The 288,358-nt window shown below is 46.0% G+C and overlaps 1 protein-coding gene and 1 long non-coding RNA gene across 2 annotated transcripts; one reads left to right on the forward strand and one right to left on the reverse strand.

The window, feature by feature from the left end:
• Nucleotides 1-20,390: 20,390 nt before the first annotated feature.
• On the reverse strand, nt 20,391-231,234 carry ANOS1 (anosmin 1). Its single transcript, XM_005228535.3, has 14 exons — nt 230,904-231,234; nt 192,133-192,180; nt 109,958-110,020; nt 88,609-88,831; nt 75,626-75,810; nt 68,383-68,512; nt 59,142-59,347; nt 54,993-55,137; nt 45,600-45,746; nt 33,183-33,277; nt 31,364-31,538; nt 30,024-30,250; nt 28,651-28,777; nt 20,391-24,977 (listed from the first exon to the last, which is right to left on the reverse strand). The coding sequence occupies exons 1-14, from the start codon at nt 231,108-231,110 to the stop codon at nt 24,919-24,921; spliced, it is 2,037 nt and encodes a 678-aa protein (XP_005228592.2). The 5' UTR covers nt 231,111-231,234; the 3' UTR covers nt 20,391-24,918.
• Nucleotides 35,322-43,352, forward strand: LOC104970644 (uncharacterized). The gene is made up of 3 exons (XR_003033424.2): nt 35,322-35,691; nt 41,494-41,722; nt 42,380-43,352. It is a non-coding gene; the product is annotated as an uncharacterized lncRNA (long non-coding RNA).
• Nucleotides 231,235-288,358: the final 57,124 nt, after the last annotated feature.

Raw genomic sequence — 288,358 nt, forward strand, 5'->3', positions numbered from 1 at the left:
GAGTTCCATATGGCAAAGCCTGCCACAGACCTATTTATATCCACCTAAACTTTCCTTATTACCATGGAAAAGACTGAATATCAATGAGCTACATCTTCAGTGTAAGAAACTAGAAAACGTAATTGGAAAAGCAAAGGAAGACATCTGGTTTCTGGTTCCATAAAAATAGGAGAAAAATCAACAGCTGTTCTCAAATCCACAACAGAGAGGAAGACACGAGTGTCCCCAGCATTGATGAATTGCCGGAGGCTCACGTTCACAAGTCCAGGGGTGTGGGGGGTGGAAGGTGCAATTTTCCGGGCACTTACTGCCAGGAACTCGATTAGGTTTTTACAGTACATACTAGAGAAGGATGCCCTCGCGATTCCAGCAGGAGGAAGGGGAAATCAGATAGCAGCGATCAGTAGTGTGTAAGTCACATCTGTTGGCTGCTTCGTCCAGCAGCGGAGGACTCGTGCTTCTCGGATTCACATGCAATCACTCCCCAGGACAGACCCTGTTCTGAGCTATAAGCACAAACTTACAGGGATGGAAATCATACAGTATCTGCTCTCAGGACACAGCAGAATTAAACTAGACATCGGTAACAGAAAGATAGCTGGAAAACCCCAAATACCTGGAAATGAGCACACCTCTAAATCACACAGAGGTAAAAAGAAATCTCAAGAGAAAGTTTAAAGTATTTTGAACTAGCTGGAAATGAAAACACCCCTTATCAAAATTTGTCAGATGCGATGCAGGCAGTGCTTAAAGGAGAAATTCAGTTCAGTTCAGTCGCTCAGTCGTGTCCGACTCTTTGCGACCCCATGAATCGCAGCACGCCAGGCCTCCCTGTCCATCACCAACTCCCGGAGTTCACTCAGACTCACGTCCATCGAGTCAGTGATGCCAACCAGCCATCTCGTCCTCTGTCGTCCCCTTCTCTTCCTGCCCCCAAACCCTCCCAGCATCACAGTCTTTTCCAATGAGTCAACTCTTTGCATGAGGTGGCCAAAGTACTGCCGTTTCAGCTTTAGCATCATTCCTTCCCAGAAATTCCAGGGCTGATCTCCTTCAGAATGGACTGGTTGGATCTCCTTGCAGTCCAAGGGACTCTCAAGAGTCTTCTCCAAATTAGAGCACTGAATATATACATTAGGAAGGAGGAAAGACCTAAACTCAGTAACCCAAGTTTTTAGCTGAAGAAAAGAAATAGTAAGAATCAGCAGAAACCAATGAAAATAGGAAAACAATTATTAAAACTAAAAGGGTAATAAGGAAATTCTGTGAATGACTCTATGTCCACACGTTTGGTGACCTAGATGAAATGAACCAATGCCTCGAAAGATACAGTCTTTCCAAATTTACATAAGAAGAAAGAGATGGCGTGACTAGGCCTAGCTCTCCTAAATAAATTGAATCAATAATTAATAACAATAACCTTCCAGAGCAGAAAGCAGCAGGCGCAAGTGGGTTCCCTGGTGAACTTTACGAAACATGTAAGGAAGGAATTATACCAGTTCTCTTATAGTCTCTGTCAGAGGACAAAAGCAGAAGGAATACTTCCTCACTCATTCTGTGAGGACCAGAGACATGACAAGAAAATTAGAGATAAATCTCTCTCTCATGAACATAGACGCAAAATCGTTAGGACAATGTTAGTGATGCAAATATAAAAAAGTATAAGAAGAATTATACTCCATGAGCAGGTGGGAATTTTCCTGCAGTGAATCCAGTGTGGGTTCAGTATTCAAAAATTAATGTAGTTCATGACATTAACACTTTGGGGGAAAAAAAAACACGTGGTTCTATGAATCCTTGGATGCACAGACAACATTGAACAAAATCCAACACATATTCATGATAAAAGCTCTCAGTAAACTAGCAGTAGAGATGAACTTCAACTTGATAAAAAAAAGTATTCATAATAAAGCAGAATAAATGATTAAAGAAAAGACTGAAAATTGCTAAAATAGTGTAAATAATAGCAATAATTAATGTCATAAATATATCCAGATGCTATTCCATTGAAGTTAATTTTTTTTCAGAAAGTTAGATTAGAAAATTAGATGAAGCAAAAATGCATGAGGTTATGAATAAAAATAGCAATGTAATCATATATTAAAGAGATGGAAAGAATTATGAGAACATATTTTGTACACTGCTGTTGCAATCCACTTGAGAGTTCTAAGAGAATATCTGATTTCTTGAAAAAATATCCCAAAGAGGCAGAAAACTGAATCCACAGGTAATCAAGGAGGGTGTTGAAAAAGCAACTTAAAGAGACACAGGTTTTTAAAAAATAATACTCATCAGACCCAGATGGTATTACAGCCGGAGTCTATTTGAGCTTTAAGGTACAAGTCATTTCTATGTAATGAAAACTTTTCTAGGCTGTAGAAAAAAAACTGGGAAACAGTCCAGTTTCATGGTATGGGTGTAATTTTAATGCTGAAACTTGCTAAAGTACAAAATCATTGAACAAATTCTATAATATATATGATTATTGTGTATGATTTGATACAAAAACTTATGGATTATTAGTCAATAGAGCCTAAGATATTCAAGAAGATGCCTGACATTTTCAGTCCAGGATGCAAAGATGATTGAGGGTCTTCCTCTGTAACAAACTAAAGGATAAACCATGCGTTCATATCCGTGGTAGCTCATGACTCAAGGCCTGAGATATGTTCAGTAGCTGCTCCTGAGTAAAGTCTGAGATAGGACTAGAGGAAAACAGCCTAATCACGAAGAAGACTACCTACCACCACTTATTATCAGAAAGATGGAATAAACTAGTTCTATTAAAAATAGGAAAAACAAAAAAACCAGGGGTATGTGCTATCCAGGTATATATGATTAAAGGAAATCAGTCCTGAATATTCATTGGAAGGACTGATGGTGAAGCTGAAACTCCAATACTTTGGCCACCTGATGCAAAGAGCTGACCTATTGGGAAAGACCCTGATGCTAGGAAAGATTGAGGGCGAGAGGAGAAGGGGACGACAGAGGATGACATGGCTTGATGGCATCACTGACTTGACAGACATGAGTTTGAGTAAGCTCCGGGAGTTGGTGATGGACAGGGAAGCCTGGCATGCTGTGGTCCATGGGGTCGCAGAGTCGGACATGACTGAGCGACTGAACTGAACTGATGTGAAACCACCATTCTTAGCCATCATTGCTTTGAAGCATTAAATCACAAATGCCAGGAAAAAATCAATTATTTTACATATTTTAAGTTACAGAAAAGTTTAGTATACAGACACTGATACTGTATATCTAATTTTTCTAAATTAAAAGTATTTAGCAATTTGTAAGATAAGCTATTAGAATAAACGATGTAAGTCACATATAAAGCTTTCTCTCTATTCTAACCATATCCAAGAGGAAGTGAGGAAAACCTACACTGTATTCATAATAGCAGCCAAAATGACAGAAAGCCTAAGGAAAACATTATTATAATAAATTTATTGTATACAAGCATGGCTTTATTTTCTTAGTCATTCTCTCTCTACATATTGCATGCATATAATATACATCTTATATAAGGTATTTTTCTAATATATTTTTATGTAAGTACTTCAGTATATCATATACCATATATTTATGAACATATATGTACTGTGTATGCTTAGTCACTCAAGTCGTGACTTTTTTGTGACAGTCCATTGTGACCACCATGGACTATAGCCCACCAGGCTCCTCTGTCCATGGGATTCTCCTTGCAAAAATAGTGAAGTGGGTTGCCATCCCCTCCTCCAGGGGAATTTTCCTGAATCAGGGATCAACCCTCATCTCCTGCATTGCAGGCAGATTCTTTACTGTCTTAGCCACCAGGGAAGCCCACTCTTTGTAAGCCCTGCCTTATATATATTACCTGTATATAATAGATAAATTCAGGAGTTTTTTGGTGCATATTGAAGGAAAAAAATACTTTTGGTTGAGAGGATGAAAAAAACACACTGCTTCAAAATCAGTATATGGATTTGATACAGTTGCAAGCAGCATCATGTTGTGGGTTTTTTGTTTTTTGTTTTTTTTTTTTTGGTTTTTGAACCCAACAGGAAGGAAGACACTGAAGAGGTAGCGGACGGGTGTTCTCAGCTCTCGGGGCCATGCTGGAGTGGACAGCACTGTCAGATGCTGGCTCTCCTGCAGCTCAGCCCACTTACACGTTGAGTAAACGGATGCCCCCACGCAAGGAGGAGATGCTCCTGAGGACCTGTTTTGTCTGCTTGCCCTAAAATCAGTGCACCGGGACCCAAACAAACATCTGGATTCAACAGAGTTCCAGGAAAACAATGAATGAGCACGCAATGTCACGATAACCACAGCAGCTGATTGGCACAGCTCGGACTGGGAGACCCTGCAGACCGCTTGATGGCATGGAAGATGTTCCTTACTCTCTCTGCTGCTTTTATTCTTCACCATCTTGCAAAAGAATTGATGCTTTTGAACTGTGGTGTTGGAGGAGACTCTTGAGAGTCCCTTGGACTGCAAGGAGATCCAACCAGTCCATCCTAAAGGAAATCAGTCCCGAATATTCATTGGAAGGATTGATGCTGAAGCTGAAACTCCAATACCTTGGCCACCAGACGTGAAGAACTGACTCATTGGAAAAGACCCTGATACTGGGAAAGACTGAAGGCAGGAGGAGAAGGGAATGCCAGAGGATGAGATGGTTGGATGGCATCACCCATGCGATGGACATGAGTTTGAGCAAACTCCGGGATCTGATGATGGACAGGGAAGCCTTAATCAGGGAACTAAGGTCTCACATGCTTTGTGGCAAAAACGTGAAAAAACAGAAGCAATATTGTAACAGATTCAAATAAAGACTTTTAGAAAATGGTCCACATCAAAAAAAAATCTTAAAAAAAAATGAATATATGAACATTTGAAATTCTGATTGGGTATTTTAATAACTTTAGCTTGAACTAATATGAAAGGAATAGATTTAAAAGATGTTTTTAAACTGCTACGTTTATAAATAGCCAAACAGCCCTTCCTTCTGCCAGAGGTATCACCTAGATGTGGTATCACCCTGAGAAGTCCAGTTGGGTCCAGTGTCATTTCTGTGGCAGCAGAGAACATCCCAGGACTGTATGGTTTTACGTGAGGAAGACTAGTTTGGTAATGATGAAAACCATCATGTATGGATGTGAGAGTTGGACTGTGAAGAAGGCTGAGTGCAGAAGAATTGATGCTTTTGAACTGTGGTGTTGGAGAAGACTCTTGAGAGTCCCTTGGACTGCAAGGAGATCCAACCAGTCCATTCTAAAGGAGATCAGCCCTGGGATTTCTTTGGAGGGAATGATGCTAAAGCTGAAACTCCAGTACTTTGGCCACCTCATGCGAAGAGTTGACTCATTGGAAAAGACTCTGATGCTGGGAGGGATTGAGGGCAGGAGGAGAAGGGGACGACAGAGGATGAGATGGCTGGATGGCATCACTGACTCTATGGACATGAGTCTGAGTGAACTCCGGGAGTTGGTGATGGCCTGGCATGGTGCGATTCATGGGGTCGCAAAGAGTCGGACACGATCGAGCGACTGAACTGAACTGAACTGATCATGGTTCCATGGCAGACACTTAACTACCACATACAGCACTTGCTGTAAAGTGATTTTTTAATGCAGTGTTTTAAAGGTGCATCAGTGAAGCTCCAAAGACTACAGATATGACAGAAAGACTTGCAAGAAAATACCAGGTCTCTGATAGATTTCAAGTGACATCTGCTGAAATAGGAATCAAAGCTCTGTGAACATTCAGCTGTCTTAGCAACAGAGATCGTTGCTGAGTGAGAGAGCTGACCGATGCTACCTTCAGCCTTTCCATCACGGTTTCTCAAACAACTCAGTGAAATCTGGTAGAAATTTTATTTGGTAACTCGGTATATTTGTTTCCTCTGAAATTTACCTCAAAGATTCCAGAGGCATGTTATTTTTTTCATCATTATGCTTTAAAGGAAATAATTAGCTTAGCTTCAAAAGAAATGGAATACAAATGTAAATTGTGACTCCTCAGTAATGCACAATGTTAAAAGTGGCTTTGTTCTGTATGAAAACCAAGATGCACAAATGATTTATGATATCTGTATTTTTCCCACATAGAATGACATTTATAATTCTGTTTCTTAAAAAAAAAATGTTACAAATTGCAATATACAATTAAACTCAACACAGAAATGTAACAGATGTTCATTTGCTAGATGACGGTTCTGTGTTGATCTCCGGGATCAAAACCACACAATCTGTGTAACAGACATGTTCTTAGGGTCTTAAGAACACTGGGGGCATAGTGGATTGTTTTGGCTGACCTCTAGCATAGGTCCACGTCAACTCGATAAACAGCATCAGAACACTCTGTGAGGTTGTGTTGCATCAGAGCTCATGAGGACCGACTAGTCTTATGTTCTAAGTAGGAAAAAGAAATGTGTTCACGACCTAGCAGAGGGGACTGTTAAAACATCTGCCAAAATTAGGATGTGAAAGATCCCCCCGCCCCATCCCAGGAAGACATCTGACTCTGCCACGTGTAGCCAGAGTTTTCCTTTGATCATTAATTAATCTTTTTTTTTTTTTAATGGCTGCACTGGGTCTTTATTGCTGCCAGTGGGATTTCTCTAGTCGCCAAGACAGGGTGTTACTCTTCGTTGGGGTTGTGGGCTTCTCACTGCAGTGGCTTCTCTCGTGGTGGCGCATGGGCCCTAAGGCCGTGTGGGTTTCTTTCAGTCCTTTTGGCTCAGAAACGACTCAGAAACTCAGGCTCAGAAGTTGCGGCTCCGAGGCTCTAGATCACGACTTTGGTAGTTGGGGCAGGCAGGCTTAAGTTGCTCCAAGGCATATTGGAATCAAACCCATGCCCCTTGTGTTGCAAGGCAAGATTCTTAATCGCTGGACCACGAAGGAAGTCCTTCTGATTGTTCCCGTTGCGTTGACCTGATGCTTGTAAATTACTGGTTCCCCGAAAGATTTTGCAGTAAGATGAAAGGCAACATCCTCATCCTTGGGCTTCCGTCCACAGAGCACTGGGGTGGGCATCAGGACTTACGGTTACTGCTAGAAAGACTTCTAGTTACGGTTGAATCGAGGAGCATTGCTTAAAACGGAAAAACCGCTGCAACAACAGACTTCTTTCCAAGGCAAGGGTTTCCAGTGCACCTTGGACAGCAGCCTCTTGGGTACGCCTCCCAGCAGCCTGCGATGGTTCCATGCGCTGTCTCGACGGATGCCGCCAACTACCTGCAAAGTGCTGTAGATGTCCCTGTGCAGAAGTTAAGAGCTGAGAGGTGAGATGCATGTGGGTTGTGTCAGCTTGCGTTGGTAGGCGTGCTGCTGTGAGAAATTCAACTGAACTTTGCAGGAGCCTAGAGTAAGTAATCAGCATTCGACTTTCATAAAAGCTGGAGGAAGAGCGTTATTGTTTGGGAGGTTTGTTTCGGCTGTAAATTGACTTGGCTGGTAATTCCAAGCTTTGCGTTTTGTTGAATAGTTCGCAACCAGCTCTGTCGTTGCTTCAAAATTATCTATAGTTAAGCCCTAAAGCACTTTCAGGGGAAAAGTAACTAGAATTTATTCCTACTTAAGACAAGTAACAATCATGTCTAAAGACATTTCGAAACTGTCCTTGGGTTTCCAGTGTTAAATGGAAAACATGGAGTCCTTCATTCAAAACAGGTATCAACATTGCTTCTTTTTTTTTTTTACTCAACAGTAGATACAAAAACTTAACTGGGATAAACAGATACCACTTGAATAAACATGCCCCTGATGGAAAAGGGCACATTTTCCCCAAGAAGCAACATTTTCCCTCCCTCCGTTTTCATCTAGCATCGGTCAAAACCTTCCCCTGCCAAATGTAATTGTGGTTAAAAAAAAAGTGGTCTTTCTCTGCTCCTTTATGAATAACGGGGAAAAAGAAGTCAGCCTGTGTTGTTCAGAGTCAGCTCCCTTCAGTCTTCCCCGTAGTGTGTCTCTTGATCTTTGGCTGGACCTCGCAAACACGTTCTATACCCCTTCAAGGTAGCTTGACTTTTGTTCGTGGCTTCCTGTGGCATCCCTGGGTTCCGGTGAGAATTAGAGTTCTGCAGCTGTTGCTTAGTAGACTTAGTAGACTTGGTACCAGTTCCACACTGGCCAGGTCAGTGTTGGTTCCCATCTTTGATTCTTTTTTTTTTTTTCTTTATGCATTTTTTACATTTTGGCTGCACTCCATGGAATATGGGAGCGTAGTCCCCCAACCAGGGATCAAAGCCATGCCCCCTGCATTGGAAGGCAAAGTCTCAACCACTGGACTTCCAGGGAAGTCCCCCTCTCATCCTTAAGTCTCTGTTTGTTGTTCTTCAGTCACTCAATCCTGTCTCTTTGCGACCCCAGAGACTGCAGCATGCCAGGCCTCCCTGTCCATCACCGTCTCCCGGAGTTTGCTCAAACTCATATCCATCGAGTCAGTGATGCCATCCAACCATCTCATCCTCTGTCATCCCCTTCTCCTCCTGCCTTCAATCTTTCCCCACAGCAGGGTCTTTTCCAATGAGTCAGCTCTTTGCTTCAAGTGCCCAAAGTATTGGAGCTTTGGCTTCAGCATCAGTCCTTCCAGTGAATATTCGGGGTTGATTTCCTTTAGGATGGACTGGTTGGATCTCCTTGCAGTCCAAGGGACTCTCAAGAGTCTTGTCCAACACCACAGTTCAAAAGCATCCATTCTTCGGCGCTCAGCTTTCTTTATAGTCCAACTCTGACATCCATACATGACTACTGGAAAAACCATAGCTTTGACTAGACGGACCTTTGTGGACAAAGTAATGTCTCTGCTTTACAATATGCTGTCTAGGTTTGTCATAGCTTTTCTTCCAAGGAGCAAGTGTCTTTTAATTTCATGGCTGCAGTCACTGTCTGCAGTGATTTTGGAGCCCAAGAAAATAAGTTCTGTGACCGTTTCCATTTTTTCTCCATCTATTTGCCATGAAGTGATGGGACCAGATGCCATGATCTTAGTTCTTGGAAAGTTCAGTTTTAAGCCAGCTTTTAAGTCATTCTCTACTTGGTGTCCTTAAATTATTACAAAGATGTATTTATCTTTAACAAGGACTCCATAGTAGTTCAGTATATAGGTTTAAAAAAAGAAAGAGGTAAAGATGAAGGAGGAAACAAAACTTTCTGAATGTAACACTGCTTTTTGCTACCATCAGGTGTGTTTGACTGTCAGATTAGTTCAGTTCAGTTCAGTCGCTCAGTCGTGTCTGACTCTTTGCGACCGCATGAACTGCAGCACGCCAGGCCTCCCTGTCCATCACCAACTCCCGGAGTTCACTCAGACTCATGTCCATCAAGTCGGTGATGCCATCCAGCCATCTCATCCTCTGTCGTCCCCTTCTCCTCCTGCCCCCAATCCCTCCCAGCATCAGAGTCTTTTCCAATGAGTCAGCTCTTCGCATCAGGTGGCCAAAATATTGGAGTTTCGGCTTCAACATCAGTCCTTCCAATGAACACCCAGGACTGAGCTCCCTTAGGATGATCAAGGAGACACGTAAATTTGCCCATGATTACCAGACAAGGGCAAATGTGAGTGGCCACCATCTTGAAAGCTAGAGTGCCCCGTTCAGATTCTAGAAGAATTCAGGTGACACTTTTTATCTGTTCGGGAGTCATTGATTCATTCATTCATTCATTACGCAATTGTATCTTTCTTTTTAAATTGAGGCTGGGCTGCGTCTTTGGCGCTGTGTGTGGGCTTTCTCCAGTTGCAATGCAGGGGGGCCGCTCTCGTCTTGGTTGCAAGGCATGGACTTCTCATTGCGGTGGCCTCTCTTGTTGCAGGGCACAGGCCCTAGGTGCTTGCCCTTTAGGACTTGCGGCTCGTAGGCTCAGTAGTTGTGACATGCGGGCTTAGGTGCTCCACAGAATGTGGGATATTCTCGAACCATGGGTCAAATCCACGTCCCCTGCATTGGCAGGCAGATTCTTCACCACCGGAACACCAGGGAAGTCCCCACAAACGTTTCTTAAAATGCTAAGTTTCCTTAGAGAATGGGCTCGAGGATTGGGTAAGCAGAACGTGGGCAGCCCTGGACAGCGTTCGTGTCCCCACGCCAGAGTCGGTATAGTCTGTGGAAATGGTGATGTTACCCTCAGGCACTTCCTTTCTCTGTACCCCAAGAAGTGCCCTTCCCCCACTGCAGGCCAGAAATGATGTACAAAATGAACTGAAAAATGCCAGAGAGCTTTTATAAAAGCCCTCCCTGGCGTCATTCCACCAGCAGTCCCAGTTTGGCTGAACTCCAGTGGTGTTGTCTAACATAGGGCGAAGTTCATAAGATAATTGATTTGGGTGTAGAAAGTACTAGAACTTCCTTTTATTAATATTGTGTTTCTACCTAAAGAGTTAAGAGGGTGACTGCGTGCTGCGATTCATGGGGTCGCAAAGAGTCGGACACGACTGAGCGACTGAACTGAACTGAAGATGTATTGAGTGTTTTCTTTTTTAGATTCCACATGTAAGCACCATCATATGATATTTCTCTTTTGACTTACCTCACTTAGTATCATAATCTCTGAGTCCGTCCATGTTGTTGTGAATGGCATGATGTCATTCTTTTTTGTGGCTGAGCAGTATTCCACTGTGTGTGTGTGTGTGTGTTATCTTCTTTATCCATTCATCTCTCAACGGACAAAGTTTCCTCCCATGTCCTGACTATTATAAACACTGCTGCAGTGTACTGTGGGGTACATGTATCTTTTCAAGTTATGCTTTTCTCCAGACACAAGCCCCGGAGTGGGATTGCAGAATCAAGATGCAAAGGAGCTTATTTACAAAAGAGAGTGAGACTCACAGACTCTTAGAAAACAAACTTATGGTTACCAGAGGGGGAAGGTTGGGAGTGGGGAGAAAGATTAAAAAGGAGGTGGGGATTAACATATACACATTTCCCTGGTGGCTCAGACAGAACAGAATCTGCCTGCGATTGCAGGAGACCTGGGTTTGATCCCTGGGTCAGGAAGATCCTCTGGAGAAGGGACTGCCTGCTGACTCCAGTATTCTCACCTGGAGAATCCCATGGACAGAGGAGCCAGGTGGGCTACAGTCCATGGGGTTGCAGAGAGTCGGACAGGACTGAGCGGTCTGTAGCCCACCAGGCTCCTCTGTCCATGGATATTCTCCAGGCAAGAATACTGGAGTGGGTTGCCATTTATGTAAAAAAAACACCAAGAACCTACCACATAGCACATGCATCTATGCTCAGTAATTTTTAATAACCTGTAAGGGAAATTGATGCTTTTGAACTGTGGTGTTGGAGAAGACTCTTGAGTCCCTTGGACTGCAAGGAGATCCAACCAGTCCATTCTGAAAGAGATCAGCCCTGGGATTTCTTTGGAAGGAATGATGCTAAAGCTGAAAGTCCAGTACTTTGGCCACCTCATGCGAAGAGTTGACTCATTGGAAAAGACTCTGATGCTGGGAGGGATTGGGGGCAGGAGGAGAAGGGGACGACAGAGGATGAGATGGCTGGATGGCATCACTGACTCGATGGACGTGAGTCTGAGTGAACTCCGGGAGTTGGTGATGGACAGGGAGGCCTGGCGTGCTGCAATTCATGGGGTCGCAAAGAGTCGGACACGACTGAGCGACTGAACTGAACTGAAGGGAAAAGAATCTGAAAAAGAGCCTAAAGACAACTGAGTAACTCTACACCAGAAACTAACGCAGTATTGTACACACACACACACACACACACACACATAAAAGGTGTATTGATTCATAACATTCAGCCTTATATTGAGTCCTCACTGAGTGCCAAGAAGATGGGGTGTGCCCTGTCCCAGGTATGTGACATGTCCTGAGGGTTACATGGGATTTTGTGCCAGCTGCTGTGGAGTCTGTGCAGATTTCAGCTGACCTCATGTCAGAGGGGCTGCAGTTGCCCAGTTCACGGTGGCCAGTCCATGGGCAGAACAGAGACCCTGCACCCTGTGTGACTCTCGAACACCTTGTCTGCCCCCCAGCCTGCAGGGTTTGCTTTTGCTTTTTACAGGTGCTGGCTTGTCAGCAACTGGGTGAACAGCCATGTTTGGCTCCAGAGGACAGTCCAGCACCCGTGAACACAGGGGGACAAAGGTCCCTGGTGGCTCTGCGGGGGCCAAAATGGGCCTTTCCTGCCGTGGGAACAGAACCGGGCCAGGGCTTGGGTCTAGAACAGTTCCCGGGATCCCTGGGTGAGCCTGAGGCATAGGCTGATAGATGGGTCTGTGGCGGGGTTGGGGTGACAGGGTGTGATCACCTCCTGACACGCCAAGAACCAGAGTCACACTCTGACATTTAGGAGGGAGGCAGTGGAGGCGAATCTGACAATTAAGAGGGCACAGGTATGCTTCGTGTCACTGGTCAGTGGTTCCTGGGGTTTCTTGCAGCGGCTAACTCTGAGCATCTGTGCTTCCCGGAGAGGGGGCTGCCTTGATGCTGGAGGCGTGGCTTCATTTTCAGACTCCGGGATTCCCCCACTACCTGATCTGAGCCACTGACTTGGTTTCTCTCTTGTACTTCTGAGCTGTAAGATGCTCCCTGCTCCCCTTGCCCCCTCCCCCAAGGATGCTTCCGGAAATGAATGAGTTAATGCAAACAGCACCTTTAGCCAAACACAGTATCTTTGGTGCTGTCTTAGCTCTGGGGTTGATTCCAGGAGTTGTGTCTCTAAAATGCAAGGGCTTCCCAGGTGGCGCTAGTGGTCAAGAACCTGTATGCCAATGCAGGAGACTTAATGAGACACGGGTTTGATACCTAGGTCGGGACGATCTCCCCGTGGAGGGCTTGGAAACCCACTCCGGTATTCTTGCCTGGACAATCCCCACGGATAGAGGAGCCTGGTGAGCTGCAGTCCCTCAGGTCGCAAAAGAGTCAGACACGACTGAAGCGACTCAGCCCGCTCACGAAAATACAAAGCGGGGCGGGGGAGGGGGTGGTCTTCAGATCACGCAGGGGCAGTTCCAGGCGGGTTGAATCAACACAGGAATGAAGCATGGTTTCCATTATACATAATGAACCTAATTGCCTGTGATGGGATGTTGTTTGAGATGGGGAGGGCGATACCGGGGTTGAGAAGGTCAGTCAGCATCGAGTCAGGGTCACACACGAGCTGGTGCTGTAGGTAGGCCTCCCTGCTCCATCCTAATTGGCTCCTGAGATTGCATTTAAATCACTCCAAGCTGCCTGTCTGAAAGCTCTTTCACAGCAGCTAGGAAAAACAGGCAGTTTCTCCTAACTCACACCCCGTTGCTGTTTGTGTCGGACTCTTGCGACTCTGGGAGCTGTCTGTAGCCTGCCAGGCTCCGCTGTCCATGGGATTTCTCCAGGCCAGAATACTGGAGTGGGTTGCCATTTCCTCCTCCAGGGGAGCTTCCCGACCCAGGGATGGAACCCAGGTCTCCCGCATGGCAGGTGGGTTTTTTACCACTGAGCCTCTTGGGAAGCCCATACACCCTAGAATATCCCAAACTGTATCTGACTACCCTGTGTTTTATTAGTGTTTCCCACAGTAAATTTGCAATGATGCCCCAAACACAGAATGGGAGATGTCTGCATATAGCAATGCCCACATCCATCTACGCAGCTGTATAGGTGCACCCACGCTGAGGTGGGCGGCGGAGTCTTTGTGCATAATTTACTCTGGGGTAAAAGTGGGGCAAGAAAGCACCTCTGGTGCACTCCCAGTTTAGTGCCTTTTCCTGAGACTTTTAACTTCTTCAGCTCCACGACCAGGATGTTTGTAACAGGTAACAGGGTCTGCAGGACAGGTTCTCACCGTGGGTCCATCTTAGAATTATCCCAGGACCCTTAATTTACTTATTCATTTATTTACATTTGGCCTTGTTGTGTGGAAGGTGGGGATCTTAGTTCCCTGACCAGGGATCAAACCCATGTGCCCTGCAGTAAAAGCCTGGAGTCTTAACCACTGGACCCCCAGGCAAGACCCCCAGGGACCCTTGAACACAAATCTGATGTCCATTCTTTCACTCTAGACCTGAAGGTGCCAGAGGACTCTAGCGAGGTCTCCCCCAGGATCTAACCTGCAGTGAGTTTTGAAAGCATCTGGACTGAAGTGAGGTTGATATCAACTGGAGGCAGTTATTCAAAATTCATCTCTCAGCGTTATGTTAATCTGAAACAACAGAGTGTTTACTACTTTGGGCAAGGTCTGACTTTCTACACAGGAACAAATATCACTGTTTCCTTTTTCTTTTTTAACCCTCCCTAAAACCCACATCTCGACCATAAATATGCACATACATTCCTCTCAATCCGTGAAATGAGTTTTCAGATCTGTGGATTTTATTTACACATAGGTTTAGTTTCACTGGACAAGACAGAGCTTTATAGCCAGAACTGATGATAGGCATGCAGCTTTAGGAAAACAAGTCATAGCCTGAAATTCAAGATACTGTCAAATGCTTAATGAACTGATTGTTTCGATAGCGTTGAAGTTAACACCGTTATGCAACAAATGGCATCCAGCTTGAGGGAAATTGCAAAAATACACAATACTTCCTTAAAGTGAATTTAACTAATTGTGGTTTAGATGTTCTTTTGCTTAGAAAACAGTGCTGTTCAGTCGCTTAGTCGTGTCTAACTCTTTGCAACCCCATGGACTGCAGCACGCCAGGCTTCCCTGTCCATCACCATCTCCCAGAGCTTGCTTAAACTCATGTCCACTGAGTCGGTGATGCCATCCAACCATCTCATCCTCTGTCGTCCCCTTCTCCTCCTGCCTTCAATCTTTCCCAACATCGGGGTCTTTTCCAATGAGTTGGTTCTTTGCATCAGGTAGCCAAAGGATTGGAGTTTCAGCTTCCGCATCAGTCCTTCCAATGAATATTCAGGACTGATTTCCTTTAGGATGGACTGGTTGGATCTCCTTGCAGTCCAAGGGACTCTCAAGTCTTCTCCAGCACCACAGTTCGAAAACATCAGTTCTTCATCACTCAGCTTTCTTTATGGTCCAACTCTCACACCCATACCCAGCTACTGGAAAAAACCATGGTTTTGACTATATGGATATCATGTCAGCAAAGTGATATCTCTGCTTTTAATGGCACTGTCTAGGTTTGTCATAGTTTTTCTTCCAAGGAGCAACCCCATGCACAGTATGAAAAGACAAAAAAAAAACCAGTGGCATGTATATACACGTGGTAAAATCACGTAGAACTAAATAGAGACACACGCATGTGCATGTAAATCCAGGGACATGTGAATCATCTGACTAAGCTCTCTGGGTGGTGCTGATGGCAGGTTTCTGGTTATGACTCTGTCCTGTAATTTGTTTGAACAACATTACCGCTGGGGGGAAAACCCAGATGAGGTTCTCGGGCAGTGACCTGTCTTGACTATTTGTTCTTACGGTTGAACTGTAGTCGATTTGCAGTATTGTGTTAGTTTCAGGTGTACATCAAAGTAATTTCATGATCTATGTATATATATTGTTTCAGATTAATTAGCATTGCAGGTGATTCCAAGAAATTATCATTCCCTGTTGTTGTTGTTGGGTCAGTTGTGTCTGACTCTTTGCAACCTTGCAGATGGTAGCATGTCATGCCTTCCTGTCCTTCACTATCTCCTGGAGTTTGCCCAAGTGTGCTATACAGTAGCTCCTTGATGCTTGTCTATTTTATATACTGTACTTACCAAAGGGAAGAGTTATCTGTTAAAGCCACTGACTGTGTGGATCACAATAAACTGTGGAAAATTCGGAAAGAGATGGGAATACCAGACCACCTGACTTGCCTCCTGAGAAACCTGTATGCAGGTCAGGAAGCAATGGTTAGAACTGGACATGGAACAACAGACTGGTTTCAAATAGGAAAAGGAGTACATCAAAGCTATATAATGTCACCCTGCTTATTTAACTTGTATGCAGAGTACATCATGAGAAATGCTGGGCTGGAGGAAGCACAAGCTGGAATTAAGATTGCTGGGAGAGATATCAATAACTTCAGATTTGCAGATGACACCACCCTGATGGCAGAAAGTGAAGAGGAACTAAAAAGCCTCTTGATGAAAGTGAAAGTGAAGAGTGAAAAAGTTGGCTTAAAGCTCAACATTCAGAAAACGAAGATCATGGCATCTGGTCCCATGACTTCATGGGAAATAGATGGGGAAACAGTGGCTAACTTTATTTTTCTGGGCTCCAAAATCACTGCAGATGGTGACTGCAGCCATGAAATTAAAAGACCCTTACTCCTTGGAAGGAAACTTATGACCAACCTAGACAGCGTATTCAAAAGCAGAGACATTACTTTGCCAACAAAGGTCCGTCTAGTCAAGGCTATGGTTTTTCCAGTGGTCATGTATGGATGTGAGAGTTGGACTATAAAGAAAGCTGAGCACCAAAGAATTGATGCTTTTGAACTGTGGTGTTGGAGAAGACTCTTGAGAGTCCCTTGGACTGCAAGGAGATCCAAGCGATCCATCCTAAAGGAAATCAACTCTGAGTATTCATTGAAAGTACTGATGCTGATGCAGAGAGCTGATTCATTTGAAAAGACCCTGATGCTTGGAAAGATTGAGGGTGGGAGGAGAAGGGAACGACAGAAGATGAGATGGTTGGATGGCGTCATTGACTCGAGGGGCATGGGTTTGGGTGGACTCCGGGAGTTGGTGATGGACAGGGAGGCCTGGCATGCTGCAGTTCATGGGGTCTCAAAGAGTTGGACACGACTGAGCAACTGAACTGAACTGAACACACATATATTGACATGTATCACATCTTAAATCAGTTGTCTGCTGACGGGCACTTGGGTTGTTTCTGTGTCTTGACTGTTGTAAACAGTGCTGCCGTGAACATTGAGGTCCATGTATCTTTTTGAATTAGAGGTTTCATTTCTTTCCAGATACTTGCCGAGCAGTGCGATTGCTGGATTGTATGGTAGCTCTATTTTTAGTTTTTTAAGGAACTTCCATACTGTTCTCCGTAATGGCTACACCAACTTACATTCCCACCAACAGTGTAGGAGGGTTCCCTTTTGTCCACATCCTCTCCAGCATTTGTTATGTGTAGACTTTTTAATGCTGGCCATTCTGACCAGTGTGAGGTGGTACCTCACTGTAGGTTTTATTTGCAATTCTCTAATACATAGTGATGTTGAGCATCTTTTTACATGCCTATTGTATGGCCATCTGTATGGCCAACGGACATTTTTGAGAAACGTCTATGTAGGTGTTCTACCCATTTTTTTAATTGGGTATTTTTGTTTCTTGTTGAATCGTGAGCTGTTTGTGTATTTTGGAGATTAATCCCTTGTCATTCTCTTTGTTTACAAATATTCCCTCCTGTTGTGTAAGTTGTCTTTTCGTTTTGTTTGTGGTTTCCTTAGCTGTGCAAAATTTGGTTTGATTAGGTCCCATTTGTGTATTATTGCTTTTACTTCTTCTATCTTGGAAGACTGAGCTAAGAACATGCTGCTATGACTTATGTATGAGAATGTTTTGCCTATGGTCTTCTCTAGGAGTTGAAGGGTATCACGTCCTATATTTAGGTCTTTAAAACGTTTTGAGTTTATCTTTGAGTATGACGTGATGATGGCTCCCCAGGTGCTGCTAGCGGTAAAGAATCCACCTGCAATGCAGGAGCCTCAGGTTCGATCCCTAGGTTGGGAAGATCCCCCCGGAGGAGGAAATGGCAACCCACTCCAGTAATCTTGCCTGGAGAATCCCATGGACAGAGGAGCCTGGCGGGCTATAATCCACGGGGTCCCAAAGAGTCGAACACGACTGAAGCGACTGAGCACACAGCACATGGTGTGAGCAAGTGTTCTAACTTCTTTGATTTACATGCATCTGTCTGGCTTTCCCAGCACCACTGGCTAAAGAGACTGTCTTTCTTCCGTCGTGTACTCTATGCAGTGGCTTATTTAGGTGGCTGTCATGCCTTTCTCGTGTGTTTGCTTTCCCTACTGTTGATTTTTCTCTTCCCTATGGATTCTTGCTCCCTTTTTCTGTGTAGAGAAGAACTTTCTATTTGTTTTCCTTTTAAGATAGGTTGAGTATTGCTGTCTTCTTGGAGATTTTTTTTTTTTTTTTGCTCCACTGAGAAATTCTTTTCTCTCTCTTCCATTCTGAATGATCATCTTGCTGGGTAGACTATCTTAGATTGCAGACATTTTCCCTTTCTTAGGACTGTGAATAGATCTTGAACCCACCATTCCCCCGCCCCACCTTGTGGCCTGTGGGGTTTCTGAGAGACATCAGCTGAATGTCTTGGGCCTGAGCTCTGAGCCCACAGTCACCTCAGAGCTGAGTGCACAGTCCCTCTGATGTTGGTGGGAGTGGCTGGAAGCAGGGAAGCTGGAGCCCACATGGAGGAGCAATGCAGCTGCTGGCACGTGGAGCTCAGGGCCAGCATGGACAACGGGTCTGGGGAATGGTGTCATCATGGACTGGAGGACGTGATGGGGTTGAAATGGGGTTCCTCGGGGGTGAAGCCTCAATGTTGAGAGTGACTCAGGCAGCTGGTGTGGGGGCTCAGCAGCAGGGCCGCCATCAGGAGGGGCACTGCCCGGGCCTGGATTTGGGGTACCAGGAGTGGGACTGAGACCCAGCACACCCTCCTGGCCAGGGACATTATTTCCTCAGTGGGATTTCTGCTTGCTTTTCATTTGAAAGTCAGATGGATAATTCGTTCTGCAAATAAGTTGTATTTGTACTCACGCTGGGTTGTGATATTTAACCTCTGTTGTATTTGGAAATTACGTGGTGTTGCCTATATGTTTCTCCTAGTGAAGGCTTGCGTTGCATGAACTGGACCATTTTTAAAGAGTGTAATTCAGTGGCATTCAGTTCCTGTTCAAAACGCACAACCATCCCCTCTATAAAGTTGCAAAACCTTGTCATCGCCTCCAGACGTGAACGCTGTCCCCATGAAGCACTTCCCACCCGGTCCCCCCTCCAGTCCCCGGCAGCTAACCCAGGTGTTTTCTGCTTCCACGGACTTTGCTGTTCTAGAAAGTTCACAAAAACGTAGTCAGGCGACAGTGTACCTTGTGTGTCCAGATTCTTAGGTGTGGCTCATGTATTTTTTTAAAAAAAGAGTCCATCACCATTGTTTGAGAATTTACTGGGCCACTGACCAGCACGGTCTCTCTACATGCAGCCGCTTCTGATTATAAACACAACACAAATAAGTTTGATTTTTTTTGTCAGGAAAATCCCATCATTTTTTCAAGGAGAGATCAGAAAACAACAGGAGGAAAGATAGCTGGCTCTGGATGTCACTCAGGAAGCCCAGGCTCACACCTCAGAGGTCCCGTGTCTCCCTGTGGGCGCCCCACATCCATCCCTTGGGTAGCCACCAGCTTCTTCACCGTGGGGGTCTCAGCCCACAGTGATCCTGCCTAAGAACATGAAAGTCAGGACCCCACAGCCTCTCCCTCACCCAATGCTCTGCTTTCTTTTCCTCCTCAGGTTTCTCACCCTCTCCAGTTGTCTAGTCGCCTTCTCCTAGAAGAAGCAGCCCTTGAAGACCTGGGACTGCCCTCATAGCCAATATCTCACCCATATAGCAGGACCATGCAGCAGCAGAAACTTTAAGGACATTCCTGCCTGGTGAATGCGTAGAGAAATAAGGTGATTTGATGGAGACAGAACTCATCTCAGCTTTCAGATGGACCACCTTCTTCGGGTGGTTTATGGAGTAGTATCCTCCTAAGTCACAGGTGGAGATGCCCGTGGGCACAGCGCCCACCCGGTGTGAGGGTCTGCACAACCCTCTGCTGGGGAGGGGATTCCTCGCCCCCCGCCCCCCACCACCTGCAGTGACTGCTGTTGAGAACCAAGGGCTGTGGCTGAAAGCTTATGAGCACAACATGTATCTAGTAGCATTTTATGGACAGCTCCTGGGGTCGGGGGTGGTGGAGGGGGACAGTTGTTTAAGCCTGTGGACCAATGGATGGAAAATGCCACCAAAACCATTGAGAGTCATGCTTGTAAACAGAGTGAAAACCGTGATGCAGTGATCTCCGTCAATAGTCCAGAACATTCTGTGCAGGACGACGAGCTGCCTTGTTGCATTTCTGTTTGTTGTTGTTCAGTCCTTCAGTTGTGTCTGACTGTCTGTGACACCGTGGACGGCAGCATGCCAGGCCTCCCTGTCCATCACCATCTCCCGGGGTTTACTCCAACTCACGTCCAGTGAGTCGATGATGCCATCCACCCATCCCATCCTCTGTCGCCCCCTTCTCCTCCCGCCTTCGATCTTTGACCAGACTTTGAGTTCTAGTCATACTGACAGGAGAATGAAGCTTTTTCAGTCTCCCCAGCGTCATAGGAAACTGCTCATTTTTCTAAGTGAAAAGAAAATGTGTGTGTGTGTGTGTGTGTGTGTGTGTGTGTTTTCAGGGAAGTAACAAGTTTAGTCCACTGAGCAGGTTTAAAGGTCCTTTATTATGGAATCAGTCAGTATGTACAGACTCTAACATGAAAATAACGAGTGACAGAGATCAGACTATTTACAATGCTTTTGTGTTTTTTTTTACAACATCTGTTTACAAGATTATTTCTCTCTAAATAACATGACACACAAAATCATTTTTTATTACATACATAAATAAATATTGACTTTTAAATGATCTGTCTAAGGGACATGGTTTGGATGAGAGGGTAGCCATTCTGTTATCTGCGCACTACGGTTATGTCAAGGAAAAGTCCTAACAGCTCTGCAGAGACCTGTGTGAGTCACTCTGTGAGTGGTGTAACTTGCCAAGTGTCCAGGAGAGGTGAGAAGCTGAGTTTAGCCATGCGAAACCATAGACATGGGCCACCAGCTTTGCGCATTTTTATCTTAAATGAACGTACAACGCAACGGGTATTTAGCCTCTGTGTTCTGGTGACGATAAGCACATGTGCCTAAGTTTAGATTGAGATATTTGCACTCACAGGACTGAATCTGACGAACCCCACAACATATGGTGTAAGAAAGGGCGTTAAGTAAGACTCCCATCATTGTAAATGATGCTGCCTGGTCAGTAGGACAAAGTGAATCTTTGCACTCGCATGATACACAAACTCAGCCTTTTAATCAGGTTCTTCAGTGCAGATAAAAGATACCGCTAAGGGCTTTGAGGTCCAGTGTAAGCACTTCCCAGGTGTGCCTACTCCAGTTGACTCAGTTCCGCCTTGCAGAGGGCAGTTTTCCTCTATTCGGTGAACATTATTACGATGCGGTATTTGTCACCGGGGGCGACTCTGTACCCCAAGATGGTGTGGGCTGTGACAACAGAGCATGTGGTCATCATATCCGGGGTGGGGTGCTCCTCGCCTCTGGTGGGTGGAGACCAGGGGTGCCTCTCCACGCCCCACAGTGCCGAGGGCAGGTCCTGCCCACCAACAGAGAGCCGTGCAGCCCTAAGTCTCAGCAGTGCTGAGCTGGAGGATGGGTTCTGTTCTCTAGATGGGTTCTGGGTTCTTCCAGGTCTTTCTAGGACACAGATCTGTTTGTAAACTTTGGATTCTGGAAATTTTACCTGTCATAAACATTACTGTCTCTTGAAGAAAATTTTATTGGGAGTAACTGCTTTGTAATGTGTTAGTCTCTGCTCAGGTCTAAGTGTATGTTTATCCCCTTGTTTCTAGATTTCCTTCCCATTTTTATATTAAAATAACACTGGATGATGTGAAGGGCACACATTCGTTTATAAAGATTGCTCCCTGAGCCCACATACAACAAGAGGACAGCCCCGATAAATAAACCCATCACCGAGGAGTGAATATTCTCAGTAAAAAGATGCACACAGCCTCAATGTATATCACGTTACGCACTTGTATTTGATGACTTCATATGTTTGATGAGCTTGACTTTTTTAAAGAGTAAATACTGTCACTCAATATACTTTTTCTCATATCAGAGAAGTGCATCTAATTTCAATAAAACAGAGAATCAGCTATGAAATTGGTTTTAAAATTAAACAACATAAAATTTTAGACCTTTATTAGGGCAAATTTTAAAAAATTCAAAAAACTAATTATATTTTTGCTCATTTCAATATTATTGAAATTTATAAAGGAAACTCAGCTTTCTTTTACTGCCTAGTCTTCTCTTCCAATAATACTAATAAAATGTATCAAATATTATAGCAGAATGAAATGCTCATAAGACCTACTTCAGGTATTTCAAGGAAGACGGAAGCTTCAGAACCTTGATCCGAACTAAAAATGTATTTGCTCAACGTCTATGGCCCAGGCAAAACAAACGTCATTAAATTTTACAAAATTAAGTGTATTTAATAATTTAATAATATTTTGCATCTATGTATATACTCCCGCGTTTTAAACTGTACAACAGTACAAAGATGGGCTGGCACAAATACTTACGGATACATTTAGGACCAATGAAGACAGACGATAAACACACAGCCAATAATAATTTGAAGACTTCCCTTTTGAGATTCTGAGGGTTTGAAAATCCAGATGCTGGGAACAGTGTCTAGGGGAAACCCGTGGTTTCAGAGATGAGCTCTGCGTTTGCGCATGCGTCCTCCGTGAAGGCTCTCCCATCTCCGTGCAGAAGGGGAACGCGCTGACTCTGCAGGGATACTCTGTTGCAGAGTCCACCCCAGACCACGTAAGGAGCTGCAGAGAAACAGCCCGAAGCCCCATGCGCTGCCTGCACCCTTGAGATCCCCACGTAGCCCCTCCTGCCGGCTGCAAAGCACCGCCCGCCTGCTCAAGCTTCCAAGCTCGTCGACGACGCAGGAAGTAGTTTTTTTCCATCTGTTCCGTCAGAGATCCATGCCTACCGGCCCCGGGGTTCTCCGGGGAGACAGGCGTGCGTGTGATAACAGGGGTCGTCTCTCTGCCTAGTGTCCGCACTTAAGAGCCTGGGCCTCCGGGGAGGAGTCGAGACCCTCACGTTCTCGCCCCGCGGTGCTCATTCAACCCCTCGCTGCTCATTCAATCCCTGGCAACCAGGGCGCCCACCGCAGGCTTTCGGGAAGGAAGAAAAAGCGCAGGCTCCCAGGTACACAAGAGCTTTTCCTGTGTTCCTCGTGTAGATAATGAGATGAGGACGCCCTTCCGTGCAAATGTTTAATTTGGAGAAATCGCCGTTTTCTCATAGAATCGACACCGATGGGGAAAACAGATTACTTGAATGATCTTTAGAGTTGCATCCATCAAGGGTGAGTTGGGAAAACAATTTTTGCAGCGACTTATACTCAAGCTACCCACGTGTATATATGTCTGTCTGTGTGTGTGTATTTACATGTATGTATATATTGTATGCTGCTGCTGCCGCCAAGTCGCTTCAGTCGCGTCCGACTCTGTGCAACCGCATAGATGGCAGCCCACCAGGCTCCTCCGTCCCTGGGATTCTCCAGGCAAGAATACTGGAGTGGGTTGCCATTTCCTTCTCCATCTATATAGTATACCTACCCGGAAGTATACAGACACACATACATACATGTGTATACACATGGGTGTCCCTTCAAGCAAAAAATATATTAAAACATCTCTAGTTGAAGGGTGCCCCAACATTCCCCTCAACGCTATATACTAACACCGTGTCTTCAGTTGAGTTCATGCTATGAGGTGTTAGCATGGTGCCTCATAATTTTTCAATTAAATTTTTCATAAATTTTTCAAATAAGATGTAATAGATTTGAAGGAGTAGAGCAAGGTTTCCTGTTTAGTTGTTAAATTGTGTCTGACTCTTTGCAACCCCACGGACTGTAGCCCGCCAGGCTCCTCTGTCCATGGGATTTTCTCCAGGCAAGAATACTGGAGTGGGTTGCCATTTCCTCCTCCAGGGGATCTTTGCAACCCAGGGATCGAACCCGTAGCTGCATCTCCTGCATTAGCAGGCAGATTCTTTACCACTGAGCCACCTGGAAAGCAAAGGTAGGTTAGTCCAAGGCAAACAGCTGTCCTTCTCTACCTTCCAGAGTCCCCCTCTGCCTTTTCTACATTATGGAGAATATTCTACTAAAGAGCTTGCTTTAATTAAGAAAAGGGGAAAATCTCAGTAAAGATTTGAAAATATTCAAAAGTTGGGTTTCTTTCATTTCAAGCAAGAGGTTTTGTAGCGTGTTAAGATACAAGAAAGTGGCAAAACAAAGCAAATCAGCAGGTGTTTTCCCCATTAAGGAAAAAAGGAAAATATAAATATAGTATCAGGAAAACTTCTCGAAGGACGAAATATTAAAGCCCCAGAAAACAGTTTCAATTTCTCCAGGGCAGACTCTGGGTAGCATTGTTGACTCCTCCTGGCTGGGCATGTCTTAACAGAAACTGTCCTTTCGAGGTCAAACTTATCTATGTCTTTGTTTAAAATGAAGCTTGAGTGCTTGAAGCTGGAGCATTTTAAGTTCAAACTAATGGGCAATATTTTGGGTTTACAGATTTTTCAATTGAAAAAAAAAACCCACAGGTGATTTAAAAAAAAAAATTCATCTTCAAAAATCTCTGAATAAATATTAGGACGTAAAAATCTGGATACTCTTCCATTGATCTGGCAAATCCAATCAATAATGTAATCTCCAATGTTCAGTGAGTAACTGTATGCTTACGTAATAGGGCAGGTCTATTACGTGTGTAAATGGCTTCTTTGAGGAATTTGTTGGTGCAAATTCCGGGACATCTCAGACCTGCATTGGAGGAGCTTCACCACACAGGCAGGCAAGAATTAGAAGCGGAACAGGACTGGGCTACCTGTCGTCCATTGTCACGGGAACCTGTCCCCCCCACCCCACCCCCACCTTCGCAAGGCTCACTGCGGGTCCCTGGTTTTCGCGGTGCGTTTTCCAGGGTAGACGGAGCGTTGAGCGCCCTGCGGTTATTAGGCAGAGGCGGGCGGTCCTCCAGGAAGGGCCTGATGCCTCCCAGTGGGCACAGCCAGTCCTTGGGGGGTTGTGCCAGCTTCCACACTCACTCAGGGTTCAGACGGGCTCTCAGAGCAGCTCAGTATCTTTCTGCAGGAGGCTTGTAGTGGTGGGGATGGTGGTGTTTCAGATGGGGGCCTAGAGACAGAACGGACGTGTCAGTCTGGCCGCTGTCCCCGGCTGGACCGACTGGAGGAACAGGTGTGTGTCTGTGCCCTGCCCGCGGTCCTTGCCACCCAGGTCCTCCCAGCCCTGACTCTGAACTTGCAGATACACATCCACCCTGCCTCTCTTTTCTCTCTGCCTTCCCCGGCTCTCTGGTTGCCTCCGTAGAACTGTAAGATCTCAAGAGAAAGAAGACAAGCTCCTTTCTTTATAAGAATGTAAGCCGGCCAGAACCCTTTGTATTTCCTCGGAAAAGTTTAGAAATTACCACATCCTTTCACGACACACACACTTTCGGTGGAGGGACGTTGTAAGTGATGGGTGGATGTGGTCCCAAACAGGACAGGATGTCACACAGGGTGCTCCCAGTGGGGTGGCTTTTATTTGTGTTTAAACTCCTAAGTGCAAAAAGCTGCTGGGGCAAATCTGATCCATCATTTAAAAACTAAAATAAACCCAGGATCATTCATTCTTATCAACACATAAACCGTTGACGTGCCTTTTTGAAGTTTAAGCTGAGAAAGCAATGTACATAATCTGAAACCCAACAGGAGGCTCTCTTTGTTTCAAACACACAATTGTTACCATTTAGTTTTGCTAATAACTAATTTTTGTAAATACACAATTGTTGCCGTTTAGTTTTGCTAATAACTAATCTTTGTAAATACACAATTGTTGCCGTTTAGCTAATAACTACAATTGTTGCCATTTGCTAAGAACTAAAATTAGCTTCCGTGTGTTTTTCCTAATAGAGCAGAGGCTTAAGTGTGTAACAGTGGAGGGGGTGGATACCTACTATTTCTAGCACATCATCTACATGAAGAACTTAAAGTGACAGAAGAATTGAAGCAAAAAGTAGGAATCTGATATTTTAAATGATCTGTTTAAAAACAGGAATAGAAATGAAAGCATTGCTCCTAAGATATAGCTGTTGAAATGACTGTTAAAAAAAAATTGGTATTTAGCCACAAGAATTTGGGAAAACATAGACTATCCCCAATGTAGATTCTTCGCTTTGCCGACACCTTGAGCCGTGGTGTCCTGGTTTCCACACCACTTCCCTGGTCTTGTTCTCTCCTCACCTTCCTGACCTCCAGTACACACCCCCAGGTTCAATTACTACCCACGTGCCAATGACCTTCAAAGCTTTCAGCGCTGGACCCTGCAGTCTCGGAGGCCTTCAGGAAGTCTCCGTTTCACCATCCCACACGTGACTCAGAGGCAGTCGTCTCTACGTTAATCTCACCATCCTCCGTCTCACACCCTGACCTGGGCCTCAAGCACCTTGGACCATGTTCCAGTGAACCACACCCTCTTGCATTAAATGACTCTTGGCTTCCTCCTGCACTTATTCCACTGTGCATACTCTTTGCTCCCCAACACATACGTTTTAAAATTTTATTAGAGTATAGTTGATTTACAATGTTGCGTTTAATTTCTGCTGTAGACCAAAGTGATTCAATTTTATATATACAGTGTATATATATATATAGAGAGAGAGAGAGAGAGAGAGTGAGAGAGAGAGTACAGTTTTATATATACCGTTTTTATATGTATGTCCCTGCTGCTGCTGCTGCTGCTGTTAAGTCGCTTCAGTCGTGTCCGACTCTGTGCGACCCCATAGATGGCAGCCCACCAGGCTCCCCCATCCCTGGGATTCTCCAGGCAAGAACACTGGAGTGGGTTGCCATTTCCTTCTCCAATGCATGAAAGTGAAAAGTGAAAGTGAAGTCGCTCAGTCATGTCAGACCCTTAGCGACCCCATGGACTGCAGCCCACCAGGCTCCTGCGTCCATGTGAGTTTCCAGGCAAGAGTACTGGAGTGGGGTGCCATCGGCTTCTATATGTGTGCACACACTGTATATATTCTTTTCCATCATGGTTTCCTGGTGGCTCAGACAGTAAAGCCCGCAATGCGAGAGATCCTGGGTTGGGAAGATCCCCTGGAGAAGGAAATGGCAACCCTACTCCAGTACTCTTGCCTAGAAAATTCCATGGATGGAGGAGTCTGGTGGGCTATAGTCCATGGGGTTGCAAAGAGTTAGACATGACTGAGCAACTTCACTTTCTTTCTTTCTTATCACAGAATATGGGATGCAGTTCCCTTGCTCACACACTATGTATATTCTTTTCCATCGTGGTTTATCATAGAATATAGGATGCAGTCCGCTTGCTCCAATGTAGGACCCATTGTTTATCCATCCTATGGATACTGGTTTCTATCTGCTGATCCCAAACTCCCACAAGTCTGTTCTGTCTCTGAGTTCGTTTCTGTTTCCTAGTCAACTTCCTTTGTGCCATAATTTAGACTCCACGTGAGTGACATCTATGAAACAAGAACAGACTCACAGACATAGAGAACAGACTTGTGGATGTGGAGGGTGGAAGGGAGGGTGGGGTTGGGGGTGGACCAGGACTTCAGGCTTAGCAGACCCAGCACGTATTCAATCACTGCCAAAGCTAACAGTTGCGGCCTCTGAAGACATCACTAGATTTTCTTTCCCGTTTTTTCAATATCAGCAAACACAGTTGGATGAGAACTCCTTTATGGTAAATAACTGCAACCACTCCCCAGCGTATCTCCTTAGTGCTGCCCGGGAGGCTCTTTGTTTTGAAACAATAGGTGACAATTATTTTTAATCTACGTGATTTAGCAGGAAGTCAAGTAGACTGATTTGGATCATATCATGAAGAAAATTTATGTAATATAGATAGTGAAAATGAAAGTCGGCTCAGTGGTGTCCAACTCTTTGTGACCCCAAGGACTATACAGTCCATGGAATTCTCCAGGCTGGGATACTGGAGTGGGTAGCCTTTCCCTTCTTCAGGGGGAATCTTCCCAACCCAGGGATCAAACCCAGGTCTCCTGCATTGCAGGCGGATTCTTTACCAGATGAGCCACCAGGGAAGCCCGAGGATACTGGAGTGCGTAGGCTATCGCTTCTCCAGGGGTGTCTTCCTGACCCAGGAATCAAACCAGGGTCTCCTGCACTGCAGGTGGATTCTTTACCAGCTGAGCCACCGGGGAAGCCAATAGATATAGTAGAAATACCTGTAATAAGCTCCATACCAAAGTAGTATTTCCTATATAGTTATATTTGAACATCTTAATTTTTAAAAAAATTTCAGAATGATATGAGATGATGGATTTTTTCCCCCTTGTGTGGGTGCATGCTAAGTCACTTCAGTCGTGTCCAATTCTGTGCGACCCCATGGAATATAACGTGTCCAGGCTCCTCTGTCCGTGGGGACTCTCCAGGCAAGAAACCTGGAGTGGGTTGCCATGCCCTCCTCCAGGGGATCTTCCCGACTGATGGATCAAGCCTTATGTCTCTAACGTCTATCTGCATTGGAAGCCCTCCCTCTTGTGTATTTACGGTTAGAAGATAAGAAAAAAGCATGCCTTCCTTAGAGCAAAAAAGTAACAGAAGGGGAGGAGGAGGGTGCAGGGGAGGGAAAAAGGGAGCGGATCAGGTAGGCTGGGAGGAAGTACGCACAAAGCGCGGGGGGGGGGGGCTTCAGGTTCAGAGAACTCCCTGTGGGTAGGAGCCTGCAATGTTGGATCTATAGATTTTCGTTTTTTCACCAAGACTTTCTGTGTGTCTGCAAGCCAGGCGGGACCCCCACCCCCCCGGCCGGGACTCACCATGCACGTCGGGGGTCCGGAAGGTCCTGATGGTGGCGGGCCCCTCCCCACCCGCAGTCAGCACCTGCACCTCCAGGCGGTAGAGGGTGGCGGGCCGCAGACCCGGGACCGAGAGCTCGGGGTGATCCTGGGGAAGGGGAGGGAAGGCGTTGGGGGACACGGGGCTGTCAGGCGCTGCCTCTGACCACGACCCACGTCTGGACTCTCCTCCAGAGACCACATCCCCTCGCGACGTCACCGTGTTATGCGCAGGTGCGGTTCGCTTGCTTCCACTCCGCCATGGTCAGGGTACCGCGATCTGTCCACGTTCGCTGGAGACAGCCCCCCTCCCCGCCCCGTCCCCCGCCTCCGGTGGTCTGGGCAGCAAGGAGACCCCGGCTCTTGGCAGCCAAGAGCTCACATGAGTCAGGCCAGTTCTTGTGGCTCACCCCCACCCCCTCCCGGGGACTGCATTTTCCATTCCTGAACCTAAGACTTTCCCAGGCTTTAAAAGTTTTCATCTGCACATCTTGTGATGTGAATTCTTGATAATCCACGTCTCGGGGAAACGCGCCAACTTGCGCTCCTTAAAAGACAGTATCTGTCAGTGCCCGCAGCCAAAAAATGTTTCTTTTTATGCCAACGCTTTTTTTTTTTTTTTTTGGTCTTAGAACTCAATAGAACCTAATGCACATACACAGAATAATTACTGTCCAATTCCATGGAATTTTTTTTTCCTTCCGGGATTTAGGTGTTTTTGTTTTTTTCTTTTTCTCTTTTTGGAGCAAGAGTTGCATATTCTAAGGGCATTTTGAGAGTTGGTAAAAGCCCACACATGCTTTCCCCCCCACCCGCCAAGCCAAGGAATTAAGTTGGCCTGGAAGGCACTCCAGCTCATTATGTGCTCTGGCTAGATTTGAAGGGGAAAATGAAGAGAAAGAACAAGGTTCTTTTTAGCTCTTTTCCCCCCAAATTTAGCACTTCAAACGGGGCACGTCCACTTGGCCCAGAAGGACAGGGATTCAAAAGAACAGAATATGGTGAAACCTTTGTGTTCTGTGTGGACAGGAGAGGTCTCCTTAAGAGCTGGCCCTGGTCATCATGTTTAGCTAGATGATGGTTTCTCCTAAGTTTATGATGGTGATAGTTAATCTACAGGAACCCTGATGGTGTGCTCTGATTCTTACAAAAGAATTCACTGGGGGCCCACAGGAACCCTGGTGGTGTTCTGATTCTTGCAAAAGAATTCACACAGGAGAAGAAAGCCTACATGTGAGTCTCAACACGTTGCCCCTGCAGTGGGGGTTTGGAGTGCCCAACTGCCTCCCCCAGGGATGCTCCCTGTGGGTGGGGGGGAACCCACCCCGAGATGGGGCAGGTGGGCGGGCACTCACCGCGGGCAGAATCTGAGACTGAGAGATGATGCTGTTTGGGAGGCTGTTGGGCCGGCTCTCAGTGGTGACCTCGGCCCAGGTCACTTGGAAGCCGGTGGCCGGCCGCGGCAAGCCTGCCTGGTTCACCCTCCAGGAGAAGTGCCCCGTGATGTTGGCATCGTGTACCATGAAGGAGGCAGACAGGTTCTCAGGTTTGGCCTGCATTTTAGGGTGCACGGGACTGTGACCTGTGGGCGCAGGAAGGGGAACCATGAAGAGATTAGAGGGGTGGAGAGAGGGCAGCCCCAGAGTAGACGGTGTTCAGAGTGCCATTCTCTGGGGCCCGGGGTCAGTGACCCAACCTCCCTTGGGCGGGGGGAGGTCCCATGGCCGCCTGGGCAGATGACATCTGAGCTGGACCCTCATCTCTGCAGCTCTGTGCCTAGTGGCTGCTGATGGCTCAGGGTCATTTTCGAGTCCAGCTTGCAGATGGGAGTGGACGATGCAGAAAAGAGTGCTGTGATCTCAGAGGACCGGGCCACTGAGAGGGCAGGAGTGGGTGCTGGGGGATAGGGTGGGTGGGGAAGGCTGGGGTCGTGGTGAGAGCCGTCGGCAGTGACCAGAACCAGCTCCCAGGCGGGGCTTCTGAGGATAAGTGTCCCTCGATGTGGGCCAGGGCTGCAGAAGGTGGAGATGGGGGATGGAAAGGCTGTGAAGGGTAACGCCCCTGGGGCTGGGCTGAACACGAGTCAAGTGAGCTACACGAGGTGCACCCCAGAGCACCCGGGGAGAGATACCGGCCCCTCTTCTAAGGGCTTGGGCTTCCAAGGTTGGGCTTCCTTGGTGGCTCAGCTGGTAAAGAATCCACCTGTAATGCAGGAGACCCTGATTCCATTCCTGGGTTGGGAAGATCCCCTGGAGAAGGGATAGGCTACCCACTCTAGTATTCTTGGGCTTCCGTGGTAGCTTAGCTGGTAAACAATCTGTGTGTAAGGTGGGAGACCTGGGATCCATCCCTAGGTTGGAAAGATCCCCCTGGAGAAGGGAAAAGCTACCCACTCCAGTATTCCGGCCTGGAGAATTCTATGGACTGTACAGTCCATGGTCGCAAAGAGTCTGACACCACTGAGCGACTTTCTCTTTCACTTCTAAGGGCTGATCCTTCAGCAAAGCCTGGGTGGCTAAGTGCAGCTGGACTTCGGAGGCTATGCGAGTGTTCGTATATACATGTTCCCTTTAGACAGGGCTGTCCTAGGGCCGTCTAGAAAGGGGTGACCCTTGTGGGTTTCGGGGCCTCGTGAATCGTGCTTTGGAGCTGTGCCTAGCGCCGCGCCCCTCTGGGGATTCCAGGTGACACGTACTCTCCTCCGCGCCGGGGCAGCTGAAGTGCTTGTGGGCCTTGCCCTTGAGCGCGGAGCACGGTGGGGTCGTGAAGGACGCGCTCTCCGCCTTCCAGCGACCCTGGGGCCGCGCGGCTTGCACAATCACCTTGTATTTGCAGGAGAACGACAGGTCTAGAAGAATCATGTAGTTTTCCTAGAGCGAGACGGAGACAGAGAGAACATGTCAGCTGTAAAATTCTCACAAGGGAACAGACTTGGCAGGAGATGCGATGATGTCCCATGCGGTTGTCTTCTTGTATGTGGTGGGGGGTGTGTGTGTGTGTGCGTGTGTGCGATACAGCCTTTACAAAAACCACACAGGGTCCTCACCGAGATGATTTACACCATGACCCCCGCTCCTGGGGCAAGGGGGTGTCACCCAGGCTCTAGAACAACCAGGTGGAAGCATTCAGTCCACGGCAGCCCCTTTCTGACCGTCACGACCCACCATGGGGAGCTGGCTGGACAGGGAGGGTGAAAAGCTGTGAATATCAACCCGAATTGTTATTAAAAAAAAAAAAAGCTAACTCGGGCTTCCTCCCAGACACAGGCTCAGTTTAGACCTGAGTCTTTCCTGAAGGCAGAGAAGACATTCTGGAGCCGTGTCTCGTCTCCCCTCTCTGGAGGGCTCTCTCTGTTGCTTCCGGCTGGAGTGTGATGATTAAACAGAATGACGAGGCCAGACTCAACCGTGGAGGGCTGACGGGGCTGGGACTGTCGCCTTACAGGAAGAGGAAGCTGACGGTGATGGTTCTAACAAGCTACTGTGCTGTTTCTCTCTCTTCTTGAGCGTGTGCGTGTCCCCTGTAGGGTGGCGTTGTCGTGGCCTCCTGCACACATATATAACCTTACAGGAACAGGCAAGCTGACCGTGACATTTGTAACAAGCTCGTGCGATGTTTCTTACCCTTGGTATGTTAGGGTGTGTGTGTGTGTCCCTTCTAGGGTGTTGTTTTCAGGGCCTTGTATACATGTAGATAACCTGACACCAACAGGAAAGCTGAGAGTGATGGTTGGAACAAGCTCATGTGATGTCTCCTTCCCTTGGTGTGGCAGGGTGTGTGTGTCAATTCTGGGCCAGCAGTTGTATTAGGGTGTGTGTGTCAATTGCAGGCGAGCAGTTGTGTTATGGTGTGTGTGTCAATTCTAGACAAGCAGTTGTATTAGGGTGTGTGTGTCAACTGTAGGTAAGTTGTGTTAGGGAGTGTATGGGTCAATTCTAGGCATGCAGTTGTCACGGCCTCCTACCCTTATACAAGAGCTGCAGCTGGGAGCGTGTCCGGGACCCTTAACGTCAGAAGAGCACGTGCTGGGGCCCAGGACGGGCGGGTCTTCCACCCCCAGCACAAGCTGGCACAAGGTAGGGATGTAGCTGAAGGTGAGGCTGAGGGACAGGGCTGCAGAGAAACCCTGGGAAGTGTTCCCATTTGCCCTGGGAAAATGAGGCCTTCAGGTCACAGGGGGTTCCGACTCAGAATGGAGAAGAGAATTCCGAGCTTCTGTGTGATTAAGATAAAACACTCCCAGGCTGACGGCGTTTGCCCTGGGAGCTCCTTGTGAGCTGTGTCTGGAATCTCCGAGTCTCAGGGTCCCCCCACCATGCTGACAACATGCAGGGATGAGGGGTGAGTGAACACGTGATGGTGTGTCTCCTCCCCACCTGTCCGAAGGTAACGGGTCGGTGACCAAGTCACCCATGGCACGTTCAGCCTGCACCTCTTCCTGTCCAGCTGTGCCCGCAGGGCGGGTGCGTCTAAGAGCCCCCGAGCACCCCCACTTCAGGCCTCCTCCTCCTCACCTGGGTCACGGCTGAGGACGCCTCCAGCCTGGCAGATTCGTTGTGGGTGCAGACTTCCGGAAACCACTCCACATGATACTGTCCGATGCCGGGATCTGTAAGGTGAACACAGTTAAGCGAAAAAAAAAGAAAAAAAAAAAAACAAAAAAAAAACAGTCTGCAAGCAAGAGGGCTCACGGTCTGACATTCCTGAAGCTGGAGAGAACAGGAAGGGGACAGAGGACCCTGCAGGCAATGTAGACGGGCACCCTGCAGGCAATGCAGACGGGCACCCTCCAGGCTGAGGACGGAGGTCTCCCCAAATTCTGCCTGCTGTTTCCTCAATAGAAAATCAGCTCGGGACTTCCCTGATGGTCCAGTGGTTGGGACTCTACCTTCCAATGCAGGGAGTGTCGGTTCCATCCCTGTTTGGGGATGTAAGATCCCACACGCCTCATGGCGAAAGAACCAAAGTGTAAAACGGAAGCGATATCGCTTCACTCGTTCTGTGAAGACTTTAAAAACGGTCCGTATCAAAGAAATGTTCAAGAATGGAGTAGGGGAAAAGAATGAAGTCAGGGGAAACATAATAGAGCGTAAAAGGAAAAGTAAATTGAGATACGAGAACCAGATAGGAAAAAAAAAAATCACGAGAAAAGTGACAGTGTGATGCCTCCACAGAGGTCTTGAGCCTAATCCAGCCGTGGCACCCATGGTAACGAAACCCAAGGAGAATGGGGGATGCCCAGCGTCCGTCTTCTTGTTTCCTAGGTGATGAGAGAGATTCCGCAGGAGTCTCTCAATCCTGCATATTTCTGAGGAAGCTGGTGGAAGAAATCCTGAAGTCGGGCAGGAGTAAACGCCTGGCCCTTCCTCACCCTGAAGGCCTGGCCACCCCAGTGTGCTCCGTGTGGACCTGGTGTGGACTCCGAGTGTGCTCTGTGTGGACTCCATATGAGCACTGTGTGTGCTCAGTGTGTGCTCTATGTGTGGTCCGTGTGTGGTCCGTGTGTTCTGTGTGGATTCCATGTGTGCTCTGTGTGGACTCTGTGTGCTCCGTGTGTGCTCTGTGTGGACTCCGTGTGTGCTCCGTGTGTGCTGTGTGGATTCCATGTGTGCTCTGTGTGGACTCTGTGTGCTCCATGTGGGCTCCGTGTGTGCTCTGTGTGGACTCCATGTATGTTCAGCGTGTGCTCTGTGTGTGCTCTGTGTAGACTCCATGTCTGCTCCGTGTGTGCTCCATGTGGACTCTGCATGTGCTCTGTGTGGACTCCATGTGTGCTCTGTGTGTGTTCAGCATGTGCTCTGTGTGTGCTGTGTGGACTCCATGTGTGCTCTGTGGACTCCATGTGTGCTCTGTGTGGATTCTGTGTGGACTCCGTGTGCTCCGTGTGTGCTCTGTGTGGACTCCGTGTGTGCTCCGTGTGTGCTGTGTGGATTCCATGTGTGCTCGGTGTGGACTCTGCGTGTGCTCAGTGTGGACTCTGCGTGTGCCCGGTGTGTGCTGTGTGGACTCCGTGTGTGCTCCGTGTGTGCTGTGTGGATTCCATGTGTGCTCTGTGTGGACTCTGCATGTGCTCTGTGTGGACTCCATGTCTGCTCCATGTGTGCTCTGTGTGGACTCCATGTGTGCTCTGTGTGTGTTCAGCATGTGCTCTGTGTGTGCTGTGTGGACTCCGTGTGTGCTCCGTTTGCACTGTGTGTGTGCTCGGTGTGGACTCTGCGTGTGCTCGGTGTGTGCTCCATGTGTGCTTTGTGGACTCCGTGTGGACTCCATGTCTGCTCCGTGTGTGCTCCATGTGCACAGGGTCTCCTCCTCAGGAGACGAGGGTGAGAACAGTCTGCAGTGAGTGCGCCCCAGCCTCACCGCCTGTGTGACCCCTGCAGAATCAGACCTGCTCCCCCAGCACCCAGAGAACAGGGCCCCTTATGTAACGTCTCCACTTCCGCCCCAAGCAGCCCGTTTTCTGTCCGTGTCTTTTCTTTGGGCGATCGACCGAGTGGAAAAAAAACACAAAAGTGCTCCAGAGCCAGGCCTGAGTGTGGGAACAGAGGCTGGGCCGGGTTTATCAATCACCCAGTGAGTCCCCGGGCAGGCGTGAAAGGCATTGCCTCCTCCCGCCACCCCTGGGGGGATCAGCCTCGCATCCTGGCTGCACTCAAACCAAGCGTTTGATGGGAGGTTTTCAGAGCGCAGACCTCTTTGATGGAGTGCTGGGTCCGCTGGAAACTTGCTCTGGAGCACTTTGGGAAACGAGAAGAGGACTTTTCCACCAGAAAGCAAAGAGATACCAAGCAGGCATCAACGCTGTTTAGCTAAAAAGGGTTGAGGTTGTAACTCTTTACACGGCAGACGTCAAGAGCTATGGGTTGACTGGAGAAGAACTGTACATTATACGCAAAGTACGAAGTCAAGTGATGAGCGAATTCATACCCTTTCTTTCAACAGGTGCTGCTGCTCGATGCATCGTGCTCAAATGACCTCCCAGAGGCAGCTGGACTCGTGGACCCGAAATACGGAGGCGTCTGGGTAAGTAACAGCGTGCGTGGGTGACATCCACGTTAGGTTGGACGGAGGTGGGATACAGGTGAATACAGAACCATCACGACAGAAGCACAGTGTACTGACAAGACGGTTATGGCGATAACTACAGCGTGGGCACAGCTCACGGAAGGGGTGGGCAGAGCCCTGAGCGGGGCAGGTAGCGGTGGGCAGGGCGCCACCCGATGCCCCTGTGTGCCCCAAAGCAAACTCACTTCTGTACGTGGTGAACCCCTGCGTCCCTCAAGCCCACAAAGCAAATCAAAGCATTTGCTGCTGCCGCTGAAAGGATCAGACTTTTCATCTTAATGTAAAATCCCACTAGACAGGTGGGTGCCCCCCCGCCCCGTATTGGAGAGCGTGATTTGCACCACAGAGAATAGGCCAGTTCCTGCCAAGTCCGGAGCAGGGCACAGCAGAGTCCTCACAGTCTCCGGTGCGGAGCAGCCAAGTAGACCCCACTTCGCCGCACTACAGCTGTGCAATGTGCAATTGTTACCCACGGCTCCAGGTCCCCCAAGAACCCATGTGTTCCTATAGCACGGTTCACAGGAGCACGTACTGAGCCACACATCCGATGGCCCCTCCCACCCTTTAGCTCTGCAAGCTGCCGGCTCTGAGTGCACACCCTGGGTCTCTGGACACCGACCCCCACCTTGGTGAGGATCTCCGTGCAAACCCAAGGCTTTCCAGTCACTTCCCGTGGCTGGCTCAGCAGACTCCACACCCTAGATTCCTACCCCACTGCGTTCCCTCTGCCTTTATTTAACGATTCCTTTGGTTTCCTGTATCTGTGAGGCTCTGACCTCCTAGAGCCTGGTGGGACGGCCCTCCCCGGGATGGCCTTATGTCCAGAGAGCAGACAGCTCACCTGCAGGCATCCATGTTCTGTGCAGACCGGCCGACCCAGAGACTGCACCCCAGCATCCCCTCAGAGGGGGGACCCTCACCCTTGGGGTCACCAGGTCCACCCTCATCAGCCCTCCAGGGCCAGGGAACTGCGGCAGCCTGTGTCCAGAACCTGAGCTTCCCTGGTGGCTCAGTTGGTAAAGAATCTGCCTGCAATGCAGGAGACCCAGGTACCATCCCTGGGTCGGGAAGATCCCTGGAGGAGGGCATGGCAACCCACTCCAGTATTCTTGCCTGGAGAATCCACATGGCCAGAGGAGCCTACAGACTCGCAAAGAGTAGGACACGACCGAGCAACTAAATCACCACCACTTCCCAGAGCCCACTGTGATGATCCAGACCCGCCAACCCCCAGAATGACCAGTGTTTCCTGTCCCTCCCCGACCACAGAAAGCACGGTCAAGCCTCCTGAGCACTGTTTCTGCCTCCTGCCCGACCCTGGGGTCTCCCTGAGAGGCATGGAGGGCCCTCACTTTGGCCACCAAGAGTCACAAACCATCTTCTCAACGGCAGGTGTCTGTTGATCAGTTGCCTTCCACCAAACCCACACTGCAAAACACAGTTTACAGGAACTGCCTGTCTTTCCCGCAGGCCTTTATAGCATGTTTTCAGGCACAACTCGCAGTCCAGGCTTTTCCAAACAGCGGCCTGCATCTCACATAAAGTCTGCAGCTGTCTTGTAACTCGCACAAGTTAGGGTTTAGAAAGTCAACCATGAACACACTGTAGCAAATCCTGGGTGGCTGCTCCTTGGTGGAAATGCAGGGTTACTGGCTTCCTGCGGTGACAGGTATCATTGTCCGCCAATCAGGAAGTAAGCTGTTTTAATGTGTCTGTTTTTTAAAAAACTTATTACATCTCTCTTAAAAGCATTAGTCACCCCAGTCATGTCTGACTCTTTTGTGATCTCCATGGGCTCACTGTAGCGTGCCGGGTTTCTCTGTCTTATCTGAGCTTCTCCAGGCAAGAGCACTGGAGTGGGTGGCCATTTCCTTCTCCAGGGGAATCTTCTCCACTCCAAGACAGAACCCACGTCTCCTGCACTGCAGGGGGATTCTTTACCATTTGAGCCACTAGGGAAAACCCAAATCTAATCTAAGAGATATTACAATTATTTATGAACTGAAAGAACTCTAGGGAATGGCAATCCGCTCCACTGTTCTTGCCTGGAGAATTCCATGGACAGGGAAGCCTGGTGGGTTACAGTCCGTGGGGTTGCAAAGAGTCGCACGACTGAGCCACTAACACACACACACACACAAAGAACTCTAGTTGAAAGCATTTTCACAATCCCGGATAGAAGGACAGCAAGTGTCTTTTGCCTCCCGCGCCACTGTATTTTAATCCGTCATCATCTCAGAACCCACAAACTTAACCCCTTTTTTACCTTTTTTGGGGCTTCCCTGGTGGCTCAGCTGGTAAAGAATCCACCTGAAATGCAGGAGACCTGGATTTGATCCCTGGGTTGGGAAGATCCCCTGGAGAAGGGAAAGGCAACCCACTCCAGTATCCTGGCCTGGAGAATCCCATGGGCTGTATAGTCCATGGGGTCGCAGAGAGTTGGACACAACTGAGCGACTTGCACAGTTACTTTCTTCCCCTTTTTCAGAGCATCCTCACGGGCTCTTAGTGTGACCCCGGGCCCTGACACACAGCCTCAAGCCTGAATCGGGGGCTCTCCTCTCGCTGTTTCTGGAGGCGGCTCCACGTTACTACCTCCCTCACACTGAGCTCATGGTGCCACAGGCCACACCTGCAGGGGGATGGGCCCGCCGCCCACCTCCGCTGCCGGGTGGGGCGTCACCTTCCTCCTGGGGAGCCTTAGGGGGCAGCTATGCACTTTGGGCCACTTGTACACAGAACAGATCTCAATGAGACAGACACAGTGTCCACGGCGGGAAAGCAGACCATGCCGAGGGTGTGTTCCAGCTCGAGGGAGGAACTGAGAGGGCAGCGGCGGGTGGGAACGTGGACCCGGGGTCCCTTCCAGCCCAGCACCATGCCCTGCACGAGCATCTGCACTGAGAACCACAAGCATCCCGGGACTGGCGCATAAACCCCAGTGACGCCACGAATCTGCAAGGACACAGTCCCGTGGGCACGCACGATCCACAGCCTGTCTTTCCTTTTCAAATCAGTAGCGTAAGGTAGAGCTTTAAAGACACACAGCCCACAGCATGTTCACGGGTCACCTTCAAGCCATGCATGAGTGCTCAGTCACTTAGTCGTGTCCGACGCTTTGCCACCCCATGGACTGTAGCCTGTCAGGTTCCTCTGTCCAGGGGATTCTCCAGGCAAGAACAGTGGAGTGGGTTGCCATGCCCTCCTCCAGGGGATCTTCCCCACCCAGGGTTGGAATGCGCGTCTCTTACGAGTCCTGCATTAGCAGGCGGGTTCTTTACCACCAGCAGCATGGGAAGCCCTCCTTTGAACCAGTCCTCTCCTCTTGCTGCAAAGATACTGACGCGGCTGATTCCAGAGTCGTCACTCGGTGTGCGTAGTGACCACGTGCTGGACCACAACTCCAGCACCTCACACGCCGTCCAGGGGGTTCTGACCTCACTCACCCCTTCCCTCCTCTGGAAGCCACCCCGGCTCCTCTGGGCCTCTGCCTCGGCGCTCCCCAGGGTTCTCCAGTTCGTCTGGGCAGTCACTGTTGGGGTCCCTGGCCACCTCACCCCACTTTGGGCATGCCGTTGAGATGGGTCTTGATTCCGCTTCTCTCTAGAGCAGTGGTCCCCAACCTCCGTGGTCGTACCAGGGACCCGTTTCGTGGAAGATGACTTTTCCACGGATAGGGGGCTGGGGGTAGATGGGTTTTTGAGATGATTCAAGTGCGTTCCTGGAGAAGGCGATGGCATCCCACTCCAGTACTCTTGCCTGGAAAAATCCCATGGACAGAGGAGCCTGGTAGTCTGCAGTCCATGGGGTCACAAAGAGTCGGACCCGACTGAGCGACTTCACTTTCACGAGTGGCGTTCCATTTGCCGTGTGCTTTGTCTTATTGTTTATTCCGTCAGCTCCACCTCTGAGCACCAAGCATCAGATCCGAGGTTCAGGACCGCTGCTCTAGGCGATCTCTAGATCCCTAGTTCTTCCCTTACTTAAGAACGTATTCTTAAACTCCGACTTACTCTGGTCCGAGTACTACAAGTGAACTGTGTTTTATTTACACACAGTGGTTGCTTGGAGATGCTCAATTGCAGTGATTTCTCTTACTTATAAATAATACTACCACCTGTTTCCATATTCCTAGTCAAACAGTTAGACCTGTTTTCTAACGACTGGTAAACTGATCAAGTAACCCAGAAGAAAGCAAAGAAAAAAGTGCTCCTGACTGATCCTTATTTTGAATAAACAGAAATGAAAGAGGCAGAAAGGAATTTCAAGCAAACCTAATGTCCATAACCATCACTTTCATTCAACATTGTACTCAAAGTCTCAGCCAGCATGAAGACAGGGCAAAGAAGCAAAAATGTGCAAAGCCCGGAAAGGAAAATGCAACTTTCTTATGATTGACTGACAACATGATCATTTTCATAGAAAATGCTGGAAATCAACTATGCTTCAACTAAAAAATTTTTTTCTTTGGGGGGGAAAAAAAGAGGGAAAGAAAAATAAAGGAACACGGATGCCCTACGCTGGATCCTTACGACAGAAATGAAATCCGAACGAAAGCCAGCTGAGAGGCAAAGATGGAGCAACGGCATTCCTCGGACGTAAGGAGGGCACCTGAGTGACCCTGTGTGAGGAGAGTGCTCACATAGTACACGGAGCCCAGTGGACCTGAAGGAAGCAAGACGATGAACTGATCATCCCTTAAAGGAAGAGCTATTAAGAAACTGAAAAAAAAAAGTAGAGAAAGACTTAGATAAAACCAGGAATGACCTGGGTAAAACCAGCATAGCCATTTCCCTTCTCCAGGGGATCTTTCCAACCCAGGGATCGAACCCGGGTCTCCCGCGTTGCAGGCACGTTGTTTACCGTCTGAGCCAGTAGTGAAGCCCCAAATGAAAGTGCAAGTCGCTCAGTCGTGTCCGACTCTTTGTGACCCCATGGACTATATAGTCCATGGAATTCTCCAGGCCAGAGTACTGGAGTGGGCGGCCGTTCCCTTCTCCAGGGGATCTTCCCGACCCAGGGATCGAATCCACGTCTCCCGCATTGCAGGCGGATTCTTTACCAGCAGAGCCATCAGCAAAGCCCAGGAATACTGGAGTGGGCAGCCCTTCCCTTCTCTAGGGGATCTTCCCTACCCAGGAATTGAACCAGGGTCTCCTGCATTGCAGACGGATTCTTTACCAACTGAGCCACCAGGGAAGCCCAGTGAAGCCCCAAATTAAGAACTATCAGGAAATTGAAAGAAATAAAAGTAGAAAGAAACTGAGATGAAACCAGCACATGGCTCGAATACCCCATACATAAAGGACTCTTGCAGGACAGACTGGCTAAACCACCTAGAGAGTGCTTTGGAAAAGAGGAGCCCCATCGCCAATAAACTCACGACGAGGTGTTCAACCCCTGGACGCAAGAACAAAGAGCAGCGAGCCATCACGACACACATACCAGAAGGGCTGAGCCGAGGAAAAGATGGATTCTCCACTTGGGGAGACTGTGGGGAGAACATCTAAGCCTCTCTGTGGGCGGGTGCATGCTCTGTGCAAGACTCTTCTAGGGGTCTATGTCCTCTGACCTAAGAGTCTCACCTCTGGGTGGGGGGAATATGTATGCACATGTGTGACTCAGAAGGTGTGTTCACAGGATGTCCACAACGGTGCTGTTCTTTTCCATCTTTAAGATTCTTTGATGCAGATCCTTTGAAAAGTATTGAATTTGCTACATCACTTCTGTTTTATGTTTCGTTTCGCTTTGGGCCCCAAGGCATGTGTGATCCTAGCTTCCCGACCAGGGACGGAACCCGCGACCCCTGCTTTGGAAGGTGATGTCTTGACCACTGGACCACCAGGGAAGTCCTTCTTCCCAGCCCATCACTGGGGCCAACCAAATCTCCAGCCACTGTTGACAAGAAACGTCACAGCTGGAGGTGTCCCGGGCACAAAACGGTGCAGCAAGATGAGTGGATGAATCAGTGCTTCCTGCAGGAGACTGGGTGAGTGTCCCCCATGTACTGTTCACTGCGGGAAGCCAGGTACAGGTCGTTAAGATCCTATCTGGATAAACTCAAGTACAGGTACAACATGTGTGCACGTTCAGAAGTCAGGATGTTGGTGGTTTACTCCTCTGAGCCTGATATGCTTTCATCTCCCGTATGTTCAACTTTTCCTTAGATGAGATGCTTACACGTTCGATAATAAAACGTGTTATTTCATTGATACTAATGTCATATGGACGTACGATGCTAATTTTAAATTGGTAAGGACAGTCATCCTCCGATACCCACTGGAGGCTGGGGATTGGACCCCCCACCTTGAATACCAAATTCCAAGGATGGATGCTGGAGTCCCACAGTGAGCCCTTCATACCTGCGGGTTCTGCATCCTTGGGTTCAACCAGCTGCTGACTGTAGACAAGAGTACGGGACCCACAGACCAGTGAATCTGCAGATGCAGAACCCGCTGATGTGGAGAGCTGACTGTATAAGAGATTAAATAAATTCTATCATTTAATGTTAATATGAATATTAAAATTAATCAATTAATTTAAATGTTGCAATATGTATACATAATGTTACTTTAGTAATATTGAATAAATTTAAATTAACATGATAGTAATAAAATACTAAACCTTATTGGTAATGTTATTTTAGCTACAGAATGAATTTGAGCAGCTTGGAAGAAAATTCCAGAACAAGAGCTCCAGCATCCATATCCCGGCACATGAGCTGATAACACTGAGTAAAACGGTGCCTCAGAAAAGTAAGAATTTTGAAAACTAATTCATGAAACAATTTTGCCTAAAAGAGATTTTGAGTCTTAAAATGCATAGAAGTGATAATACGTATGTCAATTATCTCTAAAAGCAGTATTTCAGTAATGCAAAACAAATACTCTTAGGAAACAAAGGAATGAAAGGAATTTATCTCAAAGATAAAAAGAAAACAGAATCTATTCTAAGGATGAACATTCACTGCAGTATTAACGATAAAACAAATTCTGAAGGCAACTAAATGTTTGGCTACAGTGCAATTACGACAGCACACAATATCCATCAAAGTAACCATTTCAAAATGTTATTAAAAAGACTAACAGTATATAAAATGCAAATATATTATTTGAAAATGTGGTCATTTTACATATACACACACACACACACGCAAAAATGGCTTCCCTGGTGGCTCAGCCTGCAATCCAAGAGACTTGGGTTCGATCACTGGGTTGGGAAGATCCCCTGGAGAAGGGAATGGCAACCCACTCCAGCATTCTTGCCTGGAGAATCCCATGGACAGAGGAGCCTGGCTGGCTACAGTCCACAGGGTCCCAAAGAGTTGGACACGAATGAGAGACTACAGTTCAGTTCGGTTCAGTCACTCATTCGTGTCTGACTCTTTGTGACCCCATGAATCGCAGCATGCCAGGCCTCCCTGTCCATCACCAGCTTCCAGAGTTCACCCAAACTCAAGTGCATCAAGTCGGTGATGCCATCCAGCCATCTCATCCTCTGTCGTCCCCTTCTCCTCCTTCCCCCAATCCCTCCCAGCATCAAGGTCTTTTCCAATGTGTCAACTCTTCGCGTGAGGTGGCCAAAGTATTGGAGTTTAAGCCTCAGCATCAGTCCTTCCAATGAACACCCAGGACTGGTGTCCTTTAGGATGGACTGGTTGGATGTCCTTGCAGTCCAAGGGACTCGCAAAAGTCTTCTCCAGCACCACAATTCAAAAACACCAATTCTTCGGCATTCAGCTTTCTTCACAGTCCAACTCTCATATCCATACATGACCACTGGAAAAACCACAGGCTTGACTAGACTTGGCAAAGTAATATCTCTGCTTTTTAATATGCTATCTAGGTTGGTTATAACTATCTTTCCAAGAAGTAAGTGTCTTTTAATTTCCTGGCTGCAATCACCATCTGCAGTAATTTTGGAGCCCCCCAAAATAAAGTCTGATACTGTTTCCACTGTTTCTGAGAGACTATGCATACATATATAATAACTTGGTGAGACACGAGAGGTATAGGAAACTTAGCAAAGCAAACCTACTAAAATGCTACTTTTGTGAACTACTGGGAAGAGAATTGGCTTTTTTCCTGTCTCCCAAATTATCTGCATTATGCACCTTTGTAATAAATAATTACTTTAGAACAGAGCTTTAAAGTGCAAAATAACAACTGTTTTGAGTATTTGAACACAAGACTGGCTTTCTAGGAAAGAGGTGAAGACAGGTCCATATCCCTGAAAGGATGCAACGTCAGCAGCAGATTTCAGAACGTGGTAACACATTCCTGGGAACCAGGGGCAACCCATTCAAACGTCAGAGCAGGAAGGCATTCGATAAAAGAAGAAAGCGTGCATGCACTTTGTTCAGCCGTTTCCTTAATAGCAGTAGTGTGGCTTGATGGTGACATTTACACAAGCACCCTGACAGCTCAGAACTCTTAAACGCAAACAACAAACACAAAACTCTTAGACGAAAGCACAGGCAGAACACTCTCTGAAATAAATCACAGCAAGATCTTTTTGGCTTCACCTCTTAAGAGTAATGAAAATAAAATCAGAAAAGAAACAAACGGGACCTAATTAAAGTTGAGAGCTTCTGCACAGCAAAGGAAATAATAAAACAAAAAGACAACCCAGAAATGAGAGGAAATATTTGCATATGACTGATGAAGCCTTAATCTACAGCTCATACACCTCAATACCAACAAACCACCCAATCAAAAAACCAGAAGACCTAAAAAGACATTTCTCCAAAGACATGTAGGTGGCTAAGAGGAACATGAAAAGATGGTCAACGTTGGTAATTATTGCAGAAATACAAATCAAGACTGCAATGAGTTACCACCTCACACCAGTCAAAACGACTATCATCAAAGTCTACAAACAATAAATTCTGGAGAGAGTGTGGAGAAAAGGAAACTCGCTTGCACTGCTGGTGGGAATGCAAATTGGCGCAGCCACTTGAGAGAACAGTCTGGAAGTTCCTAAGAAAACTAAAAACAGAGCTACCATATGACCCAGCAAGCCCACTCCTGGACACATACCTGCACAAAACCGTCATTTGAAGACGTACATGCAGCCCGCTGCAGCACTGTTTACAATAGTCAAGACGCGGTGGCAGCCTAAATCTCCATCGACAGAGGAGTCCATGTGGTACACAGGCACACGGAATACTACTCAGCTTCATAAAGATTGAAATCAATGCCACGTGCAGTGACATGGGTAGGGAGGTAGACATGATCACAGGAAGGGAATCAGGGAGAGAAACAGGGTATCACTTCTCTGCGGAATCTAAAAACAATGATACCGACGAACTTATTTACAAAACACAAATAGATTTACAGACTTAGAAAGCAAATTGACAGTTACCAAAGGGGACTGGTGGGGTTGGGGAACACACTGGGAGTCTGGGATGGACAGGTACACGCTACTATATTTAAAATAATCAACAGGGACCTACTGTATACCACAGGGAGCTCTGCTCAATGTAATCACCTAAGGCTTTCCTCATAGCTCAGTCGGTAAAGAATCTGCCTGCAATGCAGGAGACCCGGGTTCGATTCCTGGGTTGGGAAGATCCCCTGGAGAAGGAAATGGCAACCCCCTCCAGTACTCTTGCCTGGAGAGTCCCATGGACAGAGGAGCCTGGCGGGCTACAGTCCATGGGGTCGCAAGGAGTCAGACACGACTTAGCGACTAAACCACCACCACCAACAACTGGAAAAAGAATCTGAAAAAGAATCAACCTGTGTATATGTACAACTGAATCCCTTTGGTGTACACCTGAAACTCACACAACACTGTCCATCAACTGTACTCCGATATTAGAATAAAACTCAAGGACAGCGATGACTAAGCAAGCATCTGCTCACCTTCGGTCTTCTTCCAGTAGACCTTGACCTGCAGCTGGTTGTCTTGGAAGAACGGAGCCCCGACTTCCAGGAGGCGAGCGGGCCGGCGTCTTTGAAGGGGAGGCTGCGTGTGCATCACACTCTTCCTACTTTTCCCGAGCTGTTCTTCTACAAGAGTGCACAACATTCTGATTTACTGGTTAGAAAGCAACATGGAACCTGATGGTAATCTCAGTGCATCTGATTTCCTTCTGTGATCCTTTCCTATTTAGTGCCTGTTTTTTAAAGGAAAACGTAATTCAGCCACAGATTCCTTCCTGCCCAGGTTGACCACACCTCCCCCTTCATCATAGGCTGTAATGCAGACCTAAAAGTATGCTGTGTAGATTACACTGAATCCGCAAATTTAACTTAGTAAGAACATACTTTCACCAACCTTGATAGATGCTCTGATTTCAGTAATTAGTGGAAATAGTATTTCTCACAATACATGAATTTTTTTTTGGCACTTGTGAAGGAAGTCAATGAAGTAATATTAAAATACCATTTCATGAAAACAATATACTCGGTGGGTTTTCGCTGAAGGACCAGCATGTTAGATTCCTCCATCTTGAGAGAGACAGAGGCGAGTTCACATGGCTTAGTAGGAAAGATACCCAAAACTCCTGGCCTCCGATCTCTCCTTTTGCAGCTCACTGACTTTTAGAAGTTGCACATGTAGAAATTATGTCCTTTTCTGCTTTCAGAATTCCAAGTACTCCTATGAGATATAATATCTCAACCTGTATTGATGATAAACCAGTAAGCAATGTGAAAAAGTTCACTTAAAACTCAGCATTTAGAAAACTAAGATCATGGCATCTGGTCTTATCACTTCATGGCAAATAGATGGGAAACAATAGAAACAGTGACAGACTTTATTTTTCTGGGCTCCGAAATCACTGCAGATGGTGACTGCAGCCATGAAATTAAAAGACACTTGCTCCTTAGAAGAAAAGCTACGACCAACCTAGACAGCATATTAAAAAGCAGACACGTTACTTTGCCAACAAAGGTCCATCTAGTCAAGGCTATGGTTTTTCCAGTAGTCATGTATGGATGTGAGAGTTGGACTATAAAGAAGGCTGAGCACCGAAGAACTGATGCTTTTGAACTGTGGTGCCAGAGGAGACGCTTGAGAGAAGACTCTGGAGAGTCCCTTGGACTGCAGGGAGATCCAACCAGTCCATTCTAAAGGAAATCAGTTTTGAATATTCATTGGAAGGACTGATGCTGAAGCTGAAACTCCAATCCTTTGGCCACCTGATGTGAAGAGCTGACTCATTGGAAAAGACTGTGATGCTGGGAAAGATGGAAGGCGGGAAGAGAAGGGGACGAGAGAGGATGAGATGGTTGGATGGCATCAGTGACTCGGTGGACTTGAGTTTGAGTAAACTCCGGGAGTTGGTGATGGGCAGGGAAGCCTGGTGTGCTGCAGTCCACTGGGTCACAAAGAGTCGGACATGACTGAGTGACTAAAGTGACTGATCTTCAAAGGTAGTAATGCCTAGGCGTGAAATAGGATTTAGATATATGAAAAAAGAGAAGAAAAAGGGATATAACTCAGGAACAGCCAGGTGGCAGAGCAGCATGGGATAGGGTGGGGAGAAGCGGGTGGGGCTTCCTGCTCCAAGGAGTCCCCCTCCCAGCACGCATTCACCAAGTCCAGAACCCTCTGAATCCTGGCATCTGGGGTTTACGGAGGCTTCATTACACAGACATGATTGATTAAATTATTAGCCACCGATGACTGAACTGCACCTCCAGCCACTCTCTCTTCCTCAGAGGTGGTGGTAGGAAGTGGAGACAGAAAGTTCGAAGCTTCCAGTCACTGGTACGTTCCTCTCATGGCCACCCTGTCCTTCGGTGCTGTCCAAAAAAATCACCTCATTCACATAAGAAAACACACCTTCATGGCTCTCGCTGCTTAGGGAATTCCAAGAGTTTCTGGAGCCGTGTGCCTGGAACAGGCCAACACCAATTTCATCTTTAAGTCACAACGTCACAGGCTGTGAGAAGCCTTACATCCCAGTCTGCAGACCCCAGCACAGCAAGCCTGGGGCCCAGAGTGGGGGCAGGGTCACAGGGAACCCACAAGACAGGCACCCAAACATGCCCCTTTCTGGATGCCACCGTGGGCTTACAGAATCCTGCTGCTTACACCTAAGGCATTTTTTAAAAAGAATTTAAGGTGTAATGGAATATTACTCAGCCATAAACAGGAATTAAACTCTGCCTTCTTCATAAACATGGAGGGACCTGGAGACTGCCGTAGTGTGAAGGAAGTCAGAAAGACAAATACATTAATGCATGTATGTAGAATATAGAAAAATAGTGTAGATGAGCTTATTTGCAAAGCAGAGATAGAGACACACACATAGAGAACACACCCAAGGATACCAAGGGGGTTAAGACTGGGGTGGGATGAACTGGGAGATAGCAATTTACACACATACACTAAACTAATGAGAACCTGACTCATTGGAAAAGACCCTGATGCTGGGAAGGATGGAAGGCAGGAGGAGAAGGGGACGGCAGAGGATGAGATACTTGGATGGCATCACCCACTTGATGGGCATGAGTTTGAGCAAGCTCTGGGAGTTCGTGATGGACAGGGAGGCCTGGCGTGCTGCAGTCCGTGGGGTCCCAAAGAATGGGACACGACTGAGTGACTGAACTGAAGGTGAATGAGAACCTACTGTATACCACAGAGAACTCTACTCAATGCTCTGTAGTGGTCTATATGAGAAGACATCTGAAAGAGAGGATACGTGTATACATATAACTGCCTGTGCTGTATAGCAGAAACTAATACCAACACTGTGAAATCAACTGTACTCCAATAAAAAGCTTTTTTTAGAAAGTTTAAGGCTTTTCACAAATCTTAAAGTTTTCACAAGCTCATTTATGCATCTAATTCCTTAAATAACCTGTCCTGTTAAGAATTCACTGGCAGATAACCAAGACAGTCTAGACGGTTGTTTAACCTCTCTGTGAATATTGTCGTCCTTCGGCCTGTTATATCCCATGGAAATGTTTAGTTTTCACTACCGACGTAAAAAAAGCGTATATATCTCAGGATTGAACGTCTGCTGCTTTACTGAATGATTTCAGGGTGAACACCCGTGGCCACGCCCCCACAAGAGGACACGCCCCCACACAGAGCACATGCCCCAGAGGACGCGCCCCCACACATAGAGGGCACACCCCCACACAGAGCACATGCCCCAGAGGACACGCACACAGAGGACACGCACACACAGAGGGGCATGCCCCCAGAGGACACGCCGACACATAGAGGACGCACAGTCCAACCTCAGCCCTGGGGGTCGTCCCTCCCTCTGAGCGTGTCCTCCACTTCCAGCAGGAAACAAAAATGGAATAAAAGCCATTTGTCCATATTCTGAAAATGTATGAGGTCTGGTTTATACTCTTTAATAGTCCTGAAAGTGAAACAGAACTGAGTGACTAGGCCGTTTCTCCAGATGTCAGATGAACTCTGTAATGTGAGTCCACTACATCAAGCATTTGGAAACTGTCACCCCCGGAAATGTTCCTCCTGCCTCCCAAGAGAGCAAGTTACGTTTCTATTAAAGACAGGATTATGTCTTTCTTTCCTTCAAGGGGCCCTTTTATAAAACTGTGTGAACACGCACCCTTTGCTTTCATAGAAACGTTTATCATGAAAACGCCTAGTAGCCTGCAGCCCTGGAAAAACAGCATTCAAAAAGTAATTTATATGCTGACATTTACAGCACTGCTTCCTATAAAATATAATTTCCTTTGCTTAAACTGGAAAGTTGTAATGATTCTTTACTTCTGGTTGGTTCATGATGAAAACTCATTGTGTTCCTGTCACAGGCACACATTACTGTTTATGGGATTATACATCAACGTTGGGTTACAAAGCGTGTCCTGACACACACTCAGCTGTGTCCTGCCTAATCCTGTGTTAAGACAGTCTCTGCTGGAGGCCACCTTGAAACCCAAGTAACATGTATTATGACTGGTACTTTGCAGTATCACTTATTTTTTTTAAATTGTTCTGATCCTTCTGACAGGAATCAGTTAATCCTAGAATAAAGTGGCCTTTGGTAGGTTAAATATCATTATCTCTTTCTTGGTTACGTAAAATGGTACATGAGTGCTCAGTCATGTCCAACTCTTTGAGACCTCATGGACTGTAGCCAAAACTACGACCAACCCTAGACAGCATATTAAAAAGCAGAGACATTACTTTGCCAACAAAAGTCCATCTGAGCAAAGCTGTGGTTTTTCCAGTAGTCATGTATGGATGTGAGAGTTGGACCATAAAGAAAGCTGAGAGCTGAAGAATTGATGCTTTTGAACTGTGATGTTGGAGGAGACTCTTGAGTGTCCTTTGGACTGCAAGGAGATACAACCAGTCCATCCTAAAGGAAATCAGTCCTGAGTGTTTATTGGAAGGACTGATGTTGAAGCTGAAACTTCAATACTTTGGCCACCTGATGCGAAGAGCTGACTCTTTTGAAAAGACCCTGATGCTGGGAAAGATTGAGGGTGGGAGGAGAAGGGGATGACAGAGGATGAAATGGTTGGATGGCATCACCAACTCAAGGGACATGAGTTTGGGTGGACTCCGGGAGTTAGTGATGGACAGGGAGGCCTGGCGTGCTGCGGTTCATGGGGTCACAAAGAGTCGGACATGACTGAGCTACTGAACTGAACTGAGCTGGACTGTAGCCCACCATGCTCCTCTGTTCATGGGATTCTCAGCTGTGGGCAGAAATGCATATTCAATTACAGGACTCATACGGCCCCTTCATGGATCGCAGCTATACCAGCCTCTAAGGGGGAAGGAACGCTGTTTATTGGGAAAACTGGAAAAACACCAAAAGGCCAACTTAACTTTGCACAAGACAGAAATCCCCACCACCAGTAGAAGAAAAACTACCATCTCAGGAGAATCAGATGTTTAAAGGATTTTGGTTTGAGGAGAAATCAGTGAGTAGTAAGTTGGGGAAACAGGAAAGCGTGAGATGTGGGCATAAGTGAAGAGACGGCAGGAATATGTGATGGTCTTGAGAGGGGGAGAAATCTGTGATACTGGTTAATGTTTTCTAGAGACTGTTCTGACAGTCATCTATAAGACAGATATTGAAGAAAGGCTGGAAACGAATAATAATTAGGAGATAAATTGTATCAGGAAGGTGGCAATGGCCTGGACAGTGGGCAAGACCTGGACAGGTCCCCACGTCGCAGGTGAGGTTAGAACACCAGAGGACTTTGATTCCTCATGAACTGGATTTCTGAGAGGTAAACCGAGGCATGAAAAACGACCTCTCCTGACCTCAGGCTCGAACAGAAGGGCTGAGGGACAGGTGCTCTGAGGGTAGGGCCGTGGAGAGAAACAGCAGTGAAAGGATGAGATGATCATGGTTTGGAGGATGGTCCATTTCACGAAGCTGTCAGCCATCCCAGTGGTGGTGCCGGGCAGGCAGCCAAACATACAGCTCTGGTTTCTGGGGGTGGGGGGGTGGGGGCATCAGGTTGTGGGGTACCCAGGGTGGCCTCGGCACACGGATGGCAGGACACCCATGGGACTGACTGCGATCTCCAAGGGGGGAAGCTCCTCCTGCTTCATTCCCCGCCCCCACCCTGTGCTGGTTCTCTGCACACACAGTGCTCTGTTCCAGTGCTGCACGTGTGCGGTGTGATGCCCGCTGCTCTGCAAGGCCCAAGAGAGGCCGGCAGGCTCAGTGCCTACTGCCGTGTCAGTCTGTCTGCCTCCACGACTCCCTGGCAGCTCTCTGCACCATGCATGGGCTAGTCTCTCTGTTATCCTGGCCACGTGTTTACAGACTCCACATTGGGCTCTCGGAAGGCTGACATCAGGTGTGTCTAATGCAGTAACGTGTGCGCGAGTTCATGTTAATACATGAAAACATTGTATTATATAGAATGCACAGAAATAGATACATAGAGACTGTATAATATACACATACAATAGTCTATATTGTATATATACTCACATATATATATATATTTTTTTTTCCTTTGTATATGACATATTTGTTTATACTCTAGTGAGGTCTATGATAGTATCATATAGTAACTGTTCCCATAGTTAGACACAGTTTGATGAATGAATTAAAGTGTGCAAGTCGCTCAGTCATGTCTGAGTGTTTGCCAACCCATGGGCTATAGAGTCCATGGAATTCTCCAGGCCAGAATACTGGAGTGGGTAGCCTTTCCCTTCTCCAGGGGGATCTTGCCAATCCAGGGATTGAACCCAGGTCTCCTGCATTGCAGGTGGATTCTTTCCCAGCTGAGCCACCAGGGAAGCCCAAGAATACTGGATGAATGGATGTAGGATTGCATTTAAAGAAATTAATGAATGGTGGGTGCAGCCACTATGGAAAACAATATGAAAGTTCCTAAGAAAACTAAAAATAGGACTATTGTATGACCCAGCTACCCCATTTCTGGGCACGTATCCAGACAAAATTATAATCCAAAAAGGTACACGCACCTCTATGTTCATTGCAGCCAACACATGTGAAACAACCCCAAGGCCCACCAAGAGAGGAAGGGATAAAGAAGGTGTGGTACATATAGACAATGGAATATTACTCAGCCACGAAAAAGAATGAGACGATGCCATCTGCAGTGACATGGATGGGCCTAGCGATGATCATACTAAGCGCATTAAGTCTGACAGAGAAAGACTAATACTGTATGGTCTCACCCGTGGGATCTAAAATGACGCCAATGAACTTACCTATGAAACAGAAACAGCCTCACAGACGTTGAGGTAATCACCACAGACTGGTGATTACCAAGGGGGCCAGCGTTGGGGAGGGATGGAGTGGGAAGTTGGGGTTAGCAGATGTGAGCTTTGATATAGAGAATGGATAAGCAACAAGGTCCTATTGTGTATCACAGGGAACTATATTTAACATCCTGTGATAAACCATCATGGAGAAGAATATACTTTTTAAAATGTACATATATATACATAACTGAAATTACTTTGCTGTACAACAGAAAATTGCCACAACGTGGTCCATCAACTGCACTTCAATAAAAACCTTCTTTCAAAAAAAATCAATGAAGTTATTACATGCTCAGAAATGTTTCCATGAGAATTTTTACATAAAAGTTGTAGTGTACCCAGACTGATACACAGAAATAGTGGACTTTTCAAATCCATCTAATCTCCCAAAGGACCCATTTCTGAAGTAGGGAGGAAGCTCTTGTTTCGAGAACTCTTTTGAAAAACACCATTTCAAGTGGACCTGCTCCTTTGGATCCCCATTATCTTCCAGGTGGTACAAGATAATTAGGGTTTCCTTCCCAAATGGCTCAGTCAGTGGGTAAAGCAGCCGCCTGCCAATGCAGGAGACACAGGTTCCATCCCTGGGTAGGGAAGATCCCCCAGAGAAGGAAATGGCAACCCGCTCCAATACTCTTGCCTGGAGAATCCCATGGACAGAGGAGTCCATGCGGGTTCGCAGAGTTGGACATGACTGAGCATGCACACAAGCTCAAGGAATATGGTTATGGACTATCCCTGCATCTAACTCAGAGGAGGCAGCCTCAGTTCAGTTCAGTTCAGTCGCTCAGTCGTGTCCAACTCTTTGCGACCCCATGAACTGCAGCACACCAGGCCTCCCTGTGCATCACCAACTCCCGGAGTCCACCCAAACCCATGTCCATTGAGTCGGTGATGCCATCCAATCATCTCATCCTCTGTCGTCCCCTTCTCCTCCTGTCCTCAATCTTTCCCAGCAACAGGGTCTTTTCAAATGAGTCAGCTCTTCGAATCAGGTGGCCAAAGTATTGGAGTTTCAGCTTCAACCTACTCTTTCCTAAATTCTAGACGCTTGTCACACCGTCCTGGTTGGACCCAGGCCTGGAGCCATGATGAAAGGCAGACCTCGTGAGCCCGGGGCAGCAACACTTGCAGAGATGCCTGTGGCCTCTCCCAGGCTGACCCTCCATCAGCCCGGCCCCAGGAGCCTCCCCACGGCCCTACCCGCCACTCCCCAGCTGTCGGCAAAAGCCAGAAACACCACAGCATCCAACATTTGGCTCAGAGACGAGGGTCTCATATGCCGTTCCTCTCACTGTGCTAAGTTCATGGTCACAGACGAGCTTGGTAACACTGGCGCCTAGGATGTGGGCGTGGGGTGACGTGGTCACTGCTGCCAGTGCGGTACTGGGTAGCCTTCTGCAGGAATTGTGACCACTGTGTGAAACCCACAAAGAAAGGGGTTGAAAGCCTCAAATGCATGTTGCATTTGAAGAGGGAATTAACAGTTTCTGAGAGTTTAGCTACAAGGATCCTTCTCGAAGACCCGTACGCGTGTGTGAGGACCTGATCGTGTGAACACAAGCATTTGCTGGAATGGGACACCTTCTTAAGTGTCCACTGTGACACCACAAGTATCTGTGAAACAGATAAAAGTCGTACAGAAAACTCCAAGGCAGGGCTTCCCTGGTGGCTCAGTGGTAAAGAATCCGCCTGCCAAAGCAGGAGACACGGGTTCGCTCCCCGGTCCAGGAAGATCCCACGCGTCATGGAGCAGCTAAGCCCGGGTACCACAGCTAGTGAGCCCGTGTGTCCTAGAACCCGTGGTCTGTAACGAGGAAGCAGCTCAGTGAGAAGCCTGGGCACCATAACTAGGCAACAGTTCCTGCTTGCCGCTGCTAGAGAAAAGCCCTCACACAGCTATGAAGACCCAGCACAGACACATTAAAAAAAAAAAAAAACTATAAAGACATATTTGCATAAGGATCCTGAATCGTGTCAATATTGGCATCTGCTGGGATGAGACACCTTTTCTTCTGAAGTTTCTATTAGAATAAGGACCCTGAATCATGTCAATATCAGCATCTGCTAGAATAGGACACCTTTTCTTCTGAAGTTTCTATTACAAGAAGGACCCCGAATCATGTCAATATCAGCATCTGCTAGAATGAGATACCTTTTCTGCTGAAGTTTCCATTAGAATAAGGACCCTGAATCATGTCAATATTAGCATCAGCTAGAATGAGACACCATTTCTTCTGAAGTTTCCACTAGAATAAGGACCCTGAATCATGTCAATATCAGCATCTGCTAGATGAGACACCTTTTCTTCCGAAGTTTCCATTAGAATAAGGACCCTGAATCATGTCAATATCGGCATCTGCTAGTATGGGACATCTTTTCCTCTGAAGTTTCCATTATGATGCCAAAACACTGCACGCAGAATAGATGAAGACCGTGAGGAAGACGCCAAGGTAACACTTGCACACGTGCTGGTTCACAGGACACAGTCACACGCACGCTGGTAGGAAGACCTGCCCGGTGAAGACGGGAAGTGAGGGAAAGGAGCCGTGCACACTCACTGTTGTGGGCGGCATGTGCAGACGTGAACTGCAGGGACACCTTGGCGCTCTTGAGGCGTGTCTGGCCCCAGTAGGTGATGGCTTGCAGCTCCACAGTGTAGTCGCAGCCCAGCTGCAGCGGCTCCAGGGTCACCGAGTTCTGGGACTGCAGGAGGAGGGGAGACGAGACTGCGTCAGAAGCCGCCCGGACCCTGAGCCTCCCGCCAGGGGTCCCCGGTCCTCAGGGAGCCCACCAGCTCCCACCTGACCTCCGCCAGGACTAAGATCACGGAACCTTCTACATCTTTAGCAAAGCCAGTTGTGCCGTGGATCCAAATAAATGTCACACAAAAGCATCTTTTTCTTTTTTTTGGAAACTGTGTCACTAATCCCATTATTGGATGCTCTGCAGTTATGTGATGATGAACAACTCACTCCTAGAACTCACAGTTCTAGGACTGTATGTGTGTTTGAATTCTGTGCTATTGGCAGGATGTGTGTGTGTGTGTGTGTGTGTGTGTGTATCCTGTGCCTTTTGTGGGATGTGTGTTTGTGTGCGTGTGAATCGTGTGCCGTTGGCAGGATATATGTGCGTCTCTGTGTGTGTGTCCCTCACTCCCTCCTGGACGGCAGCTCACAGAGACAATGAGCGCCCTTTATAACAGACTAGCAGAGAGTCACAGCAGCCCACACCTGGAGAGACCCAGCGAACGGACATTCACTGTATTTCCTCAGTGTGGATCCTCCGTCTTCTATGAGAAAACTTCCTGCAAAAGTTGTTAAGAATCGACTTGACAGAATGCTTTTAAAAGTATGTTTTTATGGCTTGCGGGTATGATAATAAGGTCCCTTACAAGAACTGGGAATTGAGAGAAATAAGCTTGTGGTCTTAGAATTCAAACATCTGTCAAAAGATAGTACATGGGCAGTTCCGCGGTAGTACACTGGCCAGGATTTGGTGCTTTCAGTGTTGGGGCCAGGGTTCAATTCCCTGTGGAGGAACACATACAGCAAATGGAACAGGACACACACACGCGCACACACACACACGCACACACACACATACACAATGGAACAGGATGCATACACACACCATGCACACACACACCCAGCAAATGGAACAGGATACACATGGCACAGGCTTCACACACACACACAATCCTAGAAGTGGAACAAAAAACACACACACATACACACACACACACACACAATGGAACAGGACACACACACCCCCCGTGCAAATGACACAGGGTACATATACACACACATCCTGCAAATAGCACAGGATACACATGGCACAGGCTTCACACACACACACAATCCTAGAACTGGAACAAAACACACACACACACACACACACACACACCCTGCAAATCACACAGGACACACACACAGACACACACAGACACACACACCCTTCAAATGGCACACGATTCAAACACACACAATCCTAGACCTGGCACAAAATACACATACACACACATTCCCTGCAAACTGCACAGGATACACACACAAACACACACGCCCATCCTGCAAAAGGCACAGGATACACACACACACACACACACACACACACACATGCTGCCAATGGCACACGATTCAAACACACACACGATCCTAGAACTGGCACAAAATACACACACACATACCCTGCAAACTGCACAGGATACACAGACAAGCACACACCCATTTTGCAAAGGGCACAGGATACACACACACAAACACATCCTGCCAGCAGCACATGATTCTAACACATACACAATCCTACAACTGGCATAAAACACACACACACACACATATATATCCTACAGATGGCACAGAATACACACACACATGCTGCAAATGGTTAAAGACACACACACAGACAGCAAATAGCACAAAATACACACAGACACACATCTTGCAAATGGCCCTAACACACACACACACTCATACACAAACATCCTGCAAAAGGCACAAGATTCACACACACAAATACACACATATCCTGCAAGTGATACAGGATACACACACACACACACACATCTTACAAATGGCACAGCACACACACACACACACACACACACCCTGCAAATGGTAGAGAATACACAGGCATACCCTGCAATGGTGAGGAAACACACACACTCTGCAAATGGTGCAGGATACACACACACACACACACACACACACACACACACACTGCAACTCACAGGACATACACACACAAACATCCTGCAAATGACACAGAACTCACACACACACACCCTGCAAATGGCATAGGATACACACACAGACATCCTGCAGATGCACAAAATACACACACACACACACACACACACACACACACACAATCTCCTTTTAGTCTGCTGCTGCTAAGTTGCTTCAGTTGTGTCCGACTCTGTGCGACCCTAGAGACGGCAGCCCGCCAGGCTCCTCCGTCCCTGGGATTCTCCAGGGAAGAACACTGGAGCAGGTTGCCATTTCCTTCTCCAATGCATGAAAGGGAAAAGTGAGAGTGAAGTCGCTTAGTCGTGTCCGACTCTTAGCGACCCCATGGACTGCAGCCTTCCAGGCTCCTCTATCCATGGGATTTTCCAGGCAAGAGTACTGGAGTGGGGTGCCACTGGGGCCACCTGATACCACATGTACTATATATACATTATACGTACACTATACATGTATATATTTCATCATGTCACATTCTGATTTCCATTTCTGTGATTTCCCACCTTTATCTCCTTCGGCACTTTCTATGAGATGAGCACACATCATCAATTATCACTTGTTGCAGAGCTGTACGAAATAAAACCTGCAACTGTCAGAAAGTTTCTTATAAATAAAACAGCATTGCAGCTGGATATCAGTGATATGTACTGGTAGAGACGTGTTTTACAATCCTCGATGGCACAAATACAGGAATGTTCATTTTAAAAAAATTGTTGCCGTCTTTTAAAAGCTCTTTTCAACATTAGTTTGTGCAATTCAATTGTATAAATTAGAGAGGAAGTTGTTCATTTATGTTTTATAACAACAAGATAAAAAAGTGTGTAATAAAAAGACATTTTTTTTATACATTAAGCATATGTCACACCAGGCAGAATGTTCAGTGTTATGGAGATCTCATTGCAAGAAATGTTTTGGTGAAGATTTTATTTCTTGGTATGTGGACAATAAGCCATCCCACATCCTTTTAATCCAAGAGAAACATATATCATCAAACATACATCTTGTAAACTGTGTGCAGTTCTAGCAATGACATTACAGATAGGAGCACCTTACAATACACAACAGAAAAAGTAAAAACTTTTAACTCCTCAATTCAGAAGGATCGCTTAAAAAAAAAAGCAAACCTTAATATCAAGGATATTTTGAATTGTACCATTTTCAGTGGCTAGACATAGCATATTAAAAAGCAGAGATATTACTTTGCCAGCAAAGGTCCGTCTAGTCAAGGCTATGGTTTTTCCAGTGGTCATGTATGGATGTGAGAGTTGGACTGTGAAGAAGGCTGAGCGCCAAAGAATTGATGCTTTTGAACTGTGGTGTTGGAGAAGACTCTAGCGAGTCTCTTGGACTGCAAGGAGATTCAACCAGTCCATCCTAAAGGAGACCAATCCTGGGTGTTCTTTGGAAGGACTGATGCTGAGGCTGAAACTCCAGTACTCTGGCCACCTGATGCAAAGAGTTGACTCACTGGAAAAGACCCCGATGCTGGGAGGGATTGGGGGCAGGAAGAGAAGGGGACGACAGAGGATGAGATGGCTGGATGGCATCACTGACTTGATGTCCATGAGTTTGGGTGAACCCCGGGAGTTGGTGATGGACAGGGAGGCCTGGCATGCTGCCTTTCATGGGGTCGCAAAGAGTCGGACATGACTGAGTGACTGAACTGAACTGAGGCAGGTAAGATGGACATCATTCCAGTCCCTTTGATTTCTAGAGTTTGTGCTGGCCCTTTGGATATGAGTAAGTCAACAGACGACATTCAAGTGTTCTCAGCCTGAAATGTCCGAGGCTGATTGGCTGGTGTGGTCCTCTGATCACAGACTCTCCTTGGCCAGAGGGAAGCGATGGGAATTCATTCCTCATCCACCCCTCTTCTGGGCTCATTGGAGGCTGCTCTTAAATGGGGCACCTTGAGTTCAACGCCCCCACGAGACACCAGGCCCCCTCCCCGGAATGGGCACTTACCCCATCCGTGGTCTTCCTCCTCTTCTTCTTGGTCGGCACAAGGGACTTGCCGTTGACTGTCCAGCTCCAGAAGACTTTGTAGTGGTGCACCGGGATGTCTGGTTCCTCGGGGACATCCCACGCGATGGTCACAGCCACACTTCCGTCACTGTGGACGGTGGAGTTCACCAGCCGGAGGTTGGCTGGGGCCGGGGGTGCAGATGGATCTGAAATCGCAGGAGACAGAGTTCAGTTTTGAGGATGACCACAAATGCACCATCGACTCCATGGATAGGAGTTTGAGCAAACTCTGGGAGACCATGAAGGACAGGGGAGCGTGGCATGCTGCCATCTGTGGGGTCGCAGAGAGTCAGACTCGACTGAGCGACTGAACAACAACCATGGAAGCGCCATTTCTGCTCATGTGATGACTACAGGGTCAATGCAGGAACACTGCCCTTTATATGTAGGATACTTGAAAACAAGCACTTCAGTTCAGTTGCTCAGTCATGTCCAACTCTTTGCGACGCCACGGACTGCAGCACGCCAGGCCTCCCCAAACTCATGTCCATCGAGTGGATGATGCCATCCAAGCATCTCATCCTCTTTCGTCCCCTTCTCCTCCTGCTTTCAATCTTTCCCAGCATTCAGAAACACTTTTTCAGCCTCAAATTGAAATACAGTCTACAGAAAAGTAGTCAAAGTGAAAATTGCTCAGTAGTGTCTGACTCTTTGCAACCCTATATTCTCCAGGCCAGAGTGGGTAGCCTTTCCCGTCTCCAGGGGATCTTCCAAACACAGGGACTGAACCGGGGTCTCCTGCATTGTAGGCAGATTCTTTACCAACGGAGCCACCAGGGAAGTCCACAGAATGGTAAGACACGTGCATTGGACCATGTTTGTAATCTAGACAGTTTCATACCACGGCAACCCTGCCCAATTTCCACAGTCCTGAAACTGACAAAATTCTGTAAAACACCGTCAAATTCCATTTAGGTTGGGTGACATTAAACACATCAGCAATGGTGAAACACCTGTGAAAATTCTGAAAAGAGAAAACAGAAATCCGGGGCCTGCTCATACAAATAAGTGTTCATCTGAGTGGACCTGGAGCTGAACATCCTTGAGTCCAAAGTTTAGAGCCACATGGAGACATCAGCAAAAACAAACCATTTTTTGTTTAATCCACATTACAAATGGGATGACAGATGGCTAATATGTTTGTCATTTCACCGTTTCTCGTCTGTTGCATAAACCGAGACCTTCTCAGCCGTTGAGAGAGACCAGGTCCTGGAACACCCCACCCGCCGGCCCCCGCCCCCGACAAATCTCCATTTGAGATATGTATACGAAAATGACTAAGCATGTGTGAACTTGGGGGTCTTTCCCTCATTTTTTGCCACGTGTGTATGTGCACACTCAGTCACTTCAGTCGTGTCTGACTCTTTGTCACCCTATAGACTGTAGCCCGCCAGGCTCCTCTGTCCATGGGATTCTCCAGGCAAGGATACTGGAGCGGGTAGCCTTTTCCTTCTCCAGGGGATCTTCCAGACCCAGGGATCAAACCCGAGTCGCTTATGTGCCTCCTGCATTTAGAGATGGGTTCTTTACCACTAGCGCCACCTGGGAAGCCCCAGAAATTGAGCAACTATAGATGCCGCTCACCACACAGGACTTACAGATGGTTTTGCATCAAGACGCCTGCCCAATAGTTCTAACACCATCTGCATCAGAGGAGCAAAGACGAAAACTCGATATACATGAGGAAGACTGGGCGAAAATACCCGTGTTTTTATTCTCAGGATGCTTTGCATTTTTGGAATGATGGAAACATGAATTATTGTTTTCTTAAATCTGTTGCTTTCCTGTACGATAGCTAAGTTCTGGAGGTTTGTGGGCTATTATTATTATTTTTTTAAGTTTTGTAATTGCGTTTCTAGGCTAATCACTAATCCAAAGCACATTATATGATTTTTTTTGTGACCAAGTGGTTTTCAAACAATCAACATTAGGAACCCTCCAGGAGCGCCCAAGACTTATGCTGAGATAATGCGCTTTCAGTGAGTCCTGGGAGGGCCCAGAAATATATTCATGTGAAATATGTTTTATATAAAATAACTGTTGTTGTTTAGTCGCTCAGCCATGTCTGACTCTCTGCAACCCCAAGGACTGTAGCCCGCCAGGCTCCTCTGTCCATGGGATTCTCCAGGCAAGAATACTGGAGTGGGTTGCCATTCCCTTCTCCAGGGGAATATTCCTGACCCAACCGAACCTGTGTCTCCTGCCTGGGCAGACAGATTCTTTACCACTGAGCCAGTTGGGACCTACTTTGCCAACACCAGAGTCTTGGCCCCTCCAGCACCTACTCCCCACCACAGACACCCCATCTCAGGAAATGCACAGTCCTCCTTCCCACGGCTCCTTCCCCAAACTTCGAGGCTGTATCCTTCCTGAGCTCTCACTGAACAGCTCCTGTGGGCATATCAATACTACAGAGTCTATCTGGAATCCCACTGTCTCTATCAGAATAACACCCTGGGCCCATTTCACCTTTCTCTCTCCCTGATTATTGAGAAGGCCTGTCTGAGTCTTCCTCAGTATGGCAGCTGGTGAATCGTTTTTTGTTTTTTTTTTTGGTTTCCCTGGTAGCTCAGCTGGTAAAGAATCCACCTGCAATGCAGGAGACCTCGGTTCAATTTCTGGGTTGGGAAGATCCGCTGGAGAAGGGATAGGCTTACCTACTCCAGTATTCTTGGGCTTCCCTGGTGACTCAGACACTAAGGAATCCACCTGCAATGCAGGAGACCTCAGTTCGATCCCCGGGTCAGGAAGATCCCCTGGAGAAGGGAATGGCTACCCACTCCAGTATGCTGTTATTTTTGTTTATGTTTCATTTTATTTTGCTTTTAAATTTATTAGTATTTCTTTGGCCATGCCGGGTCTTCATTCCAGCAGGTGGTATCTTTAGCTGGCACATGGGAACTCTTGGTTGTGGCAGGTGGTACCCAGTTCCCCAAGCGGGATTGAACCTGGGTCCCCTGTGTTGGGCACACAGAGTCCTAGCTACTGGACCACCAGGGAAGTCCCAGCTGGTGATTCTTCATGACACAAGTTCAGGAGCTCTCACTGCCCACCCCCCACCAAAAAAGAGCTGGCAGTCTCCCCAGAGCCCTGTGCCTTCCTTCCATGCATAACATCCTGAGTCTGCTCTCCTGTCCCTGCTCCTCCTGCTGTTCTGGCCACGCTGGTTCCCAGCTTACTTCTTGGAGATGAAACCAGGAGCTACCGAGGCTCTTCCAATGGTCGCTGAGCCTCAACACCTGCCCCCAGGGAGTCCTGACCTGACTGTTCACCTACTGCGGGTTGACCAGATGTCTCGCTATCCAAGTCCATTATATGTGTTCTCCTCCTCTCACTGGCAGAGTATTGTCACCATTTCCTCCTGCCTTCGTGTTCTCTGAGGCCCTTAGAACCAAATCTGTGGCGTGATTCACTCCTAAACCTACGGCAAGTCACTGCAGATCCTTCTCAGAGGAAGCTAGTCTTCAAGCTCATCACTGCTTTGAAGCAAAAGAAAAATTAAAACGTGTAAGGATAATCACAGGCATTCACATTTTCAATGATGCACCTGGATGTCCATGTGCTGAAAATACACGGTTATGCTTCCAGAAATCCGAAGTTCACAGGAAGAGAGCAAAATCATCTACATTTCTAAAGAAAATTCCCAGTTTAGGAAAGTCAACTGGTGGTGTTTCATCATTTCCTTAATCTACTTCATTCATTCTATCATTACTCACCGCCCTGGAAAAATATCTCATGCCTTACATGTGATTGCAATAGTCCAGGATAACATCACCTAGTTTGTGAAACAGGAGACAACCTAACTGATGAAACAGCACTAGGAAATAATGCCTTTAAATAAACTGATAGTATTTGGCTCAAATTTTCTTCCCTGGTGGCTCAAAGAGTAAAGAATCTGCCTGCAATGCGGGAGACCTGGGTCTGATCCCTGGGTAAGGAATATCCCCCTGGAGAAGGGAATTAACCCACTCCAGTATTCTTGCCTGGAGAATCCCATGGACAGAGGAGCCTGGTGGGCTACAGTCAATGGGGTCGCAAAGAGCTGGACACGACTGAGCGGCTAATTCTTTCACTTTCACATTTTCTTAAACATAAGGCCCATTTCAGTGTTCAGGATACCAAGATGGCATATTCCCATAACGAAGATAAGACACTCCAATCTCTTCCTTCCCCCCACCCCCAAATAATCACTTTAAAATTACAGAGCCAAGAGGGAATAGCAGAGACGATGTGTTTATCAGCCCCAATTAGTCTCTGTAAACCAGCTTTTTGTTTATCTGTTTAGTCACGGAAGACCTCAGATGAGTCTGTCCAACATGTCTAAGCTGAAGGATCTCAATCAGTCCCAACAAATCCCCACACTGCAGCCATCCATGGCCTTGTGAAGTGGTTCCCTACATTGTGAAATGAAGTATATTTACTTTGTTGAGAGGTACAAAATCTTTTCTTTCAATTTACATAATGTTTCGATTATATGAAAACTTTGAAATGCAGTTGGAAGTTTGTGGAAAACAATTATATGCATATAGCTGACACCACATTATGATAAAGCCTCAAAGGATTCTATAAGCTACTTGTTTGGTCTTTTTGTTTGTTTGTTTTCTAAACTGGTAAGGATCTTTCAATCTTTTAACCCATAGGGTTGAATAGGTGAAGTGGCCTGCCCGAGGTCATTCAGGTAACTGGTGGCAGTCAGAAGTGAGAAAGACAGGGAGGGGAGACAGAGGGGCTGAGATTCTCACACTTCTGCTCGTCTGCATTTATTACTCTGTAATAACGTTATGGTTCCCGGAGGAATGGTTGGGGAAGGGGTAGTTAGGGAGTTTGGGATGGACATGGACACACTGCTGTATTTAACATGGAGAACCAACAAGGACCTGCTGTCCAGCACACGGGACTCTGCTCAATACTCTGTAATAACCTCATGGTTACCAGGTGGAAGGTTGGGGGACGGGATAGTTATGGAGTTTGGGATGGACATGGACACACGGCTGTATTTAACATGGAGAACCAACAAGGACCTGCTGGACAGCACAGGGAACTCTGCTCAGTGTCATGTGGCAGCCTGGATGGGAGGGGAGTTCGCGGGAGAATGGATACATGTACATGTACGGCTGAGTCTCTTCACTATCTAGCTGAAACTATCACAATATTGTTAATAAGCTCTACCCCAATACAAAGTAAAAAGCACTTTTTTAAAAGAGCAGCCATAGACTCATTACAAAAGACCCCAATGCTGGGAAAGATTGAAGGCAGGAGGAGAAGGCAGTGACAGAGAATGAGATGGTTGGACGGCTTCATGACTCAACGGACGTGAGTTTGAGCAAAGTCCACGAAACAGTGCAGGAGAGGGAAGCCTGGCGCGCTGCAGCCCATGGGGTCGCAAACAGCTGGACACAACTGAATGACTGGACAAAAACAACAAAAAAAATTGACAACACGGCAACAAATGAGCGTGGCTCTGTGCTAATGAAACGCTATTTGCAGAAACAAGGAGCAGGCCAAACATGGCCCATGGGCCACAGAGTGCCAACCCCGAGTCAGTCTTTCTAAAGCCATGACACCATTTAGTCTCTGGAACTGGACATAAAAGTGTTAGTCGCTCAGTCATGTCCACTTCTTTGCAACCCCGTAGACTGTAGCCCCCCAGGCTCCTCTGTCCATGGGATTCTCCAGGCAAGAACACTGGAGTGGGCTGCCATTTCCTTCTCCAAGGGATCTTCCCAACCCAGGGATCAAACCCAGGGTCTCATAAGTGGTGCTTATTTCTAATGAGCTTATGGCTGTATTTTGTTTTTGAAATGTTGGCACCGTGTTCCCATTTTACAGATGAGGAAACTGAGGATCAGCGTTTCATTCACTAGTTGGGGAGTGTAGCATGAGAGGGCCAGAGTCACATCACAAGATGAGAGTTTTCTTGAGGCTTACATGAGAGCATTTCCCCCTATCCCACTTCTCTTTCTGCCTCACCCACTCCCTCTTTACAACCTTCCCAGTCGTCTACAGAAACCCATCTCACGGGGCAGGAAGCAAACACACCCTCAGAGATGAATGGAACAGGAAGGCCATGTTAGCTCCTTTTACAATCTGCGTGATTTCCAGGGCAAGATATATTCAGTATTTAGCAGGACTATCCAAATTCAGCCTTGAAAACAGTTCCTTTATTAACAACTCTATGTAGTGCTTTTGGAAAAGGAAGATGGAACACTTGGATTTCAGAAGAAAGATTTATGGTTTCCTCTCTGAACCTCATGATTAATTCCACGCGCAAAAAGTAACAGGCACAATGATGGAACAATCCAGCGCCTATGATGCAGAAAATGCCAAATGAAACCACTTGTCACCCCTGGAGAAATGCAGGTCTGTTATCGCACTGACATGAAACCCCATGAGAAAGGAGCCCTTGCTCTGTCCTGCCCGGGGAGAAAAGCCATCATCTGTGAGGCAGGCACCTCAAGGTGTCCCGACAATGCTAATGGTTACATACAGAAACCCACCTCCACATTTGCACAGAAAGCCAGCGTGCAAATTGCAACAAAGAGAGAGACCTTTAGATGGCCATACTGCAGAAGGCAAGCTTCATATAATATCACTTACATGTGGAACCTAAAGAATTGATGCTTTCAAATTGTGGTGCTAGAGAAGACTCTTGAGAGTCCCTTGGACAGCAAGGAGATCAAACCAGTCCATCCTAAAGGAAATCAACTCTGATTATTCATTGGAAGGACTGATGCTGAAGCGGAAGCTTCAATACTTTGGCCCCTTGATATGAGGAGCTGACTCATTAGAAAAGAGCCTGATGATGGGAAAGATCGAAGGCAGGAGGAGAAGGGGACAACAGAGGATGAGATGGTTGGATAGCATCACTGATGCAATGGACATGGGTTTAAGCAAACAGTAGGAGATGGTGATGGACAGGGAGGCCTAGCGTGGTGCAGTCCATGGAGTCACAAATAGATGGACACGACTTAGCGACTGAGCAATAACCACAACCCTTAGCTGCATCCTGCATGAATCAGCTTCAGCCGCTTAGCGGGCCTGTGTCTTCAGTGAAGACACTAGTACCTACCACGAATTCTAGGTGTGTGTTTTTTGCTTCAGGCGTGCACTCTGCAATGCTGAATGCTGGGCACATTTGTCAAACCAAGAAACAGAATGATTTAATGGTGAGTGTGGGGATTGCCCAAACGGTGCACCTTCATTCAACGAAAGACCATTTCAACTGACAGGCACAGGGCTAATCCAAGACCCGAGGGGTGTTCAGATATGCAGGAAGGGCTGGGGCGACATGGCCCTGCTATCTCCCCAGGATACATGCCTCTTTGGAGGTTGGCAGCCACGGTCACGGGACCTCTGCCCAGGTCCCACCCAGCTCCAAAGGGGATTTGTCCTGTGCAACGCAGAGGCTGGGCACTGCTGTGCCTCGTGTGTGCACAAGCCGTGTTGATCTGAGAGTGCCAGACCACAGGCAGGCAACGGGGCCAGTGGGAACACGGTGTGACCACACACACCTGGACCACATGTGAACTGGGAAAGTCAAGGCGGAGACTTCCCGAGCCCCGCTCGGATCCTCGCCTCTGAACCCGCCACTGACTATTTATTCACGTGGCCTCTCTAGATCATTGGACCACAGGGAGACAGGCCTCATTCGAGAAAGGTCTCATGTCTCTGTTTGCTATTTCTCTTTCCAGCTTGCTTAGTGTATTCACCTGGGAGCGGGGTGTGCGGGATATACCTTTCTTAAAAGGGCCTTTTAAAAGAAAGAGTTAAAAAAAAAAATAATCTACAACACAGGGGACTTCCCCAGTGATCCAGAGTCTAAGACTCCACACGCCTGGTGCAGGGGACCCGGCTTCAATCTCTGGTCAGGGAACTGGACCCCACAGGGTACAGTGAAGACTGAAGGGTCCGCCTGTCACAGCTAAGACCTAGTGCAGGCAATTAAAAAGAAAAAAAGTCTGCAATAAACACTGGAACGGCATCCAAATATTTAAATTTTTTTGGCTGCAAATTTTCCAGTGAGACCTGTGATTATCTCGGTAAAGGTGTGGCAATATCATTCTAGCAACATATAGACAGACTAGCTGACACTTATAAGAGTGTGTGTGGGCTCAGTCACGTCTGGCACTTTCGCGACCCCACGGACTGTAGCCCACCAGGCTCCTCTGTCCATGGGATTCTCCAGGCAAGAATACTGCGTTGGGTTGCCATTTCCTCCTCCAGGGCATCTTCCCATCCCAGGGATCAAACCTGCATCTTCTGCATTGGCTGGCGGGTCCTTTACCACTGAGCCACCTGGACATCCTAAATGGAAAGCAATTGCAATTTATAGCAGCCAGTGCAAACCTTCCCATCTTGAAAGACAGGATGGATGTTACACACCTCACATTATTCATTAACATCACAATGCCTGCCTAAACGGAGGTGGAGTGACCTCCTGTGGACGACGATACCTGCTGATTAGTCAGTGAGTAACCTCACTCATCTCCCATGAAAACGGAGCTTGCTGATTAGCCAGGCTGACATCTCATTAATTCAGAACGCGCAAGACAACTGGAGATGTAAACACAGAGCTATTCTCAATATCCGGCCCAATCATGCCCTTGCAGAATCACAGCCTAAACCAACCACAAGTGGAAAACTGAGTATCCATCACACCCACAGAGGTTTTAGAACAGCAGTGAAATGAGAAGGGAAGAAAGCGACAGCCACGACACAGTGACTCAGGACGGATTTAAACTCCGCCTGCTGTGAAACAGGAGGTGAATGACACGCATCAGAGCCACTCTTTTCAAGAAACCTGCATCATCTGATGTGGCAAACACGAAAGCCTTCTCTCCAAAAAAATTTAAAGTGAATGGTGCTTGATGCATAAGATGTGGAGAGACCCAGGCAGTGGAAGCTGATTCTAGACAACGGCCTGTTCCAAGCTGAGAAAACATCATCGTGATGACAGTTTCCGGAGCCTCGCAGAGGTCAAATCCCAGGGATCCTCCCAGCCGTGAATTCATGCAGCTCCTTCAGAGGCATCTGGTCCCATTCGCTCAGCACAGCAAAGCCACGTGCTGGCCAAACACACCCATACCAGCCTGGAGACACCACGGATGTGTCCCCCACCCCCCTGACCTTCCATCGCGAGGTGGGTGGGTCGGCGGGCGGGCGGGCGGCAAGCACCACTGACCTTTGGAGGAGCGGAAGTGCTTGCTGGGGGCGGTGAAGCCTCGGGTCCCGTGCACGTTCACGGCCGCCACCCGGAACTGGTACCACCTGCTGGGCCGGACGTCCGTCAGCTGCACCCGCTCGTCCGTGGTCTGAGGGGGAGAGGCACACAGAAGCCTGTTACCCTGATGTGCCCGCTGTGTATGCTTTGTAAACACACGCTTGACTCATCAGCGGACTTGACACAGTCCCGCCCTCCCCCTGCCCTCCTGGGTGAGGACGGGCAACCCTGCTGGGTTCCAGGGAGGGCTGTCAGGACCAGGGAATTCCCAGGGGAGGTTCCAGTGGCTCCATGCCACTCACGGGTATTTATTCCCAAAGACTCGGATGGCTCTGTGGAAGTCAAAATCTCATGATTGAATGCACAGGCTGGTTTTTACCTCTGATGACTACATACAGTTTTGGAGGGTTTTCATTAATGCAGTATACACAAGAACGAATAATGGGCTTCCCCTGTGGGTCAGATGGTCAAGAATCTGCAATGCGGGAGACCCAGGTTTGATCCCTGGGTCGGGAAGATCCCCTGGAGAAGGGAATGGCAACCCACTCCAGTATCCTTGCCTGGAAAATCCCAAGGACAGAGGAGCCTGATGGGCTACAGTCCGTGGGGTTGCAGAGAGTCGGACAGGACTGAGCAACTGTCACTTCACTTCATGAATGAATAAATATATGAAGCAATCATTACATTACAGAGAACATGAAATCATCTATAGATGACAGAAGGAAAATGCCTCCTACTTGGACACCAAATATAATTCTGGAAGTAGCTATGCGAACCCACACACTTAAATTCCCCAAGTATATTGCAACTCAAGGCTTTTTCTTTCTTTCTTTTTCAGTTTGAGTAAATCATGTAAGATGCGCACAGATTCATGTTCCTGAAGGCTGAGGTGTGTTACTATGTTCAGTTCAGTTCAGTCGCTCAGTCGTATCCGACTCTTTGTGACCCCGTGAATCACAGCACACCAGGCCTCCCTGTCTATCACCAACCCCTGGAGTTTAGTCAAACTCATGTCCATCAAGTCAGTGATGCCATCCAGCCATCTCATCCTCTGTCGTCCCCTTCTCCTCCTGCCCCCAATCCCTCCCAGCATCAGGGTCTTTTCCAACGAGTCAACTCTTTGCATGAGGTGGCCAAAGTACTGGAGTTTCAGCTTCAGCATCAGTCCTTCCAATGAACACCCAGGACTGATCTCCTTTAGAATGGACTGGTGGATCTCTATGTGGAGGTGGTTTAATCACTAAGTCATGTTTGACTCATGTCTGACCCCACAGACTCCAGGCTCCTCTGTCCATGGGATTCTCCAGGCAAGAACAGTGGAGTGGGTTGTCATGTCCTTCTCCAGGGGATCTTCCCAAACCAGGGATCAAACCTGGGTCTGCTCAATTGGCAGGCGGGTTCTTTACAGCTGAGCCATCAGGAGTGGCTGTATGAATATACCTTAGTCCAATAAAACATTGCAAAGAAGAAAACTGGACACAGGGACACATCAACAGGGCTTGCTGTCCCTCTGGTTATGTCCCAAGATCACAGGCAACCTGACCATATCGTCACTGCCCCGCTTGGTCAAGCTCAGGGCAATATGCCCACTTCCAACAGTGTCCTAGGGCACACCTGAGAACTTGGCCATGACTCTGAGAGAGTCGCTTTCTAGGCAGGTGGATAAGAAGTCCGGGGGTCCCTGAAGAGACAGGGATCTGGGGTTCTCGAGGAGGAGATAGGGATCTGGGATTCTCAAGGAGGAGGAAAGGGCAAACATCTTTTTTCTTTACATTCTTTAGTCTTAGTCACATAAAGGAGAAGGCAATGGCAACCCACTCCAGTACTCTTGCCTGGAAAATACCATGGACGAAGGAGCCTGGTAGGCTGTAGTCAATGGGGTCACGAAGAGTCGGACACTTATTGAGAGACTTCACTTTCACTTTTCACTTTCGTGCATTGCAGAAGGAAATGGCAATCCACTCCAGTGTTCTTGCCTGGAGAATCCCAGGGACGGTGGAGCCTGGTGGGCTGCCGTCTAAGGGGTCGCACAGAGTCGGACACGACTGAAGTGACTTAGCAGCAGTCACATAAAACATTTGTTGATTTTTTTTTCCTTTAAGCCTGGAACTGATGATTATACAACAAACAACTCAGTTTAAACTCTGTACTAAGGATTATATAACAACAATGTATCCTTCTTGAGGACAGTTTTTCCTTCCTGAAAACTTCTGACTAATCCTGATATCTTGGACCACATTTTGTCCAAATTCTGATATCTTAGAACGTATATTTTTTCCAGTAGTCATGTATGGATGTGAGAGTTGGACTACAAAGAAAGCTGAGCCAAAGAATTGATGCTTTTGAACTGTGGTGTTGGAGAAGACTCTTGAGAGTCCCTTGGACTGCAAGGAGATCCAACTAGTCCATTCTAAAGGAGATCAGTCCTGAATATTCATTGGAAGGACTGATGAGGAAGCTGAAACTCTAATAATTTGGCCACCTGATGCAAAGAACTGACTCCTTGGAAAAGACCCTGATGCTGGGAAAGATTGAAGGCAGAAGGAGAAGGGGATGACAGAGGATGAGATGGTTGGATGGCATCACCAACTTGATGGACATGAGTTTGAGTAAACTCCGGGAGTTGGAGATGGACAGGGAGGCCTGGCCTGCTACATACAGTCCATGGGGTGGCAAAGAGTTGGACACGACTGAGCGACTGAACTGAAGTGAACTGAAGGATTATATAACAATAATGTATCCTGCTTGAAGACAGTTTCTCCTTCCTGAAAACCTTCTGACTAATCCTGATATCTTAGAATGTATATTATGGGAGTTGGTGTGGTAGGATCTTTCTATTGTCAAGTTCTAAGGACCTCCCTACTGGCTCAGACAGTAAAGCGTCTGCCTACAATGTGGGAGACCTAGGTTCAATCCCTGGGTTGGAAAGATCCCCTGGAGAAGGAAATGGCAACCCATTCCAGTACTCTTGCCTGGAAAATCCCATGGAGAGTCCTGGTAGGCTACAGTCCATGGGGTTGCAAAGAGTCAGACACGACTGAGCGACTTCACTTCACTGAATCCTGTTATCCTAAAATGTAAATTGTGGGAGTGGGTCTGGTAAAATTTTTGCAACCCTGAGACGTTCTTTTGATTTATTGTAATAACTAAAAACTATACAGCTCCCTTGCTAACACTAGGGAGGGGGCACTCTCCATCCCCCTTCTGATGTCTGTGTCAGAAGCTTTCTCTGTCTCTTGTCTTACTTTAATAAAACTCCGCTACACAGAAGCTCTTGAGCAATGAAGCCTGGTCCCTGGTCCCAAAGCTAAATCTCCTTCTTCGGAGATCACGAATACAACATCATTCACCGTAAGCTATCAACTCCAGGGGATAAATGTCTGAGTTGTGTGTGTCATCTGGGCCTAGTGCCAGCTGAGCTCAACGAGACACTCAGTGCATGAAACTGGGCAACAGAACAGAAATGAAATCCTTCTAAGCCTCAGCTTGTGATAACTTACTGAAAGGACTGCCACGTGAGCTTCAAAAGAAGCTGAGCACTTCCATGATTAAAATAAATAAACAGGGTCGTCATTACTGTCTTTCTAAATTCCATATATATGCATTAATATACCATATTGTTGTTTCTCTTTCTCACTTACTTCACTCTGTATAATAGGCTCCAGTTTCATCCACCTTATTAGAACTGACTCAAATGTGTTCTTTTTTTTTTATCACTGAGTAATATTCCATTGTGTGTGTGTACCACAACTTCGTTGTCCATTCGTCTGTCGATGGACATCTGGGTTGCTTCCGTGTCCTAGCTATGCAAACAGTGCTGTGGTGAACACTGGGGTACACGTGTCTGTTTCCATTCTGGTTTCCTCAGTGTGTATGCCCAGGAGGCGAGGCTGGGATGATTTGAGAGAACAGCACTGAAACATGTATATTACCATATGTGAAACAGATGACCAGTGCAAGTTTGATGCATGAAGCAGGGCACTCAAAGCCGGTGCTCTGGGATGACCCAGAGGGATGGGGTGGGGAGGGGGTGGAAGGGGCATTCCGGACGGGGAACACGTGGACACTGGTTGGAACACATGTACACATGGCTGATTCATCTCAATGTCTGGCAAAAATCACAATACTGTAAAGTAATTAGCCTCTAATTAAATTTAAAAAATAAGTAATTTTTTTTTTTAAAGGAAGACGGTGACAAGCGTGGCTTTCTACCTTATCTGGCAGAATTTGAGACAACATTTCCATTGACTTCTTTGTCTAGTTTCAGCCTTCAGTTTAAGGAACTAAAGTCCTTAGTTTAAGGAACTAAAGCATTCTCAGCAGACACAGAAAGGAAGCATTTCGTGTGGAGTTAACCAGTGAAAACAGCAATAATAATAAATGACAGAGGTCTTTCCTCTCTCTAAGAAAGAGAATATGAGAGAGAAAGTCTTATCATCAGTTCCTTTCATAAATCTTCAAATTGGTAATTTGTAAATTCTACAAGTAATACCATAGCACTATTTAGGGGAGAATGCCATGTAAACCAAACATAATTTTAGGCTGTATTCTGAACATCTTCATGTTTTGTTAAAGCAAAAGGATTTAATAAGATAGATATGGAATAAAATTACTAAATATTTCTGACCAGTTCTTTTTTTTTTCTCTAATTGAAGATGTTTCTTTTAGATGTGGTACATATATGCAACGGAATATTACTCAGCCATAAAAAAGGAACGAATCTGAGTCAGTTGTAATGAGGCGGATACACGAAGAGCCTATTATACAGAGTCAAATAAGGCAGAGAGAGAAAAAAATAAATGTAGAATATTAGTGCATATATATGGAACCTCAAAAAAGGGTACTGACAAACCTATTTGCAGGGAAGAAAGACACAGAGACGTAGAGAATGGACATGTGGACACAGAAGGGGAAGGAGGGAGTGGGACAAATTCAGCAAGTAGCGATGATTATGCACACTAACAGCACCGACTGTATGCACTACTTTATGTGTGAGATAGAAAGCTAGCAAGAACCTGCCGTGTACCACAAGGAGCTTAGCCCACTTCTCTGTGATGACCTAGAGGGACAGAAGAGAGGGGTGGAAGGGTCAAGGTGGAAGGGATATTGTACACTTGTGATTGATTCACTTTGTCATACGGCAGAAACTAACACAACGTTGCATGTTATCCTCCAATTTTTTAAAAAAAAATCATTTTAACATCACATTTCTCATTGCTTTTGAGGTCTTTAAATTACTCTCATGTTTATCCTCTCTGAGACACTCCTGATGAGAAAGGGATGACATTTTTCTTTCAAACACCTGAGTGTTGCACTGTAGTTTACATGTACTGAAAAAGAAAAAAAAAAAAAAAAATCAAGGGAATCTCGTCTTTGGAGAAACACGGTCTTACACACATCAGCAGAGATTTCCTTATAGACCGACATGTGGGGAAGGCATGTTTTCTTGTTGAAAAGCATGAAGGGATTTCATACTGATCATTTATTCTTTCCTCAGCACTGGGGAGATGACCCCCAGGAGGGGTACCATCCGGTGGCCCATTGTTTGGGGAGTTAAAAGTACTCAGGGAAGATTCGAGATCTGCCCGCTGCTTCCCACCAAGCAGTCTGGTGACAGGATTCTTCGTTCAGCCACTCAACTCCTGTGCGGAATGAAAGCTTAAACGTGGGAGTGAGAGAGTCAAATCCTAGGTAGGTTGATAAGAAGTCCGGGGGTCCCCAAGGAGACAGGGGTCTGGAATTCTCAAGGAGGAGGAAAGGACAAACTTTTTTTCCTTCTACATCCCTTAGGATTATATAACAATGATGTATCCTGTTTGAGGACAGTTTCTGGAAAAAAACCTTCTGGCTAATCCTCTTATCTTAAAATGTCAATTATGGGAGTGGGTCTAGGAAGGTCTTTACAACCTCCAGACATTCTTTTGATTCACGGTAATAAGTTATTAAAAAGTATGTAACTCCATTGCTCACACTAGCGAGGGGGCACTCTTTCCGATCCCCCTTCTGATGTCTATGTCACAAGCTTTCTCGATCTCTTTTATACTTTAATAAAACTTTATGACACAAAAGCTCTGAGCAATCAAGCCTCGTCTCTGGCCCCATATCGAATTCTTCTCCTCTGGAGGCCAAGAATCCCACCATCTTTCATGGTTCGGCAACAACGTTTCAGGAGCAATACGGTAGAAGACGTCAAGACATGGCAGGTTGGCAAGTCCTTCGGCTGTTGCATTTCCCTCAGTCTAGCGGGTTCTCCATGTATCTCAAGGCTTAAGTGCAGTTCTTGGAGGAAATGAATGTGAACACGCATCGGAAAATGGCTTCCCTGGTGATCCAGTGCTTTAAGAACCCCCCTTGAAATGCAGGGGACACCACTTGGATCCCTGCTCTGGGGAGATGCCACAGTGCTTGGAGCAAGGAAGTCTGTGGGCCACAACTTCTGAGCCTGAGTTCTAGAGGCGTGTTCTAGAAGCCACCACAATGAGAAGCCCTCACTCCACAGTGAAGAGGAACCCCTGTTTGCTGCAATGAGGGGAAGCCCAAATGTCCTAACAGGGACCCAGCACAGCCACGAGTAAGTCAATGGATCTTCTGAAAAGGAGAATTATGTCGCTACACCATGCATTGGCACTTCCCTGGAGGGTCAGACGGTAAAGTGTCTGCATACAATGTGGGAGAACTGGGTTCAATCCCTGGAGATGGAAATGGCAACTCACTGCAGTGCTCTTACCTGGAAAATCCCATTGATGGAGGAGCCTGGTAGGCTACAGTCCATAGGGGTCTCAAAGAGTTGGACACGACTGAGTGACTTCACTCACTCACTCACCATGCATTGTGAGCACGTGAAGCCCACTTTCTCGTGGTACCAGGTTATACACCCATGGAGCTTCTCCTATCTTTCACCCCAAGGGATGGGGGCTGGAGGTGAGGTGTGTGTACAGTGGTTTAAGTGACTTGCACGCTCAGGCTATTTTGAGCAAGCTACAGCACGTTAACCTTCTCTGTGTAGGTGTGCAGGAGATGTCACCTCAAGGGTGACATTAGGAGACCCAGGTTCGATCCCTGGGTTGGGAAGATCCCCTGGAGGAGGAAATGACAACCCACTCCGGGATTTTTGCCTGGAAAATCCCATGGACAGAGGAGCTTGGCGGGCTGCAGTCCGCAGGGCCGCAAAGAGTCAGACAAACAGAACCCACAAAGCACTCACCTGTGCCACGGTCTGCCAGTGCGTGGCGTCGTCTTCGCTGGGATGGATCCCGTAATTCCACCTTCTCTGCACCACGTAGATCACGGGCTCAATGGAAACATTGAACTTCGAGGACCACTTTACCTCCAGCTGCCCAGACTGCAGTTCCGTGAACCGCAACTCCTTCCTGGGCTTCAGGGGGACGCCTGGAACAGAACCACTCCGGTCACAAGAGCCTGCGTGCAACGTGGACTGTGGTGAATGCTAAGGAAGAAGAACTGAAGAGGAGATGACACTCATCTCATGACAAAGGACCCTCTGTTTCCTTTCTTAATAGCAGCGTCTCCCTATCAGGGGTTCAGTCTGAAATCATATGATACCAAATTCAGTTTCACATTCCCACTGTTTTATAGGGTCTAAATTGATTCTTGACCCTGAACAAGGTTTTGTCTCCCCAGTAACCTCAAGGGTTAGTCACTTAGCTGTGTCTGACTCTTGGTGACCCCCAAGAATGGTAGCCTGCCAAGCTTCTCTGTCCCTGGGGTTCTCTGGGCAAGAGTACTGGAGTGGGTTGTCATTCCCTTCTCCAGGGGATCTTCCTGAAGCAGAGATCGAACCCAGGTTTTCCACATTGCAGGCAGATTCTTTACCATCTGAGCCATAACCTCAGAGCAGTTCTTTTATGTACATTTTTTCAAATGAAAGAAAAAGTGCAAGAACTTTATAGATGGCAGTGTTAGAAAGCACTCCTGTTGAAGTTAAAACTTGACAAATGGGCAGATGGAACCTTTTGCAAGGGGAAGAGAAATACCTAATATTTACTATGTGCCAGGTGTCTTTCTGAACCCCAAGTGGGTTCAATTTGGTTTGTAATGAAAAGCTGATAGAATTCCCATTTTCTAACGCATAAGTGATCAGGTGGAATTAGGTCTTGACATGGTCATAAACAGTTTCCCTGATGACTCCAGTGGTAAAGAATCTGCCTGCAATGCAGGAGACGCAGGACACCCTGGTTTGATCTCTGGGTTGGGCGGATCCAATGGAGGGGGGCATGGCAACCCACTCCAGCATTCTTGCCTGGAGAATCCCATGGACAGAGGAGCCTGGAGGGCTGCAGTCCACGGGGTCACAGGGAGTTGGACATGACTGAGCACGCATGTACACAGCAAGCTGCACATGGCAGCCTAACACGGAATCCACCAGAGACGACAGTCATTAGGAGTCTCAAGTCCTTCTCCACGTAACATGCTCTGCCCCTGCTGCTCTATCTCAGGGTCCTTATGACATGGTTCCCGAGTTTCCTCTCCTCTCCGTCCGAGTGAGTTTTCCTTTTAAGGAAAACATTATAAAGCCCAATGCTCTCATGTGGTCAAAGCATACAGGAATGGTTTCTGAACCACAAGACTCGTGGATTTCCCCAAGTGATTGCTGGGACTCTCCCTGCTGACTTGCTGTTTAAAATTGGGGGGAAAAAAAAAGATGAATTAATAATGTTTGGGTTTTGGCACGGGTGAGTGCCTGGCTTCAAAAACAGTCCCTCACAGGTGGCTCGTCGGAACATACTTCATCATTTTGATTTCTCTCTCCCCACAACGGAGCGAGCAAGTTGCCTGGTAACCCAAAGATGTAAGAACCACGGTTCAAAATAGCAGCCATGATGGAAAGGGGAACTTAGAACAAATTCATAATTCCAAAGAAATTGATGGAACTGACCGAATTTAGCTAGAGTGCAGGGCACCCTGATGCTCAAACCAAGAACACCAGCTGCCCGTAAAGCTGTTCTGCACTGAGGATAAGCGTTCACCTAGAGCGCTGATGCCTCATTTGAAACGGTGAGTTCGGAGCGCTGCATTCTGCTTTCCATGTCTTCAGTCTCAGCAGAGGGAAGGCTACAAACCACAGAGAAGTTCTGACGCAGGTTAGCGGCATGGCTGAAATTCCAACTCATCTCATTCTGATCTGAATTCACGCTGAGGTCTTCTTATGGTGGGAAATTCTAAAGCCGTTCATCACTGATCTGGATGGAGCTGGGTGATTAAAACGCACCACGTCTGTATCTGCTCAAAAGCTCACTGATTTTTTTTTAATTAATTGATTTTAATTGGAGGCTAATTACAGTATTGTGGGGGTTTCTGCCAACACATCGACATGAAATCGGCCACAGGTGTACATGAAAAAAATACCATTTACTAATGTTTATTCATTTCCAGCTGTGTTGGGTCTTAGCCGCAGCTTGCAGGAGTCAAAGAGTGCGGGCTGCCAATCGACTCCAGTATCCTTGCCTGGAGAATCCCATGGACGGAGGAGCCTGGCGGGCTACAGTCCACGGAGTTGCAGAGAGTTGGACAAGACGGAACCACTAAAGAGAAATAATACACAGCCTGCTTTCGACACCCGGCTTCCCCAGACCACACTGCCAGGCGCTCCCTACTGCTATGGTCTGGTCACACGGTCTCCTTCGTTCTGAAATCTCTTGCCTTTCGTTTTCTGACATAGACTCTGGAATATGTCCAGGCTCAGTCCAGATGCCACCGCCTTCTCAGCCACCTTCCCTCAACCTCCAGCTAGAAGTGCAGGGCTCCATTCCTTGCTCTGCCATTCCACGTTGAACCTGTGACCATCGACACAGGCATTCAAGTGCCTCTGAACACAGCCAGCTCTCTGAATGTCTTATCTTCCCTATGAAGCTCAAGCTCCAGGGGTGTGTGTGTGTGTGTGTGTGTGTGTGTGTGTCAAGAACTGGGTTCTCCTCCACCCTCCTCAGCCCCCCAACCAATGCCCCATAAGGAGCACTCTGCAGAAGCAAATGGTGTGGAACTGTTCACTGAAGAAAGGGCCTAGCCCACTGCGTTATCCTCTCAGGAATACGCCTGGAAAAGTAGTAGCAGCCCACTTCTTTATTCTTCTCTCAGGAAGAATTAGGAGGAAGACATGGCAACAGGGGTAAAAATCTCCGCTTGAGAGTCTCAGAGAGGAATCATCGCAGGCGTTCACTGCCACCTCCTCTGGGATCGTATCTATTCAAGGAGCTCACGTCTCCCTCCGCCATCAAGGTCTTGGGACTCAAACATTCCTTTATTTCCTCTTTAAACAGAGCAAGGCTAAGCACCAAAAAAAAAAAAAATCTACAAACAATGAATGCTGGAGAGGGTGTGGAGAAAAAGGGAACCCCACTGCACTGTTGGTGAGAACGGAGTTTACTCAAACTCATGTCCATCGAGTCGGTGATGCCATCCACCCATCTCATCCTCTGTCATCCCCTTCTCCCCCCGCCTTCAATCTTTGCCAGCATCAGGGTCTTTTCCAACGAGTCAGCTCTTCGCATCAGGTGGCCAAAGGGTCAGAAGGCCAACATCAGTCCTTCCATACGAACCAGCAATCCTATCAGCAGGCATATACCCTCAGAAAGCTACAGCTGAAAAAGACACAGGTACCCCAGTTGTTCATGACAATAGCTAAGCCGTGGAAGCTACTGTGTTTCCATCGACAGACAGGCAGATAAAGAGGTTGTGTTACATACAAACGGTGGGATACTGTTCAGCCATAAAAATGAATTTGACTCTAGTTCTAGTGAGATGGATGAAATGAGAGCCTGTTAATACAAGTAAATCAGAAAGAGAATGATAAAGATTGTACATTAACACATGTATGTGGAATCTAGGAAAACGGTTAAAGTCTAAGTGTTACTCGCTCAGTCGTGTCCGACTCTTTGTGATCCCATGGACTGCAGCGAGCCAGGCCTCCCCATCCATCACCAACTCCTGGAGCCTGCTCAAACTCATGTCCATTGAGTCGGTGATGCCATCCAACCATCTCATCCTCTGCCGTCCCCTTCTCCTCCCGCCCTCAAGCTTTCCCAGCATCAGGGTCTTTCCCAGTAAGTCAGTTCTTCGCATCAGGTGGCCAAAGAATTGGAGTTTCAGCTTCAGCGTCAGGCCTTCCAATGAGTATTCAGGACTGATTTCCTTTAGGGTGTACTTTGCTTTATGTATATCTACACACACACACACACACATATATATATAAGATATATGTATTGTATTGTATATATATACATGTTATATATACATGTAGGGCTGAGTCTTGTTGTATGGCAGAAACCAACACGACACTGCAAAGCGATGATCCCCCAATTAACAATACATTCATTTTTTTTTTAAAGTGACAGAAGATGGCTCGTTAGGTTCCTAACCTCACAGAGCACTGCCGGAGACTGCAAACCCGCCCTTCTCCTTGGCCCTCCACGGAGAATCCTCTAGGGGAAATGCAGCTCCAGTAACTGGCCCAGCGCTGAAGTACCCTGAACTCAGCCAGGGGACCCCCGCCCCCACACCCGCATGCTTTGAGGCCTCGGTCATGAATGTCATCTGACTGCCATGGGCCTCCACACCACATGACTGAGCATCACGGAGCTGTCAACTCAAATTCCTTCCCTTAAGTATCTCCTTCATTCTGATGGGCAATGATCTCGCCATTTGCACGTGAAGAAATGGTCCATCTGGTCTGCATTAGGGTCAGCTGGCTGCCCTGATTGGGAGGAACTGCACCCTCTGGGCTGTTAATTGTGTGCAGATGGGGCCCGGCCCCCACCGTTGCCCCTTCCAGGAGTCTCATTCTTGCGAGCTCCCCCAGCCTCCTGAAGGCATCCCCGGAACAGAGGACAGAGATCTGTCCTCAGAGTGGTTTTCATTATGTAAATGACTACCATCTTTCTTTATTGGTTTCAAACAACTTCGTCATCTGAAATGTAAACGATTCCGTCAAAAATGTCAGAACGCTATGGTGTAGCATCCTGCAATATATGGGGGTGTTTCTTGAAAGCGTAGCAAGTCTAAGGCATGGAAACCCAACACTTCAAAAAAAAATGTTCAAAACAGACTGATGGAAAAATCAACGAAGGCTGGCAGTCGGCAGTTGCAAATCACCCGTGTTGAGTGTTAATAAAAGGACTTGTCACAAGTCCAGGTGTGCAAGTGCACGAAGATACAGAGTTCCAGTGAGTCATTAATTAGTCACTGCATAACGTCTCTCACTTAGCAGCAGCAGCAGCAGCAGCAGCGTCTCTCATAAAGACAGCTATACTCAAGGCATCTGGGTTCCTATCACATGAGGGCATGCGGTCACTGTATTCAAAATGCGAGTCATCACTTTGTGAAAAGTGGTCCACCTCGAAAATCCTGACGTTTACAAATTTCAAATACTGACAGGTTCACGGAAATACTAAAGCAGTGGCGTCATCAGCCCCTTTTGAAAAGAAACCAACTGATAACGCGATTGATTGCAGGTTAGCACCCGCTAAAGATGAGCCCTGGGTCTCGGCCACCTATAAAACTGAAGGCCACGGCTGCCTGGCATTTTTCTGTCTGGAAGAGAAGTTCAGCGTTTCTCTTTCCCTGCCCAAACTGACCGCCGCAGCTGGGCGTCAGGAAAGTGAAAAGTGAAAGTTAAGGTCGCTCAGTCGTGTCCGACTGTTTGCGACCCCGTGGTCTATACGGTCCATGGAATTCTCCAGGCCAGAATACTGCAGTGGGTAGCCTTTCCCTTCTCCAGGGGATCTTCCCGACCCAGGGATGGAACCCAGGTCTTCTCATTGCAGGCAGCTTCTTTAGCAGCTGAGCCATAGTGAAAGTCCAAGAATACTGGAGTGAGTAGCCTATCTCTTCTCCAAGGGGATCTTCCCAGCCCAGGAATCGAACCGGGGTCTTCTTCATTGCAGGTGGATTCTTTACCAACTGAGCTATCAGGGGAGCCATGGGCATCAAGAGAGGCAGTAAATTAAGAAAGCAAGACCTCTAGACAGAGGACAGTTTGACAAAGCTGTTAAGTAAACGAGAACTAAACTAGGGGGGAATCAAAGGAGAACCCCAACAAACGAGAGCTTGTGAGTCACCCGCAGAAGGTCAGCTTGTGAACATCCCACAGCCTCACAAAGGCTCATGTTTCAGAGACAGGGCCTGGTTCACCCAGCGTAACACTGTCAAGTCTTCGAGACTTGTAACAGCCTTACTTGAAGGGTGAAGGAAAACCTCACTGCTGTTTTTTCCTTCGTGTCAAACCCCAATACCAGCCTGCAGAGGTAACGTGAGGCGTCAGCCAAGGACAGTTCTCACAGCACTACCCCAAGTTACATGCCCCAGGGTAACGGGTCACTCCGTGGACCATCTTTTCAAAACATACCGTGTTTCTAAAAAGTCAGGTTTCCGGCGTATGAAGCCTCTGAAGTTATGAGGTCAGCCCGCATCTCCTAGACACATGGACTGCGCAGAAAGGATATATGTGTTTCCATGAATTTTTATAATTTTTCCTTAGCCCCATAAGAGAGAAAGAGGAAAAAAATTAGGGCAGTGGTTGGCCCATATCAGTTAATGGCAAAAGTTTCGAAAGTGAGTGGTCCACTTAAACAGCAAGTGTGTGTGAGTGACCACCTCCATGAGTTCACTGCTGGGCTGGGCAGAGGCTGTGTGCTTCGGTTCTGAACGTCAGTGCAATCCTAGTAACTCCTAGTTCAGTTCAGTTCAGTCACTCAGTCGTGTCCGACTCTTTGCGACCCCATGAACTGCAGCACACCAGGCCTCCTTGTCCATCACCAACTCCCGGAGTTCTAACCGATGGTCAATATTCACCGAGCGAACAGGGATCCATACTTGTAGACTGAGCTGACCCTTTAGAACTCAACCTGGGGAAGACATTAAGAAAATGCTTTGTGGGCTTTGCCTGGAGGCTCAGTGGTGAAGAATCTGCCTGGCAGTCTAGGAGGCATGGATTCGATCCCTGGTCCTGGAAGATTCCCATGTGCCAGGGAGCAACTGAGCCCATGCACCACAGCAAGAGAAACCACTGGAATTAAGAGAGTAGCCCCGACTGCAGCAACTAGAGAAAGCCTGGCAAACAGACAAAGACCCAGTGCAGTAAAAAAATATTTATAAACAAAGAAAAATGCTTTTTGGGATTCCCTATGAGATTGACACTTCAGTAAGTTAACAATGAACAAACGGAAATTGAAGACCTTACAGGTCTGTCCAGGAGTGTCTGGTTCTTCACGTGTGTGTGTGTGTGTGTGTGTGTGTGTGTGTGCTAGTTGCTCAGTTGTGTCCGACTCTTTGTGACCCTGTGGACTGTAGCCCGCCAGGCTCCTCTGTCCATGGGATTCTCCAGGCAAGGATACTGGAGTTGGTTGCCATGCCTTTCTCCAGGGGATCTTCCCAACTCAGGGATTGAACCTAGGTCTCCTGCATTGCAGGTAGATTCTTTACTGTCTATGCCATCAGGGAAGCCCTTCACAAGGTATATGCTTCATGTCTCATTTAAATACTGAAAGTAGAAAGTGTTAGTCGTTAGTCGTTCAGTCACGTCCGACTCTGTGACCCCATGGACTCTACCCCTCCAGGCTCCTCTGTCCATGGGATTGTCCTGGCAAGAATACTGGAGTGGGCAGCCATTCCTACAACTCCAGAAATTAGCTAAAAATTACCTTCAGAGAAAAAAAGCTCCATGTTCTTTATTAGCCTAAAACGACTGGTTAATTAGTGATGGTATTAGATTTAACCTAAGTGATCCCGATGTATCTTTTAACCGACCTATAATATAATAATACAGGGGTGCCCAAAGACAGCTTGAAGTTGAGGGCCCTCTTATAGTAGCTGGACAGTCACACTAGAGATGACAGGACAGCTGGGCAGGTGGGATTAGGCCCTGGAGGTGTGTATGATGTCAACCACCAGATCGCCCCAGAGAGGCCCGCAACCTCAGCCTCGGCGCTGCGGGGCTAACAGTGGGACTGGTCGAGCTCAACTCGTGTTGGAGCGTGTTCTTCTTGAGGAAAAAGTCTGCACTTCAGAACCACTGTTCTGTATCCCACATATTTGTGCTAATATACAATACTTGAGCTTTCCTGATAGCTCAGTTGGTAAAGAATCCGCCTGCAATGCAGGAGACCCCGGTTCAATTCCTGGGTCGGGAAGATCCACTGGAGAATGGATAGGCTACCCACTCTAGTATTCTCGGGCTTCCCTGGTGGCTCAGCTGGCAAAGAACCCGCCTGCAATGCGGGAGACCCGGGTTCCATCCCTGGGTTGGGAAGATCCACTGGAGAAGGGAACGGCTACCCACTGCAGTATTCTGGCCTGGAGAATTCCATGGACTGTATAGTCCATGGGGGTCGCAAAGAGTCAGACACGAGTGAGTGACTTTAACTTTCATACAATACTTGTCTTTTTCTGACCTACTTCACTCTGTATAACAAGAGTTATACATCACTACACATCACTACATCACTACAAATGAAACCATTTTGTTCCTCTTTATGTCTGAGCAGTATTTCATTGTATATAGGCGTCACGGGCTTCCCAGGCGGCTCAGTGGTAAAGAATCTGCCCATCAATGCAGGAGACATGGATTTGATCCCTGGGTTGGGAACATCCCCTCGAAAAGGGAATGGCAACCCACTCTGGTATTCTTGCCTGGAGAATCCCATGGATGGAGGAGCCTGGCGGGCAGCAGTCTATGGGGTCACAAAAGAGCTGGACACGATTTAGTGACTAAAACAACAGCAACATCCATGGGCCATGTCTTTATCCCTTCATCTACTGACGGACATTCAGGTCGCTTCCGTGTCCTGGTTATTGTAAACAGGGCTGCAGTGAATACTGGGGTGCGTGTGTTATTTAGAATTATGGTTTTCTCAAGGTATATGCCCAGAAGTGGGACTGCTGGATCATATCAATGCATGTATGCAGAGTCTAGAAAAAATGGTACAGAGGAACCTGTTTGCAGGGCAGGAAGAGAGACTCAGCCATAGAGAAAGAACTTGTGGACATTGTGTGGGAAGGGGAGCGTGGGGCGACCAGAGAGAGTACCACTGACATATACACATGATATATACACTGACATATATACACGACCGTGTGTAACACAGATAGTTAGTGGGAAGCTGGTGTACAGTGCAGGGAACTCAGCTCGGTGCTCTGTGATGACCTGGAGGGGTGGGAAGTTTAAGAAGGAGGACATATGTGTACAGATATATGCTTCAGAGAGAAGGGAAAATCTCTCTATGTGTACTTAGATTTTTTTTCCCCCCAAATAATCCTCTATTATCCTTATGCTCATTATGCCAAAATCACTTGCAAGTCAACAGAGCCTGTTTATGGTCTTGATGGTTGGCTCTCTGTGAATGCCCTTTCTCCATAAACATCCACGTCCAGAGTTACTGGTAGCAGACAGGGGACTTCAGCCCTGGAAAAAAACGCATCATGTGAAGGTTCAAGTGCAAGCGTCCTGGGACTTCCCTGGTGGTTCCATTGGTGGAGAGTCCGCTTTGCAGTCAGCGCAGGGGGTTGCAGCTTCAGTTCCTGGTCGGGGAACTAAGATTCCGCATCCAGTGGATGAACTAAGAAGCCCATATGTTCTACAAGTACTGAGCCCGGGTGCCTCAACAAGAGAGACCCGGGTCCCACAAACTATACAGAGCCCCCACAAGCTCGGGAAACCACACGCCACAGCAAGGGAGAACCCACATACTGCAATAAGGAGCCTGTGCACTGCAACTAAAGATCCTGCATGCTGTTAACTAAGACAGGACACACCCATAAATAAAAAAATATAAAAAAAATAATAAATCGCGGGTATCTTTTAATTGTTAATCATTTATGCTGGCCCTCTCTGGAATATTCCCCTTATTCTCGGTGAACCAGGCATACTTGAAATTCACAGCGACTCTTCACTGCTTTCACACAAAAAGCATAATTTATAGAGCCTCTTTTAACCACCTTACTTTTAAAACAAAAAAGGTTTTGCAAATGGGTTTTCAACAATCCTCCTAATAGCATCCTATTTTTATGGTAAATGCAAATAGTTAAATAGCAAATGATCTCTGATAACAGAAAAGGTTTCCTAAGAGTAGACTGTTAAAAACTTAAGTGGTGAGAGATTTTGGCAGAACTCATTCTTTGTGGTTTATAATAAAAAGCGTGGAAATAATAAAACTCAGATCGATTAAAGAAATGTCAGTCTGTTAAGAAAGAGAAAACAGCAATTATTTTGAATTTGAGATAGTAACTATGCCAGGTTTCCAAGGATCTTAGGGTGAGAAAAATGGAAAATGAGATGGATTATACAGACTTCAGATAAGAATGTTTCCAACAGGAAGCTGGAGGAATGCGGTGCAGCTATGTGGCTTCTGGGACACCTGAGTTGTTATAAGTCTAACAGTGGACTTCTGAAAATGTAAGTAAGGACTCGGGAAAATGCTCAGCAAGCACTGAATTCAAAACCAGCAGTGCAACAGTATCAACTTGATGTGTGACAGTCAAAGTGACAAAGCAAGAGAGATTTCTCTTTCTGCTTGTAAGGCATAATGCCAAGTAATTCTGTTTTTCTCTTCAAATCACACTCCAAAAAGTAACCAAATGCTACATCTCTCAGAGTATACTTTGGTGGCGTCCAAGACTTGTGCACAACACAATACCATCGGTTTGGCATGAAAGAAGTTGGTCACGTTTGCACAGAGTCAAGTAACACTTAGCATACAGGAGTCAAGTGCCCTAGAAACTGCCTGTGAAGGCAAAGTGTTACTTCAGCTAAATTGTTTGACAAGCCTCATCCCGGTCTTTTGGAAGAGGGCAATCTTACCATCTAGGATCTCAAGTGAAAGTGAAAGTCGCTCAGTCATGTCTGAATCTTTGTGACCCCATGGACTATGCAGTCCTTGGAATTCTCCAGGCCAGAATACCAGAGTGGGTTGCCTTTCTCTTTTCCCAATCTTCCCGACCCTGGGATCGAGCCTAGGTCTCCAGCACTGCAGGCGGATTCTTTACCAGCTGAGCCACCAGGAAAGCCCAGGATCTCAAGATATTATTAAAAATACTAAAAGTCCCTGCAAACACCCTTCTTTTTTTTTTTTTTCTAACTTTAAATTTTTTATTTTGTATTGGGGTATATAGGCCAATTAACACTGTTGTCATGGTTTCAGGCGGACAGCAAAGGGACTCGGCCATTCGTACACATGCATCTTTTCTATCACAAACTCCCCTCCCATCCAGGCTGCCACATGACATTGAGCAGAGTTCCCTGTGCTGTCCAGCAGGTCCTTGCTGGTTCTCCATGTTAAACAAAGCAGTGTGTCCATGTCCATCCCAGACTCCCTAACTATCCCTCCCCCCATCCTTCGCCCTGGTGACCATAAGGTTATTACAGAGCATTGAGCAGAGGTCCCTGTGCTGTCCAGCAGGTCCATGTGGGTTCTGCATGTTAAACACAGCAGTGCGTCCATGTCCATCCCAAACTCCCTGACTATCCCTTCTCCCATCCTTCCCCCTGGTGACCATAAGGTTATTACAGGATATTGAGCAGAGTTCCCTGTGCTAAACAGCAGGTCCATGTGGGTTCTCCATGTTAAACACAGCCGTGTGTCCATCCCAAACTCCCTGACTATCCCTTCCCCCTTCCTTCCTCCCTAGCAACCATAAGTTCCTCCTCTAAGTCTGTGAGTCTGTGTCTGTTCAGTAAGTTCATCTGTATCATTTTTAGATTCCATATGTAAGGACATTCTCCTTCTATGTCTGACTTACTTCCGTCAGTATGGCACTGTCTAGCAAACACACCTCTCTTCTTGGATAACGCAAACAGAAAAACCACAATACTCACGCGTGCATTATGGCTTTTTCAAGGGTGCCACCCCTAGCCTATTTTCCAAAGATCTAAACACATTTACTCCTAGGAAGCCAGTAGAGCCTCGGTGGTTTACTCACTTTCGAGAAAAACACACCATAAAGTCCCTGAATTGATGATGGCCTTCCTACATAGTCAATTTCGGCAGGATTCATACAACATAGCCATTACTTTTTAAAGAGTTTTTATTTTATGTGGACCATTTTGAAAGTAATCATTGAATTTGTTACACCATTGCTTCTGCTTTCTGTTTTGGCTTTTTTCACCACGAGTGGAATGTTAGCTCCTAGACCAGGGATCAAACCGCATGCCCTCCATTGGAAGATGAAGTCTTGACTACTGGACTGCCAGGGAAGTCCTGATAATAACTTTAACTGGAGTATAATGATTTTTATTATATATGTATTTACATATTTTATTATATATATTTATATATAAATTTTTATTACATTTATTTTATTATGTATTTCATTATTTTATTATATTTACAAACACATAAATATTCATTATATTTATGTTTATTATTATATTTTAATATGTATTCATTCTATTATATTTTATTATATATACTATATATTAAAATATATTTTATTATATGTGTATTTTATAATGTAATGTTTATCATTATATTTACTATATAGTCATTCTATTAAAATGTATTTATTATATCTATTACATTAAATATAATATACTTTATTATATTTATATTTTATGAGTTGTGTCTGACTTTTTGCAACCCCATGGCCTGTAGCCTACCAGGCTCCTCTGTCCATGAGATTCTCCAGGCAATAGTCCTGGAGTGGATTGCCATTTCCTTCTCCAGGGGATCTTCCCAACCCAGGGCTCAAACCCAGGTCTCCCGCAGTGTAGACAGATGCTTTACGGTCTGAGCCACCAGGGAAGCCAAGGGTGAAGGAAGAGTATTATATTTTAATATATATTTATAATATTAAAATATACTTTATTATATTAAATATAATATATTGTACTATGATATATTTGATTATATTAAAATACAATATATTTTATCATTTTTATTCTATTCTATTATTATTACACTCAATGGTTATATTGAGTCACGAGGCTGTCCGCAGGAAACCAATATTGTAAATCAACCGTACTTCAGTAAATACATGGATAAGTGTTCACATGGACGATTCACTGCACCACAACGTGAGTTCACAAATTTTCAGATGTTTGTGTGATGCAGGTTATTTTTTCTTGCAGCTCCGTGTTTCCTGGCCATCGTCACGTCTTTGATGGACACCCTCTCCCACGCGCATACACAAGCAGCTGTGAGGCTGCAGGCCCCTTCACCCCGGCTCTGCCCTGCTCCTCACCTTTGTACAGCGTCTTGGGCACCTGGCAGGTATGCCCGCAGCCATTGGAACAGCACTTCTTAACCCCAGAGCACTCGTCGTCCGCGTCGCAGCTTTCCACGCAGGCGGCGGCGAACCCGCTGGCCTTCTCTGGGGAGGGGCAGTCTCCCTGCTTCACCGACAGGATGTACTTGAGGAACTCACAGCTGGTCACACACTCGTAATTCTTCTTGGGGAACAGAGACTGTGAGAGAACAGAAATCCTTAAATTAAAGACTCATGGGGTCTGATGTCCACGACTTCGGAGAGTCAGGTCAAAATTCTGAAGCAACTTCAATGTCCTTCAACAGAGGGATAGATAAAGTGGATGTGGTACATATATGCAATGGAATATTACACTGCCATTGAAAAGAATGAAGTCGTGTCATCTGCACCAACGTGGATGGACCTAGAGATTGTCATACTGGGTGAAGTGAGTCAGGCAGAGATGCAGAATCATTGTATGACACCCCCTATGTGAAGAATCTAAAAAGAAATGATACAAATGAACTTATGTACAAAACAGAAGTAGATGCAGAGACTTAGCCATGAACTTACGGTTGCTGGGTTGGGGGAAGGATGGGGAGAAGGGATAGTTAGGGAGTTTGGGATGACATGAACACTGTTGTACTGAACATTATTGAACACAGAGAACCCACAAGGACCTGCTGGACAGCACAGGGATCTCTGCTCAATACTCTGTAATAACCTTATGGTTCCCAGGAGGAAGGATGGGGGAAGGGATAGTCAGGGAGTTTAGGATGGACATGGACACACTGCTGTATTTAAAATGAATAAGTAACAAAGACTTATTGTACAGCAAAGGGAACTCTGCTGTTATGTGTCAGCTTGGATGGGAAGAGCATTTGAAGTAGGATGGATACATGCATATGTTTGACTGAGTCCCTTTGCTGTCCAACTTGAAGCTATCACAACACTGTTAATCGACTATACCACAATAGAAAGAAAAAGATTAATAAAAAATAAAAAGAAACTATAGTTACTCCTTTTATAAAAGTGATGATCATCCCATAAAGTATCTTTTATGTAAACTCCTATTTTCATATACAGAATATATTTTAGAATTTAAAAAGCTATCTCAAGTCCTTTCTGGAAAGAGTGGAATGTAAACAAATTTCATCATCAATACTGTCAAAATGGAAAAAGAGGAGGGATGTGTGTATTTGTATCTGCATGTGGGTAGGGAAGGAAAGAAGAATCTTGCTCCATCAGATTTTTCCTTGAATTGTTTACAAAATAAATGTACTTGCTTTCTTTCCCTCTCAGTCATGTCTGACTTTTTGCAACCCCATGGACTGCAGCCCACCAGGCTCCTCTGTCCATGGAATTCTCCAGGTCAGAATACTGGAGTGGGTTGCCATTCCCTTCTCCACGGGATCTTCCCGACCCAGGGATCGAACCCAGGTCTGCTGCACTGCAGGCAGATTGTTTACTGTGTGAGCCACCAGGGAAGCCTCAAAGAAATGATATGTTGATTTTCTAAAGAAGTATGAGCCATGAACTGTAACTTTATATTAGACGCAACAGATACACATCAATGACACACACACATCCACAGATTATGGTTAATACATTCTGAGTCCCGACCCTGTAAATTTAAAGTACAAATTTAATGTACATGCCATCAGCCCTCTGACAAATACCAGGGGGAAATTTCACACTCTTTAATACAAAAAGTGGAACACTGGAGGTACTAGGTGGAAAAAGTTCAGTCCCAAGGTTTGAATTCAAATTGTAGACGTCAATACAATTGATTGTTAATAATTACATATAGAGTCGGACACGACTGTTAGCGACTGAACAGCGACAACAGTCATGTATAAAATTTGAAAATAATATGATCTGATTGGATTAAAATCGCGTCTCAGCTCAAGAACTATCCAGGTAAGACAGAAAAAAGGCTACATTTTCAATACTGAAGTAGCATAAATGTGTAGATAATTAAAAAAAACTTTGTAAAACATTTAAAGCATTATCAGTTCTTAAGGCTTTTCTCTCTTAGTTTCACAGCTCACTGTTCTCTTACTTTCGAGATCTGTTTTACTTCACTGGCTTTTGAAAAAGTTCTAAATTCCAGCCCAAATCTAAGGAATTGAGGAGGCGTGCTAAAGGATCAGGAACAATTGTGGAGTGCTGGTCAACTTTCCTCTTTCAGCAAAGTGTATACATTACATGGGTTGAAAGAAAGCCCTAAAGTTACCCAAATCGCTGGCCCCTGCAGCACAGGCTGAGCTTTGCAAGCAGAAATGATTTTATTCAAGCTGGCAAGTGTTTACTGCTGGCTAAGTTAGCAACCACAGGGACTTAAGTGTGTATTATGGTGTAATCAAATCAGCTGAGTGCAAACTTGTTTACATATGAAAACGAGGTGTAACTTGGAATCAGAAAACAAAGAAAGAGCTCTCTGTCCACGTGACTCTAATCACCCATGTGCCGACCACCATGCCCTTGAACCGAGACAGAAAAACAGAGATGTTGTCTCCTCCTGTTGCTAGTTTACTCGCCGAGCTAACAGGTCAAAGTCAAAAACAAACACATGGGCAGAGACAGACCTGGAACGTTGGTTCCCACTGAGAGCGAAAGCAGAATGACCATGAAGTGAAAGTGTTAGGCGCTCAATCCCTACCGACTCTTCGCGACTCCATGGACTGCAGCCCACCAGGCTCCTCTGTCCATGGGGATTCTCCAAGCTAGAATCCTGGAGTGGGTTGCTACGCCCTCCTCCAGGGGATCTTCCTGACCCAGGGATCGAACCTGCATCTCTTACATCTTCTGCATCGGCAGGCAGGTTCTTTACGATCTGAGCCACTATGGAAGCCCTAATACAAGGGGATGACAGGACTATTTGCTAATTAGTGAGTTAAGTCTCTACAGTTACTATGTGAACTATTGTTCCATCAATTGTTTCAGAGTGTAGTCACTGTGAGAAACCCTTAACAACATTCCTTTAAAAAAATATATATATATATATATATATATGAAAACAACGTTTTGAGTGTGTCATCTAAATTCAAGTTTATGGTCTTCTCAGTCTTTTTATTTCATTCTCTTTGATTCATCTGAGTGTATTAGTCGCTCAGGCATGTCTGACTCTTTAAAACCCCGTGGACTGTAGGCTCCTCTGTCCATGGGATTATCCAGGCAGGAATACAGGAGTGGGTTGTCATTCCCTTCTCCAAATGACCATGATTTGTACAATAATTTGGATCTTCCAGTGGATGTGAGGGCTGTTCCATACAATTAAATACATCTCCTTTTCGTGAGGGTTTCACAAACGTGATTTTGGGGGAGGGTGATTGTTTTGAGGTGCATGGAAAGAAGTTGGGAAAGTTCCTGTCTGCGCTGGAGTTTTCTAGACTGATCCCTGAGCTTGTCATGTTGCAGATGAGATGATGAGAATTACAAGAGACTGTGCATACAGACAAACGGACAATGCTGTGCAGAGTGGGTCACACCAGATAATCAACAGGACTGGACCCACGGATGTCTCTTTTGTTTCCCCACTGCTACAGATTTCCTGTGTAACATTTCCAGATTCTTCTGTTATTCTGACCAAAATGCTACAGAGGCCACAGCAAGAGTAGCTTCCCCAGTGATATGACCACCCACAAGTCTCCAACGTGCCCCGCCTAGGAGGCCTGGCCCTGAGACCTCTAAGGAGGGAACTGGGCCGCCTTGGAACTTCTAAGAAACCATCTGTAGTCTTTGAACTTACATGAAGACAGTCTCACACATCCGTGGATTTAGTAACCTTTCAGAGGCATTCTACTTAATGGTTCCACTGTTAACACGCACTGAAGGCAAATTTTGACGTTCTCTGTCAATCATCTTGGATAATCCTCTTGGATTCGGTTGAAAAATATTATTGGTCTGAACACAAAGGAGAGAACATTTGTCGTCTGTGCAAGAGGTCTCTTCCCACGTCTTTCATCATCACTTAGTAAGAACTGATGAGTTCAGTGGAATAAGGACAAAAATGCTTACGGGTGACAGAAAATGATGTCGGAGTAAGAAAACATGTCAGTGTTAGTCGCTCAGTCGTGCCCAACTCTTTGTGACCCAGTAGACTGTAGCCAGGCTCCTCTGTCCATGGAATCCTCCAGGCAAGAATACTGCAGTGGGTTGCCATTCCCTTCTCCAGGGGATCTTCCGCACAACGAGAGCAAACCCAGGTCTCCTGCATGGCAGCCAGATTCTTTACCAGCTGAGCCACCAGGGAAGTCCAATACATTCAAAGAAAGGCTCAGAAAAGCAGTGCACTCGGGGGAAACGCCATGGGATGCACTGGATTAAGGGGAAAATACTTCTACTTTAATCAATACTCTTTAGAATATTAATCGACTCTTATAAATCTCTCCTACAACCCCATCTCTTAGCTCAGAACTAAAGTTGTTTTCAGTACCCAACCTGCACAACAAGCTAAGATCAACTTTCTTATGGCCAATGGTGAAACGAAAATGAAACCCTAACAACGGCAGCTGATGGTTCTTGGGTGCTTTTTAAAAACACACCGTTATCTTCATTTTGTTGTACAATGCAAGATGGTGGTCGTGGTGGGGTAGCCGCTAAGTCGTGTCCGACTCTTTGCGACCCCATGGGCTGTAGCCCGCCAGGCTCCTCTGCCCTTGGAATTACTCCAGGCAAGAATACTGGAGTGGGTCGCCATTACCGTACGTTAAAATAATTAGTGTGCAAATCATGGGACAATGAACACAAACACATCAAATTCAGTAAAATAAGCCCATGGGCAAGAAATCACCTAAATAGGAGGTCTCAGTTTCTCCCTGACTCCCCTGTAGCTCAAATGGTAAAGACTGCTGTCGATGTAGGAGACCAGGGTTCGATCCCTGGTTCGGGAAGTTCCTCTGGAGAAGGAAACGGCAACACACTCCAGTATTCTTGCCTGGAGAATCCCATGGACGGAGGAGCCAGGCGGGCTATAGTCCATGCGGTCTCAAAGAGTTGGACACGACAGAGAGACTAACACACACCTGCACACACTTTCTCCCTAGAAAACTCTGCATTTGGTATTTGGCCAAGTTCACCAAAATTGCACATGAGCCAGGTCTTAAGTACACAGCCTTTGCAGAGAGCAAGGGGCCAAGGGGTTCTCTCCTTGCTCCAGCCAACACACACACACACACACACACACACACAGGCAGCTTCAGCGTGGGCCCCCTGAAATGAGTTCTCCACCGTCACCACCGCCATCTCCCCACGTCCTCACCAATGATGAGCTGACGGACCTTCCATGGTGGGTCAACCTCTGACAACTGCTGAGGGTCTCCCAGACCCTCACCCCCACTTCTATGCCTCCCCAGACCCCACAAGCAGGATTATTTTCACTTGGCGGATGAGACCCTCAGGTAGGCTGCAATTTACCCCAAATTGCACACAAGGAAGCGTGGGGGGCAGCCAAGTTTTATCTCAGGGGTGCTCCGTATCTCAGGGTAAAATTAAAAGGTGACTAAGGCAGGGGCTCTAAACGTGCTTCCCTGCTAGGATTATCTGGGGGTTTCCAACACTCCGGAAATACCAAAGACAAGCGCAGAGAGGGAAAATGCACATATACAGGCACACATAAATATGCGCATGTCTATATCCACACACACATACCCAGATGCATGTACCTCATACATGGGGCTTTCCAGGCGGCATTAATGATAAAGAATCCCCCTTCCAATGCAGGAGACCTGGGTTCCCTCCCTGGATGGGAAGACCTCCTAGAGAGGGAATGGCTACCCATTCCAGTATTCTTGCCTGGGAAATCCCATGGTCAGAGGAGCCTGGCGGGCTACAGTCCATGGGGCCGCAAAAGAGTTGGATACTATTGAACACAGGCACACACACATAAATCATACATATGTAAACCAAAACAGCAGTTATAGTCCAGGAATACTGACAAGAATGAGCAACACTGAGATACAGCTTCCAATATTGAACTTCAACAATAGAAATATAATTTTTCAGGCATGCAGACAGAACAGGCAAGTTGATTACGATGGGGAAAATAACCTTTCTCTTAGGTTAATTTCTCTCTATCAGATGTAATGTGTGAAGCCAGTAGAAAAATATATAATACTAAATATGTATATAATATATAACTATATATATATTAGGAATATATAATAGTATATAATACTAAAGAATATAAAATAATACTATATATACTATATAATATCAAATATATATAAATACTAAAGAATATAAAACAATAAACGAGCTCAACTGTTATTTAAATATACATGTGACAGAAATATTCTCAAAGACATAAAGACTCGGAGGATATAACACTCATGAGTCTTTCTTGCAAAACTATGCAGTGGTAAAATCCAGCTGTTCAACAATTAACAGAAATAAAGAGTAGACTGGCTAGCACAGCACCCCTCCAAAAAAAAGCATATAATACATATGTATACGTAGGGCTCCCCAGGTGGTGCTAGTGGCAAATACCCGCCTGCCAATGTAGGAGACCCGAAGAGATGTGGATTCGATTCCTGGGTTGGGAAGATCCCCTGGAGGAGGGCCTGGCAACCCACTCCAGTATTCTTACCTGGAGAATTCCATGGACAGAGGAGCCTGGTGGGCTACAGTCCATGAGGTCACAAAGAATTGGACACGACTGAAGTGACTTAGTATGCACATATATATTATGTGAGAAAACGAGTTCGTACAAATCAATTTGGACTTCAGGTATAACAGAAGGCAGAATCTGTCATGAATAATCTCAAAGAAAATGGTGTCTTTTAAAAGACACCCAGACAGGATCAAATTTAGAAAGCCAGAAATACAGAAATTTGCATAAAAGAATTACTAATCATTTTCTTATCCGCATATATGGGAAACTAAAATGGAAACATTGAAGGCATGAGGAGAAGGGGACGACAGAGGATGAGACGGTTGGATGGCATCACCGACTCGACGGACATGAGTTTGAGCAAACTCCGGGAGTTGGTGATGGACAGGGAGGCCTGGCGTGCTGCAGTCCATGGGGTCGCAAAGACACGACTAAGCGACTGAACTGAACTGAAAATGGAAAAAAGTATGAATGACAGGTTTTTTTTTTTAAAGAGAACATGATATAATAAAACTAAAAATAAAAGAGTATGTCTTTAAAACTTTGGTGGCTTAGAAGGAATGGGGCAAGAAACCTTGAACTTAATTTTAGGACCCCTGTACTCAGGGCTGTGATGGATGGACTGCAGTAGAAAGGTCCAGAGCAAAACAGGCAGAAGGGAAGGGCCCGTGGGCAGAAGTCCAGAGGAAACGAGGTGGAGAGTCTCCCACTGGAGCCACACAGGACGCACTCAGTCCGTCCAGCCATGAGTTCTAACAGCACGTGTGGAATGCCGTCATCCAGAGAAGTTCTGGGGGCAGACCTGAGACCCAAAATTCTTCTGGGAGGCTGGTCACTGAGGTTCCTCCTGCCCAGCATGGACCACAATCCAGACTCCCAGAAGGGAACAGGGGCCAACAGTTTAGGAAGGGCGAGCCCCTCTTATCAGTGAGGGGTGGGTGCAAAGCCCTCCCTCCAATTCTTAAGTTTCCAGAGGCCTGCCAAGGGTCAACCTTTTAAGCAGGAATTTCTAAAGACAGTTTTGCTATGGTTAACGTCTCTGTGCAGGTAATCACGGCTATTTCCAGACGGTAGTTGTTGTTGAGTCGCCCAGTCGTGTCTGACTCTTTGCGACCCCATTGACTGCAGGATGCCAGACTTCCCTGTTCGTCACCAACGCCCACAGTTTGCTCAAACTCATGTGCATGGTGTCAGTGATGCCATCCAACCATCTCATCCTCTGTCACCCCCTTCTTCTCCTGCCCTCAATCTTTCCCAGCATCAGGGTCTTTTCAAATGAGTTTGCTCTTCCCATCAGGTGGCCAAAGGATTGGAGCTTCAGCATCAGTCCTTCTAATGAGTATTCAGGGTTGATTTCCTTTAGGATGGACTGGTTGGATCTCCTTGCTGTCTAAGGGACTCTCAAGAGTCTTCTCCAAAACCACAGTTCAAAAGAATCAACTCTTAGGCGCTCAGTTGTCTTTATAGTCCAACTCTCACATCCATCCATGACTACCGGAAAAACCACGGCTTTGACTAGAATGGACCTTGCCAGCAAAGTGATGTTTCTGATTTTTAATACATTGTCTAGGTTTGAGAATTTGGAATGAAGGTTAAGTTTTACTCTCTAGTGCAGTTTGTTTTACTAGTGTTTCAGTGCTCATATACAATTTCTATAAAAGATAAATACATTAACCTGTTGAGACGAAAAAACCCAAACTGCCAGCTGCATCTTTCAAAGAAGGCATCTAATGACTAAGTATTCGTGAAATCGGAAAACGCATTGTCAATTCAAACATTTCTAACCTGGGCTTGGAAATGCAATTATGAGTTGCTTGGAAACTCAGTTATACATCCTAACGGATTAAATGTGATAACCATTAACTAGCTTCCCAGGCAAACTGTAGACCGTGGCCGTGAATGCTATCAAGTTAGGAGAAAATCAGAAACACGTATTTTAAGAATGCCACTTTCCTACTACCACTCTGATAAAAGTGTATGACCCTTACACTTTACTGGAGCCGTTCTGATAATGGCCCCCAGGTTGCACAGGGCTGTGTTCCCTGAGAGCTCACACACATGAGGTGATCCCAGAAATGACCGAAAGTGCACGCCTGGAGGCGGGTTCGAGTCCACAGGGCCCGGCCAGATGTTGACAGGTGCTTCTGAGTTGAGGAGAAAGAGATCAGAGTTTGAGGAAGCTGGGACTTCCCTGGTGGCGCAGTGGATAAAAATCACCGCCTGCCAAAGGTGGGGACACAGGTTCAATTTCCGGTCTGGGAAGATTCCCTCATGCTGCAGAGCAACTAAGCCCAAGCACCACAACTAATTGAGCCCATGCTCCAGAGCTCCTGAGCTGCAACTCTCAAGCCTGAGTGTTGCAGTTACTGAAGAAATATGTGCTTAGCGCCCGTGCTTGGCAACAAGAGAAGCCACTGCTATGAGAAACGTTGTCCACCAAAACTAGAGAGTAGCTCCTGCTGGCTGCAAGGAGAGCAGTTCAGTTCAGTTCAGTCACTCTTTCCCAGCATCAGGGTCTTTTCAAATGAGTCAGTTCTTCACGTCAGATAGCCAAAGCATTGGAGCTGAAGTTTCAGCTTCAGCATCAGTCCTTCCAATGAACACTCAGGACTGATTTGCTTTAGGATGGACTGGTTGGTTCTCCTGGCAGTCCAAGGGACTCTCAAGAGTCTTCTCCACCATCGAAGTTCAAAAGCATCAATTCTTCGGTGCTCAGCTTTCTTTAAGAGTCCAACTCTCACATTCATACATGACCACTGGAAAAACCATAGCCTTGACTAGACGGACCTTTGTTGCAAGTAGAGCAAAGCCTGTGCAAATCAACGAAGGCTCAGCCTAGCCAAAATGAAAGTTTGAGGGAGCTGAAATGCGTAGGTCCTGTGAGCAAAAAAATCAGGAAGGATGGAACTGGACAAAGAAACCCAGAGAGGTGCGAGGGAACCCCCGGGGTTGGGCTGAATACTGCTTTTTGAATGTGTACGTGGTGAAAGCTCTCAAGAACGGCAGAAAGCACCAGAAGAGAAAGCACCAGGCAAAGCACGCCTGGACTTCCAAGGAGCCTAGCACCTCCCATTCCAGCCATCAGAGCAGAGAGGATACAGAATACATAGGGCACTGGACAGAGTCCTAAGAGATACTGCTCAGTGGCTCATTCATGTCTGGCTCTCCGCAACCTCATGGCCTGTAGCCTGCCGGGCTCCCCTGTCCATGGGATTGTCCAGGCATGCATACTGGACTTCAGTGCCATTTCCTTCTCTAATCATCTTAGTAACGGGGACACATGAGCCCCGGACTAAAGGCTGCTCTGACTCTGCGCTAAGAAAGTTTAAAAGCAAGTCTCTGCAGAAGAAACTGATGTCAAGTAACTATCTCCATGCCAGAAGAGTCTAATGCTTTTTACAGAAATACAGCAGAATTGAGAACACGAAAAAGTGACATCTAGTCAAAAATCAGCTGGCGTGCAAAGAAGCAGGAAATTATGGCATGCAACCAAAAGGGAAATAGAGAGTCTAAAGGTGATGTCCTTGGCAGAAAAAGACATGTGACAGGATATTATAAATATGCTCTGCATACCTTAGGAATATACAAGAAAACATGGACATAGAGAAAAGAGAAACAAGATGCAAGAAAGACCTGCGTGAGACTTGCAGAAGCAAAGATGAAAACACAAAAACTATACCAGATAGGATTTTAAAAGTGTCAGACATTGTAGAAGAAAAGATTCCTTGATGGGAACTTGGAGTCACAATGATGAAAATTATCAACATGAAGCAGAGAGTGGGGGTGGGTGTGGAAATGAGCACCACCACCAACAAAAACAAGATCAGAGAGTCTCTGATGAGAAGACCATGTAAGTCTATGATATATATAATCAGGTCGCCAGAAGACAGGACATGGAGGATGTTAAAAAAAAAAAAAAAACTTGATGAAAATTATAAGCCTACAATTAGAAGAATCTTACTCACCCCAAAAAGAAGACATATACAGGCTACCCCATCAAGGTATACCATAACCATATTACGATCAGACACAGAAAAAAAAAAAAGAACTGAAAAGAGGGCTTCCTTGGTGGTCCAGTGGTTAAGAATCTGTCTTGCAACGCAGGGGATGCAGGTTCGATCCCTGGTCGGGGACCTAAGATCCCACGTGCCTTGAGACAACTAAGCCTGTGTAGAGCTAGACAGGTCACATGCCTCAACTACCTAGCCAGTGCTCCGAAATGAAGACCCAGCACAGGCAGGAAAAAAAAAAGAAGGAAAACTGAAAGAACAAACATATCACCTCAAGTTTAAAAAAAAAAGCAGGCAGAGAAATAAAAAGATACTTTACATACAGCTTAAAAAAAAGGAAGTCAGAAAATTTTAAGAAAATATTCAAGACAAGAGTAAATGAAGAGCTATTTTTAAATCACTAAATAAAAAAAAAAATTATTACTATTTCACTTGAATTCTATACCCCATTCAAATACCTTTCATTTGGGGGCAGAAATAAGACAACAATTGTAACTCTGCATTTTAAATGATGCAAAGAGTGAGTGTTCCCCCTGCCATCTTAAAACACCTTTATGAGTCATTGCATACTTTCTTTCCAAGGAACAACAGAGAGGATGAAAAGACTTCATCGAGTCGGCAGGCGACACAAACTGAGCGCTTACACGGAACCCCAGGATCTGTGAGCAGCATCCACACGCATGCTTGCTAGTCCTTGACCAGCATCACTGGGACACACAGACCCTGATGCCCACGGCTCACACCTGCTGGGTCAGAATCTGCACTTTAGAAAAAAAAAGAAAACTCCAGATGACGTGTGTGCAGCAGGACCAAGTCTGGTCCCTGGAAGCTGTACAGAGAAGCCGTCTCTCTCCCATCTCTGCACCTGAAACGTGATTCAAAAACCTCACCTCTGACTCCGGAAATCTGGGCTTTTCCCCAGCGCATCTCCCACTGCACACTCCTGTTCATCTCCCCTTGAGTGTATTCAAGCCTTTCCAAGGTGAGAACACACAAGAATCGCTTCCCCAGAATGAAAGCCCCTGACCACAGCCCCTTGTTTCTCGTCTTTCCCATCCAGACAGTCTTGGGAAGGAAGTTAAAACTTAGGAACAGACTTGTGTGCGTTTGCTCTGCATTTCCTCCTGTGTGTTTGCATACTGACGACTGAGCTTTGCTGGGGGGTCAGATGGTAAAGAATCTGTTTGCAATCTGGAAGACAGGGGATTCAATCGATGGCTTGGGAAGATCCGCTGGAGAAGGGCATGGCAACCCACTGCAATATTCTTGCCTGGAGAATCCCATGGGCAGAGGAGCCTGGCCAGGCTACAGTCCATGGGGTCGCAAAAGAGTCGGATGCGACTGAACAGTGGACGCTTTAACTTTTCTACTGTTGAGTGGGACTTTATCATGGAATCTTCAAAGCAATGACCTGGTACTTTGTCTTCATCATAAAAACACCTACTATTTACCCCACCTCTGTTATGTTCTGTCACTGTTTAAATGCTTTAATGTGTATGTTTTATCATTTACTTAAATTAGCTTTAGCAATTTCTAAGACATTACACTCCTTGTGTGGCTACCTGCCTAGTCCCTCTTCTCAGACCGGATAAGTCTTTAAATCATTCCAAATAGCCTCCAGTCTTGGTCTGTTACAAATTTTCAAACCTCATCAGTTCTCCTCAACAGAGTCTCACATAATTTTATACTCTCCAGCACCACATAAAAATTCACTGAAAATTGAGCCTCACTGCTCGGGGGAAAAAAAGGCTACATTCCATGGAGAACGTGTTCCACCCTAAGAATAATCCACCCAATGACAGCAAAACATCATTCCATATTCTTGATATCCTCATTTTCCAGGAATGTGAAACTGGTTCTAACGAGGACAGCTTCTTTTATAAAACGATGGTAAAGGAAATCTCATAGCGATTATAAAATTCTTCACCATTCTGCGAACCGTTTCAGTTCCATGACTTCCACACCAAGTTGAAAACTTGGAGCAAATTTGCACCTCACCCAAAGATCATGACCCAGAATCTATTGCCAACACGTTTCTTTATTATAAAAATATAAAAGCTAAACGTCCAGCATTTGTAAAAATAAAACCTTATTCGTTGTAGTAATAGGAGATAACACTTTCGGAAAATGTGCAGGTCCTCCTAGCCACCACTGCTCTCAGCAAACCACTCCCTTACACCAACAGAAGAACAGTTCCACGCATCCCCCTTCACACCCGCGCATGCCCGGAAGCTGGGCCCACGTGCCTTCAGTCCAGTTCAGCTCAGTCACTCAGTTGTGTCCGACTCTCTGCAACCCCATGGACTGCAGCACGCCAGGCCTCCCTGTCCATCACCAACTCCTGCAGTTTACCCGAACCCACATCCATGAAATGTTCTCACAGCTTCCCTTCTCTCTGCAAGCCGCCCACCCACCCCTCTGGAGCATATCCAGCAGGCTTTCTCTGCAGCCATCTTGTAACTCTGCCCTTATGAAGGCTGCCCACGTCCTGTGCATCACGGCACCCAGTGATCAATTTTCAGACCTCCCCGTCTTGCAGACACAGTCCATTACTGCATCCTTCTGGGGATTTCCCTGGTCGCTCAGACGCGAAAACAATCTGCAGGGCAGGAGACCCCAGTTTTATCCCTGGGTTGCAAAGATCCCCTGAAGAAGGGAAAGGCTACCCACTCCAGTATTCTTGCCTAAAGAATTCCATGCACAGACCATGGAGTTGCAAAGAGTTGGACATGCTGCTGCTGCTGCTGCTGCTGCTGCTTAGTCACATCAGTCGTGTCCGACTGTGCGACCGCATAGACGGCAGCCCATCAGGCTGCTCTGTCCCTGGGATCCTGGACATGACTGAATTACTAATACTTTTCTTGAAAAACTGTTGCTGTGTGTCCTTTAGACCTCTACCCTGGACTTTCTTCTCTGGGAGCACAGAGTCTCAGCCACTGGACCACCAGGGAAGCTCAACTTTCTCCCATCTTAACAGCTTACCTGAGTCCACTGTGTTATTAGAGAAGACTCTTGAGAGGCTCTTGGACTGCAAGGAGATCCAACCAAAGGAAATCAGTGCTGAATATTCATTGGAAGGACTGATGCTGAAGCTCCAATACTTTGGCCACCTGATGTGAAGAACCAACTCATGGGAAAAGACCCTGATGCTGGGAAAGACTGAAGGCAGGAGAAGGGGACGACAGAGGATGAGATGGTTGGATGGCATCATCAATGTGATGGACACGAGTTTGAGTAAGCTCTGGGAGTCGATGATGGACAGGGAAGCCTGGCGTGCTGCAGTCCATGGGGTTGCAAAGAGTCAGACACGACTGAGCAACTGAACTGAACTTACTCCACTTGCTGGGTCTTCTTAGGCTCCCATCCTTATACTACTGTGAGTCAGGGCATAACCCGGGAAGCTCCTGTCTTTCTAGCACTTCATCCAGCTTCATGACTTTAAATACCGTCTATCAACCATGATGTGTGCATTTCCAGCCTGATCTCTCCCCTCAACTGCAGACTCATGGATTGGTGGTGTGCCCATAACGCGTCTCAAGTAGAAGTATGATTCGCGTCTCAGACACAGTATGTACAAACTTTTAGTATATCAGTTCAGTTCAGTTCAGTCGCTCAGTCGTGTCTGACTCTTTGTGACCTCATGAACCGCAGCACGCCAGGCCTCCCTGTCCATCACCAACTCCTGGAGTTCACCCAAACCTATGTCCATTGAGTCAGTGATGCCATCCAATCATCTCATCCTCTGTCATCCCCTTCTCCTCCTGCCCTCAATCTTTCCCATCATCAGGGTCTTTTCAAATGAGTCAGCTCTTTGCATCAGGTGGCCAAAGGATTGGAGTTTCAGCTTCAACATCAGTCCTTCCAATGAACATTCAGGACTGATTTCCTTTAGGATGGACTGGCTGGATCTCCCTGCAGTCCAAGGGCCTCTCGAGAGTCTTCTCCACCGCCACAGTTCAAAGGCATCAGCACCAAAGTCCATCTGCACATGTCCCTTCACAGGAATGTTCTAAGCAGGTTAGCTACTGTTCTGATACACTGAAGCCAAAGACTGCTAACGTGCAGCAAATTCTATGGGCCGATCCTCATGAACACACCTGGGCCAGATTATATAATTTTATCTGTTTAGCTCTCATCCGCTTCTGTCAGTACCTTTAACTCTTACAGAAATGCACCCAGACAGGTGAGGGCTCTGCCTGAATTCCTCAAGTGATGCATTTACTTAACACCCCAGATCGGAAGACAACGAAACTGGGTTGTGGAGGAGAAGAAGGAAGACAAGGTTTGATGGCAAGAAGTGGGGTGTGATGAACACCACAGTTTTGGAGTGTGATGAACACCACACTTTTGGGGGTCTCTTTTCAGTCATGCTGGAATATCCCAAGGCCAAGGAGACCCTGAAGTTAGTGACGAACCTTGCTCTTCCTTTAATTCCTTGAAGGACCTTGAACAAAGTCTGATTTTGCACAATCAAAGCTTCCTTCTCATTTGAGAGCAAGTCTCTGAACACACGAATGGTTGGGACAATGACTTTACCTAAGAGACAGGCTCATTCTGTACTTTCTGCTGAGGGATGTAAAACTCTTGTCTTCCACTCTGGGCATTGTGACATGGAGCAGGTTAGACAGAGGTGCCTGGGGACAGAGGGCGGTGGGAAAGAAACATAACTAGAAGTCACACGCCCTCGATTTTATGTCTCATTTCTCTGCCTCTCAACAATGTCATCTCATTTTCTCCTTGCATGTCAGCTTTATTGTCCACAAAGTTTACCTAGCAAAATTCAGACCTAACTTCTCCCGAGAATTGCCATGAAAATCAAATGGAGTAAGATGGAAAAAAATATTTGAAAAATCAGAAAGCACAAAGAAATAAATCAATGTTGCTGTCTGTGACAGAGTGCCAGCTCCTTCATGTTCTTATTTTTACCCTGACAAGGACCGGATCACCAGGCAGACCGAATGTCAAGTTCAATACCAACCAGGGACGCTTCCCTCACTGACTCACACCTGATGTAGGTGAGCTCTCAACTTTCCAAGACCCCTAGTGCACAGTTCAGATGGCCCGTGTTGACTGCCAGCTGACATCCTGCTAGAGGGGGCATGTTAGGAAGTCAAAAACATCACAGGTAAAGGTGGGAGGTGTGTAAGAAGGCCCTGTGTAAACTACAATGTATCCTTAGCCATCGAAAGTAAGGCAACAACAGCTGTAACACAGATGATTATCTTACATACTGCTAGCAAGGAAAAAAGGCGCTTTCTCTTATAATTTCAGATTCCATCAATCGTAACAAAGAACATTTAAACATAGGAAGACATGCCTTTTACAACTAGTAAGACAAACTTTCATAGTTTATCATGGTTTTTAGGATTTTATAAAAGTTAGAGGAAGGGAATAATACCTAGTAAAGCAACAATGCACAATCCAGCCATGTACCTATTGTGGGAAAAAAAACACATTTCATAACACATGAGAAATCATCTGTTATGACCCACAGAAAGAGTCCTGAAAGACTCCTGTCCTAATACATTTAACTTTTTTTTTGTTTTAAAAAATAAGATTGTTAGCTTTGCCTGTAGCCTGAAACAGTAGCGAAAGCAGAATGGTATCCATACCAAATGAGAAGTTGAAAGGGTCAGTACATGAGAAGGTGATGAATCGGTTCCAGGTATGTTATTATATATATATATATGTGCCCCTGGGGGCTTCCCTGGTGGTCCAGCGGTTAAGAGTTAACCTGCCAATGCAGGGGACGTGGGTTCCACTCCCTGGGCTGGGAAGATCCTACATGCCACAGCAACTCAGCTCGTGCACCACGGCTACTGAGCCTGTGGTCCGGGGCTGCAAGCTGCAACTACTGAGGCCCACACGTCTAGACCCATGCTCTGCAACAGGAGAAGCCACCGCCGTGAGCCTACACCACATCTCAACAAACAGTATATTCTCTTCACTGCCGCTAGTGAAGCCCAGTGCCCAGCAATGAAGACCTAGCACAGCCAAAAAACAAACAAACGAGATGCCCCTGAAAATCCTTTCCATGCAGGATAATTCTAAGACCAAACTTCCCAAGAACAATGGTTTATGTTTAGACATGGGTGCTGGTAATACAGATGAAGACACGATGGCAGTCTGACTGGGTAGGGGGGTTATGTGGGGATCATGATGCCTTGTGGTTCTTCTTCCCTGCTGGCTCAGAAGACAGTAAAAGCATCTGCCTACAATGCAGGAGACCCAGGTTTGATCCCTGAGTCGGGAAGATCCCCTAGAGAAGTGAATGGCAACCCCACTCCAGTACTCTTGCCTGGAAAATCCCACGGACGGAGGAGCCTGGCGGGCTACAGTCCATGGGGTTGCAAAGAGTCAGACATGACTGAGCGACTTCACTCAGAAAGTGGGACATACTTTCTGGGAACGGCCAGATTTTTGCCAAAGTTTCAGCTTTATGGACCACAGGACATGTCACAACTACCCAACTCTGCTCTTGTAACACAACAGCAGTTTTATACATTAAAAAAAAAACTGTTCTGTCTATGTTCCAATAAAACCTGAATTACAAAATCAAGGGACAGAGTGGGTTTTGCTCTTCAGGGGTGTGGTTTGCAAGCTCACGCCTTTGAAGATAAAGCCTGGACCATTTTACAAGTGAATACACTGGACCAAATCTCTAATTGTCTAGTTTCTGCCATAGAAGACTAAAATCTGGAGTCATCCTGGGTTCGGACTCTTAGAAAGGGAAAGCTTAGGTTCTTGACAATATGGAACCTGGATACCTTCTTAACACAAAATGTAATAACCAGGAGGATGGACAGGTCTTCTCAATGAATGTCTAGCCTTGAAAACACTGAAACAGGAATGAGTCCTTCCAAGATTCAGTCTCTTTAAGCAAAAGTCAGACATTTATTAGCACAATAAAACAGGAGAAAAAAAAAAAAAAACCCACATGAATAAGAACTATCAGAGCAACTAAAGTTGAATATTAAGGCTTGGGCTTTTGGACCATTGGGCTGGGAGCTCTCTACAAAGTTCCTCATGTTAAGTAGCCCTCTTTTCCCCACCTTTCAAGTTTCAACAAACCTTTCTGCCACAGCATATCACAATTTGGACACGCATCCCATTTAAAAAAAAAAAATTTTTTTGCCTGTGCTGGGTCTTTGCCACCTCACAGGCTTGCTTAGTTGCTCCTAGAGGGGCCCAACGTTAGTTGTAGTGGGCAGGCTTCCAGTTTCATTTTAATAAACCAGACGTGGTTCAGAAGCCCCCACGGTTATTTCAGACAGAACAAGATTCATAGAAGCCCACTATCACGTCTGAAATTGCATGGAGAAAGGTTTCAAATGACCTTCAGTTGTATTTCCCGTTTCAGGGATCTGACATAAACCCACTAACCCAGACTCAGGGATGTTAATGGATAATGCGTTTCTCAAGTGAATAGCACATTCTGTTCCTCTAGACTTGACAGCAGCACATTTTCGTTCCTAGAGATGTGTGGTCTGTGTGCAGAATAGAATACAAAATAAAACAGAATGTAGGGCATGCAGAGGTGGTCTCGTGCCCCTGGTCTTTGCATGCATGCATTGGTTTGCTTTACGTTCCACTTCTGATCAGGGTGCTCTGTTCTGCATCTCAAGAGACCTGAATCCCCTCTTTTTACCTGCTTCTGTATTAGACACAAGCTTCCCTGGGTCGGGAAGATCCCCTGGAGAAGGACCTGGCAACCCACTCAGGTATTCGTGGACTGTAGCCCGCCAGGCTCCTGTGCCCATGGAACCACAAGAGGTGGACTTGACTTAGTGACCAAACCGCCAACTCTCAATTAGACAGGGTGCAGAGTGAGCCTCACTGAGTCACAACCTGTCTGATGTCATCACCTCCCATGTGTGTGTGTGTGTGTGTCTGTCTGTGTGTGTGTGTGTACGCTTCTAATCAACACAACACAGCTGAGGTTAAGCACTGTCACTGCTGAGATTATGTTGTGTTACATAAAATTCTGTCTCAGCAAGCTGGAGATCAGGACGCTACTGCCAGTCTTAAGAAAAAAGCTATTTTGTGACCTGCCGCTGAAGGGGGCCACAGGCACCTCCCAGGAGCTCAGAGTGGACCCCAGCCCCATCAATGCGACAGGCCCACGGTCTCACCACTGCAAGGAAATGGATGCTGCCAACGACTGCAATGAGCTGACAGCAAACTTCTCCCACAGTCGAGCCCCCAGATGAGAAGGGACCCCAGCCAATACCTTGACTTCAACCACGACAGATGCTGGGCAGACAGTGCAGTTAAGCTCTACCCAAGCTCCTGACCCAAAGAAATGGTGGGATGAGATACCAGTGCCCATGAACAGAACGTTAGAGTTCTAATTTAAAAAAAAAGTACGCAACAGGCAACAAAAAGTTTATAGCACAGAGAACTGTAGTCAGTATCTTGTAATAACGTATGATGGAAAATAATATGAAAAATAAGGTATGTGTTTAAGTATAACTAAATCATTTGGGAACATGAAAGACTGTAAGTCAAGTATACTTCAATGAAATATATATATTAAAGAAAAAAAAAAACAGCAAGCGAACAAAACAAGATTTGGGTGTGGATTCAGCCACATAAGTTTGAGGGTGATCTGTTATGAGACAAGGGGCATGTAAGATAAACATATATTGTACTGAGGCCTTCTCAGATGGTAAAGAATCCACCTGCCAATGCAGGAGACCTGGGTTCGATCCCTGGGTTGGGAAGATCCCCTGGAGAAGGGAAAGGCTACCCACTCCAGGATTCTGGCCTGGAGAATCCCATGGACTGTATAGTCCATGAGGTCGCAAAGAGTCGGACACGACTGAGCGACTTTCACTTTCACTTTCTGGGCATCTGCAGTGGGTGAGCCCAAGGGCTTGAAAATTTCCAGCCTCCACTCCTGCAAGCTTCATGCACAACTCCGATGACCTTCATGTCAATCAGAAGGTCAGATGGTATTGGGAACGTGGATGTATCTCATGGACCTTAAAACTATAGGGGCTGTTACGATGCCATGTCCACAGGCATGTCTTCAGGACAGAGTCCATGTGCCCTCTGAGGTGAAACTCAGGCAACAGGACCACACTCACATGGTCGGGGGAGGGCTTGGGGGGAGGACCAGACCCACCCCTGTGATCATCTGGAACAGTTCGGAAGTTCTGATCGGCCCTGGTTCCATCTGGAGCAGACCTGCAGCAGGGTCTCCCACTGACACCACCCAGGCACGTCTCTGCTTCCCTCCCCACCCCTCCGCAGTGGTACTCTGGTTCCCATGTGGGCCCAACTCACATCCTCGAGGCCCCTGTGGACTTCTGAGCCTCCTTACACTGAGTGGCCACCGTGTAGTCAGCCTGTCTGCTTCACAGCAGGGCCCCTGGTCTGCCCTGGAGAATTGCTCTTGTTCAGTTGCTAAGTCATGTCTGACTCTTTGGAACCCCATGGACTGCAGCACGCCAGGCTTCCCTGTCCTTCACCATCTCCTGGAGTTTACTCAAACTCATGTCCATTGAGCTGGTGATGCCATCCAGCCATCTGTTGTCCCCTTCTCCTCCCGCTTTCAATCTTCCCCAGCATCTGGGTCTTTTCAAATGAGTCAGCTGTTTGCATCAGGTGGCCAAAGTACTAGAGCTTCAGCAGCACTCCTTCCAATGAATCTTCAGGGCTGATTTCCTTTGGCATGGACTGGTTGGCTCTCCTTGCAGTCCAAGGGACTCTCAAGAGTCTTCTCCCTGTCGTGGAGGATACAGTGCTGCAAAGCAGCACCCTCTTTCTTTGGCACAAGCAGTGACTTCAGACAGCAGTTGCCCAGGACAGGAGAGCTCTGTTATCTAACTGAGAGCACGGGGAAAGGAAGGTGCCTTCTGCACAGGAAGATGTGGGCCAGTCTCAGCCCCGGGCTGCGGCCGGCCCAGAGGAAGATCGAATGGTCTGAGAACCCCGCCACTCATAAAATGCGAGTGAAGTGAAGTGAAGTGAAAGTCGCTCAGTTGTGTCCAACTCTTTGTGACCCCATGGACTGTCCGTGGAATTCTCTAGGCCAGAATACCGGAAAGAGTAGCCTTTCCCTTGTCCAGGGGATCTTGCCCACCCAGGGATCGAATCCAGGTCTCCCGCTACAGGTGGATTCTTTATCAGCTGAGCCACCAGGGAAGCCCATAAAATGCAAGGCTCCTTCCAAAAGGCACAAGCATTCCAACCTCATGCTAAGAGCCACCCAGAGAAGAGTTATCCTGTGAGGTGGAGAGGCTGCCAGAGGCTTGTCATTTTTTTTAATTTATAGTAAAAAACAAAAATAATTTCCCTGCTTAATTAATAATGGAAGCAGTGAGTGGTGAGGCTTTAAGTGCATGCAAAGTCACTTCAGTCGTGTCCAACCATCTGTGACCCCATGGACTGTAGCCCGCCAGGCTCCTCTGTCCATGGGATTCTCCAGCTTAAGAACACTGGAGTGGGTTGCCATTCCCTTCTCCAGGGGATCTTCCCGACCCAGGGATCAAACCCGAGTATCTTAAGTCTCTTGCGTTGGCAGGCGAGGTTCTTGACCAGTAGTGCCAGCTGGGTTTTTAGAAGTCTCAACAATTTTGTTGACTGTGAATGTTTACACACACACACACCCCCCAGAAGTAAACTGAGCCTCCCAGCCCCAGAAGGACACGATGCCCTCCCGAATGCCCGGGGCTCCTTGGTCCACGGCTTGGCCCGTGGCCGCACACACACCCCTTACCTCGCAGAAGCTCTGGCACTGCTGCTTTCGCAGGTCCCAGGACACCTTGCAGGGCTCCAGGCACTGGGAGAGAGAACAGTGAAGACCGATCAGTGGACACAGGTAACAAACAAGGCCCCAAAGGAAAGGTCCCCACTGTGCACGCCCCAGCGTTTCCGAGTGACTCTGGGAGATCCAGCTAAACCTCCCCCCATCCCATCCTGGGAAGCTGATGGGATCCCTTGGAAAAGACCCTGATGCTGGGAAAGATTGAAGGCAGGAGGAGAAGGGGATGACAGAGGATGAGGTGGTTGGATGGCATCAATGGGCATAAGTTTGGGTAAACTCCGGGAGTTGGTGATGGACACGGAGGCCCGGCGTGCTGCAGTCCGTGGGGTCGCAAAGAGTCGGACACGACTAAGCGACTGAACTGAACTGAACTCTTAAATATGATTTATACACATGATTTAATAAATCAAAGATAATAGCCAGGATCCATTGTTCAGCAACAATTTTAATAAGAAATAATAATATTATGGAATAAACAAGGTATATATACACATAAATGCACTTTGTTATATATATGTAGTACTACTAATATAACTCATAAAATATACATTATCTATATATCAAAATGAGAAAGAGATAACAGTCAGGCCTCATGATTGAAATCAAAATCATACTTCCACATGAATGGATATATGATTCTCAAAATATATTTTAATACAACAGTTAATTATTAACTTATCCATTATTAAATATTCGTTATGTCCGGTTAAGCGCCAGTTATCTAAATGTTGGTATGCTCATGGCTCCCGTAACCTCATGATTATTTCAGAGCTTTCATATATTCAAAACTGCATAAATGAAAGCAAACCACTGACTGTATCAACTGTCAGTCCGTCATAGGACTGCTCCCAACGTGTGATCAGTGACCAGCAACAGGAGCATCACCTTGCAGGGTATCAGAAATGCAAGCCCACGACCGGCCCCTACACCAACAGAGTCAGATCTCTGGGATCAAAACCCAAGATCCTCTTTCAGCAATTTCGCCTGGAAATCTCGGTGCTGACACTGATCTTTAAAAAGAACTACATTAGTGTGGTAAACGTTTTCCAATACACACATGTATCCAATCTCACACTGTATACCCTAAACTTAAACAATGTTATATATGTCGATTATATCTCAATAAAGCTGGGGGGAAAAAAAAAACTGCTACAGGATTTGATGACAACAGTCTTTTTCTTCTTCCGTGTAGACTTCAAGGGGCAAGCTATTTCTTCCGAGAATATTCTACATTTTATATTCTTTAATACTGAATATAAAAGATTCATTCTTGGTTACCTAATGAAAAAAAATGCTAAGCTCATCAATGCTTTTCCAAGACCTGTACAAGCTTGTCCCAAGTTTATTAGTGTCCACCTCTCCCAAGTATGTTCTAAAACAAATGTATTGATTTTCGTCAATATAGCAATTCTAAAATAATACTGTTTTCTAACACTAATGAAATAATTTAAAAATTTAAATGAAACAGTGTAAACAGTTGTCCACCTTACATACTTTATAAACTCCCTAAAGAGTTAATTTGTTTGCTAAACATTAAGTCCAGTGTCTTACCCTTTAAGCTGTCTTCATTCTTTTCAGGACTGTGGCTCCTAGCCAAAAAAGTTGGTGCTTAGCCATTTAATAAATATGTTTAGCCCAACTCCTTCTCAAGACTACTCAAAATGAATCGATGGCACTCTTTAAAAATAACCTGCAATTTTTTTTTTTCATCTGAAAAAGCATCGTATGACCGAGAAGGACCACTCCACAAGACCTGGGGATTTCTCCCAGACAGAGGCTGAGCTTCTGACAAGTTAAGTCTCCATCATTTCATTCGGGAAACATCCAACAAGCATTCATTCCATATAAAAACTGTTCAATGCAACGTGGCTAAAAAATACATCGCAAAATAATTGTGTGAATCTTTCTGTCATTGCTGAACATGTAAATTAGGAAAACAAGGTATTATATGTACACATGTGCATTTTGACAACTATAGACAGCAGTGTATTAAAAAGTCAGTCCTCTGTGATGTCCATAGTACCAAATAACCATAATCCTGACAACTTGTGGAAAAAATACCTTATAGAACACAGACGTCATTTACAAAAAGAGGCATATGTCTGAAACACTAATGCCAGAGATACATGTGTAATATGTGTTAGTCGCTCAGTCGTGTCCGACTCTGTGCGACCCCGTAGACTGTAGCCCACCAGGCTCCTTTGTCCACGGGATTCTCCAGGCAAGAATACTGGAGTGGGTTGCCGTCTCCTTCTCCAAAAAGGTTGATGAAAGTGTGTAAAACCAAGAAACTACATTTATCTTCTTGTTAATCCACAATCTCCATCTGTCAAATCTAGCATTAGTGTATGCAATTTAAAGTTCTATTTTAATTACATGCTTGCTTCTTTTCCAATCACCTCTAATCAGAAGCATTTAAATAAACACATCAACATATTATTAATGACAGGCAACACTGTCTTTTAGTAATCTTCCCTGTAGATGGTAAACAATCTGCCTGCCATGCAGGAGACTGGATTCGATCCCTGGGTCAGGAAGATCCCCTGGAGAAGGGAATGGTAACCCACTCTAGTATTCTTGCCTGGCGACTCTCATAGACAGAGGAGCCTAGTGGGCTACAGCCTGTGGGGTTGCAAAGAGTTGGACACGACTGAGCAACTAACGCTACGGCTACTACTGTGAAAATTACAAGACCAACCTGGATGTAAACATTTGAGTAAACCTTTGCAGGATGAGTTTGCCAAAGCTCTATTTCTTTATGATGCTACCGGCCAGATAAAATGATTTCAACAAAAGCCAAAGATTTAAAAACAGGCAGCCATTTCTCTCACACTTCAAACAAGAGTAGAACACTTCCTATTTCTCCAAGCAATAAAAAGTTTGCCAAAAAAGGTAGCCCCCAAAACTCTCTTCCATGTGTGAAGGGAATTGTTGTTCAGTCATTAAATCGTGTCTGACTCTTTGCGACCCCATGGACTGCAGCACGCGGTGAAGGGAACAGAAGACAGATAATCCTGCAGACAGCCAACTGCAGCTTTAAGTGCCCGGATCACATACTGCCTCAAGCTAAAAATCAATCAATGAATAACAGCAATCAAAATGAATGTTCTAACCAGTGTTTCAGGCTTTCAAGTTTTAGGATGATCAACTGTTTGAAATCACTTTCTCCTAGGCTACTGATTCACTCAGTGAAGAGAAACTTCAAATTTCAGAGAAACCAACAAACAAAAAAGCTGAGTGAGCTAATCACATTGATTGTCATTTGGAATGGAGCTATTGATTTCTGTTTTTACTTAATCTAGAAAGATACCCAGTAGTCGTGTATGGATGTAAAAGTTGGACTATAAAGAAAGCTGAGAGCCAAAGAATTGATGCTTTTGAACTGTGGTGTTAGAGAAGACTCTTGAGAGTCCCTTGGACTGCAAAAATATCCAACCAGTCCATCCCAAAGGAAATGAGTCCTGAATATTCATTGGAAGGACTGATGCTGAAGCTGAAACTTCAACACTTTGGCCACCTGATGCAAAGAACTGACTCATTTGAAAAGACCCTGACGCTGGGAAAGATTGAAGGCAGGAGGAGAAGGGGATGACAGAGGATGAGATGGTTGGATGGCATCACTGACTCAATGGACATGAGTTTGAGTAAATTCCGGGAGTTAGTGATGGACAAGAAGACCTGTTGTGCTGAGGTCCATGGGGTTGCAAAGAGTCAGACATGACTGATTGAACTGAACTGAACTAGAAAGATATGGTCACAATATCGCTTTCTCAGATGATAATTATACATTACATTACTATTTTAAGATAAACAGTAATACAAGACATACTCATATAATATCCCCCTCATGGAACAGTGAGCAATGAGACTCTGTGACATTTATTACATTTACTACTCTACTCTCAGCATTGGGTAGCAGCTCAATAAACTGACAAACGGAAATGTTGAATAAATGCATTGATAAATTGAAATGCTCTCATAATCAGCACTTAGGGTTGGGACACCCAAATGTCAATACTTCCAGGGACCAGGCTCACAGTGAGTAAGAGTCAAGGGGGTCCATTGTGGACAACTGGAGGTGACAAAAAGGATGGTCACTGGCGAGGTGAGTCAATTATCTAGGAAACAGCTGCTCTTCCCTGCCTTCTGGTCATTTTCCAGAATTGCCTCACACTCAAACTCTATACAGAAGCCACCAATGGAGAATTTACGTAAACCCTTCCAACTTTTAAATATATTGTACGACACAGTACAGGCTTCCCAGGGGGCTCAGATGGTAACGAATCTGTCTCCAATGTGGGAGACCGGGGTTCGATCCCTGGATTGGGAAGATCCCCTGGAGAAAGGAACGGCAACCCACTCCAGTATTCTTGCCTCGAGAATCCCATGGTCAGAAGAGCCTGGTGGGCTACAGTCCATGGGGTCACAAACAGTTGGACATGACTGAGTGATTAACACACACACACAACACTGTACAAGTCTCTTTACTGGAATTTATTTGTAAGATACTAGACAAATTATGGAATTTCTGTGGAAGGAATGATGCTAAAGCTGAAACTCCAGTACTTTGGCCACCTCATGCGAAGAGTTGACTCATTGGAAAAGACTCTGATGCTGGGAGGGATTGGGGGCAGGAGGAGAAGGGGACGACAGAGGATGAGATGGCTGGATGGCATCACCGACTCAATGGACGTGAGTCTGAGTGAACTCCAGGAGTTGGTGATGGACACGGAGGCCTGGCGTGCTGCAATTCATGGGGTCGCAAAGAGTTAGACACGACTGAGTGACTGAACTGACTGACTGACTGAAATGAGAGTGATTCCCAGGGTGGGGGGTTACTAACACACACACACACATACACATACACAAATACACACGCTATACAGGTCTCTCTACTGGAATTTATTTCTAAGAAACTAGACAAATTATTTTCATTGCTCTAAGTATGTGGTTCTGAAATGGCAGAAACTGAAGAGGAACTAAAAAGCCTCTTGATGAAAGTGAAAGAGGAGAGTGAAAAAGTTGGCTTAAAGCTCAACATTCAGAAAACGAAGATCATGGCATCTAGTCCCATCACTTCATGGGAAATAGATGGGAAAACAGTGGAAACAGTTTCAGACTTTATTTTTCTGGGCTCCAAAATCACTGCAGATGATGACTGCAGCCATGAAATTAAAAGACACTTACTGTTTGGAAGGAAAGTTATGACCAACCTAGATAGCATATTCAAAAGCAGAGACATTACTTTGCCAACAAAGGTCCGTCTAGTCAAGGCTATGGTTTTTCCTGTGGTCATGTATGGATGTGAGAGTTGGGCTGTGAAGAAAGCTGAGTGCCGAAGAATTGATGCTTTTGAACTGTGGTGTTGGAGAAGACTCTTGAGAGTCCCTTGGACTGCAAGGAGATCCGACCAGTCCATTCTAAAGGAGATAAGCCCTAAGTGTTCTTTGGAAGGACTGATGCTAAAGCTGAAACTCCAATACTTTGGCCACCTCATGTGAAGAGTTGACTCATTGGAAAAGACTCTGATGCTGGGAGGGATTGGGGGCAGGAGGAGAAGGGGACGACAGAGGATGAGATGGCTGGATGGCATCACCAACTCGATGGACGTGAGTCTGAGTGAACTCCGGGAGTTGGTGATGGACAGGGAGGCCTGGAGTGCTGCGATTCATGGGGTCACAAAGAGTTGGACACGACTGAGTGACTGAACTGACTGACTGAAATGGGAGTGATTTTGCATTCCCGGGGTATGGGGTTACTAACACACACACACACACACACACACATACACAAATACACACACTGTACAGGTCTCTTTACTGTAATTTATTTATAAGATACTAGACAAACCATTTTCACTGCTCTAAGTATGTGCTTCTGAAATGGGAGGGACTTTGCATTCCTGGTGTGTGTGGGGGGGGTGCATTTGGCACTCTGGAGTCATTTTATTTGTTTTGATTAACAGGAGAGGTGCTGACTTATTGTGGGTGAGGCTATGAATACTGGTTAAACATCGTACAATATCCGGATAGCACTCTCGTGATAAACTTATCCAGCTGCAGATGTTAACAGTGTCGAGACTGAGAATTTCTGAACATGCCAAGTGACCATGGTAATCGATTTGGTCCTGAGAAACAACCTTCCCAGGATGGAGGATAAAATGCTACTTGGGACTCTGACCTCTAATCATGGAACTGGCCACATTCATCCTACCAAGTCATGGTTTTGAAGATCTGAGGTCACTGATACAACTAGTCAATAATTATTCAATCTAACCCAGAGTACCTGGGTTTACATTCAAAGAGAAGAAAAAGTGTTAGCTACTCAGTCATGTCTGACTCTGCAACTGCATCTTCTGTAGCTGGCCAGGCTCCTCTGTCCATGGAATCCTGCAAGCAAGAATACTGGAGTGGGTTGCCATTTCCTTCTCCAGGGAATCTTCCTAACCCAGGGATCGAACTTGGGTATCCCATATTACAGGCAGATTCTTTACCATCTAAGCCACCAGGGAAGCCCTTACATTCCAAACATCTGGTCAACCAGCAAATCCTGCCCAGTTAACGCTTTCAATATCCTATGAATTGCTTCCAGTGAAGCTAGTTGCTTTTCCATTCCCTAAACACCAAATCCTTTCTAACCCAACTTTTATCATGATATGTCTTCCTAAAGTGCTTACCTGGTGGCTCAGTGGATAAAAACTCTGCCTGCAATGCAAAAGACCACGTGCAGTGCGGAAGACCCAGGTTCAATCCATGGATTGGGAAGATCCCGTGGGGAAGGAAATGGCAACCCACTCCTGGAGAATTCTGGCCTGGAGAATCCCATGGACGGAGGAGCCTGTTGCGCTACAGTCCATGGGGTCACAAGGATCAGACACGAATGAGTGACTAAACCAACCTGTCTTCCTTACAGACAAGCTATGCTGTTCTTCTCCACTCAGACCAAACCATCTACTTTTGGCCACTGCTGTGCACAAAGCACAAACTGATTTCCCCTCTGTGCAACCAGGTAGGATTTAGAATTTCCCCCAAGAATGCTCATATTGCTGACAGACTGGTGGGAGTCTATGACTTGTACTGAAGTTATAGTATCTCCAAGTCCTGGTGAGGGGGGAACATGTCTGCTAACCCTTTTATAACCCTTCCCAAGGCATGTGGGACAGAGCATGCCCTCAGAGAATACCATCTATGAAGGAGCCATGGGCATCATGGAAAGCAAAGTCTTGGTCTAAGGCTAACTTGACCATGTGTCTACCCTGCAACTGATAAAATCACATGAACTATTCAGTTTCAGCTTGCTAATTCAGCTGCTTCATGGATCACAGCCTTGTCGTGGCAAAGGGGCTTGTGTAACTCAATGAAGCTATGAGCCATGTCATGCAATTCGCCAAAGATGAACAGGTCAAAGTGAAGAGTTCTGACAAAATGTGGTCCAGTGGAGAAGGACGTGGCACCCGACTCCAGTATTCTTGCCTGGAAAAACCCAATGGACAGAATAAAAAGGCAAAAAGACATGCCAACACTGGAAGATGAGCCCCCCGTCTCTGCCCCCGCCAGGTGGGAGGGTGTCCAATATGCTACTGGGGAAGAGCATATTAAAAAGCAGAAACATCACTTTGCAGACAAAGGTCTGTAGAGTCAAAGGTATGGTTTTCCCAACAGTCATGTACAGATGTGAGAGTTGGACCATAAAGAAGGCTGAGTGCCAAAGACTTGATGCTTTTGAACCGTGATGTTGGAGAAGACTCTTGAGAGTCCCTTGGACTGCAAGGAGATCCAACCAGTCCATTTTAAAGGAAATCGACCCTGAATATTCACTGGAAGGACTGATGCTGAAACTGAAGCCCCAATACTTTGGCCACCTGATGCAAAGAGCTGAGTCAGTGGAAAAGACCCTGACGCTGGGAAAGACTGAGGGCAGGAGAAGTGTGGTGGGGAGGGGCGGGGGGTTGGGTAACAAAGGATGAGATGGTTGGATGGCATCACAGACTCAATGAACAAAAACCTGCACGAACTCCGAGAAACAGTGGAGGACAGGGAAGCCAGGCATGCTGCAGTCCAGGGGTCCCACAGACCCAGATATGACTTCACAGCTGAACAACAACAAGAATGCTAATTAAAATATGAGAACACAGTCATCCACGTTAACTTGCTACAGTCTTGCTGAATGAGAGTGTCCCCAGATCTTTATAGACTTATGGAGCATGTTTAAAATGATTGGTTCAGTGGAGCCTCATGACAATGAACTGATGGAGGTAACATTAAGTACTATGATTCTATTTTAGAGAGAAGAAACTTCTTTTTGTAGAGGCTGAGGAAAGAAAGCAAGTAAAGATAGTTGAGACTGTGGAAACTGGTGTTTGGAGGCACACTTTGGCCCACTCAAAGGGATGTTATTTCCACTATAAAGCCCTGCCCTATTTCTGCCATGAGCTAGAAGGGCTTAATGAGATGATATATTTGAAAGGGATTTACTCTGCAAATCTATGAGATTACTAATTTATTATGATCCCAAGGAGGATTCACTTCCAGAATGCTCTAGGTGCTACAAATTGCAAAGATTTTATGTACACCACAGATAAAGAGATCCACCTCTTCAGAGCCAAAGTACTGACAAAGAGAAAAATGATTGATATTGCTTTGGTGAACCTCCATCTTTGCTTTGGTGAACCTCCATCTTCACAGTATTTAGCACAAAATCCCATACCTTACATTCAACACAAAACTTTCTCAAACGTACAGCAAAGGAAATTATACTACCTAAACAGCAGTCACAAAAAATTTCTGAGGCAAAAGCGTTCCAATGAAATTCAAATTTTCATACACCCCATTCTCAAGGAAATAGAACCCATAATTACATTATGTTAAATAGATAGATGGCTTCCCAGCTGGCACTAGTGGTAAAGAATCCACCTGCCGATGCAGGAGACACAAGAGACGCAGGTACAGTCCCTGGGTCGGGAAGATCCCCTGGAGCAGGAAACGGCAACCGACTCCAGTACGCTTGGCTGGGAAATCGCGTAGACACAGGAGCCTGAAGGGCTACAGTCCATGGGGTTGCAAAGAGTCGGACACGACTGAGTGACTGAGCACAAATAGATACGACCCTTGTAAAAATAAAGCAGCAGCATTCTATACATTTCAACCTGTTCAAACTAACATCTGCTAAATCAACAAATATGGATTCATGCTTCCTATGGTCTAACTGCTCATCTACTCAGTATGGTGGGGGTAAATATGGTTGAAATTTGTCTTTCCCTGAGGCAGTCTGTAACCTCCATGGGAGAAAAGCCTACAGCGACAAATTATGATGCTTTTGAACTGTGGTGCTGGAGAAGACTCTTGAGAGTCCCTTGGAACGCAAGGCAGATCCAACCAGTCCATCCTAAAGGAAATCAGTCCTGAATGTTCACTGGAAGGACAGATGCTGAAACTGAAACTCCAATCCTTTGGCCACCTGATACAAAGAGCTGACTCATTGGAAAAGACTCTGATGGTGGGAAAGACCGAAGGCAGGAGGAGAAGGGGATGACAGAGGATGAGATGGTTGGATGGCATCACCGACTCGATGGACATAAGTTTGAGCAAGTTCTGGGATTTGGTGACGGACAGGGAGGCCTGGCATGCTGCAGTCCATGGGGTCGCAAAGAAGTGGACACGAATGAGTGACTGAACAACAATAACAATAGCAGCAATGTGTACAATAAATGATGGAAGAAGAACCCATGAGAAGCCAAAGAAGTGGTATGTTGTTCCATATGTGATAAATGGAGAAGGTTTCACAGAATGAAGAGCACATGAATCAGCTTAGAAGGATGAGAACAATCTGATCCCTGGTAAAGAGGTCTGGGGCCTGAACAGGACTGTAAATATGTGGGGTATGAAAGCTAAAACAGAGAAGATGCCATAAAACACACAGCTAGAAAGATGGCCCTTGGAATTCAATGAGAGCCATTGACAATCTTACTGGGTTGGCCAAAACATTTGCTCAGGGTTTGCCATGAGATGTTACGGAAAAACCTAAAAGAATTTTTTGGCCAACCCAACAGAGCAGAGTTGCTTGCCCCAGTTTGTGCTTAAAATGAGTGTTAGAATGGGAGGTGGAGTAGGGAGGTGAGATACACAGGAAACCGAACCAGAGCAAAAATTACTATAAATGCCTCCCAAACATTCTCCCTGACCACTTGTCGTGTCGACATGCCGTTTGGATGGCAGACGACACTGAGCGAAAGGCAGAGAAAAGTCAACCCGCGAACGGCAAAGTCGGAGAAGTCAGAGTGGCAGAGGCACCCAACTTGCTAATCACCTGAAAGGAGCTGAGGGTGCCCATAAGACAAAGGGTGCAGGAGGAAGATACACAGAGAAAGGGCTGGAAGTCAACATTTAACACGATGAGTCCGAGGTCCTGAGTGGATATACAGGGACGGTTGCCCACTGCACCGCACAATCGTGGATGTGCAGTTCTGCAGAAAGGGTAAAGCAAGTGAGGAGCATTTACAGCATATGTTTTTCTTTCTTCATCATTCATTCATTTTTTTTTCATAAACATATGCTGCATTCCATTACCACTCTGTCATGCAAAGCGATGGTTCTGCTTAATTTATAAACTGAACACACACACACACACACACACACACACACAGTATCTTCAAGTTCTTCACAGTCTAGAAAGGCAAACAACTCACTTAGAAGCGAAAATCTAAGATTCACATCAAAAGGAAGTAGAGGAAACGTGAATACGGTGTGTAAAGGATTTGGGGAGCTGTGATACGTGAGCGCTAGAATGACGACACTGGAGGTCTCAGGGTTCGGCAGAGCGTTCTTGTGTGATCTATCTTGTCCCCTCTTTTTCTTAAATTAATGTTTACTGGAGTATAGAATGCTTTACAATGTTGTCTTAGGGTCTGCCGTACGGTAGAGCTGGAGAAGGAAATGGCAACCCACTCCAGTATTCTTGCCTGGAGAATCCCATGGACAGAGGAGCCTGGTGAGCCACAGTCCATTGGCTCGCAAAGAGTCAGACACGACTGCAGCGACTGAACACGCACCCACGTACGGGAGAGTGAGTCAGCTATACGTGTATGTATATCCTCTCTGTTTTGGATTTCCTTCCCATTCAAGTCACCAAAGAACACTGAGCAGAGTTCCCTGACCTATACAGTAGGTTCTCATTGAAGGTGAAGTCGCTCAGTCATGTCCAACTCTTTGCGACCCCATGGACTGGGGCCTACCAGGCTCCTCCGTCCATGGGATTTCCCAGGCAAGAGTACTGGAGTGGGTCGCCATTGCCTTCTCCGAGTTAGATTCTCATTAGTTATCTATTTCATACACAGTAGTATGTATATGTGAGGCTCAGTCTCCCCATCCACCCCATTTCCTTTCCCCCACTTTGGTGTCCAAAACATCTGTGTGTCTATTTCTGCTTTGCAAATAAGTTCATCCGTATCCTTTTTCTAGATTCCACATATAAGCAACATTAGTCAATATTTATTTTCCTCTGAGTTCCTTCACTCTGGAGAAGGAGATGGAACCCACTCCAGTACTCTTGCCTAGAAAATCCCATGGACAGAGGAGCCTGGTGTCCGTGGGACAGCAAAGAGTCGGACACGACTGAGTGACTTCACTTTCACTTTCCTTCACTCTGGATGACAGTCTCTAGGTCCAGCCACATCTCTGCAAATGGCACAATTTCATTCCTTTTCGTGGCTGGGTAGTATTCCACTGTGTATATGTACCACTTCTTCTTTATCCATTACTCTGTCCATGAACATTTAGGTTAATTCATATCTTGGTTATTGTCAACAGTGCTGCTATGAACCCTGGGGTACTTGTATCTTTGTGAATTATGGTTTTCTCCAGATATATGCCCAAGGGTCAGGTCATATGGTAGTTCTCTGTTTAGCTGTTTAAGGAATCTCCATATGGTTTTCGACAGTGGTGGCACCAATTTTCATTCCCACCAACAGTTCAAGAGGGTCGCCTTTTCTCCACACCCTCCCCAGCATTTACTGTTTAAAGATTTTTTTTGATGATGGCTATTCTGACTGGTGTGAGGTCAGAATATAGTTCTATGTGCATTATAGTTTTGATTTGCATTTCTCTAATAATGAGTTACCTGAGCATCTTTTCACCTGTTTGTCCCCTCTTTTTGTATTAGTGCGTGGGGAGACTGACACAGGGGGATACACGAAAAAGAAGAGATTAGAAGGCAATGGCAACCCACTCCAGTACTCTTGCCTGGAAAATCCCATGAACAGAGGAGCCTGGTGGGCTGCAGTCCATGGGATCGCTAGGAGTTGGACACGACTGAGCGACTTCACTTTCACTTTTCACTTTCATGCATTGGAGAAGGAAATGGCAACCCACTCCAGTGTTCTTGCCTGGAAAATTCCAGACCGGGGGAGCCTGGTGGGCTGCCGTCTATGGGGTCGCACAGAGTTGGACACAACTGACGCAACTTTGCAGCAGCAGCAGCAGCAGAACATATTAGTAGGCAAAAAGAAAGGACCCGACGGAGGCAGTCTGACTGAAGGGCTAGGAGAAACAGGAAGTACTCATCAGAGAATGCTCCAGGGGTTACAACATGGAAATCCAGAATTTTAGAGAGGCAAGAATCTCCGGTGGCATCGAAACCAACCCTGCCGCTTGCAGATTTGGGAACTAACACGTGTTTACAGGAACAGTGGCTGGGTAGCGGGATTTATGTCCACGGCTCCATCTGTGATTGGACACAAACCATTCAATTCACCGCTGAGCTTAGCGGATGTGAGAATCCGGATGCAGAGGCACACAACAACGGTCATGAGAAGCACACTGTGTCCCCAGCTTTCCGATAAGGTGGGAAAGCGCTGATGACCAGACCCGTGTGCCCTTCTAGGTGCGACTCTTGTGACTAAGCTCGAGAGGTCATGAGTGGAAAGGTAACACAAAGTGAAGCACCCAGAGATGGATGGTTCCAGGCAGGTCTGAGGTTTCTGATACATAAAAGAGTAATACTCACCGTGGCCCTCCAGGTTCATCTTGCCCACAGAATTCTCCAGGCAAGAATACTGGTATGGGTTGCCATTTTCTCCTCCAGGGGATCTTCCCAACCCAGGGATCTAACCTGTGTCTCCTGCATTGCAAGTGTATTCTTTATCATCTGAGCCACTGGGGAACCCTCCCCATTACCCCCACAAAAGAGTAATATTTGCCTCAGAAGATACTTTCTAAAAAAAAAAATTCATACAGACAACATTTTTAAATGCTCACACAGTGGTGGGTATTCAGGAAATCTGATTCTCTTCCATTTCTAAAAGACCAGTAAGGAGAATTTATTTTCGTTCTCTCAGATTTCCCTGATAACTGCTTTTTCAAATTAAAGAAATGAACATTTCTTTTAATTCTAGTCTCTCAAGCCTGTTTCAGTCATTGTTTCGAAACTGCCAACTTCTCAGCCCCAAGTCCAACAGCTGTGGTTGGGTGAGGTGTCAGGTTCTTGGGTGTGGCTGGAAGGTGGAATCATAAGGAAAATCTGACACCAGAGCACGGTACCATTTATAGGAAATATGGAATGCTCTCATACACAAACATTTCTGTTGAATAAGAAAAAGCTGAATGGTCATATATACTTCACTTTTGCTGCATGTAAAAAATAAATTTGGAGTTTCACACACACACACACACACACACAAATCCACTTTTCATTTCACACCGGTATATACGCAAAAAGCTGATGATAATGCTCTCAACAGAAGATTCCAAAGACCTTTGCTGTTTTCTGAATTAAGGGCAGCAAGTTTCTTTGGAAAACTATGGATCTGTTTTTTTTGTTTTGTTTTTTTTCCCCAGTTTCTCCCCCCCAATATATTTCATAAAATATGTGTACTGTGCTGGCTTTAGAAGTCTTCATGGACTCTCTCCAACTCTAAATTGGTAGAGAAATTGTTGCAATCCCGTGTGTCGAAAAGCGTACCACATCTTGCCAAAATAATGAAAATTTTGGCGGTCAGCCCACGGATGCACAGCTGCATGACCAGCAGAGCCCTAAACCCGAGAAGATCAGCAAACTAGCCCAACTCTGCCATGTCACGCCGCCTCCCGCATCTCACATCAGAGAAAGTCAGCTTTCTCTGAAATGCTCAGAGGAGAGTCACTCTCCCACCGTGATGACTGTACTTGCTTAGCATCCGGATTCTCCACCTGCTCCTCTGCTACGGCATTTTTTGGCACAGTACTGAAAGACCCAATAACAGCCCATGGTTACTTGTCAAGTTAAAAAGACATTACGTATACTTGGAACTTGGGCCTCCATGATAGCTCAGTTAGTAAAGAATCCGCCTGCAATGCAGGAGACCCTGGTTCGATTCCTGGGTCTGGAAGATCCACTGGAGAAGGGATAGGCTACCCACTCCAGTCTGCTTGGGCTTCCCTTGTGGCTCAGCTGGTAAAGACTCTGCCAAAATGTGGGAGACCTGGGTTCGATCCCTGGGTTGGGAAGATACCCTGGAGAAGGGAAAGGTGACCCACACCAGTATCCTGGCCTGGAGAATCCCACGGACTGTATAGTCCATGGGGTCGCAAAGAGTTGGACACAACTGAGCGCCTTTCACTTTTTATACTTGTAACTTACATAAGATTGTACATCAACTATAGTCTAATTTAAAATATTTAATATGCTAAAAAGATATTAATAATGAAGATAAAGTGACAGCTTTACAGTGGAGAAATCTGGATATAACACCTTAACTACGTGATAAAGGAAAGGTCTCCAGGGGAACCCCACATGGCATGCCCCTGATATGATGCTCTGGTAAAAACACAGCCTCACCACCACCCAGGTAGCATCCTGAATCTTAACGGAACCACCAGGAAAAAAATCTGACAAATCCAGAATGAGGCGCCTTCTACAAAGCCAAAAGCCTCTAGTCGTAAAACATACCAATGTTGTGAGATGCAAAGGAGGGCTGAGGACTGCTTCCTGATGAAAGGAGACTGAAGACACGTGACAGATGAACACAAGGAGTGCTGGATGGGCCAGACCCTGACCAGAGAAAACAATGCTGCATAGGGCATTGTTGGCACAAGCAGTGAAATTTAACCGCAGACCAAATAGGAGATTATCGGGCTACACCCATGGGAAAGTCTCTGAATGTGATCATTCCACGGCAGTTACGTAAGAGATACACGCTGAAACACTGAAGGGTAAAAAGTTGTGATGTCTGCAACTTATGTAAGAGCTGCATGCTAAAACACTGAAGGATAAAAAGTCATGACATCTGCAACTTATGCAAGAGATACATGCTAAAACTTCGAAGGCTAAAAAGTCGTGAGGTCTGCAACTTACTTTTAAACGGATGGAAAAATGAACAACTCTCTAAGTATACACCTACACCTATATCTATAGCTATCTATCTAGAGAGAATGTGAATAAGCAAATAAAAGTTAATAACCGGTACATGTCGATTAGGGTCAGAAGCTAGAAACCAGGGAGCAAATCTGAATCACCAACTGTTTTCACCAAGTAAAACTTATGGGAACACAGCCACACCCATTCATTAATGTATTGTCTGTGGTTCCTTTTGTGCCACACGATAGCTGAGCTGAACAGCTGCAACAGTTTGGCTAAAGAAAGTGAAAGTCACTCAGTCGTGTCCTACTCTTTGCAACCCCATGGACTACACAGTCCGTGGAATTCTCCAGGCCAGAAGACTGGAGTGGGTAGCCTTTCCTTTCTCCAGGGGATCTTCCCAACCCAGGGATCGAAGTCAGGTCTCTCACATTGCAGGCGGATTCTTTATCAGCTGAGCCACCAGGGAAGCCCTTTTACGGCCAAGCAAGGCAATAATGTTTACTAGTCTTTGTCAACACGGTTGCTGTACTCTGATTCAGAAGAAAGGCATATGAAAGTACTATTCTCAAAAGGTTTCTGGAAGTGTTCTAAATCAAGTTAACAATGAATACATCAAAACAAGGTCTTCTTGAATAGCCACAGGGAAGTATATTCAATATTCTGTGCTAGAGCATCATGGAAAAGAATATTTAAAAAATGTATATATGTGGATAACTGAGTCATTTTTTCTCTATAGTAGTAATTAAGGCAACATTGTAAACTAACTGTACTCTAATTTTTTAAAAATGAATACATCAAGTATTCTTAAAACTACTCAGAACCACAGACTTTGCCTGGTGTGCTGCAGTCCGTGGGCTCACAAAAAGTCAGACAGGGCTGAACGACTAAACAACAACCAATCTTCAATAGTAGGCGTCACTGAAATCTAGTACGGACATAGATCTGTTGGTAAGAGGTGATTTAAAACTAGTAAAGGGGTGATGGGAATTTGCTGTATGACTCAGGAAACCCAAACTGGGGCTCTGTAACCAAGAGGGGTGGGATGGGGAGGGCGGTGGGAGGGGGTTCAAGAGGGAGGGGACATAGGTATAAATATGGCCGATTCCTGCTGATGTTTGGCAGAAACCAAAAACACAACACTGTAAAGCAATTATCCTTCAATTATAAATAAATAAATGCAATTTAAAAAATCAAGATAGCAAAGTGGCTATGAACAAGTTGTGGGAAGACACGGAGAGTCAAAGATGGAGGCTTGGGACCTGAAACTTCATACTGACTGGAGAGCGGGTCTTCCCACATAATGGTTCACAAGAACCTTCCAGGCTCTGCAAAGGTGTGTATAAAGGTTCTGCAAACAGCTGTTTTTTTTAAATCTTTTTATTTGTATTGGGGTATAGCCAATTATACAGCCAATTATAGCAATGTCAAAGAATGTGCAAACTACCGCACAATTGCACTCATCTCACACGCTAGTAAAGTAGTGCTCAAAATTCTCCAAGCCAGGCTTCAGCAGTACACGAACCGCAAACTTCCAGATGTTCAAGCTGGTTTTAGAAAAGGCAGAGGAGCCAGAGATCAAATTGCCAACATCCGCTGGATCATGGAAAAAGCAAGAGTTCCAGAAAAACATCTATTTCTGCTTTATTGACTATGCCAAAGCCTTTGACTGTGTGGATCACAAGAACTGTGGAAAATTCTGAAAGAGATGGGAATACCAGACCACCTGACCTGCCTCCTGAGAAATCTGTATGCAGGTCAAGAACCAACAGTTAGAACTGGACATGGAACAACAGACTGGTTCCAAATAGGAAAAGGAGTATGTCAAGGCTGTATATTGTCACTCTGCCTATTTAACTTATATGCAGAGTACATCATGAGAAACGCTGGGCTGGAAGAAGCACAAGCTGGAATCAAGATTGCCGGGAGAAATATCAATAACCTCAGATATGCAGATGACACCACCCTTATGGCAGAAAGTGAAGAGGAACTAAGAAGCCTCTTGATGAAAATGAAAGAGGAGAGTGAAAAAGTTGGCTTAAAGCTCAACATTCAGAAAACGAAGATCATGGCCATCACTTCATAGGAAATAGATGGGGAAATAATGGAAACAGTAAGATACTTTATTTGGGGGGGCTGTAGATGGAGACAGAAATGGCAACCCACTCCAGTGTTCTTGCCTGGAGAATCCCAGGAACGGGGGAGCCTGGTGGGCTGCCGTCTCTGGGGCCACACAGAGTCAGACACGACTGAAGCGACTTAGCAGCAGCAGCAGTAGATGGTGTAGATATAGATGGTCACTGTAGATGGTGATTGCAGCCATGAAATTAAAAGATGCTTGCTCCTTGGAAGAAAAGCTATGACCAACCTAGACAGCATATTAAAAAGCAGAGACAATACTTTGCTTTTTGTAAAGTAGGTCTGTAAAGCTATGGTAAAGCTATGGTTTTTCTAGTAGTCATGTATGGATGTGAGAGTTGGACTATATAGAAGGCTGAGCACTTAGGTATTGATGCTTTTGAACTGCGGTGTTGGAGAAGACTCTTGAGAGTCCCTTGGACTGCAAGGAGATCCAACCAGTCCATCCTAAAGGAAATCAGTCCTTAATATTCATTGGAAGGACTGATGCTAAAGCCGAAACTCCAGTACTTTAGCCACCTGATGCAAAGAACTGACTCATTTGAAAAGACCCTGATGCTGGGAAAGATTGAAGTTAGGAGGAGAACAGACGACAGAGGATGAGGTGGTTGGATGGCATCACCAACTCAATGGACATGAGTTTGAGTAAACTCTGGGAGTTGGCGATGGACAGGGAGACCAGGCATGCTGCAATTCATGGGGTCACAGAGTCGGACACGACTAAGTGAGTGAACTGAACTGAACTGATAGCCAATTAACAATGTTGTGATGGTTTTAGGTGGACAGCAAAGGGACTCAGCCATACATATGCATGTATCCATTCTCCACCAAACTGCCTTCCCATTCAGGCTGCTACATGACATTGAGCAAGAGTTCCCTGTGCTGTCTGGCAGGTCCTTGTTGGTTCTCCATGTTAAATACAGCAGTGTGTCCATGTCCACCCCAAACTCCCTAACTATCCCTTCCCCCATCCTTCCCCCTGGTGACCATAAGGTTATTACAGAGGATTGAGCAGAGTTCCCTGTGCTGTCCAGCAGGTCTTTGTTGGTTCTGCATGTTAAATACAGAAGTGTGTTCATGTCCATCACAAACTCCCTGTCTCTTTCCCCATCCTTACCTGTCAGACAGACAGGTGTTTTAACAACAGTCTCAGGAACCCTGATGGTGCCAGAGTAGTCCTTTCAACCTGGAGTCCGGGGGTATTTCCACGGTGGGTGTGTGATGACCCCAATCACCCCTTCCCTTGCCTCGGTTTCCAATTATAAACACAGGAAGCGAGTGCACTCAGCCCTACGGTCCAGTTTGCCTGTGAGAATGTGCCTCCCTCCTTTGTCCTAAAGAAACCCTCTAACAACATGGATGCAAACTGTGTCTCACAGTTAAAACAGGAAAGAAGTATAAGCCCCTTGTTGCGCTGCTGCAAACCACTCGATGATCCATCCTGTGAAATTATCAGCTTTCAGTACCATTTGCCCAAGCCACCTTAAATTCATACCAAAATTCTGAAAGCGGCAGAAATCAGCCCTTCCCTATTAAAGTCCAGTAATAGGAAAAACTGATACTGCTGTTTGGCCAAAACGGGGGCATAAGAGAAGGGTGATTTCATTGATTTTTGAATCCGCCCCATTCCTCATCCTGACATCATCGATTCCCTGAGGGCAACGGACTGTAGACGCGCGCGGTCCCGGCAAACGATGTGCACGAGAAGACAGCCTTTCCTCTGGGAAAATAAAACATGTATATTTCATCGGCATGGGCAGAAAACCAACAACGGCTAAGAAATATGACCTCTACATCATTTCAAAGCCAGAAAGACACACACACGGTCTGACGTGCAAAAAATATTTTTCAATAGTTTGGTTATAGGCATCTGTGTCTTTTGCAAGCTACCAAATCAACCAGGCCTCATTCTCCACGAAGGACCCCCAGGTAATCAGAGTAACTCGGGAAAACCCGTCACCGCCATCAGTCAAGATTTCACGGGCTGAGAACCGTCCTTTGCTTTCACTCAGTCAGACTCTCTGCACAACTCGACGGGGATGCCCAGTCACGGCATCCAGAGAGCTTAACCAGCCGGTCCCCCCTGCCCCGTGGTGAAAAGCCAGAGTGTGTAATCCGCCCAGCATGCTCCTGACAGCTCGGAGGCCAGGTCTGAAAACCCTCCTGACGTGCCACACGCCGAGTGAGATTAGGGGCCCCCCACCTTCATGCGATGCTGAGATGCTGAAGCTCGTCCAGTGGTGATCCTTACCCCCGAACATATGTATTTTTCTTCACCTGCACATTTTCTTAATGCACAGATCCTAGGGAATCACGTCGTCAGTGGCGTTGGAGAACCACGTCAATGGTATTCCCTTGCCGGGTGGTCTGCTGTTCGTCGGCTCTTACAAAATGGTGCCTAAGTCAACAGCAATGAGTGACTCTGCCATGGGGCCCTGTGTTCCATCTCATGGAGCAACTTTGGGACTTATATATGTGTATATAATATGTGGTTTGAGTTAAGAAGATTATTTATATGCGCAACACCTAGGTGGATGGACACTGCAGCTACTCCATTTGAAGCAGGTGGATCTATCTGTCTGGGAGGTGAGTGACTGTTGTAGCAGGTCTCCAGCAAGGACAGGGGAGCAGAGCAAGTGCTTCCAGGTGCACAAATCATCGGGAGTGTTGGCGTTAATCCTTTGCAGAGAGAAGCAGCCTGTTCCCACTGACGGCTTAATCTGTATCTTTGCAGTTGGGCTGTCTGACCACATCCAGCTCCAGGAAGGCATGGCATGCTCCTGAAAAGACCAGGGAGGCAAGCAAGGTTCGTGAGCACTTCCATGTTTCCTGTCTCCCGTGCCAGCAGGTCAAGCCATCCCAGCTTTGTGGACCAAGATGGGCCTCGAGCACATTACGCCATCCCTTAGGACACCCATTCAAGGGGGCCTGATGCAGTAGCTCTGCTCCAACTTGAGTGAGTCCTAATATCTGTAACTTCCCAGAAGCTGAAAGCCCCGGAGAAGGGGATATGCTTTAGTGATGTGTGGGAGACACTGCTTCTATAGAACCCATTCTGCCTTTAACCCAAACTCAGAACATGCCGAGTTTCACTTGGGTGTTTCATTTCATTGTCCTTTTCCCCGGAAAAGAGTGATACTGAGGTTCTTGTGTCCAGTGGAATTCCACTCTGATAAAATAACAATGAAAGCTACTTCCATCCATCCATGATAGCTGGAAAAACCATGGCTTTGACTGATCACACCTTTGTTGGCAAAGTGACGTCTCTGCTTTTTAATATGCTGTCTAGGTTGGTCATAGCTTTTCCTCCAAGGAGCAAGCATCTTTTAACTTCGCGGCTGCAGTCACCATCCACAGTGATTTAGGAGCCCAAGAAAATGAAATCTGTCACTGTTTCCACCTTTTCCCCATCTTTTAACTTTTGCCCCACCTTTTAAAAACCTTGGAGAGTGTTAAAAGTACAAGAGTGCACATTCAACACCCATTACACACTTCTCCCAGTGGGGAAGGAAATGAAAAGTACATTCCCCAGATGAGCTTGTCACGAAGACTCGGAACGCCACCTGGCCGTTCTAGTGAACCCAACGAGGCCGCCTCTAAAGGAGGAAGACGCTGTTTCCTTGCCGGCCTGCTCCTCGCACCCCATCACCGTTTCTGCTGTACAGAACATGTGACCTGTCCAGGATTTCTACTGTCTTCCTCAAGCCTTCGTTGCTCAGCTTCTGGGTATCCAGAGAGTCACAGGGGAAGACCCCTAGACCTGAGATCGTTGTTCGAGAGAGATCTCTAGAGTGACCAAGAGGGTCAGCTCTGTACTGTTCTCGACTCACTTCCCGAGGTTTAGTGGAGAGCCCAATTCCTTCCGCACTTATATTTTAGAAGCACTTTTTTTCCCTGGATTAAACTCCTTCCAGTGTGTATACCTGGCGTGGTTTCTTCTCTTGACTGACACTGGCTAACCCGAGCCAGCAAGATGATAGATGTGCGTTCAAATCTAACCTTGATGCCATCAACAACGCAAAGAACTGAGCCACGGCTTTACAGGTCTTACCTGTAAGTGGATAACCACTCTGGTACCTCCCTACCTCCCCTGCATACTATTTGTTGGGCCACATCTGTGTGTCCAACACCCAGAGACATGAAAAGTTAGTGGACACACAAGACAGACAGCCTGCTTGGATGGTGAGTGTGATGGAGGAAAAGTTAATTAAGTGCAACACGTGGGATCAATACCATGGAAGAAGAGAAGTACACACAAAGACTACATAACTCTAGCATAAAACTGGACAGAGCTCTCTGGATGAACGGATATTCAGGCAGCAAACAGAATGCCAAGTGGGAGAAAAATGAGTAGCAGAAGCAAGCGGGATGTTCTTGTCGGATCCGACCTTCAGAAGCGTGAAAATAAGGTTGTAAATTTCAGCAGTATGGATCCACCCCCAGCAGTCTCTGCTGGTTTGCGAAAAGGGAGACATAGATGATTTACAACACACAGGCTTCTCAGAGTAAACTTCAGCTGTTGGGAAGTGAGAGCTGGGATCTTAGCTGTCCTTGGAGTAATTGCTGAATGTGTTTCCAGAAGCACAGCAGAGATGATGTCAAAGTGTAAAACGGAGGCAAGAAAACGACTCTGTTATTAAAGAAATTTATGCTCCCTTTATCGAAGACAAATGATCTAGCTTCTGTTTCTCCAAACACCCACTGCCGTTTATAGAACCAATTGTTTAATCATCTAATAAATACAGCATGTAGAGTGCTGCTCTATGAAACAGGAACATTATTAAGTAAGAGTCTGCACGCTTGAAAATAACGTGTGTTAGGACACTCCTGTATTACAAAAGACATGTGTGGTGTTTGTGACATAGCTGGTATATTAAGACTGCTTCATCGATTTTAGGGGAGCTTAAAAATGGTCTCATTCACACATGAGAGTACTTCCAAATCTTAGATAAGGTGTTGTTGCTCAGTATGTCGTGTCCAACTCTTCGAGATCCTATGTCCTGCAGCACACCAGGCTTCCCTGTCCTTCCCTATCGCCCGGAATTTGCTCTAACTCATGTCCATTGAGTCAGTGATGCCATCCAACCATCTCATCCTGTGTCGTCCTGTTGTCCTGCCTTCAATCTTTCCCACCATCAGGGTCTTTTGCAATGAGTCGGCTCTTCCCATCAGGTGACCAAAATATTGGAGCTTCAGCATCAGTCCTTCCAATGAATATTCAGGACTGATCTCCTTCAGGATGGACTGGTTGGATCTCCTTGCAGTCCAAGGGACTCTCAAGAGTCTTCTCCAACACCACAGTTCAAAAGCATCAATTCTTCGGTGCTCAGCCTTCTTTATGGTCCATCTGTCACATCCGTACGTGACTACTGGAAAAACCATACCTCTGACCACACAGATAAGGTGCACAAACCCCACAAATCTGAGTTGGCAGCTCAGTATAACTGAGACCACTCAGTCTGGTAGGATAAGTGGCTGCAGACACACAAAAGGAAAAGCAAAGGCTATTTCTTCCACAGGTTCTATTATTCTCCGTGCAACTCCTTCAGCTTATTGTCCACCTGTTATTTCCTGAGAGTGGACGAGAACACCTTGCACTTGCACAGCAACACTGCAGCGAGCTCAGCCAGGACACTGCTGACTGATGGTCCGTGGACCCACATCACGGGCGGACAACCATTGCTTGATTCCTGAGTGCACCGAAGGAAGGCACTTCCACACCCTGAGGAACGCTCTTCTTCTGTGTCTTTTCATATACTCTCAACGTCTCCACGTGTTGATACGAAACATTAGCACCTTGCACCCGAGTCATTAACTTTACCCGGGAAACATGAGCGACTCAAACATGCACGTGACTGCAAAGAGCACTCCGGCAGCTGCAGGAAGCACAGCGTGCTAAGTACTTTTCGACTCAAGACTTGTCTTTTCCATGAAGGGATGAGCTCCTCTCCCTTCTGTTATTTTTATTATTATTAGTTTTGGAAATGAAGTTGCCGCTGCTTTTGTTAATCAGACGAAGGCAGGGACCCTCTGGAGCAGAGATCCAGATTCCCGCTGCAGCCCACTCCCACCCAGAGCGACCCAGGGACAACAGAATGCTCTTGTGCTCCCCACCGTGATGGGTCCTCAGGAGCTTTGCAGACCACCTAGCAATCCAGGAAGGCGGGTGGGGGGCCCGGCCGCCTTTGTGTGCTGGCCAGTATTCTCTGTGTCCATTCTCCGTTCCTCCCTCCGGGGCAGCAGCATGGTTATCACTGCCCTGCATGGTTAGGCAGCCGGAGGCAAAGGGCTTTTCTCTCCGAATTTCACGGCCTGATAAGATGCTGGAGGCTGCTTCCCCCGGGGACCTGAAAGCCCTCCTTTGTGAGCTGCCGGAGGGTCAGGTTAAGTCCTGCGTTTTGGCAGCATGCATCTGTTTGTCCTCAGCAAGGTCTCCTGAGGGGAGGGAGAGAGGGGAGCGGGGGTAGGGGAGAGGAAGGCAAGTCCCCTCTGAAAGCCATCTTCGGGGTAGGGGGGTACAAATTCCCTCCTGCCACTCAGCAGGAATCAGGCACGTGTAAAAGGGCTGCCCCCACAAGGAGAGCCCCCCACAAATCAACTCGATTAGGTGTGAGATGCCTAGTCTTCATCCTGCAGTCTCAGCCCTCTCTTCTTGCTCGAAAGTGATGAGGCAGAACCTCTGCTCAGACTTCTTAATCAGCAAGAAGAACTGCAGAAAATAGTATTGGAGATATTAAAGATGCATTTCTTAACGGTGTTTTTTTCCCACCGTTTGCAATAAAATCATACATAGAACTTTGAAATGAATTCTTCTTAATTCAGGAACCCTGTTGGCCGAGGAAGAGATATTTGCTATGCAAGGTTAACAAAGAGGGCATTCTATCTAAAGACAGTCTCTATGAGAAGAGCTTTACAGGACATGGTTAATATTGAATTATTTCTGTAAGTTATAACTGGGGCTTCCCCAGTGGCTCAGTGGTAAAGAATCTGCCTGCTAGTGAAGGAGACATAAGAGACGCGGGTTCGATCAGCGGGTCGGGAAGATCCCCTGGAGGAGGGGGCAGGGCAACACACTCCAGGATTCTTGCCTGGAGAATCCCATGGACAGAGGAGCCTGGAGGGCTACAGTCTATGGGGTCAGAAAGAGTCAGACATGACTGAAGTGACTGAGCAGGCATGCATGCGTAAGATATGGCTACAATTTCCACTGCAGAAAGAAACTAAAGGGGAGAGATGCCCCCTAAAAAGTTAGATCACTGCATATGACCCAAACCAGTAGTTCAAAAATAAGAGTTTTCTAAAGTCATTATAATCAACAGAGCAGTGTTTTTCCATTTTAACAGGACTGTACTTCTTTCTTTGATGTTAAGGCTGTACTTCACTAGCTCAGCTGATGTGAAGAAAAAGAAACATTTTTAAATTATGAGAAAGCTACCAGAAATAAGTAGGTTAGTCAGACATACAGAATGCTCAAAAAGCAAAGAATTTTACAGGGAAGAAAGCAATAATAGTTACTATATTTTATGAGTCTGAAGTCATTATATATACACATATCCAATTTATATAATATATAAACTATCATGTATAACAATATTATATTATATAATGTATAATATAATTTATAATATAATATTAGATCATTTTTATATATCATATTATATACAATCATATATAATATAGTATAGTATAATATATAATAATATAATATTCAACCATATACAATGTATATTATAATATATATTATAATCATATATAATACAAAAATATAAGAAATTGTATAATATATATAAAATAGTATTATAATATAACATAATTTATATATCATATAATATAATGCAATTAATATATCATATATAATACAATATAATATGGTATAATGGTATACCATTTATAATATAATATATATTATAACAATATATATCATATAGTATTATAATATAATATATAAACATACATAATTATATATATATATAAAACCATACACACACACACAACAGAAAGATAAAAGCAATACACTGCCAACTATCTAATTTGCCCTTGGTGAGCAAAGGAGTGATCAATAATCAGACGTGTGAGAAGAGAAAAGAGAGTTTTCAGGGAAATAAAACAACAATCCTTACACTCCCCTTTTCTCTACACTATTATTCCCAACGATCCTTTCCCCCCATTCACTGAGGTAGATGCAATTATTCCACCAGTCTTTTGAAAAGAAAGACAGTATCAGTGGAAAATCTCTCTCTTTACAACTGTGCTCCTTCCTTGATTCATTAGAATACTATGAAGTACAAGACCCGAAAATCCAAAGACTGAAAAGCAAATAAAACACGCCGGCACACACACAGAAATGCACACACTAGTTTATAGGATATCACTAGATATATCAGAGCCCATGAGGTACAGCTCAGATATCAAACGCAGACCCCAGATACGCCCGTGTGTTCAGGGGAATGTCACTCTGAAGGAACGTGGCTGTGTGCAGGAAGTCTGTTCATCTTTTCTCAAAAGAATTAAGTGAATTTCCTCGAAAGCTGACTTAAGGTTAGTGCTTAGTGCTCCAGAAAGACATCCACTCTGGGTTTGTTTTGTTATTGGTTTTTAATATATTTTATTTTAATTCATCTATTTTTTATTGAAGGATAATTGCTTTACAGAATTTTGCTGTTTTCTGTCAAACCTCAGCATGAATCAGGCATAGGTATACATATATCCCCTCCCTTTTGAAACTCCCTCGCATCCCACCCCTTAAAATTTTATTTTATTTTTAATTGGAGGATAATTCCTCTACAATATTGTGATGGTTTCCGCCATACATCAACATGAGCCAGCCATAGGTAGACATACATCCCCTCCCTCCCAAACCTTGTTATTATTTTGATATTGGGCATGAGTTTTATTATGTCAGGAATTTACAATGCGGGTAAAGGATGAAAAAGGTCATCTTGCTATTGTAACAGGCAACTCAAAGAATAAATTTAATGCAAAACTTTCAGGATAAAATATGTCTAATAGGTTTGTAATTTTGTCCACACCACCCAAAATTTGTAGACAAATGTTCAAGAGAGCACTACTCATTAACAGTCAAGAAATGGATACCGTCCTAACATGTATTAACTGATGAAGGAATAAATACAGTGAAAATGTGCAGTGGAATATTACTTGGTGATGAAAAGGAGCGAAACCCTGATGTGATACATGAGACAGCAAAGATGAACCTTAGCAATATTGTAGTTGGTGAGAGAGGCCAGGCACAGGAAACCACGGACTCTGTGATGCTGTCTTCATGAAAAGTCCAGAAGGAGCCAGTCTACACAGGGACAGAAATTAGATAAGAGGTTCTCTAGGACTGGGGACATGAGAGAGAAGGAAAAGGCAGTGACTGCCAACATCTACAGTGCTTTTCTGGGGGTGGGGTTGAAAATACCCTGTTATTGTGTGATCGGTGGCACAAAGTCTGTGGGTACATGAAAACCCAATGAATTATGTAAATAGGTAAACTGCACAGCATGTGAATCATATCTCAATAATGTTACTATTTCTTAAAAATTATGCTCATAAATTCATCAGTATGTCATTTTTATTGAATAATAATTGAAAGTGAAAGTCATGTAGGTTGAGGTTTGCCAGAAAACAACGAGATTCTGTAAAGCAATTATCCTTCCATTAAAAAAAAAACAAATTAAAAATTAAAAACATAGTGTTGTTTGTCCCGTTTTGAACAGATTCACATCCTCAGCCACCTCCATTCCCTTCAGAGGACTGAGCACGTACATCAGTCTTTCAGTGTGTGGGCATGGTCCTCCAATCCCCACACCTCACCAAGACTGGGGTTCAGTCCGAAGGATCACCCCGGAAGAGGTGTCAGCAGGAACTCCGGGGTGATGCTTACGCAGTCCGCACTTGAGGACCACGGCCTAAATGATAACCGTGACTTCAAGTCACACCCGGTCCAGAAGAAAACCCTGGCCACACAAAACTGGGACTCTTTGGGGGACTTCTCTGGTGGTCCCGTGGTAAAGAATCTGCCTGCCAATGCAGGGGAAGTGGGTTCAATCTCTGGTCTAGGAACAGCCCACATGTTGCAGAGCAGCTTAGTTTGTGTGCCAGAATCACTCTGGAGCCTGTGCTCTGAAACAAGAGAAGCCCACACACCGAAACTAGAGGTATTTCCTGCTTGTCGCAGCTAGAGAAAGCCCGCACAGCAAAGGAGACCCAGCACAGCCTGAAATCAATCAATAAAATTTTTAAGTGAGATTAAAAATTTTTTTAATAATCTTTAAATGTTTCCACTTCCACATTAACTTTGGAATAACTTTTTTTCCCCCATGCAACATAATTAACCACCCTCAAGCAATAATCTAGAAAATGCTAGAAAACAAAAGCATTATCTCAAGTTTTACAGGGCAGTCGAAACATTTTTTTCTATTTGTTTGTCACCTAGAAAAAAAAAATGACCTCTTGAAAACGAAATGACCTGTTGAAAAAGGAAATTCTAGACATACCAATGCCAAGACTCGGCACTCGTTCATGGATTCCTGACATTGCAATATGGTATCCGGGTAAAGGTCATTACAGTGAAACAAAATAGAAGGTGGGTTTGCAACTTGCAATCCCTGGACTCTCTTCTCATCAATGTAGCAAAGTGATGTACCATCCTGAGATGCTCAGTTCAGTTCCGTTCAGCTCAGTTCCTCAGTCACATCCAACTCTTTGAAGCCCCATGGACCGCAGCACACCAGGCCTCCCTGTCCATCACCAACTCCCGGAATTTACTCAAACCCACATCCATTGAGTCAGTGATGCCATCCAACCATCTCATCCTCTGTCGTCCCCTTCTCCTCCTGCCCTCAATCTTTCCCAGCATCAGAGTCTTTTCAAATGAGTCAGCTCTTTGCATCAGGTGGCCAAAGTGTTGGAGTTTCAGCTTCAATATCACTCCTTCCAATGAACACCCAGGACTGATCTCCTTTAGGATGGACTGGTTGGATCTCCTTGCAGTCCAAGGGACTCTCAAGAGTCTTCTCCAACACCACACTTCAAAAGTATCAATTCTTCTGCACTCAGCTTTCTTTATAGTCCAACTCTCACATCCATACATGACCACTGGAAAAACCATAGCCTGAGATGCTGGTGGCTACAGTTTGGAGCTCAAATCTTCCCCACTGCACTAATGAATCAGGCCCTCTCATTCTAAGTCATGTTACTGTCCTGTTCTGCTTCTGTTGAAGATACAGGTTGAAGGAACTGACGCATGTGACATACTTTTCCTCCTCAACACTGCATCAGATGGGCTTTCTGGGTAAAATTTTGAAGTGAGAAGTTTTTACTATAAATAGACCCACTTTTGAATGCATGTTCCTTGACATGGAATTCAAGGCTCCTTGGAGAAGAAATACAGTGAAGCAGAGGAGTAACTGAGTGCCATGTGCAACCTCCCACTGATGGAGGGAGGTCAAATGTCCAGGAGAAATGTCCACGCCCGCTGGACCCAGAAGGGTGACCCAAAGGGCCTTCTGCAGAGGTTGGCGAAGCATCAGCTGACTGAGACTTCCAACTGCTGGTTTCCCAGAAGGAAGACTTGGGTGGACCCTCAGATTCTACATTCAAGACTCTCGGACTTTCCAGGGAGCTTAATTTTCAACTGACAGCCGTGCTGAGCTAATGCATGATAGACTTAAGATGATTACACTTGGTGTTTCTACTATGGTTCCTCTTATTACACCTCTCCACTCACCTTCAAATGTGCTATCCTTACCCTCTTCCGGTTTATTTGTTTTCCCCATTTCTTTCAAAATTCATCTTCTCTTTCTCTCCTCGGTGAAGAAATATGAACTCAAACATTGCCTGAAAGTTGAGTCTACCTGATACAGTTCCATATGTATTTGTGTCTTTTAAAAAAAGTCCAGGGTGCGGGGAGGTGATGGTATATAGACACATAGGCTGTCTCTGATTCTGCAGATTGGTTTAGAACTCCCCGTAAAGAGGGCTTCCCGAGTGGTTCAGTGGTTAAGAATCTGTCTACCCATGCAGAGGACACGGGTTTGAACCCTGGTCCGGGAAGATCCTCCATGCTGAGGGGTAGCTAAGCCCATGTGCCATAGTGACACTGAGCTCTAGAGTCTGGGACTTGCAACGATGGAGGCCTGTGCTCAGAAATGAGAGAAACGACAGCCCACACACTGCAACTGGAGAGAAGCCCCCGTTCGCTGTAGGCAGAAAAGCCTACACACAGCATCAAAGACCCTGCACAGCCAAAAAAAAGGAATACATATTTTAAGAGCCTCTCCTAACTTACTTTTTCGGAAGAGGCAAGAAAATCCTTAGCTGGACCCAGGCGTTCAGCTTTACGGGAATCTTTACCTGGGGACGGTGAGTAATACAATGAACTATGTCTCGCACAGACTCTACCTTTCAAGGCAATAATTAAGAGCAAAGGATGAGCCACTGAGTTCAAGAATAAGGGTAATAAACGTGGGACCCTCGAGGAAGAGATCTTCAGGCAGGTGAAATTTGAGTTCTGTGGGCCTAATGATTTTGGCAACTGGTGCCAGAATACTGAGGATACCCTTTAAGAACGGCCACATGGAGAGGACACTGTCCTTCTCAGCATGACTATTAATGGAAAACATCACACCATCTTCCATCCTTACTTGGCTGTAACAAAAGCTCTATATCTTTTCTAGACTGCAATTAGTAGTAAAGGCTACCCCTCCCCCTGCCCCGCCCAAGGAGGAAAGTCTTTAAAATAGAATTTTAGGGGAACATGTCATGTGGCATTTGGAAGACACCAAGACTGAGGGCCTGACCCCCACGTGGCACGATCTCTCGCACAGAGACCGAATTCTGTTCTTGAAGAGCTAGGGAAGACTCCTGAGAGTGCCTTGGGGAGCAAAGAGATACAACCAGTCCATCCTAAAGGAAATCAACCTTGAATATTTATTGGAAGGGCTGAGACTGAATCAAAAGCTCCAGTACTGTGGCCCCTTGATGCCAATAGCCAACTCGTTGGAAAACACCCTGAAGACAGAAGGCAGAAGGAGAAGGGGCAACAGAGGACGAGATGGTTGGATGGCATCACCAACTCGATGGACATGACTTTGAGCAAGCTCCCAGAGTTGGTGATGGACAGGGAAGCCTGGTATGCTGCAGTCCATGGGGTCACAAAGAGTTGGACACGACTGAGTGACTGAACAGCAGCAAATCAAGATTGTCTCGATTAATGTTTCTGGGGCACTTTTGAAACGTTTATGTAAAGAGGTCACATCTGTTAGTCTTGAAGTGAACCAATGCATTCCCGCTTAGCTGTAAGCAGTAAGCAAGCAGAGTTACTATGTTCCACATTATTCAGAAAAGGCCTAAGAACTCCAGAAAGATGAAGGACATGGGGAAAAGAGAATCATTACATTACTGAAAATTCCATCACTACGCGCAGAGAGCCAAAGGAGCGCTTTAAAGGCACACATTTAGACTGCATCTCATTTGGGTACTGTGTTCTGTTCCACTCAGCCGTCTAATTGAGGGCAACAAATACCATCAAAACTTTCCACTTCTATAGTACTAAGAATCGGAAACCTGGTGAAGTTCATTAAATTGTAATGATGTCATAAACTGTTAGATGAGCCGACTGAAATAATGCTTCTTGGGTTAATCTTCAGAATGGGAAATACTTTAAATGTTTCTTTGAAAGTGGACCAATACAATATATTAAGATACTTATAAAAAGAGAATTCTATTACAAAGGAAACAAATTTAATCAGGTCAAGTAAATGCTAAAAGAAAGCGTTCAACAAATGTTCAGACTAAGCTACTATTGACTGTAAGTCCGGAATCTAAAATAAGCAAAATAATTCAAAAGTGGGAAAGTTGCTGTTTTTTAAATCATTTTGCTATACGTAAGGCAAGTTGAAGAATAAAACGTCTTAAATATATACTAACTTTATATTCGCTTAAAACTCAACATTCAGAAAACGAAGACCATGGCATCTGGTCCCATCACTTCATGGGAAATAGATGGGGAAACAGTGGAAACAGTGCCAGACTTTATTTTTTTGGGCTCCAAAATCACTGCAGATGGTGACTGCAGCCATGAAATTAAAAGACACTTGCTCCTTGGAAGGAAAGTTATGGCCAACCTAGATAGCATATTGAAAAGCAGAGACATTACTTTGCCAACAAAGGTTCGTCTAGGCAAGGCTATGGTTCTTCCTGTGGTCATGTATGGATGTGAGAGTTGGACTGTGAAGAAGGCTGAGCGCCGAAGAATTGATGCTTTTGAAGTGTGGTGTTGCAGAAGACTCTTGAGAGTCCCTTGGACTGCAAGGAGATCCATCCAGTCCATTCTGAAGGAGATCAGCCCTGGGATTTCTTTGGAAGGAATGATGCTAAAGCTGACACTCCAGTACTTTGGCCACCTCATGCGAAGAGTTGACTCATTGGAAAAGACTCTGGTGCTGGGAGGGATTGGGGGCAGGAGGAGAAGGGGACGCCAGAGGATGAGATGGCTGGATGGCGATGGACGTGAGTCTCAGTGAACTCCGGGGGTTGGTGATGGACAGGGAGGCCTGGCGTGCTGCGATTCATGGGGTCGTAAAGAGTCGGACACGACTGAACGACTGAACTGAACTGAACTGAACTCTGTAGTCTTTGGGCTTCCTTGCTGGCTCAGACAGTAAAGAGTCTGCCTGCAATGCAGGAGACCCGGATTTGATCCCTAGGTTGGGAAGATCCCTTGGAGGAGGGCATGGCGACCCACTCCAGTATTCTTGCCTGGAGAATCCCACGGACAGAGGAGCCTGGTGGGCTACAGTCCATGGGGTCGCAATATATTGTCACTTTGCAAAATTAAAGAACCATAGACACTTGTTACTGTACTTTTATTAACAATTTGATATTTACTGATTACTTTTCATTGGAGTATAATGGTTGTACGATATTGTGTTAGTTTCTGCTGTATGACAAAGTGAACCAGCTCTATGTACTCATATAATCCCCTCTGTCTTGGGTCCCCTCCCACCACCTCAGTTCCACCCCTCCATGACTGTTAGTAGTGAAGTCCCTCAGTCATGTCCAACTCTTTGCGACCCCTAGGACTGTAGCCCGCCAGGCTCCTCCGACCATAGTATTTTCCAAGCAAGAATACTGAAATGGCTTGCCATTTCCATCTCCAGGGCATCTTCCTGACCCAGGGATTGAACCCAGGTCTCCCGCATTGCAGGCAGACGCTTTTTCTGTCTGAGCCTCCAGGGAAGGACTCTTCAGAAATCTCTAAAAGGACCAGAGTTACTCAACAGCCAGTTTTAACATACACGCTCATTTCCTTATTAATGTTTTTAGTTTCGTTTCCAGATATGTTACTGAATAGCCCGTTTTAACACAAGATCATTTACTTTTTAATTAAATTTTCAAAACATGATAGCCTGTTTTAACACATTCTTATAGACCTATGGGGGTATGGTCTTTTGAAGGATATCACACAGGACCAGGTGCCTTCTGCATGTTTAATAAGTACACACTGAACCCACGACTGAACACCTTCCTTCAATATAAAGAACCAAGCAAGGAGTAGCAATGTCTGAAGTCAGCATTGCCTTTACTACCAGTTTAGTTCAGTTGTTCAGTCGTGTCCGACTCTGCGACTCCATGATCTGCAGCATGCCAGGCCTCCCTGTCCATCACCAACTCCCAGAGCTTGCTCAAAATCATGTCCATCGAGTCAGTGATGCCATCCAACCATCTTATTGTTCCCTTCTCCTTCAGACCCTCCCTTATCACCAGACAGTTCCTTAAAAGGGTTCCAACAGAGAAACGTTTAAAGCCGTGAAAATCCACTAGAAAATAAAAATGCTATACTACCACAGCGTACGTCTCTCCCAGGAAGGACATCTGAATTACCTGAGCACCCTGATGAATTTACAAAGGGGCTCATCCTTAACTCCAAGGCAGTTCATAAAGTGCAAAATTCAGACGATCCCAACGTGTCTGATGGGAACAGACATGGCTGGGATCATCGGAACCACACGTGAGATGGAGAAAATAAAGAGGAAGAGTTCTCAAGTCACAGGAACGATCCTAAAGAGTCTACGGGACCCCACTTTCCTGCTGAGGGCTTGACAGCCCAGGGAGCTGACACGTGTGAGGAACTCAAAGCAACATGTGGTCTCAGGACAAAAGATGGTCTTATGACAAATGCAAGACTGGACGACTCGTCGCCTAGCCTGCCTGCCAGTGCCCCACTCTGCCCCTGCCTCCAAATGCTCATCAGGCTCCCCAGTGCTCACTCGGCCACCAGGCATAGCATCTACCTGAGCCCATGCCTGTCTCCTCCTTCACTCGACCTTCTGCCATGGCCCCACCAGCCTCTTCTCTTGTGCTCACAAAGAGAAGCCTTCTTCTCTTCATCCCCAGATGCGCTCTGCATAAGCAGAGCAGGCATCCCAGGAATGAAGGCAGCCCATCACATTCAGGGGCCCCGGACTGCCACAGGACCAAGTCCTACAAGGTAAAGTTTGTCACGCATAGGAAAGGTCAGGTTGTTCAGTCGCTCAGTTGTACCCAACTCTCTGCGACCCCGTGGACTGCAGCACGCCAGGCCTCCCTGTCCATCACCAGCTCCCGGAGCTTACTCCAATTCGTGTCCATTGAGTTGGTGACGCATCTTAGCCTTCCCCAGCACAAAGTGGGGCTCCTGCAAGAACCAGCCATTTCTAAGGTACACCTTCTCAGGACCCTCATTCTCCAGGCACTTAAGCAAATTCCCCAGGGTGTGCCTGAAGTTCAAAGCTCTGGGCTCCTCACCCATCATGACCCTCTCAAAGCTGTGGAAGAAGTCCACGTACAAAATTTACAAAACTAACAAATCTTCAGTCGTTTTTCTTAACTATATAAGGAGATCAAACCAGTCAATCTTAAATGAAATGAACCCTGAATGTTCATTGGAAGGACTGATGCTGAAGCTGAAACTCCAATCCTTTGGCCACCTGATGGGAAGAGCTGACTCATTTGAAAAGACCTTGATGCTGGGAAATATTGAAGGTGGGAGGAGAAGGGGATGACAGAGGATGAGACAGTTGGACGGCATCACCGACTTGATGGACATGAATTTGAGTAAACTCCAGGAGTTGGTGATGGCAGGGAGGCCTGGCATGCTGCAGTCCATGGGGTCGCAAACAGCCGGACACGATTGAGTGACTGAACAACAAACAAGAAACTGTGTGATGGCTTCTGTTTCCCACAGCTCCATCACATGATGGGGACAGGCTTTATTTCTGGCAAAGGGTCGGTCGGTATCAAGTTTGATCTGCCGCCCACGGCAGCTGCCAGGGCATTCTGACATGGTCCCCGCGTGGAGACATGCAACCGCGTCTTCCAGAGGACGGAGGTCTCCAGGGTCTGTGCTGGGTGTGAAACTGTTCCCTCTGTCCACTTCAGCCCTGTCCACGTACGTGCCCTTTATAAAAACACCCTCAAGGTCTCCTGAACGATCAGGAAGAGACACGTGAGGATCAGAGGGTGTCAGATCACGTTCTACTTGTAAAGACAGAACAACATTGTCAGAACGGAGAGGCAACCAGAAGGTGGGGTAAATAGGACAACTGTGTGTGTGCGTGCGTGTGTGTGTGTGTGAGTCACTCAGTCTTGTCCGACTCTTTGCAACCCCACAGACTGTAGCCCGCCAGGCTCATCTGTCCACAGGATTCTCCAGGCAAGAACACTGGAGTGGGTTGCCATTTCCTTCTCCAGGGGATCTACCCGACTCAGGGATCAAACTGCGGTCTCTGGCATTGCGGGCAGATTCTTTACCATCTGAGCCGCCAGGGAAGCCAACTGCACCGTTACAAAAAAAAAAAGAAAAGAAAAGACACAGCCAACAAGAGCGGATGGAAGGCATCCTCCAATGGGACACAGTCTGATGATGGTAACTGGTACCTTCAGGAGTGTGTGCTTTTAACCACAGGCCAAAAGAGGTACAGACAGGCTGGGGTTGGGGGGGGATGCAATTTGTAATCCCAGAGGGAGGACCGGGTGAAAACTGTGTGAAAAGGAGTCAAGGCTTAACAGCACTAGTTTATCAATGGAAGACATTTCAAAGCCCTTAAAGGAAAACCGCTAATGACCATTGCTAATGAATCATTCCACAGATTCTCATGCAAATGTCCCCGGGGTGGCTTTGATCCACACTGACACCTGAAAGAAAGCCGGCAGCCTCTGCACTCTGGGCAGATGACTGGGAAGGAATGGCTCGGCCAGGACACAGAGCCCCGCGCCGCCTACCCTGGGAACGCCGGGGCGGCTGGCGCGGGGTGGCTGGGCACGGGGGTCCTTCCCAGCCCACCCGAGGGACTCGGAGATGCTCAGAGGTGGCCCGACCACCTCTCAAACCGCAAAACACGTAGCCTGCTCAAAAGCAGACGGCCTTCTCACGCCCTCTGTCTTCGAACCAATGCAAATCACTTCCCAAGACCCTCCAATAGTACTCTGGCCATGAAAAGGACCCCAGAATACATTAAATCCTCGAACTGGGGGGAGAAAACGTGAAATAAAATTCGCCACAGAGTGGCAAAGTGATAAAACTCTAGGGCGAAGAGAAGATTACTTGGCAGGAATTAGAGAGAAATCCTTTTCCAGGACCGCATTCTCAGCTGATAGGTGGCCAAAGGGCCTGAAATTCATCATTTTTTAAAATCACATTTTTTAGAACAAGAGTGTGTCTGGGGGAGGGGCCGCTGATTTGTGGACTATGCCAAGTGGGTGCTCAAAAAACCATTTAAAACTATTAAATCAAGAAACAATTTCCCCAGCTGAGATTTCTGCACTGGCTTCCCACAAGGTCACCAATAAAACACTTCAGAGTGGAGAATGGCACAGAGAGAAAGGACTCAGATGGCTATGCTCTTATCTACGTGAAATAAACTCCTGTCAAACCAGTGGTTCAGCTGGAATTGCATTTCCTGTCCTAAAGGTTTCATCGTAATTAGTGAGGTAAGGGATTGGGGGTCGGGGCCAGGCTAAAACACGCAGACAGACACGGTGGACAGTGGCTACAGACAATGGCGACGGGCTGCCAGCAGCAGCTTGGAGGTACATCAGAGCCTCGGGCTTTCTTTTTAGGAATGATTTTCAATGATACACTTATTCATAAAACAGACAAATGACCTACGTTGGAAGCCTATGAGAAGAGATAAGAGGAAATAAATCATGAAGAATGCTGACTGCTGAAGAACTGATGCTTTTGAAGTGTGGTGTTGGAGAAGACTCTCGAGAGTCCCCTGGACGGCAAGGAGATCCAACCAGTTCATCCTAAAGGAGACCAGTCCTGGGTGTTCATTGGAAGGACTGATGTTGAAGCTGAAACTCCAATACTTTGGCCACCTGATGCAAAGAGCTGACTCACTGGAAAAGATCCTGATGCTGGGAAAAACAGAAGGGGATTACAGAAGATGAGATGCTTGGATGGCATTACGGATGGACATGAGTTTGAGCAAACTCCGGGAGTTGGTGATGGACAGGGAGGCCTGGCGTGCTGCCGACCATACAGTGGCAAAGAGTCAGACACGACTGAGCAACTGAACAGAACTGATACCAAATTACACCCTGTGGAGGTCTTAACATAAATACTGGTCTCAGCTTTTGACAGGCCAACAGGAAAAGGAGACCCTGATCAGTCCATACAATTCAAGTACTCAGATGTCACAAGCAAGAAGTAGGCTGCAGGAACAATTGCTCTCAACACAGACACTAAAACCAACGTTCTGATACTGTCCATGAGGAGCCCCTTCTGGTGATGGAGCTTACACCACAGTATCCTGGGAGGGCTTCCCCACAGCTCAGTGGTAAAGAATGTGCCTGCTAATGCAGGAGGCATGGGACCGATGCCCATGGTCAGAAAGATCCCCTAGAGAAGGGCATGGCAACCCACCCCAGTGTTCTTGCCTGGAGAATCCCATGGACAGAGGAGCCTGGTGGGCTTCAGTCCATGGGGTTGCAAAGAGTCAGAGTCAGAGTCGCAAAGAGTCACACTACTGAGAGAAAAGCGTTTAGCGGGGACCTTTTGCTAAATAAACACTCCCTTCCTCAAACTCCGTCTCCCCCAGATTTGCCTTCAGTGTTCTCCCTTGCTCTCCTCGCCAACCAGCATAATTTAGATTTGCTTCTTCTGTGTCTTGTTTCTCCTCCACCCTAGACGGTCCTCCGTGAGGACATGGACAGGTGAGCACACTTTCATTCTGGAATCACCAGAGTCCCGCACAGTCTCGGGCACGGAGCAGGCACTCAACACACGTTCAGTGCAGGAGTGAGGAATGAACGGATACGGGGCAATGTCTTTGTTCTCCAGCTGAACTGGTGAGTGCCAAGCAGGGAGCCAGGTGCTGGGCGATTCAATGGGCACCAAAATAGACATGGCTCAGCTTCCAAGGGGACTTCTCAGCTGGCTTCCTGGGCACTGGCCTCAGTGGGATCAAATTCAAGGCTTCGCATTTTAGCTTTGGCCTCAGACCGTCTCTGGTCTCACTTTCAAGGCCAAACCATCCAGGCCCAGGGCCAGAGCTGACACCTCTTTTGCCAGCCATGTGCCCTTGAAACTGACCTTGTGTGTTTCCCCTCACAGGTCTGGATCCAGGGAGGCACAGGTTACTGGTATAGGATGTCAGTATTGGCATTTAGATATTTACAAACGACATTCAATAAAACAGAATACATGCTCCATCCCACCCACCCCCCCCCCCCCAAAGAAGCCGGTCCTCTGCTAGCAGGAAATATCAATGTAATCCCCATAAAAGAAAGAACAGCTGTGGTCCTGGTGAAGGTCGGTCTCTACTGGGTTTGCCCAACAGCAACAATGTATATTTCTGACCTTTTGCTACAAATTCACCATGATGGGGACCCAAAAAAAAAAAAAGTCCGTGTTTGATGCTTTCGAATTGTGATGTTGGAGAAGACTCTTGAGAGTCCCTTGGACTGCAAGGAGACCCAACCGGTCCATCCTAAAGGAGATCAGTCCTATTCATTATTCATTGGAAGGACGGATAATGAAGCTGAAGCTCCAATACTCTGGCCACCTAATGTGAAGAGCTGACTCATTGGAAAAGACCCTGATGCTGGGAAAGATTGAGGGCGGGAGGAGAAGGGGACAACAGAGGATGAGATGGTTGGATGGCATCACCGACTCAACTGACGTGAGTTTGAGCAAGCTCCAGGAGACGGTGAAACTCAAGAAGATAGTTGTGCTACAGTCCATGGAGTCAAAAAGAGTCAAACACGACTGAGCAACTGAAGAACAACAACAAAATACATGTCTGATCTTTTGCTACAGATTTACTATGATGACAAAAAGTCCATGCTAAGCAAACAGACAAGAGTTGCTATTCCTGATTCTTGCTTTTTATCTCCATTTAATCCACAAAGTGGCTCCGATGGTAAAGAGCCTGCCTGCAGTGAGGGAGACCCAGGTTCAATCCCTGGGCTGGGAAGATCCCCTAGAGAAGGAAATGGCAACCCACTCCAGTATTCTTGCCTGGAAAATCCTCCAGACAGAGGAGCCTGGCGGGGCTACAGTACATGGGGTCGCAAAGAGTCGGACACCATCGAGTCCAGGAATTGTCAGCAGATTTTTAAACAACTGAACACAGAAAGCGTTTAACGTCTGTCCACGAGCAGAACTTAGCCCAGGGCCTGAGCCCATCTGTGTCCCATGACACAGAGCTCACTCCACAGGGCTGGCATGACTCCTCTCCTTTCTGACTCCTCCCCTAGAATCCTCAATGAGCTCCTTAAAGCAGGGGCTGGTGTGGTCATTCAGGGCTTGGCAACGTCAGGCCAAACTAGCTTGACACCTGTTTCTCTACAGTCCACGATCTAACTGCCTTTTTTTTTTTTTTTTTTAATAATTTTTTCAATTTATTTTTATTTTGGGTTGCCCTGGGTTTTCATGGCTGTGTGGGCCTTTGTCTAGCTGTGGCATGTGGGCGTCTCATTGTGGTGGCTTTCTCTCTGGTGGTGGAGCCTGGATTTCAGGGCACAAGGCCTCAGCAGTTGTGATGGAAGGGCTTTTAGCTGCTCCTCGGCATGTGGGATCCTCCCGGATCAGGGATCCAACGTGTACCTCCTGCAGTGGCAGGCAGATTCTTTACCACTAGGCCACCTGGGAAGCCCTAACCATGATTTGAAAAAAAATTTTTTTAATTTATTTAATTGGAGGCTAATGACTTTACAGTATTGTAGTGGTTTTTGCTGGAGAAGGCAATGGCACCCCACTCCCGTACTCTTGCCTGGAAAATCCAATGGACGGAGGAGCCTGGTAGGCTGCAGTCCATGGGGTCGCTAAGAGCCGGACACGACTGAGCGACTTCACTTTCACTTTTCACTTTCATGCATTGGAGAAGGAAATGGCAACCCACTCCAGTGCTCTTGCCTGGAGAATCCCAGGGGCAGGGAAGCCTGGTGGGCTGCCGTCTATGGGGTCGCACAGAGTCGGACACGACTGAAGCAACTCAGCAGCAGCAGCAGCAGCAGTGGTTTTTGCCATACATTGACATGAATCAGCCATGGGAGTATGTAGTTGCGGGGATGTTCCTGGTGGTCCAGTGGTTATGAATCCACCTTCCATGTAAGTCAGAAAGAGAAAAGCCATCATATATTAATGCATATGTATGGAGTCCAGAAGGACGGTACTGAGTCCAGAAAAATGGAACCTATTTGCAGGGCAGCAATAGAGATGCAGACACAGAGAATGGACAAAGGACGGGAAGGGAAGGGTGAGTCAAGTTGACAAAGCAGCATTGAAACATATACACTACCATATGTGAAATACAGCAGTTGAGTTCAGTTCAGTTGCTCAGTCGTGTCCGACTCTTTGTGACCCCATGGACTGCAGCACGCCAGGCCTCCGTATCCATCACCAACTCCTAGAGTTCACTCAAACTCAGGTCTATGGAGTCGGTGATGCCATCCAGCCATCTCATCCTCTGTCGTCCCCTTCTCCTCCTGCCCCCAATCCCTCCCAGCATCAGAGTCTTTTCCAATGAGTCAACTCTTTGCATGAGGTGGCCAAAGTACTGGGGTTTCAACTACAGCATCAGTCCTTCCAATGAACACTCAGGACTCATTTCCTTTAGGACAGACTGGTTGGATCTCCTTATAGGCGGTGGGAATTTGCTGAATGACTCAGGGAGCTCAAACCCGGTGCTCTGTGACAACCTAGAACGCTGGGTTGGGGTGGGAGGTGGTGAGGAGTCTCAAGAGAGAGAAGACATACGTCTACCTATGGCCGATTCATGCTGACGTACGGCAGAAACCAACACAATACTGTAAAGCAGTTATCATCCAATCAAAAATCTATAAATAAAAAAACAAAAAAGGACAACAATGAAGATGGAGGGTACATGGACTCAATCCCTGGTTGGGGAAATAAGATCCCACGGGCCACGAGTAAGTCTGCACAGGGCAACTACTGACCCCAGGTGCCTGCAACTAGAGAAGTGTGCAGGCTGAAACTAGGACTGATGCAGCTGCACGAATTACTTTTAAAAATAAATGCAATCTTAAAGTTAATAAATTTTATTTATATTTAATATAATTTATATAAATATATATTTATATGTGAGTGAGTGAAGTGGCTCAGTTGTGTCTGACTCCTAGCGACCCCATGGACTGCAGCCCACCAGGCTCCTCCATCCATGGGATTTTCCAGGCAAGAATACTGGAGTGGGGTGCCACTGCCTTCTCCAGGGCATGTTCCCGATCCAGGGATTGAACCTGGGTCTCCCGCATTGTAGGCAGATGCTTTACCGCCTGAACCACCAGGGAAGTCAATATTATAATATACATAATATATTAATATATAATATAATACATATTATATTTTATATAATATATGTATATATAATTATATTTATATAATATATGTGAAATAATCTATTTCATATAATTAAACTGATTTCATTTTTAAAATTAATTTTAAAAAGAAAGTTAATTTACAAAATAAATTAATGTACAGAATATATTAATATATAATATAATACATAATATATTTTATATGTGTATATATAATTATATTTATATAATATATGTGAAATAGTAATTTCATATAATTAAACTGATTTCATTTTTAAAATTAATTTTAAAAAGAAAGTTAATTTACAAAATAAATTAATGTACAGAATATATTAATATATGATACATAATATATCATATATATTTATAATATATAATATGAGTACATATATGAAATAATATATTTCATATAATTAAACTGATTTCATTTTTAAAATTAACTTTAAAAAGAAAGTTAACTTACAAAATAAATTAATGTACATAATATATTAATATATAATATAATACATAATATATCATATATATTTATAATATATGAATATATATGAAATAATATATTTTGTATAATTAAATTGATTTCATCTTAAAATTAATTTTAAGAAGAAAGTTAATTTACAAAATTAATTTTAAAAACAAAACAAATTACTTAAATTTAAGGGACTTCATTAATAATTACATTTAATACATAATTTAAAAACAAATTAATCCAAGAAACAAGCTAATTTTTAAAATAAATAAAATGGTTGAAAGAGATCACATGAAGAACTAGAGTTTCACAGTCTGTGACAATTACGTGGAAATCCAGTGCAGAACCCAGGTGGGACTGCCACATGAGCCACGCGATGCCCGCTGCCCACAGCTGCCTCCAGGTGGGCAGGAGTGAGTAGGTGCAACGGGTCACTCGGCCCCACGAAGCCCCAAACCCCTGTTCTCTGGCCGTTTAGAGAAAAACGTGTCAAGCCCTGCTCTAATTCATCACTTCTCCCCACGCGACAGCAGGAACCTGGGACCCGGCTGGTCGTCCTCAAATCTGTATTGAATTAACATGGGCAGAACTCTCACCTCTGGAAAGAATCCGAGACCTCAGAATCGTTTTATCTCACAGCGTTAGTCACTCAGTTGTGTCTGACTCTTTGACACCCACCAGGCTCCTCTGTCCCTGGGATTCTGCAGACAAGAATACTGGAGGGGGTGGCCGTTCCCTCCTCCAGGGGATCTTCCCAACCCAGGGATCGAACCCAGGTCTCCTGCACTGCAGGCAGATTCTGTACCGTCTGAGCCACCAGGGAAGCCCTCCTTTCAGTGGCATCAACACAGCAGTGCCCCGGCGGGTACAAAGCAAGCTGATCACCCTGAAGGGAGCAAAAGTAAGGAATCCAAGTACTGAAAGAGGCCTGCAGGATGTAGGTCTGCAACACCTAACCCACGCCCTCCATATTCCCAGCACCTTCATAAGACCTCTTCTTGCATTTCTGCAATTGCCTGCAATGGGAAGAACCACCCCCCACCCCTTATACAACAGCAGGGCTTCCCTGGTGAGTCAGCGGTAGAGAACTCGCCCACCAATGCAGGAGACATGGCTTTGATCCCCCATCCAGGAAAATCTCCTGGAGGAGGAAACGGCAACCCACCCTAGAATTCTTGCCTGCAGAATCCCAAGGACAGAGGAGCCTGGCAGGCTGAAATCCATGCGGTCGCAAAGGAGTCAGACACGACTGAGTGGCTAAACGACAAAAAGCAAGGAGGCTCCTCTAGCAAGGAGGCTCCTGCCACCAGTACACTCTGGACCCAGCAGTGCTGGTGAAGAACACAGTCTTGAGGGGGTGAGAAAGCCCCACTGGGAAACGCCGTGTGAACCCGGCAACTCACATAGCAGTTCCCTGCCGTGGTTTTCTGATCAATACCATAGGGGCAAAAAGACACCTCCTGGTCCTGCCCACTGCTACGCAAGGCAGCCACTTTCTCGGTCACCCTAGCAAACGGCTTACCCGGACCCTGTTCACCTAGCTCAGCCCTGGGAGCTCTGCATCCCGTGGACCAGATCCTGGTCCACAGTTCGAAAGCATCAGTTCTGTGGCGGTCAGCTTTCTTTAGGGTCCGGCTCCCACATTCGTTAAAGAGGAGGAGTGTAAGAACTTAGGAATTCGGGAGTGCATGCCCTAGTGTCCGTGACATGCTGAGCACCTTGAAAGGGAATGCTGTACATTCTGCAGTGGCCAGGAGGGAACAGCAGATAAGCTGGTTTTGTACTGAATGAAACCGTGGCGTCTCTCCAAGACGTGGAGATTGGCATCACTTGTGAGAAGTGCCCTTCAAGCTGGTATTTCCTCCCAGCCTCCAGACATCTTGATAACTGGAAAATTCTACCCTCGGGGGTTCCGTTCAACCTTAGGAGTCCTGAGATCACACCCAAGAGCTGACACCATCGCTGCATGCCGGCAATCCATTTTTCGCTACCCACCCCGGACAAGCACGCCAACTGTTCAACGGAGGAGCAGACTGGGAGAAAATACATCTTGCTCCAGGACAACCAGACGTGTGAAGAGAACTCAAACTCCAGCCATCACCCACAAGTGCAGAACTGTACAGAGACTCTGAACAGAAACTCCATCCATATTCTTCCACCAAGCCCTATCCCATCAGACGCTCTCATGGGTTGCTGACCCTTTCCCTCCAAATCCCAGGACGCATCTAGGAAAATTCAAGTCTAAAATGAAGAGGAAAGTGAGTTTACACTTCGCTCGGAAGAGATTCAAGCCTTCCTGAGGGCTTCCCTCATAGGTCAGTCGGTGAAGAATCGGTCTGCAAGGCAGGAGACCTGGGTTCAATCCCTGGGTCGGGAAGATCCCCGGGAGAAGGAAATGGCAAGCCACTTCTGTATCTATGCCTGGAGAATCCCACGGACAGAAGAGCCTGGCAGGTTACAGTCTATGGGGTTGCAAGAGTCAGACACGACTGAATAAACACACACAGTGGAGGGTGTTTGATCCCACACACCAGCAAAGATGAGGGGAGCTTCTCTGGGGGCCGAGTGGGTGGAATTTAAAGAATTTTCGTTGCCAAAGACCAGAAAGGTCCGATCGCTTTCTAGAAGGTCGTCCCTTAGGTCTGCCTGGGTCAGGAGAGCAAGATTGCAGCTGTGCAAGAGCAGATGGAAGCTCGGAACATGGACTTGTTGGGTGAGGTGTCCCAGGTTTAAATCCCATCTCCCTCACATTCTACAGTCAGGGGAAAAAGAGTAACTTCTACTTGATAAGACTGCAGTGGGATCTGGCCAAGAGTTTCGACTTGCCAGGTGCTGGCAACTGCCAGGAGCAGGGAGAAAAACGTGATGAGTGTAGAGAGGGAGAATGGACCCCAGGCTGACTCAGCCTCTGGCCCTGCCCCTTGGGGTCACGGCCCTAACTGTACATGATGCTGAGTCCCTGACTGCCTTCATGAACAGAAAGGTGCTTGTTAAGTCACCAAGTTGAGAAAGCAGTGATGGACACTCTCTCCATGCACTCAGAGTGCAACAGCCCACGGATCCTCGTAGGGAGCTTCAAACACTGTGCAGTCACGGAAAACATAACTTCACGTCTCGTCCCACCCTCTCCTGAGCCGGAGACCTCAGACATCTCTGCCTACGAGCTCAGTCTATCACATCCAAGAGGGAGTTTCGATGTGGTCCAGCCCTCCTCGCCCAACAAGGAAGAGCATTTACGGATGTGAGGGTTGGACCATAAAGAAGGCTGAGCACCGACGGATTGATGCTTTCCAACACTGGTGTTGGAGAAAACTCCTGCGAGTCCCTTGGACTGCAAGGAGATCCAACCAGTCCATCCTTAAGGAGACCAGTCCTGAATTGGAAGGACTGATGCTGAAGCTGAAGCTCTAGTACTTTGGCCACCTGATGCGAAGAACTGATTCATTGGAAAAGATCCTGATGCTGGGAAAGATTGAAGGTGGGAGGAGAAGGGGAGGACAGAGGATGAGATGGTTGGATGGCATCATGGACTCGATGGACGTGAGTGTGAGCAAGCTCCGGGAGACAGTGAAGGACAGGGAAGCCTGGCGTGCTGCAGTCCATGGGGTCGCAAAGAGTCGGACACGACTGAGCAACTGAACGATAACAATAATCAAGGTACCTGTTATGTGGGAGACACTCTCAATTCCAGAACACAGAGGTTAAATACCAGACTCTCACTAATATGTCCAATTTGAGGTATGTATACAAGGTCAAATAATCTACCTCAAGGAAAGATGTTTTCATCTCCATGAAGGGAAATGGCTTAATTTAAATATTTAACATTCAAATCTATCTATCTATCTATATATATATATATATATCCCCCCCAGAAAAGTGGGTCAAGGCATGCAGAGATCAGATAAGAGGCTATTTGTAGAAAGGTGCAAATTATATTTCCTCTCTGGTTGTTACTGAGGGACGCAGTGCTAAATTAATCTTCTGAACAGTAATTTCCTGCTAATTTATAAAGAGAGAAAAAAAGAGAATGTGGTTGTGAACCTTAGTACAGGGCCGGGATGTTACGTGTGCACCTCTGATTTAGGAAAGGCTTTTGCACGCTTATGAAAACCAACCTTGCCTCAAGTAAAGCAACATGTGCCCCTACTTGATATTATGATGGTACATATTATGTGTTTATATACTATGCGTGGTGAAGAATCCACCAGCAATGCAGGAGACCCAGGTTCCATCCCTGGGTCGAGAAGATCCCCTGGAGGAGGGCATGGCAACCCACTCAAGTATTCTTGCCTGGAGAATCCCAAGGACAGAGGAGCCTGGTGGGCTACAGTCCATGGGGTCGCCAAGAGTGGGACATGACTAAGCGACTTCCCCATCACCAAGTATGTAAAAAATCCAATGACAAATTAATTTCCTTGAATGGATTAAAATAATCACTTCTGCAGAGAAATTGCGTGCACACACACACACACACACACACACACACACACAGAGTCCTGTTTGCATCACATGGCTCCCCAGACCTTAGAGAGAATTTAAACTTGGACCCACCCCATTGACAATGCCAAGGAGAGTTTGAAACCCTGCTTTATAAGAGGAAAATGCCAGGCTCTCCCTGGAGGCTGCAGGTAAATTGAGGGACATATGTGGATCCACCTGCTGCCCTAACCTGTGCGTAAAAAAATTTCAAATCCATCAGCTCAGCTCCAATGAATGGTGTGTTGAGGCTTGGCCAGAAGCAGTGGAAAGTGTCCCACAACGCCACAGCACTCCCCGACAAGTGACTGCGGGTCAGCTGCTCATCCATGCCGGGGTCTGGGGATGTGCTTGCTCCCAATGTGGGAGCCGGGCATTGGTAACAAGCCTGGCTACAGCGGGGCACCGTGGCTTATCCCCTGGCAGCCGGACGGGAACCGAGAAAGCTAGATGGCTTCGCCCTCAACCGGCCTGTCACGGGGCCGACCAGCCTGTTAATTCATCAACTGGGCTCTTCAACCTGAACACCAGTCATATCCTGATGGTAACAGGAAAAAACTCCTCACCCAGAAGGTGGCTGGTAGCTCAGAGCAGGAGAGAACCGTGGACCTTCCCAGTCTTCTTCAAGGAGGCAAAAAAAAACAAGAGTGTGAACAGAGGGTTTTCCGAATTGCTCCAGGGGACATAAAAATAAGGAAGACCTACTAAAATAATAAAACCAGAGAACTTAGAGGTTCACCGAGGTAAAGTGAAAAGTGAAAGTGTTAGTCGGTCAGTCGTGTCTGATTCTCTTGCGACCCCGTTGACTTTAGGCTACCAGGCTCCTCTGTCCGTGGGACTCTCCAGGCAAGAATACTGCAGTGGGTTGCCATTCCCTTCTCCAGGGGAATCTTTCTGATCCCGGGATCAAATTGGAGTCTCCTGTATTGCAGGCGGATTCTTTACCATCTGAGCCACCAGGGAAGCCCATCTAGGTAAGCACAGAACTAAATACTACTTACTATGGAGAATTGCTGTATTCAATGCTATTACATATATTACAGAATAAAACAGAACAGTATGGCTGTTTTTTTAACACTGAAATCATTTGTTACCTTAGATACCCTTCAACATAAAAATAATGGGGCTTCCCTTGTGGTCCAGTGGTTAAGAATCTGCCTGCCAACGTAGGGGACACAGGTTCGATACCTGGTCCGGGTGGATCCCACATCCTGAAGAGCAACTAAGCCCGTGTACCACAGCTACCGAAGCCCTGTCTTTCCAGAGCCTGTCTGCCACAACAAGAGTAGCCACTGCAAATGAGAACCCTTTGCAATGCAATCAACAGGAGCCCCTGCTCGCCACAATTAAAGAAAGTCCCTGTGCAGCAAAGAAAGCCCCACACAGCCCAAAATACATTTAAAAAATTAAAATATGAAGGTGATGGAAAATGATTTTAAGACAAAACTCATATTTAATATTTTTTTTTTACTGCACCCCCATCATCCATTCAGCTTGGGGCATTAATTAGGTAAATGCTTACTTAATGCTTCCTGCACAACCACCCAGGTGGCTCAGTGGTAAAGCACCCACCTGCCCATGTTGGAGATGTGGGTTCAAACCGGGGGTCGGAAAGAGACCCTGGAGGAGGGCATGTCAACCCTCTCCAGTATTCTTGCCTCGAGGATCGCATGGACAGAGGAGCCTGGTGGGCTACAGCCTATGGGGTCACAGGAAGTGACAACCCACTCTAGTATTCTTGCTTAGGAGAATCCCATGGACAGAGGAGCCTGGTGGGCTACAGTCCATGGGGTCGCAAAGAGTCGGACACGACTGAGCGACGAAGCACAGCACAGCCACCTACCACCGAGCTCATGTCCTTTTCAAACTGGCATGGAACACTGAACTTGGCTGTTTTCTGTGTTCCCTGACATCATAAGTAATGATGCTCCATTGTTCTTTTTCAGAAACTGACAAGAGATGTCATACAACTTGACGGCACTTCAAAAACAACGCTGGGGACGATGGAACTTGGCAGTTGCACGCGTTTCTGTTCACCATGACTACAGTCTTCACGGAAAAGGGAAGTCTCTGGTGGACAGGGCTGTGGAGGTTTCCCAAACGCTGTCCAAATCAGAAACCCCGGTTCGTACAAACAGAGCAGCCTGTAGACACGCCAGATGCTCCAGACCCAGGACGCCACGGGCCGTGATGTCACCTTACAGGTGGGTCTCAGGTGCTCCGCTGTGGCACCCTTGACAACTCCTGTCTCCAGACTGCCCTCCTCTATGTCTGCATTCCAGGAGGGATAAGAAATGGACAATGGGACTTCCCTAGTGGCGCAGCACTTAAGAGTCTGCCTGCCAGTGCAGGGGACATGGGTTCAATCCCTGGTCTGGGAGGATTCCACATGCCCAGGGGCCCACTGGGCCCATGAGACACACCTACTGAGCCCGTGTTTCACAACAAGAGAAGCTGGAGAATTGTGGTCCACCCCGACCAGGAACCACAACCGCAACGAGAAGCCTACACCCCACAACTAGAGAAGGGTCGCATGCAATGAACATTCAGAGCAGCCAAAATAAAATAAATACAAATGTAAAAAAAAAAAAAAAATTGAGAAGTGGACAGTGAGTTCTGTTCCACCTTGAAATGTCAGATAAAGTTAGCTCACATTTTGAAATGATTGCTGTGGAATCCTTACCCCGGATCGCCACAGAGATGATGACACTTAATCCGTTTTCCAGGCTTAGCGTTGTCAGTGTTCCAGTGAGATGGACAGGCCAGAAGGGCAAATGCTCGGGGAACGTGACCAGCAGGGCAATCGGGGTGTGGAGGACGCTGGGTTGAGCATGACACCCCAGGCAGGCAGGCCGGCTTCACAAGGAGCCACCCCACTCCCCCCAACCCCCCAACCCCCTACCAGAACTAAGATCTGCCCTGCAAGGCTGCCTCTGGCCTCTCTCTGCCCAAGGTGTCAACCAGCCCATCGCCAGGCTCCAAATGCCAGCAGTAAAGGAAACTTCACAGGCTCCCGAGAAGGGACCCATAAACAAAACACAAGCACCTTTTGGCTTATTTCTTTACACCGACAAACTCACAGTCTGGATTTCCTTTCTTCTTCTTTTTTTTTAACGTGGGACGATTCCGTAAAGCCCTTCACTTTTACATGATGGAAAAAGGACACGCAGACTCTCCGAACAGTTTGCAAAACCAAGATTGGATTTCCTCAGGGTCTCAACCAATGTATGTCTCAAATATATTACTCTTGTTAATTTCTTTTAGAAATGTTAAGAATGCCTACTCTGTTTTGTAGTTTATGTTAACAATTCTGTGATCCCATTTAAGTCACACTTACAAAATCAACAAGCCTCACAAAGAAAACCACAAATGTTACTGAGGGATGGGATCGCTGTATCTGAGTATTCACTGGAAGGACTGATGCTGAAGCTCCAATACTTTGGCCACCTAATGGGAAGAGCTAATTCATTGCAAAAGACCCTGATGCTGGGAAAGGCTGAAGGTGGGAGGAGAGGTGGGTGACAGAGGATGAGACGATTAGATACCATCACCAACCCAGTGGACATGAGTTTGAGCAAACTCTGGGAGACAGCGAAGGACAGAGGAGCCTGGCGCACTGCAGTCCACAGGGTCGCAAAGAGTCAGACACAACTTAGTGACTGAACAACAACAATTGCTTTATCTCCTTTCTGAGGTCTTAAAGACACAGATGTCTCAAGGGACGTGCATAAAACTCTACACATGAAGAGTTCCTAATAAAATGCATATGCCTCGCTGATGTGAAATTCACCACTCACACACAGAAATCCCTGAGTTGCCTCTAAAACGTGCGGGATCCCTGGAGCAATAGAGGAATTGCAACAGGAAACCGTGGCATCTGCACATGAGACCTCTCGACGTGGCCATGTCTGCCCCGTCTCCGCACAGTCAGCTCCACGTATTCTAAAAGCAGGTTCTCACTTTCTCAGTCCTGTTTCAACAGCAGCGTCGTTCTTTCCAAAGACGATCTGGAAGGCATATATGGGCCACAGAAGGCAGTCGAGAAACTGAGTCTTGCGTGCATAGACTGCTATATATCCCATCCCAGAAAGGAACTTCTCGAAACCCACAAGCTATGAACTTGGCACTGCTGGATGAGAACAGAAATTTCCTTTCAAAAGCTGGCACCCCTCAACGGGCACAAAAGTTAGCAGAGTGAATCGCCCCGAGTATTCTGTAAACATAATGTACTGCACATTTTCCCCAGGCATCGTCTTGAGGCCAAAACATGTGCTAATACATAAAGACATACACTGATCATATGCTGCCCGCAACTCTCAAAGCGTAGGAGAACAAGATCTCCTCAAAGGAAAGGCTTGGGAACCATTTCCCCAGAAATCTCCTCCTCGCTGGTATGCTGAGAGAGTCCATCCAGATGCCTGGTGAAGTCATAAGAAATCGATGACAGCGGTTGTCTCCATATCTGAATGTGCTCCTAAACCAGCTCTGGGTCTCAGCCTCTGGGAGAACGCAAGCATCAGCATATGTAAATATAAGAAGCCCTTGACTTTGGTCTCTAAAACCACACATTTCCATCTCAACAGTCCTGTTTGTTTAGAAATGGTTAGGAGGAGTTTCTCCTTGGGTGTCCTAGCTTCTCTTACTTGCTGTTTTGACTGATTTTCACTTAACTCAAGTGGTAAACTAGCCAGGGTTGACTATGGGGTTCCTTTATAACTGGTTCAATATCACATACTTTGATTTCCTCTCCAGAGTCACTCACTGGGTTGAAATGGCATAAGTGTAACTGTGTTAGGACATTCACAGCTTTCCCTTTGAAGGAAACTAAGAAATTGTAAGAAAATTCAGTTCAGTTCAGTCGCTCAGTCGTGTCTGACTCTTTGCGACCCCATGAACCTCAGCACGCCAGGCCTCCTTGTCCATCACCAACTCCTGGAGCTTACTCAAACTCACGTCCATCAAGTCGGTGATGCCATCCAACCATCTCATCCTCTGTCGTCCCCTTCTCCTGCCGCCTTCAATCTTTCCCAGCATCAGGGTCTTTTCCAGTGAGTCAGCTCTTCGCATCAGGTGGCCAGAGTACTGGAGTTTCAGCTTCAACATCAGTCCTTCTAATGAATATTCAGGACGGATTTCCACTAGGATGGACTGGTTGGATCTCCCTGCAGTCCAAGGGACTCTCAGGAGTCTTCTCCAGCACCACAGTTCAAAAGCATCAATTCCTCTGTGCTCAGCTTTCTTTATAGTCCAACTCTCACATGCATACATTACTAAGAAAGTTAGGCATATGCATATGCTATCTTTATTTGCACAAGCTAATCTGGGGGAAAATGATCGTTCCAAAGATGAAAAATAAAATGATACTTTTGGGAACATGGTGCATCATTCATTGGTAAGTCCCACTGAAGCTGGGCTGGACGGGAGGGATGTCTTCCCTTCTTATATTGAGATAGTACAGTAAAATATATATTTGTGAAAACTTGATTTGTCAACTGAAGAAGATCCATACCTGTCTCATGATTGTTCGATGAGGAGAAAAAGAACCACACTGTCTTGATATCTTTCTTTCCCTTCCAAGACTGACCATGGAAAAGAGAGATGCAAAAACGACTTGGGATTTGAAGAGTTGGCCTATTTCTGAACATCATACGCTGACTACTTCAGACTGCTTTCTCAAAGGCGGCGGTGGTGGCAATGTAGAGAGGGTGTCAGCTCCGAAACCGGGAGACCTGGGCTCCACCCCTGTGGTACGGGGGTGAGCCACGAGGTCTTCTATTGAAAATACATGAGTTCATTCACATATGTCCCTGGGACTCTCCAGGCAAGAATACTGGAGTGGGTTGCCATTTCCTTCTCCAATGCATGAAAGGGAAAAGAGAAAGTGAAGTCGCTCAGTCGTGTCCGACTCTTCACGACCACATGGACTGCAGCCCACCAGGCTCCTCTGTCCATGGGATTTTCCAGGCAAGAGTACTGGAGTGGGTGGCCACTGCCTTCTCCAAGAGAAAAGTCTGCTCAGCAACAAAGACCCAGCACAGCCAAAAATAAAGTTTTTTTTGTTTGTTTGTTTGTTTTTTAAGAAAAGAAAAGGAATATAGACTCTGCAGTACCTTGTTCAGAGAAATCGCCTTTAGAAGAATACCACTTCCCAGCTCTCGCCCGGAGAGTCACTATGAGTCACGTCTCTTCTCTCACCTTAGACAGGGCAGTCTGGCAGAACTGGGGGAAGTGGGATGGGTTTGGGGTGGGGGGGATGTTCTCCATCTCTGTTGTTCCTCTAAACACACACAGCAGCCTCCAGCTGTGAGTGGTCACTGAGCCCCTGCAACGCAGCCAGTGGGGACTCTTCGTACTTGAGTGCTACTGACATTTTGGGTCAAAGACTTCTTTGATGGGGGGCTGCCCTGGGCACCGCAGGGTGCAGAGTGCAGCACCCCTTTCCCGCCGCAACGGGGTCCCAGCACCACCTCCTTCTCCCAGTGGTGACAACCAAAGCCGTCCCTAGACACCGCCAGGCGTCCCCTGGGGGAGCAAAACTATCTCCCTGTTGAGAACCATGGGGTTATTGGAACCGAATTTCTAACCGCATCCAACTTAAATAGCAAACCTTGAATATGCATTGGAAGGACTGATGCGGTAGCTGAAACTCCAATACCCTGGGCACGTGATGAGAAGAGCCGACTCACTGGAAAAGACCCTGATGCTGGGAAAGATTGAAGGCAGGAGGAGAAGGGGGCGACAGAGGATGAGATGGTTGGATGGCACCACCAGCTCAATGGACATGAGTTTGAGCAAACTCAGGGAGATGGTGAAGGACAGGGAAGCCTGGCGTGCTGCCGTCCATGGGGTCGCAAAGAGTCGGACACGACTGAGCAACTGAACCACTGCAGCAAATGTGTTGACCAGCTACTATTTGAACAGCATTATCTTAAAACCCATGAGATTATTATGAAAAGCTAGACTGACAGCAAATATGATGGGAAGTTCAGGATTTTTTTTTCTCCCTGAAAGGGCTAAAGATTAAAAACAATAAAAACTTCCACTTTATTTGCATAATAATTGTTTTTTTCTGCTGTCTTTAGCTCAGGGCACTGAGAGCAATGGTGACCCAGCAATGTGTGAAAAAGGTACAAGATTCATAATAAAAGAGGATCTTTAAAAAACCACCACAGGGTTTTTTGGGTTTTTTTATCCCTACCTGCCACCCAGGGAGGGCATAATGAGATGAACAGAGAGCCCACAGTAGCAGGGGCCTGAACCAAAGAGGGAGTTAAGAGCCGTGACCACCCCAAGCTGTTCCTGCTGGCTCTCACTCCCTTCTTCGTGAATAATCCCCCCCACCACACACACACACACACACACACACAAAGGGGACCAGGTGCGACTGCTTTGGGCAGCCTAACTGACCTGATCCAGCAAGCTGCATGCCCCCAGCCCGCCACGGTCACCCCACTTCCACTGCTGGATACTGAGCTGACGCCAGGGCCTTTCAAGTGGGGTTACAGGGTTCATCCGACACACGGGAAGTTTAGAGACAGGTTTCGTTTGAGCAGAGAGGACAATCCCCCCGGGGACAGGAGATGACTGTGTCAGGTCGGAGAATCCCGGGAACAAGAGTGAGACACCCCCCCCCCCCAGAGTGAGTCCAGGTTCAAAGGCACAAGCTCAGAGAGCAATCCGCCTCGCTGGAATGTCAAGGCAACTGACCAGCAACAGCCCTGGAGGCTGAAATGTCTCACCTCCCAAGGCTACATCCCAGGAAACACACGGGTACTGCTGGAAATAAACAATATGCAGTGTGGTGAAGCACTAACATTTGATGGTTTCCTCCCAAACACTCGGAGGGGGCATCCACTCAACATTTCTGCTGCCGGCAACACCTGGTTAAAGTCCAAAGAAGGAACACGGGCTGTAGAGACAAACAGTCCTGACATTTAGCCCGCAGTCGGCCAGTTTTCGGGGACCTCAGACAAGTCATGATTTCAGCTGAGGTCCAGCTTTCTGAACCGCAAAAGGGGAAAAATAACAGCCACTTCCTGGGGTTTCTGCAAAAACTGAAAAGAGCATCTTGCAGAGTGTGCCAAGCCATACATTTTGCCCATTTCACATGCCCTGACTTCCAGTCTCCTTTGACCCAGAGTATTATTTGGTGTTCTTGGTGGTGGAAGATGCAGAAAAGAAGAGAGTGCCCCGCCCAGCAAGGCGCTCAGGGAGCCCCAGACGGTGTGAGCACACAGTCTCCTCACTGCAGGAGACAGGCGCATAAACACCGCCGGAGATGAAAGAGAGACACGGTGGGAACACACCACTTATCGGTGGAGCAAGCCGGACGCCATGGCTCATATACTTTGGAGAGGAAATGCCCCCTAAGTGAACAGCTACCAAAAGAGAGCAAAATAAACAACTCTCTTAAATTGTGAAAAAAAGGCGGGGAGGGGGTGTCTCGGGCATCTGTGAGTTTCAAGAGCTCTTCCCACAGGAGAAATAGCTCAAAACCCATTCATTCACACGAGTCCTTAGTCAACTCAAGAGTCCTCGAGATTAAATGATGACACTGTTCCCAACAACTTTTGTTTAGACAATTTAGATTAGAGGAAAACAAACAAACAAACAATGAGGATCAACTCAGCAACAACTTGATTTTAAAAGGTGTGCATTCAGACATATAGAACAGACTGGTCATGACTGCTGAAGGGGCAGGGGCTGGGAGAGGGATGGAGGGGGACGTCGGGGTTAGCAGATGTGACCTTTGATAAATATACAGGATGGATAAACAAGTTCCCACTGTACAGCACAGAGAACGGTTTTCAACATCCTAAATAAACCATCATGGAAAAGAATACCTAAAAAAAAAAAGCATGCATATATATGTAGGTACAACTGATCACCTTCCTATGCAGCAGTAATTAACACTGTAAATCACCTATACTTGGATAAAAAAAAATTTTAATTGAAAAAAATTAAAAGATGAGCATTACAGAGAGGGAAAGGAGTTGGACACAAAATGACCGAATGATCTCATTTATATGAGGCTCAGAGAGGAGTCTCGTTCACAGGGGCAGAGGGTGGAAGGGTGGGTGTCAGGGGCTGCGGGATAAAGAAACAGGGAGTCAGGAGCTTGGTGAGTGCAGAGTTTGGGTTTGGGATGATGGGAAGGTTCTGGAGATGAATGGTGGTGATGGCTGTACAACCGTGAGCGTGCGCTTAAAGCCCCCGGACTGTGTGCCTCCAGGTGATTTACAACGGTGACTTGTTAACCTTATGTGCCTTTTATCACAATCAAAAGAAAAGATGGGGACTTCCCTGGTGGCCCAGTGGTTAAGAACCCGCCTTCCAACGTAGTGGACATGGGTTCCTGGTCGGGGAGCTAATATCCCACGTGCTGCAGGGCGACTAAGCCAGGGCGTTGCAACAAAAGAGCCCACCTACCTCAAGATCTTGCGTGCTGCCACTGAGATCCCAGGAAGACAGGTGGATAAATACGTAAATATTAAAAAAAAAAAAAAAAAAAAAGGAAAAGAGAAGATAAACAGCTGGTTATGCAGCACTCCTAGCTATGAGGCAGGTGTGCATACAGACGCAGGCTCACACACACACAAAGGTTCACACTTACACACACACAGGCTCACAATTACACATACACACAGGCACACACACACAGGTTCACACACACACATACAGGCTCACACACACAGACACAGGCTCACACTTACACAGACACAGGCTCACTTAGACATACACACACAGAAACAGGCTCACACATACACACACAAACGCAGGCTCACATACACAAACACAGGCTCACACTTACACACACATAGGCTCACACACACAGACGTGGGTTCATACATACATACACCAACAGACACAGGCTCACATACAGATGTAGGCTAACACCTACATACAGACATAGGCTCACACTTACACACACATAGGCTCACACACACAGACGTGGGTTCACACATACACACACCAACAGACACAGGCTCACATACAGATGTGGGCTAACACCTACATACAGACACAAGCTCACACTTACACACACACACAGGATCACACACTCACACAGACACAGGCTCACACACACACATATAGGCTCACACACAGAGACACAGGTTCACACACACACACACAGAGGCTCATACACACGGACACAGGCTCACACACACAGACACAGATTCATGCTTACAGACACATACAGACACGGGCTCACACATGGATACAGGCTCACACACACACATGCAGACATGGGCTAGCACCTACGCACACACAGACACAGACACAGCCTCACACTTACACACACATACAGACCACAGGCTCACATATACCTGCACACAGACACAGGCTCACACTTACTTACACACACACACACACACACACACACACACTTGGCACCTATAGTGCGCTTGGCATAAAGATGGGAGATGACAGCAGAGAAACCTCTCACTGCCTCTCAGGGCACACTCCACTCACAGGAAGGAAACAGCCCTGAAAGCATGTCCTGGGACACCCATCTCTCCAGGGGGTGAACCGCAGAACCAGTGCTGAGGGGAGAACGCTACATGACTCTCCTCGCTGCAGATACGCTGCTGAAAGTGCCTCCCTGTCTCCTGCCGGTAGGGGTTTCCTGGTGGCTCAGTGGTAAAGAACACGCCTGCAATGCAGGAGACATGGGTTTGATCCCTGGGTTGCAAAGATCCCCTGGAGGAGGCAACGGCAACCCACTCCAATATTCTTGCCTGGAGAATCCCACGGACAGAGGAGCCTGGCGGGCTGCAGTCCAGGGGGTCACAGAGAGTCGGACAGGACTGAGCATGAGCACTCCTGCCCACTGCCCCTGTCCTGAGGGTGGAACGTGACCCATTTGTCTTGTGACCACATCAAACAAGTTTCTTTGCTTGATGAGCGAGCAGCTGAGCCTAAGAAAAACATTTTTAAAATTCCTATTTTAGGCAAGTATCTCCTTCTCTAATGACAGTAGAAGTTCCTGGAACTCAGCGTGTCTGGGTTACTTTCAGTTTGTGGAGAAATACAGTCCTTTCATGGCATAGGAAACAGAATCATTTCCATTAGGAGCAAAAAATAAAATAAAATAAAAAAGATAAACCAGGTATACACAGCAAAAAGGAAAGTTCACTCAACTATGTGTCATAACCTTTGCCACTAACGGGCACTGATATTCTAGATATGATGCTACCCCCACCAAGGGCTGTGATGTTTACAGTTTATTGGGTAGAGCCTTGCTCCTCGAGCTGTGGTCCACAGACTAAGAGCATCGGCATCACCTGAAAACCTGCTGGAAATACACGAGTCTCAGCCGGACCTGCTGAACCTGAATCTACATTGGAACAAGACCTTCGGGTGATGCAAACTGAACCTTGAGGAGTCCCATCTAGGTAAGCAGGCCCCCCTAACAGGGTCTTAACACATGAGCACACATGTGGGTGACATAACTCCAGTAAGTTGTGGTCTGTAATAATAGCAACAACAGTTGTCAAGATCAAATAAATACATGTGTCTTGCTTGGCTTCTCAGAGGCACAGTCGCGTCCAACTCTTTGCGACCCTGTGTTCTGTAGCCCACCAGGCTCCTCTGTCCATGAGATTCTCCAGGCCAGAATCCTGGAGTGGGTTGCCTCTGCCTTCCCCAGGGGATCTCCCCAACCCAGGGGTTGAACCCAGGCCTCCTGCATTGCAGGAAGATTCTTTACCATTGGAGCCACAAGGGAAGCCGGTATACATATGGGTAAATCCGCATCATGTTTCATCTAAAATGAAAGTCTCACACGTTTGCATTTCTCCATAAGGTTCCCTGGCTGGGAAACAAAGTCAGGGGAAGGGAGAAGACACAGTCAAGGCCAGAAATTTCCCTGGCCGCACCCCTGGGATAATAAAGCGTTATTAAGACATCAAGATGTTACGTAGAATAACGTGAAATAATTCAAAATTTTAGCTGATAGAAAAATTGTTTCCAGCAGAGTATATTATGCATATGTGTGCAGGTTCAGCTGCTCAGTCATGTCCAACTCTCTGTGACCCAATGGACTGTTGCCTGCCAGGCTCCTCCATCCATGGGATTTCCCAGGCAAGAATACTGGAGTGGGTTGCCATTTCCTCCTCCAGGGGATCTCTCCTACCCTCTGCATCTCCTGCACTGGCAGGCACATTCTCAACTGCTGAGCCACCTGGGAAGCCCCATGATCAGAGCACATTAAACACTGCATGTGGGTTTTTAGAACCGTCCCAAGACCCTGCCATTTTTCTTTACCTGCACCACAAAACTAGCACACCTGCCAAGTTCAGCCAACACATCAAGCTGGGGAAACTGAGAGGGTGGAGGAAATGTTTTCCTTATATGCCCGTCTAGGCCCCTGGCAGCTATATAGCAGGCAAAGATCAATATCCAAGCAAATGAAACAGAATGCGAGGAGGAATGTTTACTCATAGACATTCAAGAGAATAGAGCTAAATCTACCGTTTTTAAGAGATTGTCCTGTTTCTCAAAATCCCAACTCCTGCCTTTATTGCTTTCCTCACGGCCAAACTACAAAACGAGGGGGCCCCATCAGTTCAGTCGCTCAGTCGTGTCTGACTCTTTACAACCCCATGAACTGCAGCACGCCAGGCCTCCCTGTCCATCACCATCTCCTGGAGTTCACTCAAACTCACGTCCATCGAGGCGGTGATGCCATCCAGCCATCTCATCCTCTGTCATCCCCTTTTCCTCCTGCCCCCAGTCCCTCCCAGCATCAGAGTCTTTTAAGAGATTGTCCTGTTTCTCAAAACCCCGATTCCCGATTTTATTGTCTTCCTCACGGACAAACTACAAAACGAGGTGCCCCATCAGATCAGATCAGTCGCTCAGTCGTGTCCGACTCTTTGCGACCCCGTGAATCACAGCATGCCAGGCCTCCCTGTCCATCACCAACTCCCGGAGTTCACTCAGACTCACGTCCATCGAGTCAGTGAGGCCATCCAGCCATCTCATCCTCTGTCGTTCCCTTCTCCTTTTGCCCCCAATCCCTCCCAGCATCAGAGTCTTTTCCAATGAGTCAGCTCTTCGCATGAGGTGGCCAAAGTACTGGAGTTTCAGCTTTAGCATCATTCCTTCCAAAGAAATCCCAGGGCTGATCTCCTTCAGAATGGACTGGTTGGATCTCCTTGCAGTCCAAGGGACTCTCAAGAGTCTTCTCCAACACCACAGTTCAAAAGCATCAATTCTTTGGCACTCAGACTTCTTCACAGTCACTCTCACATCCATACATGACCACAGGAAAAACCATAGCCTTGCCTAGACAAACCTTTGTTGGCAAAGTAATGTCTCTGCTTAAAGAGCATCAGATGTCCTCCTTTGCACATTTTCAACGCATTCGCAGTCAGGTTCTTGTCGTCCAGGCTCACCTAGTCCTCTCTCCCTCGAGTTACCAAGGACACAGATGTGAGTCCCCTGTGCCCACATCTTACACATTAGCCTCAACACACGGAGGGGGCTACTCCCCATACCGTACCCTACACAACAGTCAAAGAAAGTCGGTGCTTTCCCTCCTCTGTTCAGAACGATGCTTTGCAAAGCAAATTGTATTAATTTCAGTGAAGATGTCTGCAGGCTATAAATCTTAACCAAACGAAAGACCTGAAAGTCAGGACTGAAGATCAAGCCAAAGCCGCCATCAACACATTTCCAGAGCCATCTAGAGGTAATATAAATGTCAACTTACCAGCAACGCATGTTAAGGAAGTGAAAGAATTCTACTGATCAGAAGGTACTTCTGAGAACACAGAACTGAAGAATTCTGATCAGATGATGAAATTTATATCCAACCCTTCTCTTCATCTTGCTTGACCCTCCATAAGCACTGGGCCAGGCACACAGACATAACACAATTCAAGTTGAAATAATGGAAAGGGAGTGAAGAGAGATAAACAAATTATAATAAATGGGGTGAGGGTAATGAGGTTCCATGCCTTGAGAATCTTGTGTTCCATATGCAAACACACAGAAAAGAAAAAAAAAAAAAAACTCCAAGTGAAGACAGAGTAGATAAATATCAAGATACCGCTTATATGCGGAAATTAAAAAAAAAAATCAAACGAATTTATTTCCTAAAGAGAAATAAACTCACAAACATAGACAACAAACATGGTTACCAAAGGGGAAAGAGGTGGGAGGGATAGGCTAGGAGCTTGGGATTAACTACACACTGCTGCTGCTAAGCTGCTAAGTCAGTCGTGTCCGACTCTGTGTGACCCCATAGACGGCAGCCCACCAGGCTCCCATCCCTGGGATTCTCCAGGCAAGAACACTGGAGTGGGTTGCCATTTCCTTCTCCAATGCATGAAAGTGAAAAGTGAAAGTGAAGTCGCTCAGTCGTGTCCAACTCTTAGCAACCCCATGGACTGCAGCCCACCAGGCTCCTCCATCCATGGGATTTCCCAGGCAAGAGTACTGGAGTGGGGTGCCATTGCCTTCTCCAAACTACACACTAGTATATGTAAAATAGGTAATCAACAAGGACCTACTGTATAGCACAGAGAACAATATTCAATGTCTTATAATGTACAACAGAAAAATACGAAAAAGAATATCTATACATCTATGTATACATGTAAACTGAATGACTTTGCTATACACATGAACCATTACAAACCAACTAGACTTCAATTTTTTAAAAAAATCAAAAATAGGAACAAAGAACAACAGCAGCAAAGAAAACAGTAACAAATATGAAAGATATTAGCCCAACTAAATCAGTAATCACTATAATGTCTAAATGCACCAATTAAAAGACACTGATTGTCAGAATGAATAAAAAAAAAAAAAAACAGACCCAGTTATACGTTATCTATAAGAAGTCTGCCTTAAACGTAAAGACACATATACATTAAAAGGATGCTAACACTAATTATCTGGAGATGGAAATGGCAACCCACTCCAGTGTTCTTGCCTGGAGAAACCCAGGGATGGGGGAGCCTGGTGGGCTGCCGTCTATGGGGTCGCACAGAGTTGGACACGACTGAAGTGACTTAGCAGCAGCAGCAGCAGCAACACTAATTATCAGAGAAGGCAATGGCACCCCACTCCAGTACTGTTGCCTGGAAAATCCCATGGATGGAGGCACCTGGTGGGCTGCAGCCCATGGGGACACTAAGAGTCAGACACGACTGAGCGACTTCACTTTCACTTTTCACTTTCATGCATTGGAGAAGGAAATGGCATCCCACTCCAGTGTTCTTGCCTGGAGAATCCCAGGGATGAGGGAGCCTGGTGGGCTGCTGTCCATGGGGTCACACAGAGTCGGACACGACTGAAGCGACTTAGCAGCAGCAGCAGCAGCAACACTAATTATAACAAACCATGAGTAGCTATATTAATTTCAGAGAAGATTTCAAAGTAAAGAAAGTTATCAAAGATTAAAAAAAAAAAAAGAGCATTACATAATGATAAAGTGGTCAATTCTCCAAGAACATGTAACGGTTCTTAACAAACTCCATGAGACAAGACCAAGTAGAACCACAAGGAGAAATATTAATAGATGCCTTCACTGTCATAGCTGGAGACGTCAACACCCTCCTCTCAGCAACAGACAGATCCAGTGGGCAGAAAATCAATGAACACAAAACTGAACTCAACTGCATATATGCTAAGTCACTCAGTCGTGTCCGACTCTTTGCAACCCCGTGGACTGCAGCCCACCAAGCTCCTCTGTCTGTGAGATTCTCCAGGCAAGAATACTGGAGTGGATTGCCATGCCCTCCTTCAGGGGATCTTCCCAACCCAGGGATCGAACCCAGGTCTCCCACACAGCAGGCGGATTCTTTTACTGTCTGAGCCACCAGGGAAGCCCCAACTGCATATAATTGACGTCAGATGTACATCAGATCAGATCAGTCGTTCAGTCGTGTCCGACTCTTTGCAACCCCATGAAATGCAGCACGCCAGGCCTCCCTGTCCATCACCAACTCCCAGAGTTCACTCAGACTCATGTCCATCGAGTCGGTGATGCCATCCAGCCATCTCATCCTCTGTCGTCCCCTTCTCCTGCCCCCTATCCCTCCCAGCATCAGAGTCTTTTCCAGTGAGTCAACTCTTCACATGAGGTGGCCAAAGTACTGGAGTTTCAGCTTTAGCATCATTCCTTCCAAAGAAATCCCAGGGCTGATCTCCTTCAGAATGGACTGGTTGGATCTCCTTGCAGTCCAAGGGACTCTCAAGAGTACATAATTGATATTATATATAGAACTCATCATTCAACAACAGCGGAATACACGTTTTTCTCAAGCTCACATGGAATCTTCATCAAGAGAGGCCACATTCTGGGCCACAAAACACACCGTAACAAATTTAAAAGGACAGATAACCTATAACGTCTGCTCCCAGATTACAATGGAATGAAAACTAGAAATTCGTAACAGAAAGATCACTGGAAAACCCACAGACATATGGAGAGTGAAAAAACACACTTCTAAATAACACATGGGTCAAAGCAGTCTCAAAAGGAATTCAAAATTATTTCAAACTAAATGGAAAAAAAAAACACAACTTTTCACAATCTGTGGCATATAGTGGAAACAGTGTTTAAAGAAAAACATACAGCACTGATTCTTATATTAGAAAAGAAGAAAGATCTAAAATCAATAATCTAAGTTTCCAATGCAGAAAACCAGAAAGAATAAATTAAATCCAAAGTGAGGAGATGAAAAGAAGTAATAAGAATTAGAATAGAAAGGAAAGAAATTAATATAGGAAGTCAATAAAGAAAATCAACAAAACCAAAAGCTATTGCTTCACAAAAGAGCTATAATATCATTAGGACTCTAGTCAGGCTAACGGAGAAAGAGGACACAAATTACTACTATTAGCAATGGAAGTGGGGACATCACTATGGATCACATGGAAATTCAGAGTGTAATAAAGGAATATTATGAACAACTCTATGCCCCCACATTCAATGACCTAGATGAAATCCACCAACTCCTTAAAAGGTACCATCTGCCAAATCTCACAAGAAGAGGTGACCTGAATACAACTGTATCTACGTTAAGACATTGAGTCAATAACTAATAAAAAGCAGCAAAACCCAAATGGGTTCACTGGTAAATTCTACCAAACATTTAAGGAAGGAATTATACTAATTCTCTTGGAGAAGGAAATGGCAACCCACGCCAGTATTCTTGCCTGGAGAATCCCACGGACAGAGGAGCCTGGCGGGTTACAGTCCATGGGGTCGCAAAGAGTCAGACACGACTGAGCGGCTAAACATACTAATTGTCTACAGTGTCTTTCAGAGGATAACAACAGGGGGAATATTTCCTCATTCATTCTATGAGGCCAGCATTACTCTAATACCCAAAGCAGATAAAGACAATACCAGAAAGCTGTAGAAAACATCTCTCATTAACAGACACACAGAAATCCTCAAGAAAATATTAGCAAACCAAATCAAAAAATGTATGAAAGGAATTCACATTTGACCAACTGGGATCTATCCCAGCACTGAATGTCATGATGGTTCAACACTCAAATAAATCAGTTAATATAATTCATCGGGCTTCCCTGATAGCTCAGTTGGTAAAGAATCCACCTGCCATGCAGAAGACCCCGGTTCGATTCCTGGGTTGGGAAGATCTCCTGGAGAAGGGATAGGCTACCCACTCCAGTATTCTTGGGCTTCCCTTGTGGCTCAGCTGGTAAAGAATCTGTCCAGAATGCAGGAGACCTGGTCGATTCTTGGGTTGAGAAGATCTCCTGGACAAGGGAAAGGCTACCCACTGCAGTATTCTGGCCTGGAGAATTCCATGGACTGTGTAGTCCATGGGGTCACAAAGAGTGGGAAATACGTTACTTCATAATATCAACAGCCTAACAACGAAAAACACAATTATATTAATAAATGCAGAAAAATCATTGAGCAAAATCTGACACTCATTCATCATAAAGACTTTCAGTAAATTAGGAATACAGGTGAACTTTCTCAACTTGATAAAGACTATCTACAAAAATGGTTTCTCAGGTCCTGCCTGCCAATGCAGAAGACATGGATTTGACCCCAGGGTAAGGAAAAACTGCTGGAGTGAGAAACGGGAACCCACTCCAGTACTCTTGCCTGGAAAATTCCATGGACAGAGGAGCCTTGTGGGCTACAGTCCATGGGGTTGCAAAGAGTCAGATATGACTAAGCACACACACACACACACACACACACACACACTCACACGCATCTAAGAAAATACCTACAATTATCATCAAACTTAATGGTGAAAAACTTGAAGCTACCCTGGACTGGCAACACCAGAATCCAGTGGAAGTCTCTTAGAAACACAGCATCTCAAACCCTACCCAGACCTACTGAATCAGCATCTTTGGAGGTGGGGCCCAGGAAATTGTATCTGAGCAAGCTCCCCAGGAGACACTTGAGCAAGCTGATGTTTGAGAAGCACCGCTCTAAGAAGTTGGGATCCATGAAAAATAGAACTGGGGAGAAAATGGAAGTCATGAGACGAGTGTATTTCAGAGACAACTCATATGTGAATAATAGAGAGGATGGCAAATTAGCTCGACATGAATCTCAAGAGCTTTGCAGAAAGATGGGTAAAAAGTTAAAGGAGAGAGTGGCCCTAAAGAGGATTTTGAGTTTTTAGGCTGAATGATTGAATGAATATTCATGTTTTTCATTAACATGGAGATTCCAGGGAGAGGACTTGGTTTGGGGAAGGCAAATAAGCAACTTGGGCCAGGTCACAGAGTTTACAAATCACAGCCTCAGGCCCATGGCCCAAAGACCAGACTTGCCACATGCCATTCACAGCCTCTCATGCACAGGGCAGAAGAAACGTGTCTCACTCAGGGCACAGTGACTTAAAGGGCTTTTAAAGAACCATAAATCAGAACGGATTGATTTGAGTCGAGTCCACACCTCAGGATAGAAATACTGTTTCAGGGAAGAACCTGTTTACGTTAACCTTTGCTTCCCAGTGCTTTTACTAAAAGGGTACCTCTGTACATAAAGGCCTGCCTCGGGGAACCCTGCCCTCTGCCTGAAAGTTAACACATTCCCCTTCCCAACTGTCCCCAAGGCTGGCCATTCCAGGAGATATTTGCAAGATCAATGGCCTTTTAAACTTTACTTCCTAATCTCCTGTCTCTGCGTGTTCTATAAAAGAACCTGGCATCCAGACTCCAGTAAGACAGTTATTTTGAGACATCAGTCTGCCATCTTCTCAGTCTGCTGGCTCTCCCAATAAAGTCATTATTCCTTGCTGCATCACCTCGTCTCCCAACTTACTGGCCTGTCATGCACTCAGCAGAGCAAATTTGGACTCGGTAAGAATATGGTGGTGGTTTATGCACATATGGACAGAGCAATATCAGAAAGAATGAGGCAGGTAAAGAAAGGACATTTCATTGACCAAAAATGACATTCTCATTCTTCCTTCCAAATATCAGAGGGCAAGTACCACTGTCCCATTTCCATTAGACACTAGGGATTCAGAAAGAGCCTTCAACTCCATACATTAAGGATCTTAAGGCTTGATTTATACTACTATAAAGGCATTCTTGATGCACTCTTACAAGTGAAAGGAGAATGCAGGCCGCCTAGCCTTGACTTCCTCCTGAGCAAAACACAACCTCTCAACAGATGGCAGCTAATGTAATAACGTACAAGCTTTCTGCACAGTGGCTCACAGAGGGCTGGAGATGGGACTCACCCAACCTAGGTTATTTTTTTTCCTCCCAAACTCTGTCCCAGGAGTGAGCAGAAAATGATTTAGAAGTCAAAGAGAAGAGCCTCCGAGTGTGCATAATTCAACATTCCACCAGAGTTCACGTCTCCTAATAATATTCTCCATTACCAGTTGGAAAACAAAAGTTGTAAGGCGTTTCATTGTCTTTTTGTCTCCAAGTGACAAAGAGATGAAATAAACATACGTGGGATGCCAAGCATAAAAGCAGAGAATGGGTGCAGGACGGAGCTGCATCCCAGACCCTTAAAATACAGCAAACCGATGTGTTGGTGGCAAACCTGCCCTGGGGTCTTGAAATTAGTGTCTGTCTTTAAAGCAACAGGCTTTCCTGGGGAACAGGACACTTTTCGATGTAGCTCCTCGCAGTAGGTTGGGGATGGCCGAGATTTACAGTTGATTAACCTGCATAGCTGAGTTGCTTTCTCAAAGGCTTCTAGGAAGGGATTACTTCTGTGCCCAAAGAGCCCGAGAGAATGGGGAGGGCGGCTCGCGGCCGTAATGTGCATTCCCCAGGCTCCGTACACTGTGCTCATTGAAGCAGATAAAGCAAAGTTAAAGAAGCATTTAGTTCTTCAGAATGGCAGCCTTAATAAGTATCTTTTTTTGTGTGGAAGGATTTAGGAGGAGGGGAGGGTGAGCCTTAGTGAAGGCATTATTTCTTCATACAAAAAGAGAAAACATGCATACAGTGAAATGCATAAAAAGCCAAAATGCGCCCGGCTCCCCGCCTCCCTCCCTCCCCCAAGGAAAAGATGCTGAACACACACTCCCCAAACGCCAGAGCATGAATCTTCACAGCTTAATAGTCCCGGGGCCATTGTGCACTTTCTCCTGGGAAAGGGGGCTCATTCATCTGCAACCGCCCAAGTTCAACCTTTCAGCTGTGAGAACCGAGGTGGGGTGAGGGTAGGGGGGGTGCACCGCCCTCCAGAGTCCCACCGTCTTTAGCAGGAGGAGGCCAGAAGAGGTGCCATGTCCGTCCGGTCGCGTCCTGAGGAAGAACGGCTCGGCTTCCCCGGCCCCTCGCTACAATGCTGCCATCGAGGCACGGGAGAAGAGTCTGCGAAAGGCTGGGCCAGCCCCACCTGCAGGCAGCCGAACCCTCAAAGTGACCTTTGCCTGCACAGTGCAAGGCCCAGGAGCCTCCACGGCTCTCATCATAAACAGCATTCCCGACATGGAATCTGACAAAGAATCAGTCCCCTGTAGTGAATTCAAATGCACGCGGTTTAATAAGGCAGTGGCTTATGATCCCACTTCTCCTTCTCAGCTCGGCCTTACCCACAACCTGTCTTCCCAACGCGAAGAGACGTTACCAGGAACGGAGCCACTGGTGTAACGAAAAGTGCATCCGGGTTGTGGGGTTTTCCATTTAGCTAAAGAAGGTGATTAATCCAGTTCATCCACACCTGTGTCTCTATGCCAAAAATTTTCAAGAGGGACTTCCTATAAGCTAAGGCAGATTGGGAAGGTTTGTCTTTGAGGTCCACAGACATTTGGGACTGTAATAGAAAGAAGGAAGGAAGGAAAGGAAAAAGGAAGAAGAGAAAGAGAGAGGCAGAGAGAGAGAAAAAAAAGAAAGAAACAGGAGAACGGAAGGAGGCAAGGAAGGAGGGGAGAGAGAAGGCAGGCCATCCTTACAAAGTGCACTCTTGAAGCCAGTGCATCCCTCGCACCAATGGAAAATGAACTCACCCACACTGGTCGCTCCGCTCTGAAAGGACGCAGTTGAGAGAAGTCCTTTCTTTATTGTGTGGTTTTAAAGACTATTCTTTGACCTCTGCTATTTATGACTTGAAAGCTGTGAAGACAGGGCCAGGCCCCTTTGGCTCCAAAAGGCGCTGACACACAAAAGCTTTTCACCTTTGTTCCACGTACCTCATTCCACCCCCCACCCCCCTGACTCAGGACACATCCCTACCGCAGCCCCCTGGTTTCACAGACTGAATTCTCCCCTTTCTCTGGCCCAGTTACAGCCATTGCCGAGCTGACAAGTGGCCACCTTCACTCCTTTGCAGGGAATGAAGCCCTGGTCGTCACCACCCGGCTGAGAGGGGGTCTGGTAGGAATATAGATGTCTTGTCATCTCACGTCAGTTAACCATGAAATTGTAGGCAGAATGGTTCAGGAAACCAAGCAACGCACGGGGGCAAGTTTCAGCCACAATGTGGGATTTCTCGAGTTATTCTTTTACGATTTACAGATTTATCTGTTCCCTTTCTCACTCTTAATAGCATTCGAGACAGTTTTCAAAGTTCCATCGGATATAGCCAGAAAAACAGATAAAAACTGGACAATAAAAACTGGATCAGTGATAAAGCTAGTTCCCAAAATACATGAGATAAATTTCAGTAACCTTGCTAAAGTAAGTGATTTTATTTACCGCTGAGCCTTCCAACAGCCAACTCTAAAGGAAAAATACAGTGTCCAAGGGCTAAAATATATACCAGTTTCTGCTGCTGCTGCTGCTAAGTCGCTTCAGTCGTTTCCTACTCTATGCGACCCCATAGACGGCAGCCCACCAGGTCCCCCGTCCCTGGGATTCTCCAGGCAAGAACACTGGAATGGGTTGCCATTTCCTTCTCCAATACCAGTTTGTAGGGGAAGAATAATTCCTGTTGATTAGATGAGCATGCCTGAAGAAGGCATGGCAATCCATTCCAGTATTCTTGCCTGGAGAACCCCATGGACAGAGGAGCCTGGCGGGCTACAGTCCACGGGGTCGCAAAGATTCGGACACGACTGAGTGACTAAGCACACAACAAGATGAATACGATGAATGCCCTCCCAAGTTTTCTCCTAAAAACGGCACGGAATAACAGACTGATGTCCTCGGCAAGTTCCTCAGAATGTTCCCCAACGACTGAGTTTCTGAGACAGTCTCTGAGAATACTGCATGCCTTGCATTGCAGCAACATGGGGTTCAGTAAATGTCATTCATTAAAGGACAATTTCGAGACAGTGAAGGGACATAGTTGAGTCCTGTAATCAAGGCATGGATGGTACAGCATCTGGAAACTCTATATACATGGAAGTGAAAGTCGTTCAGTTGTGTTTGACTCTTTGCAACCCCACGGTCTATACAGTCCACGGCATTCTCCAGGCCAGAAGACTGGAATGGGTAGCCTTTCCTTTCTCCAGGGGATCTTCCCAACCCAGGGATCGAACCAGGATCTCCTGCACTGCAGGCAGATTCTTTATCAACTGAGCTATCCATGAGGCACGTACAAATGTTGGTGCTCTGGGTGACTTTCTGTACTGCAAGGATACAAAAGGTTTGAGCTAGCCTTGGCATGTACCAGCAAAGCAGTGGCGTGTGGATTATCACTGTCATTTCACAGGCAGCAGAGGTGCTGTTAGCTCTGATACCCACAGCAAAAATTACATATCCTAACGAGGATGATTGTTCGGATAAGAATGTCACCCTAACTCTGCCTACACATACATCAAAGAAGGTGAAGGAAGTACTTGGTCAAGATCCTTCTTAGGAAATAGTACTTTCTCTTACAATATGGAAGAAACCAAAAAGGTACAAGCTCAATGGGACATCCTACCCATGGCTGCAGTAATTTTAGGCTGAAAGAGAGTTTAGAACAAGTGCCCAGCTTACCATTAAACACACATACACAGTTCATACTGGAATCAAGCAGAGCCCTATGGGACTTTCCCAAGATAGACCTCCCCCAAGTCCTCTGACTTTCTCCTGATTCTTCGAAAACTTTAGCCTCCTAGGCTTTCCCTGAGATCCAACAAGCAAAGTTAATCTGAAAAAGGAGAGAATGCAAAAAGACGGGAAAACAGTCAAGGAAGACAAAATAATAACACTTTACCCATTAAACAAAATCAAGGATGGCTGTTTCCTCCTCAGGGGCTACAGATAATATTCTGAGCTATGTCCTTGAGCCATTTTACGGATACCGGAACCCCACCATGTGAAGGAAGTTTACTTCATGTTGACCACAAGCATTCCAGACCCGACAGAACCAGAAGTCTGATGAGGTTTATTCCGAAAATACCACTTGGGTACCTCACCACCAACCAAGCAGAATAATGTCCATAAGCTGATCACACACCTGCAACCCCTCTCCCGCACCCAGTCATTAAAAACATTTCCCTATACGCTATGACATCCCTGATATGTAGAATCTATAAAGAAATTATACAAATGAACCTACTTACAAAACAGAAAGCGACTCACAGACTTAGAGAATGAACTTATGGTTGTCAGGGGGAAGAGAAGGAGTTTGAGATGGACATGTATGGACATGCAGGATGGACATGCTATATTTAAAACTGGTAACACCAAGCAACTACTATCCAGCACAGGGAACTCTGCTCAGTGTGGCAGCCTGGATGGGAGGAGAATTTGGGGAATAATGGATACATGTGTATGTATGGCTGAGTCCCTTCACTGTTCACCCGAAACTGTCACAAGATTATTAATCGGCTATACACCAAAACCGGAGAAGGCAATGGCACCCCACTCCAGTACTCTTGCCTGGAAAATCCCATGGACGCAGGAGCCTGGTGGGCTGCAGTCCATGGGGTCGCTAGGAGTCGGACACGACTGAGCGGACTTCACTTTCACTTTTCACTTTCATGCAGTGGAGAATGAAATGGCAACCCACTCCAGTAATTTTGCCTGGAGAATCCCAGGGACAGGGGAGCCTGGTGGGCTGCTGTCTATGGGGTTGCACAGAGTCGGACACGACTGAAACGACTTAGCAGCATACACCAAAACAAAACAAAAAGTAAAAAAAAAAATTTCCGTGAACTTCCTTTATGGCCCCAGGTTACCGCTCCGTGCTTTCACTGCAAGGGGCACAGGGTCAATCTCTGGTCCCCTGGTTGGGTAAGTTCCACTTTCTGGCTAAATCAAACCCTGTTGTTGAGTCCCTACGTCCTGTCCGACTCTTTGCGGCCCCGTGGAATGCAGCATACCAGGCTCCTCTGTCCCCCACTGCCTCCCAGAGTTGGGCTCAAATTCATGTCCGTTGAGTTGGTGATGCAATCTAACCTCTGATGGAATACATTACACCTTCAGAACATCTGGCAGACCGTCATCACCATGCAATGCATGCTGACGGAGATGCTTTTCATACGGTCCATGGACAATCCCTTTCCCAAGTCAGCTTTCAGGAACTCTTCCTCAGTCATGGGCCAAGTAAGAGATTTCGTTTGTGTCTCCTTCCGTGAGATGGGAGGAGAAATCGAGGAAGAGATGCGGAAGGGGTGGGGATTACGAGTCACACAGAGGTGCTTTATCCCTTCCCCGTGTCTTTTCTTTGAAGTTTACGGCAGGTGGACATTCTTTCATCCCCGTAAAAACTGATAGGGAACAATCAGAAACACGTTGGGCTATTCGCGTGCCACATGCTGGACTTGAATCCAAATAAGAACCTGTTCTTTTCCTTAAATATTGATTGTGCTACTGGCCAAGTGTTGCAAGTTACTGCAGCACACAGGCTAGTTTCTAGGCTAAAAAACCCTCAGAATGTTCCAGCTACGGCTGGCTAATGATGCCCCAAAGCACACTAATATGTTTGATAAAAGTTCCCAGCGTGAGGGCGGAAAACACTTACCATAAGAATGACGGTGTGAGGCAAAGCAAATCAACAACACTGCTATAGCCTGCCTTCCACGCTAGAGGCTCCAATTAGAGCTGTGAACCTGCGTTCCAGGAGGCTGCGTCAGATGGAAGGGTGCCTCAGATCTCTCGTTGTTAAAACCATTAACTCACCAATCCACCTGCCCGGCCGGGCAGCGACCCTGCTAAGAGCCTTCAGCACTTACCACTTCAGACACGAAGCTCGGAAACTAGGTATTTATTTAGCTGCACCATCTGCCTCAACCTGACGCAAAGAGACCACTCAGGGAAAAAAGACCCTTGATGCTGGGGAAGATCGAGGGCAGTAGAAAGGGGCGACAGAGGACGAGGTGGTTGGATGGCATCACTGACTCAACGGACATGGGTGTGAGCAAATTCCAGGACACACTGAAGGACAGGGAAGCCTGGTGTGCTGCAGTCCATGTGGTCGCAGAGTTGGACACGACTTTGCAACTGAACAACAAACAACCATCTGTAACTTGTTTTTGTTTTCATGGGCTCCACATTCTCCCACTTCGTTCTTTCTCTTTTCTCCACTTCTGCCTTTAAGTCAGAGATCATATCGACTTGCATGTTTCCCTACAGCGAAACTGGATGGAGGACTGGAGACTATGGTGGCACGTGGAACCCTAACTCAGACTTGCTGACTGTGTGATTTGCAACTGCACGGAGACCAGGAACTCTAAGAGCTCAGGTCTCCCAGAGGAGAGACTTCATCGCTTGGCGAGCACTCAGCGGTCTTTGGCGTCCTCGAGATTATGCCATTTACTGTCATGGTGTTATAGCAGAGTCTGAAAAATGTGCATTCAACAGGTTTTATTCATCATGCTGGCACAATATTGCATTACTGACCGATTTTTCAAAAGAACAGTAGCCAAACTTTAACACACCTCACGATTTCTTTTCCTATGTGTTCCATACACATTTTAATTCCACCACTGGTTTAAAGAAATAGAATATCTCTCTTCCTAAATTATCACATCCCATTTACTTAAAAATGAAGTTATAATCAAGGGGGTGGCAGAGGACAAGATGGTTGGATGGCATCATTGACTCAGTGAACATGAGTTTAAGCAAACTCAGGGAGATCGGAAAGGACAGGGAAACCTATCATGTCCGTGGGGTTGCAAAGGGTCAGGCACGACTTAGCAAGTGAAGAACAACACCATGATCATTACTTATGAAAATAATAACACTAATATTAAAAATAAAGGGAATTAATTACAACACTCGAGAAGTTTTCTACTCTTGCAGCAGCATAAACCTACAACTTCTCTTGACACATTACTGGAGACTGTACTTATGAAAGAAAGTGAAGTCGCTCAGTCGTGTCCAACTCTTTGCGACGCTATGGACTGTAGCCTACCAGGCTCCTCCGTCCATGGGATTCTCCAAGCAAGAATACTGGAGTGGGTTGCCACTTCCTTCTCCAGGGGATCTTCCCGACCCAGGGATCGAACCCAGGTCTCCCACATTGGAGGCAGACACTTTAACCTCTGAGCCACCACGAAGCTTAATGAAATACTTTGTAAACTCCCAAAAGACATCAGTACGTTGGACAAGAGATGCTCAATATACATCAACTTTGTCCCTGAAATGGATATTTATACAAAGTCAGGGAAAACTGCATGAATATCAGTAAGTATTACCATAGGTTTTAAGTGTTTTAAAGTATAAGGAACAACTGGAATTTCAAACTGTTGCATATTACAGCACTGTAAAAGATAAACTGTTCAACTTTGGTTTTTTGGCTATTTGGACATAGCACATTTCCATGGGTGCCTGAGTTTTCATTTTCCTCCTTAGGATGTATTTTCCTGGGGCTCTATGGACTTACAGTCATTACCACATAAATCATGGAAAGCATTTAACACAAAACAAAAGCCTCCAACAGTCACATTCAGTTATGTTTCTGGGGTTTGACCTTTATCCAATAAATTTCACAGATGCCAAATGAAGCCGTCCAGATGTTCATACAAGCAAAACCAATCTTCCTCACCTCCAAATTTGGCTTCAGAATACGCCTGGAAAATCACTAAGCATCTGGAGTTATGGCCCTTATAAGAACAGAACTCCCACTGAGATCAAAGTAACAAGCCACCACACCAAGATTGAGCTCTGAATTACTGCTTTTCAACTCAAATCCTCACAACCAAATGGGAAACAAAAGTCAACCAACAGAGTTACAACATCCAGAAGGAGAAGGATGAGCACGCACGCACCCCAGATGGGTGGCTGTCACCAAGAGTGCCAGTCTTAGGCGCAAGGTTCAGAAAGCTAACAGACCATAAGGTCAGAGCATACTTATCTTACAAATGCATGACTGTCGTGCAAACATAAAATGAACAAGTGTCAAATATTGAACTCATGAAATACTACCAGGACCAGGGATATCTTACATTTGGTTCAAAGGAGAAATCCAAGGAATACAAACATACGGACACACAAAAAGGATCGCTTGACTGGATTTACAAATACACGCAAAATGCTCTGTTGATGGGGAAGCTTCAGTTGCAGTCCCCTGCACACAACCATTTGCATTTCCACGGACAAGAGTCATCTGCATTCTTATCAGCCTCCTACCATTTGCAAAGGAAGAAAACAGCTCAAAGATATGAACAATGTAGATAAGCCACAAGATGCAAGGTGGAGAGCATCCAGCCACCTTTCATTTTGCCCATTCTGAAGTCCTCCACAAGTCTTACTTGTGGCAGAGGATGAGATGGTTGGATGGCATCACCGACTCAATGGACATGAGTTTGAGCAAACTCTGGGAGACCGTGAAGGACAGGGAAGCCTGGCGTGCTGCAGTCCATGGGGTCACAAAGAGCTGGACACTGAACGACTGAACAAGTCTTACTGGGATTCCCAGGTGGTGCTAGTGGTAAAGAACCCGCTTGCCAATTCAGGAGATGTAAGAGACATGGGTTTGACCTCTGGGTAGGGAAGATCCCCTAGAGAAGGGCATGGCCACCCACTCCCATATGCCTGCCTAGAGAATCCCATGGATAAATGAGCCTGGCAGACTACAGTCCATGGGGTTTCAAGAGTCGGACATAACTTAGTGATTTAGCACACATGCACAGCTCTTGCTGGCTCTAATAATCACTCAACGTTCAAAAAGTAATTGTGATTTAATATTTTCTTCCTATTGTTTGGGCTTCCTTGTGACTCGGACGGTAAAGCATCTGCCTGCAATGTGGGAGACCCGGGTTCGATCCCTGGGTCGGGAAGATCCCCCAGAGAAGAAAATGGCACCCCACTCCAGTATTCTTGCCTGGAAAATGCCATCGACGGAGGAGCCTGGTGGGCTACAGTCCATGGAGTCGCAAAGAGCTGGATACGACTGAGCGACTTCACTTTCACTTTCCTTTCTTATTATTTACCATTCATTCAGTCAACGAATCCTCAAAAGCTGATCAACAATCTTCCACCCATGGTGTTAAAAACGGTCCATTTATTAGTTTCAATACATCAAGATACGTCTTTGTATTGAGAGAAAAATACTACTTTACTGTTTTGTTTCTGCTTGCTTTTGCTCATGGGAATGCCTTGGCAGACAAGAGAGGCTGGCAAACTACAGCAAATGGGCAAAGCCAGCTCAGCACCTGTTTTTGTACAGCTGGCGAGCACAGAATTGTTCTTACTTTTTTAAATGTGGCTGGCGAAAACAAAATTTCATGACATGGAAGTTATATAAATTCCAATTTCCATGTCTGCACATAACGTTTCATTGGAAAACAGCCACTTACCTTTGTTTATCTCCTATCTATCACTTTTTTTCAGGCTACAGTGGCCACAAGAGTAGTTGCCACCGAGATCTGAAGGACTACAAAGATGAAAATATTTACTATTAGACCTTCTACAGAAACTGTATATGGTGAGAATCAGAATTCCTAACATTATAATGGGCCTCTGAAAAGGTGCTAGGCGCATACCACATGGTCAGTAAATCATGTGTTTATTTCCCTTCAAGTTATAAAGTAAAACTTCTGAGAACAGAACTGTGTTCTTCAATTCTTTTTGTTGCTGTTCAGTTGCTCAGTCATGTCCGACTCTTGGGGACCCCATGGACTGCAGCACACCAGGCTTCCCTGTCCGTCACCATCTCCCGAAGCTTGCTCAAATTCATGTCCATTGAGTCAGTGATGCCAACCAACCATCTCGTCCTCTGTCGTCCCCTTCTCCTCCTGCCTTCTCCCTTAATTCTTTTTTATAACTTGCAAAATGGACAGATAAAGGCTTCTGAACCTCTCTTGGCACTATTGAGATTGAAGTCAGGAAACTCCTCACCATGAGGGAGTCCTGCGTGTTGCGATTGTCAGCACCCCTGACCTCCACCCACCAGATGCCAGTAGCTTCCCACCACCAATAGTGACCACCAAAAATGTCTCCCCGCATTGCCAAACATCCCGTGGGGAGCAAAATCGCTCTAGCTGGGTAACCAGTGGCCTCAAGCTATGCTGGACATTAAGTCACTGTTCTAAATTACGAAGGAGCTGAAAGCTGCTAATGAACCTTGACTTCATTAAAGGAGGAAAATTTTCCTAATTAATAATAAATGATCTTTATTTATTATTAATTAAGAAATAATTAATTACCTGCCTCCTGAGAAATCTGGAGGTCAAGAAGCAACAGTTAGAAGCAGACATGGAACAATGGACTCGTTCCAAATTGGGAAAAGAATACTTCAAGGCTGTATAATGTCACCCTGCTTATTTAACTTACAGGTAGAGTACATCAAGCAAAATGTCGGGGTGGATGAAGCACAAGCTGGAATCATGACTGCAGAGAGAAAGAGAAATGTCAATAACCTCAGATATGCAGATGACACCACCCTTATGGCAGAAGGTGAAGAGGAACTAAAGAGCCTCTTGAACAAAGTCAAAGAGGAGAGTGAAAAAGTTGGCTTAAAGCTCAACATTCAGAAAACTAAGATCATGGCATCCGGTCCCATCACTTCATGGCAAATAGATGGGGAAACAATAGAAACCACGACAGACTTTTCCTTGGGCTCCAAAGTCACTGCAGATGGTGACTGCAGCCATGAAATTAGAAGACACTTGCTCTTTTGAAGAAAAGCTATGACAAACCTAGACAGCATATTAAAAAAAAAAAAAAAAAAAGGCAGAGACATTACTGACAAAGGTCCATACAGTCAAAGCTATGGTTTTTCTAGTAGTCATGTATGGATGTGAGAGTTGGACCATAAAGAAAGCTGAGCGCCGAAGAATTGATGCTTTTGAAATGTGATGTTGCAGAAGACTCTTGAGAGTCCCTTGGACTGCAGGGAGATCCAACCAGTCCATCCTAAAGGAGATTAGTCCTGAATATTCATTGGAAGGGCTGATGCTGAAGCTGAAACTCCAATACTTTGGCCACCTGATGCAAAGAGCTGACTTATTGGGAAAGACTCTGATGCTGGGAAAGACTGAAGGCAGGAGGAGAAGGGGACAACAGGGGATGTGATGGTTAGATGGCACCACTGACTCGATGGACATGAGTCTAAGCAAGCTCCAGGAGTTGGTGATGGACAGGGAAGCCTGGTGTGCTGCAATTCACGAGGTCACAAAGAATCAGACAAGACTGAGCAACTGGACTCAACTGAATAAATGATCACGCTGCATTACTCAGATACAAAATGGATTGTATAACTTATTTTTTCCCTGAAGGTAGTACAGTAAGAATGTACTTTGGAGGAGGAAGAAAATGTAATGTATACATTTCATTCATGGATAATTCACAAATACTTAATGAGCACCAGCCAGAATGGCTATCATAAAAAATATCCACAAACAATAAATGATGAAGAAAGTGTAGGGAGAAGGGAACCCTCCTGCACTGTTGGTGAGGATGTAAATTGGTACAGCCACTATGGAGAACAGTATGGAGGGTCCTTAAAAAACTAAAAATAGAGCTATGGCCCTGCCCCCTTGGAGAATGAAATGGCACCCCACTCCAGTATTCCTGCCTGGAAAATGCCATGGACGGAGGAGCCTGGTGGGCTACAGTCCACGGAGTTGCAAAGAGTGAGACACAACTGAAGCAACTTAGCATACGCACATGACCCTGAAATCCCACTCCTGGGCACACATCCAGAGAAAAACCTGACCCAGGAGGATACATGCACCCCAGTATTCACTGCAGCACTGTCCACAACAGCAAAGACATGGAAACAGCTCACACGTTCACCAACAGAAGAAAGGCTGTAGCAGCAGTGGTGCATATATACAACGGGGTATTACTCGCCGTTACAAAGAATGAAATCTCGCCATCTGCACCAACATCTATGGGCCTAGAGACTGTCACGCTAAGTGAACCCAAGTCAGATGGAGAGGCAGACATGCAGTATGACCTACCTGATATGTGGAATCTACAAAGACATGACACACACGAACAACTTACAAAACAGAAAGAGACCAACAGACCTAGAAAACACACTTACAGTTGCCAGGGAGACGATAATCAGTGAGTTTGGGATAGACATGTACTCTGTCATATTTAAAATGGATCACCAGCAAGGAACTAATGTATAGCACAGGGAACTCTGTTCAGTCCTCTGTAATAAGCTTATGGTCACTGGGGGGAAGGATGGGGGAAGGGATAGTCAGGGAACTTGGGATGGACATGCACACACTGCTGTATCTAACATGGAGAACCAGCAAGGACCTGCTGGACAGCACAGGGAGCTCTGCTCAGTGTCATGTGGCAGCCTGGGTGGGAGGGGAGTTTGGGGGAGAATGGATACATGTATATGTATGACTGAGTCCCTTCACTGTTCACCTGAGACTATTACAACATTGTTTGTCATTAATCAGCTATACCCCAATACCAAATAAAAAGTTGAAAAAAAAAACACCCAAAACACAAATGCTCGGTAAGCAACAACTCTGTACCCAAACACGGTTCTAGGCTTCAAGATATCACAATGAACAAAGCGGGACACAATCAATGGCTGCCTGAAGCTTATTTTCTGGTGAAGGAGACAGAATCACAGAGATAAAGAAATAGGTATATAAAATGGCAAGGGTGTAACATGGCCGAGGACACTGTAAAGGTGTGGGAGGTGATACAGGAAGGCAAGGCTGAGGAGGCCGCATTTGTGCTGAGATGTGAATGAGGGGTGGCGGGGGGGGGGGGCGGTGGTGCGTGGTGAGCTGGGCATCATTGGGAGATGTGTGGGAGGAAGGAAAAGACTCATTGAAGGGTGTTGAACACAGGAGGAAGTGGAGAGAGACCACAGGCAGATGAGAAAGTGTTTACACTGAAGGAGATGCTTAGATATTAAAGGGCGGGAGGCAAATGGCAGCATGATTCAGATTACACGTGGAAAGGGTCTTTCCAGCACCCGCATGCACACAGGAGAATCTGGGAGCCCAGAGAGCATGCTCGTGGACTGGTCCAGATGAGAGATGCTGGCAGACTGGACAAGGCTGGCAACTGGATGGGAGGAAGAACCCATGTTCTGGAAAGATCCTGACGGTGACCAACTTTGCAGATGCAACCAGAACTAATTAGAAACTGTGTACTTTCTATAAAAAGTAGAGACGTCCCTTTGCCAACAAAGGTCTGTATAGACAAAGCTATGGTGTTTCCAGTAGTCATCTGTGGATGCGAGAGTTGGACCATAAAGAAGTCTGAGCACCAAAGAATTGATGGTTTTGAACTGTGGTGCTGGAGAAGACTCTTGAGGGTCCCTTGGACTGCAAGGAGATCCAACCAGTCCATCCTAAAGGAGATCAGTCTTGGGTATTCATTGAAAGGACTGATGTTGAAGCTGAAACTCTAATACTTTGGCCACCTGATGCAAAGAGCTGACTCATTTGAAATGACTCTGATGCTGGCAAAGATTGAGGGCAGGAAGAAGGGGACAACAGAGGATGAGATGGTTGGATGGCATCACTGACTCAATGGACATGAGTTTGAGTAAAGTTGGGGAGATAGTGAAGGACAGGGAAACCTGGTGTGCTGTAGTCCATGGGGTCGCAAAGAGTCGGACACAACTTAGCCACTGAACAACAACTTTCTATGAAATATTATGTAAACTCTATCTTTTAACATACATTCAGTTATCTCATCTGCATAACTTTTTGACTTGGTGGGGTTTTTTTTTTAACTCTTCTGTCCCAATATTTGTTCAAAACAGTTTTTAAAGTTGTAGATCTTTATTCAAGACCACAATGGAGACAGCATTCCCAACTTGAGTTGCCTCTATTGATTTGCTTGCCTCGGAAGTCCAACGGACAGAGAATCCTGGCTGGCCACCGTCCGTCGGATAACAAAGAATCAGGCACGACTTAGTGACTGAACAACCACCACACCCGATTTGCTGAGTTATTTCAGGACCATTATCCAATATGTATGTGCTTGATTTTCCCCACGTGTAAAATGGAGTTATCATCGCTTACCCTTCACTTCATTACCCAGAAGATCAAGAGGAAAAGCTTACACAGTGCTTCAAAGTCTGAAAAGAAATGCAAATTATCTGCGAATGTACTCAGTGAGGATAATATCCAAAGGAGATAAACTTTGATTAACATGTAAGGTTCATCCCCACGGATTCAGACTAAAGACAGCCCTGAAATTTATGTCAGCTTTGTAATATATTCCAAAGATTCTGTTGCAGTTAGCCGTGACTTATTGATTCATTTTTGCTTTCAGGCAAAAGGAATTGATTTCTGTTCTTGTGAAATTCAGTCTCTCATGTCAGCCTTGATCATTCAATTATGAAATATGGTTCAACGATCTGTATTCCCCAGAGTTGCAATACTCTTTAATTAGGGTATTTTAGAAGCAGTTCAAATGAATCTCTCCCATTCAAATTTCAAATGTATAGAAAAATTAATTTCTTGATGGGGTAAGGATAAAAGGGGTGCTGAGTATAAATAATACAGATACAAAAAAATTACCATCATGTGAAGGCAAGTTATGGCCAACCTAGATAGCATATTAAAAAGCAGAGATAATACTTTGCCAACAAAGGTCCATCTAGTCAAGGCTATGGTTTTTCCAGTGGTCATGTACGGACGTGAGAGTTGGACTGTGAAGAAAGCTGAACGCCAAAGAATTGATGCTTTTGAACTGTGGTGTTGGAGAAGACTCTTGAGATTCCCTTGGACTGCAAGGAGATCCAATCAGTCCATCCTAAAGGAGACCAGTCCTGGGTGTTCATTGGAAGGACTGATGCTGAGGCTGAAACTCCAATACTTTGGCCACCTGATGTGAAGAGTTGACTCATTGGAAAAGACCCTGATTCTGGGAGGGACTGGGGGCAGGAGGAGAAGGGGACAACAGAGGATGAGATGGTTGGATGGCATTACCGACTCAATGCACATGAGTTTGTTTGAACTCCATGAGTTGGTGATGGACAGGGAGGCCTGGTGTGCTGCACTCCATGGGGTGGCAAAGAGTCGGACACGACTGAGCAACTGAACTGAACTGAATACCCAACCAACAAAACTGGAAAAAAAAAAACTACTTATGAAATTTAGTCACGTAGCCATATATTCTTATACACACACACACAATCTTTTTCTGTAGTGACGACATAAACAAATTCAACACTAGTTGAAGAACAATTAATATAACAAATACCAGAAAATGTCTTATGACGGCCAATGTTTACGATACTATATAAAAAGGAAAAGGATCATAAACCAGACATTCCATTTCAGCCCAGAATCTCGAGAGTCAGAGATAAGCAAAGCTTGCTTTCACCAAATTATTTCACATTCACACGATTATACAATTTTGACTGTAAAATAAAAGAATGCTTCAATTTTCAGTCTAATAGTAGCACCCACAAAAGAAAATTCAGCAAACTCTACTACAATCGCAAAGCACTCCAGGATGTATAGCAGGTTTCAACTGTGTTCACTTATACTATCTGAATATAAAGCCAACTTTCAGGCTAGAGCTGAAGCATATACCTACATGTATACTACATATATATACACACATACAGATTCTTATAGCTTATGATGTTTTGAGACTGAGAAATTTACGCCATCAAACATATGAATGAGAATAATGTGAAATTTAGAATATGGGTGTGCAATAAGAAATACTCAGAAATAGAAAAGAGACTGCTTAAAGAATCGAATTACTTAATGAGCAGTTCCTGCCCACAAAGTAAACACATACAAAATAACTTAGCTGTAAGTCGAATGCATTAAGTCCTCTGGTGGAATCAGAAGATGTTTTCTTCTTAAAAACATTTTTGACTAAAATAACTATAGAATGGAGAGACAAATAAGGTAATATATAGAAATACTGATAATCTTGATTGAAGCAGTGACTACATTAACGGAACCTATACATGTGATAAAAACCTTACAAAACTATATTAATACATCCCTTGTACCAATGATGATTTTCTGCTTGTAATACTGTGCTATGAATATATAAGGTATAAACATTGGTGGAAAGAGGGTGAACAGTACATGTGATTTCTCTCTTACTACCTTTGTGGCTTCCTGTGACTCTACACTTATTCCAAAATTAATTAAAAAAAAAAACACTGATACAGTTGTAGGGAACATACCTTTGAACATTGCTTGTGATTCTGGCACCAAACCAGGGAACCATTGTTCTGCAAAACGAAAAAAGAAACATTGACTCATTAGATAATTTTCTATTTGAAAACTACATACACCTGTGTGCATTAATATAATTTTAAAATATCCGCCCTAATGAAAGACCAACCTGCCACCCTGCTACATCTTTCTTTCTAAAACAGAAAAGTGGGTTTCTAATGGAAATCGTGTTTTGCCCTTGACTGCATGATACAAATACTTATAAAATAATGAACAATTTCAAGCTGTTTTGGGAAGGAAAAGTGTGTGAGCCATCTCTCAGGGGTGTGCTGAGTGATGAAATACAGACCAGCAGGAAAATGACCCGCAGAGGTGTCTTACTGGAGGCTTTTCAATTTCAACTAATCAGTAAAAAGAGTTTGAGCCTGGAAGTCAGATCCCATGGGAAAAACATTCTCTCTCTCTCTCTCTCTCTCTCTCTCTCTCTCTCTCTCAATCTATCTCTCTCTCTTTCCCCCTTCTCTCCATGTGTGACTCTGGACAAGGGACTTACTATGTCTGTTCCTCAGTTCATCCATCTGTAAAACATAAAGACATTAGCTCTTGCATGTGGTCAGTGGTATAACTAAGTGAGGGGATACGCACAAACCACTCAAACATACCAAATGCCAGGACTAGGATTTATTCAAATTCAAATTGATTTTATTGAAGTACAGCTGATTTGTAATGTGTTAATTTCTGCTGTACTGAGTGACTTTGTTATACACACAAACATATATATATACACATATATATACACACATTTTTTCATATTCTTTTCCATTATGGTTTATCAGAGGATATTGACTGAATGAGGACTGATGCTGAAGATGAAACTCCAATCCTTTGGCCACCTGATGCAAAAATCTGACTCCTTTGAAAAGACCCTGATGCTGGGAAAGATTGAAGGCAGGAGGAGAAGGGGACAACAGAGGATGAGATGGTCGGATGGCATCACCGACTCAATGGACACGAGTTTGAGTAAACTCTGGGAGTTGGTGATGGACAGGGAGGCCTGGCGTGCTGCAGTCCATGGGGTTGCAAAGAGTCGGACACGACTGAGCGACTGAACTGAGCTGATTGAGTACAGTTCCCTGCACTCTACAGTGAAAGTGAAAGTGAAGTCGCTCAGTCGTGTCCGACTCTTAGAGACCTCACGGACTGCAGCCCACCAGGCTCCTCCACCCATGGGATTTTCCAGGCAAGAGCACCTGATTGGGGTGCCATTGCCTTCTCCATTGCCACTCTAAAGTAGAACCTTGTCTATTCATTCTATATATATGTGTGTGTTTCCACCTGCTAACCCCAAACTCCCAATTCACCCCTCTCCACCACCCCACCCCCTTGACAACCATCAGCCTGTGCTCTATGTCTACGAGTCTCTTTCCGCTTCATAGATAAGTTCACTTGGGTCGTATTTTAGATTCTACACGTAAGTGACATCATATGCTACTGATCTTTCTCTGTCTGACTTATTTCACTTGGTATGATAATCTCTGCATCCGTCCATGTTGCTGCCAATGGCATTATCTCTTTGTTTTCTGTGGCTGACTAGTATTTTATTGTATATATAAGTTTCTTTACCTACTCATCTGTTGACGGATATTTACACTGCTTCCATATCTTGGCTGTTGTAAATAGTGACACCACGAATATAGGGCTGCATGTATCTTACCGAATTACAGTTCTGTAGGACTATGATTTATTATCCCTGGATTCTGAATTTCTGTTTGAAACTTGTCCTCATACATGACTAAAATTTTGGTTGGATTATGATACTTTACATCAGACTGTGCTAGGTTGGGATAGGTTGGGAGAGCTAATGGAAACGGTCACCTGGTAATTAAGATGCTCTGACTTCCTGTTCTCTGAAGTTCAAAGTTGGCTACAAGATTAAAGTAGCCCATTACCTATGGCTGAATGCCTAAACTTGTAATTTTAAGAATGTCATAGTGAATAGAAGAGTATCACCTTTGTTTGCACTCAAAAGAACACTGAACCAATAATATACCTTTTAAAAAATATTCGTATTACAAATTTACTGATCTATACTTCACATATGCAAAAATCACTCATTTAAACTGTATAATTCAGTGGTTTTTAGTAGAAAGGCAGTGCCACCATCATCACTCATTATTGGACTTTTTCATCACCTCTGACACAAAGCTGTCCGTTTTGCAGTCCCTCTCTTCAGACTCTGACAACCACTAACATACATTCTTTCACATACGTAGTCTTCTGTGTCTGGATTATTTCGCTTCATCTTGTTTTACATTATGCTCTTGAGAGTCCCTTGGACAGCAAAGAGATCAAACCAGTCCATCCTAAAGGAAATCCATCGTGAATATTCACTGGAAGGACTGATGCTGAAGCTGAAGCTCCGATACTTGATGCAAAGAGCCGACTCATTAGAAAAGACCCTGATACTGGGAAAGATTGAAGGCAGAAGGAGTAAAGGGCGACGGAGGATGAGATGGCATCACTGACTCAATGAACGTGAGTTTGAGCAAGCTCCAGGAGAAACAGTAAAGGACAGAGAAGCTTAGTGTACTACAGTCCATGAAGTCGCGAACAGTTGGACACAGCTTTAGCAAGTGAACAGCGGTCTTTTTGCTTCATCTGTACTGTCACATACATCAATACTTCATTCATTCTTGTTTTACGTCATATCCTATTGTATGGATATCTGCTCTTCCATTCACAATAACATATCTTCCTAATGCAGGATTCTCAAAATCACAGGGTAGATCTCAACTGTTTAGGATTAGAAATTCCCCTCTTCTATCTAAAAATCATTTGGCTAAAAGATCTCAGTCCTGCAGGAAAGCTTTCCCCATTAAGTGTCTCCGTCACACTAACTCAAGTCTCCTTTACAAGCTTAACTCCCCCAAATTTGCTGAATGCCCCTAACAATTTTAGATAATCTGGTATTAACCTCCTTACCCCCTCGCTGAGCTGCACCCAACCTCAGTGGTGCCCACTGATATCTCCCTACATTATCAATACCTACCAGTCCATCAATAAGGGCTGGAGCTGTGTATGAACAGCCTGGACTGAGGTCAGGCATGGTCTTCTGTAGGCTTGATATCAGAGAAATAAGAATTTAATAGACTGGGTGGGGGCCAAAGCTGGACAAACAGTGGACATGGTTTCAGTTCAGCTCAGTCGCTCAGTTGTATCCAACTCTTTGCGACCCCATGAATCGCAGCACGCCAGGCCTCCCTGTCCATCACCAACCTGGTTTAATTACTGGCAATAATGTGTTCAAGAAAGAGGCCATCATGGGAAAACCCTGTGTTTCATAAAAACTGGAGACAAAGTTCACAAGGGCTTTAGGCAGACCAAGGTATGGGTCACAAGCAGGGTGTGCTATGTTCAGACATGTCTCAGTCATGTCTGAGTCTTTGCGAGCCCTGGGACTGTAGCCCACCAGGCTCCTCTGTCTGTGAGATTTCCCAGGCAAGAATACTGGAGTGGGGTAGCCATTCCCATCTCCAGGACATCTTGCTGGAGACACAGGGATCGAACCTGCATCTCCAGCATTAACAGACGGGTTCCTTTCCACTGAGCCGCCTGAGAGGCCCATAAAGAGGGTTAACAACAGCAGCAAGAAGCAGGGGCCAAACGCTGAGAAGTATGCTGTTATGGCAACGCTGGGGGCAGGGTCTGGGGCATCCGGAGAACTTGTCTCCTCATCGTCCTGTCTGGGAGGGTTTCTGTGGCCTGTCCCATGTGGGGTTGGGTCCTGCTGGGACTTCCAAGGACCAGGTCTGGCCAGACCACAGCCTGACCCCAACTTGAGTGCCCCGCACTCACACCCCAGAGATGGGAACCAGTGAGGTTCCTTCCAAAGAGACACAGGGCTAAAGCGAATGGACTCCCAACCTTGGAGACTAGGTCAAGGCCAGATCTTGACCACCTCCTTCAGCAGGGTCATGGTCTGAGGGGGGCTTCCCTGGTGGCTCAGACAGACAAGAATCTTCCTGCCAGTGCAGGAGACCCTGGGTTGGGAAGATCCCCTGGAGACGGGAAAGGCTACCCACTCCAATATTCTTGGGCTTCCGCTGTGGCTCAGCTGATGAAGAATCTGCCTACAATGCGGAAGACCTGGGTTCAATCCCTAGGTCAGGAATATCCCCTGGAGAAGGGGATGGCAACCCAGTCCAGTATTCTTGCCTTGGAAATCCCATGGATGGAAGAGCCTGGCGGGGCTACAGTCCGTGGGGTTGTAAAGAGTCGGACACGACTGAGCGACTCCTTGACAACAACAGTGTGGTCTAAGGACCTTCTGCCTTCGTGAGTCAGGTCAGCATGTCCTGCCCCTTGCCCTGGGATCCCTGAGTTGGGATCCCTGACCTGGGACCAGCTTCCACCAGCTTCCCCTCCAGGTCTTCCTTCCCCTGGACACACGGGCAGGCCCTCTACAGCTCTGCCTCTGCTCTTGAGAGATGCCTCACACACCCTCCTGCTCTGGGATCTCTTTCCCCTGATCTGAGTCTTAAGCTCCTCAACGGGAGTGTGGTCCTGGAGACAGGGCTTCCTGTTTCCGCTCCACTTGAAATCTTCACACTGGCAACTGGACCAGCTTCTTAGGCCAATTGCAAGGGTGCCCAGAGCTTCAGAAGCAGGCATGGCAACTGCTCCCTGCCCCCATTGATGGGCTGACAAAAATATTACCAGCGGGGTCATATGCTACTGACCTGAGTATTATCGATAAATATCATGATTGAGACAGTACAAGCATTTGCTCTGGTTATCTGTCATAGTCACCTACATGATCAATCCATGGACCACATAAGCTTCCTCTGCCCATTTGACACTGAAGGCACTCGGAGTCAAAGAGGGCAAGTAATATATATATATACACACACACACATTCTGCAGCCAGTGGTGAAACTCAGCTACGAGTGCCGTGGTAAAGAAAAGCGAGGGAGACAGACAGAGGCTGAGAGCGGGCTGTGAATGAAATCTCCAGGTGTGTAAACCACAAGGAGAGTAGGAATCGGACCAGAGAGTTCCCAACATTGTAAGCTTGGAGAATATCAGATCAGGTGGCGCGGCTGGAGCAGGGAATAGCAGAGGAGATGGGGTGAACACGCAGGAAGCGGAGCAGGTTACAAATTACTGGAAAGAACACTCTTCACTTAGTATATATCAGAGGGTTAAAAAAATAATAACAACAAAAATTAGAGCTGTGAGAAGATCCATTCATGGCACATCTTGGTTAGAATCCTTCTGTTCGCTTTGCAGGTAAAATGGTCAAATCTCAACAACAGACGAAACCAGGGAAGGGTGCCTTCAGCCGCCTGGCAAACGCAAACACGACTGCCAGCCCCAGGCTGAGACACACATTGCCGCAGGTCCCGTTGGCCTGCACACCCTATCCCGACAGCCTCTGAGCCCATCTGTCATTGACATTTTCCTGGGATTTAATACCAACGCATTTCCTCCACCGAAGCGCTTTCATTTGAGGCCAAATCTCCCATTAATCATAAAAAATGAAAAGCTGTCCTTAGAAAGAAATATTGGGGGCCACAGCAAGCAGGCATGAAAGGTTTATTACGATTATAATCGTTAACTTTTTTTATTACAAAAGATAGGATGTCATAGCTTGCTGGGGAAGATTAAAAAGATAATCCACGTAAAGTGTTTAGCAAAATGGGTGGCACAGAGTTAGATGTTTAAAAAAAAAAAAACAAAGACGATTGTGATTATAAATTTTACTATGTTTGCCATTATTTTTGTTCTGAGGAGTGGAAGAGTAATCCTGGACTTTCAAACTCCCAGCTCCCGTGTACAACATGCACCCCATGCTAACTGGTTTCATCTTATTAGTGAGGCTCAGAAGGTGAGGGGGTTTGGGGTACTGAGATGGGTCGGGTTGGGGTGGGAAGTACCGTATTTTCTTCCCTTCAGTTCAGTTCAGTTCAGTCATGTCTGACTCTTTGCGACCCCATGGACTGCAGCACACCAGGCCTCCCTGTCTATCACCAACTGCTGGAGTTTACTCAAACTCATGTCTGTTGAGTTGGTGATGCCATCCAACCATCTCATCCTCCGTCGTCCCCTTCTCCTCCTGCCCTCAATCTTTCCCAGCATCAGGGTCTTTTCCAATGAGTCAGCTCTTCTCTGAGCGGTAGCAATTTTCCAACATTGGCCAATGTGATGAGAGGGCATGCTTTACTTGCCTTTTATTGGCCATTTGTATTTCCTCTATGGAGAACTGTCTCTGCATTTTAGCATTTCTATTTTGGAGAGTCCAGCCTCTTCTTAGATACTATAGCAGCTATTAGTACCAATTAGACTTAGTCATAATTTGCCTGTTATTTACTGCTTTAAGTAAAAGATTTCCAGTACATTGTTTGACTTTTGAATTTACTCATGGAGTTTTCTCCACGTAGAAATTTTCTACACACACACACACACACATTTTCCTACCCAAAGTGTCTCTATTTCCTTTTGGGGTTTTGAGTTTCCTGTTTTCTTTAAAGCAATCACCCCCCACCAAGCCCGCCCATGACAAGGTTTTGCAGCTGCCCTATGCTTTTGGTTTTATCAATCAGCATCTTCCACACAATTTATCTGTACAAAGAACTTCTAAGAACCCTGCCTAATGGCATGGCGGATGTCTGTAAATCCCCGATTAGCTCCGGCCCCTGTGTTTGGGCCAGGTGTGCAAGAACTCCCCACCATCCACCTATGCAGCTTACCTGGAATGCTCTCTGAGCAGACGAGCAATGGAAAAATATAAACACCCTGAGCATTTCAACATCCCGCCCGGGGGGAAGTTTTTAGCCGGATTACAATAGCCTTCACCAGTTAAGCCACTTGACAACAAAAAATAAAATACAGTATCTCCAATAAAGTCTCACTCTGGCTGAAAGCCAGCAAAAATAAAGGCCAAAGTACATTAGGCATGAAAGATATTTGCCTCTAGAATCATCACTTTAACCTCCAGGTAGCATCAGACAGTGGGACTTTGGTAATTATAGAAAGATTACATCCTGTATTTTATTGGTTTAATGGGATCAAACATGAATGCCAGTCAGTCCAACTTTCAAAGAGTTTATGTAAGTTCAGTCAGCTGCACCCAGACACTATTTCAATGATATTTTCAAAGTCGCTTCATTTCCAGCCTTTTGATTTTTCCCTTCAAGAAAAAAAATAATAATTCTTCAAAAGCTTCAAGTAAAGAAAACACTTCACTCAAAGACGACCCACAAGGGAAGGATAAAGACAGATGAAAACTAGCTATCTCAATACAGTCATTTGCCGAGAAAAAAGAGAATTAGAACAGATCCCCCTTGTTTTGGAGGTGATGTTGTGGCATAACCCATAAGGACTAACCAGGGTGCAGTTTCAGGAACGTGACACTGAATGAGTGCCCAACAGCAAGATGGAACATCTGACCTGAAACCATTCCAGAGAACCCATGACAGACTGAAGCTTAACAAATCAGCCCTTTGAAACCCCAATATCATTAGCTGTGACTCAATCGATTTTCTTTTCGTGGTAAATGGAGGGTTTTTAAAAAGAGGGCATGGATTGAAATTTAGGAATTTCCTTTTAATCCAGAATATTTTTCTGTGACCTTGGAATTAAGAAATAAAATACTTGATTTCATTCATCATTGCAAGGATATTCCTTTGTATTGTCGATATACTCACAAGTTTCTCGTATATTCAACAGCAGCTAAGAGGGGTGTCCAGAGACTTCGATTGGGATTAGACATTTTCATGGCTCAAAGTATTAAAAAAATTTTTTTAAACATTTATTTTTATTCATTTGGCTGCAGCCATTCTTAGTTACAGCAAGCAGATCTTTAATTGCAGTATGCAAACTCTTTTTAATTGTGGCCCATGTTTAAACTACTTCCCTGACCGGGGATCCATCCCAGGACACTTGCATTGGGAGCGCAGAGTCTTGGCCATCGGGCCACCAGCAAAGTCCCTCAAAGTACTTTTTTTTTTTTTAATGAGTCTTTGCTAGTGACCATCACAACTATACATCCATTCTAAATATGTCTCAGGAAACTTAAATGCATATTGCTAAGTGAAAGAAGACAATCTGAAAAGGCTACGCATTGTATGATTCCAGCTCTGCGACATTCTAGGAAAGGCAAAGCTATGGAGACAGTAAACGGATCAGTGGTGGCCAGGGTTTTGCGGGGAGGGAGGGATGAACAGGTAGACTACAGAGGATTTTTAGGGCAACTCTGTGTGACACTGTCATGTGGACACATGTCATTATGCATTTGTCCAAAACTCACGGAATGCACAAGATGAACCCTGATGAAAACTGTGGACCTGGGGTGATGACGATGCGTCAGTGGGGGTTCCTTAGCATAGCAGATGTACCACTAGGGTGGGATGTTGGTAACGAGTGACGCTGTGCATATATGGGGCCATGGGGTGTATGGGAACTCTTGGTATTTTCTGCTCAATTTTTTTGTGAAGCTGCTGCTAAGTTGCTTCAGTCGTGTCCAACTCTGTGCGACCCCATAGACAGCAGCCCACCCGGCTCCCCAGTCCCGGGGATTCTCCAGGCAAGAACACTGTAGTGGGTTACCATTTCCTTCTCCCTTTGTGAAGCTAAGAAGCTCTAAAACAAAATCTACTTAAAGAGAAGAGAAAAAAAAAAAGCTCAATGTTTATATTTGTTGTTTACAGTACAAGTTCTTTTGTTATGGATTATCCTCAGTAACAGAGAAGGCAATGGCACCCCACTCCAGTACTCTTGCCTGGAAAATCCCATGGACGGAGGAGCCTGGTAGGCTGCAGTCCATGTGGTCGCTAAGAGTTGGACACGACTGAGTGACTTCACTTCACTTTCACATCCTCAGTAAACAAGCAACCTTTTCATTAACCCCTCCCCATAAATTTCCCTCTACATTCGACAATTATCTCACAGTGAACTGAATTCTACAGGAAACACTATCGGACCACACAAACCTACCCCCTCAAACACCCAGCCCTCCCCTGTGGCCCCCACCACTGGAACCCAGGGTCTGGGCATGCTCTCTGCTTCATTTCCTGACACCTGGCAGCCTGTCCAGGAATGAGAACCTCTGTAAGAGCTGTTCTCCCATTCGGGACTTGTCCGCTCCCCAAGGTGACTTCCACGCCACTTCTTCCAGGAAGCCCTCCCTGATGCCGGACTCTCTGACTACGACAGCTCCCCAGCGGCACATGCCCTGGGTCTCCCTGCACTTCTGTTCCAAAGCACTCTAAATGGCGGTCAAGTATAAACGTATTTGTATTGTTTTTCCTTAATGATCATCACCACCTCACCCCCCCCACCCCGCTGCCTATGAGTTCCTCAAATACAAATGTGTCTGTATCCCCCCCTCACCACTGGCTTCCTCATGATCTTAAAGAATACTGGCTGAATAATAAATGAATGGAATAGGGAGTCATAAAAGAAATTACACTTTAATCATTAGGTCATGAGGAACCGAAAAGAAGGAAATAGAGAGAGATGAACAAACTGTTCATCTTCACTAGGTAGAGACTTCAGAAAATGGCTTTACTAGTTTGCATCCTATGGCACCCCACTCCAGTACTCTTGCCTGGAAAATCCAATGGACGGAGGAGCCTGGTAGGCTGCCGTCCATGGGGTCGAGAAGAGTTGGACACGACTGAGCGACTTCACTTTCACTTTTCACTTTCATGCATTGGAGAAGGAAATGGCAACCCACTCCAGTGTTCTTGCCTGGAGAATCCCAGGGACGGGGGAGCCTGCTGGGCTGTCGTCTATGGGATCCCAGAGTCAGACACGACTGAAGCAACTTAGCAGTTTGCTTCCTATAGAGAAGAGATTCAGCGTCCTAGAGATTCAGCATGAGAATATGAAAAACTGAATGAAGGCTTGTATACAAAGTCAAGTGTAAATCATTTAAGAAATAATCATGCTGACAATCTTTTTATAGATGTAAATAAAGTCATCTAAAGAAAATTTATAGAACGGCAAGCATTAGACAATGCCATATGGGAAAGCATTCCTTTTATTAGCACTTGACTATGAATTTTAACAAGCAATATGCTTACAAATTCCATCTTGGGGAAAGGACTGCGTACAAATTTTATTACTCACTCTCCGCAATGGAATGAGGGGAGCCATCATGGAATTACGGAATTGGAGGTACCAGCTTCTGTTAGCACATCCCAAGGAACAGTCTTCCAACTTTAATCTCCTCCAAGAAGATGTGTTAATTCTGAATTCATCCTTGCCACAGCTGTGACTGCAGATATGTAAACTACATTTGGTATTCAAATGTACATTCTCAGAAGAAAATTCTGGTAAACCGTGCCCTCTCCACGAAAATCACATTAAGCCCTGCAAGATATTTCAAGACAGAGTAAGTGACTTGTGTGGAAAGAAATCCAACCTTCGGTAGGTTGAGAGGGAGCATTAAAGGTAATAACTAAAATTGAGTTAATGACTCATATTACAAAGTAAGGGAAGCGTGAGCAACAGAGCAGCTACATAAATTAAACAACGACAGCATTGTTCCCGGGAAACCTAAAAAAAAATAAAGAAACGTCTGTATAAACCTCATTCTCTTCCCACCTCCTGCTTCACAGCGGAGACAAGGAACGGCGATGAACGCAGCCTATAAAGGCAGGCGTGCTCAGACATCACTCTCAAGTTCTTTCAAATTGTGTGGATCCTCCCCGTTCCAGGAATTTCTCCCCCATCGCCATACCTGCTTGTAGAGAAAGTAAACAAGTATGTATGGAATAAAGTGTCCAGGCTGAAAGGGCAGAGATAATGGCATTCCTCAGGTAGGAATGACCATCGACTTCAAAGTTCTGGAAGGGTTCTTTCCGAGGCGGGACAGCCACACACCCTTGCATTTCTAACCCTTACTTCAAAGTGGCCCTAACTTCAGTCTGAATCACCTGCGTGGGTCTCAGTGTTGGTGGGAAAGATGAGACTGGGAAGAGGAGAAGGAGCCATAGAGAGGAAGGAGAAGAAACAGGGAAGAAAGATAGAAAAAGTCCCAAAAGTCTGATGTAAAGGGCATATTAGGTCCCAGGGCATAATTGTGAGATGTTAAAACCCCTTTGAAAACCCCTTTGAATATTAAAGACAGACTTTATTTTCTTGGGCTCCAAAATCACCGCAGATGGTGACGGCAGGCATTAAATTAAAAGACTCTTTGCTCCTTGGAAGAAAAGGTATGACTAACCTAGACAGCATATTAAAAAGCAGATACATTACTTTGTTGACAAAGGCCCATATAGTCAAAGCTATGGTTTTTCCAGGAGTCATGTATTGATGTTAGAGTTGGCCCATAAAGAAAGCTCAGCGTCAAAGAAGTGATGCTTTTGAACTGTGGTGTTGGAGAAGACTCCTGTGATTCCCTTGGACGGAAGGAGATCAAACAAGTCAATCCTAAAGGAAATTAGTCTTAAATATTCATTGGAAGGACTGATGCTGAAACTGAAGCTCCAATCCTTTGGCCACTTGATGTGAAGAACTGACTCATTGGAAAACACCCTAACGCTGGGAAAGACTGAAGGCAGGAGGAGAAGGGGACTACAGTTCAGTTCAGTGACTCAGTCGTGTCTGACTCTTTGCCACCCCATGGACCGCAGCACGCCAGACTTCCCTGTCCATTACCAACTCCTGGACTCATGTCCATCATGTCAGTGATGCCATCCAACCATCTCATCCTCTGTCATCCCCTTTTCCTTCTCCCTTCAATCTTGCATCGGGGTCTTTTCCAGTGAGTCAGTTCATTGCATTACGGGACCAAAGGATTGGAGCTTCAACTTCACCATCAGTCCTTCCAATGAATATTCAGGACTGATTTCCTTTAGGATGGGCTGGTTGGATCTCCTTGAAGTCCGAGAGACTCTCAAGCGTCTTCTCCAATGCCACAATTTCAACAAAAGTAAGTAGATATGAAGTGTATTTCTCGGAGATGAGGGTGGGGAAGGCATTAACCCTGTAGTGGGAAGACCTAAGAGCAGTATGGAGGGGTAGCCCCTTCGGTGTGGAAGAGGAACGTGGGTTCACATGAAATAGGAGATGAGCAGGTCACCACTTCCGCCCAAAGACACATCTCCCCATTTTAAGCCCCAACAAAGCTCTTCCTCAATGAACCAAGCTAGTTTAGGGAGCACTGAAATTTCACTGGAGGTTAAGATAGCTTTCCTGAAACTAAGAGAATCGTGGTGTCTTGAGAGTATTCACCAAAGAACGTATTGTTGTTCCAATGTGTTTTGACTCGTTATTGGCAGCTGCGTTCATCTATACTTTCGTGTGAGTCTGCGTACCAAGCAACTGAAAGGAACAGTGGAAACATTGTTTAAGAAAACACCTCAGAGTCCCTGTGAAGAATTCAAACCAAGATCAAAGGAGACAGAAATGCAAGAGCAATGAGGAACCACAATTTAGAAACATAACTTTCCGCAACTGTTAATTACATCTCTCACTACCTTTCTCTGCAAAGACAGTGATGTGGATATTCGAAACTCGCTAAAAATTGAGGTCAGCAGGTGAAGGGGGCGACAGAGGATGAGACAGTTGGATGGCATCATCGACTCGATGGACGTGAGTTTGAACAAGCTCCAGGAGATGGTGAAGGATGGGGAAGCCTGGCGTGCTGCAGTCCATGGGGTCGCAAAGAGTCCAACCCCACCGAGCGACTGAACAACAATAACAAAAACACACTTTAGGCAGCATTAGAGGACGAGAAATGTCTAGAAGTCCTCTTAGGCCTTTTCTTTCCTTAATTATTGTTGCTCTTATGTTTTTATTGAAGGCTGTTTTATAGGTGGACAAGACAGAAAATCAGGAGACCTCCTAGCAAAAACTAACGGGACATAGTCAGCTACTAAAGCAATGACTTCAGTAGATTTCTGAGCTACAGCGGGATTTAATCTTGTCCTGCCTCGGAAGGGTAGTGTACAGAAGCTGCTGTTATCTGTAAGCAATTGAAAACCAATTTTTTTTTTTTTTTACTATATCAAAGCTAACTGAGGGCTCTTAGAATGCTGACTCTGCATCATTTGTTAAATGAGTCCGGTGGGATTCCAGGGCTCTCTTCAAAATTACTACCAGGTGGGCTTCCCATGTGGCTCAGACGGTAAAGAATATGCCTGCAATGCAGGAGACCCGGGTTCAATCCCTGGGTCGGGAAGATCCCCCGGAGAAGGGCGTGGCTACACACACCAGTGTTCTTGCCTGGAGAATCCCATGGATAGAGGAGCCTGGCAGGCTACAGTTCATGGGGTCGCAAAGAGTCGGACATGACTTAGCGACTAACACTGTTTTCACTTTTGACTTTTCTTGAGGCTTTCTTTTTTTTTTTTATCTTTCATTTTCTGTCTCTTGAAAGTCATATGCAGAGGTGTAGGTTTGGGTCATTTCTGCCACTTGTTCAGTGAGCTTGTGGACCTGAAGTTTTGTGTCTGATGGCTTCCCTGGTGGTCTGGTGGGTAAGTCAGTGCAGGAGACTTGGGTTCATTCCCTGGGTGGGGAAGACCCCACATGCCCCTGAATAGCTAAGTCCGTGCGCCACGACTATTGAGGGTCTGCTCTAGAGATCGGGGGCAGAAACTACTGAGCCTCTGCTGCAACCGCTGAAGTCCAAATGCTTTAGACCTTCTCACTGCATTGGCACCGCCATGAGAAGCCACCGCAATGAGGAGCTCTGGCACCACGACTAGAGAGGAGCCCCAGCTCTCTGCAACCAGAGAAAAGCCCACGCAGCAACGCAGACCTGGCATGACCAATAAATAAATGAATAGAATTATTTTCAAAAATCACTAACGGTCATCTTGCATCTGTGCCAGTGAGCATTTCTGTCCATCTCTGTCTTCAAAATGTTCAGATCTATCTGATACTAGCACCAAGCCTGTGCTCTAAGTACAAACAGAAGAAGGAAAGGAACCCCAACCATGACTCCAAACACCCACTCGAAATGTTTAGAAACTGCAGGGTTCTGAGTCAGATGCTCCCAGTGGAATTACAAGTCAGAGAAGACCTTTGAGGGTCATGTAACCCCTCTTCTTGCTGAACGCAAGACACATGTGAGCTGTGAATGACATGTCATTGTCTTATAATACAGAGAACTTTGCAAAGCAAAGAGGTTACAGGGCCCCAGTTAACATGTAAGCCTGTCTCATGCACTTTTCCAACCCTGGAATCCAACTCAAAACTCTCAAATCCATTCAAGAGCAGAGGGTGAGAGATTAACTTTCAGACCTTCTGCCTGCTAACATTTTATCCTCTAATAAACTAACGTCTCTAACTGTTGTTTCGTCGCTAACTCGTGTCCAACTCTTTGCGACCCCATGGACTGTAGCCCACCAGGCTCCTCTGTCCATGGGCTTCTCCAGGCAAGATTACCGGAGTGGGTTGCCATTTCCTTCTCCACGGTATCGTCTCGACCCAGGGATCGAACCCTCATCTCCTGCATTGCAGGCAGATGCTTTACCACTGAGCCACCGGGGAATCCCAACACCTCTAATAACTCTCTGCAGAACACTGACAGTGTCCACGAAGAAAGGTCAAAAGCAGATGAGAAAGACACAACACAGGGTCCATCCAGTGTGAGTCTTAGGAGGGAAGACCACAGAGACACATGGTACTCAAGGGTGGGAAGACCACAGAGACAGGTGGCCCTCAGCCTCACAATCGATAAACTATGATGCAGATGAGCCACATCTTGGGCACCAACGTGAAACGGGAAACCTTCTGAGAAATGCCCAGCAATGTCTGAGGAGAAGGGCATTTGCAGAAAGGCTGGGGAAGGAGGTTGTTAAGTCCAGCAATGGCACAAATCCCAGAAGGACCATGCCGGGGACTGTCTAGCCACACAGGTCACTCATTATCAAGGATCTGAAGAACCCGTGCAAGCCATGAGCAATGCTGGCAACAACAGGTGCTAGAGAAAATTCTAGATCCAGGAGAATTCTGACAGGTAAGAGAGACTGAGGACCAATGTCCTCTCTTTAGAGACACAGAGAGTAGAGCCCGGGAAGTCAAAAAAATACGAAACACCTTGTGGATTCCAATCAAAATAATTTTCATAGAAAGCACATCCCACATGGAGTCAAAAGACCCTACTTCACATCCCGGGTTACCTCTCCATCATAAATTGTGAGCTCTCGAGAAAATGAGTTTCTTCTTTTCCTAAAATGTGAGGAAGAGTGTTTTTATAAAGATCATCACAGAGATGTTTAGCAAGACACCCTGGGATCATCTAAAGTCAAGGCTTCTGTCTAGGTCCTGCGTACTCAGTCACGTCCGAGTCTTTGCAACCCCATGGACTGTAGCCCGCCAGGCTCCTCTGGCCATGGGATTCTCCAGGCAAGGATATTGGAGTGGGTTTGCCATTTCCTTCTCCAGTGACTGTGAACCTCAGTGCAGAGTATGGAATTTTGCAGGCAAGAATACTGCAGTGGGTTGCCATTTCCTACTTCAGGGGAAATGTGCAAATGGTCGTGTCTAGGTGTCAACATGCAAATCTCTCAGGCTTCCCTGGTGACTTGGTGGTAAAGAATCTACCCCCAGTGCAGGAGACATGGGTTCCATCCCTGATCTGAGAAGATTCCACATGTCACGGGCACCTAAGCCCGTGTGCCACAAGTATTGAGTCTGTACTCTATATAGTCTGGAACCACGACCACTGAAGCCCACGTGTGCCCTGGAGCCTGTGGTCAGTAACATGAGAAGCCACTGCGATGAGAAGCTCTGCTGGCCGCAACTAGAGAAAGCCCACGTGCATCAAGGAACAAACATTGTTCCAGTAAATCTTTGTTACCAGTACGGCAAAAAAAAAAAAAAAAAAACTGATGCAAATCCATGTATAGGAGAGCTCTCAGCACAAGGAATGACTCTTAATAATGTAGAAGACATTCACAGAAAGTTCTGGAGTCCTGCCTGCCTCACATGATTGATGGACTGTGGAGAAGTCAGAATTCTGAGAGCCCTCAATAAGTTCTGATGTAATGATAAAGAAAACGATTTTCCACTGCTTGGGAATAAGGTCAGTGTTATGAACTGCTATGTTATTTGGCTCTTTGGAGTCCTTCTAAAGGCACATGGCCTGCAAAAAGCTTAGAATCAGAACACTGCTTCAGTGCAAAGCTGCACTAAAATGAAATCCATAACTCCTAGCCCCATTTGGGGGAACATAAAAGTCTCATATCAGCAAACACTATTTCTTTGGGGTTCCTGGACCCAATTCCAATATGCATGCTGCCAGGGAGTGGGAGGGATGGTGGTTTTCCCACACCACCAGGCAATTCGCTTGCACAAACAGGTTGACTTGACTCTGACACGGTCTACCCTGAGACAGCACAGAACTCACGGGCTAAGGGCTCAGTCCCATTGGACTGCCCCCACACCGCCTTCAGACGCCAACAGCAAGCCCAGGCTACCATCAGAGCTTTTGACCAACCAACTACAGATCAGAGAGTCCGACGATCCCTGTGGTATGCCAAGTCACTTCAGTCACGTCCCACTCTTTCTGACCTTACGGACCACAGCCCACCAGGCTCCTCTGTCCATGGGATTCTCCAGGCAAGAATACTGGAGTGGGTTGCCATGTCCTCCTCCAGGGGATCTTCCCGACCCAGAGAGCGAACCTTTGTCTCTTAGGTCCCCGACAATCCTTCCTTGGCTTTAAACACCAGCTGCAAGTTCAAACTGTTACCTGTACTCCTGGCCAACTGTCTACAATAGATAGTCCCATGACCTCTATTGGGTTTGATTGGATTGGATTGGATTAACTTTCGATTTACTTGCTGGAGCAGCCCCCAAAATTCAGAGAAACATTTCGCTTCCTAGATTACTGGGCTATAACTCAGGACCAGAGCTTCCCAAGTGGTTCAGCAGTGAAGAACCCACCTCCCAATGCAGGAAATGTGGGTTCAATCCCTGGGTCAGGAAGATCCCCTGGAGAAGGAAATGGTAACCCAGTCTAGTATTCTTGCTTGGGAAATCCCAAGGACAGAGGAGCCCGGCAGGCTACAGTCCATGGTTGGAAAGAGTCGGACAAAAACTAGTGATTCAACAACAACAGCCTAGAAGGAAGGTTGGTCAGAACAAGTATGTAGGGGCAGGGAGGCAGAGAATGTAATGCGTCAATACTTTGAAACTGGTACAAGTCACCAGGCAGAGAAAGACACCAGAGAGAAGCCCTAGAACATACATAACACCACAGCAGTGGTTCTCCAAGTGAGATCTTGAGACCAGCAGCATCGGCCTCACTTGGAAGCCTATTAGACATGTCAGTCTTGAGTCTCACGCCAGATCCACAGAATCGGGTGCTCAGAGGGTGGGTGCCGCGAAATGTGTTTTAACAAGGCTCCCGATGATTCTGATCCTCACTGAAGCTCGATGACCTTGCCGGGAAGGGAGAAGGACAGTCCATCATACTGGGCTACACGGGACCTCAAAGAACCACACGGAGCCAGTGCTCCCAAGGTTGGCACCATGCCCCTCTCCTCTCAGAGTCTTGTGAGCACTTCATGTAGCCCTTCAGGTATCTCCTTGCAATCCAGGTCCTGAGGAAGACAACCCTCTTTATCAACTAATAAATTCATGACTGGATGCACGTGTGTGCGTGTATCATTTTCCACTAGTCCATGTCCATTTCTGCTTCTCAGCCTTTGGGCTCATCTCCCTCGGGGAAGCATGTATTTCCCAGGGCAATGACCCCCAGCATGGTCCAGACCCCTCTCCCCTCCACCCTGTCTCAGCGTCACCTCCGTCTGCATAGAGTCAACAAGTCTAGGAAGATGCTGTGTGTTCATGGGGATGACAGGGTGGAAACACAGCCGACTCTAAACGCCCTCTCAAGTTCCCTGTTATTCTTCAAAATAGATGCTTGGCAGCTATAAAGCTCAAAAGGGCGACCCGTGCTTCATAATAAGTTCCCACGAGGCACATGACGGCCTGGATTCTAGCATGCTAACCAGCAGAGGTTAAGGATCAATTTAAAATTGTCAAGCTGGTTACTCATAAGCATAAACAGCAACCAGAGACAATATATCGGCAGGCAATATGCACTGGATTCTCTTCTATTGCTGTTATCACCTGCTTGTTTTTATTCAGCTGCTCAGTTGTGTCTGATTCTTTGTGACCCCATGGACTGTAGCACTCCAGGCTCCTCCTGGAGTTTGCTCAGACTCATGTCCATTGAGTTGACGATGCTATCCATTATCACCACAACCATTTTAAAAAATGTTACTTGAAAAAATAGACAATACCCCGTAAATGAAAACTGTTTGTATTTCTTCAAAACAGTTTAGTATCCCGTTTGGGGATACAACAAATCCTAGAACTACTTACTTTACTACTAAAGCAAAATCCACCACCTTGATAAACACACACAAGGGATGGAAGATTCAGGACTGGTTCAGCTGAGTTTCATTTGTAGTGGGGAAAATCTAAGCAGGGAAAAACAATGACTTAGCTGTACTACATGGCTTTCCCATTCTACTTGACTTTACTAAGTCAGATTTCTCTTGCTTGGTTTTCTTGGGATATATGCTTCTTCACGATGCTAATTTATGTGTTATTCATTAGAGAGTACAGGATAATTAATCAAATTAAAACACAGCATCTCATAGTCCGTGATACCCTGGCTCATATGGTATTCTAGCCCATTCATCACGGTACTGAGTTATTTTCATACAAAGTTCAAAAGATAGCCTGTTTTAATGAGAGATCACTTGAGAAAACATGATGAATTAAATCGGTTGGAAGAGAAGGAGCAATAACCTCAAGACAAGACCTCGATTTGCAGGAAAAAAAAATTAATTGCAAGAAAAAAAAATGTCGTATCTGCAGATTTATAAGCACCTAGCATCTGGGAAGGCAGGTTATGTTTTCCTAACAGAATAGATGACCTAGAATTCAGTGGTCTTTTCTCCTTATACAATAGCTAGGCAGGACTTCACTTTACAATTTAAAAATCTACTTAAGCTATTCCCATGCATCACACAGGAAAAGAAAATCTTTAAGTGGCGAGAGCGGATAAGAGATCTGAATCTCATTCTCTATGGAGAACTAGGCGCTTTCCAAGAAACTTCAAAGGGTAAGGTTTTCAAATTAAATAATAAATTAAAAAGTATTTCTTTTTCATTTTTAGAGCAATTTTAGGTTCGTAGAAAAATTAAAAGAAATGCACAGAGAAAGGCACTCATATAGCCCCCTGCTCCCCGACACGCACAGCCTTCTCCATCATCAACACCCACACCAGTGGCTCATTTGTTACAAGTGATGAACCTACAGTGAAACATCATTGTCTCCCAGAGCCTACAGTTTACTCCACGGCTCACTCCTCGTTGTGCATTCTAGGGATTTGGACAAATGTATGACTACTTAAATCCGTAATAATAGTATACAGAATAGTTTCACTGCCTGAAAAAAAAAAAATCCTCTGTGCTCCACCTGTTCATTGCTACCCACCCCAGCCCCCGAAACTACTGATCTTTTCACTTTCTGCATAGTTGTGCTTTTTCCAGAAGGACACACAATTGGAATCCTGCAGTGTGCAGCCTTTTCAGACAGGCCTCTTTCACCCAATAATATACATTTTAGTTTCCTCCATGTCCCCTTCTGTCTTGACAGCTCATTTCTGTGTAGTGCTCAGTAAAAGTCCATAATCTGGATGGACCTCACTTTATTCATTCTATTTATCCTTTCAGCTACTGGAGGACATCTTGGTTGTGTCCAAAATTGGATAATAATCGATAAAGCTGGTCTATACATTCATGGGCATGGATGTCTGCTTCATTATGTACAGACATTTTCATCCCATTCAAACAAATGCCGAGGAGTAAGGGTATGTTTTGTTTTGTAAGAAACTGCCTGCCCCACTTTGCATTTCAGGCAGCAAGAAGGGCGAGTTCCTGGTGCTCCATCTCTTCAGCATCATCTGATGTCATCAGTCTCCCGGATTACGGCCACTCTAATGGGCATGTGCTGGTATCTTGCTGTTGGAATCTGTCCTTTTCCTGATGACATGTGACATGGGCCATGTTTTTCATACGCTTCTTTGCCATCTGTCTATTTTCTTTGGTAAAGTGTCTGTTGCTGTCTGTGATTCCTTGGTTAGATCGAGTTGTTTAAATTCCCTTGCACTGCACAGAGTTGCACATGACTGAAGCAACTTAGCAGCAGCAACAGCAGCCCTCACTTCACAGACCAGCCTGTGAAGACTGAGGGGTGCCCAGGATTCATTTTTGCCTCCCAAGCCCTTCAGCACCAGGGCCTTGCTCATCTTAACAACAGCAGCCAAGACTTGTGCAGAGCTGAGGATTGATACATGTGAGGTTCTGACCCAAGTGAATCGTGTGGCATCGTAGCAGGGTCCAAAGAGGCAGCGTTACCACGGCCACCACTTTACAGGTGACACACTTGATATGAAGAGCACACGGAGGGCTTCCCTGGTGGCTCAGTGGATAAGAATCTGCCCACCAGTGCAGGAGACACAGGTTTGATCCCTGCTCCAGGAAGATCCCATGTGCTGCAGAGCAACTAAGCCCATGACCGAAACTACTGAGGCTGTGCTCCAGAGCCTGGGAGCCACAACTTCTGAGTCCGCATGCCCTGGAGCCCGTGCTCTGCAACAAGAGAAGCCACAGAAACGAGAAGCCTGCACACTGCAACTAGAGAGGAGCCCCTGACCACCTCAGTTAGAGAAAAGGCCATATAACAACAAAGAACCAGAACAGCCAAAAATACATAATTTAAAAAAAAAAAAAAAAAGAAGCACGTAAGAAGGCTCAGAGACAAAAGGTTGTTTGAAAAAGGCAAAGAGTTTACTTGCAAAGAAGTCACAAGGGAATCCGATTTTAGGACCCGTGCACCAAATTTTAAAAACATAGTGGATATTTTAAGGAAAAGATGCTCTATGATCAACTTCACATTAGCCTGCTCATGGCTGGAAAAAAAAAAAAACAATTTTCTTACAGGCTATCACATGCACATATGCCATGACCCATCTCCAGAATCATCACTGCTGAGGAAAGAGATACAGCTGTTTGCATTCAGGAGAATGAACTGCTATAGAATGGGAGCCAAGCATTTTTCTATTTGCACTTTGCAGAAACAAGTACCTCATGCTTTCTTAGAATCTCAAATGACAGAAATGAGCATGTTTCCAAACTCCCATGTTATAAGGAAAAAGTGAAAAAGTGGCTCAGTTGTGTCCGCCTCTTTGTGACCCCATGGATATACAGTCCGTGGAATTCTCCAGGCCAGGATACTGGAGTGGGTAGCCTTTCCCTTCTCCAGGGGACCCTCCCAACCCCGGGAACAAACCCAGGTCTCCCGCCCTGTAGGCGGATTCTTTACCAGCTGAGCCACCAGGGAAGCCCAAGAATACTGGAGTGGGTAGCCTATCCCTTCTCCAGCAGATCTTCCTGACCCAGGAATCAAACCGGGGTCTCCTGTATTGCAGGTGGATTCTTTACTAACTGAGCTATCAGAGAAGCCTAAGTGAAAAAAGAACGTTGTTACTGCAATCAATCTACTAGCTCATGTATCTAAGTTTACTCTTTCGAAGAAGATGACTGTATACGTCATAGAAGACTCATACATATACATTTAGATATGGATATGCATGTCTGAATACAGGTACTGATCTAGACACATGTTGATCGAGAGAGATAAGTAACAAGAGAGAAAACTAGATCAGTGGTTTCCAACAGGAGTGACTTTACCCTCTGGCACAGATTGTAATGTCCAGAGATATTCATGTGTGTGTGTGTATGTGAGTGTCAAGATTGGGGGTGGGAGGAATCTACTGGGTAAAGACCAGAGGATTGCTCAGTGCTAAAGAATCCATCTGCCAATACAGGAGACGCATAAGACACAGGTTTGATTCCTGGGTCAGAAAGATACCCCGAAGGAGGAAATGGCAACACACCCCGGTATGTTTGCCTGGGAAATCCCATGGACAGAGGAGCCTGGTGGGCTACACAGTCCATGGGGTCCCAAACAGACACGACTAAGCACGCACGCTGGGTGCTGCTGAACAGCCCAACAATGCACAGGACAGACCCCATAACACAGAATAATCTGGCCCCCAAAGATCAACAGTGTCAAGGCTGAGAAACCATGAACTGGACACTTTTGGGTAACACACATACAGACACAGATATGAAAAAAAAATACTTGGGGTACTAATTTTTTACAGTTGTTCAAAAAGGAAGAAGAAAAACTTCCTCCTTTTTTTTTTTTTGCAAAATTGTGGAGTAACAAATGAGATTAGAGTACACAAGTCTTGCCCAAGAAAAACAGGTTTAAAATATAATACAAGTCCATGGCCTCCAAATAACAGAAAGATCAAAATACAAACGGAGATCTGTTCTCATGGAACCTCACCTCTACATGTTTTTTTCTAGTGATAGTTAACAAGTAAATATATCCTGCACAGAAGTATTTTTTTTTTAATTTCTTTGCAGCTGTGAGGACATTATCTCATAGCTCCGGATACAAACACGTGGAAACAACAACGGAAAATGTTCCCTACTTTCCTTTAGATTGTGGCCCAATGGGAAAAATCACTTCCCAGATGTTGGCCATTTCTGGAATGATCAGCGAATGGGTTTGGCTGTGCAGCTTTCAAAACGGGACAGCCAAGTGTCAAAATAAAGGAAGGAAAGGAAGAGAGGAGGGGGGGTGACAGAGAGAGAGAAAAGATGCATTTCTAGTCAAAGATGCCTCGGGGATATTCGCCAAACCCCTACTGTGGGCCTATCTATGTCTAAAAGAGGAAGAAAGGAACTGGGGTACCTATTTTAGGTTTTAAAGGCAAAGTTTCCGTTCTAAATGGCTATGATAGCCCAAAACATGGAAGAGAAAATCATTAGAAGCCAAGTAAGTGCCCGCCTTCAACCAATGACTACCTTTAATTGTGGCAAGCATCTCAGGTGATGCTCTGCAGTTTCTTTCCACAGAAGAAATTTTTAAAAATTGCAGTTACCAATACATCTCAATGGCAATCGGCAGCTCACTGTTTCTGAAAGTCATCAGTAACTTCTACACATACTTGGCATTCTTACCATTAATAAACTTCCACCCCAGAAAGTGAGGTCCAAGTTGGGATTTGCTGTAACTTTACCCCTATTTGACTCACCCATATGGGAGGACCGCTGAGCAAGATTGGACCACCCCAGATGCCTGGGTTGTGGGGGGGGGGGTCTTCTGATTCTTGTTTCACACCAAGTTTCTCCTCTGTGGTGAGCAAAACCCTATTCATTGGGGGAATGGCCATCAAGGGAAGTACTGACTTCAGTAAGCAGGGGCAAAGTAGGTAGCCCCATCATGATGTGTAAAGTGTGGAAATCTGAGTGTCTCAACAGAATTGTTTGTACAGAGATTTCTCAGGGAACTGTGTCACAGTTCCAAACGTGGGGATGTTGACGATGAAGATGGGAAGATGGGGATGACGATATGATGCTGGTGATGGCAGTTATGATGATAATAATGATAGTGATAATGGTGGAGGCATTATGGTCACAATGGTAACGCTGGTGATGGCGGTGATGGAGGGGATGGTGGTTATGATGATAACGATGGTGGTGATGATGGTCATGATGATGGTGATGGTAGTGATGATGGTCATGAGGATAACGATGGTGGTGATGATGGTCAGGATGATGGTGATGGTGATGGTGGTGATGATGGTCATGATGATAACGATGGTAGTGATGATGGTCATGATGATAACGATGGTAGTGATGATGGTCATGATGATGGTGATGGTGATGGTAGTGATGATGGTTATGATGATAACGATGGTGGTGACAATGGTCATGATGATGGTGATGGTAGTGATGATGGTCATGATGATGGTGATGGTGATGGTGATGGTGATGGTGATGGTAGTGATGATGGTCATGATGGTGAAGATGTGATGGTGGTGGTTATGATGATAATGATGGTGACGATGGTGGTGGGAGTGATGATGGTCATGATGATAACGATGGTAGTGATGATGGTGATGGTAGTGATGATGGTCATGATGATGAAGATGTGATGGTGGTGGTGATGATGATACTGATGGTGATGATGGTGGTGGGAGTGATGATGGTCCTGATGGTGATGGTCGTTACGACGATGGTGATGATGATAGCGGTTGTGGTGGTGATGACAATGATGGTGGTGGTAATGATGATGCTCATGATGATGGTGGTGGTGGTACGGATGCTGATGATTATCATGATGGTGATGATGGTGGTGGTGGTAGTGATGATGGTTACGATGATACTGGTGATGGTTATGATGATGGTGGTGATGGTGGTGGTCATGGTGATGACGGAGATGATTATGATGATGGTGGTGGTGATTCCCTCACAACTGGAAATGGTCTTGGTATTCGCATCCTGCGGGGGTCTGTTCAACTGTTGGAAAGCAAGCTAATGATGCAGAGATGCCAGTTTCCTGAGCATCAACAGTTGGAAAGCAAGCTACTGATGCAGAGATGCCAGTTTCCTTGGCAAATTTGCTTTTTCGTAACAGCACTGAGCAACCTGTCCAGGGGTCAGCGTGACATATCACTTGTAAGATGTGAGTCCTCTTGAAAATCTCTCTCTCACTCTTCTAGGTTTGCGAGTCTTTTGTCAATTTTGCTTCCAGTACACAAAGCACAACAAACAGTATACATTCATTCCTCTACAGCAGGCATTTAAAGACAAGGGCTGAGACATCTATAAGACTACAAACTGCCATCTGTCTCAGTGATATCTCATCAGAGAATGAAGCAAGGGTTGGTAAAGTGTCATCAGAGGGACTGTTTGTATGAATCCAATAAGGACACCATAAGTAATCGGGAAAAATCACGTTTAACCTGAAACTTCTACTTTTTGTTTGCATTTAGTGTTTCTTGACTGTTTTGGTCTTTCTTTGAGAGAAGCTCTCAGTCACCTCCCAAGAATGTGCCCCCTCTGGCTTGTTCTTAGATAAGAACATCACTTGCATTGGAGGGAGATAGGAAGGACAAAACGTTGTGCTGTGTTTCAAACACGAATTATTAATGCATTGGAATAGTACAGTGGGATTGAAAAAAAGGTGCAGACTGAGAACACAAGATGGAGAAAAGAGCTGTAAATTGCTTACGTACATGAATTCCCAACACTTCTGTTGTCCCCAGCAGTGGCATGATTAATGACATTTTCGGAAGGTGATGGATTACTTTGCAAAATTAATGTTTCTTGCTTCATTAAAAGGACTCTGTTTTATGTTTTCATTTATGGACTTATAAAATTGTCACTTCTTTGGCTATCATTAGAAATTAGCTATGAAACTTTAAAAGTCATCAGGTTTAGATTCAGGACTGGGAGGGGGCGGTGGCGGGACATGCATTTTTGTTCTCTGAAGGTTCTTTGAGATCCTGCGTGTGCCAATAGGACCATGCACTTCCCTACAGTGAAGACGCTGATCACCAGCCATATGACTCTTTCCAGTGGAGACAGCATATGTCCTTTATCTTTCAAAGAAAGAAGGTACCAGGGAATACGGAATTATGTATTTTGAGGCCACTCTAATACAGTGTCATTTTCTCCAGCTGGCAGGGTGTTAATTACTTGGAGACGAAAAAGCTTACTAAATGAAGGAAGCTACAATTTAAAATGAAAGGATAAATAGCATGTGAATGAAGAGTTTTATATTAGCGTTTTTTTCCCCCTCTTGATGAGCCATTGTTCCTCAGGTTCCCCTGAGGATAGACTGTTGGACTTTGGGGGCGGTTACAGAATCGCAGGTCATCACCATTTTCTTTCCACATGCAGCCTTGACAATTTTCTACATTCTTTCTCAGAATTCCTTATTGTCTAATGCTTATGTATTATTGGGAAGCTGGAAAGAATGATCAAGTGTAAACACACACACACCACTCAAAACAAACAAAAAAAGCAAGTAAATGAGCATATGACAGGTCTTGGAAGTTGCTATTCACATACCTACAAGCTATCATCACCACTGGCCAATACTCCGAATATGTCCTGTTACAGAACAGCAACAGCAGCCAAGAATGAAGGTCAAGGCTGAAGTCCTGAGACCTCTGGGATTCCCAGACAACAGACTCATCCTCTATGACATTAAGAAGTCCAGCTGTTCATGAAATATTTCTGCGAGGATTATAATACGTCTCTGCTATTTGGGTAGACAAGGGGAATTCTGGTAGGCCTACACAAACTCAGGACGTCCCAGGTGGCACCAGTGGTAAAGAAGCCACCTTCCAGTGCAGGAGACGTAAGAGCCACGGGTTCGATCCCTGGGTCGGGAAGATCCCCTGGAGAAGGAAATGGCAACCCACTCCAGTATCCTTGCCTGGAGAATCCCATGGACAGAGGAACCTGGAAAGCTACAGTCCATGGGGTTGCAAAGAGTTGGACGTGACTGAAGCAACTTAACACAAACTCAATTTATAAGGGAAAAGTCTTCATCTAAGAAATTACAACTGTGTGTCAAATGGCTGTATAAAGATTTAAAAGACGACTAATGATTATAATACTTCCTTCACTTCCACAACTGTTCGCACAAATGTCTATCAGTCTCTCCCTCTAGTAGAAAATAATTCTTCTGTGGGCGGGAATCACGAAACACGCTGAGTCCCCAGAAACTAAGCTACTTGAATGATAACTGCGTGTGACAGATTTGTGTTGGTTGGAAGAACTAGGATAGACGAGGGCACATGGGATCTTGTTGATGGAGTGGTATTTTTAACATATCTTTTTCTTCTATCACGCCAACAACCTTTCACTTCGATACTTCATGACACAATGGTGGTTCCAGGAGGCAATGAATCCATGTCCCCCCAGACTCAGTGATCCTTGATGATATTACAGCTGACATGTTAACTCTGACTTCTCTCCCTGTTAACATGTTGAGAAGTGGATCATTTAGCATAAACGTCTGGCAATGTGACAATTAGGGCTTGAGTTTCTGCCACGAAGCCTTGATTATCTCACCTTCCGATGGCTTTGGTTGTCTTATCTATCAAAATAATGCTCCTGACCTCAAAAGAGTTGCTGTGAAGGTCAGAGAGAGATTTTATGTGAAACTACTCTGTAAACTGCAGACGGTGATTGCAGCCATGAAATTAAAAGATGCTTACTCCTTGGAAGAAAAGTTATGACCAACCTAGACAGCATATTAAAAAGCAGAGACATTACTTTGCCAACAAAGGTCCGTCTAGGCTACGGTTTTTCCAGTAGTCGTGTATGGATGTGAGGGTTGGACTATAAAGAAAGCTGAGCACCAAAGAATTGAGGCTTTTAAACTGTGGTGCTGGAGAAGACTCTTGAGAGTCCCTTGGACTGCAGGAGATCCAACCAGTCCATCCTAAAGGAGAACAGTCCTGGGTGTTCATTGGAAGAACTGATGCTGAAGTTGAAACTCCAATCCTTTGGCCACCTGATGCGAAGAGCTGACTCATTTAAAAAGACCCTGATGCTGGGAAAGATTGAGGACAGGAGGAGAAGGGGATGACAGAGGATGAGATGGTTGGATGGCATCGCTGACTCAATGGTCACGGGTTTGTGTGGACTCTGGGAGTTGGTGATGGACAGGGAGGGCCTGGCATGCTGTAGTCCATGGGGTCACAAAGAGTTGGACACGACTGAGCGACTGAACTGAACTGAACTCTGTCAACGTCAAGACTGCATAAAAAATAATGAACACCAAATAACTTAGCCTGTGGCTTGGTCGTTCAGCAGAGATTCTGCTTTGGGTCCAGCCCCACCAATTCAGAAGTGGGATCCTACTGTAAGCCAAAGTGTGACTGCAGGGAGAGGGGAAAGGCAGTCCTTTCTTTCTTTTTGATGCTCAGCTGGGGCTTTTTCTCAGGGGGTGCTGGGAAGGATCTCTAGAGAGATCAACTCAATAGCCTAGGGCAACTGGTGGTGGAGCCCGAAGTTCAACCAGATCAGCAAGAACCAGGAAGACATCGCCAAGTGTGATGACTTGCTCTCAACCTGTCCTGCAGAACAACAGACTTGAGCTTTGTAACAGCTTTCACCAAAAGTCCCCAACACCTGGCTGCTGTCTGGGTGGGCTGACGCTGTATCCTGTCCATCACGAGCCACCAAGAGGTCCCCAGCAGACAGACCGCACTCCCGCAGGACTCTGCATCGACTCACATTGGCTCTTCTACATTGGAAGAGCCCACAGTGGCTGTGCTTAGCTCATATCATCTCCCTTGGGAAACATCCACTCACGCAACAGGACCCCTCCTCTGAGATCTCACACAAATAACTCTCCCCAACCCCTCCCTGGTGGACTGCCGTGGTCTGTTTATAAGTCTTAGTTCTTATATCAGACTCTAAATCCCTCAGGATTTTACAGCCTCATCTCTGAAATTGCAGCAATCCATCGATATCAGCTGAAATAAATGGAAGTGATTAAAGTGACGTGCTTCTTTTTTTTTTAAAGGGAGAAAGAGATCCAGCATCTACAGTCTGAAATTTACATGAAACTGAGCCATAGACAAGGCTTGCATCAATCACTCTTTACTTGTTGGCTCTCAGGGATGACCACTTTTATCCAACCGTCTGTCCCAGACTTGGGGAAATGCCTCAGCTCACCACTTTGAAACCGTGGGCATGTAAAGTCTTTTACACATATGGAGGGGACTCGGGGTCTCTGGTGGCTCAGTGGTAAAGAATCTGCCTGTCAATGCAGGAGATGCAGGTTCCATCCCTGGGTGGGGACTATCCCCTGAAGGAGGAAATGGCAACCCACTCCAGTATTCTTGCCTGGCGAATCCCATGGATAGAGCAGCCTGACGGGCTACAGTCCATGGGGTCACAAAGAGTCAGACCTGACGGAGTGACTGAACAACAACAAATAGGTCCTGGGGGGACGTGGCACCCTTGGTCACTTGCTGAGTAAATCCAGAGCTGCGTAATATCTGAACTAACTGGTCTTCCTTGCATCTTCTTAGACCTGCCGGGGGTACTGAGGTTACTGATGTCCCCTGACGCTATCTACTGTCCAGCTCTCACACACTGTTTCAAGCTGGCTTCATAGTACAGTTGTCCCGTGAGGACTGTGGGCTTCTGGGACCCCCGTGGGTATCAAAATCTGCGGACACTCAAGTCTCATACACAGTGGCAGAGTAGAGCTGGCTCTCTGTCTCTGCAGAGTCCTCATCTGCAGATTCGCCCAACTGCAGCTGGCAGAACCAGCACATACACAGTGCCGACTGTATTTATATACAGGGATGAGTGTGTGTATCTGTGTGTATTTCACACAGGCAGTGAAGAAGCATGATATATGTGATGTGTGTGCGTGTGTCTGTGTGTGTGTATTTCACACAGGCAGTGAAGAAGCATGATATATGCATGTGCGCACATGTGTATATTTACAGGGATATACTTGTGTGTTAGGATAACACATGATATGCTTATGTGTTAGGATCAAGATTTTAATCTTTCCACTGAAATCATCAGGAGAGAAAACTAAAACAAATAACAGAAAACGTCCTGACTCTCTGAGTGCTTCCTGATCTAGAACGATTAAACAGAAACGGACTCCCAGACTTGGAAACCAAACTTATGGTTACCAAAGAGGAAAAGGTGGGGGAGATAAACAGGAGTTTGGGACTAACATGTACACGCTACTCTATATAAAGTAGATAACTAACAAGGATGTTTAACAAGGGTGTACAGCACAGGGAATTCTACTCAATACTCCGTAATGACCTACCTGGGGAAAGAATCGGAAAAAGAGTGCATATATGTCTATGCATAATCCATTCACTTTGCTATGCAGCAGAAAGTAACACACCATTGTAAGTCAAGTATGTGAAAGTCGCTCAGTCGTGTCCGACCCTTTGCAACCCCATGGACTATACAGTCCATGAAATTCTCCAGGCCAGAATCCTGGAGTGGGTAGCTGTTCCCTTCTCCAGGGGATCTTCCCGACCCAGGGATCGAACCCAGGTCTCCCGCATTGCAGGCGGATTCTTTACGAGCTGAACCAAGCAGACTTCAAGTACACTGAGCTGCGTCAGGTATACTTCAATCTACAATAAACATTAAATAAATAAAGGGGACAGTGGGGAAAAGTCTGAACTGAGGGTTGTGGAAGCTGGGTCATGTTTTTACTTCTACAGTCTATTATCTGTACGAGATTGAATGAATCATTCCGATAAGAATCAAGGTGTGTAACCTGCAGGAGGAAGGGGCTGAATTAGGGTAGAAGAGGCACCTGAAGGGAGGTGTCTGGGCTTCCTGGAGGCATTCATCTCTGTGAACGTGATGGATAGGGGAAGCTCTCAGAGGAAGGGGAGGGAAGGGCAGAGGTGAAGCAGGCATGCCGTCTCAGGGAGAGCCCTGAGAAGCTTGGCCCCACGCAAGGCTGCAGAGCATAAACTGAACCAGAGCTGATCCCAGCAAGAGGGCTGGCCTCCTGGATCCCCCCTGCGGTGAGCCAATGACCATGATTTGCCCTCATCAAGGAAGGAGGATGCGCGACCCTGCTGGCAAGACGGTGCCCAGGGGCGAAAGGTCAGTCTCCAAGGGGGAGCAGCTGTAAGCTATTAGCAGCTGATCCAGGGGCTGGGGTGGGGGGCGGTGGAGCAGACCGGGGGCCAGAAGGTCACCAACAGCATCTCCTGAGAAGGGATAGGCGGCTATGCCCCAGATCCATTGCTTCAGGGAAGCCAAAGGAAATTACACATTCTCCTTAGACGGATGGTGCAAAAAATAACTACAAGGTCGACGATATCCGTTTTATCAGTCTACTTTGGTAATGCCTCATTACCTCATGCTGATCTGAAGTTGGAAGGACTTACAGATATCTTTGATTAATGGGAAGAGCAAAAACTAGGTCACACTTAATAAATGCCATATGTTGACAGACAATCAGACTTTCAGAATATGGAGTCCAGGGTGAGTGCAAAAGAAATGTGGAAAGGTGGCTGACTTCAGAACTCTCAGTCGGGGCTTGGCGCTCAGACAGTGTACCAACAGTGTTCGCAGTTATGGAATAATTTGACAAAGCATCCCAACGGTTCAGTTCAGTTCAGTCGATCAGTCATGTCCGACTCTTTGCAACCTCATGAACTGCAGCATGCCAGGCCTCCCTGTTCATCATCAATTCCCAGAGTTTACCCAAACCCATGTTCATTGAGTCGAGTCGGTGATACCATCCAACCATCTCATCCTCTGTCATCCCCTTCTCCTCCTGCCCCCAATCCCTCCCAGCATCAGGGTCTCTTCCAATGAGTCAGCTCAGGTGGCCAAAGGGGTGGAGTTTCAGCTTCAGCATCAGTCCTTCCAATGAACACCCAGGACTGTTCTCCTTTAGGATGGACTGGTTGGATCTCCTTGCAGTCCAAGGGACTCTCAAGAGTCTTCTCCAACTCCACAGTTCAAAAGTATCAATTCTTTGGTGCTCACCTTTCTTTATAGTCCAACTCTCACATCCATACATGACCACTGGAAAAACCATAGCCCTGACTAGACAGACCGGCATACATTATTTCCCCCAGTACTACCGTTCAGATACCAAACATCGGTCAATAATATGGATATGCTTCACCGATCATCTTCCCAACCCCAACCCTCAAAATTGTTTAAGAGTCAGATTTCTGGAAAGCAATGACCAAGTCATATGTAGTTCAGTTCAGTCGCTCAGTCGTGTCCGACTCTTTGCGACCCCATGAATCGCAGCACTCCAGACCTCCCTGTCCATCACAAACTCCCGGAGTTCACCCAGACACGTCCATCGAGTCAGTGAGATGGCTGGATGGCGTCACATGTAGGGACTTCTGCATTTCTGAGTTAATACAAGCAGTGCCTGCAGAGAGTGTTATAAGTTTCTTTACCTAGCCTGAAAGTTGTATGCCCATTCACTGAAACACACCAAGGGAGGTTATACAATGAAAACTGATGAGTCTATCTTTAAAAAATATAATAACCTCACATAAGTTTTTTAGAACAGGAATGACTACACAAAGAACTGAAGTTTAGCTTTTAAATGGAAGTCTCTAAACATACATACGTGTATGTTTTTTATTAATATGGGTGAGTGAGTGAAAGTCTTTGCGACCCCATGGACTGCACAGTTCATGGAATTCCCCAGGCCAGAATACTGGAGTGGGTAGCCATTTCCTTCTCCAGGGGATCTTCCCAACCCAGGAATCAAACCCAGGTCTCCCACATTGCAGGTGGATTCTTTACCAGCTGAGCCACAAGGGATAATATACTGAAATGTATATAGATACATACTACACACAATATATAAAATATATAAACATATTTCTCCTCTAATGATACACAGCACAAAGAAATCAATAAGTCCACAAGTATTTTCCAATGTAGTTTTATAACGTTCTATAATAGTCACAATAAGATAGACTTTTAAATCATGTTCACTGAGGGATGGAATGGGGAGGGAGGAGGGAGGGGGGTTCGGGATGGGGGACACATGTACACCCATGGCTGATTCATGTCAGTGTATGGCAAAAACCACTACAATATTGTAAAGTAATAAGCCTCCGATTAAAATAAATAAATCATGTTCAATGAGAAACAGTTTATTAGAAGCAAGAAAATTTGCCATGTATAACCTAATGTTTGGGCTTCCCCAGTGGTAAACAATCTTACTGCTAATGTGGGAGACCCAAGAGACGCAGGTTCGATCCTTGGGTCGGGGGGAGGAAACAGCAACCCACTCCAGTATTCTTGCCTGGGAAATCCCATGGACAGACAAGTCCAATGAGCTGCAGTCCACGGAGTTGCAAAACTGAGCGACCGAGCATGCATGCAAACAACCTAATAGTGTTTAGTTTTGGGTCAAAGTTAGAAATTCTTGGAGACACAACTAGAGATCCAGCAACCCAGACCAGGATATACGAAGGTGAAACTTGAGGATGGCCTTTCTTCCCAGAGACTTTCAGCATGTCACTTCGACCTCACTGCAGGCCCAGCAGACACACCAAGACTTGAGTATATTCACCACAGGATCGTTGCTTCAAAACTCTGCCAGCCTGGGGCTGATTCGTGGCTACCGAAGGCTTCCGATGCGCTAATTATTTGCTTACTTTTTCTGAGAGCAGAGGCTAGTCCTCTATGCAGAATGAGCTAATCGCCAGCTCTATTCTCTCTTCTGCCAAAACAAACAGCCTCCAATTACTGCTAGAAGAAAGCCTCTGATCTCTAATCAGTTACCTAAACCAGGCTCTCAGTGCTACTTGGAAGAGTGAATCATGTCCCATTAAGCAAGAATCTCTTCGCACTAATAAAATCCTAGAGCCCTAGGACCAAGGCCGCCAGCAACCTGCTACTTATCTTCCAAGACTCCATCCACTTCGCCCCATCAGGTCCCAAAATCTGGCCAAGAGATAAGGCTCACTCAGACTTTTTATTCCACTCGGGCTATTTTTCCTCAAGCCCTCGTCTACTGTGCCTACTTTGAGAATACCCAGGCACAGGAAGAGCAGGTTGCAGGTCTGCTAACATTCAGGGATAGGACTCCTCTCTGCGAGGATCTGAGGCTCAGCTCCATCACAGCCGTGATGCGCAGAACCTGGGGAGACAGGCGGGGTGGCCACCAGGAATGTCCCAGCACAAGCGAGGAAGCCACTCAGGCAGGATACGTGAGATTCACCCAAAAAGACACAGAGCTTCTTTCAGGCTTAGTGTCCCTCTTGTTTAATCTTCTAGTGAAGGAAGCTCCCGTACTTAGGCTACCTGATGGGAAGAGCTGACTCACTGGAAAAGACCCTGATGCTGGGAAAGATTGAAGGCAGGAGGGGAAGGAGACCACAGAGGGTGAGATGGTTGGATGGCATCACCGACACAATGGACATGAGTTTGAGTAAGCTCTGGGAGTTGGTGATGGGCAGGGAGGCCTGGTGTGCTGCAGTCCATGGGGTCTCAAAGAGTCGGACACGACTGAGCAACTGAACAGAACGGAGAAAATAAGTGCAGGGCCAGGTTACTCCGAAGTGAACACGTCAGTTATCAGATCTCTGAACACTAAGGACAACCTATGAATAAATCCCCAGGACAAGCGGGCGTAACCGCTTCCAGGGGTTGAACAATACAAACCAGGGCCGGCCCCAGGGACACAGATCCGTGCATGTGGTTCAAGCTCAGAAAGAGCCCTGCAGCTTGGGGGTGACCGCGCCAAGACCACCTATTGGAATTCTCAGTGATCTCGTCTCTGAGTCTGCATTTTTCAGTGTGGAATCTGCTGGGATGCTGAAGCATGTTCTGGAGATCTCTGCAGGCATGATGCCTCTCACCTCCCTCTCCTCTCCAGCAAAGGTTCTGAGCTGCCTAACACTCTGGGGCCCCCCCGGAGCCCCAGTCCTCCCCAACCTCTCCCTGCCAACGCCCCCCCATCAAAGTACTGTCACACTCTGCCCCCTGCAGCAACCTGAGAGTGGGCACAAGGAACGCTGGGGGGGCACGTGCATGCTTTGACGCGCCCACAGTTTAGTGGTGGCCATGACCGTCCCACGCTGGAAGCTGCAAGCTGTGTTTGTGGACGACCAGCCACAGGCCACAACGCCACAGGAATGAGCCTGTTACCCATTCCTGGTGCAGGCAGCTAACTGCCTCTGCTAAGGCGGTCTGAGCACCCTTGGGGGGGGGCGGGCTGCCCATCCACTCTAGGTTGAGCAGGAGGAAGGGGAGACCTCTAGTTCAACTTCCTGAAGTCTCTCAGTCATGGGCAACTCTTTGCAATCCCATGGACTGTAGATTACCAGGCTCCTCTGTCCATGGGCCTCTCCAGGCAAGAGTACTGGAGTGGGTTGCCGTTTCCTTCTCCAGGGGAACTTCCCAGCCTGGGGATCGAACCTGGGTGTCCCACATAGCAGGCAGACAGTTTACCCACTGAGCCACCAGGGAAGCCTAACTTCCCGAAAGTGAAAGGGAAAGTGGCTCAGTCGTGTCCAGCTCTTTGCAACCCCATGGACTATACAGTCCATGAAATTCTCCAGGCCTGAATACTGGAGTGGGTAGCCTTTCGCTTCTCCAGGGGCTCTTCCCAACCCAGGAATCGAACCCAGGTCTCCCGCATTGCAGGTCGATTCTTTACCAGCTGAGCTATGATCTAGCTAAAACAAGGTCCAACACGTTGGCCCAGCAGCTGGCAGGAAAGGACCCCAGGCGAGCATCATGCCTGAGCAAGTGTGCGTGCTCATCAGATCCTGGGTATCCATGATGGTCTACACACATCCTGCGACATTCCCCTGTGGGGCATCCATTGTGTACACCCCCACACAGGGCACTTTGGGAGGTGGGCTTCCCTGGTGACTCAGACGGTAAAGAATCTGCCTGCAATGTGGCAGACCCAGATTTGATCCCTGGGTCAGGAAGATCCCCTGGAGAAGGGCATGGCAACCCACTCCAGTATTCTTGCCTGGAGAATCCCATGGACAGAGGAGCCTGGCAGGGCTACAGTCCATGGGGTCGCAAAGAGTCCGACACGACTGAGCGACTAACACTACCTCTGCCACCTTTCTGAGTCTGGCCCCAGCTTGGCCCTCGAGGGATGAGCCAGAAAATCCAAATTGTGTACTGCTGGTAATTCCAAGTGAAACGTCTGATGTTTGGGTATAACACAAGCACTGCACAAGAGAAAGATGAACAGTGAAATCCACGCGAATGACTTCATCTTTAAATTATTCTTTATCGAGAAGAGTGCTGGAGAGCAAATTTAAAACACCACGGACAAGCCAAGAGAGAAGGGTCACAGCAGAAAAAACGGGTTTGATAGTTTAGTTCCTTCCACAACACTTCTTACTATTTAACCACGGACAGCACGTTTCTATGTGGCCCCGGGGCCAGAAAAAAAGGCAGCTGGTTCTGAAGTAAATCAACCTACTAACCTTGGAAGAAAAGCTGTGACCAATCTAGACGGCATATTAGAAAGCAGTCATTGCTCTGCCGACAAAGGTCTGTCTAGTCAAAGCTATGGTTTTTCCAGTAGTCATGAATGGATGTGAGAGTTGGACTCTAAAGAAAGCCGAGGGCCGAAGAATTGATGCTTTTGAACGTTTTTGTTGGAGAAGACTCTTTAGAGTCCCTTGGACTGCAAGGAAATCCAACCAGTCCATCCTAAAGGAAATCAGTCCTGAATACTCATTGGAAGGACTGATGCTGAAGCTCCAATCCTTTAGCCACCTGATGCAAAGAACTGACTCATCTGAAAAGACCCTGATGCTGGGAAAGATTGAAGGCGGGAGGAGAACGGGACGACAGAGGATGAGATGGTTGGATGACATCACTGACTCGATGGACGTGAGTTTGAGCAAGCTCCGGGAGTTGGTGATGGACAGGGAGGCCTGGCGTGCTGCAGTCCATGGGGTCGCAAAGAGTCGGACACGACTGAGCAACTGAACTGAACTCAACTGAGAGTCCACACGCTTGTCTGGCCTCCAGGCTGCAGGCGAACCTTCCTCCACCCTTACAAGCAGGTCAGGAACCACGCAAGAGAAACTGGGAACCGCTACCTGCACCAGAGACAGCCTTCCACTCAGGCTTATTTGCACAAATGTGGGTGGCTGGGGTATCCCTGATAAAAGGCACTGTTCCAAGCCCTTTCTCCAGCCCAGCCCTTCCCACCAATTCACAAATCCCACCTGCAGTTGCCCCCTGCCTGATACCTCAGCATCCTTCCAATTATTTAAAGAGGGGAGGGACGGGGAAGCTTGAGGTTTTATAAGGAGCGTGCGCCTCTGTCTTTTCAAATCTTAAGAAAGCTTAATCCCTGCAATTTAGATAAATCAGATAGGCATTACCAGGGTAGGGTTAAACCTCCAAGAATGGCTTTGCCATTGATTGCAGAAACAGCCGTTATTAAGTCCTAACTGAGTAATTTGCAGCTTAGTTCACCCCCCACCCCAGCTAATTAAAATGTAATCAGGATTGTCTGGCAATGTGTATTCTGTCAGCAGTTTTTTCTTCCGAAGAGAAATCATGCCAAGAGACCACAAGAAAAGCCTTTCACGGGAATTGGCTTGATCTGCACTGTTTCTTTAGGCGCTGAAACTGTAAAACAAATAAATTACAGCGACTGACAGTTCAATTTAAAGAAGGAAGGAAGGGAAGAAGAAAAAGAAAAGACAGTCTTTCTCCCTGGGAACAGGATGCTGTTTTATGTCGTTGTTTGAACAATAGGGTGGCATTGCCTCAGAAGAGCGACCGCAGGGCAGGGCAGGGGGGCAAGAATCCAGGTGGCTGGGAGGGACCCTCTCCAGGGTGTCCGCGGAATTTCAGCGCAGGAGACCACACCCCCGGGTCCCTTCCCTGAAGACCAAATGGGATCGCGGAGTTTTCTCAAACCTACGGATGCCCCTTCTCTGCGAACACGCAGAACCGAGCGTACTCGGGCGCGTGCAGACTTGGCCAGCGGGTTCACTCTCTGCACATCCCAACTTTTAGCTCTTCGTGGGCCATTCTGGCCAAGGTTTCATTAGCTCTCTCACGCCAGAATGAACGGGGCTTAAAGGCTTCGGAGATTCGTCCCAAACTCCAAGGTCACTACGATGGCTCCCATCGCAGCTTAGTGCCCGCGGACCCTTGGAAGGCCCCTTTGACCCCGCGCAAGCGCGAGAAGCGCCTCGTTTATTTCAGAGGGACTCCGCTTAGAAACCCACCGAGGAGCCGCGCGGCCCCTTTATGGGAGCCGCAGTTTTCCCTGCAGCCAGAAGTTGGGATCTTATAACAGGTGAACGACTACAAGGCTAGAGAGGAGACAGCGAGGGCGAGAAGCTAGCACACGAGAGAAATTAGGTTATACGCGTGAATGATTGCAGAGTGAGCGCGCTCCGATCAGCTGGGGACCGCGGCTGCGAGACGCGCCTGGGGCCGGCTCGGGAGCGGTTCCCGCGCGCCCATCGGCACCCAGGGTCCCTGAGTCACTCCCCGCTGTGGTTCCCCCCAGCATCCCAACCATCTACTGGCATCAAGCTTCCTGTCCCCTGAATCTTCTACACACGCACACGCGCCCCTATACCCCGAAGCCGGCAAAATCTACGAGGGTTGGAAGAGATACTGGCTCCGGGAGTCCTCTCGGAACATCCGAACTTGACGCCTCCAAGTCCCTTATCCGTTGCCATCTCATCCCTTAGTCTCCACGCCACTCGCTGGCGACACCAAGAAGCTCTGAGGCTCCGAACTGGGGAGGCACAGTCACCGGCAGTAACCAGCACCCCACCCCACCCCGCGCAACACAAACTCGCTGAAAGATACGACCCCTGGCCGAGGCTCCAAGGGTGGACCGCGAGCTCTCGGCCCGCCGAGTGCGAAAGCAAAGCTCAACAAAGACAAAAAAGTCTCGGCCGGCGGGCACCTGCGGCGCCGGGGCTGGTCGCGCGGGGTCCTCGGGCGCAGCGGAGCGCGGGCCTCGCTCGCTCTGCCCGCGACGCGGAGGGCCGGGAGCGCCCGGGGACTTTGAGGGGAGACTGGCCAGAGGCCCGCAGTCCCGCGGCGGAGGTCCCGGGGCAACTCACAAGCCCAGAGCCTACCCCACTCCATCCTTGGAAGCCACAAAACCGCTCTCCCTTCCCAAGGGAAACCGCCTTTTGGTTTTCCCCGGGGAAGAAGGGAGTTAGGTCGGGAGCCGGCTAGGGGCTGCAAAGGGGGTTCGCCCACCGCCCCCCCCCTCCCCTAAGGTACAACCCACCCCGCGCGTAAGGCCGGACCCCGGCCGGCTGCCGCTGAGCGAGAAGTTTGAGCGGCGAGGCTGGAAGGCGCGCGCCCCGCAGCGCCAGGGGAGGACCCGGGCGCGCGGCTGTGCGTACCTGGAAGTGCTGGAAGAAGGCGGAGATGCGCGTGATCTGCAGGCTGAGGCACCTGGAGGCGCAGCGGGCGCGCTGTACGCTCCCTGCCGCCAGCGACTCATCCAAGCGCCGGGCAGCGGCCGCGCCGGAGCCGGCAGCCAGGCAGCCCGCGGAGGCAGCCAGCCAGAGGCAGAGGGTCAGGGCCGCGCCGGGCGCCCCGGCCGCCATGGCTGCGGGTCGGAGGGCGCGCGGGCGCCGGGCGCTGGCCAACGCTGCCAGCTCCGCACCGCCGCCGGGGACCGCGCGGCCGCCGCAACTCCGCTGGCAAAGTTCAATCAGGCCACTCCCGCCCCGCGCCCTCCCCAGGCCCCGCCTCCGGGGGGGACGGAGCGAGGGTGACAGGCGGCCGCGCCATTGGCTGAGAGGAAAGTGAGTGACAGGGATGGGCGGGGCCGGCGGAGGGCAGTGGGCAGGTCCAAGCTAGCCAGACGCGCGCCCGCCTGCTGAGCGCGCCCGCCTGCCGAGCGGCCCCCGTGCGCCCCTCTCCTGGGAGTCCGCTTTCCGCGCACTCCGCCTACGCTCCCTCCTGCCCCTCAGCACCCCCTCGCCAGTCGGGCCTCAACAGCAGGCCCCGGGCCTGGGTGTCAAGTGCTGGCCTGGGCATCAGGGCCTGGAACCCCACCTGGACGTGAGAACAAGTTAAGGACAGACGGAAGCGCCCCCCGAACTTGTGGGCTTCCATCCCTGCTTCCGACTCCAGTGGTCCCAGGTCCTACTCATATGCTTTGGAGTATTTGGATTTCCCTTTTCCGAAGAGTGGAAAGGAGCGAATGGACAGAACTGCCTGGGCGCAATAAGAGGAGACAGGCAGGGACTTTGACCCCACCCCCACCCCCCGCTTTCCCCAAATCCCTCCGCCCCCTCCCCCGTTCCTTCTTTCCTCATCCTTTGCCCTCTTCCTTCCTGCTTGCTTCCTTTCCTTCCTTCCCTCTCTTCTTCAACTGCGTCCACTGAGACCTTTCACTAGTCTTTTGCTTCCCTCTGAACGAGCATGTATCACCTAGAAATCCATTAAGGCAGGTCGCTAGGAACATTTATGGAGGAGAAGGGGACGACAGAGGAGATGATTGGATGGCGTCATTGATTCAATGCACATGAGTTTGAGCAAGCTTCAGGAGTTGGTGATGGATAGGGAAAACTGGCATGGTACAGTCTATGAGGTTGCCAAGAGTGGGACACGACTGAGCTACTGAACTGATGACATGGCCGCACATACCTCGTCTCCGCAGGTGTAAGGCCTTACCTGGCCAGCACGAGGGACCTATTCAAGTTGGCAGTCTTTCCTGAACCCTGCTCATCTTTGCCCCCAGTCTTTTGATTTGGCCCTTTGAACAGCAAGACCGCCACTGGCCTGGAGAATCCCCAGGGACAGAGGAACCTGGTGGGCTACAGTCCGTGGGGTCGGAAAGAGTCGGACACGAATGAGCGACCAGGCACAGCACACCACACCTCTTGTGATCTTTTCCCACGCTCTCTCACCACCCACGCTCTCTATCCCGATGTGGACACTGCATCATCTGGACTACACCCCCTCCCTCTGACAAAGCTCTGTACTTCCCGGAGCTCCACGGGGAAGGGACAGTGCTCCAGCCCTCTGCAGGTAGGAGACCCCACAGACAGCTGGGGTCTGAGGAAGGCTGTGCTCCACACCTGGGACATTTATGTAACAGTCGAATCCAGAAGACCCAAGGACACTAGCTGGGAGGCAGGGCAATGGGACTGACACTCCTGTGCACTGACACGAGCTGGTACTCATGCACGAATGCACGCACATATTCTAAAGGAGGGGCCTGAGCACACCACCAAATGCAGCGGCAGTTCTGTCTAGACGCACGCAACCTGCTCAAAGACAGAGCGCAAAGCTGGAGTCCCCTTCCCATGGAGCCCACGGCTTGCTCCAATTTCCAGTTCTCTCTTCCTAAAATTCCCCACAGTTTCCACCCTGACACTCTGAGATCTTCCTGCAAAATGATAATGACAATGACAACCATCTGCCGTGATCCTTTCATACCCCCCCCTTTTTTTTTTACATCATTTTGTGTATATATTTCTTCATATAGTTCAAATCAGCAGGGCCAAGAGAATTAACTGTTTAGCGTGTTTCCCCCAGTGGGTTTTAAAAATCAGTCGCTTTGTGCAAAAGGCTCTGTAGGCAGAGCTGGGCTCATGGCTTGTGTGACCTTAGAAGGATCCACACTTCGTGTAATGTTCATCTGTCACAATCTTGATTTTCATTTTCAACATGGTTCTCTGAATTTTCATTTTGCCCGAGGCCCTACAAATGACACAGACGACCTCATCGGTAGCTTTTAGCATGACAGTTCTAAACATGAGCCGGAACCATAAAAAGTTTAGACGTGGGCTCACATAAACTCATAAGTTTGTTGAAAAGATGTTAAGAACTCTGGATGGAAATCTTTTTAAAGTATGTTAAACATAGCTTCCTAAAGGTCATCAGCCCTGAATATTCATTGGAAGGACAGATGCTGAAGCTGAAGCTCCAATACTTTGGCCACCTGATGCAAAGAGCTGACTTGGAAAAGACCCCGATGCTGGGAAAGATTGAGGGCAGGAGGAGAAGGGGACAACAGAGGATGAGATGGTTGGATGGCATCGCTGACTCAATGGGCATGAGTTTGAGCAAGCACCTGGAGACGGTGAAGGACAGGGAAGCCTGGCGTGCTGCAGTCCATGGGGTTGCAAAGACTGGGACGTGACTTAGTGACTAAACAACAGCAACAAACACACTTAAATATTGACTAAGAGCAAAGAAGAGCATCTTCTTGGAAACTCCAAGCAGGAAGGTGTGTTGAGCCTTAAGTCAATGAATGGAGAACAAACATCCGAACACAGGAACTGTCTTCTGAATGTTATCACTTTCATCTGGGAATTACTAAAAACATTTCTAAAAGCTGTATCGGATTCTGGAGTTTGCATTTTAAAGTTAAGCAAAAACTTGTCTCTGTGAAAGCAAGGGTATCATGCATGCCTGTATTTTCTTAAGGTATGTTTGGTTTATAACTCTGCATGTTATATCATTAAATTTATATTCTAGAAAGTGAAGTCACAAGGACAAGCATGCTGAGCTTTTAAGTGTTCAAAGGTATCACTGTATTTTTTAACAAAGCAATATGCTTGCTGCTTATATGTCTGACATAGCATTTTCATTTCCATGAATAAATGCATTTTATCATAAACTACAAAAGAACATCTAGTGAGCCGCACAGGAAGCTTAGTTTAAAGGTATAGGGTCTGCTTTTTTATGCATATGTTACAATAGTACCTGTGGTTATATAGCTTTCTTCTTTTAGAAGTATCACAGACATCCTCTATGATTATGCTAGTCTTTTTCATGTTCTTTATTTTAATTGCAGTTGAAAGTCCCTTTGAAAAGAATGCATTTTGATAAAGTCCGAGTAATGCTCAAAATCTAGTATTTTACTGTGTTCACATATGTTCAATTTATTTTGCAGCTAACCTTTTGAGTTGGCATTTGCATGCATGCTAAGTCACTTCAGTCATAGTCTAACTCTTTGAGACCTCAAGGACTGTAGCCCGCCAGGCTCCTCTGTCCATGGGATTCTCCAGGCAAGAACACTGGAGTGGGTTGCCATTGCCCTCCTGCAGGGGATCTTCCCCACCCAGGGATCGAACCCATGTCTCTTAAGTCTCCTGCATTGGCAGGCGGGTTCCTTCCCACTGGTGCCAACTACAAAGCCAGAAGTTCTCTAACTGTTGACATGACTGGTTAAGCCACACCCTACGTTAGTCAAGACCAGATACCTGAGATGGGAACCTGAAGTATGTCCGGAAGGAATGATGACTGCTAAGTGGCTGAGTGGGAATTGTCCAGATGCATTAGTAAGAAAGCACTTAGTATGTCTTTCCTCTAAGCCAAGGTGGACCTGATTGTCCGAATTTGTCTGGAGAAGAAATGAACCTTGTAATCACTTCAGTGGGACTTGGACAAAACACCCAATCTATTAAAGAGAATCTAGAAGAACCCCTTGATTAACTCCATGAGAAAAGAGCAGAATACATGGCCTGTCTCAGGTTACCGATGAAACGGAAAACAAGGCCCCCATTCCCAGTTTCCAAAAAGTTAGCAATGCTTTTCCTTGCAACTGATTTAGGTTATCAGTCTCTTTTCTTTTTTATCTTTTTTTTTTTTTTTTTTAATCCTTAATCAGAGAGGCTTGCTAAAGGTGTACTCCAGGACTCCCATCCAGAGATTCTGGGTCAGCCTATGTGAGATAAAGCCGCCGTGGACTCTCCGCTTTGAACCACCTCCTGAAGCTACAGCAAGTGAGCCAAGGGCTGGTTTGGGAGGAGACTGAGTCAGAAAACGCGCGCCCCATTTAAAATGGAGCAGAAGCTTTGATTGCAAGAGCACGCGTTTCTTCATTTTAAGGGCCTTCTTGAGGTATGTGTGCTGACATGCCTGTCGACTTTTTGGTAATAACATTGATATATTTTCCCCCAGAAACGTTTAGCCAAGACCCTCTTAGACTCATTTTTGGGAGCCAGCAGCTTGTCTCTTCAAAGGCTTTTCAGTGGCATTCGAGAAGGATAAACTGGGTAGGAAACAGTCACACTTTTTCTGACGTTCCCCTGTTGGAAAAGCAAACTGAGAATGCGCTCTAAACTGGAGAAGAGCAATGCTTTAATCTGATGGTGTTCCTGAGCTGTAATGTGAGTGTGGTCCACGCTCATTGGTTACGGGTTATAGGGGACAGTCACGTGCAGGCAAGAAAGTGGCCCAGGGTGCCCAGTTCCTTCTTAATGGGGACTTTCCTGGTGGCACAGATGGTAAAGAATCTGCCTGCAGTGCAGGAGACCTGGGTTCGATCCCTGGGTCAGGATGATTCCCTGGAGGCAGAAATGGCCACCCACTCCAGTTTTCTTGTCTGGAGAATCCCATGGACAGAGGAGCCTGGCGGGGCTTCCGTCCACGGGGGTCTCAGAGACTGAGACCACTTTCCTTTTTCCTTCCAATGGCTTTCATTTGATGATGCAGTAACAAGCCTCTTCTCTCAGGAATGGCAGTCAACGTCCAGAGAAATTAAGGTTGAGTTTTAAAGTTTAGAAATTAGCATCACGAGAGGAACCGGTAAGTGAGCTAGGCCCACACTCAAGCTCTATGTCTGCATGTGGAGTTGTCAGGATTCGGCGGCCAGATCTCTTCTGACGACCACTCTTCTTCAAGTGTGCCTTTCTCTTCCCATCCAGATTTCACTCTCTTCTGCTCAGCTTTGCACTTCAAAACACGAGTGACGGGAGGTGCTCAGATTGAGTGGATAAAGAATCAAACCTGCATCCTTTGTAACATGATTTCAGGCAAGGATGGGGTGACCCCCCTCTCTGATGCTGTACCAATCCACTCCCTCATGGCAGATTTAACCACTGACAAATGAAAATTATAGTTTTCTGCCCTGGGTCACTGAATATACACTCTGCTTTTTGGGGCAGGACAACAGTGTCCGTCTGCAATGATCTGCTTTCTTTTATCATCTTGCAGGGGAAACAGCCTACTTGGAAAATAATTTTAGCTTCCTTTTTCCTCTTCGGCAGGATTATAAAAATTCAGCTGCACTAGACATAGGTTTAAAGGTATTATTTTTAATCACCTTGATGTTTACTAAGATGTTAGTGAAAAGCATCAGAAATGTGTTTGCTATTACTTTTGTGTGCGAAGGCATATTTTAAGGAAGATTTTTGAAAAATATACAAAGAATTGTCAAATATCAAGGATTTGTCCGCTTGCTTTCCTCCCTTCCCCCAAAGTCACCATTAATCCATCGATTAGTGTTACATTTGATACCTGTTTTGTAGTCACGCTAAAAGCCTGTTCTAGATTAAGTGATTGCTACACTTTTATTCTGTCCTTGCCATAGTTACTAAAATTTAATTACTAAAAAAGTGTGTTGGAGTGTGCATTTTTACATTTGAAGGATCGGCGATAAACATGTTCAACTGTGAATGCTTTTTTCCCTTCCCAACCCCTCTGCCCCAGGAGATTTGGACTTTAGTTTATTTGAGGACATTTGTTGATTTTAAGTGTCTCGTTGAGCATAACAGCTTCTGGACCTTACGGGGAACACAGAGTTTTTTAAAACCCAGTGGTTTCAAAGAATGTTCAATGTCAGTCAAGTTGAACACTCATCTCAGTGACTAGACAAATTAACTGATTTTTTTTCCCCAAATTTTAATGCTGGCAACACTCCAGTGTACAACAAGAAAGAGCCAGCGTCCTCATATCTGATTTTACATCTGAACCATAGATATTGAAAAGCATACACAGAGCCTTAAAACAAATGCTATGTAACAGCCAAATGCAGGAGACTGAAATATCAAAGGTGACTTTTGTCCTTCAGGTTCTTGACCAAAGTATTACTGGTTTGCTCCCAATCATGCATTTTGAGAAGCACAAGCAAGTTAGTAGAATTGGAAATTATGCAATTTTAACCAAAGTTATATAATTTGGGCTTTCTTTGTGGCTCAGCTGGTAAAGAATCCTCCTGCAATCCGGGAGACCTGGGTTCAATCTCTGGGTTGGGGAGATCCCCTGGAGAAGGGAAAGGCCACCCACTCCAGTATTCAGGCCTGGAGAATCCCATGGACTGTATAGTCCGTGGGGTCACAAAGAGTCAGACACGACTGAGTGACTTTTTTTTTTAATGATATAACTTTTTTCATTTCTCACTTCTGAAGGGCCTACTTTTCATGGGAAAGGAATAATGAATTTCTCAGTAAAATTCCTATTTAACACTTGGTAAAATGTGACTCCTTTTAGCTTTTTGAAATGAAGCTCAGATAAATAATCATAGTTTTTATTCTGATTTTCATCCCAAGACATGAAAGAAATCCACACAGGTGCTCTTTAGAAATACTGAAGCTCTGTTCTGTTGACAGACTTAAGTGGGGCTGTTCTTTGATGCTGCTAAGCCCATGGAAATTTACATTGAGCCATGTAAATACCAGAGATTTGGATAGACTTAATCTGATAAAGAAACCAACAAGGCAACTTTTAACAGGAAACAGCGCCACATGGCGGCCATCTGAATAAAACGCGACAGCTTAGTTCAGTTGCTCAGTCGCGTCTGACTCTTTTGCAGACCCCCACGGACTGATTGCACGCCAGGCTTCCCTGCCCTGGCGACGGCAGTCAACAATCCAGTCTGATAACCTAGTTTGAAGACTGCATTGTCAACTATAAAGCTTAAATCCAACTGGCGTCATCATGCACCTTTCTCAACTAATACCAACTAGACTAATTCCACTGCGGACTTAAGCAAGGGAAAGGTTTCTCGAGTAACTACAGTCACGCTGAACTAAACCGGGGAAATGTGCAAAGCTGTCTTCAGATTAATTTTAAGCCCTCCTCTGTTCACTGCTAAACTAAACGACAGAGGCAGACTTGTGTGAATTATATCCGAAGTAGCTCCTGGTTCGGAATATCTCTGCAGCTCAGACATCATATGCTTGTTCAGACTGGGATAAAATTCAAAGCCAGGGAAAACTAAAGAAAGTTGACAGGCTTTATCTTCAGTGTCAGCAAATGGAAAGAAAACCCAGACACACTGCCTTTCATCACTCCGTGGCCACTGCACGCAAGATTCCCATCAGTCAGGAGGTCAGAATAAACACATTCGAGGAACTCAGGGAAGCACCGTGATACCCTGGAGCCAAGGGAAAAGACCGATGAATGTGACTGAGGCCTGAATTGATAGGTTTCTCTTCTGAATCCACAAGTCTTAGTCACTTGGTTGTGTCTGACTTTTCACAACTCTGTGGACTGCAAGGAGATCCAACCAGTCCATCCAAAAGGAGATCAGTCCTGAGTGTTAATTGGAAGGACTGATGTTGAAGCTGAAACTCCAATAGTTTGGCCACGTGATGCGAAGAGCTGACTTATTTGAAAAGACCCTGGTGCTGGGGAAAGATTGAGGTCAGGAGGAGAAGGCGATGACAGAGGATGAGATGGTTGGATGGCATCACCGACTCAATGGACATGAGTCTGAGTAGACTCCAGGAGTTGGTGATAGACAGGGAAGCCTGGCGTGCTGCAGTGCATGGGGTCACAAAGAGTCGGACACGACTGAGCGACTGAACTGAATTGAACTGATGGACTCTAGCCCACCAGGCCCCTGTGTCCATGGGATTCTCCAGGCGAGAATACTAAAGGAGGGGGTTGTTATTTCCTCCTCCAGGGGATCGTGTCAATCCAGGCATGGAACCCAGGTCAGCTGCATTGCAGGCATATTGTTTATCATCTGAGCTACCAGGGAAGCCCTGTGAATCCACAGGGGCTTAAAAAAAAAAAAAAAAAAGCACACCCTGGGACCAAAACAAAACAAAACAAAAATGTTTGGGTGTAAGTCCAGAATTTTCTATCCTGGCTAACTGGAACCAGCTGGAGGATACTCTGATCTGCTCTGGGTGCTTCCAGGAGTCCGAATCCAGAGGTCATTCCCTCTCCTCCTCTGACCATCCAGCAGCCTCTGGACCACGGGTGCGGCCTTCTCACACACAAGGCTGACTTTGAATTCCAGACGAGGAATGCTAAGCCCTCTTTGGTCGGTTCTGCTCTGTTTTCTCAGCCATCTGTGCTTCTCTAGGACCAGGCTGCCAGGAGTGGGCTCTCAAAGCTGGTAAATGGGGCTCCCCCTCGTGTGTAAGTGGCATTCCTAGCGGAGCCGTGTTCCCTGCGGTCCTTCTGGCTATTGAATCACGTAGAGCAAGTCCTTGTTGACACGGCAGCAACTTCTCAGCTCAAGAAGAACTTCAGGGAGGGCACAGACGGGAACTCAATCCATCCCTTTCTCTTCTGCAAATACTTAGTAGCTACCATTCCCGATGATTCTACAGACACCAGTCATCCTAGAGATATTTATTTTCAGTATCTTGGTATTCGTCCTGCTCTTTATAGGTGAGGCTAGGAAATGTTTAGTTCAGAGCAATGTTGTGGGTGGATGTGTTCCTGGGTCACGGATACAGAATAAGCCAGTTAAGATGAGACTGGGATGTTAAGAGCCGGCTGACTGTCATATTAGCAAGATCTTACTAAATGAATTACAGTTTCCTGGCGTTACTACAGACAATGAAAGAAATGAAAGTGATCTAAGCCCCTTTCTGTTTTTAGAGAATTAGGCGCACATGTTCAATGTCAGTTTAATGCCAAATCTACATAGAGGTTTTTCCCTCTCTGCCAAAGTAATTAACTAAAATTATACTTGTATCTACAAAAATTTTGAAGTCATGACTTCATAATTGCCTTTTCCGATATCAAGGGATTATGAGAAATGACGTAGTGTGAAGACTCAAAGGAGTGAAAAGTATCAGTTCGAAATCGACCTGGGGTTGAAATCTCAGCAGGAGAAATGAGGGACGTGCCACCCACACAAATTCCTTCACTGCCCTTCATTTCTGTGTCTTCGCCTTGTAAAACAGAGGTCGTAAAGGAAACTACCTCTCAGGGTGATTCTCAGGTAATGGTGAAGAATCCGCCTGCAGTGAAGCAGACCACGGTTTGACCCCTGGGTTGGGAAGATCACCTGGAGAAGGAAGTGGCAACCCAGTCCATTATTCCTGCCTGCAGAATCCCCATGGACACAGGAGCCTGGTGGGCTGTAGTCCATGGGGTCACAAAGAGTCGACTAACACTTTCACACTTCTACTTAAATACTTCAAAAACATTAGGTACAGACCTTCAATTAATAATAAGTGCCCAAACCAGGCAAGGTAGATACAGCATTCACGGTATTAACCAATGGATTTGTAACATATGTTTTGGTTTTGACTATTCTTTTAGTGCCTAGAGAATCCCACGGACAGAGGAGCCTGGCAAGCTACAGTCTGTGGAGCTGCAAAGAGTCAGACACGGCCGATCGACTTTCACTTCTTCTGTGCCATTTTTGCATAAATTTCATACCTAGGTTTCCCCCAAGCTGCAGGCCATGGGGTCACAAACAGTCAGACACAACTGAGCATCAGTTCAGTTCAGTGGCTCAGTCGTGTCCGACTCTTTGCAACCCCATGGACTGCAGCACACCAGGCCTCCCCGTCCATCACCAAATTCCTAGAGTTTATTCAAACTCATGTCCATTGAGTCAGTGATGCCGTCCAACCATCTCCTTCTCCTCCTGCCTTCAGTCTTTCCCAACATCAGCGTCTTTTCTAATGAGTCCGTTTTTCGAATCAGGTGGCCAAAGTATTGGTGTTTCAGCTTCAGCATCACTCCTTCCAGTGAATATCCAGGATTGATTATCCTGAATAATCAGTTTTCCAACCTCAGTACTAGTGACTCTCAGGGATAATTTCCCATAGGGAGCTAATCTGGCTTCTACTCGCTAGATGTCAGTAGCATCCACCCCATCCCCCAACAGGGACAGCTAACAAAACTGTCTCCAGATAGTATCACATGTCTCCCCGGCGGGGGGCGGGGGGGGCAGCAAAATGACTTCCAGCTGAGAACCGCTGAGTTACAGCAATGCCTCTTTAGTTCGGAAGAGTCAATTCGCAGTAATGGAAAGGTAAAGATGATTTTTAAATGAGCACTGAAATGAACATTAGCTTCTGAACATAAAAATGAAGTTCACTTTCCAAAATGATTTCTCAGAACAACTCATTTGAGATTCATGTTGATGTATGGCAGAAATCAGCACAATATTGTCAAGCAAATATCTTGCAATCGAAAAATTTTTTTTAATTAAAATAACCAAATGGCTCATTTGACAATGTGTTGGGGTTCAGTTGCTAAGTCATGTCTGACTGCGATCCCATGAACTGCAGCATGCCAGGCTTCCTAAATGATGACAGACTAAAAAGAAAAGCAAATACCCAGGTACAACTCACAGGTGCCCGTCCAGAGTATTCAAGATAAGCAGTCCAGCCACAGGTATTATCCAAAAAGAACCTGCACAGCAGACGTGAACACCAGAGTCACTTTTCGACACCTGGTCAAACATTCTACTTGACTTTAAACACCCCTCTTTAAGAGCTTGCAGTATAAAATTTCATCGTTGTGGAATTAGATCATACATTTTTTCCCCTTTATTTAACTCTTTACTTCTCAGTCAGTTTTAACAAGATGTATTTACTAAAATAGAATTAACTTACAGAAAATAACAATTTGTAAATTTTAAATGAGCAATTTGACTGTGAAGACATCCTTTGCCTTAAAGTATGCAGCCGTGTGACTACCAATTCGACAGTCATCTAGAATATTTCCAGCACCATACACACTTCTCTTCTCTCTCCTGTATCAATATCCTGCCCTCACTTCCTGACTCTGGCAATCTGATTTCTGTGCTTCCATTTCTGTGTTTGCCAGAACGTCATATAAATGATGGTAGGCAGTGTTGTGTCTGGCTTTTTTTTTTTTTTTTCCTCCCACTGAGCACAATGGTTCTGAGTTCAACATATTCGGAGCAGGAACAGTTTATTCCTTTATTCATGCAAGGTGTATTTTTTAAATTTTTATTTCTTTCTTTTAGCTGTGCTGGGTCTTCTTTGCTGTGCAGCCTTTTCTGTAGCTGTTGGGGTGTGGACTACTCATTGGGGTGGCTTCTCTTGTTGCAGAGCAGGGGCTCTAGAGTGGGTGGGCTCAGTAGTTGTGGCTCCAGGAGGTAGGTGGTGCTATAAAGCACAGGCTCAGTAGTTGTTGGGGGGGTGGGGTGGGGTTTAGTTGCCCTGCAGCACGTGGGATCTTTCCAGACCAGGGATCGAACCCGTGTCTCCTGCATTGGCAGGCGGATTCTACACCACTGAGCCAGGAGGGAAGCCCCTATGCAAAGTGTTTGAAAATACGATGGAGGTGGGATGGGGCACGGCTCTGTTTACTAACAGTATAGGAATTAGGTGAAATCCTTCAGACCCCAAACGACCACATGATTCTCTCTCTTTCCCAGCATGCAACTGGGCTGATTTAAAAGCAGCAGCCCCTGGTCACAGCTGCCTGCAGGGGGCAGCAAAGGGCTGGGAGGCAACACCAAGCTTTGCACCCGGAGTCAGAGGGCTGGAACCTCAGGAGGGAAGCTCTTTCCCTGGAGAAACTGTTTCCGGCTCAAAGCTTCAGGAGGCAACCCGGATTCACCCTCCAGCAAAACCTGAATTAGGCTCAGGGAAGTGAGTAAGTACTCAAACCAGTATCTGACAGGAGAGAACAAACCTGGGCTGAGATCAGAGATAAATCCTGAACAAAGACCAGACAAAATACTCCTTCAATAAAACACACAATGCATTTGTTGTAGGAAAGGGAACCCGTTTCAGGGCCCGAAACTGGGCTCTTGTCTAACACTCGGAAATGAATTGTCCGAGGAGACACATGTGCCGACAAAGCAAGAGATTTTATTGGGAAAGGGCGCCCGAGCAGAGAGCAGGAGGGTAAGGAAACCCAGGAGAACAGCTCTGCCACATGGCTGGCAGTCTCCAGCTTTATGGCGATGGGATTAGTTTCCGGGTTTTCTTTAGCCAATCATTTTGACTCGGAGTCTGCTGGTGGCGAACGCCTTGTCCAGCCAAATGGATGCAAGGAGAAGGATTCTGGGAGCTGGTAGGACATGTGGTGTCTCCTTTTGACCTTTCTCGAACTCTTCCGGTTGGTGGAGGCTTATTAGTTCCTTACCAGGACCTCCTGTCGTAAAGCACGTATGCAAATAGTTACTGTGGTGCCTGGCCAGAGTGGAGGGTTTCAATCAATGTGCTTCCCTTAACACATTCACTTAAATGAAAGATACATGCAGTTGCATTAAAAATTACGACACAGTGTTCATCCAAAACATCCTAGAGAAAGAGATTCAATACACAGTAGGAGAAAATATTTTCCCAATACGACTGACAAAATACTAGAATGAAAACTGGGGAACGGATTCCTACAAATCAATAAAAAGAGCATGAACAGACCAAAAGGAAACTAAGCAAAAGTTATGAACAAGCACACAGAGAAACATGTAGTTTTTAAAGTTAAATGAAGAGATGTTCAGCATCACTGATGACCAGGAAAAAAAAATATCGAAAATAAGAGGAAAGTGAAGGGACTTCCTTGGTGGTCCAGTGGCTAAGACTCCACCCCACCCCCCCACCCCCCCACTGGGTTTCCAAGCCTAGCAACCCACTCCGGTATTCTTGCCTGGAAAAATCTCATGGATAGAGAAGCCTGGTAGGCTACAGTCCATGGGGTGGCAAAGAGTCGGACACGACTGAGCGACTTCAATTTCATTTTGCTTTCACTTTCCAAGCCTCAGTTCAGTTCAGTTCAGTTCAGTCGCTCAGTCATGTCCGACTCTTTGCAACCCCATGAATCCCAGCACACCAGGCCTCCCTGTCCATCACCAACTCCCGGAGTTCACTCAGACTCATGTCCATGGAGTCAGTGCTGCCATCCAGCCATCTCATCCTCTGTCGTCCCCTTCTCCTCCTGCCCCCAATCCCTCCCAGCATCAGAGTCTTTTCCAATGAGTCAACTCTTCACATGAGGTGGCCAAAGTACTGGAGTTTCAGCTTCAGCATCATTCCTTCCAAAGAAATCCCAGGGCTGATCTCCTTCAGAATGGACAGGTTGGATCTCCTTGCGGTCCAAGGGACCTCAGGAGTCTTCTCCAACACCACAGCTCAAAAGCATCAATTCTTCCAAGCCTAGCAGGAACATTAACAGGACCTACGAGGAAGGACCGAAAGAAAAGCCATGGCACTTTTTATGATACTCTTATAATGTCGATGCTTACAGCTGCAAAACGTGAGGTCTGTAGTTATATCCATTTATGAAGCACCAGTAGATGGTTTAAAACATTTTGACTCCTGTGACTGTGACCTTCCGACTGTATGTATTAAAAATCTCCATCCTTATAGAGCTATTCACTACTTTTGTCTCTGTATATTGATATGGCATTTAAACAAAGGGCTTCCCTGGTGGCTAAAGAATTGGTAAAGAATTTGCCCACAGTATTGGAGACCTGGATTTGATCCTTGGGTCGGGAAGACCCCCTGGAGAAGGAAATTGCAACCCACTCTGGTATTCTTGCCTGGAGAATCCCATGGACGGACGAGCCTGGCGGGCTACAGTCCATGGGGTCCCAAAGAATTGGACATGCCTGAGCAACTAACTGGAGAAGGCAATGGCACCCCACTCCAGTACTCTTGCCTGGAAAACCCCATGGACGGAGGAGCCTGGTAGGCTGCAGTCCATGGGGTCGCTGAGGGTCTGACATGACTGAGTGACTTCACTTTCACTCTTTGGAGAAGGAAATGGCAACCCACTCCAGTGTTCTTGCCTGGAGAATCCCCAGGGAGGAAGGAGGCTGGTGGGCTGCCGTCTATGGGGTCGCACAGAGTCGGACACGACTGAAGCGACTTAACAGCAGCAGCAGCAGGATGCGAAGGAAATATCATTATCTGAGTCTTACAGGTCAGGAGATGAATGTGCACAGAAATCAATCAATTGCCCGATTTGCACAATGTTAAGGATGGAACTCTTATCCAAACCCAGGTCCAGCTACTCCATGACCATCTTCCCAGGGACCAAAAATAAAAGATTTCAATGGAAAGAAGCAAGTCACTGGAGGCAGAATAAACGCACCTACAGCTTCACCTGTAATAACCTGAAGTTAAAGGCTAGCATTCAAATCTTATGCAGAAGTAAAAGATTAGTAACCAAAAAGTAAATACTAAGAGCAAGGATATTATTCCAGTGAACTCTGAAAAGGATCATCTTAGTCAAGAGATTAAGTGAACCTACAAGGCCAGGTTGTGCTAATGGTAAAGAAGCCGCCTGCCAGTGCAGGAGATAAAAGAGACATGGGTTCAGTCCCTGGGTCAGGAACATCTCCTGGAGGAGGAAAATGACAGCCTGCTCCAGTATACTTGCCTGGAGAACCCCATGGACAGAGGAGCCTGGCGGGCTACAGTCCATGGGGTCGAAAAGAGTTGGACACGACTGAGTGACTTAGTAAACACACACTAAGTAAACACACACACCCTCTGGATGGGGGTGGTACTAGATCGGGTCAAAATGTCCTGTAGAATGGATCCTTGGAAATGTGAGTAGATTACTTGGCCACAGTCTCTTGCATGGAGCAGACATCAGGAAACGTTACCGGTGATCCAACACTCTAAGGTAGGGAGGTAGGTTTAGTTACTCAGTCGTGTCTGACTCTCGAAACCCCGTGGACTGTAGCCCATGAGGCTCCTCTGTCCACAGGATTCTCCAGGCAAGAATACTGGAGTGGGTTGCCATTTCCTTCTCCCCAACACTTTAAAGCAGCTAACTGAATCCTGCGTGCCCTCTCTTGGTGCAAATAAAGTTTTATTGGAACACAGACACTTCCACTCACTAGCATAATGCCTACCGCTGCTTTTACATTACAGGGGCCGACGTGAGTAGCTGTAATAGAAACCATATGATCTGCCCAGCTGCGAAGATGGGCTAGCTAAGCCTTTATGGAGCAAGTCTGCCCACCCTGAGTACAAAGCGGGGACTGAGTCACCCTGAGCACAAATCGGGGGCCGAGTGTGCGGAGCAAATGCGATCTCAACGTGATGGAAGCACCTGGCTTCCCTCCTGCCTGTGTGCTCTTGCTCAAGTCTTTTGCAACAATATCATGTTGCACAGCTCCGGATACACCTCAGTCACATCTGACCTCCCCTCAGGGTGCTCTTTTCTGTTCGCTGCTTCCAGAGCTGTTGAGGCAGGGTGGGGGGGGGGGGTCTTCTTCACCCCTGCCCTTCACAGCAACATCAGCAGCTGCTGAGTCACTGAGTCGTGTCTGACTCTTTGAGACCTCATGGCCAGGCTCCTCTGTCCTTGGGATTCTCCCAGGCAAAAATACTGGAGTGGGTGTTCATTTCCTCCTCCAGGGGATCTTCCTGACCCAGGGATCAAACCCATATCTCCTGCACTGGCAGGCAGATTCTTTACCACTGAGCCCTCCAGGCACAAAGCAGATGATGGATCTCTCCTCCTTCGAATCCCATGGACTCCATGACTTGTCGATTACATTCAATCTCTCTTCCCTGTCCTCTAGTCTGTCCTGATTTGCCCGGCCTCCCTCTGGTCTTGTGTCCTCTCTGGATCTGTCCATTCCAGCCCAGCACTTATCCGGCTGGACTTCCAGCTTGTCCCTTCCTCCAAAGACAAGCAAATACTTCCAGAGCCAAAGACGTTTTTACACCCAGTCAGCCAGCCCTTCATCCTCCAGTACCCACTCATGTCTCACCACCACTTTCTTGGCTGCAAGGAAGATAGTTCTGAAAAAATTCCAGCAGAAATAACTCTAGTCTTTACAAGTATTGCATTTTGAATGTCATTGAACAAGAAATGGCAAATATCCTCAAAATTCTCGATACATAAACCATGGCATATAAAAAGAAAGAGGAAAAAAGAGCATGGCATATCAGTTGATTTTTGTTTCCCTATCATCACTATACCAAAAAAAGTTGTAAACTCGCTTGTAATAAGCCAAGAAAAATATGTTTTTGTTGAGTACTCATTTGTCCGTCTCTTGTCCAGTATATCGGAGAAGGCAATGGCAGCCCACTCCAGTACTCTTGCCTGGGAAATCTCATGGACTGAGGAGCCTGGTAGGCTCCAGTCCATGGGGTCGTGAAGAGTCAGACACAACTGAGAGACTTCACTCTCACTTTTCACTTTCATGCATTGGAGAAGGAAATGGCAACCCACTCCAGTGTTCTTGCCTGGAGAATCCCAGGGATGGGGGAGCCTGGTGGGCTGACATCTATGGGGTCGCACAGAGTCGGACACGAATGAAGTGACTTAGCAGCAGCAGAGCAACAAACACTTCCCTTAAATCTTTAGAAGATGTGGTTTCCCTGCACTACATCTTGTATTGCCTAAGAACAACCCATTAGTTGACTATCTCTTATTAATACATACTTCCAGTTTATGGGCTTCATTTGCAAATAGAACAGTCAAATTAAGGGGTCACTGGAACTTTATGAAAATATTACAAAACAGTAAACTAATAATTGGAGGTTTCATAAACCTTAACATTTTCTACTGGGTTCAGTGATTTGTTCAGTTTTCTGATTTGACTTGCTATGTCGTAAGGAAGAAATCCTAAATTGCTGCAATGCCTGGTACTTTGGTACGTTAGGATTGTCATTTAATGTTAACTAGGATGCGAAGGCAATGGCACCCCACTCCAGTACTCTTGCCTGGAAAACCCCATGGACGGAGGAGCCTGGTAGGCTGCAGTCCATGGGGTCGCTGAGGGTCTGACATGACTGAGTGACTTCACTTTCACTCTTTGGAGAAGGAAATGGCAACCCACTCCAGTGTTCTTGCCTGGAGAATCCCCAGGGAGGAAGGAGGCTGGTGGGCTGCCGTCTATGGGGTCGCACAGAGTCGGACACGACTGAAGCGACTTAACAGCAGCAGCAGCAGGATGCGAAGGAAATATCATTATCTGAGTCTTACAGGTCAGGAGATGAATGTGCACAGAAATCAATCAATTGCCCGATTTGCACAATGTTAAGGATGGAACTCTTATCCAAACCCAGGTCCAGCTACTCCATGACCATCTTCCCAGGGACCAAAAATAAAAGATTTCAATGGAAAGAAGCAAGTCACTGGAGGCAGAATAAACGCACCTACAGCTTCACCTGTAATAACCTGAAGTTAAAGGCTAGCATTCAAATCTTATGCAGAAGTAAAAGATTAGTAACCAAAAAGTAAATACTAAGAGCAAGGATATTATTCCAGTGAACTCTGAAAAGGATCATCTTAGTCAAGAGATTAAGTGAACCTACAAGGCCAGGTTGTGCTAATGGTAAAGAAGCCGCCTGCCAGTGCAGGAGATAAAAGAGACATGGGTTCAGTCCCTGGGTCAGGAACATCTCCTGGAGGAGGAAAATGACAGCCTGCTCCAGTATACTTGCCTGGAGAACCCCATGGACAGAGGAGCCTGGCAGGCTACAGTCCATGGGGTCGAAAAGAGTTGGACACGACTGAGTGACTTAGTAAACACACACTAAGTAAACACACACACCCTCTGGATGGGGGTGGTACTAGATCGGGTCAAAATGTCCTGTAGAATGGATCCTTGGAAATGTGAGCAGATTACTTGGCCACAGTCTCTTGCATGGAGCAGACATCAGGAAACGTTACCGGTGATCCAACACTCTAAGGTAGGGAGGTAGGTTTAGTTACTCAGTCGTGTCTGACTCTCGCAACCCCGTGGACTGTAGCCCATGAGGCTCCTCTGTCCACAGGATTCTCCAGGCAAGAATACTGGAGTGGGTTGCCATTTCCTTCTCCCCAACACTTTAAAGCAGCTAACTGAATCCTGCGTGCCCTCTCTTGGTGCAAATAAAGTTTTATTGGAACACAGACACTTCCACTCACTAGCATAATGCCTACCGCTGCTTTTACATTACAGGGGCCGACGTGAGTAGCTGTAATAGAAACCATATGATCTGCCCAGCTGCGAAGATGGGCTAGCTAAGCCTTTATGGAGCAAGTCTGCCCACCCTGAGTACAAAGCGGGGACTGAGTCACCCTGAGCACAAATCGGGGGCCGAGTGTGCGGAGCAAATGCGATCTCAACGTGATGGAAGCACCTGGCTTCCCTCCTGCCTGTGTGCTCTTGCTCAAGTCTTTTGCAACAATATCATGTTGCACAGCTCCGGATACACCTCAGTCACATCTGACCTCCCCTCAGGGTGCTCTTTTCTGTTCGCTGCTTCCAGAGCTGTTGAGGCAGGGTGGGGGGGGGGGTCTTCTTCACCCCTGCCCTTCACAGCAACATCAGCAGCTGCTGAGTCACTGAGTCGTGTCTGACTCTTTGAGACCTCATGGCCAGGCTCCTCTGTCCTTGGGATTCTCCCAGGCAAAAATACTGGAGTGGGTGTTCATTTCCTCCTCCAGGGGATCTTCCTGACCCAGGGATCAAACCCATATCTCCTGCACTGGCAGGCAGATTCTTTACCACTGAGCCCTCCAGGCACAAAGCAGATGATGGATCTCTCCTCCTTCGAATCCCATGGACTCCATGACTTGTCGATTACATTCAATCTCTCTTCCCTGTCCTCTAGTCTGTCCTGATTTGCCCGGCCTCCCTCTGGTCTTGTGTCCTCTCTGGATCTGTCCATTCCAGCCCAGCACTTATCCGGCTGGACTTCCAGCTTGTCCCTTCCTCCAAAGACAAGCAAATACTTCCAGAGCCAAAGACGTTTTTACACCCAGTCAGCCAGCCCTTCATCCTCCAGTACCCACTCATGTCTCACCACCACTTTCTTGGCTGCAAGGAAGATAGTTCTGAAAAAATTCCAGCAGAAATAACTCTAGTCTTTACAAGTATTGCATTTTGAATGTCATTGAACAAGAAATGGCAAATATCCTCAAAATTCTCGATACATAAACCATGGCATATAAAAAGAAAGAGGAAAAAAGAGCATGGCATATCAGTTGATTTTTGTTTCCCTATCATCACTATACCAAAAAAAGTTGTAAACTCGCTTATAATAAGCCAAGAAAAATATGTTTTTGTTGAGTACTCATTTGTCCGTCTCTTGTCCAGTATATCGGAGAAGGCAATGGCAGCCCACTCCAGTACTCTTGCCTGGGAAATCTCATGGACTGAGGAGCCTGGTAGGCTCCAGTCCATGGGGTCGTGAAGAGTCAGACACAACTGAGAGACTTCACTTTCATTTTTCACTTTTATGCATTGGAGAAGGAAATGGCAACCCACTCCAGTGTTCTTGCCTGGAGAATCCCAGGGACGGGGGAGCCTGGTGGGCTGCCATCTATGGGGTTGCACAGAGTCGAACACGACTGAAGCGACTTAGCAGCAGCAGCAGCAGTCATGTATATACTCTTAATTCCATCACTCATTAGACCCTGTTTTACTTTCCTTCCTGACATTTATCTCTGCCTGAAATTCTATTTATTTGTGAAAGTGCAAGTGTTCATCTCTCAGTCATGTCCAACTCTTTGTGACCCCCATGGACTGTAGCCTGCTGGGCTCCTCTGTCCATGGGATTTCCCAGGCAAGAATACTGGAGCAGGTTGTCATTCCCTTCTCCAGGGGATCTTCCTGATCCAGGGATCGAACCAGGCTCTCCTGCATTGCAAGTGGATCTTTACCATCTGAGGCACTGGGGAAGCCCATTTTTGTTTTTATTAGTACAACTATTTATTTAATTTACTTGCTTGCTCTGTGTCTCTAATCAGAATGTAACTTTCACGGAAGCAGGGTTTGATGTGTATCACACTTACCATCCTTGACATGTAATAAGAACTCAATATTTATAAAGTGTTGGCTGGGACTTCCCTGGTGGTCCAGTAGCTACGAATCGATCCACCAGTGCAGGGGACGCTGGTTCCATCCCTGGTCTGGGAAGACCCCACATGCCTCGGGGTCTTCTAAGCTTCTGCCCCACAAATGCTGAGGCCACAGGCCACAGCTACTAAAGCCCGTGCACTCCAGAGCTTTTGCTCCACAGCAAGAGAAGCCATGGAGACGGGAAGCCCTGTACCACAACTAGAGAGTAGCCTCCGCTGCTAGTTAGAGCAACTAGAGAGTCGCCTCCGGTGCTAGTTAGAGCAACTAGAGCGTCGCCTCCACTACTAGTTAGAGCAACTAGAGTAGCCTCCACTACTAGTTAGAGCAACTAGAGTAGCCTCCACTACTAGTTAGAGCAACTAGAGAGTAGCCTCCGCTAGTAGTTAGAGCAACTAGAGAGTAGCCTCCACTACTAGTTAGAGCAACTACAGCATAGCCTCCACTACTAGTTAGAGCAACTACAGCGTAGCCTCCACTACTAGTTGGAGCAACTACAGCGTCGCCTCCACTACTAGTTGGAGCAACTAGAGAGTCGCTTCCACTACTAGTTACAGCAACTAGAGAGTTGCCTCCACTACCAGTTAGAACAACTACAGAGTAGCCTCCACTACCAGTTAGAACAACTAGAGAGTAGCCTCCACTACCAGTTAGAGCAACTAGAGAGTAGCCTCCACTACCAGTTAGAGCAACTAGAGAGTAGCCTCCACTACTAGATAGAGCAACTAGAGAGTAGCCTCCACTACTAGATAGAGCAACTAGAGAGTAGCCTCCACTACTAGTTGCAGCAACTAGAGAGTAGCCCTACTTCTAGTTAGAACAACTAGAGAGTAGCCTCCACTACTAGTTAGAACAACTAGAGAGTAGCCTCCACTACTAGTTAGAGCAACTAGAGAGTAGCCTCCGCCGCTAGTTAGAGCAACTAGAGAGTAGCCTCCACCGCTAGTTAGAGCAACTAGAGAGTAGCCTCCGCCCCTAGTTAGAGCAACTAGAGAGTAGCCTCTGCTGCTAGTTAGAGCAACTAGAGAGTAGCTTCCACTACTAGTTGCAGCAACTAGAGAAGGGCCAGCAACCTGTAGCAACGATGACCCAGTATACTCAAAAATAAATATTTTTTAAAAAAATAAAATATTAGGTGACCTGTCCGTGATGTCGGATAAAATAGTCCTTTATAACACGCAGCTGGGAGACTGGAAGTCAAGGCCAAGTTTGGGCAGATTCAGATTAGGGCACTAATCCACTCATGAGGGCTGCACCCTCGTGACCGAGTCACCCCCAAGGGCTCCACGTCCTAAGAGCACCACACAGCGGGGGAAGCATTTCAGCAGATGACTCTGGCTGAGGGAGGGGGCACACAGTCCCTGTGTTGTACTATCCTCCCTTCCTCACATCAGGGAGTATCCCCAGGCTCTCCAAGGAGCCCACAGCAGGTGACCCCCAGGAGGCTGTGTCTTTCATGAGATCCCAGCAGCTCCGTGGCTCCGGTTCCCAGCAGGCGGTGCAGCCCCTGAGTCTGGAAATCACTGCTTCCTTCCTACCTTCCTTTCCTGAGCCCCACTCAGGAAACAGGATCTCAAGGGCCATAAGTGAGAGCTCATGGGACTTGCAACTAAAAATCCCTCATGCTATGACAAAGACTGATGGCCCCCTGTGCCACCACGAAGACCCAACTCAGCCAAATTAATAAATAAAAATAAATATTTAGCAGAGATGTCACTTTGCTGACAAAGGAGGATCATATAGTCAAAGCTATGGTTTTTCTAGTCAGTCATGTGAGAGCTGGACCATAAAGAAGGCTGAGCACTGAAGAACTGATGCTTTCAAACTGTGGTGCTGGAGAGGACTCTTGAGAGGCCCTTGGACTGCAAGGAGATTCAGCCAGTCCATCCTAAAGATCAGTCCTGGGTATTCATTGGAAGGACTGATGCTGAAGCTGAAGCTCCAATACTTTGGCCACCTGATAGAACAAGAAGACTCATTGGAAAAGAGCCTGCTGCTGGGGGCGGGGGGAAGACTGAAGGCAAAAGGAGAAGAGGGTGGCAGAGGATAAAATGGTTAGATAGCATTACCGACTCAATGGACATGAGTTTGAGCAAACTCCGGGAGATGGTGAAGGGCAGGGAAGCCTGGCGTGCTGCAGTCCATGGGGTCTCAAAGACTTGGACTTGACTCAGCGACTGAAGAACAACAACAGAGTTATCATTATGTAGACTATAATAATTCTGTACAATATAGTTACGAGTAATATAAAATGCTGATGGTTTAGCAGGTCTCCCTAAAAGGCAGGCTTTGACAAGTCTTCCTGGAGATTGCTCTCTGCTTCTCTTCCCACCCCATGTTGCCCATCACGTTCCTGAATTGTGTTTCCTCTGTTTTAAATACTCGGAGTAGTTTTTGTTTTCCTGGAAGACTCTTGAAATGCACACTCACATTTCTTCTGGCTTTTAACACCTTCCCAGAAGTCAGGTCAGAGAAAGCCAAGCGAGGCAGTGGTTGCCGACACACTCATGACTCACTGCAGACCGAAACCAAGCAACTTAGCTGCTCAATGGGTTTAGCAGATAAGCTCTGGTTTAATAGGTTTTACTCCGTTATCACAAGAGAGATGCTTTATAAATCACCGTTGTAGACAAGAGCTATAACCCCATGTACCGTAGAATCGCAGTCATATATGGCAAAGTCATTCATCATGTGATTTTAATTATATGAAGAGACACACTGGATTCATCTCTGCGTCCTCATCATCCACTTCAATGCCTGAAATGTTAACAGATATTTGATAAATGCTCATTTAATGGTGAAATGGATGAACTGAAAATATTCCAAATTACGCACGCTGCGCTTTTCACATGACGGTATAAGACGACACAAGAATTCTAATAACCCACAAGTATATGAATGAGGAAAAATCTTTCTGGAGTTTGAAGCAGGAACTGCTGAGGGCAAATGCTTGTGCTATTGCATGAGAATCACGAGAGGAAGGATCCCTGGGGGCACCTAGCTGGCAAAGGGGCTTCCTTGATGGTTCAGACAGTAAAGAATCTGCCTGCAATGCAGGAGATGAGGGTTCGATCCTGGGTCGGGAAGATCCCCTGGAGAAAGGAATGACAACCCGCTCCAGTATTCTTGTCTGGGAAATCCCATGGACAGAGGAGCCTGGAGGGCTATAGTCCATGAGGTCGCAAACAGTCGGACACGACTGAATGACTAAGAGCAGGCTGGGAAGATCTGCAGTGACCACACCACTGGTCACTGCCTTCTCCTCAATCCCTGTGCACCTTGGAACTGACCACAGAGACTGACACTCACGATGGAGATGAAAGTCCTCAGAAATTAGACCTGTACTGGGAAGGTCACTCCCATGTGGGGGGATTCCAAGCACGTTTCAGGGCACTGGGGTGTCATGGACAGACACTGAAATCGGTGCAGGACACAGACCAGGAGGTGAGGAAACACAGCACAGGGGAAGCTAGTTTATCTAGTTGTCTTGGTCGTTATCACCTTTTCTAAATGAGTAGCCGAGAGAGAGAACGCGGATTCACTAAGTTCTGGTCTCAGTTTCACGAGCACACACTCCCATGTAATCATCAACACTCCCAAGCCAAGGCTGGCAGCAGAGACTCCTTGGAGAGTTACTACTATTAAGAGTTACCACTCGTATGCATGAGACGGGGTGCTCAGGCCCAGTGCACTGGGATGCCCCTGAGGGATGGGATGGGGAGGGAAGTGGGAGGGGGGTTCAGGATGGGGAACACATGTACACCCATGGCTGATTCATGTCAATGTATGGCAAAAACCACTACAGTATTGTAAAGTCATTAGCCCCCAATTAAAATAAATTTAAAAAAAGAGTTATGACTCCTCTTACTACTGTAAGAGCTGCTGAGAGATTCGAGGGGACCCTGGCTGTGGAGTGGTGGAGTACACAGATTCCTTCCCTCTGATGCCGAGCGATTCTCAGTAGGAAACGCTACATGGTTGGTACCCGGGCATCCTGCATGGTCCTGCTATGGGCCACGAACACAGAGCTTGACCACAGTCTGACCCACATCATGGAGAGATGTCCTGTGATTTCATGGGGAGCTCCAGACCTCTGCCATCTGCGTGCCTGAGTTCTCTGCTACCAGCTGGGACCTGATTCCCAGGGCGCTGATGCCAAGCTGACCGTGTGCTTGCTGCCTGTGTAAGTCACAGCTCTCTGCATCTATCTGGATGCCTAGTGTCCTCAGCGGCCAAATCCATGGAACAGTGGCCAGCACAGACCGACCAGTAGACACTGCAGGCCAGTGCTTAGCAATGGAGAACTGCGAGGTGTGGTTTCATCTCTGCATCCTCGGTTAACGAACTCCTTAAACTTTTTGTTTTGCATTGAAGTGAAGTCGCTCAGTCGTCTCCAACTCTTTGCAACCCCGTGGACTGTAGCCTTCCAGGCTCCTCTGTCCATGGGATTTTCCCGGCAAGAGTACTGGAGTGGATTGCCATTTCCTTCTCCAGGGGATCTTCCCGAACCAGGGATCGAACCCGGGTCTTCCGCATTGTAGACAGACGCTTTACCGTCTGAGCCACCAGGGAAGTACAATTAACAATATTGTGACAGTTTCAGAAGCACAGCAATGGCACTCAGCCACACACATACACACACACACATACCCATTCTCCCCCAGAGAAGTTGAATGGTTCTATGATGACCTACAAGACCTTCTAGAACAAACACCAAAAAAAAAAAAAAGACATCCTTTTCATCATAGCCCAGTTGGTGAGAATCTGTCTGCAACGTGGGAGACCTGGGTTCGATCCCTGGGTTGGGAAGACCCCCTTGAGAAGGGAAAGGCTACCTATTCCAGTATTCTTGCCTGGAGAATTCCATGGACTGAATAGTCCATGGGGTTGCAAAGAGTCGGACACGACTGAGCAACTTTCACTTTCATTTTCATCATAGGGAACTGGAACGCAAAAGTAGGAAATCAAGAGATACCTGGAGTAATAGGCAAGTTTGACCTTGGAGTACAAAATGAAGTAGGGCAAAGGCTAACAGAGTTTGCCAAGATAATGCACTGGTCATAGCAAACACCCTCTTCCAACAACACAAGAGACGATTCTACACATGGACATAACCAGATGGTCAACAGTGAAATCAGACTGATTATATTCTTTGCAGCTGAAGATAGAGAAGCTCTATACAGTCAGCAAAAACAAGACTGGGAGCTGACTGTGGCTCAGATCATGAACTCCTTATTGCCAAATTCAGACTTAAATTGAAGAAAGTAGGGAAAACTGCTAGACCACTCTACTATGACCTAACTCAAATCCCTTATGATTATACAGTGGAAGTGAGAAATAGATTCAAGGGATTAGATCTGATAGACAGAGTGCCTGATGAACTATGAACTGAGGTTCGTGACATTGTATAGGGAACAATTATCAAAATCATCCCCAAGAAAAAGAAATGCAAAAAGGCAAAATGCCTGCCTGAGGAGGCCTTGCAAATAGTTGAGAAAAAAAGAGAAATGAAAGGCAAAGAAGAAAAGGAAAGATATACCCATCTGAATGCAGAGTTTCAAAGAATAGCAAGGGGAGATAAGAAAGCATTCCTTGGGCTCTGAAATAAATGCAGACAGGGACTGAGCCGTTAAATTAAGATGCTTGCTCCTTGGAAGGAAAGCTATGACCTACCTAGACAGTGTATTAAAAAGCAGAGACATCACTTTGCAAAAAGTGGTCTGATTTTTCCAGTATTCAGGTATGGATGTGAGAGTTGGACCATAAAGAAGGCTGAGCACTGAAGAATTGATGCTTCCAGACTGTGGTGTTGGAGAAGACTCTTGAGAGTCCCTTGGACTGCAAGGAGATCAAACCTTTAAGGGTTAAAGGTTAAAGTGAAGTCACTCAGTCGTGTCCGACTCTTTGGGACCCCATGGACTGTAGCCTACCAGGCTCCTCTGTCCATGGGATTTTCCAGGCAAGAGTACTGGAGTGGGTTGCCATTTCCTTCTCCAGGGAATTTTACCAACCCAGGGATCGAACCCAGGTCTCCCGCATTGCAAGCAGACACTTTCTCCTCTGAGCCACCAGGGAAGCCCCTACCTTTAAGAGTCAGTCTTAAAGGAAATCAACCCTGAATATTTATTGGATGGACTGATGCTGAAGCTGAAGCAATGACCTACATTTATGCCATGAGCACGAATACCCTTCTGGAACACTGGGCAGGAGGCCCCAGCTCTCACCAAGCAGGTGGCCTTGACAAATTCTACAGGAGAGCAAGCAACACAGGGTAGCCAAGCTCAGAGCTGAGACCCTAATCCACGGCTGGGGAAAGAGGTGCGTGGAGAGACTGCTCCATTTCTCCTGGGTGTTTCTCCATGTCCATTATTGGGGAAGTCCCTCTCCTACTCTGAAAAGGAAATACCCCCATCCATGTCTCCATCATTTTCCTGAATACCAAGAGCAATCACAGTGTGTGTAAAGTAGTGGTTACCTTCTACTAAAATTTCAAGACTTGATGTGGGTTTTTTTTTTTCTCCTATTAAAATTTCCTAAGTCAAGTGAACATTCCATAATTTGGTTATCTGTCCTCTGTGAGATTTTTGTATCTTGTGGCCAAGGTGCTCCTTAGACATGAACAGCATTTCAACACTTACAGAGGCATTTGATCAAACAGCTAGAAGATTGAGATGTTTTTCACTGGATAATTTATTCCATATGCACCCAGCGGCAAGCATTTGGCAAAAGACCAACTGGTATGATTTAGAAAGCCTGAATAGCTCATGCAGGAAATAAGTAGCTGACAGATAAAAGGAAAATGGCAACTTTATGCTTTAAAGGCAATGTGAAGTATTTGGAAGGGACATTTATCAGTTCAACAAGGATCGATTTTCTTCCACTCTCAACCCCTGGAACAAATCTTGTCCTCTGAAAATGTAGGCTCACTGGGCCTGGTAATTTATTTGTTTGTGTATATAAATAGCCCATTTCGAGACACCCTATAAGACATGTCTCTCTGGCACATATTTCGTCTTGATCCTGGGTGGAAGATAACAATGACCGACTGACCTGTTGAACAAGGCACCCTCGGAGTTCAGGTAAAGAAATGTGATTTAATGTGCATCAACACTCATCAAGGCAAGTGTTGTCTGAACATTCAGACAGGGAGGCAGACGGCAGGGTGACCCCTGCTCCTAAAAGAGACGTGAACTATTTGAACTGCCTGATTGTATCCCCCTTGATATTTTAAAATGATGTAAGTCAAAAGAGGCATAACTTAACTAGTGAAAATCTCGAAACAGAGCATTTCTGGTTAATTCACAGAAAACAGGGAACTTTGAACACATTTCAAGACAACGTTTTTACTAGGGGGGAGTTAATTCTAGCATGAGCTGAACACACAGAGAATGGAGAATTAATGTTCAGTCAACATTATCCAATTTATTCCTTCGATGATCAATCATTCATTTAGCAAATGTTTATTGAGCGCCTCTCTATGCCTGGGTTCCAAGAATAAAACCATGAATGCAATAAAAGTTTCTCCTGTTAAGTAAATAACAGCCATAATACGTGATTTGAGAGCTAGGGAACCACTATAGAGAGAGGAACAAATACCATTTTGTTTGAGAACCAACGGACAATGGTGCAAGAAAAGGTGAAGGATAAAGTGACTTCGAACGAAACAGGAAGTGAAAGAAAGAAGTCCCTATAGACAGAGACTACGATGTCTGCAGAGCCAGTTATGATGGTTAAACAACCAATTACATCCATCTTTACCAATTACTTACTATTCATTCTGAGGCAAAGTACTTAGCATTCTATTCTCTGTCTTTATGCCCATAAAATAGAGATACTAGTAATACCTAATTTACAGGCTATTAAAGGATCAATTGAGATAATAAGCCTTGAACAGCGTAGCCCTTGGCCACGAAAGGCTGATCTTGTGGTGCATTCCAATTAGTTAGGTTACCACCCCTTCCTAAAGGTTCTCCTCTCTTCTCCCCCAGAAGGATACAGACAACTTTGAAGACAACACAGAGCACGAAATTAAAGTTCTGTTCTTGTTGTTTAGGTGAAGCAATTCAAAGCTATCTTCAGTGGCTCCCTGGATTTTACTGTCCCTCATATCTCCAGTTGTTCTATCCCAGAAGTTCTTGTCATTTTAGCATTGACTTTTCTACATCATCTTTTATCATCAAAAGATTTCAAGTGAGGTCGAACTGTGGTCAAATCCCATCCCTCTTTAGGGACCGACATTTTTGCTGCTGTACACTGGGACTCAGATTTCTCTTGAAGTACTTCCACTTCCCAAATCATATTTTCTGGCAGTTTGGTCAATGATTTATAATCTTATGGGATTAAAATTAGCGAAGGTGAACCGTATACAATCGCTGGCTTTTTCTAGTTTCTACTCCCTCCTACAAGGGGCTTCCCTTGTAGCTCTGTCGGTAAAGAATCTGCCTGCAGTACAGGAGACGTGGGTTCAATCCCTGGGTTGGGAAGATCCCCTGGAGAAGGAAATGGCGACCCACTCCAGTGTTCTTGCCTGGAGAATCCCACGGACAGAGGAGCCTGGTGGGCTGCAGTCCATGGGGTCGCAAAGAGTCAGGCACGACTGAGTGACTAACACTTACGCTCCTGACACTCGTGTAACACTTACACTCCTGACACTCATGTGCGGCTTCCCTCTGGGTTCATTCTTGGTTCAAGGGATGTTGTTGGCCCTTTGAGATGTAGAAAGAAAATGAAATCCAGGAGTTAGGAATCCGCCTCGTCATGCAGCGGACTGGGGTTTGATCCTTGGTGGAGGAACAGAGATCCCACATGTGTTTAGTCAGTCAGTCATGTCCGTCTCTCTGTGACCCCATGGACTGTAGCCCCCCAAGCTCCTCTGTTTATGGGATTCTCCAGGCAAGGATACTGGAGTGGGTTGCCACTTCCTCCTCCAGGGGATTCTTCCTGACCCAGGGATCGAACCTGGGTCTCTTGCATTGCAGGCTGATTCTTTACCAGCTGAGCCACCAGGGAAGCCAAACTCTCACATGCCGCAGAGCGACTAAGCCTACAAGCCACAACTCCTGAGCCTGCATGCCACAACCAGAGAGTCCCTACCCTGCAAAAAAAAGATTTGCATGACACAATGAAGAATCCCAACGGTAAAACTATGACCCGAAGCAACCGCATAAATAAAACAAAAGTGAGGGCAAGCCCATGATCGTCTGCTCTGGGGAAGTGGGACGCGCTGATTGGCCGTCGGACGCCCCTCCTGGTTCACTGGCGGATGGAAGAGGCGCTCTGTGTGTTTAGTCATCCTCCTAGTACCCACGTCTGACCGATGGTACCTACGCAGTAATATTCTGTAAGGAAGTGAATATTTATTCTGAATCTCCTGCAAAGAGCAATGCCTAATTTTATAACATCTTAACAGAAACAGAAACCAAAGTAAAAGGATCTGTTGACAAGTCTTATCATTTTCGAACATTTAATGTATTCCACCGGTCCTCTGGCAGGTTTGAGGGCAGGAGGAGAAGGGGACGACAGAGGATGAGATGGTTGGACGGCATCACAGACTGGACGGACATGAGTCTGAGCAAGCTCCAGGAGATGGTGAAGGACAGGGAAGCCTGGTGTGCTGCGGCCCATGGGGTCGCAAAGAGTCAGACACGACTGTGTGACTGAACAGCAACCAGTCCTCTGTCGACAGAGTGAAGGTATTCCACCTGCTCCGTGTTATCAGTGAAGTACTTACTGCAGCACAAAGACAAAATTATCATAAGCATGAGTTCCAAGTTAAAAAAACAAGCACAAACACTTAAAAAAATATGAAAGTATGACTATATTTCTTCAAGTAGCCAAACACACTGAGAAACTATCTGATGGTCTAACAACATCATTAGACTTGAAAAGCCAGACGCGAGAAATGAAATATTAACTGTGGCATTGCTTAAAGTAATTCCTCTTCTTGTCCAAGGGTTTTCAGCCCAAACACAAGCTACCAAAGACAGCCAGAGTGAAAAATGCAGCAGCATTTCAGGGGAGTTGAAAGGAAAGACATGAGCTTTATGTGTATATCAACAGACACATTTTTTTTTTTTTTAACTTTTACTGGTGACGGAGTGATAGGAGAAATTGAGGTTTTCCAAATGCCCTTAATATGTCTTTGACTCACGCTATTCATGTATGTGTGAAAAAAATCTGCAATATCTCAAAACATTGGGACCAGAGTGAAGACTTACATGAAGAAAGCTATTTACTTAACTGGGATCCCTAACTGTACATCATTTAGCATTATTAGCTGTGACTGGGGACTCTGACAAATGAAATGAAAACTGCTGGATTAGATGATTCTTCAAAAACAATCACACAGCTGGGACTTCTCTGGTGGTCCAGTGGTTAAGAGTCCGCCTTGCAATGCAGGGGACTCCAGTTCAATCCCCGCTCGGGGAACTAAGATTCCACATGCCGTGGGGTTGTAGAGCCTGTGCTCCTTAATAAGATAAGCCAGCACACTACAACTAGAGAGAAGTCCCCACACTGTAACTAGAGGAAACGCAGTTGAAAAAGTATATACATGAAGTGAAGTTGCTCAGTTGTGTCTGACTCTAGCCAACCAGGCTCCTCCATCCATGGGATTCTCCAGGCAAGAATACAGGAATGGGTTACCATTCCCTTCTCCAGAGGATCATCCTGACCCAGAGACTGAACCCGGGTCTCCCATGGTGTAGGCAGATGCTTTACTGTCTGAGCCACCAGGGAAGTCCCTGAAAAAGTATATAGCTCCCCTGCTAAGGCTAGCTGTAACAGAAGGAAGAGGGGCAGGGCACAACTGCTGAAAGAATGACATAGCCCAAGGACACAACGTAAGCCAATTAGAATCCAGTGGGACCAAGATGGCAGACGAGACTAGACCTTGATCCTCAATCAGCAGGTGAAACGAGACACTCACAGGTGCCATGGCAGTTCCAGTTCAGTTCAGTCACTCAGTTGTGTCTGACTCCTTGCAACCCCATGGACTGCAGCACGCCAGGCCTCCCTGTCCGTCACCAACTCCCGGAGTTTACCCAAACTCCTGTCCATTGAGTCAGTGATGCCATCCAACCATCTCATCCTCTGTCGTCCCTTTCTCCTCCCGCGTTCAATCCTTCCCAGCAGCAGGGTCTTTTCAAATGAGTCAGCTCTTCACATCAGGTGGCCAAAATATTGGAGTTTCAGCTTCAGCATTAGTCCTTCCAATGAATATTAAGGACTGATTTCCTTTAGGATGGACTGGTTGGATCTCCTTGCAGTCCAAGGGACTCTCAAGAGTCTTTTTCAACACCACAGTTCAAAAGCATCAATTCTTAGGCACTCGGCTTTCTTTATAGTCCAACTCTCACATCCATACAAGACTATTGGAAAAAACAAAGCTTTGACTAGATGGACCTTTGTTGGAAAAGTAATGACAGTTCAAGGGCACTGTTAAAAGACCAGGGAGTGACGAGTGGCCCAGATTCTGGAAATCTCAGCCCGTTCACAAAAATAGTTGGAATAATCCTCCCACTCATTGGCAAATGAAATCACCCAGCCTATAAAAACTAACAAGGCCACATTCTCCGGCCACACTCACCCTCTTCGATGACCCACATGCTGTCTGTGGAGTGTGCTTCTCTCTGAATCTGAATAAATCCACTTCTTACCGATCACTTTGTCTCTCATGGAATTCAGTCTTCGATGAGGCATCAAGAACCTGAGCTTCATTAGGTCCTGAAACCAGGTACCATGGGTTTTGGCTGGATTTGAGTCCCAGTCACGTGGGTTCAAGTCCCAATCTGCGGTAAACAGCTTCATAGCAAGGGGGCCACTCTCCATTCCCCCTTCTGATGTCTATGTCAGAAGCTTTCTCTGTTCCTTTTTATACTTTAATAAAACTCCGCTAATTGCTAAATGAGCATCCAAGACCCAGCAAAGCCAAAAAAAAAAAGTCACATAGCTATGAAATTAAGTAGGATCTGTATTGGTTCTCAATTCTCACTTCTCTTAAATGTTTTCATTATGGCCTCTGTCGTAAAATTCTTTTAAGTGCTTCACAGAGAAAATGAGAATATTTTTTTTCCCTTATCTTCAAATGGAAATTGATGAGGTTTTTATTTTTTATTTTTTCATTTCTTTGAGATGTAACTCACATACACAAAATCCACCATTCTAAAGTGTACAGGTCAGGGATTTTTAAAATTAATTTATTTATTTTAAATGGAGGCTAATTACTAAAGTGTACAGGTCAGGGATTTTACTCTATTCACTTCCACTGAACTGACTCCAAAAAGAAGCCCATACCAATTAGAAGTCACTCTCTACTCTCCTCTCCGCCCAACCCCCAGTCACCAAACATCTACTTTCTGTCTCTATGGATTTGCAAGTTCTGGAAAAGCAATCCTAATCGAGTGATCCAACAGGTAGCGTTTCATGCCTGCTTCTTTCACTGAGCAGCACGTTTTTGAGGGTCATTCATGTCATAGCGATAGCTTACAATCATAGGTGAATGATGTCAGATTTGTGATCTCTGAAGAAGAAGATTTAGCTTCAGGACCCGGCTGGATCACTCAAGAGCTTTTGTGTAGCAGAGTTTTATTACAGTATACAAAGGGACAGAGAAAGCTCCTGACAGACATTTGGAAGGGGGGCGCAGGGTGCCCCCCTCAATAGTCTTAGCAAGGGAGCTATATACTTTTTCAACTGGTTATTACAGTTAAATCAAAAGAATGTCTCAAGGTTGTAAAGGGCTTGCCAGACCCACTCCCACAGTTTGTATTAGAATTAATCAGAAGGTTCTTGGGAAGGTGAAACGTGTCCTCAAGCAGAATACATTGTTGTTATTTAGTCACTGGTACACAGTTTAAGGAAAATCATACCCTTGAGCAAGAAGATGCTTGAGAATCCCTTGGACTGCAAGAAGATCCAACCAGTCCATTCTAAAGGAAATCAGTGCTGAATGTTCATTCGAAGGACTGATGCTGAAACTCCAATACTTTGGCCACCTGAAGGGAAGAACTGACTCATTTGAAAAGACCATGATGCTGGGAAAGATTGAGGGCAGGAGGAGAAGGGGACAACTGAGGATGAGATGGTTGGATGGCATCACTGACTCAATGGCCATGAGCTTGAGTAAATTCCAGGAGCTGGCGATGGACAAGGAGGCCTGGCATGCTGCACTCCATGGGGTCGCAAAGAGTTGGACATGACTGAGCGACTGAGCTGAACTGAATAAAGTAAATAAAAGAATATTACATAGGAGACCTCAGACAGCTCTCCGGGAAAACCTCACCTGCAAGGTCAGCCCTTGGCTGGCAGCTGGGAACGTGGAGCTCAGAAAGTTTGCTGTCAATCCTGTTAAGAAGGGCTCACTGAGCCACACGTGGTTTAATATCTGCTCCCCTGAGAGTCTGGAATTTGGGTAGGAGCTGTGTACGTAGAGGTTGGGGGCTTCCCAGGTGGCGCAATGGTAAAGAACCCGCCTGCTAATGCTGGAGACTCGGGAAACCCAGGTTAGATCCCTGGGTCAGGAAGATCCCCTGGAGGAGGGCATGGCAACCCCCTCTAGTATTCTTGCCTGGAGAATCTCATGGACAGAGGAGCCTGGCGGGCTACAGTCCATGGGGTCACAAAAGAGTCAGACACGACTGAACAACTCAGCACGGGGCAGAGGGTACCTATGTGACTAACCCATGATTCTTTAATGAACTTCCCTGGTGGATGACATTGCACAAATACTATCTCAAATAAATAATTCTCTCTCACACAAGCACACACACAGAAGAAGCAAACAAAAATCTGACCCCTTTCATTTATAAAGGACAGAGGGCCGTTGCAGGTTTAGAAGTGATAGACAGTCACCACTTAATTATGAATTAATAAAAAATTTTAAATGTGGTTTAGATAGGTGAGGAAAAAAAAAAGACACTTAGTCTCCTTAATAATGAGAAAGAACTTTGAAAGCTACGTATGGTCCAAAACCCTTGAACAATCAAACTACTTCTGTCATAAACAGAGACTTTTTTTTTTTAATATGAATTTTAGTCCACATATAAGGAGTATTTCAAAAAATCCTGATCATAAAGATAACAGCCAGCATGTTGAAATGAAGCAGTGTTTTTTAACCTGGTTTATTGACTTTGGCATGATCTGATTACCTCGATGCTAGAAAAATCACAGCCTGGTGTACTGTTAGATAATGACTTGTGAGAAGAGAACCCCAGCCTTATTGTTCACTGACATTACAAAGCAGTGTTCCCTTCTTTGCTCCATTACTCTTCCAAACTGGGGGATCATTTGTAGGCAACAGACCTGGATCACGAGTCCCTTTGGTTGATTTTATGATACAGGAAAATTAATGTCCTGCTGTCTTCAGGCCGAGAGGAAAAGATGACCTTCACCAAATTTGTAAATGTCAACTCCTTGCAAAAGCAAAGTCCCTGGAAGCCTCCTAATGACTTCTGGCATTAGCCTTCAGACAAGCAGTGGCAATCCCTCTTATTTTAGGAAACAAAAATCTTTTTAAAGTACAAAAATAAATCCATTTCCCACCCCACCTCCATTTTCCATATCACTATTATACTGTATTTTTTCTTTTAAAAGTACTTTAAAACATTTTCCCTTCTCTGTATGTAGTGGCCCCAAAATGCTTTCCATATGAGGACAGGTACATTTTAAATTGTATTTTTTTTAAGATAAATGATAAAATAGGATCTATATTCTTAGAGTTAGTCTTTCTATTCAAGCTTCATAAGATCTCACAACTCTTACTAAAAACTGAAAGTCTTAAGCATCATGGACTCAATGGACATGAGTCTGAACAAACTCTGGGAGAAGGTGAGGGACAGGGAAGCCTGGCACGCTCCATGGGGTCACAAAGAGTCAGACATAACTGAGCCGCAGAACAACACCAAAGCCAAGTCAACACGTGTGTACACACTAAACCTTCAAAAACCATTGACATATGCAAAAACTATAAGCTTTGGAGACAATAGGAAAATGTGAAAAGGCCACTTTGGTGTAACCCATGAGACCAAAATGTATATGAAAATTCTAAAATGCAAACGAAGCCTAGATGGTATTTTCTAACGTCCCAGGGGATAACTCATCAGCACTGCAATGGTTTTAATTTTCCACCACTGGGCAAGATGCCATGAGTAGCTCCCACCTTGCTGTGGATATCTTTTACTGCTTGAGAAATGAAGAAACATGGATTTCAGCGAAAGCCCCAAATAAGCTGCTGATCCATTTCCAGTAGTTCAGAGGCGTGAGCAGGTCTGGAGAGGAAAGCAGAGGACAAGAGCTCGTTTAGGTTACAGCGGCGTGAGAAGGACAGGAGACGTGAGCTCGTGGATGCAAGCAGCTTGTATCGTCTTTTCGAGACCTCTGGCTATGGATTTATACAGCACACCCAGAATCAGAAAAGAGAGGCAGAAAGCAAACTGGGGCTTGCCAGGGGTTGGCCAGTGGACACAGTGACCACTCATGGTTACAGGGGTTCCTTCTAGAGTGATGAAAATATTCTGGGACTTGACAGGATATTCTGGTTGCTAAACACTGTGCCTGGACTAAATAAATGCCACAGAACCGCGCACTTTAATGTGTTGAAGACTGGGCTATGCACACACTGCTGTATACAAATTAGGTAAGTAATAAGGACCTACCATACAGCTCAGGGAACTCTGCTCAGTACTCTGGAATAACCTTATGGTTCCCAGGGGGAGGGATCGGGGAAGGGATAGTCAGGGAGTTTGGGATGGACGTGGACACACTGCTGTGTTTAACATAGAGAACCAGCAAGGACCTGCTGGACAGCACAGGGAACTCTGCTCAATACTCTGGAATAACCTTATGGTTCCCAGGGGGAAGGATGGGGGAAGGGACAGTTAGGGAGTCTGGGGTGGACATGGACACACTGCTGTATTTAACATGGAGAACCCACAAGGACCTGCTGGACAGCTCAGGGAACTCTGCTCAATACTCTGGAATAATCTTATGGTTCCAGGGGGAAGGATGGGGGAAGGGATAGTTAGGGGGTTTGGGATGGACATGGACACACTGCTGTATTAACATGGAGAACCAACAATGACCTGCTGGACAGCACAGGAAACTCTGCTCAATACTCCGTAATGACCTTATATGGGAAGAGAATCTAAAAAAGAGTGTATATGTGTATGCGTCTAACTGAATCACTTTATTGTACAGTAGAAACTAACACAACATCAATTATACTCCAAGAACAAAATTTCTTTAAAAGAGCTTTAGATTTTAATACTGAAATGTCTAAAATAATCTGATAAAGATAACATTTAAATGACTTTTAAAAAGCAGTAATAAATCATGCCTAAAAGAATAATTAAAAGGAGAGTCTTCCACTTGGGGAAAAAAAAAAGATCGAATGCCATTTTCGAACGGTTAAAATGGTTATTTTATGTTGTATGTGTTTCAACACACACTAAAAATACAATTATGAAACGAGAGACAGATGTGAGGTGATGGGAACACAGTTCCCCCCCCCCCTCCCGCGGAAGGAGATAATTGTCCATTTGTATAGGGCTTCCTTGGTGGCTCAGATGGTAAAGAATTTGTCTGCAATGCAGGAGACCCAGGTTCTATCCCTGGGTCCGGAAGAGCCCCTGGAGGAAGGAATGGCAAGCCACTCCAGGATTCTTGCCTGGAGAATCCCATGGACAGAGGAGCCTGGTGGGCTGCATACAGTTTGTGGGGTTGCAAAGAGTCGGGCACGACTGAGCAACTAACCACTTTCACTGTCACAGGTTTTCATAGCTTGAAGCAGGAGACACACTGAAGCTGGAAGAACTGAGAGTAGGCGCTGAGAACAGGGCTCTGGGCTCAGGCAGGGAGATGACCTTGACAGGCAAGAAACAGAAAGGGCTAAATAAGCAGGCACAGTCAGGTACTTCTGACTTGATCGTTTCTCCATCTAGAATAAAAAGGAAACTAGTTATCTGAGGATCCAGGGAAGCAAGAATTGAAAAGGATGCCCAAGTGAGCAGTAAAAATTGTCCTTAAAACCACCTTGGGTACCGTCGGAGGAAGCTGTGAAGAAAAAAAGTAGGAGCATCTGTAAGTGGTACCCAGAGCCCGGGTGAAGCTGGAATTCACAGCAGAGCCCATCGGCACCTGCTTGGGTGCTCTGCTTGGTTCCTTGTTTTTATTTTCACGGCAGGGCACAGTTTTCTGATGCTGGATGGGAAAGAGCAGATGGTTGTCTCAGTCTAGGGTTGGGCTTGGCAAAATGGCCAGAACAGGAAGGCGATGCGAGATCTCAAATTTCCGGCAGGACAATCCAGAAATGGCAGGAGAATCCAAAATACTTTGTTGGATCTTGTATATCCTGTGGTTGGAGTTTCCAGAACTGATGTGCTCTTTTTGATGATCTTTTCCACTTTTGTCAAGGCTTTTGGGGGAGACGGTTTGCTTAGCTCATCATGCAAACATTCTGGAAGTCTCCCCCTTCAGCCCAAGAGGTTTTCGCCACTTTAATGCCACTGCATCTAGATATTAGTAAACATCATTCAAAATTAGGTTTCAGGGGGCCTATTACTTTAAGAAATGCTGAGTGACAAATAATTAAGTAGAGAACTATCATATGACCCAGCTATCCCACTTTTGGGTATTTATTCAAAGAATATGAAAACGCTAAAAAGACGAGTCCATCCCCATGTTCATACGACAGTATTTGCAACAGTTGGGATATGGAAACAAAGTGCCCATCGACAGATGAGTGGACCAATAAGATGTGATATACCCCAACCCCACCAAAAAAAAAAAAACAAAGCAAAACACAGCATCAGTTCAGTTCAGTTCAGTCGCTCAGTCGTGTCCAACTCTTTGCGACCCCATGAATCCCAGCACGCCAGGCCTCCCTGTCCATCATCAACCCCCGGAGTTCACTGAGACTCACGTCCATCGAGTCAGTGATGCCATCCAGCCATCTCATCCTCTGTCGTCCCCTTTTCCTCCGGCCCCCAATCCCTCCCAGCATCAGAGTCTTTTCCAATGAGTCAACTCTTTGCATGAGGTGGCCAAAGTACTGGAGTTTCAGCTTCAGCATCATTCCTTCCAAAGAACACCCAGGGCTGATCTCCTTCAGAATGGACTGGCTGGATCTCCTTGCAGTCCATGGGACTCTCAAGAGTCTTCTCCAACACCACACTTCAAAAGCATCAATTCTTCAGTGCTCAGCTTTCTTCACAGTCCAACTCTCACATCCATACATGACCACTGGAAAAACCATCGCCTTGACTAGATGGACCTTTGTTGGCAAACTAATGTCTCTGCTTTTCAATAAAAGGGGAGGAGTGGGCCAAGAGAAAAATAGGTAAAGAAGGTTAATGGTATGGTGACAGATAGAAACTAAATGTGTGCGGTAAGCTCACTGTAAGTTACAGAGAAGGAAGAAATATAATATTGTACACATGAAACTTATGTAATGCTACGAATCAATGTTTCCTCAATAAAAAAATTTCTTAAAGACAAAAACGCCTACTAAGAAAAATGAACAGGGTTTTTCCCCTTGCTCCTTTTCAGATTAATGTGAGATTATCATACTTAGTGAAGTAAGTCAGGCAGAAAGGCAAATACCATACCATATCCCTTATATGTGGAAAGATGTAGTAGGTATATACAGTGGAATATTGAAAGTGAAAGTTGATCAGTCGTGTCTGACTCTTTGTGACCCCATGGACTATACAGTCCATGGAATTCTCCAAGCCAGAATACTGGAGTGGGTAGCCTTTCCCTTCTCCAGGGGATCTTCCGCACCCAAGGTCCGAACTGAGGTCTCCTGCATTGCAGGCAGATTCTTTACCAGCTGAGCCACCAGGGAAGCCCAAGAATACTGGCATGGGTAGCCTTTCCCTTCTCCAGGGGATCTTCCCCACCAAGGTCCGAACCGAGGGCTCCTGCATTGCAGGCAGATTCTTTACCAACTGAGCTATCAGGGAAGCCCATAGTGGAATATTACTTGGCCGTTAAGAAGAATGCAATGATACCATTTGTGTTAGGGAAACCACCGACTGAAACCACCTGCCCTGGCCAGGCACAAGAGTAACCACTTGCATGAGCTGGCTTACAAGAGGTCCTGGTGTGGAATGCAGCACTGATGAGCCGCCACAGACTAGAAGAATCATCAACAGGAGAGAGGCCAGTCCAGACATCCTACTAGCCTCCCAGAATAAGTGGTGAACCACCAGGACGGACCCTGAGTCAGAATGACGGGCCAGAGATGACCCAGAAACTAATCGCAACTGAGACCGTGAGCCATGTGGCAGAGAAGTTCTCCTGGGTTCCCTCCTGCTTTCCCCTTCGGGCGCCCCTTTCCTAATAAAGTCTCTTGCTTTATAAGCACGTGTGTCTCCTTGGACAAGTCATTTCTGAGTGTTAGAAAGAGCCCACTGGCTGGCTGGAAGGGGTCCCCAGCTTCCTGCCCCATTTGCCCCACCATGGATGGACCTGGAGATGACCATCCTGAGTGAAGTTAGTCAGACAGAGAAAGACAAGTCTCATGGCATCACTTACATGTAGAATAGGATAAAAACTATGTAAATGAACTTGCTGACAAAGCAGAAACAGATTCACAGACTTAGAGAACAAAGCTACGGTTACCAGCGGCGGGGAAGGCTGGAGGGTAGGGGTAGATTGACAGTTTTAATTTACACGTACACATTGCTATATTTAAAATGCATAACCAACAAGGACCTACCGTATAGCACAAGGATCTCTGCTCAATACGCTATAATAACCTACATGGTTAAAGAACTTGAAAAAGGATAGCTACAGGTATAACTGAATCATTGTGCTCTATACCTGGACACTGCTAATCAACTATACTCCAGAATAAAGTAAAAATTTTTTAAAAATGAAAAGATATAAGTGTTCTGATATTACAGTGAAATCAATTAAATGCAGACCAACTAGACTAGTTTTGAGCCGGCTTCTAAGTAGCTGCGTGAGTTTGGGTAAGATAATAAAGTTCAAAAGCTTCTGTGACGTGCAGGGGCCTGGACTGACTAATTTAACCTTGAAAGTCCCATGAAATGATGAGGTCATGGACTATAGCCTTCTGGTCTTTATTAGGAAACTATATATTAATTTGCAGGCTTCCTTTACCAGGTTAAAGGATTTCTCTTCCCTCGACCACATACTATATTTTAAACTGTTCTCATGACTTATCTCTATTTCTGTTTTGTATTTGAATGACACTCCACTCACCCAGATTTTTAAGAGAGCATTGCTAAAACTCTCAGGAGATTAGGCTGGCAGGCATCATTTATAAAATATTTACAGCATCCCATAGAACGCTGTGAATAATAAATGTCTTCTGTTTAAATGATGATAGGCTATTTAACATTTTCAACTTGGCTTTCTCAATAGATGTAAAATATTCTCAGTCTCACTTGACTTGTGGTCTTACTTTAAAAATAGCTCTAATGAAATATGTAATTTAATAATCTTATCCACAGACAATTTTTAATGTATACTTTTGGTTTTGCTTTTTTGTTTTATGACTATAATAGGGAAGGATCTCCAACAAAATCAGTTCTCTTAGATTAAAGTTGAAAGCCTCTGTTTTATTTTTGAAAAGCTACAGTTAGTCTGAAATGCATTATTAAGTTGTCACTAATGATATTTAAAAGCTAGAGGAGTTTAATTTCACAATAGCTGTTTTATTTTTAAAATTTTGACACATCTTCGGTTTATGTAACATGTCGGAGGCTGCACAGCTGTTTTTATTTATAGTCTAATGGGGGAATTTCACTTGTCAGAGACGCTATGAGAAATAAATCTCTTTGTGTGCATTGCATTCTGGGACACAGTCCACTTACAAGCCAACAAAATGTCAAGGAATATGATGAAAATCCTTTTGGCTGCAAAGAGACTAAATTATCATTCTTCTCAAGTTCTTCCTCTTCAAGGACTATTACCGGAGAAGTTCACATGCAAAAGAGGCAATTAATTTACATAACATGCCTACTATTTTTAATTAAGAAAGTCAAAGTCGTCTTCAGACCTTACTATGAGCAACATCCATCACTAGTAACAGGAGGGCGATGTATCACAAGGATGCAAAGACTCTGATAACCCAGCAGGCAGCGAGGAGGTGTTTTTAAGGAGTTCCACTGAAGAGTGATGGGTTTGCCTAGAGGAGAGATAACTGGTCAACCGCCTGCCTCTGTCTGGTGTGGGTTACATCCTGGGCTTCTGTCAAAAAGCTGCCCAGTACAAAGACTGTACATATTCTAGGGACTAGCACTGCCACTTGGCAACTGCCTGGCTCTCTTACCAAGCACGCATTGTATTCATTTTCCTCCCTACAAGCGCATGATCGATCATTATTTCCGAGCAATGATGACTACAAGATACCTCTGCCACTTCTTCTTCAATAAACCTCAGCTAGTTCCCTGCTCATCCTTCCCATTGAAAGCTGGCCATAGGAACCCAGAGCGACCTGGGTCTTCCCTCTCCATGCCTTATAGCTGATGTGCTGATGGTCAAGATCGTTACAGGAAACACAGATCGAAACTGCCTACTCTGCAGGGCACCATAGTTACCATTTGCATGAGTTATTTTATGGCAGGAGGTCCTGGTGAGGAATACGGAGCTAACAAGCTACTACCACCAACCGGAAGAATTCAGGAAAGGTCAAAGGAAGATGTCACGTGTCCTACCACCTCCTGGAAGCCTTCTCGCCGGCCCTCCATCTTGGCGGAGAAATGCGTGAGCCACCAGGAAGGACCCTGGGTCAGAATGATTGGCCAAAGACAACCTAGAAACTGACCCCATCACCATAAAATGCAGGACCGTGAGCCACATGGTAGAGTAGTTCTCCTGGACTCCAGTTACCTTGCTGTCTCCACCTGGGCACCCCCCCCACCCCCCCCCCCCCACACACACACAATGAAATCTCTTGCTTTGTCAGCATGTATGTCTCCTCGGAAACTAATTTCCCACCCCCAGTTTTGGACAAGAGTCCCCTTTGGGCCCTAGATGGGGTGCCCCTTCCTGCAACTTGGGATGCACCCAAGTCAAGGATTTTTTCAGGATCAACACAGTCCACATGCCACGGATTGATGGTCATTCCGTGCAAGACTATCTGAAGAGGTATTAACAATTCATGTGTTTTTATTTCTCTCTCCTTTTGCTTGGCTTGTTTTAAAACGAAATTCTGCTTGTGAATACTTTGTCACCGAAAGTTTTTGGAATATACAAGGTGTGTTACCTCATTGTGCGTCTTTGACGTTTGTATCTGTGGGACCTCTGCTGCAGTGCTTTAGGCACCAAGAAGAGCCAGTCTTTGGTTGCTGCTGCTGCTAAGTCACTTCAGTCGTGTCCGACTCTGTGTGACCCCTGAGACGGCAGCCCACCAGGCTCCCCCGTCCCTGTAGACAGTAGTAAAACCGCATTAGTGTCTCATCAGTATTGGGAAGACTTTTAACAAGTTGACTGCCTTTGACAACATGAATAATGGGTTTGCTATTCATGATACAAAACAAAAATTTATTACAAAGATAAGTCAGACATGACTCTTCTGTCATGGCTACTCAGCAGAAAGTTCTGTCTGGCTACTCTTCTTCATATGCCTTCCAAAACACCTTACTGTGCAACTTATTCAGATATTTTGAATTCAGTAAAGTGGTCAGATGTTCTATTACTTAATACTATGTGTTCATACACACAGATTACCTGAGTTATTTCCTGCCTTTTCCTTTAACTTCTTATTTCACATTGTTATTTTTTCATTTGCTTCTGAGAGTTGCGTTTTTATAATAAAGGCTCCCTTTTCTACAGATTTGGTCTTCTTATGAAATTACTCCATACTACTTTTCTAATTCTCCAAAATGTGGACAATCAACATTTTTTTTTTTAAGTTAGGGTGAATTAGTCATTTCTCCCCAACAGCATGACAGCATTCCGGCAGTTGGGAAACTGAAAGAAATGGTGGGATTGCAAGCAACGGTGATACAGCTGTGGGAGAGGTACAAGGTCGACTAAGAGACGTCACCCCAAAGCCCCTTCTGTCAATTCATTTCAGAAAAAGCAGTGAAAGTTGCTCAGTCCTGTCCGGCTCTTCGTGATCCCACAGACTGTACAGTCCTTGGAATTCTCCAGGCCAGAGTCCTGGAGTGGGTAGCCATTCCCTTCTCCAGGGGATCTTGCCAACCCAGGGATCAAAAAAGCAGTACATTTACCCAACCCACTCCCAGATAGAAGTCTGTCTCTGATTCTTCAGCAGCAACGTTGTTGGGTCAGAGACCAAGGCTTTCCATTAAAAATTTCTAGCCTCCAAAGTTCCTCTAATGCAAGCAATATCAGCATGTCTTTTCTCTCCCTCATCTCAAACGAAAATAGCACTTTATTCTGCAGCTTTAAAGTAGAAATTTTCAATCTCTAGTAGCAGATGGACTTGCCTGAATTTATATGAAAATATCTATCGCTCTATTTCCCATCTTGCTTCATTGTATGAATGTGGAAACCATCTCAGTGAGACAAGCGTTAATTTTAGTAATTACCAAAATCTATCTAATGCAGACTCCTCATCAAAAAACACATTGATGTTTTAAAAAAGATATTTGAGTACTGAAGAATAAAGCTCCACCATAATCTCTGGGAGTTATAAAAAGGTTGCAAAGAACGGATCGGTGTAAGCCTATATCAGTCAGTTCAGTCACTCAGTCATGTCTGACTCTTTGCAACCCCATGGACTGCAGCACACCAGGCCTCCCTGTCCATCACCAACTCCTAGAGTTGACTCAAACTCATGTCCATTGAGTCGGTGATGCCATCCAACCATCTCATCCTCTGCCGTCCCCTTCTCGTCCTGCCTTCAATCTTTCCCAGAATAAATATTGGTATTAGATAAAGTATTATCACTGTGGTTCAGTCTATAAGTCTTTGAGACCCCATGGACTGCAGCATACCAGGTTCCTCTGTCTTCTATTAACTCCTGGAGTTGGCTCAAATTCATGTCCACTGAGTCAGTGATGCTATCCGACCATCTCATCCTCTGCCACCCCCTTCTCCTTTTGCCCTCAACCCTTCTCATCATCAGGGTCTTTTCCAATGAGTCAGCTCTTCGCATCAGTTGGCCAAAGTACTGGAGCTTCAGCATCACCATTATCATAAAGCTTCTCATAAGGACTTAGCAGCATTGCTTCAGCAAGATCATCCAAAGACACAGAAATGGTACAAATGAAAATAGAGAAACTAGAGAAGTCCGATCCTGCAACTAAGCTGTGAGAACCCAGTCCCACCACAGAGAAGCTGAAAAGAATGCAGAATACCCTCTGAACACTTCAGAAACTCCCGGTACGTAACCCAACATTGAAATACATTCTGTGGGATGCCAACCAGAGTTCAATCTCTGACTGCCCTTGGTTTCTGCAGGATGAATCCACTTTTTTGCAAATCCTGGGTATGCTGATCTCATGTCTTGCTCACACTTCTTAGACAGTAAGTGACATGGGGACTTTCTTCAACCATCAGCAACAGCAGGCAGGTCTCGTAATTATTCAGGGCTCCAAGCACCTCTAGAGAGCTCGCTGATGGCACTGGGGACAGAACTTGGGCAGAACTGTACTTGGTCCAGCGCACACAGAGGCCCTCCTCGGGACTGCAGGGGGAGCTGAGCTGTGCCTATGAACACAACTTCGCATCCTCTCCCCACCCCCACGAGGCCGTGTTTAACTATCAGTTGGCGGCAAAGCACAGGCAAAGATAATAGGAAGACTTTAAAGCAGTTGGTTTCTCAGAAGGAAAAACATACCATACAACATAATGATTCCCTTCCTTTGTGTGTGCTACTGTATATAATGCAGACTTCAGGGCTGTCAAAGCAGACCTCGGAGATGGGGGGAAGGCTGACAGGGGAAAAAGCCACACAAAACAGCCCGGCTTTTTTTCAAGGACGCGGGGACTTCCAGTTCAATTATATTTCCTCGCTGTCTAAATAATGGGCTGCAGTGACCCATCCAGCCAGAGGAGAAAATACATCAATACCACAGCGTCCAAAGAATTTACTCCTTTTCCTATCTGCTTCGCTTCAGCCCATTCCGCTTGAATTTCTATTACTAGAATTGATAAATACATTGAATGCCATGGGGTGAAAATAACAACCTCTTTTAGAGAAAAGATCAAGTTTTCATGGGCCACAGACAACAAATCTTTTTTTTTTTTTTTTTTTGAGACTCAATGCCAAGCAGTTCACTGAGGTTAGATGTTTGCCATCATCTGTCCTTGGTTTAAAACCCTTAAATCTTTGAAGCCTGGTGTCCTCGGGGGTCTCTCTGGGATGACACGTGAGGGAAAAACAAGTCATCAGGAGGGAGGTCCAGGCAATGTGGAATTAACTCTGCTGAGTACAAAGCAGAGAAAGAAGATATATATATATTTTTTTCAGAACTATTTAAATAAAAGTCATTCTGTTTATCGAAACAGAAAAATCTGGCAGGAGCTTCTTGCCATATGGGGCTTTTGAAAATATATTAGAAACATGTGATTATGCATTTGGTTGAATATTATTAAAACTGTATGCAAACCCCTGGGAGAGCTTTTGGCCAAAGTTCCCTAAAATCACCCTCTGGAGCATCCTATGTATTTCTATGGATATAAAATCATCCTGATATAAACAAAACAGAGCATCTATGAAGCACACACAATCCTCCATTACTGAACTGATTCCATGAGGAACCGCTAATTATAAACATCCAGAAGCATTCATTTTTGACTTGAAGGATAATTTAATAAAGCCAGAACCTGTAGTTTGCGATAGAAACAGGATCAGGATAAAAATGAGGGTCTCAGTTAGGAAAGATAACTATAGCCCACAGGCCAGAAGAGCAGGTAGCTGGGAGACCGAGGTGTCGGAAGAGGAGTATGACCAGTGGTCAGCTCACGTTCCCCCTTGAGACATCTACACAGCATCGGGTCCTCGGTCACAATCCCACTTCCACTGTTGAAAAACCAAAGTTTGCTCCCAAGGAATGCAACTTCAAAACCAGGGACCATCTAAAGGCGTGGGAGGTCAAGGACACTCTTATGTCCTCTGTACTTGCAAGTTCAATCAGCTGTTTACCCAATGAATAGATTTAGATGTGAATTTCATGTCAAGTGGTTAAGCAGAGCCTGATGGTAAATATTTCAGAATCAGATATACAGAATGTAAGAGTTATCTCCTTGGAAGAAAGCCTGGGATAAACCCAGACAGCATATTAAAAAACAGAGACATTACTTTGCTGACAAAGGTTCGTCTAGTCAAAGCTATGGTTTTTCCAGTAGTCACGTTGGATGTGAGAGTTGGACCATAAAGAACGCTGGCATTGAAGAACCAATGGTTTTGAACTGTAGTGTTGGAGAAGACTCTTGAGAGTCCCTTGGACTGCAAGGAGACACAATCAGTCCATCCTAAAGGAAATCAACCCTGAATATTCATTGGAAAGACTGATGCTAAAGCTCCAATACTTTGGCCACCTGATGTGAAGAGCCAACATACTGGAAAAGACCCTGATGGTGGGAAAAACTGAGGCCAGGAGAAGAAAGGGGTGACAGAGAATGAGATAGTCAGATGGTATCACGAACTTTAATGAACATGAGTTTTTGAGCAAATTCTAAGAGATAGTGAAGGACAGGGAAGCCTGGCGTGCTGCAATCCATAGGGTCACAAAGAGTCAGACATGACTGAGCAACGGAACAACCCCAAGAGTATTTTTATGAGAGGGACTTTAAAGCTGTTGCCATTAATGGGTGAGATATAATAGAGTCAAAACCATTGTTTACAAACATCAATTTGAAACCCGCAGTCTCACTATATCAGGTTCCGGGGACAAGGTGAGTGCTCAGGTGAGGACAACATCCGGATGCCCTTCTCAGACCAGGATTCCTCCCTGACGTGAAGTCCATCACTCAGCCTTCATCAACGTACACGGTTGGCTCATTCATTCATTCATTCCCTTACTGTCTCTATTTTCTAAAATATTTTCATGATGAATTCTGGGGGTGGCGGTTTCCCTTTGTAGTTCTTGGAGAGTGATCTAGGGGAAGTGGTGTAGAACACTCAGATTTAGGAAGATCAAGACAAAACTAGGGGAGATGAGGAGCAGAGTTAGGCCATCACAAGTGTGTGTGAAATCAGTGGAGCTGTGACTCAGCAGTTGTTTTCACTCCGTGGCAATTTCAGCACCTTCCGAAATCTCTCATTTTTGCTGCCATCTGTACCTACCATCCAGAGATGATGCAATAAATATTTATGAAGTGCTAGACTGTATGCTGGAGAAGGCAGTGGCACCCCACTCCAGTACTCTTGCCTGGAAAATCCCATGGACGGAGGAGCCTGGTGGGCTGCAGTCCATGGGGTCGAGATGAGTCGGACACGACTGAGCGACTTCACTTTCACTTTTCACTTTCATGCATTGGAGAAGGAAAGGGCAACCCACTCCAGTGCTCTTGCCTGGAGAATCCCAGGGACGGGGGAGCCTGGTGGGCTGCCGTCTATGGGGTCGCACAGAGTTGGACACAACTGAAGCGACGCAGCAGCAGCAGCAGCAGCAGCAGACTCTGTGCTAATTTCCTACCTGTGGAACATGGATTTTTTTTTCCTTGTTTTTCCCAGGTGTGTAGAATGTTTCATCAGTCTAGGTTATGGCATAATTGCTTTGCAACAAGGCATCAACTACTGTCTGCATAAATCTGTTTCTTCAATGGCTGTCATCAATCAACACAATGGGATGCATTTCTAGAAGTGGAATTTTTGGTTCCTTATTTCAAGTCTATTTGTCATTGTTGGGGTACGTTCCCTAGAGCTCTACCACCGTGGAAAATGAACATGCTATAAATTTAAATCGTAAACAGAGTCACTAGATAAAAACCCAAGATGCCCTATTAAATTTGAATTATATTTTCTTGGGACGTACTTCTCCTGAACATCGATCTGATGTTTATAGGAAGTACAACTTCAACCAGGCATCTTGTATTTCTATTTGCTGAATCTGGCAAAGCTAGCCATAAATGCAAATTGGACATGTTCACAAAAGAGCCAGCATTAGAGGAGAGTGAATTAATATCTGTTTTCATTCCTGTGTGATATAAATAACAAAATACAAGGAGGGTACAAGTCAACAATCCTGTTGGTGGTAACTCAAGGAAGACTGGGGGTGGAAAATCCCTCGATCAAAGCAAACCTTTGATTAACTGTGAAATGGAAGACCCGCTCGCATGTGCCAGACATGTGTTAATGTGCATGGCAAGAATAAAGCATGGGAAATATATTAGTCAGAAACATCTGTAACTGAAGCATCTGGAATCACCCACAAATAATTAATACAGCTTGGCATGGAGCAAGCCAGCATCAGGGGACCCAGGATTTCCTATGTAGAAATCTATCATCTGTCCCGGCTACCCACCTCCATCACTGTAACTCCAATGCAGCCCCAGACAGCACAGAAAGGAATTGGCGTGACTGTGTCCCAATAAAACTTTATTTACACAAACAGCTGACTGTGTCCCAGTAAAACTTTATTCACACAAACAGGGGGTTGAAGGGATTTGACCCCCAGGTTCTAGTCTGCCACCACCCCCTCAACCTAAGGCAAACAGAGAGTCTGGAAGGACCTACTTGTATCTGTGATAAGCTTTTTACTTATCAGAGGAAGGAAAATCAATTGTAAGAATTATTGAATGCTATCAATCTATTCTAATACAATACCGAGGAATTTTAAAAAGGCTTTTGGTTTGGTGATATTATAAAAAAGTCTCCATGATGGCTAAGAGGAGTTAGTTTATCTTGCTAACGAAGTCAACTCATTTGTTAAATAAAGTCTGAGTTTGAGTTTTGGAAAGATGAAGAGGTCTGCATACCCATGGTGGATTAGAAAGAAAGAAAGTGAAGTGGCTCAGTCGTCTCTGACTCTGGGCGACCCCATGGACTGTAGCCTGCACCAGGATTCTCCATCCCTGGGACTCTCCAGGCAAGAGTTCTGGAGTGGGTTGCCATTTCCTTCTCCAGGGGATCCTCCCAAGCCAGGGATTGAAGCCGGGTCCCCTGCACTGCAGGCAGCCGCTTTACCATCTGAGCCATGGGTAAATTAAGAACACATGCTCTCTCTCTCTCTCCTTTTCAAAGCTCACGGCAGGGCTCCCCTGGTGGTTCAGTGGTTAAGAATCCGCCTACCAGTGCAGGGTACACAAGTTCAATCCCCAGTCCAGGAAGACTCCACACGCTACGAGCAACTAAACCCTTGTACCACAACTACTGAGCCCACTAGTCTAGAGCCCATGCTTTGAAACAAGAGAAGCAAGTGCAATGAGAAGCCCCGAACACCCCAATTGGAGAGTAGCCCCTGCTTTCCACAACTAGAGAAAAGCCTGCACAGCAAGGAAGACCCAGCAAGGCCAAAAATAAATAAATAAAGCTCACAATAATGGCATTTCAATCAATGTACTATCTCATACATTGGGCTTCCCTGATGGCTCAGCTGGTAAAGAATCTGCCTGCAATGCAGGAGACCCTGGTTCGATTCCTGGGTCAGGAAGATCTGTTGGAGAAGGCATAGGGCTACCCACTCCTGTGTTCTTGGGCTTCCCTGGTGGCTCAGCTGGTAAAGAAACCGCCTGCAATGTGGAAGACGTGGGAGACCTAGATTCGATCCCTGGGTTGGGAAGATCCCCTGGAGAAGGGAAAGGCTACCCACTCCAGTATTCTGGCCTGGAGAATTCCATGGACTGTATAGTCCAGGGGGTCGCAGAGAGTCAGACATGACTGAGCGACTTTCCCTTTCACTAACTCATCAGGACAGACAGAATGGGGAAAACGAGACTGAAGGTGAAGAGATTTCAACACATTTTGGAAATTGGGAAGTGAATGCAACATGTTCATTGATTAGAAGTGAAGTGCAGTAAAGTCACTCAGTCCTGTTTGATTCTTTGCGACCCCATGGACTGTAGCCCACCAGGCTCCTCTGTAGGTCCATGGGATTTTCCAGGCAAGAGTACTGGAGTGGATTGCCATTTCCTTCTCCAGAGGGATCTTCCCAACCCACGGATTGAACCTGGGTCTCCTGCATTGTAGGCAGACGCTTTTACTGTCTGAGCCACCAGGAAAGTCTAATCAGGAACTGATTAGAAAAGCAAGTAGAATTACAGATTCAAGCTCTGCTCACACACTCTGTTTGCATTTCAGGAGAGGGGTGGGCTCTGAAATGAGGACTCTGGGCTCTTCCTGGCATGTTCTGACCCGAGACGTGCTGTAGAGGGTGGGCAGTGTGACATTGACATTGACATCGGTTTTTCTTAACCAAAACCTCAATCTCAGCTTTCTCCGAAGATAAGGCTGTCTTTCAAGAGAATCCTTTGCTGGTAATAAAGTAAAAAGAGCATGATATTAAAATGTCAAATAAGAAAAGTTATTTTTCCCATATAGCTCGATGCAAACAATTCTCAGTATCAACACACAGTCCAATGGCGTGTCATGAGTTTGAAAGAAAAACATCTTCCAACAGCTAAATCAATACAGGTTTGTAACCTTGATTTTATTAAATGCAACTGACAGGCATCAGAATCTACCAATCTTCACATGACTTTTCCATGTAAACCTTTAGAAGAAAAAAATCTGATGAGATTTTTTTGGGATTTGGTGTGTTAGCTTCCACGGTAAAGAATCTGCCTCCAGTGTGGGAGACCCAGGTTCGATCCCTGGGCCAGGAAGATCCCCTGGAGAAGGAATTGGCAACCCACTCCAGGATTCTTGCCTGGAGAATCCTATGGACAGAGGAGGCTGGTGGACTACAGTCCATGGAGCTTCAAAGAGCTCGACACGACTGAGCAACTAACACTTTCAGTTTTTCCAATAACAATGGAAATATACTTAACCAAAACAAGCAGAACTGGATTTACTTAGAGTCAATCCTACCTTATTTCATCATATAAAATGTTTAATATTTTATTTGTCATTCAGTTCAGTTCAGTCGCTCAGTTGTGTCTGACTCTTTTTGACCCCATGAACCACAGCACGCCAGGCCTCCCTGTCCATCACCAACTCCCGGAGTTTACTGAAACTCATGTCCATTGAGTCGGTGATGCCATCCAACCATCTTATCCTCTGTCATCCTCTTCTCCTCCTGCCTTCAATCTTTCTCAGCATCAGGGTCTTTTGCACTGAGTCAGCTCTTCGTATCAGCTGGCCAAAGTATTGGAGTTTCAGCTTCAACATCAGTCCTTCCAATGAACATTCAAGACTGATTTCCTTTAGGATGGACTGCTTTGGTCTCCTTGCAGTCCAAGGGACTCTCAAGAGTCTTCTCCAACACCACAGTTCAAAAGCATCAAGTCTTTGGTGCTCAGCTTTCTTTATAGTCCAACTCTCATATCCATACATGACTACTGGAAAAATCATACCCTAGATGGACCTTTGTTGGAAAAGTAATATCTCTACTTTTTAATACGCTGTCTAGGTTGGTCATAACTTTTACTTCCAAGGAGTAAGAGTCTTTTTATTTCGTGACAGTAGTCACCATCTGCAGTGATTTGAGCATCTGTGTTTGAGCATCTCCTGTGGAGTTATGTACGGGTCAGCTTTGGTACAGGGGCTCTGGTTGTGGGTATGGCATAAGCCCTCTTGGAGGAGGTCACCATTAACCCCACTATAGAGCTGCCAGAATTTACATCAGATCAGATTAGATCAGTCAATCCGTCGTGTCCGACTCTTTGCAACCCCATGAATTGCAGCACGTCAGGCCTCCCTGTCCATCACCAACTCCCGGAGATCACTCAGACCCACGTCCATCAAGTCAGTGATGCCATCCGGCCATCTCATCCTCTGTCGTCCCCTTGTCCTCCTGCCCCCAATCCCTCCCAGCATCAGAGTCTTTTCCAATGAGTCAACTCTTCACATGAGGTGGCCAAAGTACTGGAGTTTCAGCTTTAGCATCATTCCTTCCAAAGAAATCCCAGGGCTGATCTCCTTCAGAATGGACTGGTTGGATCTCCTTGCAGTCCAAGGGACTCTCAAGAGTCTTCTCCAACACCACAATTCAAAAGCATCAATTCTTCGGTGCTCAGCTTTCTTCACAGTCCAACTCTCACATCCATACATGACCACTGGAAAAACTATAGCCTTGACTAGACAGACCTTTGTCGGCAAAGTTATGTCTCTGCTTTTCAATATGCTGTCTAGGTTAGTCATAACTTTCCTTCCAAGGAGTAAGCGTCTTTTAATTTCATGGCTACAGTCACCATCTGTAGTGAGTTTGAAAGTGAAAGTGACAGTGAAGTTGTGTCCAACTCTTTGCAACCCCGTGGACTGTAGCCTATCAGGCTCCTCCGTCCATGGGATTTTCCAGGCAAGAGTGCTGGAGTGGATTGCCATTTCCTTCTCCAGGGGATCTTCCCGACCCAGGAATTGAACTTGGGTCTCCCGCATTGCAGACAGATGCTTTACTGTCATGAGTTTGGCCCCAGGTAAATAGCAGGGAGGGGACACAGCCCCACCCATCAACAGATAATTGGATTAAAGATTTATTGAGCATGGCCAGCCCATCAGACAACACCCAGTTTCCCCCTCAGTCAGTCTCTCCCATCAGGAAGCTTCCATAAGCCTCTTATCCTTCTCCATCGGAGCAAGACAGACCGAAAACCATGGTAACAGAAAACTAACCAATCTGATCACATGGGCCACAGCCTTGTCTAACTCAATGAAAATATGAGCCATGCCATGCAGGGCCATGCAAGACGGATGGGTCATGGTGGAGAGTTGTGACGAAACGTGGTCCACGGGAGAAGGGACTGGCAAAGCACTTCAGGATTCCTGCCTTGAGAACCCCATGAACAGTATTTCTCAATAATCAGACATAAAACGCACCGGCTCCAGGGATGATTTTTAGTCTGTTATCTTTTCTTTTTCATTAAATAAAGAGGAAAAACAAGACCATGATGTCTCACAGAATTAATATAGTTATGTCTGAATTTTATAGATGATTCTTAATTACTGATTGCCCAAAGCCTAACACCTGCACGTGTATTTCCCCAAAGAATATTATGTCATTTATCACATCCCTTGCTTAGTAAAAATCCCTTGCCATTTTAAACAACACATCACATTGCGTTGCTGCAAATTAAATAATGAGCAACACAATTGTAGATTCATTCTTGTTTGTACAACCTACAATAAAAATGGATAAATTCATTATATTAGCTCTTTACTCCTTTTCATAATCAGTCTTAAAAATGTCTACTGTAAATTTATTCCCCGGCAGGGCTTATAGTATTCTTTGAAACACAAATTAACTCATTCAACTCATTTGAACTGTTTCATCTGAATGTTTTGACGGAAAGGAAATCTGATATGGTTGATTACTTTGGGGGAAAAAGAAAAGGCTCATTTGCTAATTAGTTTCACGGTACAAATTTCTCATTTACTGAGAAAGGAGGATACATAGATGCAAGGTTTTGACAAAAGGATGTGTAGGGCACATTTTTATTTAAGAAAAAATGTGTTGGGAAAGGTTTATTATAATTTAACAGTATTTCGATTGTCATGAACTCTGTTTATGGGGGCTTCCCTGTTGACTCAGACGGTAAAGAACCTGTCTGCAATGCGAGAGACCTGGGTTTGATTCCTGGGTCGGGAAGATCCCCTGGAGAAGGGAACAGCTACTCACTCCAGTATCCTTGCCTGGAGAAGTCTATGGACAGAGGAGGCTGACGAGCTACAGTCAACGGGGTTGGACACAACTGAGCGACTAACACTTTCACTTTCAAAGGAAAAATTATAAAGTTAATCATCATTTTACAAGTCCTGTTATAACTCTTTTTGGTTTAATTATGAGAATTTGAGGAAAAAACGAACTTCGTGATGGGTCATAAATCCTTTTGAAGGTCATTATTTCCAAGTGCTTATTCTCAGAAAACTGAAGGGTGACCCAACGGAATAGCCGGCAGGGTCATTTTGGAGGGAAGGGGAAATGTGCTCCCCAGGGGAGACCTGGCAGAATCCATAGGCATTTTTGGATGACTTAACTGACATCTAGTGGAAGAGACCAGAGACACCACCAAAAATCCCACAATGCATAGGACAGGTCCATCCCCGCAAAGGAATTATCCTGCCCCGACGTCAACAGTATCCAAGCTGAGATACTCTTACATACAGAAATATATAAATAAATTTAAAATGAGGGGAAAAGCTTCTACTTACGTCAATGAATGATTCATTTAAAGAAATTTCATTTAATAATCATGAAGGCACATGCTTTATTTAAACAATGTCTGTTTATGTGGCTTTAACTATATAATGATAATAAATTCAATGACAACACCAGCTAGAAAAAAATGTTTATAAACTCTTCAGTCTTATGGTTACAAGACACTGTTAAAAAGTAACATTTAGAGAGTTCCCTGGTGGTCCAGCTGTTTAAAACTTTACCTTCCGTTGCAGGGGATGTGAGTTTGACCCCCTGGTTGGGGAGCAAAGATCCCACGTGCCTCCCAGCCAGAAAACCAAAATAGAAAACAATAATGTGACAAATTCAATAAAGACTTTAAAAAATAAATAGATAAAAGTAACGTTTAAAATAATTTATAGTTTTGTTTCAGGTGTCTTAGTCTGTTCAAGTTTCTGTAACAAAACACAGGCGTATCTTGGAGCTACTGCAGGTTTGGCTCCAGGCCACAGCAAGAAAGCTAATGCTGCAATAGAGTAAGTGCTACTAATTTTTTGGTTTCCTAGTGCATTATGAAAGGAATGTTTATTCTATATTGTAGTCTGTCAAGTGCACAATAACATTACCCTTGAAAAACAACCTATAGATCTTAAAGTGCTTCATTGCTAAAAAGGGCTAACCGTCACCTAACCCAGGCTGGACACACATTTTCAATTTGCAAAATCTGAAGTATCCTGCAGTGCAGCAAAGTGATACAAAGTGCAAGGAAACGAGTTTTGTCTATCTTAGTCGATATAACCCCACCAGCTTTTAAACAATACAGGTAACGTTATGGCTTATTCAGTTCAGTTCAGTTTAGTTCAGTCGCTCAGTCATGTCCGACTCTGCGACCCCATGAATCGCAGCACGCCAGGCCTCCCTGTCCATCATAGAGATAACTAAATTTTCAGTTTGTAAAATCTGAAGTATCCTGCAGTGCAGCCAAGTGATACAAAGTACAATAAAATGAGATATGCCTATACTAGTCAATCATAACCCTACCAGCTTTTAAACAATACAAGCAACCTTATCACTTAAATAAAGTTATTAGGCATAGCTAAATAATATTTTGATGCAATGAGATAGATCAAGATAAAAAAAAAATCTGCATTGCTAGATGTCAATAGTAATTCTTCTGTATGAAGAGAAAGGATGACTCAGATGCTTTTCTGGATTTTAAATTTAAATATTCATTGCTGCTGCTGCTGCTAAGTCGCTTCAGTCGTGTCTGACTTTGTGCAACCCCCGAGACAGCAGCCCACCAGACTTCCCCACCCCTGGGATTCTCCAGGCAAGAACACTGGAGTGGGTTGCCATTTCCTTCTCCAATGCATGAAAGTGAAAAGTGAAAGTGAAGTCGCTCAGCCGTGCCTGACTCTTAGTGATCCCATGGACTGCAGCCCACCAGGCTCCCCTGTCCATGGATTTTCCAAGCAAGAGTACTGGAGTGGGGTGCCATTGCTGGTATTTAAAAAATATATATCATACTCAGTCCCTGATGAAGAAAAAAAGCTATTTATAGGAGATGAAGAGCTTTCCCTACTTAGTGAAATCCAGGAGCTAGAAATATAAAGATTTTATATCTATTTTTCTTGAAGGCAGTTGAATAACACTTAACAAATGCAACACAAGAGGGCAGTCATTCCATCCTTTAATTCCGTTACATACTCAAGAGGAAAAAGAAAGAGTCGGTGTTTCTATGGTGATGAAAGTGGGGAGGGGCGTACTTCTAAAATCAGCATTGCCTTTACGGACAGACATTTAAGTCAGTGAATTCTCTTTACTCTATAGATGTGATGAATTTCCTCATAGACTTCACTTAAAAACCAGCTCACAATTACTGATCTTTTGCTTATCTATTAAGGCAGCACCATACAGATAGATTACCTATATTAACACTGACAAAGAATAAAAAGGAAAAATGAAGAAAAAACAGAAAGTGAAATTGCCGAGCTAGCATAAAATATCAGCAAATTATGGCTTAATTCAAACGTTCATTTTTTCTTTGGGTTAACAACTCAGGTAACTTTACTCAAGTCTAATATAATCACATAGGTGACTAATACTTATGAAATTGAGTGACTGAACTGAACTGGTGCTCATTCAACAATGCAAACCCAGAGCAACAGTTATGACTTAGGTCACAATGCAAGTCCAGGGGGAATCCCTGAGATTTCAGCAAATGTCAGTCTTTTCCCAATTCACACTGCACTGTCTAATCCGACACACTGCCCTTGGGTACTTTTTCATCTTTCTTAAAGAAAACATAAAGGTCAGCTGAGCAGAGAAGTTTTGGAGAAGGCTGCTGGGAGTTGGGGCTTATCATTTGCAAGGAAGGCTTGCTCTTGAACTCAAGAGCAAAGTCTAGCCCAGGCGTCACCAAGGAAGTGCCCCAGCCATCATCCTCTTGGACCAGTCTCCTTTTCTGGGCTTCTCCATCTATTGTGACTCCAAACCTACATCTCCGCCTCGGCTCAGAGCATGCTCTTAGCTCTTACAAGAAATAAGAGTTTTCTCAAGTCAGTCAGTCAGTTCAGTCGCTCAGTTGTGTCCAACTCTTTTTGACCCCATGGACTGCAGCACGCCAGACCTCCCTGTCGATCACCAAGTCCCGGAGCTTGCTCAAACTCATGTCCATTGAGTCAATGATGCCATCCAATCATCTCCTCCTCTTTTGTCCCCTTCTCCTCCTGCCTTCAATCTTCCCCAGCATCATGGTCTTTTCCAGTGAGTCAGTTCTTTGCATCAGATGGCCAAGGTATAGGGGTTTCAGCTTCAGCATCAGTCTTTCCAATGAGTATTCAGGACTAATCTCCTTTAGGATGGACTGGTTAGATCTCCTTACAGTCCAAGGGACTCTCAAGAGTCTTCTCCAACACCACAGTTCAAAAGCATCAATTTTTCGGCGCTCAGCTTTCTTCACAGT

Source organism: Bos taurus, chromosome Y, assembly GCF_002263795.3.
Source record: "Bos taurus isolate L1 Dominette 01449 registration number 42190680 breed Hereford chromosome Y, ARS-UCD2.0, whole genome shotgun sequence".
NCBI classification, from domain to species: domain Eukaryota; kingdom Metazoa; phylum Chordata; class Mammalia; order Artiodactyla; family Bovidae; genus Bos; species Bos taurus.

What these genes read in the sequence shown, in the direction of transcription:
- ANOS1 (XM_005228535.3), bottom strand. Translation starts at nt 231,110, where the DNA reads ATGGCGGCCGGGGCGCCCGGCGCGGCCCTGACCCTCTGCCTCTGGCTG. An exon ending in GCACTTCCGCTCCTCCAAAG is followed by an intron (nt 59,348 to 68,382) that starts GTCAGTGGTGCT and finishes CTGCGATTTCAG; the next exon opens with ATCCATCTGCACCCCCGGCC. An exon ending in CTGCCCCGGCGCGGAGGAGA is followed by an intron (nt 30,251 to 31,363) that starts GTACGTGTCACC and finishes CTGCGCCCACAG; the next exon opens with GTCACAGTCCCGTGCACCCT.